Source organism: Harpia harpyja, chromosome Z (genome assembly GCF_026419915.1).
Source record: "Harpia harpyja isolate bHarHar1 chromosome Z, bHarHar1 primary haplotype, whole genome shotgun sequence".
Taxonomy (NCBI): domain Eukaryota; kingdom Metazoa; phylum Chordata; class Aves; order Accipitriformes; family Accipitridae; genus Harpia; species Harpia harpyja.
Window position 1 is genome coordinate 62,561,737 of NC_068969.1, and position 210,251 is coordinate 62,771,987.

Genomic DNA, 210,251 nt, shown 5'->3' on the forward strand with positions numbered 1-210,251 from the left:
GAAGTGCATCACCATGAAGTCACTGACATAAGTGTACCACACCCGGCCACAGCAGCATCTCTGCAGCCGAGGAGAAAGCGTAGCCCTACCTTGCTCCCCGTCGGCCTCCAGGCTTACCGCCAGAGCCATGGTCCCTGCCAGCACACGGCAACCTCAGCCTTTCAGTTCTCCAGCATAAAAAAAAAAAATTTTAAAAAATCAGTTTCTGGCAGGATAAAGGTAAGTCCAGGCATAAAGCATGGTGCACCCTAACCTGGAGCCTTCCCCGTCTGGCAGTAAGACAGGGGTGGCAGCACCATCCCTGGGCTCTTCCTGCTCATCTGCAGGCTCCATCCAGCAGCATCTCCCCGTGCTCCTCCTGACAGGGCTGCGGCACGCAGAGCTTCCGCTGCTCCTCCTAACCCGAACCCCCTCTTTCTCACCACCTCCAGCTCCATACTTACCTGAGCAGTGCAGCTCCTGCTTTCCACCCATGCCACCCTGCAGGAGACTGCACTGCCTCCGTCATCTGGGTGCCTCATGCCTGGTGTACCCTGGATCTGAGAAGGCATCCTGCTCTTTCCCTGCAACTTCCTCTTTCCCCATCCCAAGTCTCCCTCCAGCTCCCCAGCACCACAAGCTGTGCTCACCCACATATCTCAGGAGCAGCACAGGATCCGTCTCCTAGCCCTGCTCGGCACCCCTCCAGTCCAGTCATTTCTGTCCTCTGGGAACAGTTGGATGAAAAGCTGGGTTTCCATTCCCCAAAATGGCTGGCACGGGTCCCCAAAAAGGTCCCCGCGTGGGTCCGCAGGCACCGCCTCGTCCACCTCTGCCCTGTGTGCCAGCACTGACCCTGGCACCCACAGGAGCAGCATGTCCATGTGATACAGCCCTGCGCCCATCCGTCCGTAGCCAACATGCACCACGGAGCGCAGTGCCACATCGGGGCAGGGTGATGTGCTGGAGGGCTTCACCCCTCTCCCCCAGCCAGGGCCGCAATGCCAAGCATGTTTGGGCCCCCGCAGGGTTTTGTTTCATCTGTTTCAGGCGCCTCTGAGGCCCTGGGAGCCGGTGCGGGGGCACAGGCTGCAGATTCCCCATCTGTGCCACATCTGAGCTGGCTAACGCAGTGGAAAAAGAAAGCACCCAGCGCCTGGGTCTCTGAGGAGGTGATGTGCTATGCCTCCCTCCTCCCCAGCAGGGCCGAGGTAATGCCGCTGTGGGCCAGGACGCAGCTGGTAGCAAAAGCTGGGTTTGAGGGGAGGGCTGGTGCTGTGCCTTGCAATGCAGCTGCCCATCCCCCGGCCCTGGGCACCCAGGTGGCAGCTGCAGCCGCTGCACTCCAATTTGGGGTTTTTTTCCCCTATGTGCATTGAGTTTAGAAGAATTTGACCTTTTCTCTCTGATCCAGGCATCTGGCCTGAGTCACCCAGACATTTAGGCTGCCGGGAATATGCTCTGTGCTGCAGGACTGGGAGAGGAGAGCATTTTCTAGCCTAGGGGAGGATGATCCTGCAAGCCTCTGCCACGCTGGCATCTAGCTGTTGGTTTGCTTCACTCTAAAGGAGAGTGGTGGGGGTTGGCACCACCCATCCTGAGATTTGCACAGGGGAAGGTGGTATTTCTCACACTATCGCACAAGGGTTGTGTTAAATCCCAAAACATTTCTGTGAACAGGCAATCAGCAAAGAAATGGGGTGGGTTTAGTGCATTTCTGAAGGAAATCTGTATTTTTTGTCCAAAGGCTTGATTTAAGTTTCCAGTTAGTTATATCAAAAAAATGTTTGCAGCAAAAGCTGACACAAAAACTGGTGGCTTGCTAAGTAGTTACGAGGGCTTGTCACAGCTACAGAGCACTCTGAATTGCCTAAGAATTTAAGTTCAAGCATACAGCATGTATTTTGACACAGCCCAACCTAGAATAAAAAAAAAAAGACAGAGGTAGGCACCCAGCAGTCAGCCTCTGTGAAGACGGCAGTCAGTCAACTCCACAGGATGCCCAGCCTGGGTCAGTGGCTAAGCTGCTGCAAATCCTCCAGCCAAGGGCAGTCATGGGGAGCAGGGAGCCAACACCAGGCAGGCTGTGTCCTGGGTGCTGGCCTCAGCTTCAGCTAGGTGAACAGGACACAGGAAACCGGAGGCGACATCAGAAACTGCTGGCCACAGCAGATAGCAGCGTGAAAGCACCACAAGGGATGGCTGGATCTCACAGCTTGGTTAAGGGGGAGTTGTGTGAGAAGTGGCCAAACTGCACAGGCAGTTCCTGGGCTTATTCTGGGGAGTCGGAGCCTTGCAAGGCCAGTGGTGCTCTGGTAGTCCTTTCAGCTGAGATTGTCTAGGTAACAGTATTGAAAATACTGTGTTTGGGTATGCCACGTAGCAAAACTGGGACACAAGGCAAAAAAGTAATTATGGTGGATTGCTAAACTGTTCGCAAGGAGTCTTGGATGGAAAACAGGAGGTCAAGAAACAGGAAAATGGGTAAGCCAGTCATGCGGTGTCAAGGGGCTGCCGAGGTGTCTCCATCAAGCAGCCCCACACTTGATCACCAGAGTGCGAGCAGGGCAGCAAACAAAACCCATTTTTCTGACCATATCACATGGATCAAACCTGCCTCTGGTCACAATGTGGGACAACGGGGTGCTTTCCCTCACCAGCAGGACAGCACCTGGGTGGAGGCATGGATTGAGCTTCATGGCATTGCTGTGTCAGTGCCTGTTCCAGGCAGCTCGCACCAGCCACTTCCCACCACTTCCTAAAACAAACATTAATCATCTGGATCAAAAATTCGTGCCTGAAAATACCTTCTCTCACCACCCCACCCCCTCAGAAAAAAAAGAGTGTATCACAATCAGTCGTCTGTAAAGAATAACCAATGCATAAACTCTGTAATCTTTTGCCTATAAAGGTGCTCTCTTGCTCATTATTCTCTCACAGGGAGATGAGAGGAGTACAGGAAGCTCACTTCCAATTTATTTCTCCTCATTCAAAAGGCAGAAAACCACATGTAAGCCATCATCCAGGTACTTGCCAGAAAAAGGCTCAGGACATTGCATCTCAAATCAAATAGAGATTCTCTTTTTCCATGAGGGAGAAGGCAGCTAGCAGTAAAATTATAATAATAAAAAAACCCAACCAGAAACACCATGATCTGCAGATGGAAAGACTGAGTTAATAATTTATTGGATTTTCCTCTGTGTGTCTGGATTATTTGGGACACAGCTGGGAAAACTTTTTTTTCCCCTTGTTTTACTCAGAAAAACAGAGTCACCAAGTCACCATCACAACCCTTTCTTTCTGAATTAAGGGTGGAAAAGTAGCTGCAACAGCACAAGCAGAACAGCTGATTTGGAGGTAAGGTGAAGACTAGGAAACAACTGGGCATGTGTAAAGAGGGTAACCTTTCTATTATTTCTTAAGAAGAGTCAGATAGCACTAATAAATCTTTATAGTAATGCCCAGGGTGACAGCCATGGCAGGGAATGGGTTAGTGCATGCATGGGCTAGTTAGCTGGCATGGCTGTGAGGAAGGGTATGCTGCAAGCCATGCCAGTATCATCATTCTTCACGTGGCTCTTTCCTCGCAGGTTGTCAGGCTGGCACCCAAAGCTCCCGGAAACTTCCCTTTTAGGCGTTAACTGACTCTTGTCTTGCTCCTTCCCCCATTGACAATTCTCTAGAGTCTTGCCATGGCCAGGACTCCAGGAAACATAATTTTCCCAGACCCTCCATCTCTTGTCTCCAGAGATTTCACTTCACTCCCTCCTCCATCTGACATGTTCCTTGGGACGAAAGGAAATGACCGACATTCCTTGCCTGGGGAGCCCTGTAACTGGCCAAAATCAAAGCATTTGATGGGAAATCTCAGAGGCTTGTTATTCCACCCATCAGTCTTTGGGGATTTCCAATTTGACATTTATCTCTGAAAAACAGGGACTTCACAGCACACGTACCTCCCCTGCTGGGTGAGTCTTTAGAAATCTCCTTATTAGCCCAAGCCAAACTGAAGGACACAGAAAACCCTGCTGAATGTCCCAGCTTTGGCAAGTTTATGGTTACCCCCTGGGTCTCTGCTCTTACCTCCTCTCTTAATCTTAACCTTTGCCCCATCTCTAGCAAATTTCTCTTTTTGGTCTTCTGTTTAGCAAAGGGCTGCAGGGTCCTGAAATCAGCCCATCTGCAGTGGGTCTGTACCTTCTGAGCAGGCCACCAGTGACAGCCAAGGGCACCATCCCCTCCCCAGCAAACAGCCACAGCTTCTGGGAGTTTGTACGGGACTGATGAGCCCACAGCAGGGACAGGTCATTAAATCTTTTCCTTGCTGACTCCTTCCAAAAGTGGCAACCCCATGCAGCATTCATTGTGCCACCTAAGGGCCATACTAAATGCTCTCCAGAGCGAAGAACCCACGGAAGGGTCCCACTAGGGTGAGGTTGGCCATGTTCTTCCCAAGCACCTCCAAAAGTGACAGAGAAATAGTTGGTTACTCCTGGGCTGCCAAGTCCTACTGAGTTCTGCTCCTGCTGCTCCCCAGCACTAAGGGTGCAACCCAGCCATCTCTCTGGGTGTGAGAAAGCCCTCCATCCTGTTTCTGACACAGAAGCAAGAGGCCAGGTCTAGGAGCCCAGGATGCTCCAGCAATGGGAACGCCAACAGTGGAGGCAGGGAAAAGCAAATTTCAGCCAGTTCCCAGGAGCTCAGTGTTGTTTCTGTGTCTGGATCTGTGCTAATGACGGAGGTTTCTGGGGATCAAATCACCAAGACTTCTTGCCTTTCCCACCTTGCCACATAAAAGGTAAAGGAGAGAGTCACAGGTTGGTTTATTTGCAGAGTCATCCATATGGCAAGGGGAGATCTGGCCTTTGGGAAGATATGAGGGGTTTTCACTGCCTTCTAGCACAGAGCATGCATCACACTAGCACCATCAGCTCTGCAAGTCAATCTGACACACACAGCTCCTCAGCTCTGTCCCAGAGGATACAGGGCCTAGCAGAAAAGCAAAGGAAGAATGTAAGGAAAGAGAGACCTTCCTCTCTCAGACTGAAGCACCCAGCCATATGTTCATCAAGTCAACAGCGCTTTGTTGAATCAGATTAATTAATCAAAGGCCATCTCAAAATAAGTCTGCAAAACCTTTGCCTAAGCATGGTTACAGGTGAGGGGAGCACACTGTATTTGAGCAGAACAGAAAAGCTCCAGGTGGTCTTTTCCCCTCCTGAATAACATATGTGACTCTACAGAATGGTATTCCTTTCTAGGGAAACCTTAGCCAGTCTCACAAAAATCATTCTGGTCTTGACCTCCAAAAGGAGATGCCAAATACTGCAACTGTATGGTATGCTATGGTCAAGGGAAGCTTACAGTTCAAGCCAAGATACTGTGGCTTTGTGCTTTTGGCTTCCTTAGACACTGGCATCCTCCTGTAAAGTCCCCCTGTATGGTTTTCCCCTTTTCATGTGTGCCTTCTTTCTCCTGCTACAGATGGTTCAGACTGGACTGAGGCTGCACACCAGACACCAAGCCAGTGAGAGGTGAGGGGAAGGGAACATTTATTCAATGGCCTTTTTTTTTTGGTAGCAGCTTTTTACAGCACTACCAGTATCTGGAAAACTCAAGTCAGAGGATGACTGCTGCAGCCACAACTATGGCTGCACTGACATGCAACAAGCAGCCTTCAGATTCAGGCAAACGTAAGCCACATCACCCCTCTGTCCTCTCCAAAATGAGATCATTATGGCCCGCAACTCTGGCACGTTCATACAGCAGCCACTGCCTGAAATGCTGCAGCCAAAAAGGGAATCAACATCACTGACAGGAAAAGTACTAACAAGACCTGCTTCCTCTGCTTAAACAAAGCTGCAATGGGTGTCGACAACAAACAGCTGGAAGTGGCCGGGTGCATCCATATCCCTGCCCAGCTCACAAATGATGGGTGGAAGGTTAAATGGCAACAATTAAGCATACTTCACTGGGACAGAGTAAGCCCAGCCAACGTGAATGGATCGATACGACTTTGGTTGGAAGTGGAAGGTCTCTGCTGGCAGGTCTTTTAGCAGATTTTCTAAACAAAGGAAGACGCTGTTCATTCCCACAACAGAGAAGGGGAGCCAAAGCTGAAAAAGACTCAAGCCGGAGGTATCGTGTGTCCGGCTGGAGCATGACACCAGAGACAGCCAGTCTCACAGTGCAGCACCATGGAAACAGCCACGGTTTGTAGTGTGGAGGGCTGTATCACCAGGTGTGGGGGTGCATGGCTTTTTTTCCTTCTGTAGCTGGTTTCCTGGGGCAGCCTGCTGCACAAGCTGGCTGCACAGCCTCCTGGGCTAACATCAGCCTTGAAGAGTCATCTGAAGAGATGGAAAGCCCTAGGGGAGCAAGAGCCCCGAGGTACTTGGGAGGACAGAGTGAGAAGGGAGGCATAGCTTTGCATCAGATGACATTGGCATTACCCACTGAAGCTGTGGGTAGAAAACGGGCTGCCAGGGAAAGACTCCTGTCCTCTCTTCTCATGTAAATCTCCTACAGTTTCCTGCTCCTCTCCAAAGCAGGACCCCAGACCTCCTTTCAAACTCTTCCTCTCTCTCTCCCCCCTCCCTAAATGTCAACTCAGCATGCATCATCTAAATTTCCATCCTCTCCCTCACAACCAGCCCCACCACCTGCTCCTCACAGCCCTGGCCTCCTACAGCACTCAAACCCAGACCCCAACACAGGAGCTCTCAATCCCCCTGCCCTCCTGCTATATACCACTGCTGCTCCCTCGGGAAAGGGTCCCAGCCCCACTGCCATACGTCCCCAGTCTCGTGCTCCCTACCTCCCCAGCAATCCTTTATCTTCCTATTATTGCTCCTTCCCCAGCTAATTGTTCATTCCCACCCTGTCCCTGGCCAGGGATCAACCCTCTGTCAGTGAGGTGGGCACAGAGACTCAACATTCAACATCACTTGAAGCAGCAGGAAAGCAGTAGGAAGTTCCCACCCGCCCCACTCTCATTCCTGCCCACCATTGGGAAGTTGTGCCAAATGCCACATCTAGCCAGGCCCACCCTCTGCAGACAGAATGCTCTAGCCAAGAAGCATTGTTTTCCATTTGAGCTTTTTTTCTACATTTTTTCCCCCACATGAATTGCTGCTATCACCTTTGCTCCCCCCACCCTTTACCTCAGCCTTACTTTTCCATCAACAACTGGATAAAACAGCTCCTGCCTGCTCCTGTGTTATAGCCCTCAGCATTAGTTTTTACCATTTCCATACATCTTCCTCTGCACCCTAGATAACTGTACTAAAAGCCAGGCTAGCAGGCTATACAGCATCTATCTCTTTTCTTCCCCTTAATTCCAGGAAATCCTCACCAGGAGTGCAGAAGGCAGGAAATGGACAATAGCATGTGATCCAATCACCTGCAAAACAGGTTTTATCTGAACAGCCGAGGGCATTGGTGGGCATTGCCTATCATTTCCCACTCCCTATCACTCACCATCTCCATGTGGATCCAGCATCTACAGGTGAAACAGATGTGCTGCTCCTGACTCCCTCAAATCCAAAAATCCTTCTTTATTCTATTTCCAAAAGCTTGATTTTTTTTTCTTTCAACATCATACTGACTTTTTACAACTCCATCAAACCAGCTTTACAATTCCATAGCTATCTCAAGACCAAATCCAAGTCCAAATTCAGCCCAAGGGAAAAAGCTGCTCACTCCCACAATTATGTGTTCTGATTCTTGACAATTCTTTTCCATTTTTATTTTTAAATTAGGATGCTAGATTTTTGATAGCTGGTGCAGAAGCAACATACTGTTTTCTACCCTTTCCTTGATGTCAGAAAGACTCGTCCCCAGGCTTGAACAGCTTGCTGGATTCCTGTTTTCTGAGAGAAGCAGAAGATGAAGAGTTACGTATGGTGATGAAGTGATAACTGAGACAGCTGTGGGAGATACAAGCTTGGTTCAAAGCCTGCTGGAGTCGGTGGAAAGCTATCACTCACTGCTTTGGCCTTTGGAGTCTCCCTTGGTTCTAAAAGCTTTAGGTTCTTCCCAAACTTTGGATTTCCAATGGCTGTCTTAAAAGTCAATTTTTAGTCTGATTCTGATCCTGCTGAGCACATTCAACCTTTACTGCTTTGAGCAGTAGTGGCAAACAGTCAGCTGTGCTCAGGATGAGGCTGTTGTGCAAATGTTTTCAAGTGCAGGGCAAACAATTCTTAATTATAGTTTTTCATACTGACAGACTTCTCTGAAGTCCAGGGCGCACACTCATGAATTAATCCTCCTACATCACTTGTCAAAAAGGCAAACCCTAGCAATCTGACTTCTCAGATGAAACAACCGAGGAAGAGAAGTTAAATGACATGATCAAACCACAGATGCAAGTGAGTGTTACAGTCAATATGAAAAGGCTGCTCTTTGCATGGCAATAAACCAGATGTCTTTCAGCTTGGCGCCTCTCAGTCCCTACTAAACACACGGTTCAGTCTTACTGAAGATAGTCATATACATGAAATTAGGCAGGCACACAACTGCTTTATAAAACTGGGACCCAAATATCTCAGATTCACATTCACATTTTTAGATGCTGGCCAAGCCCAGTGCTGAAGAGTGATGTCCAGTGCATTTACCATACCCGAAGTGGCCACAAAATAGCCAGTCAGCCCAGGTATCTCAGGAGCGAGCTTTGCTGAACTGAGCCCCCAAGGAGGGCTTGAATTTCCCCAGGCTGCCTGAGCTTGAGCTGTTGGAACTGAGTGGAAAAAGAAGAGAATGATATTCCCAGGCACTCAGGTTTGTCCCTCCTCCCTCCTGCTTGAATGGGGAACACCTTTCAATCAGTGACCTCAGATTAATAAAAGTGACTCACGTTTTGGATTTTAATTTGAGGGGATTATCTGAGTTGGATGGGAGATTTTAGTCTCTTTCTGCAAGTCAGTATTTGTCAACATGTTAGCAGATCCCTTGATACCAACAGAAGATCACTGTTTTCTATAGATAAAATATCAAGGTTCAGCTTTTCCAAAGAACACCTCATGCAGCAGTTCTTTAGACACACCTATGGGAGGCAGACGGATTTGCACTGGAGGTTAACAACAGCCAAGAGAACAATAGAAAACCCTTCTACTTCCCATAATGGGAATGTGATTATTGCTAAAATAACTGGTTTAATGATGGACTTGCTTAAATAATGGCTTTGATTTCCAAAGAAAACAAATACTGCAGGCTTATGATGAGACGCAACTACCATATCATCTGGTGCCATGACAGGAATCCTTTTTGCATTTCCTGCATCCTCCCTGCATTTCCTGCAGGGAATGCATTTTTGGAATGCAACATGAACATTGCAAAGGCAATCTTTGTATCAAGGCTATGGGCGTCAAACCATACAGCTGCACTTAATGCAGCCTGCAGATTTGCAGGTACCTCACCAAGGATCTCTTCTGGATATAAAACATTCAAACACATGGAAAGAAGCATTGTGCTATATGCACTGAGGTAACCTGGCAAAAAGAGATTGCCAAAGATCCTTTCTTTCTTCTCTTTAGAAAGCCATGTTTGAATTGAATAAAACCAGCAGATCCCTAGGATCCAAGGGATGCTTTACAAGAATTGGCAGGGGCTGGGCACAGACTCCAGCAATTTACTTGGGCCAGTGTGTGTGGCTAGAGATCTAGTGGAGGAAGGTAGTGGAAGTGGACAGATCGACATCATCTGTCTTAATGGCCACCACAAGCATGGGTTCTCCTATAGATCAGAGCCCACAGAAGGTCTGGGAGATAGTAGAATGCACACCGCACAACCTGTTGTCTACAACTAACGGATCAAGCTGCCAAGATCTTCTCTAAAGATGGCAAGACAAGCCACCAGTCAAAAACTCCCCACATGGACTGGAATCATCCTTAGGGGATGGCACTATGTAATTCAAATGATACTGCAGTGACAGGCTGGACAACTATGGGGAAAACTCATATCCTTGGAGTGGACTGGAGAATGAAAGCCATCCTGAAGATGAACACAGTGGAATGCTTTCAAAGACCAGGGCGTATTGCAGTAAATAAGGTACAGTACAGACCACCCAAAACTATTAATATAACTACTGTTTACCCTGTGGGAGAGACCAAAATGTGCAGAATGCTTTCTAAGCATTGCTCCATACCCAAAAAGTTCCCAGTTCAATCTGAGTGGTGGTTTTTTTAAAGATGATGTTTTGCTATGAATCGCATGAAAAAGAGGCTAATAAAGGTGTCCTGGAAGGCAATACTTTGTACTGAGATTCTGCAGTTCCCCCCTTGCCATATCCTTTAACCCATCACCTTAGCTTCTCTCTCTAGTCCCAAAAGGCAGCACCATCACAGATGGGGACCAAGCCCAGTCCTTCTGAATTCAGTCCTGTCCTTCAACCACAAAGGTGTCTTCATCTCCTGTGCTCACAGTCTGCTGAAACAGCACTCACAGCAGTGCTGAACACTGAATCAATGAGGATTCAATCAGACCAGCCTGGGCAGGGATTTTATATTCAGGGTGTCCTCCCAAGGAGTCTGCTGGATTTGGCCCCCTGATTTTTGAGGTGCAGGCTTTCTTGAGTGCCTGACTTGAGCAACTCACCAGCACCAATGATTTGATTGAACAGTACTCAGTTTAGCCTGGGTTTCTATGAAAACAGGAGCTTACAGGTTATGCTACCTGTTATCTGTTTGTTCATCTCTCTGCTTCCCGTAATATCTTTTGAACTGGTTAGCTAATTCCAAACAAAAGTAGGAGTAGGACAGAGGTCTCAGGGAAAATTAGGTTAATGGAAATCAGCACTTTATTAATGCTTGTTCCAAGGCAAAGACAGGGAGAAGCACATCCCTTTGGGCAGCAGTCAGCATTGGCAAGTGGTCCACTCATCTAGGCACTTTTTTTGCCTGCCAGAGGTAGCCACCAGGACACAAATGAGAGATGGTAAATACTAATAGGAGTGCATGAGATAGGGCCAAAAGAGTGAATCCGTAGGAATGGAGACTTCACAAAACATTGTACTTTTTGTTACGATTGGTAGAAGTTCCTTGTGATTCATGTGCCCTGCTAGCAGGCAAAAAAGGCCATAGTTTTCCTGGTGATTCAACACCAACAACACAGCTGGTCCCTTTGAAATTCTGCCAGCTCTAACTAGAGGACTCCATTTTCTTTGCTGGCAGAGGGAAGAGCTCGTGGTTACCAAAGGCCAACTCTTTGGTAAACACCCAGGTTGCTGCCTCAACATCACAGAGAAGGAATTATGAAGAAAACAGCTGAACTAAGTTATGGCATGGCATTCACCGTTGTCCACCCTTTCCCAAGCCTGTGTCAATCCCAGCAAGAACTTCTTCGTGGCATATAGGGGGCAGAGCTGCATTGCAATGTTTAATCCTGAGGCATTCCTGGCTGTTCCGGTACTCACTCAAAATGTAGAAGGCTCTTGTGGCCTTTCAGTGACAAAGGACTGGCTCTTGGCAGTAGCTGCTTGTTATCAACACACTGTAAAAATCTCCAGGTATAAATATGAGTTAATTTCTCTCAGAAATTGACATTATCTTAGGCAAGATATCTGGGGGGAACCCAGAAAGACAGGTAGTCAAAAATGCCTCAACCTTCTTTAATCAGGAAAGAAAAGGCTACAAGCCATCTAGCATTTCAGAACATGATGGCAATTAGGAGGGATGGTAATGCATGCGTATATTACTCAGCATTTGGTCAAAGTGTTACCATTTTACAAAGTGGTATTTTTACTGGTTTTGCCCCCAACATGTCAAATAATCCCTTGGAGCAGAGAGCAGAGATCTGCCACATCCCTGCTAGCTGTGGACTGAGGGGTTTCTTTAGATTGTTTTCCCATTGCCCTTTCTTGCTGCATGGACCCCGCATGTCTCATGGACTGTTACTCTGTGGTCCATATTCCACACGTTAAAAATGCTAATCTAGCCCATACCAGCTGTGTGAATGCATGAATACCATTTTAACTGCCCCTACTATTTCCACGCCTGTGTGTCCTACTTTCTCCCAGGCAATCTTTTAAAATGTTTCACTATCTTAACAAGTGGAAAACATCTTATCTAAATTCCCCTTCCTGTAATTTCAGCCTGCTGCTTTTAGCTTACCCACCATGGACAAAGAGAACAGATTATGACTTTCTCTCCTGAAGCACTCTTGTAATTACATGAAAAAGGATCATATGACCCCCGAGTCGCCTCTTCTCTAAATTAAAACAACCCTGGCTTTTGTTCAGCCTTCCTTGTAGGTCCTGCTGCCTGTGTAACTTCTTTGTATTGAGATAGGCCTACCGGCCAGATAAAGCAAAAACGCAGCAGTCTACCTTCTCATTAGAGCTGAGCAGTGATTACTGCAGCTACCTGTCACCAAGTGTGAAAAAAATGTTCCGGGCCTATAAACCATATATTTTTGGGACTCAGAGCTAGAAATACATAGATTCAAACTGAAGTTCTGCTGCTGCCAGTCTGTCTGGTCCTAGGCAAATTGAATCCCAGTTCACAGCTCTGCCACTTGACAGACAGGTCTAGAAATAACAATTTGCTTAACTTAGCATAGCATGACGAAGGTAATATAAAGTTGGAGATTGTGCAGATGTTGTAAAGTCTGGTGGAAGAGTTCGCTGTTATGACAGACTTCCATGTGGATAGGTGTTCTCTCTTAGAAGTTATTTTTTAAATTTTTTCCTGAAATACTACAGGTGTCTTTAAAAATCAAAGTTCTTTAAGACTGACTACATCAAACTGCTGGGATATCAGTAGCTTCCAAGCAAATGTGGGGAAGTGCAGGACTTCAGTATACCAGGAATCTCATGGGTAACTATTGATATTTGAAGCCCTCCAAGTAATGATTAAACCAATTTGCCTAACATTGCTGTGACACACAGCTTTGCTAGTATCAAGATGTCTGAGCCTGCTGGGAGGATTCTCTCTACAGTAGGTGTACTCCTCCTCCCTAGATGATTACAAGTATCAGAATGCTTTCTGGTTCAGGCTGGTCTTTTCATTTTTGTATCACTGCAGGAGAGATCCACGTGGAATCACTCAAATGCTTACTGATAAGACTTTTCCTCCAGACTGGAACTTTCTACACAATCACCTTACTTTAGTTGTACTGGCCAAGAGACTCTGTATCAAAGCTTCGTATGGAGCTTTATAGGCTTCCTAACTTAAAAAAGAGAAGGATTTGGTTTGGTCTGGTTTTAATACATTAAATTATAAGAGAGATCTCTCTGCAAGAACAATCACAGAGAGCACAGTTTCAGAGCATTTTCTGAAATAGTGTGGGCATATTAAAAGACACCAACATTGCTTCTTTTCACTCTCTATTGAAAGGATGAGTCCCACATGGGTAGATGTAAGCAAGCAAAAAGAAGCCTGTATTTTTTTGTAAAAGGGAGTGGGCACTGATGTAAATGACAATCTCCAGGTGAGCCAAGCCCACTTGCAAACATTCTTCACGTTGCACATCCACTCAATTTGTATCTGTCTACCTGCAGTTTATTCAGGCACTACAGTCACTTACGTGTGGTAGCAGGGCTGCTGAGGTGTATCTCACAGCTCTTGCTGCCTAGTACTCTAGGGATTACTTTGAGGAGCATGGTGACAGAACCTGTCTGTTCTGCTCCCAGCCTCCATCTTTGTAGCCCATCAGTTTATTTAACTGAGCTATACCCTGCTCAGCATGTTCAACCTGTGTTAACCATAGCTCACTCACAGGTAGATGAAGTAGTCCAGCATATTGCACCAGGATTCAGATTGGAAGGACAGAGATGGTGATGACACCATGCCAGACAGATGCAGAGGTAGCTGACTAGTACTGCTGCAAATTTCCCTTGTGCGATTAGCACAGACCTGCAGTTCATCACCCTAAGGAGCAGCAATGCCTCCTGAATTTTAGCAAGAGACATTGTATAACAGGGGAACTTCTCATCTTGCAGTACCAAGACAAGCAAGTTTTCTAGGGCTTGAGGGAAGAGCAACTAAGGCAGAAACAGAGGCCTACTATCAGTACTCATTTCAATGCAACTCCAGGCAAAGGAAGCCCTGAAAGAGGTTATTTATGGAGACTGGAAGAAGGAACAACTTTTCCAGGCAAGTGGGACAAGACTGTTTTTCTACAGAAAAGAGATGTTTATCTAAGCAATGCATCAATAATTAGGAGAGGTCAGTTACTGGAGTTGATAACTCAGCCTTCCTTAGAAATATCACTTATTATTTTGAGCTTTTCATTGATGAAAAATCGTCTAGGAGTTAATCCCAAACTCAGGAGTTGAATTAGGACAGAGGAGCTTGCTCACAACAAAAGAGCAACAAGACTTGCTGCCTCTAACCGCAAGGAGGCCAAGCACAGCCATCACAGAGTTCCCTTCATTAACACAGCCGTCTGGACTTTCGCTGCAGGCTGTGTGGGTCAATGTCATAAGTAGCGTAACTGGTATTACAGTGGGTCACAGATAAAGAAATAAAGAACAAAATACCTAGAAATTACATGCTTACTATGTGCCAGCATTGATAGTTCTCCACCCAGGTTAATGACGCCCACAGTAAATCAGCAATGCTCTCCTTCCCCATTGGGCATTGCAGGGCTCAAGCTCAGCAGGGCAGCACGGGGAAAGGGGCTAGCTGTCCAGTCAGAGCTTCCCACTGGCATGAGCACAGCAACAAGACAACATGATGCACTAATCTGAGAGTGGTCTGCTTGCATTCACCTTGGATCCAAGCTGGGAGAGGGTAAAAGAAATCACGCCAGAAAGGAAAGTGGTCCCTATTAGCCTCCCCCCTCTCTTATGCCTGCCCAAGGCCATGTCTTTTCTCCACCTCTGGGCTAGGCCTGGCATGGGACTGCAAGGTAAGAAGGTACTTTCCTCAGGTAGCTGTCTTGTGTTGGACTCCCGTCTTCCTTCATACAAATCTGATGCAATAGGTACTTTTGGTTGTCTTCTCCATCACATAAGGCCTTGGACAGGTTAGGAGGTTAAGAGGCACAGTATTGTTCCATGCTCAGCTGAAATCATCCTGGATTTCTCCAAGTTAAACATGTCCAGGTCTGTGTGTTGAGGACCAAGTAGAAGACGCAGAGAATACCTGCCCAAGGAATAGTGGGGTGGCCCTGAAAGATTGTTCTCTGCCACCTGGCTTTATGGGCTTTCATGCTAGAGAAGTTGAAGCCTGCCTTAAAGCAATACTTAGCTCCCATTTGATACTCAGTTCTCTGCAAGCAAACCTTGGTTCAGAACACAAGTGCAACCCTGGCTGAATCCTAGAGAAAATCTCACTCTGCACCTCCAGAAGAGAGCTTATTGTATACAGAAAAGAGAAGCAACTAAGAGAAAGCTGTAGAGAATTTTAACTTAGGAAAGAGGATCTCGGTATTTTATTAGCATCCTTTCAGATCCTAATTTTCTTGGGGAAAATGTTAATTGAGCTAGTTAGTACCTGTGAAGTGAAAAGTCAACCCAGCTAGGTCTTCCTCATGTAAACCTTCATCTGCATACTTCACACTGTCTCCTTTCCATGTTTTTTGTAGCACACATCTCCCAGTTCTCAGAGGCATCGTGCTTGAAATAACCACAGAGGCAGAAGCTACCTTATGTCATCCCGTCTGTGAAAACATGCAAGCAGAGCATTTGTTTTTTGCCTAATTAACTAAAAAAGGATTTACTAAAAGGAATATTTCACTCTCAAATTTAAAAAATACCATTCACAAAGGCCAAGTAGACATTCTGAGAGGAACAACTGCAATTACAGTGGCCAAGTAATAAGCACAAGCAATTAATACACTCTTTAAATACTTTAAATATAATTTTTATGGCCTGTTGATAGGAAAGTTTTTTTAAATCAGACCTTTGGAATAAAACAATTTTACTATACAAAAATGATTGGAGGATTTCAGTGTGTGTGTTATCTTTAACATGTCCCTTCTTCTGGAATCATTAAGCCATTACAGATTTCCCAGGGAAAAAAAAAAGAAAAATCCATTCACCAAGCTTCTAAGAAACACATCTTCTAAAAAAGAATAAGGAACACATCTGAATGTCTTCTTTTTAACTTCATTCAAACAGGCATAGTGGCCTGTTACGCGGTTTGTGTTACAGCTACTTGCAAGATGAGTGGAGAACATTTTGATACAGTAAAATTTATCTCCTCCTAGTGTTGATATAAATAATGACGCAAGGTGTCATGACATCAAACATCAGGCCTAAATGTTTTTAAAAATCAAGCAGTATGAAGCAGCTCTCTAATTCCCTTCCAGATAGCCATAAGCACCTGCTCTGCCCTTTACCTTCTTGCTGTGCAGCTCTCAAAGGCTGCAGTCTCTCAGCCAGGCCAAGACAGCTGATGGACGCCACCCTGGTGAGGTCAGGGGCTGTGTTAAGCATATTCAGGTGTGGAGTGGGTAAATCCAGAGTGGACAGCACAGACCTGCTTCCCAGGGAGGTAAAGCACTATGTTGCTCTCCCACTGCCTTCTCCAGCAAAGCAAAAACATGAAACCAACTTTCTCGATGCTCATCCACTGCCTGGTAGGGCACCTGAACATGACTCTGCTTCAAGCATGTCCTCAGGCCCTGGGTATGAAGAAGACTCATGTGACTCTTAACCACTGGTAAATACAGAGACGACAGTGCCACACAATAAATATTTATATACAATGCAGGTTGTTTTCATGAGATGAGGAATGCAAACTGGCTAGGAAAAACAGGGAAGAAATACAGAGTTTGATAAGCTGTTAATCAGATTTTCATATGGAACAGCTGAGAGAATGGAAACCAGAGGATATTTACATGTTCTGGCCTACTGGGAACATACCAAGAGGCTGCATTACATTCAGGAATGTTGCCTTGTGTGCAAACCAGAAAACCACTCGTTGCTTGCTGACCCAGCAGCAGAACTAGAGAGAGCAAGGGCAGCACTCAGCATGAGAGATTTGTGAAAACATTACAGTGGAAACCCTGTGTATTACACTTAAACTAAACAAGCCTGCTGCACACCTTTCTCAAACCTACCAATGGCACTGCACTATGTAATGGAAACCCTACTGCCATTGAAAATGAGTGGTGAGTTACACTCTCCTGTACTTTTGAAAACTGCCTTTCTGAGGAAGGAATTTAAGCTGAAGGATTTACAGAGGAACAGAAGGAAATGTCCTTGGTTTACCCTTCATGCAATAGGAAACTGAAAGATGTGATTCACAAATGGGATCGTCCCCCCCCAGCCAAGGGGCAGGTACTGTACTTTCTCATTTTCCAAAGCTCTGAGTCACTTTCTCTGTGTTTAAGCAAACATCACAAATGAAATTTAAGCTGCTCTTGAAAGGCATTGTCTTTTGGTACAGATGGTTACCTTCCTTTCATTATCACCATCTCCACTTAAGAATACAAAGGAAATAAAAAAATCCTATCCAGCACTTGCCCACATTCACAAGTTACAAACAGATCAGATTAAAAGTGTTTCCTGTTCTACAGGAAAATGAAAATGGATTAAAATGTTGCATGCAGGGAGTAAAACACATAAATGCACTAACACATGCAAATCGCCCTCTTGCATTTTGCTTCCATGGAGCTTTGGTTTCCACCAGTAAAAAATGTTTTTAATAAACCATTTCAACGCAGGCAGCTCTGGCAGTCACAGCTACATAAATTGAAAATTTCATTTGATTCATCAATTCAGTACCAAAATTAAAATTTCCCATCAAAAAGCATTTGTAACAGATACTATCCACTATTTTTTATTCTACAAGATCAACACTGTCATTCCCAGACATCAAATACCATCTGTGAGTTGTGAAATTTACGTCTATGAAGCTCAGCTCCTGTTTACCATTCTGTGTGTTGATAGACAGACCTGTGAGTGGCAGGCAAGAGTTGGAGGTACAATCCTTTCACTTCACTGCTGGCTCTGCCACATCCACATGCAAAGAAGGATATATCCCTAGACTTCTAGAAGAACATGAATGAGAAAATACCGGGGGGTCCAGTGAATTCAAGTCCCAGGCAAAAAATGCAGAGCTGAAAGAACAGCCTTCTCAACAAATTTTATCTTAGCCACCTAGCTGTACTCATAAGCAGTTTTCTCAAATTTACTTGCTGTATAAAATAATTTGCTGAATTGTTTCAGGGAATCATTTCAGGCCTTCACTGAGTTCCAGTGCAGTTTGTTGTACATTTTAGCTCTGCACTGTGTTGAACTCTTTTGCTCAATTATGAAAATCATGTTCACCTTTCTGTTCCCTGCCTACACAAAAGAAATATAAAATTAAAGCTTCTTCTTGACTACTCAGGCTAGCAAGAACAAAACCTGCTTTTTATGACTAATCAGTTCAAATCCTGGCCTGTGTGGTCATTCCTGAGGAGAAAGCAAATACAGGAAAAGTTCAAACAATAAAAACAAAAGCTTTTAAAAATGTAAAGAAATATTTCAGCACAACATGGCTATGAACAACATTACTTCATCCATATAGTAAGATAAACAAAGGAGAACCTCAGATATTGTGGAGTTTGCCATCTCATTCCCTGCCTTCAGCTGAAATAAAATTTGTTCCTAAGTGAAAAAACACCCACACGTTAAACCAATCTTAAACCAGCAATAACTGCATCAGTAATCACACTTCATGTGTGCTTCTGCTGTAGACACTATGAGAATTATACATGCCATACTGCAAAAACACTTTAGCGTGTATCATGCTCAGTTGTCCCCATACAAAAAATGTAACCAAGAATACCACTTGCAAATGAACATGTAACATGTATGCAGTGCAGATGCTTCATTCTTTCTATACCACTCCTTTAATGTGCTTGTTAGAACTACTTTTTCTATCTCATTTTAGACAGTTGTTCTTCCTGGGCTTGTCTTGTAATAAAAATTGCCTGTAATTGTGAGAAAAAGCATAAATGCTCCATAGGCATGAATCCATCATTTCTCTCTTCACCTTAATTTCATGCAGAGTGCCTCCAAATCAATTATTCAGGGTGGAGGAAGGAATGTGCTGCCGCTATTAAGAGGAATCATGAAAGATATTGCCTTGCCAATTTAGATTGTCTTCCATAAACCAGCTTTTCCTCAGAGCTCATTTTACTCCCACGGGTAAAACACTGGATGCACTGACACCAACGGAAATTCTACCTTTACACTTGTTTTGGCCAATACTTAATTCCGCAAAGGTATACAGTCTCAGCCATCACAAAATCCCACCCCTAGGTAACCGTGCGGCAGTAAGACCGACACAGCTGGGCATACAGCTATAATGGGGTGACAGTGCTTGGCACTGTACATCCCTGGCACAAAGCTTGGTTTTACCCAAAAGAACGCTACAAAAAAAAAGCCACAGGGCTCTCTTCTGGAGGAGGACTGCAGATGGAGGATTTGTAGCCGTACAATTTCAAATTTGATCCTGCAAATGCTGGAAGGTGGGTGACGTACTGAGTGATTTGCCCCAGGGCAGCCTAGTGGGGACAAAGAGTCCCAGGTCTCCACAAGCAACCAGGATACTTTTTAATTGTATTCAGGCACTCAGGCGGAGAGAGAGGTACCACGTTTCACGCACTGAAGCCTGGTAACTTTAAAGAGCACTTCTCCTCGGCCGTCCACTCACTCACTCACTCACTCATCCATCCACCCATCCATCCATTCATTCATCCCTCTCTCCCACTCCAGCGGAATAAACCCCAGGAATTAAACACCCTTCGCCGCGGTTCAGTTCGCTGCTGGCCCAGGCAGTGGGGCGAGCTGCTGAGGCCGCCCCAACGGCCGCCCCGCCGAGGGAGGCTCCACCGCCCCGCCCCAGGGCCGTCCGCCCGCCCTCTCACGCAACCGAGGGCGGACCGCTGCGTTTGCCTTCCGCCCGGCCTGCCGCTCGCCATGCTGCCCCCGGAGACCCTCCGCCGGCCCCTCGCCGCCGCCGCCCGCCTGGCCCTGGCCCGGGCCTGGGCCCGGGCCCGCCCTCAGGTAACGGCCGGGGCGCTGCGGGGGGAGCCGAGCGCGGCGGCGGCGGCGAGGAGCGGGGCTGCTGGTGCTAGCCGCGGGGGCGGGGTCAGCGGGGGGGGTGTGGGCCTGCGGGGGCGTGGTTTGGGTGAGGGGTTTGGTGCAGGGGTGGGCGGGGTTGGGGTGGGGGCGTGGCTTAGGTCGGCGGGGACGGGCTTGGGGCGGGGCGGTGTGGCGCTTGTGGCTGGGCGGGGCGCGCGCTGCCCGCCGGGGCAGGGGCTGTCGTTGTCGCGACATCCTCTTTCACGGGCCTGTTTGCAAGCACGGGCACGCCTCGTGCTGAGGGTCGTTCCCGGGTCTTCTCCAGAATCGTGTGACAGCTTCTTTGGACGGGAGGAGTCATCCGGCAGCGGCCCAATATATTTGCATGAGTGGCAGAAAACAGCTAGGCTTCTCTTTTCCTGCAAGAAATTCGGCATTGGATGGGTCACCGGTGCAGGATTACTGCTAGTTCAGGATCCTGTGGGGATTTAGAAACTAAATGCTAAAAGAAGCTGTGATACATGGCGACCAAAACTAGATGCGTAATACTCCAAAGGGTCATTAGGAAACAAGACCTTTGGTCTTGGCTATCTGTATTTTGTGGCTTGAGCTGTACGCTGCGCCTGCCTGCTGATGCTTGTGAAATAAGACATTTCTAAAATCCATCCTGCAGCTACCTCTGTGCAAATACAGGCTAAGGCCAAAGATTTGGTTTGGCCTTAATTTTTCTAGTTTTGTCTGAGAGGCAAGTAGCATGTTGCAGGTTATTGAGGCAGTTGCAAAAGCAAGCATATTCTGGGACTTCTGAAGGGGTTTTATGTTATATGAATAGAAGAACTGTTCTTGACCAGCCTTTGGGAAGCTGCCAGCGAAGGGCAAGGATGCAGACTTTAGCAGTCTTGTGCTGGAAGGAATTAGTCTTTTCCCAAGCCTTGGCATGTTTTTCTTTCTTTTGCCAACCGTATGTAATTTGCTAATACTGATGTAAGATTGTAATTAGAAAACAGATTGCAGTAGTGCGAGTTGGTCGGGTAAGGGCAATGCAGGCCAGGCAGACGTTGATGCTGCCTCTGCTTCGGTGGCATTGGCAGCCTCGCCTTTGAATAGTGTGTTTAGTTGACTCTCTTCTTATTGCTTTGACTTTTTGCATCCTGCTGCTGGCTTCCTGAGGAAGGGGTATGAGAAAAGGAAAATCCTGCTTTGTTATGGGCTAATATAAACAATTGAGTGTGTGTCCTGGTTTCAGCTGGGACAGAGTTAATTTTCTTCTTAGTAGCTGGTGCAGTGTGTTTTGCATTTAGTGTGAGAATAATGTTGATAACACACTGATGTTTTAGTTGTTGCTAACTAGCGCTTATCCTAAGTTAAGGATTTTTCAGTTTCCCATGCTCTGCCAGCAAGCAGGTGTACAAGAAGCTGGGAGGGAGCATGGCCAGGACAGCTGACCTGAACTAGCCAAAGGGATATTCCATACCATAGAACGTCATGCTCAGTATATGAACTGGGGGGAGTTGGCTGGGAGGGGCAGATCACCGCTTTGGCACTGGTCAGTGGGTAGTGAGCAATTGCCTTGCGCATCACTTGTCTTTTCTTGGGTTTTATCTCTCTCTCTTTTTGTTATCTTCCTTTTCATTACTATTACTACTACTATTATTATTATTTTATTTTACTTTATTTTAATTATTAAACTGTTCTTATCCCAACCCACGAGTGTTACTTTTTTTTTCCCTGTTCTCCTTCCCACCCCACCAGGGCAGGGAGGAGTAAGCAAGTGGCTGCGTGGTGCTTAGTTGTTGGTTGGGGTTAAACGACGACAGTGTGACAAATAAAGGTCTGTTGCACTGCCAAAAGGAGTTGCAACAAATAATGCACATGGGAACTATTTCCAAAGAAAAAAGTCACAAGATATTTCTGTAGTGGAGATCATGAAGTACCCCCATCACCCAGCCCCCAGTAAAAAAAAAATCCATCTATAGCATCTCACTGTTTTAAAAAAAGTTTAGAAATTAGACAGAAGACTTTTTTTGGCTTGAGAATTAGTTTTAGTTATTTTTCTTAATATTTTCTCTCAGGTACTTGCATCCCTTGCTACAGGGCCCAGACAAAATAATAGCATTTTCTACGAAATTCGCACATATGATATTAAGCCATCGAAGATGAAGGACTTTGTGGAAATGGTCAACAAGTACTTTCACCTTCGCACAGCTCACTCAGAGCTGGTGGGATTCTGGTCTGCGGAGCTGGGAGCAATGAATAAGGTGGTCCACATTTGGAAGTACGGTACGCTCAGCATCCCTTTGCGCTGCTCTGCTCTCTCTGTGGTCCCTGTCTCCGAGGCAAAAAGGCGAGGAGAATGCTTACCCAGCTTTTATTTGTTGCTCTTATTATAAAGAAGTGTCAAAAAAAATCTTGCACCTGTACTCATTACCAAAAAGAACACTGCAGAGCCTGTCAGGACAATTTTGACATGTTGTGATGAGGGAGTTACAACTGTTCTTAAGCAGCGATCTCTGCTCAGAATAGGTATAATAGAGGAACTGCGGCAGAGTGCTTTTTTTAATGGGAAATATCTTTAAATTAGGGTCAGTTCCTGAACCACAAATGTCTTCAGAATTTCAAAACGGATGGAAAAAACGTTGAGACCTCCTTAATAAGATAATACATATAAGTGCAGACAATCTACATGCAGTCTGTGTATGTTTATATGTATATATAATTGTTCTCAAATTTTAGTTCAGTTCACTCCCCTAAAACAATGAAGATACAGTTTGCATGCTTAAACTCCTTTTGCAGCTGGACTGTGTTGAGGAGGGAAGCCACTGCACCAGGTCTGACTGCCCAAGCACACAAAGTGTTTCATTGCTGCTTCAGCCTTGGTGGCAACAGGCATCTGGCAGTATAATCAACTTTTTATGTTGTTGGAGTTGGTGCTGACCTGGAAGGTGCTGGTGAGCCAAGAAAAGCCACAATTATGTGAGAAACTAGGTGTGCTGGCTGTGATCTTTGTGGAGCCCAAGGGAACTTGATATTTGGGTTATGGAGAGGTGAGAACGCACAGCTGTATCATTTCTTTGTATATCTGCTGCAGTCTCAGGTATATCTGTATGCTGAGACAGAGAATTTTGTTTCTGAAGTCCTCAGTCTGCTCGTTGAAATCCAGCCTGTTCAGAGTACCTCTTTAGAATAAAGAGTCACCCCTTTTGTCCTGGAGGGGAGAAGGGACCAGCTGTTTGTCAACGGGAATATTATGAATTTATGTGCATGTATGGTTAATAAACTGTCCTGCTTCTCAGAACTTTCTAGCCTTGTCTATTGTTTCTTTCTCGCTAAAAAAACCACCTAGTTTTAATAATCTGTGAGAAACTTTTAAAATGCAAAACTAAGGAAGAAACCTGTAATTTTTATTTCTTTCCTAACGGTGTTTACATGTGTAATGTACAACATCCTTTCTCCTTGATTAATCAGACCCCTGCGTATATCTCTTTAGTAGTTAAAAATAATTGGTTTATTTTTCTCTTAGTCCCAGGGTACTGATATTTCTCAAAATTCTTCCCATTCTCAGATGCTGGATTTTTCTCTTGTATTATTGAAGGCTGCCTGCATAAACATACTGCTTAAGATGCCACTGCAGCCTAACCAGTTGAAATTCAGACACTCTTAATTCGGTGGATTTGTTTTTATTTAAGAAAAAAAAAAAGAAGATAAGATTTAGATTTGGGGCATTTAATAACTGTTTATGTAGCTGAACAAACAAACATTACTTCTACACTTGTAATTTTAACGTCATTTTATATAAGCCAAAACTCACATTTTTCTTAATTTTCTCTTGATAGGCTAATATTCCTTCTGAATTTTCTTTTCCACTTCACTTCCTTATCCACTGTGCTTTCTCCGAATCTCCTTATCCTTCGTAATTGTTGCCACATCCAGTATTCCTGCGGATGCCATATATGAATCTTTCTTAATGGTAACATTGCTTAACATATTTTAACTTTTTTATAAACTTTCTTGGAAAATTTGGTTTGGCTTGAAACCATTTAAATCTGAGTGCTAAAGCAAAGACTTTTGCAGAATTTAAAGGAAACTTACCACATCTGCTTTGAGCTAATACACTGTTTGAAAATATCAGTTTCAAACTTAATGGAAGTACAGCTTGCCTCATTGTAATTACACATTTTGGTTGAGTCTGATATGACATTAAGTGCATTTTTCCATAGTTTCTTTTTTTTTTTTTCTTCTTTTCTTACAGATAATTTTGCCCATAGGACAGCAGTCCGGCATGCACTAGCCAATGACAAAGACTGGCAAGGAAAATTCATCTCCCCCACTCTCCCCTTGATAGAAAAGCAGCACAATGAGGTTGCTTATCTGGTACCCTGGTGTCAACTTGGGAAGCCTCCAAAAGAAGGGGGTGAGCTTATCTTCTCTTTTGCTGATTAAAGTTACTGATGCTGATGGACTAACAAAAAATGGCTTAAAGTTTAAACCAGGTATTACATGGTTTTATAACCCTTTACGTAACAAATGCATGTACGTAAACCCATGTGAAAAAGGTGACATAACACAGATAAGGGACAAAGTTTTTAAGAAGGATTTTACACTAACTTAAATCAATAACTGACTAGAACCCTGATCATTAATGTTGTGAATAGGTGTTTGAATTGACTAAACGACCATGCAAAATGGCAACACTGTAGTAGTGGTCAGAGCAGTCATCCCGGACTTGCTTTGTCCATCCACCAGTGAGAGGGCATTTCCTGGACACACTAAAAAGACAATGATTGTTCTCTTTCACAGAGGTTTTTCTCTTTTATCAATTTGCTTTGATGTTACTGCTTCTTTTGCATAATAGTTTTAAGAAAAACAAAAAAAATCCCTACCCTTTAAAGATATGTGCAAGTCAAACATACTTTGTAACAATCATAGATTAGGTGTAGATGTCCTGTCCATATGTGTTTTAATTCTCTCTGTAGCAAATGTATTAATAGTATTGACTGTTCCCTGATTTATGAACGTTTGCAGACTTTGTTGCATGGAGTGACATCAAACAGGCCTTGCTTTAGCCCTCAGCATGTGCCTATGTACAGTAATCTTTGTTCTGTATTTCCCTGTGATTCTGAATTTTATGCTGTTTTCTCTTAAAACTGGAGAGGTGACTTTTGAAACACTTTGTTCCCATTTTAGGTTGCCTCCAGCCCATTGCTGGAGAATAAGACCAGACATATGGCAAGTGTTTGGCTTTCTATTAAAGTGTCAGCAATTGTGGTCTAGAGTAACTTCCTGAACAGAAAGGAGATGGATAACATGTCTTGTAGCAGGACTGGAGTTTTTCGGCAAATCGTGATGTCATTTGTCTATGAACAAGGGAGATGATTGTTTGGCAGAGCAGAGATGCTAAGCTAGTCCTGGTTTGTTGGTTATGCCTGCAGATCTTGCTGTGACCACTTGCCAGGAGTCAAAGGGGTGTATAATGTCTTAAACCACTTCAATGCCAGAAAACATTGCCAGTCTTAGAAAAGGCCAGCTTGTGTTGTTCAATCAGCCATCCAAATTCCGCAAATACGTGTATTTGTGACTTTTGCAAAGTAGTCTGAATCTCCCCAAATTTCCAGGCAACACTGGAAATTGCTAAGTTGGGCTTTGTATGAAGCCTTCTGTTCCTCAGGGTCCCAGTACTTACATTTACACTTGAACTAGCTCCAGTGTGCAAGTCGCTTGCCTGTGGTCTTGTGAGCCCCTGGAAGTTGTGAGATATTGTGCATCCTGGGATGAAGGGGCAGTTTCATGTCCTGCTGACCCCAGATGGCAGGGAATTGCAGTACTGGTTTCACAATAAATACGTTGCAGCCATGACGGACTGTTTGAGAACCAGCGTATTAATTTATATTTCCTTCCTTGAGATCATCTTTGCCTTTTCTTCCAGGAGTATATGAATGGGTTACTTTCCAGATGAAGCCTGGTGGGCCAGCATTGTGGGGTGAAGCATTTCAAGCTGCAATTAATGCTCACATCAACACAGGCTACACCAAGCTGATAGGTGTTTTCCACACAGAGTATGGCTTGCTTAACACAGGTACTACTCAATTTCTGATACAGACTTTGGCATGAGAAGGGGTGGAGGGAGAGGGGCAAGCCCTTGTCCTGAATCAGGATTGGCTGGCTTGATGAAAAAGTTGGTGTGGATCGTCAAAGTCCTGTAAACAGTCCTTGAACCCAGCTTTGTATATTGGGTTATAGGCTTAAGCCAGGTGCTGCTATCTGAAAAGACTCCCAGATCTGATGTTAAAGACCCAACCCTTTTAAAGGCTCAGCAAAAGATCATCCCACCACTTGCCTGGAGAATTGTTTCTGCTAACTGCAAGGCATCTAACAGGTGAAGGCAGACTGCTAGGGCTTACAGTTCATGTTGTATTGCAGCACTAACAGAATTCAGCTGACTTTATTTGTACTTTCTCAGTCCATGTGATCTGGTGGAACGAGAGCCCAGACCACCGGGCAGCAGGAAGGCACAGTGCCCATGAAGATGCCAGAGTGGTAGCAGCTGGTAAGAGACAATGGATCCGGAGAACTCACTAGTGTAACCTGCATGCATTCTGAGAAAAGTATTATTTCTCATTGGATTGCTGTCTTAATTAAGTATGCATTTAATTTCAGTGCGGGACAGTGTCAGGTTCCTGGAATCCCAGAAGAATGTGCTCCTGATTCCTCTGCAGTGCTCGCCACTCAAGTAACCTTCCCAATGATGTAACTTATGGCAGAAAGGACAAGATGGAAGTGCTGTCAGCCAGTGCCATCACATAGATCGTTATACCTGCATGAACTGAGTTCTTCAGTTTATGACAAATGGATGCAAAATGTTCATCACTAGCAATGTAAATGAGTAAAATTTTGCACCCTAATAGCAATTGCTAAATAGAAGTTTATGGTGATGTTCCTACATCCCCAGGAAAAAGAACTCGAGCCATATCACCCTTCCTTTATTTTAACCCCCTCAGTTCTTAATACTTTTCTGCAGAGCTAGATCAGTTATCAAACCTAGTAAGTTGTTCTTTTCCAATATTACAGCTCAGGGCTGGTATCATTTTCATAACATACTTTGGTGACTCTTGTAATTATCACATCTTGGCTATTACATACTGGTCTAGGAAGGAATGCCCCCACATGTCTGTCACCCAGTTATGTTTTAATCAAGACTTCTCATTGGAATGCTTTGTATTAATTCTGAGTAATGTAAAACATCAGCATGGCTGGAATTGCACCTAGGAGGTGCTGCAGTGAAGCTGGTCAGATAGTGTGTCCTGATGAACTCTACCACAAGGTGAGCATTTAGTCACTATCTTGTTACAGCTCACTTCAGCCCCTTCCTTTTGTCCTGGTTTCAGCTGGGATAGAGTTAATTGTCTTCCTAGTACCTGGTATAGTGCTATGTTTTGGGTTCAGTATGAGAAGAATGTTGTTAACAAACTGATGTTTTTAGTTGTTGCTAAGTAGTGTTTATACTAAGTCAAGGATTTTTCAGCTTCTCATGCCCAGCCAGCAAGAAGGCTGGAGGGGCACAAGAAGTTGGGAGGGGACACAGCCAGGGCAGCTGACCCAAACTGGTCAAAGGGGTATTCCATACCACGTGATATCATGCCCAGTATATGAACTGGGAGGGACGTTCGGAGTGATGGCGTCTGTCTTGCCAAGTAACCATTATGCGTGGTGGAGCCCTGCTTTCCTGGAGAAGGCTGAACACCTGCCTGCTGATGAATTCCTTGTTTTGCTTTGCTTGCGTGTGCGGCTTTTGCTTTACCTATTAAACTGTCAGATCTCAGCCCACGAGTTTTCTCACATTTACCCTTCTGATTCTGTCCCCCATCCCACTGTGAGGGAGGTGAGTGAGCAGCTGCATGGTGCTTCCTGGGCAGCTGGGGTTAAACCATGACACCTTTTTTAGTCAGTAAACACTTCCTCAAAACTGTGGATTACATACATAATGCTTTGCCTTAGGTATTTTAATACTTGTTTAGAGTGCTGAAGTTGATTGGCCCTTGTTCAACTGTGTAGTCAAACTCAGCTGATCTACATGTGCTTACATTCTTGAAATACTTTTTGCCAGACTGTTAAAGGCCAAATAAATTTGTATAAAGCATGAATTTTTAGTGTTTACAGCTCAAGCTCTTACTCTTTTTAAACTGTGAAATGATAACCCCCATTCTCCAAGTACAGCATTGTGCAGGTCTTGCATTTTGGTGAACAAGAGTCTTTATAATAGTTGCTTTAGAGCCAGTAAGCTGGAGCAAATAGCAGCATGGCAGAGGGCACATGGGCTGAGAAGTCAAACTTTTATCTTGTGTACAGTGGTACAGAGCACCCTCTTCTGCAACTTAAAGGTCACTAACTGGCAGAGCACTCAGGAGGCTTTTCGACAGGTTAATTGCTGACCTGCAAAAAGCAATTGATTTCACTTCTCTCCTGAAGTTTTTTTGTGCAGTCTGCCTAATGATGATTACTGCTTCTGTGAATTGCATTAAGGTCTCATGGAAAGCACTGAAAAAACACCTGGAGGCAAGGGGGGGTGCATAGGATGCAGCTGTAGTAGTTAAGATAGTGTAACAGGTCCCAGCTCCTATACCCAAATCTTCATACACTCCTCCCCCCAATAAAGCCATCTTTAGCATTCTCAGGGTGGAACGACACTTCAGAGACTACTGTCTTAATACCTTTAAAAGTTTATTTGTAAAATATAAATGGCCGATAAACCATTGCTACCAAGTTGATTCAGAATGTTGCCTTATGGCAGTTAACTCAAAGGACTTTTTTTTTTAGTAACAAAAGTATGGGCTGAAAAACGGGACAGGGAATTAATAGGACTTTTTTTTTCCCACATGAATGCAAAAATTGTTTTATTGTTTACTGGAATAAAAAAGAGAGAGATATATTAAAAACAGTATAGTTTTTTTAAGTAAAACTATTTTCCTTGTCACCAGCATTGAAAGCAAAGAATACTCAGGATGTTAGAGGTGTGCTTTATCCCAAAGTTTGTTGTTTTCTGACAAGAGGTTGATAAATCAAGCACATTACCCAAAGCACCAGCTGGACACTAGATTAAAACAGAAAACCCAGGAAATTTTAATTGGCTTCTTACCTCAGGATGAATTTTCCTGATGAGTGTAACTTAAAGAATTGGTTGGATTCTGGAACTTAATTGGTTGATAGTAGGACTACAGGCAGTAGCAGGCAAAATTTTACCATCAGTTTTCCTTTGAGCAATCAGACCATTATTCTGCTTTCATTTGTAAACTGCTGGTCAAAATCAACCTAGTATTAACTTGAGTGATCTTCCTTTAATTTGATATTAGCGAAGGATTAGCTAAGTTTAGGGTAGTTCAGAGTCTTTATACTCAACATTTTGCTTTGTTAGTGAAAACAGGTACAGAGAGGAGGAAGAATTATCAATAGTTGCAACTTGCCGTGTCTCTGTAATGGAAACATTCAGAGGTAGGTCCCCGACTTGGAATTTAAACATCGAGATAGGTTTGTTATGTTCTGCAGCTGGATTTGACAGTTACACTGACCATTTTTTTTTTTAGGACTGGCTGGAGACCTTTTTTATTTACTACCTTTAGAACCTTAAAGTAGCATTTGCCTTTCAAATCTTACACCACCTCACTTGCCTGAAAATAGCACTTGCCCCATGCTACTTTGTAGAGATACTGGAACTTGCTTGTACATTATGCATCAAAGTTCACAACAAAACAAAACTGGGCAAAAAAGAGCTTCTAACAGCATTCCTCAAAAGAACATATGCAAAAATGACACTTTGAAGACCAATGGTGCCATAACAGCTTTATTTTTTACTTAATACAAGGCAATTAGAGTGCCTTTTAATACTTCACATAACAGTTATTAGCAAATACAAATATATATACTTTTCTTTTGCTTTTAATGAAAATGTCCATTTAAGGATTTAACTTAGAAATTTCAGTTGTGAAATCTCTCTAGATTTTGCAAAGTTAACAGATATTCCAGTGCAAAAATAGATCCCATTACAGATAGCATAAAGTGCTTGGAATGAAGGACCAACTACAGTTCAGGAGGGAAGGATAAGCACAAAGTGGTGGTTTAACCATGGGGAAAATACAACAACTCCTTACTGAAATACAAATGTACTACAAAGAGGGATGCAACATGTCAATAGTAATAAAGTTTAAAATAAGTTAACACCTCAGTGCAGTTTCATTATCAAGAGTGGTTCATATACTGTATGTGACTCTAGAGTGATTTTTCCCCAACACACACTTAAGAGTAAATTAGTGGCTGTCTGAACTTACTGCATGACAAACCATGTGAGAGTTGCATTATGCTGTCTGTCCAGTACAAACAAGACAGATCAGAGCTATGAAATAGTTCGGTTAATATCCATGGTTACTGTAACATTTTGTCACAGACTCCGTATAAGTGTGACAGTCACAGGGCAACAGGAATCAAGAATCTCATTTTGCTGGGCTAAGGAAAGAGAATTATGATGTAACTGTTGTTTGCTGCTGAATGAATCATTTACATGAGCAGTTCGAAAAACCAAACCACAGCCCTTTCAGGACCAAATCTGAATCCTCCTAGAACTTGTTCTAGTTCTACATGCACTAGTTCAGTGCAGTGCAAAACTTAAAGCCCTTCACTTTGGTGACTTATGCTGATTTGTAATAGTGATTTTTAGCAGTGGTAAGCCTTCAATACTACTTGTTTCAATGATACCATAACATATCTGCAGCCTGTTATAGAGAAGTCATGGCTGTAGCTCAGCTGTTCAGTTAATTTTCTGCACCTGGAAGTCTGGTGTGTTCATCACCCTGTAAGTCATCCCCATAGGGTGACGATGCCATAAAGGTAATAACAAAGCATGTTTTAAGTGAGGTATACCAATCCCCATTACACTCCTTTCTCAATCCCCTTAGCAATGTATTAAACAGATTAAAAAAAAAAAAGTATGAAAAAGGCACTTCAGCAGAGCATGTAGTAAGCTCTTACTTTATCCCAAGGCAGGACACAGCAGGGACTGGGAACTTGTGCTAAATATTTAACTGTTTTTTAAAAATGCTGAATAGGTCAGTGTTACCAAGTATACCTGGAAATATGCAATCAACCTTCTTCAGGCTCATGCCAGCCTCTTCACTGTTTGTTGGGCTGCTATGGGCATTCACAGAAGAAAATGGTGCGTGATTAATCCATGGTGGAGTAGCATCAAGAACTAGTGCAGAACCTGTACAAGTATTTAAGGCAGAGGCATGACATACAGGAATAGCCCAGGAACTGCACTTAGGTTCAAACCACATTACTGAACCTATTTGTGAATGTAAAAGCAAGACAGAGGGGCCTGTAAGTGTATTAATGAAAGCATACTCTCCCACGACTGTTGTACAATGTGAACAAGAATTGGTTGTTCTTGCTATATAATATCCCCTCTAATATTATTCTGGCTTTGTAAAACTTTAAAAATTTTGAACTATCTTGTCCTTCAAGGGGATTTTTACTGAAGCAGTTTGTCACATGTATAATAAAGGGTGTACTCTCCAGTTAGGGATCACCTAATGACTGAAACTACACTGCACAACAGAAGCAGAAACTTACACATTAATCTAACATTATACCAGTTTCCAAACAGGAACATTTTAGGTGAACAGCTTGCAGTAATTGCAGATAGCAGCTGATTGCTAGAGTCTGGAACTTGGTCAGATCATGAATGTAGCTATTACCAAATGGATAGAATGAGCGCGTAACATTGCAAGCATAATGTAAAGAAATACTGTGGCTACAAAGATCAACTGAAAGCACTTTCAAGCCCTAATTATGCTACCTACCTATTCAAAGTCATAAATAATACTGTTAAAAAAAAAAAAAATCTACATCTCATTTCTAGTTTTATCTGGCAAAGCCAGAAATGGCAACATGCTTGTGCTAAGCAGTAACTTCAGATGATGGGTACCTTTCTGGTGCAAAGCAGGGGTTAAAGAGCACATATTACATATCTGAGTGACAAATCTCACTATTTAGCATTTGCTCATGGCATTAGCAGCTTGTACAACTACTGAGTTTGCTGCTGTGGTTCAAACCCTAGGTCTGCTTCTCACCCACTTCCTCCTACTAGGTGTTCATGCAGTTGCTGCAGTACCTCAAAGGAGCAGGAGAGTACTTAACTACACAAAAACCTAGTCAGAGTATGTTATTGGTTGTGATGCTGGTGGGACAATCCTGTGCATATGCAGGGTTCACAGTTCTGCACATCACCATTTACTGATTGAGATGTATGGATATGATGGCCTGTCTATTGCCGTCCCATCTGCACAGTACTGTTTTGTGGCCCCAGATTTGTCACCAACTGACCTACACCAGTCTAGGAAAAGCAGCTAGTCCAGTAAGTTTTCACAACCTAAAGCTGCAACACTGGTGGTGACTTTTGCCACTGTGTTGGTGCATTCATTGCCAGCAATGGATGTAGCACCGGGAACTTCCCACTCCTGACATGAACGTTTTAAAGACTAAAACATGCATGTCTAAAATATCTATAAATAATCACTGGCCATGATTCCTCAGTGAACTGTTTTTGCCACCCTAGTGAAAATATACTGTACAGGACAAGATACAGTATGGTTGAAAGCCCACAGCATCTAGTGGGTGCTTTACCACAGCTTCAGAGTTATACTGTAATGAGCTAAGTTCAAGTCTTTCACTTGACAACAGTACAAGACGACTCTATGAGGCACTGCCCCTGTAAAGGAATTTTGCTTTCATTGCATTGAATTGCATTGCATTGAATGGTTATCAGTAGAGTGTCCAGTTTCTCTTCCTCTAGCTTCTTCTTTGGGAGTATCCTATACCAGGAAAAGGAATTTTGCATTCTGCTCATCATTTCTTTGCTGAAATTGGCTCACACACAACTTTCTTTTACCTTCTCATCTTGCAGGAAAGAATTAAGGATTGCAATGTCTACCACAGTCTGGTTTTTGTGCAGTGACAGATCCTTAGTGTGGTCGTCATCGCTTTGGTCCTTAGCAAAATTTACAAATACCTACAAGAAAAAAGACCATATCACACATCACCCTGGATTTTTCATTAATTCAGAGCATTTTATACACTGGGCTTCCTGAACTAGTCCTGGGATTCAGTACTCCACTAAAATGCCCTTAGGTCCAGTAAACTGGTGAATTTATTCCTACCTCTGCACAAAGAAGCTTTTGGCAGACAGGCTACTAAAAACTTACTTGGTCAAGTGTGGTCTGAGAAACGGAGTAGTCTTCTATGTGGAGTCTCTTTTTGTTCTGGGAGAGAATACTAAATATTCTGGCCAGTGAGGATGGTGAAGAGGGAAGCTGGTACTGCAGCATATTCCGATGCTTTTCCTTCAGGACACTTCCAGGGAAGGCATGCCCAAAGAAATCCTCAACAGGCTTCAGGTCTGGGTTTGCCCCTGCAATTCTCACCACTATGGTGTAACCATCTCCAAACCTGTAAACAAGAAGGCCAGCACAGGAGTTAAGTGCCTTTGAAACAGAAGTCCAGCTTAAAATCCAGCAGCATCTCCCATAGCCAGAATAGCAATGGGAATGCTGCATAAGGAATTAAGTCTGACTATCTCCCTAAAAATGCAGGCAACTCTGTGGTGTAAGTGAAAAGAATATAGCTACCTGTTCTTTAGATGCTGGACGCTGCCCAAACACCTGAACCGCCCATTGACCATTATCGCCATTCGAGTGCACAGGGCTTCACATTCTTCCATGCTGTAGGCAGAAGTAACTTCATTAGCACTGCAAGCGGCAGTGAAGGGCAGAGCAGCCAAGCAGAGTTTAGCTTCCAGCCCTCGTAGACACAAAAGCCAGGGTATGATACAACTGGGCTGCTACTTGCCTGTGAGAAGTGAGCACCACCGATCTCCCCTCTTTGATTACACTCAGAGCACAGTTCCACAAGAAACGACGTGCTTTGGGATCCATCCCTGTTGTTGGTTCATCCTGCAAAATATATACAAAAACCAGGTTATGCTGTATTCTACCAACAAACACTTCATCTCTGAAATGATGTGTCCATTCTGATTATGCATATTGGAAACACTCAAAATAAGCAAGTTTCACTCATTTTCCAAAATGAGAAAATAATTTATGCTCCAAATTTTAAATTAGCAAACATGTTTTTCAGAACTGAGAACTACTGCTTATTCTGCAATTGTAACTTGTTGAAATATCCAGTTCTAAAGCAAGTTAAAGTCAATTAGCTTGTTTAAATAGAGCACTAGACTACTTTCTCCCACACTATGAACTTCAGCAATCCTAAGATTTGTCCTTGATTTTAATCTAATCTAAAGAATCCTAAAATATTTATTTCCAATTTTCATTGAATTATTAAAATCACAGGACTGGTTCTCCTGCACAGTAAGATTCACTTGTGTCCAGCAGGAGGGCTATTATTTTTTTGTAGGTATAGAAATCTTTGCAGCAGCACTAAGGTGGTGAAGATGCTACATAGCCAGCAGTTTGGCATCATGTCTAAGACCCTTACTTCCCCACTGATTTTTCAGATATAGAAGCCTGGAGGCACATTATAGCTTGCACCTACATTTAAATAAGGAATCTTTATTTCCACGTGCTCTTTGCTCACGTTTAAATGAATAATGATATATTTAAACATTAGTTGGCTGTGAAGTATCTAGTCTTCATCTGAACCTGCTTTTTCTGTTTTCCAAGGAAAATGTTAATGAGCAAAAGTTGCAGACTCACCAGGAACACCACAGGTGGCCCTCCAATAAGGGCAATGGCTGTGGAGAGCTTGCGCCTGTTCCCTCCACTGTAATTCCCAGCATATTTTTCTCCGTATTTCACAAGGCCTAGTTTCCGAATTGCCCACTCGCCAACCTACAAGAGACAGCACAACACCATCTTGAATCAAGCACAGCAACATCTACACAGTGAGATTTTCCTTATGAGCTCTGGCTTTAAAAACAATTTTCAGAAGGGCCACTCATCTGAGGATCTAATGTGGTATGGATATGGGTTTTGAAACACCCTGTTCGCCTCTAGATCAGGATATATGCAATCCCGCCCCTGGGAGGCCAGAAAATCAAACGGCTGCAGCTTGTTGGCCAGTGAGCATGAGTTCAACATCAGTTGAGCCATGTTAACCACCAGGGCAGTGCTCTTAGCAGCACCGGCTTTAGCTAGCTTTCCAGTTGCTGTAGGCTTGCAGTAGGGACATGGTCCCTACTGACACACTGCAATCGCACTGTGGTGCATCTTAGCCCTTCAGACAGATGGGGAGGATCTGGTTTGTTATTCAGGAGTATATATCAGTAATAACCGGTGCCAATAAGCAGCCATTGTTGCCCTGGGGACTATAAAGTGTTAGCGGGAAAAGAAGGAGCTACTACTTGGATCATACTCAGAACTGGGTCCCTTTTTATATGGGTGTGCTGGTTTTGGCTGAGACAGAGTTAATTTTCTTCACAGTAGCTAGTATGGGGCTATGTTTTGGACTTGTGCTGAAAACAGTGTTGATAATACAGGGATGTTTTTCATGATTGCTTAGCAGTGCTTACACAGAGTCAAGGCCTTATTTGTTTCTCACACCACCCCGCCAGCAAGTAGGCTGGGGGTACACAAGAATTTGGGAGGGGACACAGCTGGGACAGCTGACCCCAACTGACCAAAGGGATATTCCATACCATATGACGTCATGCTCAGCATATAAAGGTGGGGGAAGAAGAAGGACGGGGGGGAAGTTCAGAGTTATGGCATTTATCTTGCCAAGTAACTGTTATGCATGACGGAGCCCTGCTTTCCTGGAGATGGCTGAACACCTGCCTGCCAATGGGCAATAGTGAGTGAATTCCTTGTTTTGCTTTACCTATTAAACTGGCTTTATCTCAACCCATGAGTTTGGGGTTTTTTTTCCGATTCTCTTCCCCATCCTACTGTGGGGGGAGAGAGCGAGCAGCTGTGTGGTGCTTAGTTGCCAGCTGGGGTTAAACCACAACAATGGGACTGGTGGGAACATCACACAAAGGAACTCACCAGCAACCTTCGAAGAAGCTTGCAGTTTTCACCCATCATCACTACTCTCAAAGAGGGACTCAAGCTACCTAGATATACCCCAGGCACCAGATCTGGCCCTATCCAAAGCACTGGGTACAGCTGTCATCTTGCTACCTACAGCAGTTCCTGTTCTGCAGCACGCAGGACACATATGGTGGAAACTGCTGTTAACTCATGGAAACAGCACTGAGAAGGGTGCTGTATGGTATTGGCACCTGTCCTTAATTGCCTAAAGAGTGTTAGCGTAACCCCATGTCTGAAAGCTGAAACAGCAGCTCTTTAATGATGCAGCATGATCAACTGGAAAGATGTTAACAGCCAGCATGAGGCTTCTATTAAGCTGCAGAGTTCTTGCTCCCTGGGACTTTGAAGAATTAATTCTTGACAGCAGGTGAGGTTCTGCATGACCTGCAGCTCCACAGCCCTTAAACTGTTAAAGGGAAGAAATCATTCAGTGGACAAGTGCATCCACTATGAGAATGCAGGACCCAAAGTATCTGCCCTTCCATTTAGTACACTTTTCTAGGCAGCACCGAAAAACCACAGCAACTTTGGTTTGCCCTGGAAGGAAAGAGGGACAGATTTCACCACACAGTATCTTCAGCAGCTTCACATCATGGCATTGCATGTGTTGCAGGGAAGGTGCATGCAAGCAGGAACAGTTGGTCACTGGGGTGGGTCCTATGGTGTTCCATTTACCTTGCAAACTTCTTTCTCTGGAACACCTCTCAGGAGTGCAAAGAACTCCAAGTGCTCTCGCCCTGTCAGCAGTTCATTAACAGCATCGAACTGTGGGCAGTAGCCCATGTTCTGATGGACTTCTTGGATGTTGGACAAGATGCTGTAAAAGAAAAAACCCTTTGTTAGAATTTCACAAGTACACACTGCTATTTTAGGTGCTAAAAGGAGGAAAGTGAAACAGTGGTTTTCAAATCACTGAACTAACAAAAATACAGGATCCTAGAAGTCCATCTTGGCTAAATTATTTTTTCTCTCTCCCCATATACCCCTTCTTTTTTTAAATATGACATTTAAACATGAGAAGGCAGGTATTCAGAAGTGACTACCAGACAACATCAATTTTCCTAATCTGCTGAAGCACTTTACCAGACTTGGCAAAGGGCTGAAACAGATGCCAGGAGTTGAAAAAGTGGGGCAGAGTCTAGACTTGCTGGAAGTGGAACAAAGGCTGTGAAAGCTGGAGGAGAAAGCAGCGAAGGACCTGCTTTGACATAAAGCAGAGGAAAGATGCATGGTCTTTCACCTGTTTCCTTTGAGGAAAGCTTCTCCTCCCGTCACATCTGTATCACCAGTTAGCATCTTAAAAGTGGATGACTTGCCAGCACCATTTACTCCCAGGAGTCCAAAGCACTGGGGATACAAAAGAGCAGATGAGCACAGTGTGTTTGAGAACACGATTCAGCTGCATTATTTTCAGCACTGACAAGACGGGAAGGAACAAACTTGACCCTCAGGACAGCTGGAGAGAGTCTTCAGTGCATTTTCAGGAAAAAAATTCTGGACCTTCATTTTAAGTGTAAACCTTTAGGCTGGGAAAATGAACAAACTCTGGTGTCACCTTGGTGCAGTGCTACCACAGCATATCTGTGCCAAACCTCGGGGGGTACCAGAGTTTGGCCTCTGGTCTCAGACACTGAGACCTCAGTATCTTCTTCAAAGACACAGAATCAGAAACTGCTTCAACTTCCAGGCAATTTCCTTTGATGTAATTTGAACATCATCTGTTTCTGATCTTACCCTACCCTTTGTTGTCTGTTGCTCTTAAATACTGTAATAATAGCAAAGCAATGAATTTGACAGATATGCTCTACCTCTCCAGGGGGGATTCCAACACAGATCCTATCAACTGCTGGCTTTCGCTTCATTCTGTAAATCTGAAACCAGAAGGAAAAGAATGAGAAGGACAATGTCAAAGAGAACTATAATTAGAACCATAAATATTCAACACTCCAACCATGTTCTAGTTTTGACCCCACTAAATTCCTCTGAATGAGGCTTCTGGTGAACTGCATGGTTTTGTGCCAGCAAGTCTTAGGAATGCAGAACTTTTCTGTCACCTTGGTTAGCTCCTTGATTTCCAAGATGTCACTCTGTCCTCCTCCACTAATTATCCTCTGTCTCTCTCTTGTTACATCCTCATCTTCATCATTCACAGGAGGCAGCTTGGCATACACAGGCCTGGAGAGAGCAAAATGATAAAGCCTTAGCAGAAGATGACAGGGCCTCCATAGTTAATATTCTCCCCACTTCATGGGGGATAACAATGAAAACTTCACCTGCCTGCAGAGGTGAAGTGGAGCAGACAACCTACCTGGGTTTGATGAAGAACCTGTACTGGATGAGCACTGTGATAAGGAAGAAGACAACACCCTCTACCGCCATGGCAAAGAGGTTCCTTCCCACCAGCTCCCACGACAGAGGGGACACGAAACGATTTTCTCCTGCCAAAATGAGATGAAGAGCACAGTCACCTTTCCAGAGCAACCAGAGCAGGCTAGCATTTCTTCCTGTCGAGCTCACCAAGTTGGGCACCGGGGCAACTGGAGAGCTGCCAGCAGGAGGAGGGAAGGGATAAGACCACACAAGGGGCCAGTTGTGGCTGCATGCACATTTCTTACTGTAGCAAAGTTGGGATGTGGGCCCAGAGAATTTAGTCTGCCAAAGAGGAGCTGATCCACCTTCCCGAAAGGTTAGTGAAGCACAAAAAGACTGTGACTCAGGCTTGGCATCTGCATCCCAGAAAAAAAATACCCAGCTTTCCAGAAGCTCATCCATTCCTTACACTTGGCCTAATGATCCTCTCCATACAGCTGGCTTTATGCATCTTTGTTTAATGCCCCTAGTAACTCAAAACTCTGGGCATCCATCTACCAGGCCCTCTTCAGTCCTTGTAACAATCTAAAGAGGACAGCTGTGGAGACCTGCCAGCTTTGATCAGATCCATGCTCAAAACTATGCACTTTCAGCTCCTGAAAAGTCAGAGGAACAAAGGGTGCTCAACCGGAGAAGACTTGAGCTTCCCCTGTTCAGTTCAGGTCACTGTCCCCATGACACACAATTTCACTTACCAAACCTCTCTAGTGCATCAGCCATGGCCTGGTTTTTCACCATGTCAATGAGTCCGCGCCCTAGGCAGAAGTGGGGGAAGATGAGGAAGACAGACTTCAGGATGTCATTGATGTTGTTCAGCTTCTGTTAAGACAAAATCAAGTGCCAGTGAGCCATCTGAGCAGAAAGCAGCCACCACCTGCCAAGTGTGACACATGTTGTGATTGACCCCTCCCTCCCTCAACACTGCAACCCCACAAAAATTCGAGGATTAAAAATACTCTCCCAAGAGCCAGTGCCATGGCTCCTCTGGATGGTCAGCATTGTTGCATTGCTCAAGATGTTATTAATACAAGCGAACTGCACTGAAGGAGAGATTCTTCCAAACACTCACAGTCTAAAAGGCAGTGTCTGCAAATGATAACATGCAAAAAGGCTACAGGTTGAGGAGACAGGAAAGTTGTGCTTGCACAGACTGGTTACCTCAGTGGCTGTGGGTAGCCCCTCCCTATCCCATACTGGAGGCTCTAATTCTTTTCCTTTGTTATCTTCCAGTTGGCTTAGCCCACGGGTTGGACTGACAGCAGCCTGAGGAGAAGTTCCTGTTCTGCCAGGCACTTATGTTCAAGCATGTACATGTTTTTACTGAGCTAAAACAGGCCTTGTAATAAAAGGGACCATCACCAAGGACTGCGTCCTTATGCCCACAGGCAGTGGTACAATCAACAGGTAACTCCCCCAGAGGGTCTCCTCAACCTCCTCCCACAAGGAACACCTCACAACAACGCTGGTCCAATGGGCCTGCTAAGACATCTTGTCTTGCATACAGGCTTTGGAAACTCTGAAGTGAGGTGTGTAAGTTCCCAATACAGTTAGAGAGGTATCTACCACAGGAGGCAAAACTGAGGGCAACTAATGCTTGAGTGCTTGAAATGGCAGACAGCTTGAAAATGGCATGAAATAGTAGACAGAAACTGCCTCTTATAAAGAACAAACAGGAAATTCCATTTGAACATAAGAAAATAATTTTTTTTTTTTCCCCTAAGGGTGATTGAGAAGCAGAAGAGGTTGTCCAGAGAGACTGTGGAGTCTCCATCCCTGGAAATGTTCAAAACCTGATGGCCCTGAGCAACCTGCTCTAGCTGACCCTGCTCAGAGGTTGAACTAGACAATCTCAGGAGGTCCCTTCCCACCTTAACTATTCTGTGAACATTGCTGAAGTGGGCTTTAACCCATTTCCATCAGAACCTGTGTTTAAGCCGCTGCAGTAGCTAATGGGTACAGGCTAGGGGCTAGCCTTTCTGGAGAACTGGCTGCTAAAGACAACATGGCACCAACACAGAACTAGATCATAGCAGCACAACAGTGAGGAGCTTCTGGGGAAACATACGTTGTTGGTGAAGAGCTCCAGGACAAAGGTGGCCACACTACCATTGATGCCAATGAAAAGGTTCACACTGGTCAGCACAACATATGCTGTGCTGGGGATTTTGAACACGAAGGAGGCTGGATACATGAGAGGAGTGATGGACCACCTGGCAAGAGGAAAGGCAGCAACATCAGGTAAGCACTTTCCAAGTCTAAGAGCCTTCCCAGTCATCCTTCTGATGAGAAAGCCCTTACCCATAGAGAAACAGAAGGAGAGCCAGCACAGGCAAGTTGGAGGAGGATACATAGGACTTCTGCTGGAAGCAGATGAAGATAATGATGACTAGTGTGGCTGGAACGATGTAGTTGCACTGGAAGGTGAAAAATACAGCTTTAGATTTGTTTCTGAATGACAAAAAGAATGAAAGGTGTCTTTCTGCTCTGAACCAACAGTTTTCAACATTCTTCAGTGTTCCCAAAGCTATTCCCAATGGGAGACTCCTAGGAGTGTCACATGTGTGAACTACAATGTAGTACACATTAATTTACATTTCTTGGTCCCTCTGGAAGTAGTCAATAGACTCTCAGAGGTTCTGGACACCACAGGTTGAAAAAACCTGCTCTGAACATAGCAGAACAAGGGGCTACACAAGTAAACATTTTGGGGCAGGTATTTAAGCGTGACATAACAAATGCTGATGACTGAGCTTATGGCTGCCCTCCCATCCTCTGTTCAGTGTTCCTTGTCCCACTTAGGTGAACCACTGCCCCAAGACAGTAAACAAAAGTCACAGGCACAGTAGTTATTCACTGAATTAATGTGGTGCCCACTGGCCCCAACTGCACTTTGCACTTCAGTGCAACAGACACACTGCAAATACAGAATGGAAGACAGTTTAGCACAGTCACAAAGCCCTTACCATATCCCAGACAAAGTTGGCCAGCCAGTAGATGACAGGCTTCACACCACTGATGAACTGCAAGTGTTTGGCCTTGCTGACACGTTCCTGGATAAGGAAGACCACAAAGCTGGCAGGAACAAAGGACATGGCAAAGATCACACAGATGGAGACTAGGACATCCACAGAGGTGGTCATCCTGGACAAAAAAAGAAGAAAGCAAAGTGTTTGTATGCTGGTGCTGGCTCCTTTGAGATGAAATGAGACAGCTCATGCAGGGCAGTGCAGAAACCATTTCTCCTTCTGCTGTCCTTGTTTTGCAGGGTAAAAGATTACCACATCAGGCTGTCTTAACCGCACAGTTTTTCTCAAGCCATATAACAAAGGAGGATACAGAGCCTGTTGGCCTCTCAAGGACAGCACCACAACCTGGAGATTGGTTGGTAAATTCAGTACAATACACTGCTTTCTGCTTTCCTTACCACCGACAGTTTCCCACTTCATGCATTTCTTGGGGTTGTTGGGGGTTTGTCTTTTTTTTTTTTTTTTTTGTGTTGTTTTAAAGTTCAGAGGTATCTGACTGCCATCTGCCACTGCTCTAAGATTTGAAGGATGTATCTGCAGAGAGCTTTTGAGTCCTGACTCTGATTGTGGTGGTAGTGGACTAGTCAGTGCTCCAGTGCAGTAAGCCCTGTGCATTACTGTGTGCCCCCCAGGTTGAGACAGTGGGCAAAATTGAACAGGATCTATCAATGGTTCCTAGTCAAATGGTGGCACCTTGGGACAAAAGAATGACCATATTCATGGCAAGCCACCTTTCTGGATATGGTTGAAAGGAATTTCCCAAGTGGCAGAAGGTCTGAAGCTTACACTGGTTCTTCGAAACTGCAGCTTCTAGGGACTCAGAGACAAAGAAAGCTTGCACAGCAGTGCTGTTCAACAGCAAGTGCTCAACAGCACACTGCCACCTGCCCAGACCACAGAAAATAAGGCCAGCATATTAGAGCCTAAATGCCACAGGCCACTGAGTATCTGCCAGTGAGGCTAAAATCTCCCATGTTGCCTGTTTCTAGTAATCAGCAGCTGATGAGTCCAAACCCATCCATGTTCATATCAGGACTTACAGGGCCACTTCAGAGAGCTGTTGCTTGGTGAGGTTGAGTGGGTGATTGAAGGCAGTGATCCCATAAGCACTAGGGTTTTTGCCTTGCTGCAGGTTGGCCCGAAGGATGGCATTGTTGATCACATTCAAGAAGGAGGCAATTGCATGCCAGCCCTTATTATTGAACCACACCTGCAAGAGACCACATCAGTATCAGAAAGGCACCAGGAACATCAGCTACCCAACAGCCTCCTGAGCCCTGCAGAACATCCCTTCCTCTATTGAGGGCATGTACTTTCTTTCTACATCTTTCCAGCTAGTTTGCTCAGGGACAGAACATACAGTTTGATCAATAACCACAAGAGGCTGCTGGAAGCTAACACTGATCCAGCACGGAACTCCTTCTGGGCCTTAGACCTAGACTCCCAAGGGAGAAACAGATTTTGGGGAAACCCATACAAGAATACAAGCTGCATTTGCTCCATTAGCAAATACAGAGAGCTCTGCTCTGCACAGTTGTCCAAGGCAAACTGCTAGGACTTTGCTAATTAAAAATAACTCCAGGTTACCAGAGCTTCAAATAGCAGGCACAGCAGTGAGGACTGGCTGATTTACCTTCACATTGTTCTTTGTATCCAGGCCTTTCATGAAACTTGACAAGCTGTTGAGAAACCGATCTCCAGAACTCCCCTGCAAACAGCAAAGAGACAGTTACTTCCCCTCTGAGAGTACCTTTATTCATGTCTTGGAGTCTAGCAGGGGTCACACTACGTTTTTCACAGCTCTGAGTTTTCTTTCCATTCTGCAGCCTGTACCCACCAAGCCAGAGGTGGTAAGAAAGCTTAGAAACTGCAGTTTTCCTCCCCGCTTTCCTTTCTGCAGTCCCACCGGTAAGAGAGGTCAGCCTTAGGCCTTCTTTTTTCCCAGCAGTAACTATTAACCAGGATTGCAGGGAACCTTCAGAGACATTGCAGCCCACAGGCAGTCTCAGAAGAAAGCAGTGGCCCAAATTCTCTTCTGAGCCAAGGCAGACTCACCACAGGAGGGCTCAACTGAAGTTTTGAAGGAGATGGCAACCACTTGTTAATTCTCTGGGACAGCCCAGCCTGTCCTGCCACAGAACACTCAGAGGTGACTGTAATCACGCCTAGCTTGCAACTGGTGTTGAGCAGAACCCGCATCAGCAATGTGGGCTGCGTAAGCCTCAGCTGAGCACGTCCCCAAGCCTTCTGCTGCTCCCAGACACCAGCCTGGGGGACCTCAGCTCAGGCAATGGGGATAAGCCACTGGACACAGCTAATATACACATGCTCCTCATTTTATGGCTTCCAAGTCATCTCCCAAGTAACAGGACTCTGACATTAGTGCATCCTGGGTTTATGGGGGACAGCTGCTCACCTGTGCTAGCTCCAAGATTTTCTTCACCTGTTTAATGGCATCAGTGACTTCATGGCTTGGAGGAAGCATGAGGGAACTGCTGGCTCCCAAGGAAAAGCCGCCATACCTGAAAGTTCAGACAGAAAGTTGATGCTAAGACCCGACTCCTCAGTGACCTCCAGACAATGCCACTCCTCCTCCCTCTCCAGATGTCTCCTCTTCCTGCACTATATCCAAGGCAAATGCCTCCACTCTTACATGAAGGGATGACTTTGATCTTTCTACACAGCTACTTAGCCATGATGTTTCCTACTCCTTGTTTCTGGGGTTAAATATCCATCTTACGACTGCTCAGTAAGCCGTTCCGCTTAATGAATGCAGCTATCCTCTGCTGCCAGTGCAGGCAAAGCAGGACATTTCCCTGCTTCCCTTTCTTAGAAGAATAGCACCTGCCAGGATGGAGTATCAGTAGGCTGGTCCTGCAAATCTTTTCAAGCCAATACTGCTCTCCACAGAAGGCAAGGATGCTTTCCAGTGATGTGCTCTGGGGTTGTCCCAGTGTATCCTTAAACATGCTCCCTCAACGTTTAGCAATTAAGAGTCATATAAAACAAACTGCAAAGCAGGATGGGTCTGTACTGCTTAATACAGTGCTCAAGTGTCAGTGGACACATACAAGCTAGAGAAAAGGCAGTAACTCACCTGAACTCATTCACCCAGATCTTATTCTTTAAGCTGCAGAGACAGAAAAGGAAGCTGATGTATGATACATGGAAGAAGAGGAAAGACAGGCCTACCACTGCTGCAGGCACATGGCCAGGGAAGAGTGCAATAGTCTCTCACATCTGGCATATGTCCCACCACTCCTCTTTGGTGCAATCCCTAGGGTTGGTACCCAGACTTTCCCTGTACTCTGCCTATAAGGCTCAGGACACCCGCCTCAGAGCTGCCACAGCATCGCTAATAAAGCGGAAACACCACCTGAGCTGTGGATCAGGACAGTCTGCGGAGCTGAGTGGGTCTGGCCCACTGCTGAAGAGTTTGGGTTGCCCAGGCATATTTGCCTAATCTGTGCAGCATCCCCCATACAGCCAGCAGCATTTGGTGGGGAGAGAAGGGAAAGGGTGTGTTCAACAGCTACCTTTTCCCAATGATCTGTGCGTAGGTCTTCACTAGGTAGTCCGATATATTGCGGCCTGTTAGATTCTGGAGAATGTCGGCAGTGTCTTGCTCACGCTGGTGTCACCAGGGAAAACACAGATAAATGCCCATCAGAAAATACAGATGCTGAGTCAAACAAACTGTGTGCAGTGCTGTAAGCAAGAATCACACCCAGCTGCTCTACTCTCCAGGAGCATCCCTCATTGAAGTACCACTGAGCCCCCTCCTACCTGTGGGGGTGGCAGCCCGCCTGCACCAGCAGGGCACACTGGCAGCATCTTCTTGATCTTCTCATTGCTGCACTCGCAAGATGGGGAAGGATTCTCCATGCTCCAGTTGCCTTTCAAGAAGATGTTCAGGACTGAGTCTGGGACTAAAGCAGTGGTCCACTCCCTCTGCCCCATGGTGCAAGGAGTGTCTCTGTGTCAGGAAAGAGGCAAGGCAAACGCAGTTTTTAAAACAACTGTGATGGCCTTTGCTTACAAGCCATTTAAGTAACAGACACCACAGTCCCCAGAAGAGGCACGCTGTTTTTTCAAAGGAGCCTAACCTCACTGAGACAAACAGTTCAGAGCGTCAGACCAGGCTCTGCAGCTTCTAACAGATCCCAGTGCCAAATAAGACTGAGGTGGGCCAACACCGAGTAGTGCCAGACACTTCCCTCTTCTCATTCACTCTGAAGTATGCGAGTGCTTTACTTCAATCAGTCCCAGCATACACAGCATCCAGAGTTCAAGGAATATCTGGACAATGGTCTTTTTTTAGTCGTATGGTTTAATTTTAAGTAGTCCTGCAAGGAGCTGGGAGTTGGACTTGATGATCCTTACGGGTCTCTTCCAACTCGAGATATTCTACGATTCTAAGATCATAGCAGACAGTCATTTCTTGCATGACATTTCTGCCTTATGGGCACCAGAACACTGCTTTTCCCCAGGGCAGCACCAGTGGGCAGCCTCCTCCCCGTGCCCCATGGGTGGAGTAACCCAGCTCCCGTGTCTGTTCTGCAGGACACAGCTTACTTTCCACCACTGGCCAGCACATAGGGCCCCTTGCCCCCCTTCCCATCATCATGTGAACATGAGCTGCAGTTCTTCCAGGCTAGAGACACACCATCCCCGACTCTGTATACCCCTTCTCCACCCACAGCCTGGATCTTCAGTGATTTGCCCAAGGCTATGCAGCAAGTCAGTGGCAGAGCTGGGAAACACCACCAATGCTGCCTGGGTCTCCACTCTTTCTGCTGGTGCTTGTGGAGGTGCTAACCTAATTTCCTAGTGCAGCTAGAAACAGAGGATTGTGGAATGGGAATAGCTACAGTCAACAACATACAGCAACATAACTAGGTCCTTTTCCATGTTCAGGACCAAAGAATAATTTGAGGTAGAGACTACTGTCTCCTTTCCATCTCTGTCAGTAAGGACTTGCACTCACACCTCACTCTCTTACCAGCTGAGGGCTGGTAACTTTCTAAAAGGTCCTGAGCAGAAAAACTGAATGTAATTGCAAATTTTTTGGCTTGAATCCTGCTCTGGCCATGCATGACTATCATTCCCCAAAGCCAGCTAAATCTACTGGGTGACCAGAAGCCAGGGCTTCCTCTTCCCGGTCCGGAGTCCTACTTACGGGATGGAGTGTCCCTGCATACAGCGTGTCCCAAAGCCAGGCTTATTGAGAAGGGCGTCCAAAAGCCTCTGAGTGCCTGCATCTTCTGGAGCATCATTGCTATGGGTACAGCAGAGGAACACTATCAGGTCAGTGGGATAACGGGCATACAGCAAAAGCAGCAGCAGAGCAAGGCTCCGAGCACAGTGAAAGAGCTCAGGAAAAGGATATGGATGGAGACTTCTCTTTGAAGAATGCTTGGCCTAGGAGCACACACACCCCCCCGGTCTTTTTGCACAGTGGCCTTGCCAGTAATTAAGAGCTGGCATTTAAAAGCCCCAAAAGAAAATAACCAGGACTCTATCAAAATGTGTTTCTGAGCTTAGCACAGAAAACAAACTTAAACAACCTGATAAGGAGCTTAGTAACTCAGGTTTGCAGAGAACAGAATTGTAGGATTTAGCACCATTTCTAGGCCACAAGAAACATACCTAATAAAAGTGTACTGCTCATCATACATCCAGGGCTGTAATTCCAGGCTAGGATACTTCCCAAAGGGAGGAACGATCAGGCTGAACATGAGAGCAATACACACAAAGACAGCTGGCAGCACAATCTGAAATTGCAAGGAAAGAGCAAACCCATTTTAAAACAAATGTTCCCAGAGGCATCAGGAGCTACATGCGAGTCACTTAATGGATCAAAATGTTTTCAAAGTTTCCCAGGAAGGTCTTTGGTATTTACACTAAGGCATTGCTAGACACCAATACAAGACCTATCCTGGCACTCACTTGGGATGCATAGGATCCCGCCTGCAAATGCGGCTTTCAAGGCCAAATTTGGATTTGAACCTCAGCTGCATCGCTGGGCAAGAATATTGTAACCACTTGGTTATCACATAACTCCTTTCACTTGCACAGGCCCCTTTTTGCTCAGATGTGCAGTGAAGACCAGTTTTGGTTATGTGTATTCTCTTGAGATTTTCTGCCCACCTTCAACTCTGAATACAATGCATGGTCCAGAGCTGTCCCTGCTGAGGGACCCTGCACATGGTGGGTGCTCTCACCTGAGCAAAGAAGCCCTTCCGGCTCCTCTTGGCAATAAGGAGCCTCTTCCACAACAGAGCCATGAACTGCTGCTGGGTGAGCTTCCAGCCCTTCATCTGGTAGGAGCCTTTCCCATCCATGCCACTGAGAAGGTCTGTCTCTCTGGATTCTGTTAGCAAGAAGAAATGACCCTCATTCAAAAGCCCACAGAGATGTTCTCTGGGCACTTCTGTGCTGGAGACACAGGGTGACAGCTGGAGCAGCTACTCTCACTCAAAAAAACCCAAGAGAGCTGTGAGCACAGATAGCAACAGAAATTCACATGAATGCATTTTCAGCCTTCTTTCTCAGACCCTTGATAGGAGGATTGAGCAGTGGATACTGCACTGCCCACTATTGCTAAAGGCAAATAAACCACCACTCCTTTGGCAGTCTCAGCCTTATGATCTGCAGTATTTATAATATGAAAGAGTCTCCGCAAGAAGAAAACAGGCTTGAGCTCCAGCAATACCTGGATCTATGTCTGAATCATTAGGATCAAATGCATCATCTTCTGTAAATGGACGGAGGCAGCTCTGTCTGTCTCCAAACACACGCCTGTTCCTTCTAGCTGGCAACGTCCCATCTGAAAATAATGCAGTTATGATTAGCTGAACTTATCTCCAATTAGCCCCAGAAAAAACAAAGCAGTATCATTTTCATTTTCCATGTCATCCATTTGCAAACTGAGGAGCTGATCTGGAGTGACTCCAGTGCAGGTAAAAGTAAAACCAAGACTGTCACTCTGCAAGGGTCACATGTTTTACGTGCCATTTTTGTGTGCTGTCCTAGAAGCTTCTTCCAGTGCACTGGACAGTTTTTTTTCCCCACTTAGCCATGGAAACAGCAGGTTGCTCTCACTGTAAGAAAATTCTCACTTAATACATGTATGACTCCAAGTGCAATTTGCTAGCACTAGTTTATCAGGAAATCCTGGCACAAGCACCTAGTGCAGTGCGCTGCTCTCAGAAAGTCATTTGGTCCCTACTATGGTCTGACCCTGTCAAGAGTTTTTCCTATTCCTCAGAGAAGACAATAGCGTCAGTTAAGTAATTCACAATACACTCAAACATTAGAAACTCTCCAGTATTACAAAATAAACGTGCTACTACTGAGTCAATAGAAGTTAACAGTATATAAAAGCATGCATTAAGTATACTAAGAATACCTATTTTAGGTCATTAAAAATTTCAGCACAGCAGAGTTCCAGTTCAGTCTGTGTCACTGTATAGCTGGACATGCTGCCATAGACAAAGGTCACCCACCTGCCCAAGGCTGGTGAGACCAGGAATGCTCCTCATTTGAGATACCCACTAGACCCTTTATTCCCCTGGGAGCTAAGCCCTGCACCGAGATTTTACTCCTGAAATATCTAGGCTTGATCAGCCTTGTGCTTAAACAGCACAAATACCATACAAAAGTGTACCTCCCCCTGAAGTTCCCTTCAACATTGTAGGGGACAACTACACCCACCTGAGGTTTCTGCATCCACACCACTATCATCAGCCACTTTCAGGAAGATCTGAAAAGCAATGGTAAGGGTCAGTGAAAATCAGAAGAGGAGCACTATTGCGGGGACTACTTCAGAGGATGCCATGAGAAAGCGCAAGACTGACAGATGCAGCACAAGAGTAGAGGATACAGGGTTTATCCCCTGTGCAATGGGGACATGGACTTTTTGGCTTCTCTTCAGCTTCCAGGAGCCAGCCTGTAACCACATACCAGATGTTCCCCCTTTCCAATATCAGTTCTCAGTGCATCTCAAACACAAGCCCTTTCCCATGTCTCAGATAAAGACCTAGCTACTAAATCTGGGGAATCCCATCTTCCTCCTAGTCTGACAGTCCTCACACTCCTGTTCACGCTTGAATAGGCACCTTTGTGGAACTTGTCCCACAGACTCTCCTAAACCGGGGAGGGGATCAAATTCCAGAGAGTGGCCAAGGCCTTCACAGCAGTGGGAGAACCTAGAGGGCAACCTCAGTAAGTGACAACACCACCATTTCAGTTTCTCTTGTCATTATTTAAAAAAGACATTTCACAAAAACGGGATAAAGTGCATGACAATTCTGTGATAAAAGAAAAGGAAACTTGTCAGTTGGAACACAGCCACAAGGAACAAACCCTAAACACATCCCTAACAAGAGCATACGTCTAAGTGGTTTCTGTAAAGTATGGTCTCCAGTACCGAAATGTATGTTTTTAGTTAAATGCAGCACAAAGCATCCCTAAAAATACCTCAAAGGTGTTTACACAGTCATTAAAAGCCAACTGGGGGCCAACCTCCACATGACATCTCAGTGAAGTGCAACTGAGTACAAAGGACCTGTCTATCCTTGCCTGTACTACATTTCAGTTTTTAATGCATGCTTCCATGAGCACACACTTAAACAGGGCAGAAGACAATCCATTTTGGAAAGGAACACAAAGCTGCCTGTTCCACAATATATGTTTACAGGAAGAGACAAGACTCTGTCTCGTTCTTATTTCTGCCATGATTTGTTTTGCCTAGTTTAAGTCAAACGAGAATCTTCAGCTTACTCACCTCCTCCAGGGTGGTTTCAGAGATGCCGTAGCTGGAAATGCCAAGATCAGAGAGACGGTCATCAATTTCATGGAACAGCTCCACAAAAGCTCCCTCTTTAGCAGCCTTGTATGGCAAGACATAGGTTAATTCATGGCCGATGTCCTCCACCAGCCTGGCCTCAGGAACATGTTTTGTAATGAGATTTGAAATTGCAGAGACATCTGGAAGAACCAGAAGCAAAAGATGGTGTTCATCTTGTTACTGCTCATTATGTAGAAAGAAGAGCTCAGTCTGAAAAACCTTGCCGGAAGGAAAGGAGGGGAAAATGGGACATCTCTGGAAAGCAGCTCATTTCCATGGGAAGTCTGGTTTCTTTTTACATTTAACACAAGCTTGGACAAAAGCCTGGACCCAAGCCTGGCTACTCTTATTATCTGCAGAATTTGGGAGAGCTTTTACATGCTACTGGCAGCCCTGCAAGTCACTGATGTACAGTTCACCAGTAAACATTACATACTGCTAAAAAACCTAGCAACTATACAGTCTCTGGTTATTAAATCTCAGGATAGCTTAAACCCAAAATGGCTTACTAAAGAAAAATGTTCCAATATTTATGGATTTAAAAACACCATCTCTGTGAATTTAATAACTGTCCCAAGACTGTAGCTACACAGGGGCACAAGGTTTAGGCAGTTGTCCAAGGTCAAAGACAGAGCAAGGTCAGCACTGGGACTGAATCTTACATTCTTTTCCAAGCCTCACCTATTGTCAGTGTGTCACTTTCATGGTCACTGCCAAGGCCAGCGTCAGAGCTGCTCTGGGAGACACTGTCATCCTGGTCACAAAAGAGAAGACAACCACTGTTTTCTTCTGTTTAACCAAAAAGGGGCCCACCAGATGCTACACTCTAGGTAACTCCAACCAGATGCTGCAACATGTAGGATACTCCACAGAGGAGTCGGAAAGTAATGGTGACATACCACTGCAAAGGGCTGAAATACAACCAAGAGGTCACAGTTACAGAAGTGAGTGTTACTAAAGTGTGCATTTCATCCATTCTGTATCTCTCCAATCAGCTTTGGACCACCAGCATTGAAAGAAACCATAATGGAGATGTACATCCCATGAAACAGTTTAACTAGACATGATCTGGCATAGTACCTATAAAAGCAAGTAACACTTCTTTTAAAGAATAAGGGATTTCTCTGAGACATTCTACCATGTAAAATCTTAGCTGCTGCTTCCCGTAAGCCTAAGATTTCATGAAGCAAGAATGAATATGAGCAGGAAGGGTCAGCTGTACCTTCTTCAGATAGGACACTGTGCTGCTGCTGTTTCGGCAGGAGCTCAAAGAGGAATCCACATCCTTCTTGACCAGGGTCAAATAATAGCCTGTTCCCAGCTGGTTCTTCAGGAAGAGAGAAGAGCCAACACAGCAGAGCTTGCCATGAGAAATGATGGCAATCCGGTCCCCCAGAATGTCTGCCTCATCCATGTGGTGCGTGGAGAGAATGATAGTGCGGCCTGGAAGAAAGCAAGTGAAGACACTGCTGTTAAGTCAACCATACCCGTGCTCCCAAGCCAAAGCCACAATCATCTGGATATTGCCATGAAGTTGGATGGGAGGTTGATGCCACAAGTCCAGGCTCCTTTGAACAAGGCCTAGCAGTATGGAAAAGGTTCGCAGCTGCTGTCACGGATTTATTCTCCCCACTCTCTGCAGGACCTTGTCATGCTCAGCAAAGGCAGGTTAATTTCATGTCAGCAAGGTTGGTTGCACAGAGCAGAACAGGACACTGCTGCACACCAAGGGTGAATTTCTGACTTTAACTGCCCTCACAATCCAGTAAGGAACTGTGTTCATGACCTCTGACATGAATAGGATGAGAAAGGAGGACAGATGAAAGATCAGAACATCCTTGTCCTGCATGCTCTTTGTTCCTTCCTCAGTGCAGGAAACAACAGATTTGCAAAGACACACTGCTATTTTGAGAAAGTCCTAAATCAGATTGATCTTCTTTTGCTTTCCACAATACATTCACTAGGAGTAGAGAAAAAGACCACATACCTTGCCGGTACTTCAGGAGCAATTCCCATATCCCTCTGCGAGAATAAGGATCCACCCCAGCTGTGGGCTCATCCAGAATGACAACCTTGGAGCCACCAACAAAGGCTAAGGCAACTGAAAGCTTCCTCTGCATGCCACCTGACAGGCACAAGAAGAAAGAGGTGTTCAGGCTGACACAGAGGTGAGGGGAACAGCAATAGCTGCAGCACAGTGGATAATGAGCTCTCCAAGAGAAAGCAGAATTGCATACTGAGAAGACCAAGCACTGCTACTGTTTCAGGCCTTCAGGGTCCCATCACCTTCAGGACAGGGGATAATTCATCTGGATGGTCTTCTCTCAGTGGAGTCCAACTGTCCCACTGCAGGAAAGCTCACTTTGCAAGCCCTTCCATAAGTGAATCATACAATCTCAACATTGACAGTAGCACGTCGCCAGCTTGGAGCCCTAACCATATTTCAGTATCTGGAGCACAGGCCTCCAGAGCTTGAGCTGCAGAAATAGGTCCCCAAGAGACATCCCTCCTGTGGAAGTGTGCCAGAGGCAGCGGGAAGGAATTATATTACACTCTTTAATACTAAAGCCAACCTGTGGCCATCTGCTCTCCCTTCCCAAGGTCAAATGCACAGTCTGTTGTGACAGCTGAGTCAGAGACAAAGGAGTCTCGGTCCCTCAACTATCTGGTACAGACTGACACAGGAATCCTGCCACTCCTGAACAAAGGGGAAGGATACTCTAGGACACCAACTGAAGAAACAGAAGTCAGCTTAAGAAATGCACATACTGTTCACAAACAGCAAGAGACTTGGAGATTATGGTACGAGCCACTGTCACCTAAACCCATAAAACCCAAGCATATTAGTAAGCATTTGGAGAACACATATCACATGTAGCTGGTCTATGTCATGATGGAAACAAGTACAAAATACTCAGAGAAAGCGAGTGACTTGTTATGGCCATTCGATAGCATAAGACAGTGTAAGATTGTTAAGTTTACTAAGATATGCTGATTAGGTACCTAACAAATAGCAGATTTCCTTAAGTGTTTAATTGTGTGGTAGTCTATATTTAATTGGAGGATCCAACCAAGGTCTGTGATGCAGCCTCTGTGAAACCCAAGAGTTCTTCTGGGGCTGAGGAAGTAGCTGAGAAACATGAAAGCAGCTAAACCTACCAGAGAGTTTGCTTGTCCTAGCTTTCAGTTTGTGAGGCAAACCAACATCCATTGCCATCTGCTCCATCTCCTCTTTCACCTTCTTTTCTGGCAGCCCTTTGAGCCGAGCGTAGAACCAGATGTGCTCCTCCACAGTCAGCCTAGGGAAAAAGAAGCAAGCTCAGGGCACAGCTAAGAGCACCATGCTGGGATTCATCCCTTGCATTAGCATTACAGCAGGCATGGTTGTTGGCTTGGGGAAACATCTTTTAAGGCTGAGGTTTCAGGAAGGAGCTACAGACTGGGTGTGCTCAGCTTGGGCCTGATTTCAGGGTATGGCTATTCAGCACCAATGTAAATAATCCTCCTTTAAGGGCGCTTGACAGTACCCTAAATACCCCAAATCACTAGGCACTGAGGAAACATTTGGCCTAGTTAAGTTTAATGGAGCAGATTTCTTTAAAGAGACCCAGAAAATGAAAGTGTAGACTCTTGCTGATAATTCACAGGCATGTACAAACACACTAATAAACAGAATGTCTTTGCACCAATCTCACACCACCCTGCTGCCTCACACATGCACACAGATAAAGACAGGACCATCCTAGCTGAAAGCTCACTACTGTCTCCCAAAGAACCCAAACGTCTGTTGGATAACACCAGCCCTGCATCTAACAGATGCTACTCACAAGTCAAACAGCACATTGTGTTGTGGACAGACACCCAGGTTCTGCCTGATGGTGCTGAGCTCAGAGCGGATATCTTTGCCCAGGATGAACGCGGTACCCGAGGTTGGGGGGAACAAGCCAGTCAAGATGGACCTGAAGGACAAACACAACAGATAAGCAGGTTTGACCACTAGGAAGTGGCTGCTGCACATGCCAGGATGGATGAAGAGTGGGTGGAAGCCCTGGGGAACTCCCACATCAGGAAAGAAGTCTGAGAAACATCTCGCTAATGGATTAAAAAAAAAAAAATCAGCTCCAATGGTTTTAACAGTGATCAAAGCACATCCAAATGACTCTGCTTGAAGGAAATATTTTTTTCTCTAAAAGCTTCTCATCCTTTCAGTCCCAACTCGTTTCCTTACACTGGCAAGTCAGAATCACAAATGGCGTTACTAAAAAATGCTGCCAGCAGATTCATTCGGCACAACCTCAACCTGAACTACCTCCACTTTCAGTTCCCTGTATCTGTGCATCTTCTGAGGCAGCTGCACAACTAGAGTAGGTCAGCAGGGCTCCACTGAAATCAGTGGAGCACCCTAGTCTGTACCAGCTTGCACACTGCAGCTGTACAGCTATCTCTACCACACTGACAGGAAATGCAGTATTCAGAGTCACTTCCCCCACTGTCTTAAAGCATTATTTTGTTCTTACATAGTAGTGGTTTTCCCTGCTCCATTATGTCCCAGAAAGGAGGTGATTTGTCCTTCATAGAAGTTCAGTGTGAGACCATCTACAGCAACTTTCTTGCCATCATGATAAACCTTGACCAGGTTCTGGATGGAAACACCAAGGCTCAGATGCATAGGTTCTTCCTCCTTGCAGACTGGAAGAAAACAGCAAAGTAGAGAGAGAGATGATAGGTTTTAACAGCAACTGTGTGGGAGTTCTAACACACACCACATTCCCTCAAGTCTGTGGAGATCCAAGGAGAAATGAGCTATATGAAGAACCGACCACATTTGTTCTTCAGGGACAGAAACCTTCAAGAGAAGTTGTCTTCTAGCTCTTTGCTCTCTGCTGGGCTCATGGAAATCTCCAGTGTCACCAGGGTCGGCAAAAATGGGAGGAATTCTCAACTCCATGAGGCTGGAGTACCCATCTGCACTCAAATGGGCAAAGTACTTTGAGTTTATCTGGATACACCCACCTGATCAGCACACCCAAACTGTAATAACAGAGCGATGGCCAATTTCATCTTAGCCATGCCAGTCCTGCTGTCCTGCTGTCCTTGGACTCTCCTTTCAAAAAGGTAGACCACAACACTTCACTGAAGAAAGGCTCTGTGTCCAGGACTTACCTTCTGAAGGCCCCTTCTGGTCAGGATGAGGGTGCTGCCTGTCCTGTGGTTCCTCACCAAACCAGTAAGACTTTGTGAAAGGAAAGTACCAGGGCCTGGGAATCCCGTACTGGCCTAAAGACAAAAGCATTACATGAGCCTGACTGCATCTGTTCCTTTTCTTATATTAGCTTTCAGGACAAGAAGAGAAGTACTCCACCCACAGTAAGCCTCTAGGTTAGGCAGGACTAAGAGATCTTTCTTGATGAAGACACTGCCAGACTTTGGGCATAAGTGACATCTCTTTCCCCAAACTTCACTTCAGGGTTAAAAGCCCTGTGCTGGAAGGTGCTAAGTAGACACATGTGGTGCTGATACTCTCAACTCCTCCCCTGCAGCGGGGTCTGTGGACTTAGCAGTTCAGAGAAGGGAACAGCTGAAGAGCACCAAAGCTTCTGGGACTAGCTCAGCCATCACCACAATTGGGCACAGCCTCTGTGCTGGGCAACAGTCACTGCTATTAGCAGCAACAACCTCACTGTCATACTAGTCTGTGGTTTTCCTCCATGACCTTTCTGCAGTGCTGCTTAAAAATGGGCCCAACTTGTCCCCTAGCAAATGAGTAGGGTGAAAATATCTATTTAAAAGTGTGAAGACATGATCCTCCCTCAGAAGCAGACCTCACCTGGGAAGACAGACTCAATGTACCAGGTCATGACCCCATATAGGAAGGTATCGAACAACATCATGCCGGCAGATGTGGTGATGCTAAAGCCATCTTCTTCCAATGGGCTCTCAAAGAAGTTGTCCCACTGAACACCAACTCCCTGCTCCTCAAACAGTGCAAAGTACTCACAACCAAAGCCAAAGGCTACTGGAGACAGCAGGCTCTGCAAATGGGAGGCATGAACATGCATTCAGTTTTTCACAACTACTCTCCAACTGGGCAGCTCAGCTCCAGCACAAGGCTAAGGGGCATGGTCAAGAAGCCTTAAAGGAAAAGTCCAAGGTCCAAGGAACATGACCCGTATTTGCAGAGAGGGAGTGGAAGACTCAGTCTTGGTTCCAGCAAGCAAGCAAGGCCTGAAGTCTCTGCTGGACCACCACCCAGAATTGTTTGTTTCCCTATTTTCTTTCCCTTGCTCTTTGGACTTTTATGTGAGGAAGAGATCACTAATCGCCACCCTCTCCAGAGAGGTCAGAAGTGCTGCACAGAGGAAAGGCAGCTGGTTCCTTCAGCCTGCATATTTGGTGGCACAGCATCACAGCATACAGAGATCAAGGCAGCTTAGTCTGGGTGAATTAATTCTACTATCAAAGCCAACAAAACCCTCCCAGCAGCTCCTAGCAGGTTCAGTCAACCTCTTCACCAAGCCCAGCCCTGATAGCCTCTTACACTGGAAAATTATCATCCCATTGCCACCTCCCCCCTTTTGTTATCAGTGTCCAGCTAGAGAGCTGCCGAGTGCCATACTGGCTGACACCCAGTGCCCAGGACAGTCTCCTCAAGACTCACCGCAAAGATCTTGAGTGAGAAGCTGACATAGTCCTGCCAGGCAACACACAGCACATAAGGTAGGTACAGCGTGAAATAGACAATGCCCCCACAGGCAGCTGCGAGGTTGGCCCTGGAGAACACGGTGCTGATGAGGAAGCACTGGAGGATGGTCACAACACCGAAGATCGAGAGAAAAACAAACACCACGCTAGGGTCGCTGTAAGGCAGCAGATTCCCCATCTGGCAGGAGAACAACAGGTGCATCAGGCTTTGAAAGAGCTCTCCAAGGTGAGTCTAGTACAAGCAGGTCTGCAGAGCTGCTGCTCAGGGGAGGCTGGGCTTGCTGCAATTTGCCCAATAGCCTTCCCAGAAGTGGGGCAGTACCAGAGACACCTTTTCAAGAGCACTGAATCTACTACAGCCCCTCCTGCTATTTTCAGCCTCTCAGCCCTCTTTTGTTCCAAAACCCTGCTCCCAAAACGTTGCTCATCAACCCACACTCACTAACTCCTCCCCAGCGTGCCAGTGCAGACTACCGCTTAGCAAACTCAAGACTCTAGATTCGGCTGCCACAGATCAAACCAGTCAACTCACCTTAAGGATCAGTACCAGCAGGCCTGCACTCATCAGGAGAGGGATGAGGCTGCTAATGAACCAGCTTAGCCAAAGGATCCCATTGTCAAGTCCCATAATCCTCATCGTCTCCTTCAGCCGGGCTTCCTTCTCATACACAATGCCCTTAATTATCACAGCCACTGAGTAGATCCAGGCTAGAGTCATGAAGAGAGGCATGGAGCGGCTCATGACACGCAGAAATCTGAGAGAAGGAAGGAAAAGGGCCAGGAGAACAGAGTGAGAAACATCACTGCAACTTCAAGTACCACTCAAGGGCTAGCAGAGCATGGTGACAGCTAAGGCTTCACTGCACAAAGCAGCCGATGTGCAGAGCACGCATGACAGGATCAGTGTCTCACCATGAGATGAGGCTGATGGGTCTAGAGCACATCACCAGCCTGGAGCGGGAGCTAGAGTTGCAACTGTCATTCAGTGGAAGAGCGGGTGCAAAAGCCTGCCTTTCCTGGGGACTGCTCTCAACTGTCCTCTTTCCACTATCCTGTGCCTAGGTCTCTGCTTTTTTTCCAGTGCTATTTTTGCTTGTATCAGGTTTGGGGATATGGTCACATCTCAGGAATGTACTCTGTATGTGAAAGTCCCGTACAGACAATCCTTCTACTGGGAAGGACTCTGCAAGTCATTACATATTCTAAATCCTCCATGCAGGTGCCCTAATCCCAGGGATTACGAACACTAAGGAGATTGCTCCCCCACTGATAGTAGGGACATAACTCATGCTTGAGGGGTAACAAAAGCCCATGCCTCCCAAGCCACAATCATCCTGGAAGCTTTTGAAGCAGCCTGCATACATACATGTCATCCACATAACACGGGTAGGGCATCTGCTGCACATAAACTCCTGTCTTCTTCTCCGTGCCTGTCTGCACTCTGATGATGGCCTGTTCTACCACATCCTGCAGATAAGCAAAGCCTCCCCAAACATAGCGCATGTCCTCAAAGGGGTCAGCACGGGGACCAGGATCCCAGTACCTGCACCAAGGGAACAAGACCTTTCTGTTAGAAATCCTCATCACTGCATCCCCTGTAAGAAATTGTTCATAAGGCAGGATGTCACGACTCACCCATCCTTGATCTTGTTAGTCCTTTCCACATTATCAATGTCCATACGTATCTTGTATTTCACATGTTGAGGGAGCTCTATGCTGTTAGGAGCTATTTCAGTGAAGACTATGCCAGCCCAAAACCTCCTTTCATCCAGAAGCTCCAAGGACTTGTTTATAAGACGGACTTCTGTGGCCACAGGCTCCAGTTTGTCCAAGTTGACACACTAGACAGCAACAGATTTGGAAGCATTTATGGGATATGTTACCAAACCAGAATGTACTTTGATTATGTTTGGGTGGGAAAAAAAAAAAGGGAGAACTCTGCAATGGTAATGCCATGCCCAAGAAAAGGCTGCAGTGCTGGACTACTTTGCAATGTTTCATGGTAGCCCAGCAAGTTGCTAGAGATGTCTACCCCAGCAAAGGTATTTTCCAGACAAGAGGTTAGGTAGCATTGCAGTACTAGCTACAGGATCCCATTCAAGCACCAATTTCCATAGATAGTCATATTTTCTCTGTTACCAATAAACTAGGTCTAATTCAAAGCCTCTAAAAATCAGTGGAGAGACCTGAAGGCTTTGGACCAGGCCCCTGACAGGCCAAGGTCTGTTTCTGTTTGCACTCACCTGCCAAGATGATCAAGTAACAAGTAGAACAAATTCCATTATTCACTATGTCTTCCACAGCTTAAAGCAGCTGCTAGATTCACTGCAGTCCCCAGCTAAAGCCCCAGATCTAAATATGAGCTGTTACACTGCTGAGGCAAGCAGGAGCTCTCAGTCGCCCAGTAACAGCAGGGTGGGAAACATGCAATGGCCAAAGTGAGAGCTTCAAGAACAAGGCTTACAGTTAGGTTCCTACGTCTATATTTAGGCATCTGAAAAAATGGTATTTTCTAACATGCTGTGCACTCAGCCCTACTAAAGCCTGGTCGTTTACAGAAAATGGACTGAGGAACAACTATCTTCCCTTTCCAGGAACGCCCCACTGCACAAGTGGAGACCAACCTGCTGCCCTCCCTGAGCTCCTTGCCCACAGTAGCAGGATCTCACCTCCATGAAGCGGGAGATGGTCTGGATAGCCCGGTCTGTCTCATTGAAGGCATCCACCCAGGTATACACTGAGCCATTTGCTGTTTCAAAGTCCTCCGGATGGTTTGACAGGAAACTGGCAACGTCTTCCACTGTCCAGTTGGAAGCTGGCAAGTGCAGGTCCCAGAGAGCTTTGCCCTTCAGCAGCGTCTGCGGATATTTTGTTTTCAAAGGAGAAATAGTTGTTGAGAATTAACGTTAGATCTCCTCTCTCATCACAAAAACAAGTACTACCAGGGAAAACGCCTTTTAAAAAGGTGCAGGGAAATGCCCTCTGCCATACTGAGAAGATCAGCGTGACGGAGTCCTTCCTCTTATCCCCCCATTGCAAAGGATGGGCCTCCCCCGGTGTAGTGTGCTTTGCAGGCTAGCTGGCTGCCTCCACGTCCTGCCACCCCTCTCCCAAGGAGAGGGCAGCAGAGACCCACGCAGAGCTCTGCACCCCGCACATGCAAACCAGGTCTTGCACCAGCAAAACAGGGAAGAGGGAGATGTGTGTTCAGGAGAAACGTCTTGGGCTGACGGTGGCTGCCAAGCTCTGCTCACCTCTCCCGAACAAACCTCTGCTCCCGGCTAGGATGGAGAGGGGCTGTGGCATGGCTGGAGGCTAAACCGTCACAGTGCTGAACAGAAATACCAGCACCAGAGCCTGGGTGGCTTTTCTTACATATTTTGCTATTGTGCCATCAGGACCGGCTGAAGCCCTGTACAGCCATGATGTCCTGCCTCTCTGTTCTCCTGTCTGGGACAGAGGTTTTTTCACCTGGTTTAACTTCTACCTTTCTGAGGACAGGCTATTGCCCCACTATGTGCATGCACAACGCCCCACACAAGTGCAGTCCAGGTAGAAGCACCTGGCCTTGGAGCAGAAACCAGTCCTCTGGGCAGACAATATAAGGGCAGGCAGGAGGGGAGCATTAATTGTAAAGGCCACAGTTGAACTGAAGTAGGAGAGAGAAAAAAAAAAAAAAGCCTGCGCAAGAGAGAAAACTGTAAAAATCCTAAACAATAAAAACAGGAAATGGATTTTCTGCCAGAATAAAGAATGAAGTAGAGAGGTGAGGAGCTTCCCCATGCTCTGCTGTTACCAGCAAACCAGAAAGTAATGGGTCACACAGTTACAAAAACAGTATCATGAACTGGGAAAACAGAACAGGCCAAGCTGGCAAAGGAGAACCTGCAAGAGGGAAATCTGAGCAAAGTGGGATCGGCTACACTGCACTCTCTTCACATTTGGTCTCCCAAGGTTGGCTCGCACCACCATCCCCAGCAGGAAAGGCACCATGCCTGCAGGGAAGGGGCTCAGCGTCATCACGTTCAGCAGCAGCATTAAAGCATCTTAACTCCAGGGGCACATGTTGTTCTCCCTGAAGTTAGCAGCTGCATTAGCATCAAGCTGGAAGTGCCAGAGATGGGCAAGCAAAGCACTTTCCTCTCCTTCCGCGGGAAGCAATATGCCAAACAGATAGCACAAACCAGAAAGTTGGGAGGTGATGACTAGTCACCCAGCAGCATGGCAGCCTCAGTGGCTAACAAACAGCAAAGGACCAGCCTTCCCCTTGAAAGCAGCCACAAGCAGGCAACTCTGTTTCAGCCTATTCATGTACAAGTGATCTGTTCTGCACCTCTAAACTGAATGGGACGTTGCCTGGGAGCTGTCCAGGCACTGACAGAAGTCCTCCTGCTTGTGTGAACTGCAACAGGTGACAACAAATGAACCCCTACTACTATGCCAACATGGAGGAGATGACCAGACTGCTGGGAAGATGAAGAATTAACTACCAGAGCCAGCAGGGTTAACAAGAAGCATAAAATACAAAACCAGAAAAGCCTGTGGCTTATTTAAAAAAAGAAAAAAAAAAAAAAGCAGCAATATTCACTTTTCAAAGGACACGACTGCAAACCAATATCCAAACCTTGACTTTCTGTCTGCGCACTCTGCAAACAGTTCAATTTACAGTTGGTGGCCATGGTTTTCACCTCCCTGATGCCAGTATCTACAGAATTAACTTTCATAAAGCCAAGAGAGGCACAGGAGTGATGAAAATCACATCTCTGACCCTCCAGTATATCATCATGTTGATGGGGAAGTGCAACAGGGCAGGTCAGAGACTATTCAGCACAGCATTACGTTGGGGTAAAAAAAGAATGAACTTCAAGGCTTAAAAGACGTGGGGAGTCTCTGTATAACAGCTGCACTATGACACCCAACCAGCTGCCTTACAGAGACAAAAGGAAAAGCTACTGTGCAACTGTTTCTCTGTTGCACGATCCCAGATTTACTTCACTGTGATTGCAAAGTAAGCAGCATGGGGTGCAAAGATCCACCCCTCAGAGTTGCACCTAAGGGAAGCAACAGTGAACTAAGCCATCTGGACACTCTCAAATCTATGGGACCTGATGGGATCCATCCAAGAGTACTGCGGGAACTGGCAGAGGTCCTTGCCAAGCCACCCTCTATCATCTATCAGCGTTCCTGGTCAACAGGGGAGGTCCCAGAGGACTGGAGGCTTGCCAATGTGACTCCCATTTATAAGAAGGGTCGGAGGGAGGATCCGGGGAACTACAGGCCTGTCAGCCTGGCCTCGGTACCGGGAAAGATTATGGAACAGTTTGTTTTGCAAGCACTCACATGGCAAGTCCAGGATAAGAGGGGGATCAGGCCCAGTCAGCATGGGTTTACGAAAGGCAGGTCCTGCTTGACCAACCTGATCTCCTTCTATGACCAGGTGACCCGCCTAGCGGATGAGGGAAAGGCTGTCGACGTTATTTTCCTAGACTTCAGCAAGGCCTTTGACACTGTCTCTCATGGCATACTCCTTGAGAAGCTGGCGTCTCATGGCCTGGATAAGTGCACTATTCACTGGGTGAAAAACTGGCTGGATGGCCGAGCCCAGAGGGTAGTGGTGAATGGGGTGAAATCCAGTTGGCGGCAGGTCACAAGTGGTGTTCCCCAGGGCTCGGTGTTGGGCCCTGTTCTGTTTAATATCTTTATTGATGATTTGGATGAGGGGATTGAGTGCACCCTCAGCAAGTTTGCAGACGACACCAAGTTGGGAGGCAGGGTCGATCTGCTTGAAGGTAGGGAGGCTCTACAAAGAGATCTGGACAGGCTGGATCGATGGGCTGAGGCCAGTTGTATGAAGTTTAACAAGGCCAAGTGCCGGGTCCTGCACTTCGGTCACGGCAACCCCATGCAGCGCTACAGGCTTGGGGAAGAGTGGCTGGAAAGCTGCCCGGCAGAGAAAGACCTGGGGGTGCTGGTTGATAGCTGGCTGAATATAAGCCAGCAGTGTGCCCAGGTGGCCAAGAAGGCCAACGGCATCCTGGCCTGTATCAGAAACAGTGTGGCCAGCAGGAGCAGGGAGGTGGTTGTTCCCCTGTACTCGGCACTGGTGAGGCCGCACCTCGAGTACTGTGTTCAGTTTTGGGCCCCTCACTACAGGAAAGACATTGAGCTGCTTGAGCGTGTCCAGAGAAGGGCAACCAAGTTGGTGAGGGGCCTGGAGCACAAGTCTTATGAGGAGCGGCTGAGGGATCTGGGGTTGTTCAGTCTAGAAAAGAGGAGGCTGAGGGGAGACCTTATCGCTCTCTACAACTACCTGAAAGGGGGTTGTAGTGAGGTGGGTGTTGGTCTCTTCTGTCAGGTGGCTGGAGATAGGACAAGAGGAAATGGCCTCAAGTTGAGGCAAGGGAGATTTAGGTTAGATATTAGGAAAAATTTTTTTACTGAGAGAGTTGTCAAACATTGGAATGGGCTGCCCAGGGAAGTGGTTGAGTCACCATCCCTGGAGGCATTCAAAAAGCGAGTGGACAGGGTACTCCAGGGCATGGTTTAGGGGGCATGGTTAATGGTTGGACTTGATGATCTTGAAGGTCTTTTCCAACTGAAATGATTCTATGATTCTAAGCCACTTAAGCAGATAATACCCCAGTAATGCAGGTCTAACACCTGGCACAACGCTCCAGGGAGCCAACAGGCTAGCAGAAAGCATGTCAAATCTGAACAAGACTCCCACCACCTTCTCATGCTCTAGTATGCATGGCATGTTACGAAGCGATCAGCCATAGGGTGATACTTGCTCTTCTCCTGCGAGCACCCAAGTATTACTAAATTAAGCATACCATGCAACTCCAAATTCAGTTTTTACAAGGTTTGTGCCAGATTACTGCCAGGCATCTAGGTTCAGCTGAAGCACAGTAATCAGTTAATTCCTACGGTACCCAATGGGGCCCAAGGCCACCCAGCACCTTCCAGGATCTGACCTAGGTATGTGACAACTCACTTTGCTGCCATCGTGAGAGCACTGTTGTGGAGAAGTGCACAGCACAGGGAGCTGAACATGTCACCAGTCCCACACATCTCCAGTTTACAGAAATACCCCAAGTCAGATACTCATACCACATTAGGGCAACACTGTGCCCATTTCTCCATGCAGGCAGATTAGAAACAGGTGTTAAACACACACTGCTCTTGTTTGCAGCGGATTGTTACTTGAAGGAAGGAATGCCAAGCATAATGCAAGACTGGTACAATCACAACGTGTTTCAAGAAGGGGTCCCATCCATACTATTTATCTGCCTAGCTCTGTACTGAAGCACCATCTAAAGTAAACATTTCTTCACTTATTGCAGAAGACAACAGTGGTGGTTCTAGCAAGGACAGCATACTGACCCGAATGAGATCCATTTCCTGACTACTTTCCATAAACGTCCATATCTTCGGACTTATCTCCTCCCACATCCCCCCGAGGTCACGAAACACACCCAGCTCCTGGAATGTCCTGTTCACCTGTCAGCAAAGAGCAGAGGAAGGTTAATTCCAAGAGCTGGCTGAGATCCACTGCAGACTGAGAGGGTGCATTGACCTGTCAAGTGAAGTACTGAGTGTTGCTTATATTCAAACAGCAGCTCGGCTTCTGCAGGGACCAAAGTAGGGAAAATCAAGTGCACTTGGAAGGAAAACAACAACAGGGAGTGTGGATGCCTGTGGCTGAGCACTGCCTTTCAAGGCTTGGCGGAAAATGACTCTGCCTTGGAGATGAAGGGCACGCAGAGGCAGCCCCTCCCCATGTGCTAGAAGAGTCTTCCTGAGGAAGCTTGGGGAATTACAGAGCACATTAGGTAACCCACAATCAGAAATGATTAAGGATCTGCTGACCAGCCTGCAGTGGAGGAGATGAAGGATACCTGAAGGCTTATCAAGGTCTTCCCCACTCCTATATCCCACATCAGAGATGCAAAGCCTGTGGATAATCAAAAGGCACCAGGGAAACCTTCCAGCCAAGTCTGGGAAAAAAGTTCAGCCTGGCCTTTTCTCCTTGAGCCTTCAACAGCAAGTGCATGGGAGGTGAGATACTACGGAGGCTGTGCTTTGCAGGGAATCCTTTCTAGGCTTGTGTTTGGGCCCAATTTAACATAGAGAAGCTAAGCTGCACAGCCAGCGGACATACCTCATTCTACATACCAAAGGATAGGGCTAGAGTTACCTCAGTCATGACCCTCCTTATGGCTGGTGTGTCTGGAGTGTACAAGATCTTCCCAATCAGCAAGGGTTTCAAAGCCCTCCAGATAATCCTGGAAAGCGGGCTGGATTCCAGGTTCTTCATCAGCTCATTGCAGTAGGGTGCTGAGGAGGAGAGGACAAGGGTGAGTGGCTAAACAGCACAGTGACAACTGCAGAACGCATATGCCCCACTTGTGTGAGCTTCAAGGACAATTACAGCTGAAAGCACAGCATTCGTCAGACAATAAAAACCCTGCTTTACTGCAAAGCTCCACAAAAAGTCCCTTTGAGTCTAAGCCTCCATGGTCTGCCCAGCAAACATGGAACACCCAGGTAGCCTCCAGCATTAAGAGCCACACTGCTAGTTCTGCACTGCTCCCACAGCCCCACTGCACGGCACGAGCAAATGTGTCCAGAAAAGGCCAGATTTCCAAAGGCTGCACCTGACTGTGCTCCCTTTCCCCCTGAAGGAGGTCCACTACACAGCCTTCTCTGGACTCTACACAAGGCCCTTGGGAATCCCTTGCATGTTGGTATCTTCGCTGGCCTTAAGGGCATGTGCAGGAGGCGGCACGTGCATGCCTCTCTGAAACAGTGGAAGGTATTCTGTCCCTCAGGACCACCTGCTTTTATCTGTGGAAGTTTGGGAAACACTAGTGATGACAACCATGAAGTAGATGGGACCTTAGGCCATGCCAGGGTTACACTTACTTGTGGAATTATCATAGAAGTTAGTTACATCATCTTCAGTGCTGTTGCCTCCAAACAGTGCTTTGTAATTGTTATCCTCGTACCAGTTGAGGGATTTAATTTTGAGCCCTCCACCTTCGGGATGGCCACACACAATGCGCGACACAGCCTGATAGATCTGCGTAGAGGAGTTTGAGGCATTCACGTTGGTCAGGAACATCACCTCTTGCCTCATGTCGCTCCAGCTCTTCATGCTCAGCAACTGGAGGGGGAGGTGGGAGAAGAGAGTGGAAGCAGGGATAGGACAGGATTAGCAAAAGGAGAAGATCTTGCCACTCTCCTTCAAATCACACATCTGTTTTGGAACAGACGAGAATCCCCTTGAATGCAACATGAACAGTAAATACCAGGGAAAGCACATTTCCCCCTGCCACAGTGGGAGAACGTAGAGGGAAGTCTCTTCTGTGCATGCACATGGAATCTGCCCTTGTCAAGCTCTTTACTCCTAAGCTTTCTCCTCCAGTGCAGTGGGTGGTTCCTCCTCTCTCTGCCCTCTCACATGGAAGCCACTTCTCCTCCTGGTTGCACAATGGCTCACATTCTAGGGGAGCCCCCTCACACCAGGTGGGGTGGGGTGCATTGAGGCCGAAGAGGGAGTAAGGAACAACACAAACTGAGTGCAGCTCATGGGACACAGGCTGGATAAGCTGCAGGCCCCAGCAGTGTCACCTGGCACAATTCCATGAAGGTCAGCAAGCCTCCACTGATTTACACCAGGCAGCCAGTTTGACCTCCTAGATCAGTATCGCTTGTCCCTGCCCCAGCACCTCCCTGCCCTGTTGTCAACAGCACTCCCAGAAAACCCTTGAAAACAAGCCCAGCTGCATCCTGGAGCCTGATCACAGCATGAGCTGTGCATGCAGCCAGCCACCACAAGGAGCCTTCTCCTGTCCAGTCGGCCTGACACCAGGCTCAAGGTGACAATGCACAACTGGCTGGTACGATGGTTACCTCCAGAATCATTTGTCTGTCATAAGCACCTACCTGCAATATGTCATGAACAAAAGAACCATGTGCTCAGCCTGAGACACTCACTGCATTAATGTCTCTGTACTCAGAGGCATAGCCAAGCTCTCCACAATGGAAAAAGCAATGCACCTCTCTGAGCACTGGTTTCACGCTACACTTGAGCACTGCTCTCAGACTCCCTGTCTGGAGATGCAAGAACATCAGCAGAGGTGCGTCCATACAGACTAGAATTCTGTCTCAGTAACCTCTGTGATGGTGACAATAAGTGGATGTTAGGAAAAAATAAGGCAAGGGCAAGAATGTAGGATACTTCCCCCAAGTAATATTCCAGCTTCCGTTTATTTTCAGCTCAGGGAACTTCTATTTCCTAACCCTCAATTCATTTCTTCCATGGTAAACTCCTACGGTTTTGAACATGCACAAGTATTTAACATGTAACATATCACCAGGAAGAACCTCGTCTCCTCTCTCCTTAACTTGGCTATGGTTAGCTCCATTTGGTGCCATGTTTTTTGCACTGGAAGAGATAGTGAACTTTCAATCCCTATCTCTTTTTTCTGGGCCATTCAGCTCTATAGACCTCCGTCATATACCCAACTCATCTCTTTTCCAAGCTGACAAGTCCCAGCCTACTCTCTTGTCCCTTGTGTGAAAGTCATTCCACTTCTAAATGTCCCAATTGCCCTTCTCTGAACTTTTTCGAGTTCTGCTACCCCTTTTTGGAGAGGAAGGGCCTAGATCTATATTCCACATCGAACAGAAGGGCAATCCACAGTTTTATATAGTCATGGTAACATCTTACAGGTGGTCCTCTACCCCTTTTTACATCTTTCCTAGCATTTGATCCGATTTTTTTGACTGCTCCTGAAATATCAGGTGACGTTAACTTCCATGTTCTTGCTGTGCTGCCCAGAACAGCAACAGGCACTAATAAGGGCAAGCAGACCTGCTGAGACACCTATTTGTAACTGCTCATCAACTGCATCTCAGAAACAATTTTAGATACTGTGGCCCAACCGCCCTGTTCTCAGAGACAATAACAGAGTTAGTCAAAGACCATCTGCCAGTTTTGAGCACTGTATATTGGTTTTGTCACCTTTGTTTAAATAAAATGCAGATAATCAAAGCCTAGGACAGCTGGCAAAGCCAGCCAGCAACAATGCAGAAAGCAGCAGTGTGCTGGAACAATTCAATTCAAATTCACCCAAGGAAAGCACACCCAGAGTCTCTGGCCTTACACTGGGAGGCAAACCTGACCCTTTGTGTTCATCTGTAGCACTGTGCATGTGCCAACATCTGGACAAAAATTCTTGATGCTAAACACCAGTCACATACACAAGGAGCCTCTATTTTTAGCTGCCTGAAAACACATGACACATTGATACGATGGAAGACAGCTGTAAGAACAGCTAAAGCCTAGGGATTCAGTACATGTGTCCAGAGCGACTGCTTCAAGTGTACCTTCATTTCCTCACTACTCACTGCTGCCTTTGCACCCTGCTGCCACTCAATCTGGCTCCACAGGCTCAGGGTGACTGACAGGACATGAGCATCATGTGACATGAATGAAAAAAATGTCACACAACAGCTTTTGTTGATTACATATGCTCATGTGGATTTTTGGATTTGATGATTCCTTACCCAAAAGGCCAAGGCTGCATTTCAGGTGCAATAGTCTGAGTGTCCAATTCAAAGGACCCCTTGGGGAGTTTTTGGTACCATAGGTAAACCAGCAGATTTTCCTCAGCAAAAAAGTCAACTGCTTTAGCTAAAGTACCATAACCTCCCTAACATGAGCAAAGGTACCCAAATAGGAAATGCAGCTAATTCCCATGAATATATGAGGTATTAGCCATCTTGCAGAGGGATTGCATTAGCAAATACATTTTTACACATAATTTTAAAACAGTTTGAGCAAGGAGCTTTGTTTCATCTTTGGCACCAGCAACTTTACTATTAACATGCAGAGCTGCTCTGTTCACACCACTGGAAGCAAGTACCTCATGTGTGAAGGGTTACTGAGCTATTTCTTCTCCCAGACATCAGACCTGGCTCCGTTAAGTGTTTCTTAATAGTTGCCCTTGCTCTCGGTATTTAATGTGCTCTCCTAGGTTGATTTAAAGAGCCCAGGGACACAGATCCAATCAATCCCCATACTCCGAGACAAAAGTTTTGTTCAGACCATTCTCTAATTAAAATTCTTTGCTAGAAAGGCTCCTAGACATGGCACAAACAATAGTTCTCTCCACGCCCTCAAGCTGCTGCCCTGCGAAACAATGGAACAAGTCCCTCCTTTTCACACAGTAATCAGCCTGCCAGACAATAAGAAGTAACTTTCGGTCAAGCCATCTGGAGCAGCTCATGCTGTACGCAGAGGAAAAAGCTGCCTTTGTTTGCACAGCAACAGGGCAGACTAAAAGGTAGTCCTACCCAAAACAGCTGCCAAGCAAAAGGCACATTACCCTGGGACATTTTCAGCCACATCAGCAAACCGAGTATCACATGGTTTCAATTATTTTTATCCCAGACAAGAAAAAAAGGCAAGCTTAAGTGATGTAACGGGAAACAGCTGTAATCAAACTCTGAAGGGCAGCCTCCCTGCTAGCAGCAAGAGCTCTGCCACGGTCTTAACCGAAGTTGATCCTGGAATAATCTTAATTTCACTGTAAACGGGACCCGGCGGCAGGCTGTGGGACTCGGGGAAGGGTGCGTGCCAGGAATTGTTGGCTGGCATGGAACTGGCTCCCCGCAGCTGCCCCTCCGTGGGAGTGGAGCGAATGCTAACCTGAAGTGACCCGTTCTTGTGTGTGCTCGCAGAGGTTACTGTCGTTCACGGCTGAGCCCTCTCATTCCAACGCAAAGGCGGAAGACTAGCAAAGGGGAGGACAACGAGGCAGCATTGTTTAGTTTAGATGGTTGTGATTTCTGCTTCAGGGAGAGAATGTTTTTGCCTAGTAGCAGCACTTCAGAGTCAGAGCCAGCCAAAAAGCAACTAAGTTAAGTTTCTGGCTCAACACCCCCCCCCCCCCCCCCCCCATTTTTTGACTTCTGACTCATGCTAGGCACGCAGGGCTTTCTTCTTAATCCATCATTTCACCTCCAAAAACAAATACTTGCCATCTCTATAATATCACTTTGCCTGGGCAAATTGCTATTTATGTTTTGCCAGAGCTTTTCTCAGCCAGTGTTGCGATGCCATTGCACTTAGTGCCCCACAAGGACCAGAAAACCACCTCTGCCCCAAAAAGCTAGTTAGACAAAAAGCAAACAGTAGCCTATAGTTACTAATTTAGATTAGAACAGCCACAACATCTCTTCTACATGCCATACTCTCACCACACCCAGAGACCAGTAGATACAACGAAGTGGTTGGCAACTGAGTGAAAAAACTAGAAGGAAGACAAACCTCCACATGCAGTTTGAAAGGCACTGCGAGGCAGCAGATGTATTATTGCAAGCCCAACAATTGTGCCACTGCTAAGGCAGCAAACCCCACAGAAAATGTCTCAATTCCTGCTCCTCCCATGAGGACCCAATCTTTAGCCACACATCTGATAAACTCCTATTGTGTTTGTAACTTAAAGTGCCAAGGGGTTGCAAAGTGTGTGCTGCCTCTACTGACGCAGGGAGAACTGCTGTAGTATGGGGGGGAAGTTTCAAAACAAGCCCGGGATTTGACTTTGAGTTGCACCAAGGAGACTCATGCTTCTTTGTCCTGGTTTCAGCTGGGATAGAGTTAACTGTCTTTCTAGTAGCTGGTACAGTGCTATGTTTTGAGTTCAGTATGCGAAGAATGTGGATAACACTGATGTTTTCAGTTGTTGCTCAGCAGTGTTTAGACTAAAGTCAAGGATTTTTCAGCTTCTCATGCCCAGCCAGCGAGAAAGCTGGAGGGGCACAAGAAGTTGGCACAGGACACAGCCAGGGCACCTGACCCAAACTGGCCAACAGGGTATTCCATACCATGTGATGTCACATCTAGTATAGGAACTGGGAAGTGGGGGCGGGGAATCGCCGCTCGGGGGACTGGCTGGGTGTCGGTCGGTGGGTGGTGAGCAATTGCACTGCGCATCATGTGTACATTCCAATCCTTTCATTATTGCTGTTGTCATTTTATTAGTGTTATCATTATCATTATTAGTTTCTTCTTTTCTGTCCTATTAAACCGTTCTTATCTCAACCCACGGGTTTTGCTTCTTTTCCCGATTTTCTCCCCCATCCCACTGGGTGGGGGGGAGTGAGTGAGCGGCTGCGTGGTGTTTAGTTGCTGGCTGGGGTTAAACCACGACATTCTTGTACTTGATTGCAGGCCAAGAGAGCAACCACGGTGATGTGTCCTCCTGACACAAAGGCACTTCTTACCTCTTTAAAAAGCTTCCCAAGGCTCTCTCTCAAAGCTTCCACAGTTTCTGACAGATCCTCCAAGGAGGAATTGAAAGAAAGTCGTCTCTGCAGGAAGAGAGAAAAGGAAACCAGAAATCACTGCAAGGCATCAGTGAAGAAATTAAACTCTTGTAAACATTCTCGTAAAGAGTAGTAAGGACTCTTTACATGGCAAAGTGCTTGATAGGGAAGGGAGAGCTGGCTTTCTGTGCAACCTTGAGCTTAAAATACCCTAGGCTTCAGTGCCCCATAACATGATGGTGACACCCCTTTCCTTCCTCACAGGTTAGGTACACAGATGCCATAATCAGAACGTCCCAGTAAAATGCTATATGCACGCTCGTACACTTACAGTGCCAAGGATGGCTTGCATTCCAGGTCGCGAAACAAGCACAGCCTACAGGATAGCACGTGGACAGACCTGAAATCCTGCAAGCCAGTGCTAAGAAGGGGATGCAAAGTCTGTACAAGGGAGGAAAAGACCAGTTGGTAGACACAAGCTTTCAGCGGGACTCCAAAGATTCCAGCTCAGATATGGAGAACTCCAGCTGCAGTGTACATCATATTCATCACTCAAGTCCTCCTACCAGGCCTTGATGTTCTTTATCTAAACCAAGGGTGTATTTTAAAACAACCAGCTTCCATGAAACAGCTGACACTCACCATCATCACAGGGGAAAGACTGACAGATTTCCCAAAGTGGAAGGCATAGCTTTCAGGAAAGTATTTGCTCTAGCAGGGGGGCACACTGAAGACAACTCCTTGTTTCCAGTTGCTCTGCATGTAACTGGTGGGCCTGGGTTTTGGTTTGTTGGATTCTTTTTCCCTTCTGTTCACATATCTGGATTATCTTGCATTGGAAACATTTGGACACAATCCTTGTTTCAGTGGAATGAAGATTAAAATAACTTCCTAAGATTTCACATTAGCAGCTACATGTTGCAGCATTTGAAAGCATGCTAAAGTTACAGCATTGTGACACATAGAAGACCAGCCAGGGCCGTTGATATTGGCACACTTTTGGGCTGAAGGTTTTCATCTTCACCTCTTTCCTGGGTAACTTCTGGAAGCAAACTCTGGAGGCTTTCACTTCTTCTAGTTGATTTGCTGGAGGGTGGTAAGACCTGGTCAGTGCCAGCTGGTGTAAATGGGCACTGTTCCACTCATCTGTTGGGGCATTTAAGACACAGCTAACTTTTCTGAGTGCACAGCTAGTGCCTGCTCCAAAGCCAGCTGCAAATTCAGGGAGGGTGTCTCTAACCTCTATGGGTTTCTACTAAGAACAGTCCTTCAGGTTCGGGTAAAGCAAAATACATCACTAGGGCTAGAAGAAAAACAGTTCAAACTCCCTACAGGCTAAGATCTGCAAGACGTATTTAAAGAAATATAGTCAGCAAATATCAAAGCTACATAGCTGCACTACCACTTTAGCAACAGACGAGATAGAAAGTCCTAGGTTCATGCATAACAGTAGACGTGCTTGTTCTGCTCCATGTACCTCATCAAGCTCTACACACATTTGTGTTGTTTACTCTATTCAGAGGTGATTCAGGGACAGGGTAGATGAAGAAGAATTTTCTGATGATACTAATTGGTTCAGAACAGTGAAAAGTCAAAAGCCAATTGCAAAGGATTAGTGAAAGGCCTCATGCTGACACACTGTTATAAAGTGCCAGACAAAATTCAGTGCTGCAAAGTAAAGTACATAGGAAAAAGACAGTTCTACCTTAAGATACCCTTTGACGGCTCTGAACTAGCTACTGCTACTCAGAAAGGGAGATCTTAGAATTACAGTGATAAGACAGATCAACACCAATATAAATTCACAGTGCAATCCTGGTTCTCAAGTACTGTGTGTAGTTTTGGGTCCTCCATCTCTGAAGGAACAGAAGTACAGAAAAAGGCCACAAGTATGATTCAAGATAAGAATGGCTTCTGAAGGAAGAACAATAGACCATAGTTCTTCCAGTGGGACCTGTAATGACAAATAGAGGTTATGACAGAGGTCTGTAGAATTACAAGTGGGATGGAGAATAGGAACAGGGAAATGATTGCTCACTGTGCCTCATCATTCAGGACTAGAGGGCTTCCAGTGAAAAGATCAATTTAAAACAAACTAAAGGAGCTACTTCACACACAACTTAGTAAAAATGGGAGAAATTCAGTAGATACTATGCAATGCTGAAGGTACTGAAAGTTAATGTGGGTTTGAGAAAGGCTTAGAAGAATTCATTAAAGGAAAAAAGCTTACCAAGTGTTATTAAACACCAACATCCCAGCTGTAGCTGAGAAAGTCTGAGTTGCAAGCTGCTGAAGAACAGAAGTTACATCAAAGAAATGTTACTATATACTCGCCCCATGCCTCTATTCTTTCACATGCTTCCATTATGGGCCACAGCTGGACTAGCACTTGGGGGACACTGGGCTGAACAGAACTTTGGTCTGACCCAGTACACAAGTCTTAGGTGATTCAAGGAGTTTGCAAACCTTATCCTGAAATGGGAGGAGAACCCACCTATCCTTTCACACCCCACCACGCTGACCTTTCTTCCCTAACAAATGCACAGCACTCCAAGTTGATTTCTCACCAGAACTTGCAATGATACCATTGCTATGGAAGGAATTTTGCTTTCTTTACCACCACCTTTTGCACCCTAAAGCCCACTCAGGGAGCCTCTCACAAGTTATATCTCCAGAGACAATGACAAAAATCAGTCACAAGTAGCCAGTCATCTTTGTACAGATGAGCATGTCATGAATTTCCCTGGAAAATAACTCTTTGCAGTGGCTCATTAAGTATTTCATTACATTCATAAGAGCCCTCTAGATTCAAGGCAGCTCCAGTAAGATTGGTCCCACTGTGAGAGCATCTTTTGTAGGTGTCTGCACTACCACTTCTGGGAGCGGTGGGGGGGAAGGCAGTGACCCATTTTCTGGTGAAATGCTGCAAAAACATCACCTGTTCTTTCTAGGCACACTGGGGAAAGACAAAGTTCTAGCAGGTTTTGAACAGAGCTGCCCTGTACAATTACTGTGTTAGTGGCTGGCAAGTTATGCTTTCATCTAGTCTTATCTTTTGGAGAAGCCAACACCATAATACTCTTGAGGTACAGACTGCACTGAGCAGACTCTGTGTGCTTGTATGTGCATGCTACAAGTCTCAAAACAGAGACAAATACTTGAGATGACTAGAGTTGACTGCACAGTCAAGACAAGACTTGAATAAGTCCACCTGTCAACTCCTGCTAGAAGGGATGGACAACTGTTTCTTTAACATGCAGGAGGATGCATGAGTTTGAAGTGTTGGGAGGTCATAAGAAAATTCAGCTACTGTCAGCTAACTGTTTCTGCTTAGTAAGACCACTCTGACATGTTTGCTTTGAAACAGTTATTACAACTTCATACTGATCTTAGCAGAAACTTTACACTGAACTTTGCAGAAAAATCATGTGCTTTAAGCTTCTGCTTTTGTTTCCTGGGAGTGGAAGTCCCGAAGTACAGCTGCCTAAAGGCATGATATCATTGTGCTTGACTGAAAACACTCAAAAGAGCAAGGAAAGCCACAAGTTCAGTTGCAGCATGTATATACATTAAGATACCTTTTCTTAAAAGATAGCTTTTAACTGGAATGCATTTATTATTCAATGCTTAGCTCATGCTGACCATATGACAAAAACCCCACCCATATTACAAAGGGAGAAAAAACAATCAGATTTTCATGTGCTCACCCACACTCATTCAATGACCACTATAGCACACAAGCCACAACATATTTATGGCTTATTACAGACCCACACCACTGGAAGTGAGTGTGGCAAAGCCATTCTTAGGCAGCACTGCAGAGATGAAATCCTACAGGACCAATTTGAATTGTCTTTGTCATTTAACCTTCACCCCAAATCATTTTCAAAACGGGACATTTGCAGAGGGAAAGCTGTCCCACAGGTATTTTTATGATATAAGACAGTCCCCACCCCTCACAACACCAGTCCAGTGGGACACATCTGACTTACTGCCAATTGCTCTTACTAACCAGAGGTGCCTGTAACCTTTCCCAAACTGTGTAGTTCTTCCATGGGACAACCGCTATCCTAGCACAGCGAGAAAGCTGAAAAGGAAATTTGTGTGCATGCAATCAGAGGTACTGTTTTTGCTGTTGTTCTCAAACCAGCTTCTCCTGCCTCACAGTCTCATGGAATACACCCAGTGCAAGGCAAACCTCAAGAAGAGGAGATGCATCCACAAGGAGCTTGTACAAGATGTCCTACACCACGCAGTACTTATTGTTGGCCAAAAGGCTTCAGAGAATGGATGAAGATTAAGACATGGGTCCTGGAAAAGGGAATTTGACTTTTTGAAACACTTGTTGCTTCTACTGGAGTGAATACTCAGTCAAGATGGCAAGCTGATCCTCTGCCTTGGTGCTGTGTGATGACTTCCTGATATTCTGCTGGGTTTTGATCTAAACAGCCTACCCCAAACAGGTTCTTACATAAGAAAGAATAAGGAGACACACTTTAACCTCCCTACCATGCCTCTATGTCCTTGGCTCTGTTTTCTCATCCTACAGAGCAGGCTAAATTGAAGTCACACAAAGGATCAGTGGCAGAGCTAGAAATCCTAGTGGAAAATTTTAATTAAAGTCCTTCTTTGTCTTAACTGTACTATTGCACTTCGGAAGACACTCAAGCTGTTCTGGATAGAACTGTGTAAAGAAAAGTGTTTATTTTTTGCCTTTCTTTTTAAAAAAAAAAAAACCTTCCTTAACAGTGCTATGACATTTAGAGCTCATGCATTTCACCATGCACGCACTTTAATTTCCTTTTTTAAACTGTGCTCTGTCCATAATTTGCCAATAACTACTGTTTTGTTGCGAGTTACCGAGAACACTTACAGTTTCCTTCAGACTGCAAATGCACAAACACTTCAAGCTGGCAGAGGCAGGTGTTGATGTCAGGGTGATCTCAGCCCACTGCACACTGACCACTGGGTTCTCAATCTTGCACCCTCCCCTCCATGTTTCAGCACAAGTGTTTGTGTAAGCACACAATCAGGTCACTCACTTTTAATCTGGATCAATTCCATGATGTAATTTCCCCCATCGTCTTGCAGAGGGAACAACAAACATGAATGCACAGGGGCAGGAACAAGCAGGTGGATGCTGACCTGAGACTTCTGGATTAAGATAGCTCAAGAAACTATAGCCACTCTACTGCCCAGATACTTGAGTGGCAAAACCTCCTGTTTTACTATTCAAGCCCTTGGTGTTGAATTTACACGGTTCTTGCACATAGTTGCAAGTCCTTTTCACCCCAATTGTATCGGCCTTATCATATTAAGATGCTGCCTCTCCATAAATCACAGAATGCTGCAACCAGTGGAGCCCAGGTCCCATTACATTAGCCAAAAACCTGCCTCTGAATTGCTGCTGTACCTGCATTTGATTTGACCCTTTTACTTACTGAAATACCATGCTATGAAGCCGATCAAGGGAAATAAGCAAAAAAATTAAAAATAAATCTCTAGCCATATTGTTGGCATTGGTTTACAGAGTCTGTAGTAAATATGGTGCATGCTATCTTCAGTGTGTATGTCCAAGATTTGACCCACAGTGCCTTTAATTACAAGCTACGTCAAAAGCTTCCTTTGTTCATGAACAGAAAGTTCCTTCTTTGTTCAAACATGTTACTGCAGGTCAAGGCACTTCTTAGCCTTTAAGGACACTAAGTTTCAAACGTGTTGGTCCTGATCCTAGAGTTAATTTATTCATCTTGCCTGGCCCCATTGAAGCCAGTTGGTTTTTATTTCACTCACTGATGCATTACAGCAGCTTAACTAGAGGGTAGCCTGTGACATTTTTCCAAGGAAAACTGTGGACCTTTACAAGACAGCATACAATACACAGCAGGTTTAGAACTGCTGGCTTCTGGACTCCAGTTTTTTTTTTCCTTTGAAGCCAAGGTCATGAGCTAGCTTCTCAGAAGTCCCCCAAAACTGCACATTATGTCTTAATCTAGTTTGCTATTGCCAAGTGGCACAAAGTGGCTTATGACTACTTTCTTTCACCAACAAACAATATAGATGTAACAACACAGGTACAGTTAGTACCAGCTTCTGTACAGCTGCACATACTTCCATAAATGAGAGAAGCAAGATCGAGTCTCCAGAGGGCCCAGAAGACCAATACTGAGTTGCACTATAGCTGGCTATTTTCATCCCCTTCGGTCCCCAAAATGATTTTAAGTAAATACATGCATATACATCTAACCAAACACAAGAAACTGCTTACAGCCATTCTTTTTCAAACAGCCCATCTTTGTTATGGGGACAATTTTAGTGCTGTTACCTCATCTCTTAACGCTTCTGATTATCTTGCTCTTCCAGCAGGAAAGAAAAAATGCAGATGGAGGGCACGTGGAAAACAGATGATGAGTTGTGGAGAGAAGTAACTGACCACTATGTACTGCACAGAAGAGTAATATGATTCCAGTACTTGATAATGACCCTCTTTGACTGGGGACAAAGCCAAGCAAGTGGTACATGACTTTCAGTCCTGACAGGCTCATCAAATCTGGAAACTCACACAGCCAAAGTGTTTATTTCTTCCACAGCAGACAATGGAGTGTTTGTTTTAGTGGGTAACAGAGTGGGTTCTGTGGTCCCTTCTTCTCTCTACTGATATTTCCAGCACTAACTTCCTCAAACTTTTGTACATTACCAGATATTGCAGACTTATAACAAAGCATCACTGGGTTTCCCTACATAAACAGCTAAGCCTGCTCCAGTCTCCAATCATGCCCTAAATAATGTATTTTCCTGAAGTTCAATGAATTCTTGCTTTAAAACCCTTTCAGTTGGTCAATCTGTGAAACAGGGCTTTAAAACTTGACTCTGCTTTGTATGAATTAAACCTGCTCAAAGGTTGTGGCTTGCCACTGGCTAGAAACTTCAGTTTCTAGGGAAAAGCATGTAAGTCTTCTTTCATGTAAGACACAAAATTTGTTATCACCTAGACAGAATTAACCACTCATAACATTTCCAGATAGAGGTAAGAGGGCATCCTTCTCTACAGGTTGCACAGTACTCAGTGGCCCCCTGGTAAGGGCAGAGGGTGATGGTTTCAGCACTCGGCACAGGCCAGTCTAACATCTGGGTTCATTCCAGCCAAGACACAACATCTGACCAAAACAGAGACAACCAAGAGCCTATTTCTTACTATGCAGCATAAATACTTTCGTCTTGACAAAGTGCACTGCAGACCACACACATTTATGCTCCACAAGTGCCACACTGCAACAGGAAGGGTAAGAATGACAGGAAGAAGCAATGTTGTTCATGCTCCAGTGATAAAGACCATCCTTCTTTTTTCTTACTGCCAATGAACAGTTCACTCCGGAAATCCAGGTGTGAGTTCCTAGACTGAAAGCCCTAGAAAATGTCACTGTGTCAACGATAGCCTCTCACAGGTGGGACCAGCATACTCACCTGAAGGGGCTTCAAAGGATTCAGGTTAGCATGGAAGGCTTGTTCAGCTGCATGGAGTTTTCCCTTTGGCAAGGTGCAAATGTAGGCTTCAGAGTCCGTGGCCACTGTCCGATTTTGGATTGTAAGAAATTCAGACAGTGTTGAGCTATTACAGAGATCTCGCAGTCGCATTCGGTAACCAGACACAATGACCTGGAAAAGCGGGGAAAGCATGTAAGTCTCCTTTCACATAAGATTTATAGCACAAAATTTGTTATCACCTAGACAAAATTAACCACTCATAACATTTCCAGATAGAGGTAAGAGGGCATCCTTCTCTACAGGTTGCACAGCCTTGACCCATGCGCAACTCAATTCCAAGAAAAACATTTCCCTGCTGAGTACATGGAGAAGTCCTGGGGGAGGCAGGTCTCTCCACTTCTCCACAAACATGCACAGAGCAGCAGCGATCTGGTCCTCCACAGCAGCCATTTCCTCCAACCAAGGGTACACGCATTGCCTAATCTTCAGTCTTCTGGGAACTGAGCCACAGAGACAAAACAAGGCTTGCAACCAGACTCAAGTCTGGCAAATATATGTGAAGGGCAAGAGACTTACGTCCCTAACTCTTTAGATGTATCTGCCAGACAAGTTTTCTGTGCTGTTCTGGATCAGGATCACCTTCTCCCGTAGCTCTGAAGTATCTACTAACTGCTGAGCAAAACATTTTGCAGTGTTTTGGGGTAGATAATGTGAAAAAAGAAATATTTTACTGGCTGCAACAAACAAGAGATAAGATCCTGGAGTCTTCTTTTACAGATGTAATTTTACTTAAGGTGATGGTTTGCTTGTCAAGAATGTTTCCTAATCCACCTTATTAAAGAAATGCATAAAATCCATCTGAATTATCACCAGTCCCTTTCAGACCTGATAGCCTAGTTTCTTTTAATAAGGTCAGTTACAGGATTTAGGTTTGCTGAACAACAAACAGGTACATGTCAAACAGGTGCACACTTCATAAAGGTGATAAACACAAGGAAAATCCAAAGTCTTCCATTGGAAAGAATTTTTTGTTTGCCTTGGGGCTAGACAGAGGGAACAATTTTATTGTAAATGCACAGGTTAACAACAGCTTTACACTTCATTTCTTCTTTCTGTTCTTTTGTAATACCCAGCATGCATTACCCAACTTCCAGCAATAAATAAAGAGGATTGATCTAAATCCCAGAAGAGTTAACAGTTCCTGAATCACACTGCTAAGTCTGAAAATCTTCTCATCTCTCAAAACCAAAAGGGCATCAATAATCCAGGGGAAAAAGCACACCATGTTCAGAAAACAAGCAGATGGAACTTACAAGAGAGCGAAGAGATTTATAACGCAATACCTGTGCAAACCTTTAACTTTAGTCTGCACCCATATGCCAAAAATAGGATGTTTCCATGCTGCATGCTCAGCTGAATAAATCGGATAGCTCTCCTTCTGAGCACACCTGCCACTGCTGGCGAAACACAAGGTTGAGCCATTCTGCCCCAGGAAACAACATGCCCATCAAGACATGGCTTTGGTCATTTTTATGTATTTGCACTGTATTCAGTATGCTGGATACATGACCCTGCCTGGCATGTGGGAGTACTGTCACTACAGTAACACCAGTGAAGAACAGTCCCATCTCCTTGGTGATTTCAGTTCCTTACTTGCTTGCAAATCCTAACTTTTGGGCTTGTTGAACAACCACAGGACACTAACAGACTGCAGCAGAAGGCTGTTATTTGCTGTGAAAGGTTTGCATACTCTAAATAGGCCCTTCTATATGACCTTGTGAATGAAGCTGTGACCCACTCATACAGTCAGAGACCAAACAACTAATGTCTATTAATATAGCAGTCACCGTGCAGCTCAGTAGTGAGGTCAGATGTCCACGCCAGATCTCCAGCAAAATCAAAGGGGTCCATTTTGTGAGTCAAAGTCATCCTGCAGGAAGAGAGTGCTCTGCCTCTCAGTTATTATCTGTATTAGAAAAGTGCTCAAAGAAAGATTTGGTGCGCCGCTGCGCTCCTCTGCAGCTTACTGCCCTGTTGATTTGATTAGCTCTTCCTGCCATCCCAGAGCACAAACCACTGTTAAGACTAAACAGCATCACTCCCGGTGTACTGGCAAAATCAGCACAAGAATTCCACAGACAAGAACAAAGCTTAAAGCATTCGAGGAAAAACTAGCCAACTGATTACCCCTTCACCACCCTTCAGACACCTTATGTAGGTTAAAGCTAGGCTTTTCTTCCCCTTCCACTGGCTTTGCCATAGACAACCGATATAATATGGCAGACATGCAACATAAGGGCAGAGCTAGCTTTTTGCCTCTTGGAAAATCTTTCTGCCTTTCCACCAGCTTAGGGAGAACAACTATGTTGTTGCTGAAGCCTTCTGGTTATCCTTGCAGAACCATCCGTAACACGATTCTGTTTTAACCTAGCATGAATTTCAGGCAAATTACTTTCAAGTAAAGTAAAACTTGCAGCCTAAAGTGGGTAAGAATTTTTTTTCCACTTTACTTTTTTTAGTAGAACATATCCTTAACTTGTAGGATTAATTATCAAACTGCACTAAAACAGATGGCTTGACAGAATTCACTAAAGAACCAGACAATGTGTGCGAAGGGGTACAGCATTTGTAACTACGTGAAAACAGAGTCTGAAAGAACTATTAATCAACTCCACTTCAAAGAAAAGATCCGATCTGAAGTTGGGAAGCAGAATAGATTTCCTCCTCCTTTTGCACTGCCTTAAGAGGACCACAGGTCTTCCTTTGAAGTCTGAAGCAACCAATTCTAACTTCTGCATTAGAAAGGAAGCTGGTGGACTAATTCATCCAGCCTAGCAAAACACATGTTCTGAGCTTGACAATGGCAGACAGCCATCCCAAGACAGGGCTCTAGCCCACTGTCACCACTGTCTATGCGTACAAAGGCAATAATGGGCGCAGCCAGGAGTTTCACTTGAGATCAGGACTCTCTTTGTACTACATGATATACAAGTTTACTGTCTGTCTTGAAGAGTTGGCCACAAACTGAAAAGCATTCCTCCTTCCACTGCACAAGAATCTAAGGCAGAGCAACACACAGAAACCCTACTCCAGTCCATGCTGAGTGACCAACCAACCACCCCATTTTTATGTATAATCAAAGTAAAACAGTTTGAACAGCACTAGCAACCTAATTAATGTTTTACTTGGGTTAAAAAAAACCAAAAACAACAAGAAAAAAAACCCCAATGAAAAACAGGAAAGACGAAATTTAGTTTAGCCTGAAGGGTACTAGGCTATTTTCTTACGCAGATCAAAACATTTGCATGTGGGTCTCAGTGTCCTTTTACAGCTTACAACCAAAGACAGTAAATTGAGGGCAAGAGGGAAGAGAGAAGCAGGGATTACATTTTCCCCTGTGTTTGTACAACACCTCGCACAGAGGGGTCCTGCACTGTGGATCTTGGCACCGTGGTTAAACAAACAATATACAAGCATTATGTTAGTGGTTGAAAGTGCTCTTTACCTGCTGGAGGTTGACCTCTGCATCCAGTAGCTCCTCTACTGCAGAGGATGGCATGGACGCATTATGATGGAGGAAGTCTGAGAACGTCTCGTTGTCAACCAGGAAATCCCGAAGTTTCAAGTCTGGAAAGTGAAAAAACAAGCAACGTTCTGGTCAGGGCAAAGCCAAACGGAAACTCATGTGAGAGCTCTGAACAGGAAAAGCAAAGCTGACCATATGCAGGAGATGCAATTACATAAACCATAGCACAAAGGGAAAAGAAGAGCTGCTGGCAAACTGCTCTGAAACTTGGCAGCTTTCAGAAATATCAATCCCTTATGTCTTGATCTCACAAAAAGGAAAAAAAAAAAAAAAAAAGAACCTTTGAAAACAACTCCCTTTAACATCATTACTTCAGCTCAATTTGCACATATATGCACAGAAGAAAGGCACACCAAGCTACTCCCCTGATGCGGGGTGAAACCTACTCCAGCATCAGCCTTGCACAAAGGTTCAGCATCACTTAGTCCCTGTGTTGTTACCGAACACACAACTGAGCTGGAGCATGGACCACTGAGTGATCTACTAGCCTGTATTTAATTAATAGTAGATGTTACTCTACCATAAATTTTAGTCTGCCATATGCAGACACACAGATACGATACAGAATAGCATGCAGATCTAGGAAGCAATCAACCACACAGCAAAATTTCTGCAAGTGCTTTTTAATTCCATTTTCCCTCCCAAAAGTTTCACCTTCTGAAGCCATCGGTGTTTCAGCTCTTGGCTTTGAAACAAATTTGTACCTCCATCGCAGCAGAGGGGAACCGTCTGGAAATTATAATCCATTAACACTATTAAAGTTCACAAACCTGGAGCTTAAGCAACTGACCCTCACACTGGTTTGGGTTGTTTGGGGGTTTTTGAGAGAGAGAGGACAATTCCATCTTTACTATGCTTAAACAAGGAGCGATGAGGAGAGCAGCTCTGCCAGGAGGAGCTGAGAGAGCAAGCCTCATGGGATTTACTGAGGCAAAGATTTCCGGGCTAAGCCAAGTCAACCAGCTAGGCATCACGCTGCTTCTTCTACTCTAGGAAGAGAGGATGCCGCAGCCCACAGCCAACAGTGCAAACCAGTGAGCTCTAAAGAGAAAGTAACGCAAGGGAGACCCCAGAGTTTGCACCTTCCCCTTCCTACAGCAAACGGCTGTAACAGAACTTCTTTATTTTTTTTCTCCCCGTTGCCCTGCTCGTGTAGGTTTTTTGGGTTGGATTTTTTTTCTGCTTAGCTCGGCCGGTGATACCCTCAGGAAAGCCCAACCCTAAGGAAAAAAAAAAAAAAAAAAAAAAAAAAAGAAAAAAAGAAAAAAAGCAGCATGCTGGGGTCTCGGGGTGCCCCCGGCTGTAAAAGGGAGGCCGCCGGCCCGGGCTCCACTTCTGCTTCCGGGGGCGCGCGCGAGCCTCCCGGCCGCTGCGGGGGGGGAAGTGGGGGAAGCCACGCGCTCTGCTCGCGCGCAGGGTTTACTGACGGTCATTGCTCCCTCATCTACATATCCAGTTACAAATTCCCGGTTGCCTTTTTGTTCCACGCGAAAAAAAAGTAAATCACACACCCTTCCCCCCCCGCCCCGCGCTGAGGCGACGCGGAGGTTACTTCGGGGCAAAAGTCTCTCCCTCGCCCTCCTCTCTGCCCCCCGCCCCCCCCCCCCCCGCGGGACCCCCCAGCAATACACCGGGTTTGACCGTGCCCTGCAAACGCACCCGCTGCTCCCCGTCACCAAAACCAGCTACCATCCCCTCTCCCAGCCCGCGGAAAGGCTGAAGAAAGAGCCGGCCCCTCCAATAACGCAACCCCCCCCCCCCAAACAAACCAAAAAACAACACCCCCCCCCAAAAAAAAACCCAAACAAAACCCACGTCCTTATTCTTCTTTCCAGCAGAGGCTAAAGCACCCTGCTTCACCGCAACTAGAAGAAAAATTCCCCCCACCCCGATTCCTTGGTTACTTCCTAAATGCGCTGAACTCCCTAAACGCTTCTGCATCTTGTTTATTTTTTGGTGAGATCATCAACAGTTTGGAAACTCGGATGGACAAAGGGGTAGCTGGCTGAAGGCACACTGGCATGCGGAGATCAGATGTTTGCAAGCTTCTTCATTTAAAATATTTTTCAAGCTCCTCTTAAAGGGCCACACACCTTTTAAAAAAGTAACCAAGCAACAATTCTCCTACTCTTCCGTTTCCTCATCGTTGTTTTGCTGTTGAGTTTCCCTAGGCTTTGTTGGTTTGGAGGTTTTTTTGCCATACAGAAGCAGGATTTTCTTGGTAGGGGACATTTTCTACAGGTAATTGCAGGAAAGCAACCTGAACTACACTGGGATTCCTGCTGGCTTGTCCATAACCGTAACGCGGAGTCACAAAGAGCCTGCCGTCTTCCACTGCTGTAATTAACCAGCCCAGCATTAACAGGGCATTTCTCCCCTTCCTTTTTTGTCATGCTGAACCCTTTCAGACTTGCTCTGCACTAGAATTTGCTGAAAATCAAAGCTGCCTTCCAAGGCAACTCCTACAAACGTCTGAAGGAGTTTTCATCATCATTTGGAGGCAAACATGAAGGGAAGAGAACATAAAGTTACCAAAACTGCCGGGGGCACAATGCTTGGCTTCCAACCAGCTGGTCATGAACCCGTGCTCACTGATCATAACCCTTGTCTGCCCAAGACCACACATGGAAGCTCCGAGAGACCAAGGGACCAATTCCCAACACCACGGTCCTGCTGCAGTGCCCTAAGCAAATAGCCAGCCTTTCTTACCGTGCATTTTCTCCCCCACCCCATCTGGTCCTACTTCCAGCACTTGTGGCTGAGTGTCTTATGCAATCTCCCTCAATCGTGGAGGCATGCATAATAACTTGCACACGAAACCACAGAAAAGCACTAAACACTGCAATCAGTCTGAATTCCTGCCCTGGATACTTCAAAAAGACAAGAGTTAATAGAGGTTTCCTCTTGAAAATAGCCATTCTCCTCCAAGACTGCTTACCCACTAGGGCCTAAGGAAATACAAGAGCATTAGTTAAAAGAGCTCCTCCAAAAATAGAAAACAAAAGAAACAGGCGAGTCTTTTGAAGGCTAATACCAAGCTTACCTAATAATGCAAACATTTGGAGTGGAAGAACACATTTTACAATCAGAGGCCTAGTACTGCAATATTTTCCTGCCATAAAAGCTCAGACACACTGTCAGGTTACTCAAAAAACGTGAGGCAAAATATGTCAGCTCAAATGTGATTTAACTCACGCATCTTTTCTCACCCTTGAGACTGACCAAGAGCATTGGTATGGTCAGCTATCGCAAGCTGGCTGGCACAGAGCAATGCAGCTGCAGTGTCTGGACAGCGTATCGGAGAGAAGTTTCTCCATATACTTTTGCTGATGCGGACATGCAGCCTCCCCTTCCCTCCCCCCTTTACCTTCAACAGAAAACCAGGGGAGCCGCAGTCCTGCAAGCTCCCCTCACCACCACCACAGGGTACAGCCTCCTGGTCAAAACCTCAGGTCCCAGCAACTGAGACAAGCCCCACACACAAATGTGGAGATGAACTTGAGGTCAGACTGAGCAACCAGACTCAAAGACAGTCAGATCGGATGTGAACCATCTCGCCGATTCAGTGATGGGGTGAATGTCTGCAGAAGAAATACTGAGGTAGCTTGTCCTCATGGTAGGCTACTTCTACGGTTTCAGTCCTGACCCCAAGGTAGCAAAAGCAGAACAGCAGAGAACATAAACAGAGGCTTTGCTTATAATACCATGCAAATAACCCCCAGCAGGCCCAGTGGGGCTAAAATGCTTTTGTTCTGCCTAGCTCCATCTCCGGCACTGTACGTCAACAAAGCAGGAGACACTTCCCATCCACATGAAACATGCAGGAAAAGAGAAGTCCATTTCCCACACAGGGCAGGGAGAAAGGTCCTCCCTACAGTCACATAAGGAAGCCTCCAGCAGAACCATGAGCTCCCAGAGCTGGAGGTCTTGTGCCTTAACCACAAAACCGTCCTTCCTCTCTGAAGTCACAGGTCAGGATTAGACAATCACACATGGCAGCATTTCACAGATACTGACTTCATGAAAGGCACAGCTGTCCTTCGTTTCCACACAGTTCAAACCCACATTGGGGGCTGAATTCTGGGCATGGAAACCAGAAATTCATGATTTTCAGATTGCAGAGCATCTCCTACAGGATTACACAGTCGTTTAAATCTTGTAAGATTTACATTGTCCTGACAGCTCAACCTTTTCCAGCACCTTCATGGCTGAGCAGAGAGGCTGGTCATTCCTTGCTTGAGAAACAAATCATTTTGACAACAGAAAAAAAAAACCCCAAACCTACTCAAGGAGCTCAAGACATCCACATGAATTAGCAAAGAAAAACAGAACCTCCACACTTGCTACATCATTGGTTAAATCGAACAGCAAACCAAAAAAAATTAATTATAAATAACAGCACGTCAGTGCTATGTGGGGTCTCCGTTCCATGCAGATCAGAACTGAAACACTGATTGCGTGGTGAAGAAAGTGTCCATAGTCCATACGTTCTCCACAGCCAGAGGTTTTTAGCGTCCTCCTTCTAGAAACACATCTCCAATTACTTTCACAAGCTCAAAAGGTGGCTCAATGTGGGAAAGAGCAAGAGAAACCACAGCCGGCAACCAGTTTTAATTTTCTGATCTTACTACAAGTATAACCAGGTGCCACAATAATCAGTGACCATTTCCAGCAATACTGGGAAGATCCACAGACAACTGGGACAAAAAAGCCTGTGGGGACAGGTTACAGAGCAAGACTGTTCTCCTCAATATTCTCTGCCATTCTTTCTTGCTTCACTTGGAAGCACAGAGGGCTCATACCTTCCTCCAGAAACTTAATTGTGCAGTGTCTTTTAAAATTAAACAATAGGGTAGAAAAACAAAACCCCACGGAAATTGTGGCTACAGTTTTCATATCCTGAATGCTGCCTTCTAAAAATAAAAGGCATGCAAGTGGTATTTCAACATATCTCAATCCACCGTAGAGTACAAAGCTCACCAGGTCTGACTTCAATTTGTGGGGTTTCTGCACAAAGGGTTTGTGTCCATAATCTACAGAAAACCAGACTTTCAGCCAGTTTCAAACTAACAAGCTCAGTGAAAACAATGTGACAGTCAGATCTATTGTTTACTTCCCAGCTTCATATGCTGTTAAGTCCCTACAGGGAACTGGGTGAAGGAAGGGGGAGAAGGGGATTCATGCCTTAAGTTAATCCAGAAGCTAAGAGGAAAGCAGGGCAGTGTGTCCCATCTACAAACATGACTATCTTCAGGGGATTTCACTCCCTAATGATGGAACACACAAGGCAGAAAACAGTTATGCTTTTTTCCATATATCCATTGCAGTTGGAGGATTTACTAGCCTTTGGCTAAGCCTGTATTCCTCACAGCCGAGCATCAAGGCAACAGAGAAGCTGGTGTTAAATTATGACCCTTTATTACTGTCACAGAGACTGCTCACAGGGGAACCCAATCATTTTCACAACAGTAGCGTTAAGGCATCACAGCAAGATGAAACAGTGAGACAGGATGGGGCATGAAAAGCTTTAGCTTTGCTCTTTAGAGTCAGCAGGTTTCCACAAGTGTCCAAAGGAGACAAGAAAGACGAGTGGGTTCCCAGAACAATACGGTCAGAGGCACCTGTCTCCACCAGTTAACAGAAGGAGCAAAGCAAGGAAGAGTGGCAAGTGAGCAAATAAGGCATTTTCTTCTCCCTGCACAAAGAGTTCAGATTCACAGCTCCCAGTTCCACACGGGTAAAACCACACTTCTACAGCAAGGGAGGTGGGTGTGCACCACCTCTGTAGTGCTCTCACACGAGGGCAGTAACTCAAGACACCCACACCAGCCTGACGGCAACAGCTGGCTGTCAAGCCTGTGCAACACTGCTCCACAGCACCTGGGCACGACTGGAGGAGGGTCACGAGGCTCCCTGGTCACACAGGGCATCACTTGTTCACTGGTCATACTCCCAGCAACAGGAGTTTTTGCAAGACACAAGCACATGAAGAGGCTGAAGCTGAGACCAAGAGCTGGAGCTCCTTGCCTTAGCTTTTAGCAAACCCTCACACAGCGAGAGGACCAGGGCAGGCAAACCAAGTGCTGCTGCAGAATTACCTCCTACACTGGAATTTTGTGTTAATTTTTCAGTGAAGTATCTGGGAAGTATTCCTCAGGAATACATGACAGGTGCACTTGAACACCTCAAATGATTTTCACACTCATTACCCATCACTGTGATTTATAGACAAAAGGTGTCTGAAGCTACTTCCCATAAAAATGGGCCTCCAAACAAGTTCAGCAGTGGAACCAAAGACTGAATTACTTGTGAATTGACAATCACCCAGAGGAAACAGTGATCTCCTAATGTTGAAGCCTGTTACAGCATTGTACCCTACTGAGCCAATGACCCCGATCTACACTGTGAAAAGCAAGCCTTTCAGATGGGCCAGGGCTGGACTCAGCAAGGCAGCAAATTTTTATATGCCCTCATTATATTCTTAACTTGGGACAACACATCCAGAAAGCATGATAAAATAACATTGTTTTAAGGTGTGTTTTTTTAAAGTGATTACTATGTTTTCCTTTCCCTATAAGGCACTCTTCCCCCCTGTGTGGGAGGAATAGCTCTCAGAGCTGCCTGTATCGCTGTTGGTACTGGCAGGAGCTAAAACTGTCCTCTGAACAAGCTGGACAGCCGTACCCTGATTTGCTGGCAAGAAATCAAGCAGCTCAGCAGGCCTGTTGGGCAGGATCGGCTAGTGTGAAGATACAAGCCTAATTTGCTTGTAGTTGAAATTCTGTTCCTCCTGTAGCCATGGCTTGACCTGTTTTTATGGTAGGCTACACAGCTCTCTGCTCTGTGTCCATCAGGCATGTAACAGTGCTGCCTCTGCAGACATTAGGTAATACCCAAGTGAGCACCCACTTAACCAGAGCCCATCATCTTCATATATTTGTCATGCCAAATAGTGATCTGAGTAGAGAGGAGGCAGCCTGCCATCCATCTCCAGTAGCTAGGATCTCTCCTGGGAGAAAGGGAAACGTTGTGCAACAGGCCCAGTCCATCTCTCTCATCTTGGGACTGCAGACACTGGGACCATCTCCATTCCTCTACAAGTCACCATTTTTGCTTAGAAGAGCTTTAAAAATAGCGACCAGAGCAATCACCCTGGCAGAAAGCACAGCTGACACCGTGTACTGGTGCACACGCAACAGACCAGCCCTCGGCTAGCCTTTACTCAGGGCTGTGTTGGCTTCGAGAATGCAGAGCCCATTCAAGCCGGCTGAGATCCCACCTCCAACCTGCATGGAAAGTCAGCAGCAAACACGAGGCTCGTACCTGTCTTTAGGTAGTAGCACTTTAAGTACTAAATGCCATCGGCGCCCCCCCCCCCCCGCCCATGACACACAAGACAGCAGAAAGACTCTGCATCAGAAAGCAAAGATGCAAGGCACAGAAACAAAAGCCACAGGCTGGTCACCAGCAGTCCTGCCAGCAAACGCGGCCTGCAGAGCTGTCTGCGAAGGGACACACCCAACCATCTCCCTAGGCCCTGTGTAACACCACAGAAGAGATATTCTCGCACCTTCCCCTGCTGCAAGCCAAATTCTGTTATCAGCACAGACAACTGTGAAACACAGCTTGCCAATGAAGAAACAGAGAAAAATTTATTCAGGCTTCTAACAGTGCAAAAAATGAAGCAGGCTTAAAGTAAACATCCTAAGTATCTTCGCCGTATTGCTTTAAGAAGCTAATCCCGAGCAGACCTCCAAATCACGTGGCAGTTATAACTGGTTGAAAATTCTCCTGCTAGTTTTCACAAAACAAGGACAAACTGCAAATTTCTCAGCCTTTGCATTGCCTTGTCAGCCACGGAGATGACAGACCTCAGATCCGACTAGATACAATACTTCATCATTGCAACAAAATTATTTTCAGGAGTGGTATACAAAACACATTTAGGTCTGGTACAGGCTATGGAGAAGGTCTCTAAAGGTCAAATCCAGCTCAGAGAGAGAGGTGCATCTAAAGACGCAGAAAATAAGGATTTGCTGTTAAGCAAAATTTTGACTTTGATTTTGACTGCACTAGGAACATTATGCCCTAGATAATACACAGAATTTAGACGTTTCAAAACATCAACTCAGACACAGTAAAATACATTAAAAAAATCAATAGACAGACTGGAAACCGAATGCCATGGGCACATCTAGCCACATATCACTATTCTAATGGCAAACACTGGTGTGAGCATACAAGGAATGACATTATGCTACTAAAAAGCACGGAGCTAAGCAGAAGTTAAAAGCATAAGCTGTGACCAAGGAGGACCCTATCCAGAATTCCTTGTACTTGAGCAAGTGACCTTGAATTCAGTGGAAATTCAAGTCACAGGAAAAAGCAGGACTGGACATTTTAATCAAATGACCATTACTAACAGCAGAAAGGTTTTCATGAGCTGGCTACGTGAGCATGCATCTGGGTGACTGCTGATTCAAATGCAAACAGAAGACACCTCTATCAGAACCATTTCAAAGCCCCAAAACAAGCAGGCAGAACTACCCCACCAGTATCATGCTACTCGAAACTCAGCACCAGCCATCCAGTTTGAAAGACTTCTCCCACAAAACTGGCATGGGTAATGATGAACCTCAAGCAAAACTGCAGGCAGAGCTGCCTGGGATGAAAGCACCCTTACTGTCCTGTACTTATATTTGTTTCGCCTTACATAGAAAGGCTGATGAGAAGAGAAAAAGCCACCCCTCCCTTGGGTGTGAAGCCTCACTCCGCCGCTGCTCCCTTCCTCTCACTCAGCACAGATTCGGGGAACCCAGCTCACATCTGACTTTTACAGTTTAACACAATATCAAGTCTGCAGTTGGCAGATCATAGTGGCTCTTGCTTCCCCTATGCTCAGGAAGACCTGTCACTTCTGGATTTAGTGCCAAGTCCTAACCTAACGCCCCTCATCTAGCACACAACAACAGAAGCCACCTCCAGAACAAAGGGTTAAACCAATCCAACAGGTAGCAAAAAATGCTAAAGATTAACAAGGATAAGCCAATCACTAAAGTCCAATTAGTTTAAGCAGAAACACTGTCTACTTATGCTGAAAACATACGTACATCTAAATTATTTCAACCTCCCATAATTGCTCCCTATGTTTCAATTTCATTGGCCATTGGAAAGTTATGGCTTATGGATAGTAGTTTGGTTTTGCTTTGGAGACTCAAGTCCAAAGGAAGGGGTGGGGGGAGAATAATCAAGCTTCAGTGCTGAAAGAAAAGATTATGTTTTCTCCACCTCGTTTAGGGCAACTTTGCAAGCATTCAGCCCCTTCATTAGTATAAATCAGACTGCTGAGCAACAGCACTTCAAAACAGTTGAAGAGCTTTCTCTCTTTGGGAAAGACTGAAAAGCAGATGCTTAGTAGATGCAGATTGCCCAAATTCACATACAGTCTTGGCTAGAGATCATGCCTCTTGTATCCTAAGTGTGACACTATACCGCTGTTTACTTTGGGATGCTACCAACAGTCCCTGCCTTGGTAGTCTGAGGAGTTCATCCTTCAGTTTGGTATTCTTCTAGACTGTCAGTATCCTAACCATTCCTTCCCTTCAGTACTGACATTAACTTGCTGACTGAAAATACACCTTGGAGTAGTTGCGTGAATATCAGCATCCACTATGTTTTACTCAGAGGACAGAAACATGACTAGTACACACAGAAAAGAGCAGTGCCTCTTGTTGCTCTAGGAACCTGGTCCTGTGTACCAATCCCAAAGCAGTGCAGTTAACACGAACAAAATTGAGCGTGTGCTGCTGCAGACGTCTTCTGCATTATTTATATGGATGCACTGGTAAAGTTCTTTGCACTTTCTTCAGGTAGCAGCAACAGATAACATGAAAAGGAAGAAAAGGAACCAGGTAGGTGAAGACACTTGTGGTCTTAAAGGGCTACTCCATTGTCTTGATTTCTGTTCTCTGGCTTTACAGCACACTTTTCCCAACCTGCTGGGCAGTGTGCAAGTATGTGAACAGAGCAAGGTAATAGCATAGGTGAGCAGAGATATCTGATCGCTGCTGACCACATCATCACACAGCTGTGCCTTTGCTATGAGGAAAGTTGTTGGGACAATTCACTTTCATGTCTGCATCTTGTCTCAAGTAGCAAAGCACTTTTTTCCTATTGTTCTGAAGCAGCATTTTGTTGTCTGAAGACAACAGGTGCTCCTTTCCTAAGCAGCTGGTTGGCACAAGTCAGAACAAGCACTCACACTTGAGATATTGCTATCTTTGCAGTAAGCTGTCTTTGTCCCATCAGCAAATCCCCTTCTGGCATATATGTATGCTCAGTCAGCCTCAGATATGGTCCAGTTATGTTTCAGCTGCACTTGTTAAAATAGATGGAGAACTACAAGGAAAGGACCTCCTGAGATGTAATAGTTTATGCTTATTAAGTTCTGGCTGGCTGTAGTCATGCAAACCTTCTGCCAGTGTCAACCAAAAAGACATCCAAGGACTAACTCAGGTAGTATTTGCCTCTCAAAAGATACATTTAGAAGAACAGAAATGTTCAGGGAGGGGAAGGAAAAATAACTAAAAACCACCCTGCAGGAAAGGGTCTTTATTTAAAATCCCTTAAAAGGGTCTTCTATTGCACCATCCTTAAAACTAAAAAAACTTAGAAAGGGAAGGAAACTTCAGCAGTTTACAGAGGATGTGTGTCAGATCAGCCTGAATCTCATCCACATATAGCTTAGTGCTGCCAGGTCAGCATAAAAAAAAGCTAGGGCAAGGTCTTCAGCTAACAGATGAGCTACATACATACTAAATTTTCAGAGGTACACCAATTTTTCATCAGCTGAGGATTTTATGCCACACAGGCATAAGCAGTATGTAGTTTTAACAAACTCAGTTAATCACTAACTCTTCGTTAATACATAAAAATACGTATAATTTTTTTTATTTTGCAGCTTTTCCATTTGATTTCAAAGGATTTTTCCAGAATTTTGGAAAAAAAAACCCCATATGCAAAGTATGATACAAGCATAAAACCTGTAACCTGAACTAAAAATGCATCTCAAACAAGATGCAACCACTACTTGATAAAACACAGCAACAGCAAAAAAAAAACCCAACCCCAAAACCTAGGGTTGGAAGTGAGGAATGTTGTAGTTTGTTGAAGCTGCAAAGAAATTTAGCAACAGGTGGTAGAATATGTGTTTGATTTTAGCCAGGATCCTAGCATTAACACTCACTTATTTTATGACCAAAAGTATTTAAATAGAACAGTATCTGTTTCCCATGAAAAAGGCTGCCTACAAAAATTGAGCTTTCATGGATTTTCAAAAAAATTCAGTCAAGCAGTGCTCTATCCTCTTGCCTGGGTAAAAACGAACTTTGATTCAACATCAACAATATTTCAAAGCCACCACCTTTTATTGCATTCTGACTTCACTGAAAACTGCCACATCCTACTGTGTTCAGAACGAGGCCTCCAGTTCCTTGGCAGTTGTTTATTTAGCTCACAGGAATGCTGTAAAAATTAGGTAGTAAGTGTTCATAATGCACACTGAAGATGAAATGTATTATTACAGGAGAAGACTCCAAAGCTGAACATTAACTTGAGAGATATGGGAGGTCAGATCTGAATTAGGCACTCCGGCCTCAGTACCAAGTCAGACACAGAAGTGGACAGGGCTTCTTCCAACTGTGGCAATTTCGTAATCGCCACTCTCATGAGAGCTCAGCCCCATGGAAATCCCCTGACAAAGCTGAACTTTCCACCAGATGACAGTGGTACATATTTCCTAGGGGACTACTAGCACCAAGCTCAATGTAAAAAGTCTCTATCCCACTCTCTCAACCAACCTCAGGCTGTAGCTTAAGTAGACCAATGCAATCTTCCACAGATCAGGCAATTTATTGAGATTCTGAGATTAGAATTGACTGAGAACAAATCCAGAAATTGCATCAGAGTGGAAAACACAGAAAATAAATGCAAATTGAAATTAACACTGAGCGTAAGTTTTCGGCAACATAATGCTGGTATTAGCAAGCTGTACTGATAAGGTTGCATACAAAAAGAGGGAGATAATAGGAGAGCGTGAAAGCTGTAATTGTTTATTTAACACTCTCCATTTTAATCGCTGGTTCAAAATAAAAGTCAGTGTTGACAGAGCAGGCTGAAGAGTTTTAGGAGACTGGAGAAAGCACCCAAAACTTTTTAATACTGTCCTGCTTCTGCAGCACATGCCAATATTACTTACACTGTGACAAGCACAGTAAACAATTCTTGTTTTCTTTATCATTGTGTCTTTACCTAGACAAGTTAACAGCAAGATAAAGATGGCCCCTTTAAGCCCCTTTAAGATTTGGTATCTGCTGGAATAGTTGTGTTGCTAATTGTAGATATCGGCACTGTTGGCTTCCCTGCATGCAGCCAAACCATTAGCTGGCACCACCAGGTTAGCTGGTCTTAAAGTAACCAAATTGCCAGTGCAGCCCTTCACCAGTGGAAACCAATGCTTGTGATTCTCCTCATGTGTTTTTAACAGGGTTCATACAGTCTTCTGTGATAAATTTCTCAGAAATGTTTTTCTCAAGCTCCTGTCACCTCGTATTGTGCAGACACTACAGCAAGGCCAGATTTAATACTACATGGGTTTTTTCAATTCCACTTTCAAAGGGATTTCAGTCTTTCCTCCCACATCCACCTAGAATCCCAGCTGGCATAATTCTAAACCTCTCACTTCAAACACATCTCAGCAGAAGGGAAGTTCAGACCAAAACCAGGCACCAAAGCCCAGTTCTGCAGGATCAGAAGACAGCGATGCACATTATGCTGTATCTGTTTACCCATCTCAACCTCTAAGCAAAGTCATGTAATAACAATGCTGTTACAGACAAAGAAACCTCTGAAAGTTCATGGACAGCCCCATGGGAAAGAAGCATGATTCTCCTGGTAACAGATTTAATGCTGCAGCAGACCTTTGTGCCTATACCTCTATCATCATCATTTTACTACTTTAATCTCATCTTTGGCTTCAAAACATCAAAGAAAGCAGAATTAGACTCTATTGAAAGTAGTAACATTTGCTGAATTACACATTTGCACTAATAAAAGCTGCATACCTAACAGCCCAACACACAACTTGGGACCCACACTGCCATAAGTCTTCTCTACCTTTGCATATCTCTTGACTGTCAGCCTCCCAGTTTCAAGTTCAGGACAGAAAAAATAACAGACCCATTGGGATCACACACAGACTTTGTCCACTACCTGTAGTAAGGGACTTCAAGTGCCCTTCCAAAAATGTTTTTGAAAGGTTTTTCCAGAAGATCTGCAGTTGCCTGCACAACTTCCATTCACTTGCCAAAAAAAAAAAAAAAAAAAAAAAAGAGAGAAATCAAGTCTGTGCCTGCTCAGCAACCCAGTGATTTGAAGAAGAAATTAGGCAAATGTGGGAGAACTGCCACGTGTACCTGAATCTCCTCACTGCCCAATCAACATGGCACACTACAAAACCCTTTGTGCTATCCAAGTACCCAGTACTGGCTGCTTGTTCTACTTGCTCCATCTCGACAGACCGCACCTGACCAAAGCAGAAATCACACTGGTTCCCACGCAGTCCCGGGCCCCCCTTCCTGGCTGGATGCTTCAGGCTGGGAGGCAGCAGCAGCCAGGAACACCCTGTGGAGTTATGCTAGGGCTAACGCAAAGTAACCCATACTGAAAACACAAAGGTAAAGCAGCCTTCCTACCCACTCCTACAAGTCAAGATCTCTCTACTGATACCACAGGGCAGCATTTTTGGCAACATCTTCCCCAGGCTAAAGGAAACGGAAGGACCTGCACGTCACCATGGAGCAAGCATCAGACAAACCAGTTGTATATTTACATGCAGCCATGCAATGGCAGGAATGCCGCCCTGCTGCAGTTGGTGTCTGCAGGTGTTTCCAGGGGTGAAGGCCACCTGGACATATAGTTTGTTAGTCCTCATTCTAGCCTAGCTGGTTTCTGCTAGGATCCTTCCCGAGGGAAGTCAGGGAGGAAGCCAGCTTAATTAGGGAGAGGTAGGCAGGTATAAGAATCAATGTGAATGCTTAGCTTGAGGGCATGGGGTCATTTTTCTTAGGGAGAAGACACTGAGGAGGCAGTTACCTATCACTTTAACATCACCTAGTAGATAATGCACAACATCCTGTTTCCCTGAGCACTCTGATAATCATATAGCAGGACACACGCCACCAGAAAGCTTCTCCCAAGGCTGCTCTTCAGCCCAAGCCCTCCATCATCCTTTACCTGTTAAATAAAAGTAGAACTAATAGCACTGACCAGACAGGCTGCAAACTCCTTCAGTCTCAACATCTGTCTGTGCAGCAGTGTGCAACATCAGCAGAGGATGCCACCCACCTGATGTTTCTCCCACACCATGAGCAATACTAGTCCAGCAAACTGGAAAAGGCAGGGCACATGTGGAATAATAGCCTGAGATCTGATGCAATTTCTTAGGCAATGTTTGTTTCCCTCTGCCTATTCCAATGCTCCATTTTTGTTTAGTTGGGTTGGCTTCAAGAAAACTAGAAACACGTCCTTTGGGATCACTGAAAACTAAGAGCTATGAAGCAAATACCAGCTCGACTGGCTTGTATGTGCAACTGTTAGCAACAACCAAAGAAGGTGGCTTTAATTTTACCTCTTGATTTATTACCCCATGGCACTGCAGAACAAAGTATTTGGGAGCCCTGTAGAGAGAAGGAAGAAATGAAGAAAGTGTGCCTCAGAGCCCACAGCAAGCTGTATCTCCACCTTTTAAAAAAAGGAGGCAAGCTTATTTCTTGCAAACACTTTATCCTCTGCTAAACAGCATTGAGGCCAGTTGCAAATCCAGTGCCTGCAAGCAGTGAGCCAAACCTACTGCAGGTGGCAATCCCAGCAGCCATGTCATGCACTTGGATGTGCTGTCACCAAGGTCTTTGACTCTCTGTTCTGATTTGCACTCTGCCTTATCATGAGTGTTGAAGACCTTGGTGACATTGCTGGACAGAGATGTAACAAGTGCTGGGAAGGAGAGGGCACCTGGCACCTCCCTGCAAAATCGATTATGTTAAAGTATGTGTGTGCCTGCACGTAGATTTCACTGCTCAGGGTTTGCTGAAAGTGTCCGTAGAACAGCAGCACCCATACAGCACGATTGCTGCCTGTGCTGAACTCCCACACTCCACTAGTTAGTACTTAATCCTGGCCAGAAAAGATGTTAAATGAAGCAAGGGTGGGCTGCTTCCTACTGCTAACACCTTCCCCTCTCTCCACCAGAGAGCTCTTCTGGAGCTCAGAGCAGCAGAGAACAGGAGCCATTCCTCAAACTCCCAGACATACAGCCCTGTTATGAAGGATTATCCCCTATCTCATCAAGAAGTGACTGAGATGCAAAGCCTGCTGGCATGAGTGCACAGCACTGCCTGAACAAAATCTTAGTGTCCTACCTTGCCTTTAACCAAGACAATGACTTGCAGGCACCTGTGTAAACACCCTGGCATCTTAAGCAAGCCTCCCTTCCCCAGAGTTCAACAGATGCCTAATTTCAGATCAGACAACAAATAGTCACACCTTGAACGTTAGTTTGTGAGGGTTGTTTTAAACAAGCTTGAAGGGAAAGGACTTTGGCAAATGCTCTCTAAACACATTCAAACATCTGAAGCCAAATACAGACATACATGCTCTGCATGACTAGCATTGGAACAAAATCTATACCACAGTTCCAATTTGTATGCTAGTAATGGAAGATCACCTCCAGAAGCCTGTTTCAAAGCTGTCAGGCAACAGTGGCAAGCGTGTGTGGAAGCAGGACATCACACCAGCATGAGGGGGCATGATGGAGCTGCAGAGAATGCAGCAGAGCCCACATCACACAGTAGGGAGCATACAGTCCCTCCCACTGGGGAAACACGAGCTGCAAAGCTGCATCTCTCTGTACCACTGATCCACATGGCTTCAGATCCAGGCCAGAGCTGGAACAGAGGAGGTATTACAGATGTTTCCGTCAGGTGATTAGCCCTCCTGCTAATTGGGGAAATACATGTATAAGGGCAGTGCTTTCAGGTTTGGAGATGTGCTTACATCTGACATCCAATTCTACTGCCGCCTTAGGTTCCCAGAGTCACTGAAGGAAATACTCCACAGAGGGAAGGATTTAAGCATCTCTCACACCTCACTGTCAACAGCAGCCGAAGGGTTGACCTGTAGTTCCCTTCCCTGCACAGGCATCTAAGCACTGCTAAGCATAAATACACAAGTACTTGTAAGATTAGAGGATGCTGTTTTATGCATGCTGTCAGAGAATGAATCAGGCAGCCAAGGAGTGGGCAGCAGGGACCCTCAAGTTGGAGGCTTTGTAAATGAGCATATCATGAGAAGGACAAACAGGCTTTGTTCTCTGTAAGCCTTACCAACAATGGGCAGTCTGTCATTCTAATGACACAGAGGCTTGATTTTTTTATTACACATTTGAAATATTTTATTATAGAAATACGATCTTTGATGACTAGTCTGAGGCTTATTTTTGCAGTCAGTCTGCTAGTCTTTATAGTAGTGAGAAACAGGAGCCTTCTGACTTTCAACTTGTACAATACTCCCTATGCAAAATGCTTCTTGGAATCACTCCTCCCCCTCAAACCTTCCGAGCAATGAGAGCTTCAGCTTATAGGTTTGACAGTTTTCTTGTAAATGACCGTGTCTGATGTTCGTTGCATGTTTCAGTACAAAACACCAGCATTTACTCTCTTTAGAAGAATTAACTTGCAGATACTACTGCAGGCACAAAGTGTAAAATCCAGTAACAGCAGCATCCATTATTCTGACAGAGAGAGCTTGTTCCCACAAGACCACGAAGTCAAACCAGAGGTTTGAAGAGGTCCATGAAAAACAGCATTAAACCTCTCTGGAAAATAGTAATCTTAACTCATTTTGGCTGTGTCCATTATGTGTCCATCTCTGCACATCTCTGCATCTTCTCCCTCTTAAAACTGCTGCTGATTTAGGTAAAAGCATGACGATGCCACTTAACCAGCTCTCAGAGTAAAAAGAGGGGAGCCCGGTGGTATGGATATTGCGCCCGGCAGAGAAGGGTGTCCCTTATACATAAGTAAAAAGTATCAACTAATGCTCAGAGTCAGTAGACCACAGCATCACCTGCAGATCTGATCACGGCAGGATTCTGCACGGCCCTGAAGGGGAGAGAGGAAGGTTATATATCCAAGACAAACCCCTTGCACAGTTTGTGTCTGTACATACAGCCAGCGCACACCTGCCAACCTGTCACGAACAATACAGATTATTTCAAAGTGACCTGCAATGTACTGAGCAACACAGGAAAGGATGTAAAAACACCATCTCTGATTTAGAAGTGTGCTCAGGACACACATCAGACACAAAACTATTCACATCATACCAGGTCAGATAGTTTTCTTCCTGGAGCCTGCCTGAGCCATGCTCAAATGAAGAAAGCTAGGAAGAACCACAACTGTAAAACGAGGGACAACTTTCACAAAACACTGTAATACCACCTACATTCAAAGAGCTCCACATGCCTGGATAGAGGCTGTAGGCAAAGACAGTCAATGGCTGTGTTCCCTGCTCTATTTCTTTCTAAACCATTACTTTCCATCACTTCCAATAGACACATGCAGCACTAATACAGCGGCCAAGAGAAATAATCTTTAAGAGTACCTCCCGAAACTCTAACAAGTTGCCATGTCAGAGAGACCTGGCAATAATGAGAGACATGCCACACTTCCTGAGACTGGTCAGAGCTATTTCATGTCCCACCTCTGCTGCAAGCATCCTGTGTGATCTCACAGTAGTCATTTATCTGCATGGGACAGAAAGGCACACCAGACCTTCTCACACAAGCTAAAAATGGAGTGATTCTCATTTTTCATGGCAAACAGGGCTGTGTGAGCCCCCAAGACAAAACACTTTCTTTTGGACCCTGCCATTCAAAATCCTGCCAGACAATAGCAGAGAATGAAGTATCCTACACCAAACAGTCATATGGAAACAAAAAAACCCAAGAACGGAAATGGAGACTTCATTGTCAGATAACAATCAGCTTTGAGTTTATAAACTGGAGGCCAACATCAGCTTTTCCTCATCTGTGTTCTTCCAGCGCACTTCCCTCTGGAGCTCAGGGGGTAGAGCGCTAAATTGCAGCTATATTGCGTTCACCGCTTCACTGACAAAATAGCAAAATAATTAGTGTTTTCCAAAAAGACACACTAAGACTCCTTTGAGAAAGTCAGCATTTTAACTGACTTCAGTGGGCTGAGGATTGTAATTTCACATCCAAAACAGCTGCTATTCTTGGCATTACAGACCATCCCTTTTCTCATCCACCGAAGAAGCTAAAGAGCATACAAAGCTCTGACACAGAAGAGGCTTAAGGTACTTCTGCAGCATTGGAAAGCATTTGATGAGCTGTAAATTATAACCACACACTTTCCCATTATGGCACATTTCAGAAATTTATACACAAGGAATTAACCAGGCCAGAAATGCCAGATGTAGGTGGCTCTTTCTACTATGCCGTTACCTGAGCCACAGGAGTTTCCCAGCTTGCGCAGTTTTCCCAGGACATTCTGGACATCCTTTATGCTTGTGTCCTGTTGGCTGTACAAGAGTAACCTCTTGGCATCTGAGAACAGGCGGGAAACACTGGTGACAGGAAAACACAAAAACAAACAGCAGTCATCAGCTCTGTGAGCCAGCACCCACAGATACAGTTTTACATCCCAATTCCAAAGTTCAGTCCCTTTCAGTTATGCCACTGCCTTCTCCAGTACAAGCCCTTTCTTCAGTGACCACCCTGGGACAATCCAAAGAGCCTAATAAAAGATGGCTGCTAATGCAAGGTCAAAGTTACATTGGGAACCTCCATGCATTTGGAAGTGTTTATTTAAGACTGGGATGGAAAGGGCCTCCTGCTGCCTATAAACTGCTTCCTCTTAGAAGCACAATAATTTAAGTATGCCCTTGCTCCTTTCAAATGCTTGTCCAGGTTGCAGACGCATTTTACTCTGCATTAAGCCTAACTGGCCTGACAGTATGAATGCAGCAAGCACGGCAGGGTATGAGGAAGCTGGCCGTAAATTGAGCTTTCTGCAACACATTAGGCAGTACTAAATGACAAATGTCAGGGGGTATCCCCCAGACCTACTCTTCAACTGCCTCTCATTCTACACTGCCTCAGAAGTTCGTTAACCAAGGAAAGATGGTCTCTGAAAAAAGAGCTTAGGCCTTGCCTTTTTATGGGCAAAATTCTGAGCAACTGATAAGATAAGGGACACCAGTCCTCACCCAGGCAGAGCTTTTCATTCACCAAGAGCTTCGGCTGCTTGGACTCAGGGATACTGCACACATACCAGCTCTCTGCTAGCCCCTCTGAACTTGGCAGCTGGAGAGCTTGGTACTTCAGTGGTGGCAGGAACAGCAAAACGCTCAATAGTGTAGGGTTACACAACTAGCTGATGACTCCCAAATATCCCTTTTCCACATACTCCCCCAAGAACAGACATGAGGAAAAAGCAGACAGACTCACATGGAGGCATTGAAGTTACCAACGATGCCAGGGGCTTCCCCAGGAGTTGGGTAGCGGAAACAAGGATTGTTGGCATTACAGATGATCCCCTGTATCCATGGCAAGGTTCCTGCTGAAGGCATAGCTTTGTTTGGGAAGTGACCTAGAACAGAAACACAAGAGTTAGGAGACAGAAACACAGGATACAAGCCACTACCACACAGCACTGCATTTGAAAGGCAGTGCTAATCCTGCGCTGGTTACTGCCCCAAATTACTTATGAGAGTGCAAAATTGCCAACACTAAGAAGGGCTGAGCTCATATTAAGTTCCCCACACAGCTCTAGCCTCCTCCACTGAAAAACTACACCTTGTTAAGCCTGTAGGAGAAGCTCTTCGCTACTTTCATCATCGCAGCATTGGTTTTGGCCATGCTGACAGGGATATAGTACTTCTTGCTGAGGAATCCCCAACAGCAGGCAACTCCAAAGCCTGGCAGTGGTGAGCACATGCACACACATGCTTTTAACCAGCCACGCTTCTCTGGATTTGCACGCTTAACTAAATAAGGATTCGGCTTGAGGCCACACGGACAGCCCCCGTCAGGGTCTTCGTTCTGAAGACCCATCATGTTTCTATTCAGTCCTTTTGGTTTTCAAAATCCACTCAACTCAATTACACACACTGTAAACACCAAGCAAAGGGTCAGCAATTGTGGGGTGGGTGCCTACATTCGTTTCCCTGAGATAAGTATGTCATTGCTGTTCCATATTAGTTTGATTTCCAGACAGTCTTAAAACTTTAGAGTTCCTAGAACATTTAGGCACCTGCCTGCCATATTTCAAATCTTTTTGCTGAAGTCTAACTCTTGTTACTAAAGACCTACTTAAGACATTGCTCAGACTTTGTGTCCTGTTTACATTCTGCGTTCTGGTCAAGAGTTAAAGCAGTAACAAAACCACTCATGGCCAATCTCCACCAGTACACCACTCAGGCACTTGTGAATGTCTTACCCTCCAGCGACAGGGGAAGAAAGGCTTCCCTTTGTGTAATCCTGCACCTCGGACTAGCCATCAGGCTGCTTTCTGCAAACAAACTCACTTCCTCACCCCCACACTAGGGAGGGGAGCACAGGAGAAGGTTATGCCCCTTTCCCAGTAGCTCTTGCAGCTACTCAAGGCTTTGACCACGAGATGCACATTCTCCCCTCTGGTACCCACCTTGCCCTAGCAGCATGCCTGCAATCACACAGGGGGCTGGCTCCCTACCTCCCCAGCCACAATGGAGGTACCAGAACCCCAGGAGGAAGAGAGGTCAAAGCTGCTGAATTACAGCAAGGCTGGTTAATGTAGGTGGCTGAAGGAAGACGGGGAGCTTATCAGCCCTCCCTGGAGAAAGCCAAGGACCCTGTCCAGGAGAAAGGTGAAGGAACCAAAGGTTCATTGTTTCCAGCATGCAGGGGACTGTTTGTTCCCAGTTCTCTGTTTAAAATAGAAAAGCTATTTACCTGAGCTCTCTGGCTTTTGTTTCATTCTGCTTTTTTGTTCTTCTTGGCTGAGGGGCTTGGGGGGCAGGGGGAAGAGGAAAAATGCCAAGACTTTCCAATTCTTTTCATAAAATTTCCCAGAGAATCACCTTCTCTCTCCTCCATGCCTTTTATTTTACATGGCTAAGAGCTCAAAGAAACTATTAAAAGCAGTATGAAAAGAGGAAGGATGCATAAGAATTCATGGTAACTTTTTATATACAGTGAGGCATGTAACAGTTTCTCACAGAGTAAAGCAGAAATCTGCCAGTTTTAAGTCAGGTGAGTTACACAGAAAACAGTGTAGCAGCACACCGTTTTCAGTGACATTGATGCATACATCTAGCTTTTCAGTAGATATTAAAGTCACTTTTTGTCAGATTTTTTTTTCCCAAATGAAGTGCATTTTGAATACCCTAAAGGGTCACAGGAACAGAAAAGCCAAACTCTACAAGACACAAGTCAGCAATCTTGCTCAAATGCAATCCAAGATGTCTTCTCTGGCTGGTCTGGTGAAAGCCATTAACTATCACTTAAGAGCTAGCAAAATTTTCCCCTGTGTTTTCAGAAGAAGGTTCCTCACACTAGGCCAGGCTTCTAGAAATAAAAAATCCTGACTGGAAAGTCTGACCACAGAAACAGCCCAGTCCTTGGTTCTTCTCCTCAAACAGGAAAAGAGAACTGAAAATCATATTTGTTGAAAAAGACTATAACATTAAAATACTGAGGCTATCTGGAGGCTACAAAGCACTTGCATGCAGCTCTGTTACTGCTATCATCAGGCATTACCTGCAAGTGATTTCATAACAGCATACAGCACTGCCACTACAGATAACAATCCTGTTTCCCTTAAGGCATCCACAGGGTTGCCACAGAGTTCACCGTGAACTCAAGGTTTCTTTCTTTCTATCTCTGCTCACAGTTCAGCAAAAAATGTTCCACTATACAACACATCAGCATCCGTCAGCATATGAGTGAACATTCAATGAAATCAGTCCACACTTAAATGAAATTATTTAGTTGCCTGTTCTCAGAAGCTTTTCAAAAAAGTGGAGAGGAGTTAACCATAAAAAGTGAATTAAAAAATTACCACATGCCCTACACTCTACAATTCCTTATGACAACACAGGGAGAAGGCAGACAAAACAACATCAGTCAACATAAATGGCAAGGAAAAAGGGCTGCAGGTGAAAGCCTCAAAACTCTGCTTGTGACACCAGGTTGCCAGAGCAAAGGATTTACACGGAGGTTAGTGACTAACAAGCCCAATCTAAACAGCATTATGAAAAGGCAGTTCTTGCTAGGTTTGAATTTATATACTACACTGCCACAGCTGAGAAATTACCATTGAGGCTGCTATTTACACCAGCTGAGTAGACTGCTGATTGCTTCTCTTCAGCTTTATGTCCTTATTACAGGCATCTCCTAATGCCACTGTAACATTCAGTCAGAACAGCCAATTCAAATGCCATGCAGCTAAGTATGAGATTTAATTTAGGGAAGCTTCAATTACCCTGCCAAGCACTGTAGCAAGTGAGTTAGGCAGTACATGGGACCAGCGGTGTCCAAAGTGTAATGGGAAACTGCAAACATTAACACTTCAGCTTTGAAAGGATCCTTGCTAGCTTGAAAGCCTACCAAGCAGCACAAAATGCCCCAGCCACTGCAAAGAACCATGGGGTAAGTGCTGTAAGAGCTAGTTCTCTATCCATTTTAAGAATGAAGCACTTCAGAATGCCCTCCGGAATCATGTTGTGCTGACCCTTAAACCTTATCCTGCAGTAATCAGGCAAAGGAAAGATAAACAAAGAGCTCTTCCACAGTCAGCTAATTGCAGCATGAGATTGTCACCAATCACAGTAAGACAAAGCATGTTGCTAATAAACGAGTCATGCTTCCTAAATCAAAGGGCAACCAACAAAGGCCTAAAGATTGTCATTTGCAGAGCAAGGATAAGCTTCCTTTGAAAAATCAGAAATGTGCCCATTAAAGAGAAAAGTAGAATAGTTTTTCCCCACAAATGTACGACTGCTGAATCTGAATACAGAGCTGACAGTCTAATGGTTAGAAGGAATGGAAGTGCTCTTGTGCTCTTCATATGTGATACATTAACCCACACTACTGCCTGAAAACAAGATTGCTTTCTTACAGATCTGAACACTGCTTTCTTTTTATAGTAAGTCACATACAGATCAACAATGAGAAGTAAGACTTGGGTTCTGTGTGGGTTTTGCAGACTTGTCACAGTTTTACAGCAAATACTCAGCTAATACATTATAAATGCAAAAAATGAGAAACAGCAAGAAAAACAGCAGCAATGTACAGTCCTGGAGCAGTATTAACATGTCAGAACACACTGCAGTCCTCAAGGTGGAAGGAAAGGTGCCATTAAAACTTCCCTGAAGATTTCTGACTGAAGTACGCAACCAATGCCCCTGCTCTTTGCCTCTCGCCAGCTACATTATTACGTTCTAACCATGAAACAACAACCATTCTGGGTGCAGCTGCTGTGTTTGGTACTTACATTCATGCTGCTCATAGGGCGGATATGAAAGTCTTACAGAGATCAGGATGAAGAAGATAAACAGAGGCCAGGCAACTTCGATCAGCAGCTGGAACTGGAGACAATAAAAGACAAAATATTAAGACATCATATTCAAAATACAGGACAGAACAGAGGTTCCAGGACAATCCACTTTTAAGCCAGGACAGTTTTGCAAGCACTGCCTGACTTTGCTTTGCCTTTGCATTCCAGGACCAGGAAGTTTGTTCCTCCAGCTTCAGAGGATAATCTGCAAAGAATTACAGGCTTTTCTCACTGATATATGCCAGTTATGGGACTAAACTAGATGTGCTTAAGGGCTATTTTTGGCTTCCTTTTAGAGTTCCTTTTGTCCCCTGACTGAAAGAAACCTTCCAATGAATCTTCCCAGCAATCCGCTGAATTTTTGGCCTCATATTTTAGAAGTAGTGGGAAGTACTTGCATCCCGTTCTCACAGTGAACCATTAAGCTTCTACCCCAACACATCAGGCATGGAAATTGTGCTTGTGCATAGCTACACCAAATCTTTCAGTTTCAGTGCTGCAGAACTATATTGGTATCAGGAAAGTAGAGCTACTAAGATTAATCTCATACCTAGTTACTGTTTTGTTCTAATGTCTGTTTGTTCCCAAAGGTAGGCACCTACTGGCCCAGGGTACCTACAGATAGGCAGTGAGTGTCAGGCAAAGACATAAAATTTAAGACAAGAATATAAGAAAGGCCTACTATTAAATGCAGAGCATTTTTTAGACAGGGAATTGAAGCACAGAAAAATTCACTGAGATCGGCCACATCCCACAGAAGCTTCCGAGACACAAGCTGATGTTTCCGAGGCTTGAGCTTCACCAGCCACACTCCTCCTTTCCCACTCCAGAAATGCTGCCTAAACACGCCTTTTAGGTAAGCCATGAGACAAGGAAAAACTGAAAGCTTTTTGTTGCTGCTTCTTATGTTTTTGCTCCTTTGGGAGAGGGAAACCAGAGTGTTTTCTGTCAAGTAAAGAGAAATCTTTTCCCCTTCTTTCCTGGAAAACCCTGTCTTTTCTAACAAGATGTCTACATCGTTCTTACTACAAGCCAGATAGGATAAGACCTGCACCCCAGTGGGAGAGAGAATCCACACACACAAATGTGTTTTCCCATGTTACACCATTAACAGCTAAAATTAGGCTCTTGACACTCAGCACAAGGAACTCCATGCAAACTTTGAGGTGAGACTTCTGGGTGACTAGTGTACCTCAAAATAATCTCACACTGTAAAAACAGTGCATTAAAACAAATGCCACTTCATCCAGCAGAGGAAACCATCTAGGATGGCTCTTCACAGATACCCTTAATGGCTGACATCCAACCAAACAGCAACCCTATCTAAAAGACATAGAAATTGAGCATCAGAGGCTCCCAGGCACTCCTGGTAACATGCCAGCCTCTGCAGGATGAGTTTGGGATACTGTTTCCCACCCGTTGTTTTTCATGCACCTACTGTATGACTACTGGATAAGAAACTCCACTGACACCATGCCAACAAAGATGCGAGGAAGATGTCTCACTATCTTTGGTCTCTGTTTTCACAATAAGCAGTGTAGTGGCAGCACACACACAAGCCACTAACAGTGACAGCCTGCTTCCTTCTGCATTAAACAGTGATCTGGCTCCCAGAAGTAAGAGATGCTCAGAGCTAGGACACTAACAACTTGTCTACTCCTTCCCTTTTCAGGATCCCCTCACAGCTGCTGCCAGGATGATGTAGCAGGACTTTTCCTCCTCTTGACAGAAAGGTGTCTGTGAAACCAGGACAAGACATTCCCTCCGCCAGCATCGATGGCCATGCTCTGGCACACATCACGGCCCTCTGCCACCCTGGCTGTAGGCAAGGAGCACACATCCCAAGTGACTGCTACTACACTGTCTGGGGAAGAGCGGTGTCAGCTGGGCTTGTGGAGGCTTCTCAGGGCAACCAAGGTGGCCAGAAAGCCTCTTGCAGCCCTGTGACTGCTACAGAACCAGCAACAAAATGCTGCCCTGGAGATCAAGCCCTGGCTTGCTTGGAGAAATATCAGCCCCAGCCACACCACACTGGGGGGGGACGACAATAGTGCCCGAATGGCCCTGTTGTTGAAGGGGGAGCCTGGCTTCCTGCACACATAGCTCCTCTTTTGCATGCCTGGTGATGGTTAATTAAGATTACACAATCATGAAGGTAACCACATGTGGGCTGTATGCTTCTGCACAGGCAACATGTCTAACTCTGCAGATTGACAGGCTTGGGGAGGACGGAGAAAGGCGGGATGCAGCTTGGACTGACCAAGTTGCACCTTTACAGCTCAAGACTGCTGCATCATGGCAGCCAGTGAAATGCTACTTAGTGAAAGACAGCTGGCAACTGCTGCACCAGAGGCTTGCACAGGGTCAAGCTCAATGTGTCAGCAGCATTTCAACAGAGAGTTTGGACTCCCTGGCCAGCCTCTTCTGCTGTTCAACGAAAACTGAATTTTCTTCCTTTTGCTCCTAGAGGTCAGTAGGTTCCTTCCTCTACTGCTTCCTGACCTTCCTGTGACAGCACTTCTCATCCACTTTGGCCTTTGCAGAGGAAGACACAGGGATACTAAAGGAGACATGTCTCACTCGTATTTATACTAAATAGATACTGAAAAATCAAGTCCCCTCACCCACTTTTGTCCTGCAACTACTAGACCAGGCTGGTAAACAGTGAAATGAATCTTCAAACTTCCAGCCCCTCTGCTACCCCTGCTCCATCTGGAGTTGAAGGAGGAACATCCCATTTGCACATGGCAGGTGAATTCAGAGGCAGCACTTGGCCAAGAACAAACTGCTCCTAATTTTACTGAAGCTAGTCCCCAAAGCAAGCCCAATTTACACCAGTTGGCTGGTGATGCAGGGTATGATTAAATATTGAGATCTACACTGTGTCAACAGGATATCTGTTGAGCAAGAGCTAACCAACTATCACCCCATCTCACCGCCAACCACACTCCCCGCTTTTATGGTCCAGTTTCAATGCAGGGAGCTACAAGCAGCTGACCAGTGTCTCCATGCAAGTTTGAGGTGTCTTATTTGCAAGACAGCAGGGAGAGAGAAATGGTTTTACACAGTGACCCCTGAACATGATTTTTCTTTCCTCCTCTCCCCCTGTAAACTCCTTCCCCTCACTCCAGTGCAGTTGGAAGTTATCCAGTACAAAGTAACACTTGAATTGCACACGTCAGGCTGAGCTTTGAACCCAGCTTTCGCAACGCAGCCCAAACTTACAGCAGCCAAGGAAAGGGTTTGGTGGGAAGCAAAGGCTAGCCCACACTTCTTGTGGGAAGAATGGTAAGGATCAAACTATTTCTGGGCTACAGCTTCAGTTAAGTACAAATGGGAGAGAGCCATCGCCAATACACCCAGCTCAAGGACCCTGGTCTCCTAACAGTAAAGGAAATAGATGAATGAATGTGCAGCCATGGTCATAGCACGGCAAGAAGAGATATTCTGCTACTTCTCTGCCATTTTCTGTTAAGTGGCCTTTCCTTCTTGACATCTTCAGGTAAAGCCCAAATGGAAACCATAATGAGAAAAATCCCACAGATATAGGAACCCCACAAAAACAAACGATGCCTCAGGCCTTCATTGTGAATTGACCAATAGTATCAGTGTGAGATAGAGACTATGAGCAGTTTCATGCCCTTTGGGCTACCTCACGGGGAACTGATACAAAAGGTGCCAGAAGGTACCAAGAAATAACTAAGCAGATCCAAGATCATGACAAAACTACAAGCAGGAAGCTCTTTTTCACTGACACACACTTAGCCTACTGAGTTTTTGTGGCATCACCAAAGGATCCGAATGCACCTCTGCTGCCCAGTAAGCTAGCCTACAGATACCTTGACAGAACATACATGCTAGACTCGACTTCAAGTAACCTTCAAACATGATGCATTATCTTCAGAAGACCCTGACAAAAAAGCCATCATTCTCAGTGTAAAACTTAACTCCTCTGAAATCTCCTCCTGGCTTAACCAGTTTAAGCATTGCTTCAGAGGATCCATCAATGTCCTAGAGTTCCCCTAGTTGCTAAAGGCAGTTTGGGATTAGGTCAAGATTAAGATCTCTTAGTGGCAAGGGAGAAAGAAACTGTTTTCAGCTCTAAGAGCCTAGGTTACATGGGCAATGGCTAAGAACAGCCTATCTTTTTAGGAGCTGTAGCCAGTTTTGAGACTACCTTCCCCAGCTCCGTTGCAACATTCTTCTGAACTATGAGGCTGTTCACAAGGTCAGGATGCTGGCCCATACATCCAGAGAGCCTCACTCCTTGCAGCTGACACAGCCCACAGTCTCTCAGCTGGGCAGTCCTGCCCTGGGAGATCAAGGCTCCTGGAGTAAGGCCAAAAAACATGCAAATCACATAGAAACTCCTGCCATCACCCGCAGCTCTGTAACCACAGAGGTATACAGGAAAAGTCAAAGATGCCATGAGCCCCCTTTGCCTGGTTTTATTCAAGAATGGACTAATTCCAGCTATGAATTCACTGGACACAACTCCTATGAAAACAAGCCTCAGACACCTGAGCAAAGACTTCAGAGACTGTCTCCATCTCCAGTGGTGAATGTGATAGCCTCGCCTCACCTCCCCTCCCTTGTGACTCCAAGTTTCTAAAACAACTCAGCCATAACCAGCTGGCAAGTAGCCTGACATTTGCAGGGTTCAGAAAGCTTATCAGAGAGACCACTTTCCACTCACCACCTCAGTAACTCATGTTCCCTTCACATTCCCTACTCCTACCTCCTCAAGGTCAGATCTAACAGGACAGATCCTCTGCACAGGCCTGTTATACAAGACATGCCCTTGTCCAACACAGTTATCCCCTAAATCCCTGGAGAGGAAATAGCACGTTTTCTATGGCTTTTTGCTGTCTGCAGGAGTTACAGCATCCTGTGAGGTCTCATTAATGTAAAGGCAGAAGAATTTTAAGAACACCATATTAGATTCATGCTCCTGTCACCACAAGAAGAAACTCTTGTTGCATATTTTCTATCTGAAGAGGTGTATTCCCACACAGCTAACAGATGGTGAGGCTAGCACTTAAACTAATCAGAACACACCTTGGTAGAAAAACATCAGTTGCCTGGATTTGTCTCCATGCCAGTGTAAGAACATCTCTCATGCCAGTCACTTAAACTATACCTCCTGTTGTAAAGTTACAAAACAGGCTTGGGTTTCTCTCCCCGATTAAAGAGATTGCAGATGCCTGCTATTGCCTCCACCACTTCTGCCATTACAAAGTGGCACAATTTTGTTGCTGTTGTTGCAGCCTGTAGCATTTAGAAGCTTTTGGACTCAAGCACACATCCCTGCAGTCTGGCAATGCCCTACCTGCAGAGCTGAGCAGGTCATGGCACAGGTTTTCATTTCATATCTTCCTTGCTGCACATGGCAGTCATACACCCTCTCTGCCTGGTCTGACATGAGCGTTTCAGTACTCTGACTCTCTCTCACGTTGGGATTCAGGACAGAAGTCTTGATCACCTTCGAGCCCTCTGGTTTCTGTCCACCCACCACTCTCTTCAGTTTGAATCTGGTCTTTCCAAAGGCAGACCCAGTTGCTCTGCCAGGGACCACTAGAGGTAAAACATTAAGATACAGGACGTTTCCCCGTTCTGCTGAAGAGCAAGCTACAGGGCTACAACTTAGATCTCAAAAACCCCTTCGGCTAATACTTACAGTCTGTCGTCTTCTGTAGGTGAAATTCTTCCATAGCAGCAATCCCAGCTGCGTCCAGAAAGCCATCTTCCTTCAGCAAAGCCTAGGAGCTCCCTTTGTGCAGCAGCAGTGGCAGTACACAGCAGAGGTGATGTGGCTGGGCATTAACTAGAGGCGGGGGGAAGAAGAAAAAAAAAAAAAAGGAGTTGGAAAGGAAAAGCTGTGTCAGTCATAACAGAAAAGGCAACAAGAAAGGGAAAGGTGGAGGCTGCACTGTGTGACCCCATGTAACCCTGCAGCCCACCATGGTACTCCCCACTGCTACCTTCTTACCCCATGCATGCCAGCCAAGTCTCACAGGTCTCAGTAAGCTCAGATTTAGACTGTCTCTTACCTCGGAACTCTGAGGCACAAAAGAATGCAAGACCTGCAGGACAACAGTTTTCTTCCTTCCTGCCCAAAAATTCCAAGAGCAGGAACACCCCAGAAGGAGGAAAAAAAAATCATAGGCTTTGAAAGCCGATTTAGAGACCCCTCTGAATGAGACTGAGCCATACAATTCAACCCTTTTTTTTTTTTAAGCTCCTTTCCATATTTACTTTTATCATGGTGAAAAGCCTGCTGCCAAATTAGGAAAGCCTTTGTTTTGAAGTCCAGTCAACACCACCATTTGTAGGAAAAAAATGCTATGCACTCAACAAGCAAGTGAGAAACATCCATTTCCTTGAAAGTCAGTGACTAAGAATGACCCTGCAGCCATTCATATTTGGATAAAGTGAATGGAAAACTGCTGTTGAGTCAGTGTTCAGGTCTTGCAGCTACCTGGCATCCACTACTGTTGTGAACTGGGTGCATTCAGTATGCACCTTGCAAGAGTATGAGAAAGCGTAAAGTGTTAAAAAACATATTCATCTCTTTGGTGGCTATTAATAATAGCATGGTATAGGCTTGTGTACACACAGACTTCCAGCAAGACTCAATAAAATGGAAAGGTGAGCTTACAGAACATTAGTTAAACTTCATTAAACCTTTCTTCCAGAATTAATTTGGCATAGCTTAATTTACTTTTGAGTTTGAGGCCACTTCAGATTAAGAGTAGTTTCATTCTGAGTAAGCATCCGCACAGGAATTTAGTTAATCCACATCAAATTAATTCTGATTTATGTACTTGAATACACTCTGTTGACAGGCTCAGCGTTAACAGGACAGCTAGCAGCCGATCCAACACACAGTGAGCAACCATTCCCTCCAACATCTGTTAAACTTGGAACACACATGCTTTTGATTCTAGTGTCCCACATACCAGTACCCTAGCCCCGTGATTCAGAGTTGCATGCCTAATTGCAAACTGCATTGAAAAGGTTCCCCAAAATCCATAAGTGTGCTAGGAACATAAGACTTCCTCAGGAAATGCTCTGACCAGTCCTACACTGGAGTAAGACGAGATGATAAATGGCCATTCTGGATGTGAGCTTTGTGTTAATGAACACTTGGGGCCTTCAAGTCTCATCCAAAAGTAAATTTCATTATTACAATGACTTGCAGATTAAAAACTTGTCTCTAATAATATAGGTCTGTGTTACAAAAAGGTTTCCCTAACATGACTAAGAAAAACAATTAAACCCATTACACTGAGTTCTACAGATAATTACACTGTAGTATCACAACAGGACAACAGTGTTTCTTAATGCCAGTACAGGTAAAAAAAAAAAAGAACAATAACAGGCGCCTACAAAACCCTACAAATTGTACCTCCTGTCAGCACGCAGGCAGCTGAGAGTACAGTCAGCATGGACTCATTAACTTCTGTTAGGTACTGCTGTAATTCACTGACATGACCTCTACAGATGCTCCTTCACAAAGGGAAGCCCAACTGATCTGGCAGGAGAGCTTTCCTCCCCTGCCCACTGCTTCCTGCTGGTTGGAGCACCCTGACACTAACACATTTCAGCTGCATGCACATCTCTCTGGTAGATAGTGAATTCCCAGAGCAAGGCACTTGACAGGCTAATAGCACATCCACAGCAGGGAAAAAACCTGCCCTTTGTGGACAATCTCAAAGGACAAATCCTGGCTGCTGAGGACTGTGCACACATGCTTATGGACCCAGAACACACCTTTGCTTACAGGCTTGGATACAGGGGGGCTTTGCAGTACCTCCTCTGCGTGTCAGTATTACAGATTTAAAGCTGCAATTAATGTGTAACCCAGAGACAAAACTAAAAGGGAATATTATCACCCCTCCTTTGTACCCCCTCCACTGACCCATTTCTGCTCTGGATTCAGGGGATTTAGCAACAATGCTTTTACTCACCCTGCTGAGCAACCTGGACTGCTACTCCCGTAGTGCACAGGCACTCCATGACCACTAACTTGGTGCAAAAATCCTTCATAGAACACCAGGAGAAGTGCTCTTTTCAAGCATTTTTCCACAAGGACACTGGTCCGTGGGTCACAGACCTCCATTTGCTTTGCTGTGTTCACCAGCGTGCCACAAAACATAAGCCCTTCTGCCCAAGTCCAATCTTGCAGCCACTGGACAAGTTTGGCGTACAGAAGTAGAGGACAGGAAGGGACTGCAAAGCCTTCTACAATCACTGGTAGCTGTGCAACAGATTTTATCTTCAGAAGGGTGTTCAGAGCACCCACTCCCTATTCCCCCCTCTACAATACTGTCAACTCTCTGCAACAAACTACTTTCCAATGCTTCCCAGCAATTACAGCTAAATACCGATTTCCACGCATACAAAGGGCCACAGGAAGAGTGCAGGAAGGATCCCAGGGAAAGCCAAAGAGACCTTTGGCATTCTCATCAATGGAGATACACCCAACTCCTGTGCCTTAATACCCTGCTCAGAGGCAGAATAAAATCTGAAGCAGTCTGTGGGGTGTTTGAGCTAATCACAGGGTAGCTGATTTAATCCATGCCAGTGAAAATTCCAGACACTGGTCCCTTGCAATTACAGTCAGTCCACAGGATCCAGAACACAGAAATACTGCTTTATAGAGGCTGTAGGGTTCACATTGCACTAGCAAACTGTAGTGAGATAAGGTCACGTGTTTGATCATCTAACACACCTCAGCTGATCAGCAGAAGCCTGTGCAGCCAGGAAGACTCAGCTGTGGCTGTCTGCTTGGACTCCAGCTCTCTGGAGTTCAGCTAAACTTTACTGGGAACAAAGCAAATGTTCTGGCCTTCAAATAAGGCCAGTTTGCCTGGATACAAGTTTCAAATGAAGGAAAAATACTGATTTGTAAGGACTGTGCCTGAAGACTGAAAACCTGGCCCAGATACAGGCACTACCAGCTAAGTCCCTACATCAAACTAGGGGACAGGGCCTAACACTGGACTAATCACCAAGAGCACAAAACCTGAACTCAAAGCGTGGCCAGTTCTTCTTCAAAGATATACTCTGCCCCAGTATGTGTTACAGACTGAGTAATACAGGTTTATTGATGCCTAGAGCTGTCTCTGATTTTGATCCACACAGGCTGACGTATTTGGTTCACTGCTGACACAAGTTAAGTAGCATCAGAAAATGCTCTGCAAACTAAGACTCTCAGAGGAAAATGGGTTAGCATCCCTTCAGATGTTCTTCCAGCTGACAATAGGCAAGAATTGTACGCCAGAGATGCAGAAAACTGATAGACCCAACACTCCCACCTGAGCTGGAGCTGAAGTCCACCTGTATCTCCACTTCAGACTGGTCTGTTAAGTTCAACATAGCTGGGAAATCCAACTTTCCATTTAGCACTGCAGTGCCAAAACACACAAATACCAGCTAGTTCCCAATGCGGGCTTTTGTGCCTCACCTAAGTAAAATTCTGAGCCAACAGTAGGTATCAGTGATCACTCCTGACACTTACCCAGAACTGCCTAAAGCAGCAATACTCTGTAAGAGTTAAGAAAAGCTGCATGAATTCATCACCATAGCATAAGTTTTCTGTGATGTGAAGTACCACAGCTCTGCTGAAGAGAATGGGGACTTATATCTGCCAATACCAGACCCATCCTTTTAAAGTGCAATCTCTTGCTTTTATAAAGTGCTTACTCCGTCAAAGCAGGAAGAATTCCGACTGCAACAAACAGTGCAACTTAGTTGGAGAGGTCTTTGTGCAAGACACTCAATTTTCACATCCTATCTCTTCATTGTGTGAACACTGCAAGTTTTCCAGTAGAGGTAGGTACCAATATACAGCAACTTTAAGCCTAGAGGCATCAGGCTTAATTCCTCTTCATCACCCAGAAATCTATTTTTGTCTAGCTCTGCTTCAGCATTTCTCCACATCTTCACCAACATACACAACAGAACTGCAAAACCTAGACTACATGGAGCACATCAGGGGAGACTCAAATTACCTAGAACTTCAGGGTAAACCTGGCAGCTGTCTAGTAACTCACGTGCAAACTCAAACTGTGACCTCACCACAAATAAACAGGTATCATCAGAAGGAGCTGCCTTATAATCAAAACAAGTAATGCGTGTTTGGAATAACATCCTGAATCAAGGCATGTGCCCTGTGCAACATGTAGATACAGCAACGAGCATTCAGTTAACCAGCCAGCCAAGAAAAGGTAAGGATTAAGAAGCCATTTTGTATTTAGCCACCAAATAAACAGCAGGGATCCAGCATACAGAGGTCCTTGCATGCTCTACCAAGATGCCACTCAGACTTGTGCACACTTAACATGCTGTTTGTCAGCTGTCTCAAGTTTTCCCAATTCCTTACAAAAAACACACAGGAGGGATCAAGTAAAAGATGCCTGAATACTTCCCCAGATCTTCTGATAAGAGTTTCCCCCAGTTTCTCCCTAGGGAAAAGCTTACCCTTACACAAGAGCTCATTTAGTTTGCAGAATCACTGGACATGAAAGGATGGGCAGGAGGCGCAGAGCAATCTGCATGTACCTTCTGATACGGCCTGGGATTCCCGCTTTGCTCTTAGCAAAGTTCTAACGCCAGGTCAGGACCTTCTCTACCCAGCCAGACCAGCAGCCACAACACCCACCAGTACAATTAAAGCACAGGGGTCCACATGCTTGTCCCCTGGTCTGCCTGCCTTTGCAGAAGGCTCCCTGCACATGACATTTCCCCCCACTGCAGAAACCCTGCACAGCCTCCAGACCTACAGGGCTGCAATTCCATCTCAGTGTGCAATTCAGAAAATTACTCGTAAGAGAAAGTTAGGCTACAAGGCAACCTCTGAAAACTCTGACGGTGAAACACATACTTTGATCAACCCTTTCTTTCTAGATCAGTGCTACCCACTACTTGGAAGTGGAATGGCTGCTGAGAAGTCCATTAGCTGGTATGCCAAGAGTCTCCAGCCCCAATCCATCTAAATACAAAGCAATGTATTTTTACAGCTGTAGATTTAAAGAGGAAAAAAGCTCAAGTGGCAGAGAATCAATTCCCCACCCCCATGCCTGGTGTCTGTACTAAGTAAACATAAAACAGCCTTCAAAAGCAGCTTTCTGCAAACAATGCAGCTGTTTGCTTTCTTTGGGGGACTAAAAAACCTTTCCCCTAGAGAAGAAATCACTATTTAGACAGGGAACAAAGCAAACTTATCAAAACTTACGAGACTGGAACATCTCAGGATTCTGGCAAGAGGCTATATAGACCCTTTATGTCTCCACCAATGACTTAAACCCAGTCCTGGTCAGCAGATCTAGAAGCTTTTACTAGTTGACGAAGGTTCAGTGGCCTTCATGAAATCAGTTAAAAGACTCTGTCCTGTTCCCTCAGTCAGATTTTCCACATCACAAAAGCCACCACCACTGGTGGCTCTCCACAGACCAAGCAGCCATCGAAGAGTACCAACCTAGTATCTAGAGATGATGCCCTTATGAAGGGGAAAAAGGCATTATTTGCTGGACACAGCCCAGGTTTGAGCTACCAGAACCAGTGCTGTTCCTCTCCCACGAGCAGATGTGGTACAGTACTTCACACTTTCTGCCTCAGACAAAAAGTTGCACATCTGCTTAACTCCGATAGCTTTTGCCTACATATGTAATCAAGTCAAACAAGACCCACTTCAGAAGAAAATGCGCAAGTAAAGCACAAACACCAGATTTCAGCAGAAATATAGTCCAATTTGGAAACGCTGAGAAATGTCTTGACATTTCATTTCCTTTAGGCAGTGTGAGGCTGCATATTGTGGAGCAAGCAATACCATAAGCCATGTCGACTCTGCAAAGCCCAGATCCAAGGTCAAAGTCCCCCGGTGCTTCATACGCTGTCAGTTGAGAGCAGGTCCCCATGAGGGCTGTGAACACCAAGGCAGGACAGAAGTGCCTGCCTCATGCACTGACCTTTTGACTCAAACAAGACAAACCATCAGAGAACTAGTGGCCTGGATGGGCATCTGGGTAACAGAGGTGCAGATTAAGCCAAGAGTCCAGGATTAAATCCACATCTGCTAAAGCAAGGTCTAGCGCCTTGGCCACTTCTCTGCAGAGCACCAGCATTTTGTTTCTTCCAGCATAGTAGCTACAACCAAAAGAATCACTCTTATACAACTACATCCACTTTGTACAACCTATGACTGTGCAAGGCCATAAGAAGCTCTCAAGGCACAAGTATTTGGAGGACACCTTCACCATAACTTCCACAATTCCCAGAAAGTGAAAAGCACTTTGCACCTATGCAACTTCAAATGAGACTAAAGGAGGAGGGAAAACAGCATTAATCCCAATTCTGTTGAGATTAGGCTAGATAAAGAGCAGCTGTGGACAAATGCAAGCAATTTTTTATCCTGCTGCTAGGCATCTAACTGGAGATAATATCCACAGCAGAAACAGCCAGTACATAAAGAATCAGAAGTAATGTCCCCTCTGTGATCAAAACAACTCACACTAAAGCTTGCAAAACCCATAGGAGCAAATCTGACATTCTCATCTCTAAAACTTTCAAGAATTCAAAAAACTTATGGCATCTACTAGAGCTCTAGGAAAGAAGGGGAACTGCCACCCAAACAATGACAATTTTACAGGAATAGCAGTATTGCTCTTTTAAAGTAACCTTCTAACCCAAAGAGTCTGAACTAAGTTACAAAAAGGTGCCACAAAAAGCGTTAGCAGCACAGAGTTCAAGCAACTCATCTGAGGCCACAAGCAAAGCAAAAGCAGAGATGAGAATACAACCACTAGATCCCACACGTCTGTCTCCTGGTTTAAGCACTCCTAGACTCTGTAGCAATCAAGCAATGCAGGATCAGCAGTAGGGGCATGAGCTTTGAACCTACAGCCTGCTGCCGGGGACACAGGATCATTATCAGTGGAGCCACATAGACAACTAAAAGCAGGTCTTTCATAACCTCCCCACAGCGGATTTTTCTCTCCCATTTGCCAAATGAGTATCAGACACCAAGTTTCCCATTCCATCTAAAAAGCCATTCAGTGAGAAGCACTTTCCTCTTCAAAATCACCCAGGTCACATCACAGGGTTCACACCAACTCCTTCTTGCCAACAATGTGATTGGAGAGCTTCTGGGTCAGCAGGCAAGAATTTAATTAGGACCACAAACAACAATATTTGGGTGGCAATTCTTGGCAAGATCCTCAACTAGTTTACATAACTTTACACACACTGACTACTTGGCCTTAGGTTAGGTAGTAAACAGGTTCTGGCCTTGTTCTCCAGTGCTTACTAATACTGAAAGGAACTAGTACATTGCTTTTAGCACGGCCATCCATCTGCCCTCTAAATAACACTGATTTGTACAACAGACACACTTTAAGATCTACGTTCATGATAATCCACAATCAGTTTAATGCATTTTCCCTCCTTGAAGAGCATGTCAAATTTTGTAAAACTAGTATTAAACGACAGTGCCAAAACATCAGGAAGCTGATGAAACAGTCTGATGGAATCCCTCTAGCTATCTGCCACCTCTGGTCCAGACAAAACTGAGACACATCGCATCTCGCTCATCCACAGGATCCTTACAGCAGCATGCACACAGCTACAAAACACTGAATAAATGACTTCCCTTTGTTACCTAAGGGGGCCCAACCTCACAGAAGACTGGAGACAACTAGTGGAAAAGGACTCCTCCTTTTAGCACAGGCTGGCAATAAAATACCTATTCACAACCTGCTTTAACTGCTGCTCTTAAATCAACTAGTGATGTAACCCATGCCCAATACTAGGTTCTCCTTGCTCCACTAGGTACTACACAGAGAAGGGAGCCTGGATCTTGCTCTGGCGAGAGTTGGAACTAATATAATGTCATGTTAGGGGCAGAAATCTGGCTTCCCAACTATTTAGGCAAAATGGCAAGGGATTTCTAAAGGTACCTAGCCTTGGCACTATGACTGAGCAAATGGATTTTTCAATTTATGTGCTGGATTTATGTCTGAGCCTTTCTGAATGCTCCACTATGAACAGCTGAGCAGATGATCATTTTGAAAGACCTGGCCCAGAATTAACATAATGAGCACTGAAATCCCCAGCCCTAAACTCTTCAGAGCATCCATCTTGTTCTTCTGTCAAAGCTGAACTCCTAAGATATACTTCTGGGCCACAGGTGGGCCCATCCCTACCAATCAGAAATAAACCATAGGGGACAGTTTCCCAAAGAATCAAGCACTAGCTTGCAAAGTACTCCATAATACAAATTGGACTACATTTTCTGAAGTCCTCAGTGCCTCCTTAGACATTCACACAAAGCCCCATTTTCAGAAATGGCCAGTGTTTTATAAGCTTTCCTTGTGACACAACACACCAAGCTGTTTTGAAAACCTGTCCCACGTCCCAGGGGAGCAATGCCTGCCTACCAGAATGACCACGATGACTGGTTCTTGTTACTTCTAGCATGCTCAAAAGGCCCCTTGGTGAAAACCAGTGCAGCTCAAATGCAACGGAAGATGTCAAGCTTGCATGCACCACAGCTGGACTGACACAATGAAAAGCAAGTGCAAGAGACTGTGGAATGCACTTAGGCAAGAGGAATTACTTAAATGTCAAGTATAACACTCAAGATGAAATGCAGTCATCTATTTTACAAAAAACACAGCTTCCACTGGAAGGTTGTGAAATACGTGAAGCATTTCAACTTTCAATATTACACTGAACGTCCCCTACTTTCCCCATACAAAAAAAAGCCAAAATCTAGTCCATTCTTCAGCAAAAACAAGCACAGAAGCTGATTTGCTTTATCACGGCCAATGTCCAAAAATCCATAGTCCATATTAGCAGGTATTTTTTTTCTGGCTCTCAAAGAAAGAGCTCTTCTCTAGTGGAATCTAGAAATAATAGAACATCCTGCTAAAATAACAATTGCAACATTTGAGCTCAATTCATGCCATTAAGCTTTGATCTCTGAGCAACTATACTATCATCAGTACACAGTCCACAAAAAGCTGTGTTACACAGCTTCAGTCACTTTTTCCAGCTGATGACACATCCTGTTTAAGGACATTATCTTTGCAACTAGGAAAAAGGGTGAAGCATTTCACATTGCCAAAGGTAACTTTTCTGCTTGGAAGCAACCTCGAGGGGGAGAAGGAAGTGAGGGCTCCCCCAAGAAAGTCATCAGCCTGAACAAATTTTAAGAAAAGAAATCCATGAGCTCAGAGGGTGTTAGGACAGAAACACTTCTGATCACCATCCCTTCCACAGCACATCCTGGTCACTGAATCACTTTAGACAAAGCAGCCGCAGAGCTGGTTTAACGAAGTGTAACACTGGTAAGTGCTCCACAGTCCTAATGCAGAGTGGCTGGAGCATCACTGGCATGCTTGTATCTTCCACTGAACAAAGTTACCAAGCCTTGAAGCTTTGCCATCATGTTGATAAGGACCTTTTTTGGAAAGGAGTGTCTTCTCCTACATCTTGTTTTTGTAACTTGCTTTTCATCTTGGGAGAAGTCAAGGACACAAACTGTGCCCAGTACAAGATTAAACTGGAGTTTGAGATGTATGCCTGCCCTGTAACGTCAAAAGAAACTTTACTGTTATTTTCTTCTTCATCTTTGCCATTTGGGACCATCATGCCATAAACCAGCACGTGTGTTCAGTAGCAGGGCAGAACACAACATGGCTTATACTGTAGAAAACATCCCAGTGGTGCCTTTGAGATTCACTGGCATAAAGAATAAGCTGTCTGTTAAGCTTGATATCTACACAACTGCACCGCTACCTGTGGCATAGGTATAAGTAACAGCAGATGAAAACAAAAACATCCCTGAACTACGCAGAAAAACATCAACCAAGAAAAAGCCTCTAGCACAATAAAAGGAAATGACATTGTTGAAAAAAAAAGCAATAAACTGGCAAAGGCAGTATTTAGCAGCCATTGTCAGCTTGAGCAGAGTTTGATCTTTTAAAGCCTGCAACAAACAGGGCCACAACAAGACCTCAGCTCCCACATGGCTACCATCTAACCATATGGGTTTGGCAGCTAGTAATTCATTGAAGTGATAAACAGATGTCCATGTACTTTTGAAAGCAGTGACTGTCAGCTACGAGAAGGAATGAATTTCTGATCAACCTTGGCAACCGATACAGAGTTCAATAACCACTTCTCTCTAAAGTTATTCAAAGAACATGAAAATAGTTGGCACATGCAATAAGAAGGACGCCCGTGTGCCTGCTGTGGCAGGTGTGGCACAGGGCAGCTAGCTGGGAGCACTGCTAGAAAGCACATGCCAATCTTCCCTGTTTTGCCTGATCCACAGATGCAACAGCTGTTCCACACACTTTGTATTCTTTAGCTCCAGCTGTACAACCCATAACCCCACTGCTGAAGCTTCAATCCTTAGGCTCAGCGTGACAGTTAACAGACATGCAAAGCAAGCTAATGCTTGCCTATTTTAACATCATGCACAGATCTGAGAGGACGACAGAATTTGTTCATGTCCTAAGCTACACCTGATGCAGAAGGATTCACAACAGAGCTTCATTAGTTTTCTCCAATAGTCTCAACGGACCGAGTACCGAGGTGAAGAGCTGTGGTCTACTCAATTTCAACCAAGACTCAGGACAGAAAACACTTCAGGTAAGCACAGAAGTGGCATGAAATGCCAAAACGAAAAGCAATGAGCTTGCAAGAGAGAAATATAACCAAAAGTTTTGCCAGTTTTTAATGCATATAGGATCCAAAACATACTTTTTTTTTTTTTTGCTGAGCTTAGGATATCCTTAATGGTGCCGAGAAAGTTCCACTGGGGCAGACAATCCAGTTGACTAGAATTATGTCTGGTTTTATACATAAACACAACTGGGAAGATAGATGTAGTGGTGTGGAATATTAAAAGCATGTCACAAGAACTGGGAATGAAGCTCTGGAAGACATGGCAATCAGGAGAACAAAATAACAACTTGAGGAAAATAAGATCTGAAGAAATCTGAAAACAGGTGGTGCACAGGTGATGGTGTCAGTTTGCTAGAAGAAGGAAGCAAGTCCAGATCTCTCCAAAGACAGTAGAAAAAATCCTATTGCTTACTTCAGCATGAGTATCTAAATATAGGTTTGAGAGAGCTGGGAAACAAAGCAGTAAGAATTGCTACTCTGATTTAATAGGATAAAGAATAATTAAAATATCTAAAATGCTTTAAAACAAAGAAAATCAGATAAGCACATTGCTCATTGGTAGAGCAAAACTACAAATGCGGGACCAATTTAGTTTATTAAATAGGAACATTTCATTTAGGGGAGGAGTAGATTTTGAACTTTGACTCTTGTACTGCTACCAGAATGAAACATCCATGTGTCCGTGCTCAGAAAAGGCTGGTGCTGCTTTACTGTTTGGATGAGGAAAGTTTGGGGTTTTTTTTAACCCATTCAAATTTGGTCCTAACTCTGCTTTTATCAGCAGCCATAGCCAAACTCTTGTTATGGTAGCATAATTACAATATGGGCAAGAGGAAAAAGTCATCAACTGATCCCTACAATATCAATATATTCCCCATGAATACAGCTCTCAGACAAAAGAACATGTATGATAATTTGCCTGTTTCTTCTGAAGGCACAAAAATTCACCTGGAAAAGCAGACACTACATCTGAAAACCTGGGACTTAAACCCAGGTTGCTGACACTAGCAACACAGTCTACAGTCTCTAAAAAGATGTGTTACCTGCTGTAGGTGAGGGAAAAACACACTTTCACTTTTACCATGAAGAGTATAAACTTTTGTCACGTCATTGTTGTAACAATGGCAAAAGCAGGTAAGAGGAAACGGGCAAGTCATCACAAGAAGATGGGCGCAGGTGCTGGGAACCAGGTTCTCCTGGTCCCTAGTCCTGCTCTTGCCACCTACACCACCACCACCGCTGCTGCTCTGACACCTTCCACATGGCTTAATTTTGGCTTTTACTAAGCTAACAACCAAGAATGCTATTGAATATTAGTTGCACAGTTTGCTTGCCTGCTCCCAGTAACAATCATTCACTTGGAAATGGGCTAGTAAAACTGCAGATTGCTTCAGGGAGCCAAGCTAGTAGGGTGGTAACAGGTTTTGGCCACCTCTATCTTCCACATAGCCCTGCCTGCTATTTGCTAAAAAGGAAGCCAGACCTCCAGAATGATCTCTGAACTGTGTGGTCAGAGGCTGTGACTATGTTTGCTCTTTCCCGGAGAATGACCTTGCTATCTAGCCCAAACCAGAACAGTATTGGGAAGGCTCTTTTGCTCTCTTTTTCCTATCCAATACCAATTATACCATAACAAAGTTAGCATAATGCAAACCAATCTCATTGCATTACAGCTCTGCTAAGCAACACTCCCCCAGAAAATAGCAGAAGAAGAAAAAGGTCAGCTCGTATGTGGATTTTTATGCCATTCAAACTAATGCACATTCTTATTATCTATGATCAAGCTTTTTCACTAATAACCCCACGAATAAAGATCTGAATGCTCCCATTTTTCCTACAGTGTTAGCCTGTTGTGTCAGGAAAGCTGCATCAACAGTTCTCCATCCTACTCTGTCTCACTCTCAGTCCTTGAGGCAAGCTCACATGCTTTTTCCCCCAATGACAAATGCTAAAAAAGACAGGACTCGCTTTGCTGCCACCTATTTCAAAGAAACAGACAAAAAAAAAAAAAATAGAGAACAGGGTACTCCAGTCAGTTCAAATCATGGTAATTCTTCTGAGTTACTCTGTATGACTTTTGTACGACCAATAGAAATATAAGACATGCAGCTACAGAATATGAAATATTTTAACTTTTTTTGTGGTGAGCATCTTTTGAACACTACACATAAAGTCTTACCACAGTATTTTTAATCTATACTCTTAGTATCAGTAACTGCAGATGTGCATGCTTGTTAACTACACAGAAAGCTTTCAAGCATTCAGGATTCAAATCCTCAGCCAGCATAAAAAGGAGGCAATCTCAGAGAGTGAATTTCTACCATGTCAGACCTGGAGAAAGTGGGTAGAGTGCATAGCTTCCTCAGATGAATAAGGAAAATGTGTCATATGTATAAAATATGTTTTACTAAACAGTAGGTCCCAACTCTAGCCCCTCTCACAGCAGGGGTCATCAAGAATAACCAGCCTACTAGAAACACACTGGTGTTTGGTCAGCCATGGCCTCTGGACTTATTTCAGGATTTGCTGTGTTGCCCAGCCTAGGAGACCTATATAAACACGAAGGGTGCTTGCTCCGAGGTTACTTAAACAAAGTGGTAGTCTGGTTCCCTTTCTGCTCTGCTCCTGTCATCATCTTTGTGCTGGCACCAGTGCTCACAAACCTATGAGAAGACTCTGCACATAGGATGCTGGGAAAAAAAATATATATATAAAAAAAATCACCAAGCAAAGAGAAGAGAGTTTGTTCTCAATTACTCACCCCGGGCTGGTGAACTCCAGTGCCAGCACGGACGATGAAACTGATAGGGAGAGAAAAGAGAATGGGCAGTCAGGGGAAAATGAAGGAGGTCCATTACTAGTTCACTAGCAACCTTCAATTACTCTGGTTTAAAGTTCTGAAGAAACCACACCCTAAGAAATATCATGCCTGCATGGTGCAACACATGTGATAAACACTAGCACAGCTGATCACATCTGGCCACCAATGTGTAAGTTCAGTACCAATCCTCCTCCTGCTCGCTCTCTGTGGGTCTAACTCTGCCAGGTGAACTCACTGGCGAGACAACAGGCTTGCAGAGATGAAGGCAAGGGAAGACTTGCTTTCTGAATTGTGTGTATTGTGCTTAACACATGAGAATGCTTCAGCCCAGAATCTGCTTGGAAGGTAGGTCCACAGCTGCTTTCTTCAAGTCACTGAGGCTTATTCCTGAATCACAGCAGACTGTTTTACCCTCACACAGCTGGGGGAAGTTCAGCCTAAGGAATGCTAGAGAAAAGGCTACTCCTGGAACAAAGGCCAAAACAATTTTACTGACCTTTTTTTAAACTCATGGCATTTCATCTTCTGTAGTTCCAGCATTTCACCAGGAGCCACTCTTATATACACCGTGACAGCAGATGTTGAATTTGGTTCCAGACCAAGTCTCTGCTCACACCAATAGCACTGAGCTACACTTGGTTTTGAAAACAAATTTAGCATTACAAAGGGGTTGCCGGCAGCTGCCTGTGGCAAACTGATTTATAAACATGCCTCAATCTCGCTGGGTAGAGAGATCATTTAGAAACTTTCAACATACCTGCTTGCACTGCTATGCAGCTATATTCAGAGGAAATTTGGATTTGATATCCAAAAGACTACCATGACTCCTGCAAATGTCAAAATCTTACATATAGCTGCACCTGAGGTGTTTGTTTCACATAAATATCATATGCCTAAGTGTACTTCAGCAGTAACTTAATAGGGGAAAGTTATTGTGCATGGTTGGGGCTAGCTGCTTGATTATTACACTCTAACCCCAGATGACGGCAATTGTGATCTCTTGCAACCCAGAGACCAGCAGGTATCTCCTCAGAACACCTACAGCAAGCATAAAAGACCATCAATTTTTATTATATTTTAAAACTAGGCATTCTCAACTTAACAGGTTCAACTTAAATTCTACCGTACAGCTCTTCTGTTCCATGCTACCAAACTTTTATCCACTTTTTTAAGAGCTGACTTCTAATTCTTACCATAATCAGCCCTACCAAATTATGATTACATAAGAAACAAGGTGCTCCATGTCATGAGTAAAGGCATCAGACTCCTGCCCTTACTTGTCAAGACCATACCAGATACAGACTGTATCAGACCACTCTTACATAAATTAAAATTCACATTTGCACAATGAATTGCGAAGACCCACCAACAGCATTTATATCTGTTAACGCCAGTAATACACTGCAGAGTCCCAGGTAGCACCCATTTAGCTTAATAGCCTACATCACAAAACCACACACTGATCATCACAGAATCACACACTGATCTGTGCTATGGGAAAGTCTTGGCACACATTGCCATTCCCACTTGTTAGGGAGGCAACCAGTGCCACAAGGTCCAAGTACAAAAAGTATTTGCACTGAATGTTTACTACCATGACCCCCTTTCAAAACTGAGCAAGACTGCTCCATTACAAAAGCCTTTCAACAGCAAGCTTGGCCATCTGTTGTTAACAGAACATCCCCAAGACGTGGTTGTTCTCTGGAGTACAAACACCAACTCATTTTCAAAGGTACCTCCAAAATGAATTTTAATGTGTTAATCCATATCAGTAATTTTCAAGGAAGTCCAACTCATCTTTAGGTTTCAATTTAGCACGTTTACAAGTACGTAAGCACATGTTTACACGCCTCTGGCTTCAGTAAGGTCTATTCCAACACACTGAAGATCAACTTTGATCCTCCAAGTAAGTTATTTGCACAACCTGAAAATCTCCAAGGCCAACAGCTGGGGTAAAGAGGGGAGAGGGGGGCACTCCTGTTTAAAACCGGCAAAAGTACTGTTTAATATGAACTTTTAATTTAGAATTGCAGGATCTTTCCTGACACATTTTAAGCATCTGGGCAGATGCACCTCCAGAACGAAGCAGCAGTATTTTTGTAACAGACTGATGATAGGTTGTAATGTAGCAGTCCTGACTCAACAACAGTCTGGCAGGCAGAAGCAAGATACGTTGCGTGCAACTGAACCTCCTGCCTGTCACAAAAGCGTCCAGATCGATCTTTTATTTTTACGCTTCCCCTCATCCCAAGGCCCTCCCCTCCCCTCACCCTCCGCGACTTTATAGGATTCACGTAGGAGTGAAGGGGATGAAAACCCTCCCGTTATCTTCTCGCACCCACCGGGGCTGGAAGAGGCGGCGGTAAGGTGAGCCACCCTACACAAGCGCTGCCAAGTCTGAGTGGCCTCGCTCAGGATAAGCTAAAATAAAATAATTGTAAAAAAAAAATAAAATAAGCACACACCGAAAAAAAAAAAAACCAACCCAAACCCCACTATTAGCCCCTTCCCGATCCCCCGCTACCCCCTAAGCCGTCCTCCGAGCCACGCTCCTGACACGCCGGGCACAGCGAGCGGCACCACGCCTGAGAACAAAAACAAAACAACAACAACCAAAAAAAAACCCCCAAACCAACCAAAACCAAACAAAAACAAAAAACCCACCCCACTTATTTGCTTTCTTCCTCTCGCTTTGCGCCGCCTGCTCCGGGCGGAGCGGGTACAAGCGAGGAAACCCCCCCCGACAGCCGCCGCCTACCTCCCCGGGCGGTAGCAGCGGCCGTCGGTCCTGCGGGAAGCCGAGCCGAGCCGAGCCGAGCCGAGCCGGGCCGAGCCGGGCCGAGCCGGGCCGCCGCCTCCGCTCCGCGCTGGCCGCTCCGCTTCACCCTACCCTACTCCCCTCCGCTCCGCTCCCAGCGCCGGCCCCGCTGCCGGCCACCCGCGCCCCACCGCCTCTCTTATAGGCGGCGCAGAGCGGCCGGCGGCGGGCCCGCCCCTTCCAGCGCCGGGGCCGCCCAGCAGCTTGCTGTTCCCCTTCCCTCTGGTGTCTTCTCTCCTTTTTCTCTTTTCTTTTTCCTCTTTGCCGCCTTCTTTTTCCTCTCTCTTTTTCTCTCCCCCTCCCCTTCTTTTTTTTTTTTTTTTTTTATTTTTACCTTTGCCCTTCGCTGCGGCTGCTTGGCGGGGGGGAGGACGGGGCCGCGGCGATTTGCATGTAGGCGGGCACACTGCAGCCAAAAACAAACTGCGGGGCTGTGTATGTCCGTGTCGTGTGTGGCGTCCCCCGGCCGGAGATGGGTGGCGTGGGCTAGCTGCCTTGCTTTTTGCGAAACTCCGCGCTCCCAGGTGCGTGAGAAGCATCCCAGCCCCTCGCGTCCGGCTCCCACGCCTGCCCCCCGGCCGGCCGCTGGGCAGCAAGAGCAGAAACCCGGGCACTGAGTCACTCGCGAGGTCACCGTGCTCCCACCGCCCTCAGCGCCACACTCGCTCCGCTTCCCGCACCCTCGGAGCGGAGCCGGTACCAGTTGGTCACAGGTACATCCTCGGCTGTACCAAGAGCGCTGGCCTGGCAAGAATCAGTCAGAAATAATAACCAACTTCAACCGGACCAGAATTTGTCCTCCATGTCACTTATGGCAAGGAAAAGGCAAGGACCTGTGAGAGCTAACACTTCGGTACTTCTCCATAAATAAGGATGAATTCCGTTGTGTCAGTTCCCAGAGAAATTAACAACCATTCACAAACCTTAAAAAAAAAACAACTCAATTTAAAGGTTCACAGTGCCCAACCTGCCTTGCTCCAAGCACAAAATCTGTAAATGATAGTGTGTTTTAGCTGCCTGAGAAATAGGCTGTGATATTGATCTCAGCAATTATTAAATTCTCAGATGCTGAGGGTGTCACAGTCCCTCGTCCTCCCAAATGGGCTCCTCCCCCAGAAACATCACCCATCGTGCAACCCCTTCCCCATTTTTTGCTTGTTACATGGCAGAAGCACTTAAAAACACTGCAGTGCAATCTGTGAAGGTGTAACAGTGCATTTTCAATGCATAAAATGCTCTGTGAATGAAAACAAGTAACGCACAAAAGGCAGGCATCTAAATTATGGTTCCCTCTGCAGACATAATGTACTGCCATTGCTCTTCTGCAGTGAAGTGGCTGATGTTATCGTTCATGCTGTTAATGCTTTGCCTTATTATGAGCAATCTGGATGATACATGGTTATTGAGAGAACTCTATCTGCAGGTTTCCGGACTTGTATTTTGATGCGCAGCCTACCACCATTATATTTCTTCAAGTGGCATAGAAATACAAATACCTGAATGCAAACTCCGGAGAGCTCAGACTGATGGTAATGTGAAATAATACTATGCACTGGAGTCTCACAGATAGCAGTAAATATTCAAATTAATAACACGGACCCTTCTACACTGAATAAAAGCTGACACATTCATTTCAGCAGTGACCCAAGCTCCTTCCCTCAGCCACCATCTCATGGAGAGGCTCAGGGCTGGACAAAATAAAAAAGCTCCTGGTTCTGATCTTGGTTTCCCCAGGGTAGTTGCTACATAACTTCACTGACTTAAACTTCACACTGTTTGTACCTTCGTCTGGTTGTAAAACTGAAATAAAAAATGACTCTTTAACATATAAATGCAGCTGTGTGTTTTTCACCCTATACTAGAGCTTTCCATCTTTACACATTTCCAAACATTTACTGGATCATAATTTCAAATTCTAAAATAAATAATTTCAGCATGTTTACTCAGAACACAGGGAGAACGAGTACATTTAGTTTACTGTCAGCAGAGTGTTATGGCTCAATCCCATGTAGCACAGAGTTTGAAAGAGAGTGGGTATACTGCATAGGGTATTCAAAAGAATTAGTGACCTGACATGAGTGGAAACAGTGCTACGTCAATAGCAAAGAGCAAGGTGAAAATTGCCCTGCTACTGGTGCCTCCTTAAACCACGTTCCTCTAAGGAAAGTGTGGGTTTTTTCAGTATTGTCAGAAGGCTGGATTTTTTAAATTCTGGAAATCGGTACCTGTGCCAACTGTTAAAGCATTTGGACAACATTTTCCAATTAAATAGCTAATATACAGCTGTTCATGAGAAGCAAATGGAGCATTTAATTTAGTTTGCTCCATTAAAATACCTGTAGGATGGTGGGAAATCTTTGTGCACCATTGGACAGCATTTCTCCGCTTTTGCATTCTCCTGGTTGCATGACAGTGGCATCAGGTCACTGAGAGACAAGCGCTGACAAATGGTACAAGATGGATGACAAGGGAAGGGGGCACGGTCAGATCCAATGGCTAGGCTGTACAAACACAAAGTCAATAGCCATGCTGGAATAGTTTCTAAGAATAATACCGACTATACTTTTATTTGGGTGGCTTGAGTTTTCAGAGTGGATGAGCACATGGGGCTCCTAGAGACTTCTCAGAGACATTTGTACCTTCCAAGTCTTACATCCACAGCAAACACTATGTTGGCTTTTGTGTCCTATGGAAAGCGTGACAGGTCTCTGCAGGCACAGCAGTCTCAGTCAGGGAATTCTGCTTAATTTATTGCCACTTCACACAAAATTTCAACTACTGATTCAGGCACTGAGAGGAAAAAAAGAAGACATAAACAATTGAACACTTCAGGAAAGACCTTTTCTCCCTCCCCAAGCTCAGCTCCAGTTAACCACCTCTTCCACCCCCTTCCTAGCCTCAACATCCCTCGCTTTCAATAGGTGTTATGCTCAGTCCCTCCCAATGCCTTCTCTGAGGCACTGGGCAATGTGGAAAGTTTGGGTCAGCGTGTAATGGCTTCTTCCTGCTATTCCTTGCTTCTTACTAACTTTCCTCCACTGCTCCTTGACTCTTACTGTTCCTCTGCTTCACAGTGCGTCCTCCATGGACCACAGTCCCTCCAGGGATGCCCCTGCTCGGGCATGGGTCCTCCATGGGCCACAGTTCCCTCCAGGGTGTTCCTGCTTTGGCATGGAGTGCCTCCCTCCAAGACTGTGTCTCTCCCTTCCGTGTGTCTCCTCCACTTCCTCCTCCTCCATCTCCTCACAGATCTCCTCATGTCTCCTCCAGTGTCTCCTGCCCTAGAGGCTGCTGCTCTTTCTTAAATACGTTAGAGCAAAGGTGCCATGTGCTGCTCTCATTAGTTGAGGTTTTGGCATACGGTGGGTTGTTTTCATCCCTTTCAAAGCTGGCTGAAGGTGGCTGTGACTGGCACAGTGGAGTTCATGCCCTCCTCCCTTGCAGCCCCCTGCTACTATAAGCGTGCCAGTGATGCCCAATACACAGTTCCCATGACATGCACTTTCAGATTAGACCTGATCCTTTCTTCTTTTCCAAAGGCTAGTCTTCTCCTTCAACCTGTTCCCTCACCACAATGTCCTTTTGCAAGCATGAACAAGCAGCCCACACTAGGGTCCAAGGCTGGGTGCAAGGGAAGAGCTGCGGAGCTGCAAAAGGCTTGTAGCTACGCCAGTTACTGAGAGGTCAGAAGTCACGTAAATTGCTGTTCATGGAAAAGACATTATGTAGTGGAATGAAGGGGTGGAACTGAAAATAGGAAGACACGCTGTGTTCTTGCTGAGGAAGAAGTTGTTTCTTCGTACTTGTAACTTCTACAAGCCAGAACTCACCATTGTTGAGCCCGCAAGATTGATGGCTCCTAAGGTCAGGATACTTTGACAAGACTGTGGGCTTAGTCAAGCACATCAAGAAATGCCTTGTATAAACTGAAGAGGTCTAAGACAGCTTGCAGCAATAAAGCAAGCCACAGTTTAATACACCTTTTGCAGTCAGCTGTTGAGGTATTTCATCTGGAAATCCAAGCTCTTTTTAACCCTAGATGACCTAGTTTGGACTGAGTTCAGGAAGCAGGAAAGATAGCAGATTAGTAATACTTCTATTTAGAAAATCACCTTTCAAAGAGCTTTGCTTACCTCTTTTCTATTATTTGACAGCTTTGTAGCACAACCATAGCTTCAAGATTCCTCACTATTGTATCTTGGGGTACACACTGAAGGTTAAGCTGCATTTTAAGCATCTGCTCTGTCTTGTTTTACTCTCCCTTGATTTGCAGTATCTGAGTCAGAGGATGGTGACAGCTTTCACAAGGTATTCCTGGAAGGAGCTTCCTAACTTTTAGTAAGAAATAATTGCATTATTATTTTATAGCAACATAAGCTCTCACTGAGCATTCTAGCTTCAATTTGTGTTTCCTAACATGGGAGTTAGTCATGCCAGCCTGGTTTACAGCCTAGTGAGTACAAGTGACTGCATCATGCTGTTTACTGCAACCTGCCATGCTCACTTTTCTTCCCATCCTTCTATTTACAGAAAAACAGGTAACAGGCTGTTTAGTTGTTCCACCTGGAGAGAAACAGAAGCACTGGCTAAGGTTTAAATATCCCTACATCCTCCACTGTGCCCTGCAGTGGGGAACCTTTGAAGTGCTTATCTATGCCATGTGAAGAAGTGAATCTGGGAAGTTACTGCCCTCAAATCAGAGAATATTGCAGGCCTGTCCCAGTGCCTGCTGGCAGCAAAAGAGCTTGCTCTCATCCTCTCCATCTTTCTATATAAACGTAGGCCTCAAACTGGCTGCAGTCATTAATAAGATGCTTCTATGTCCTTTAAATAAAATACATTGAAGCTTAGATATGAGCAAGCCACGATTTAAGCAGTTATGGGTAACATTTCTTAATGTAACATACCTCGTGTTTAAGAAGGGTGATTTAAAAGCCATCTCTCATGAGGGTTAGTTGCCAAATGGCTGCTGTTATTTTAAGAATAGAGCCCATTGCCATGAGCTTAGCCTTGTAATTTCTCACAAACACTTAACATTAAATATAAGCAAAATTACATCTGCAGTTACCTATATACAACAAGGTGCTGTGAAGCTCACTGTTAACAAAATTACTACATTTTGGATGTAAAATATACATGCAGCCAAATACTTCGGTGGTAAAAACTCTTCGACTTTGCCAGAAGTAGGCTGATTTTCCCAACCATGGATCTAACCTATAGTTTGAAGAACAAAGAAAATATGTAGAGTCGCCAACTAAAATACTGGAAGCTTATGTAAGGTAGCAATTTTAATTTTATATTAAGTTTCTTCCTTTCTTAGATTCCCCAGAGGTATACTTTATAATGGCATGCAGCGTGAATGTATTTTTGTGTTAACATTTCAACCTTCCTCTGTGCAATTGTCTGCCTTTCAAAAATTAGCCCAAACCAAGACTCCTGCAGAAATATTTCAGCGTACATTACATGTGCATTGCCAGACAACTTTTATAGGGATAGACTAGCCTGCACGAGTCAGGGTTTCTGTGCGAGAAATGTGATTGGATGGATAGCTATGCAGAATGTAAAAGTTCAATGTGAACAAAGCCCATGCTTTAAAAATTCTGCACTCCATCTACCATGACAAATGTTCATGCTAGTAACAAGCCCAGTGCTTGGAACAAGGAAGCAAAAATTCATCACAAAACAGAAGTGAAGTAGACATAGAACACGATCAAATGCAAAGAAAGCCAAATAAACGGATGCAATGTGGTTTTATCTAACCTCAGTTTAGGTACTGATGGGCAAATCTTCATTGGTGTAAAATGGACCAACCAGGATGTAAACTTCACTAACTTAGCCCTTGAGATGCGAGTTAAAATGGTCAATTACCCGAATTTCCTTGTGGCCATCCAAATGCCATTTCACATCAGCTGCAGCGCTCCAGTTCCTTAAACAATTATTTAATACAGATCAAAATTTGACTGTTTAAGATCCTTACTCAGTCAGTCCTCACGAAACTCAATGCAACTTTTGCCTGAATAAGGACTCCTACACTGGGCTCATTACTACAAAAGCTTCACCCTACATAGAGAGCATGTATTTGAGTAGCTCCATTAAGTCAGTGGAGATGTGTGCTTGGGAATTTGACTGCATACGCTGACAGTGCCCCCTCTAAATTTTAACAAAGTCCGTCCCTGATTAACAAATCTTCTCTCACCCACAGTTCTAGAGCTGTAGACAACACTGTTTAGTGCAAATCTTAGTGGCAAGGGGATCGGTTTTAGGAAGTGATGTTTTTCCTTCACTAGATAATGACACTCAAGAAGGGAAGGAAATGCACCGTCAAGTGTTCAAAACCAGCCTGTGAATCAGAAGGAGAGGAGGGGACTACTCCATAACTGTACAGCCTGCTTCAGTGCCAGCATGACCAGAGGACATGGAGGAAAGTATGCTATCCCTCGCCTCCAATCTCAGCAGAAGAGTTACACTCAGAGCAAGCCATCCTCAGGCCCTGGAAGGTTTTATTTACCTAACCTCACTGCAATACATAGGTCAGTGAGCCCCTTGGCCTCCACCCAAGCAAAGGTGTGCTTTTAGGTTCTTCAGCCTCACAGCAGCTTCCTCCAGCGCAGAGCTCGAAGACTGTCTCAGTCCTTCTGACAACGTCTCCACATCTATGACAAGGGAGGATACAGGCCTGTTGCCTGCCATGAACTACAGTGCCCTTAAAGAATTACATTTTTGTTGTTGTTGTAGTCAGAACCATTTCCTCTTCTTTTCCCATCCCTGGCCTCTGCTGAGCTCATGAGTACTCCACATTACTGACCTTTTGTGTGTCCATGCCATCCTACAAGGACTTGCTTTCCAGGAGGCAAGAAACACCTCTTACACTTCCTTCTCCAGGAGTGACTTTTTCCAGAGACAGGACTAAGACCACGTTTTGCTTTTGTTCTCTTAATACAGCTGAAGAAGCACCTTCTGCAAGTGAGCTTTAAAGGTGTCTCTTCAAGTCTTGCGTTTCCCCGGACATCAAGACAGATGCGTTCTGCAGAATGAAGGATCTCTGATCAACCCCCAATTTTTCCAGAGCTGCTCAGAACTGCCTGCTGATTTCCACACTTAACAGACACTGCAGTCTGCTCTGTAGAGCCTAACTTGTTCTCCTCTGACTAGGTTGTTCAGTTTGGGGTTTGCTTTGTACTATGCTTTTACATAAAAAAACAGGCAGCTTTTGAGTTCTGCCAGCTGTAACTTTTTGCCTTGCTGAAACAGCTTCGCTTTCTGAATGTTTCCACCTCTTTTATCAAGGCAGCAGATTTGACCTCTACATTCTTTAGCTACTTGCAGGCATCCGGGGCTGGATCTAGGGTGTAGCCAGCTTACTCTGCAGACACAATCCCCTTCTTGGCTCCAATATGGGCCAGTTCCTGCTTCTGTTCATTTTGTCTTAATCTGAAGAACAGGTATCTCCCTGTGCCTGTTAATTATCTCCCAAGCATCTGCAGGAAGAGGACACAGTTGAGTTTAATCTTCTCAGGTGCCCCTCCACCCCCCCGTCCATTACTGTGTGATCTCATCAGGTAGTTGGAGAGACTAATCCCATTACTGCAAATCCTGTCTTGCCTCCAGTGTTGGTGCCAGAGGCTGTGCAGCCACTGGTCAGCATATCAGCAATCTTCCTGGGGATTCAATGGACTCACAAGCTATTGTACATTTCCACAGAGGCTCCAGTACCTAAGCCACGTCCCTCCTTACCGTTCTTGGCCAGTTTTCCTCTTTATCCCCATGTGGCATGCCCAACTGTGAAATGCTGTCACTTCATTGTCCAGCATCAAAACTCACTGACGTCAGTATCTAGACCCTTTTTCTCCGTCGGAAGAGGTTCTTTCTGTTTCTCTTCAGCTTAGAGGACCTCCCTCTCACTTAGATGCTTCTGCTTCAGCATATTCCCATCTGCACCCGTAGCAAGAATAATGTAACATTTTGGAGGCCCAGTACTTTTGGAGAAGGACAAGACAATCAACCTCCATTTCTCTGTCCTCAAGTCTTTACACAGTCATTCTATCCTGCTGTACTTGCTCGTGGTCATGCTAGCCAGACCCTCCACAAAAACTAGTAATTCTGGGGCTTCTTATTTCTCCTATTAGCTGTTTCCTCCATTTCTTAGGCCTCAGAGTATTGCACATAACTGTACAGGAGTTAGCTAGCTCTACTGACTCTACTACCTTATAAGGAACAAAACATTCTGGTCATTTTTCTTCCCAAGTCAGGATCCACTAGATCAGGCCTCTCCTTGGCAGCCAATAAAATATTTTCTTTTCCTTGAGAAAAGCAATGTCTTCAGCATTAGCCCCATCAGAATTACAGAGCAATGAGATATCCGTTTGTGTTGTTTTTCTTGATAGCTGTAAAAACTTGTCCACTTTCTTATTGCACATTGAGGAAAGAATTTTATTACAATTGCTGTATCCTGTGATCTCTGTCCAGGCTTCCTCCCTAAGCTGTTCATCAGTGTTGACTTTCATATCTTTCTAAAGGAAGTTATGATCAGGGACAAGTTTTTTGACCGAGATTTCCAGGACTCCTCTTTGGTGATGTGTGGGCTATTGAATCATTGTAGTCCACCAGAAAGAAACCTGCAGTGAAAATGATTCCTAGCAATCAGCTCAAAACTATTAGTTTCCAAAAGAGCTATATAAAGAAATGGAAGGCACGAGAAAACTGATGGGTATGTAACACTAAGAAGAGAGGATACAGACCATACAGAGAGATGCAAGACAAGTTTAATTCCTATGCTACCATATAAAGCTCTCTTAAGGTCAACCACAAGATGAACATGCATTTTAGGTTTTTGCATATTCTATTTTCTTCATTAAAATCAATGAAATACAACATTGACAAATTCTTGCAATCCCCGTGCCAGAAACAGTGTTACCTCATAAGAAGCTATGATCAAGAAAACTATATAGGAAACCTATACAATCCCATTTCTGTAAAAACATTTTTTTCCATTAGTGCTTTTAGTAGTTCATACATCACATATTGTGATAATCATAGGCAGTTAGGAGTTAATACAGCTTTGTAGAGCTACTTCAGTGTTCACATGCCATTTTGTAATGCATCTGGTTATGATCACTTTTAGAGATGATTTAGATGGGCTTTGGGTCTCATCCATTCCTGCAGGATTGTATTCCCTCTAAGCACACACTGGGCTGATTAACTGGGTGTTACTTCAGCAGCTCAACTTCAGATCCAGAGTTTCTTCACCAAGTATATTTCCTGTTGAACCAGGCCCATGTGGTCATTATTAATTTTTCTTTTCCCCATTCCATCACCACTTTTTGGTCTTAAAAAGACACGAAACTACATGGATGCCTGTTAACATACAGAAGGGGTCTTGTTTACAATAGATGTTTATCATCCAGAAATTTCTTCCACAGAAGAAGTTCAGTCATCTTCAGATTCAACCTGCTATTGATCGGGATTAGTGTTTCTCTCAGGGACAGAAAGATTCTGTGCAGTCCATCTGCATGTTCTGCAGTCCCTTTAGTGCATCAAGGCAAAGCAGTTCACTGGCTCTGAAAAGTAAATTAAGGCTGTATTTTAAAAGCTGCCCAGTGATTTTAGTCCTCAATTAAATGGGAAGTTGGGAAGTGTTTGTCCCAATTTCTGCTACTTTAAAGAATCCACTCAAAGCGATAGGTTCAGAATTTCACTCTTGCTCTCCCAAGACTGCTTTGGAAATTTTTGAGTTTGGGCATTCAGGTTTAATTTTCCTAGGTTGTTTTCATTTTCAATGAATGATCAAGTCAACTCTCACAGATGAGTACCTTCGAAGCTGCCAACAATCGCTAGAATTTCTTTGGAACACTCTGGAGTCACAGCTCTGGACCTACAATGTCTTTTTTTTTTTCCTCTTCTAGACATTGCGCACAACGATTAGGGTACTGTTTAAAGGTAATATTAATGATCTGTTTATAAATGCTCCAGTATTCATGATAAATAAATCTCTGATGGCAGAAAGCTTATGCAAAATTCCTCCCTGTGCAATTACGGTTTAGACATATAAGCACGTAACATTGTGTAAATAAGGTAATACTGTGCCCTGAATAGATTCCTGCACACAAGATCATATGTAGCAATGTGAGCTGTAGGGTATTACAGCTGGGAAATCTCAGGCTGCACGGATGGAACCAAGGCTGTAGAGCTAACTGGGAAATTCACTGAAGCTTTTCTGTCCCCAGAATTAGCCTTTAAAAATGGGTGATAGGTTTCTTAGCAAAGTAAGAATGAAAAATATCTGCTGCCTACAGAATTAAAAAAAATTTCTTACCCTAAACTCAAGTATAAAAGGACTCCACCTTCTTTGTTCTCTTTCCGTTGTCCTTGCTGCCACCCTTTCACAGTTAAAAAAAATGTCCCCAAACCAAGAAAAGCTAGGAAGAACTAGAAAGAAGTGTAAGGCAGCAAACAAACAGGAAATACCCTTGAGAAGAACAAACTTTTCAGTTTTGTATCAGCCACAAATCAGAGCTTTCAGAGAATAATTATCAACGTTTTTATCAGTTCTGTTCGGTTAGCTTGTTCTTCATTAGCTTGTTGCATGCGGACAAATAGAAACAGCAGTGATTCGTGGATGCATTCCGATGCTGCCTACACAAGAACAAACTCCTTCTAGAGAAAAAAAGAAATGTTCTTTCTTTCAGGGGTTTCTTTGGGTCGTTTTTCAAGGAGAACTGAGCATCCTCTATGCGTTAAGCAGCCTAGTGGCTCTTGCCCCTGTGCAGGTGTGTCCCTGAAGGCTACAGCTGGAATATAACCCTTCTTATATATTACCACTTTGTAAAAATGACTGCAACAAATGATGGCAAGAAGCAGGAATCCATCTTGATTTACACTATTATCTTAATGTTGCTATATCTTTAATTCCCTCACTGTGTCAACCCATGGCAGTTTTTCACCCAGTACCCTGGGGAAATTTGACCAGCTATTCCGTTAGGAAAAGTTTAAGTTTAGTTGATCCTACTTTGGAATAACATGGTGGAGAAAATGACTTCTTAAGGGATCTTCCCACCCTGTTTTTCCACGTTACTCTCCCTACAAAGGAACAGAGCGTAACTGGAAAAGTACACCTGCATACTGCTATATCACAAACACGCTCAGCTGCACACACTGCCACAGGGGAGCCGGAGGAGGAGTCAAACCAACTACAGCACCACGGCTGGAAGACCTGTTCTCACAAGAAAACATACAGTAAAAAAATCCCACTATGCTCTAACTGCTTAGAGGAGGACCAGCAGTCAGGAGTTTTGAGGCACCTCCTCCCTTTGCACAGTATCAGCCACCTTGGGAATGTCAATGTAAATCTACTGCCAGTACTGTGACTGCTACCAGAGCTCTATGCGAGCCTCCGCATTTCAGTTTTCAAAATTTTCCAGCAGTACAGGAGTTACTGGCTCCCCTACCAACTGGAACTGACTCTGGAGACTTGAATAAGCCACTGCTGTTCAGAGATGCTCTCACTGTTTGATAGTTTACCTGCCATGCACAAATAATTTTTTGACATATGGAATTTATCTGCTTGGTATTAGCAATAATAATAAGTCAAACACACCCCTTTGCCACTTATATTGCAATTTTAGAAAAGAACATTCTCACTGACCAGTTTTCTGTCATGTGCCTAAGATGTGAGAACGTGTGGGCCTCCATGCCTAAATCATTTATTGAGGAAAACTCTGGTGAAGATAATCAAAGAAAAAGCAAAGCTGATTTTATGAAAAACAGCAACAAAACTCTAGTTTTGACCCGTGTCTTCAAATATCAACAGTAATATACTTTGCACTTAACTACATGTTCCCTTGCCTACAGTGAGTTATCACAACTGCAGGCAAATCTTGTGTACATTTCTTTTACCTGTACTTTTCTGAGAACCTCAAAACCCTGGCTCTTCCAGCTTTTTGTTCCTGGGACTGATTTGCAGACAGTCAGTTTTTGTATGTGCATTTTTTCACTTGCACTCCCTGGCGCTTCCTAGATGGAGACTGCTGGCAGCTAAGCTTTGTCTTGCTATTAGGATTCTGTGGCGTTTTGGCAGCAGCAGTACAGAGCAGGCGGCAGGCCTTTCTCCTTTCTTTAAGATGCACCGACTGGGAACCATGTATGGCTATGAAGTAGAAACTGAATGCAACAGTCCATCCAGGTAATGGTATAGGAGAGAGGGGCTGTGAAGCAATGCACAACATGACCTCACTTCTGACACTTCCACAAATAACTATCACTCACCTTTGAATCAAGTTCCTCCCTGTGCTCTGATCAGAGGAGTGATTATTTTACATTGGTGGAGACCAGCTACAGCCCAAACCAAGTTGTGCTCAGCTCCATATAAACACACAATAAAGGAGAGTCCCCAGTCATGGACAGGACAAAATCAGCCCTGATCTTTCCTACAAAATCAGTTCAAGTCCAGTTGGTAAACTAATGGTAAACTTCATTTCAGCCTTTCATATATTCATGGATCAAGATGGCAGTATTTTCTGCTAGTTAGCGATTACAGTTTCATCAGCTAAAATAATACTACTGATTTATATGGAGCTGCATTAGAGAACCTGGGCCTCACATGCACATATTAAAGGAAAAATCTTTTCAAAACCTTCTGTCAAACCAATCTATGTGAAAAGCTTCCTTCTGGCACATACAAATGACATCCAAATCCTGCACACCTATGGCTAGCTGCAAGACAACATTGGAGATAGTTAAAACTGAGTCTCTCATAGCAAAGTTTGTGCTTTTCAAATTCTCACAAGCTTAATTAATTACTCATGTGTTTAATGAGCTTTAAATAAATGGATAAATCCTCATCCATTGGTGTTAATGCAACTATGCAAATTATACACAGGTGAGAATGTATTTGGAGCACACGGTTTTACCTCTTTTCTCTTTGACAAGACTGGTTTCTAAACCATCTAATCCATATTTATCCTAAGGAATAATGTAGTACAAAAGCAAATATCAACAAGTTCCCATGCTGGGCACAGAGAATTATCTCCATGGAATAACCAATGTGATTTCCTGTCTTTCCAGTGCATACCTCATACTCCCTTGTACTTTTCTCCTACCTCTACCTTCTTCCCTACAAAAGAGACTTCCTTTATTTGTCCCTATCCCCTAGCCTGTACTAGCCTTGCTAGTTAACAGCAGCCCATGGAGCCAGTCTCTGTGACAGGATAAACCAGGGTGCATCCAATGCCTTCAGTTACATTACACCACTGCAGACTGGTGTTAAAGGCTGGCTCATGCACACAGGGAGTTTGCTATTTCAAGTCAGCAAATCACTGAATTGCTGGGACATGCTGCAAATATGTCTAATTACTGGAAGGCATTCCTCCATCTCAATATACTGCTAGTTTAAACACAAACTGACTTAGAGCTTGTCTACACAAGGAAGCTACTTCTTAGTAAGGAAGAAAGTGAATTTACAGCTGAGCACTATTCTCCTGTGGACACAGTCAGTGTGCATGAAGTAGGCTACTGTTTGGTCAAACCTTGCATGAATATTTGCTCAGGAATGATTCCCTGAAGACCGTCCAGTGCAATGCAGACCAGCCTTGTGAGACCCAGTGAAGACAAATATGCTGAATATACTGAAATATGCAGTAAGAACCAGTGATGAAAAAAGCTAGAAGAAAACCATAGCTTTCCTGAAAGTTATGGTTATTACCCATAGTAATCCATTCTTGATACGCCTCTGTAGCTTGCCAAACAGATGGTAGGTTAACTGCTGGAAGGTTAATTCCTAAGGGGCCTGGGCAAAAGCTCTCACTGTATCACACACACATGCACACGAGGTGGGCTCTCCTGTTGGTCAGACAGCTGTTAACAAAACTATTACATTTTCAAAAGGAAAATTAAGCTTTCCTGATATTTCATTTCCTCTTCTGTGCTGCAAAATCCTTTGGCCTTCTATCCTTCTCTTTCCTAAAACTCACCTCAAGAGTTCTTTGTCAACCAACCTCTTCTTACTGGCTCTTCTTCTATTTTCAGCTTAGCTGTTCTACCTATCAGCTCTTCTCTGTCCAATTTGACATACCATTCTTTCTTCGCTACTTCTTGTCCCATCTTTTCTGACTTAACATTGACTAAGGAAGGCAGTTAAACCTTCCTGAAACAAGGCTACAAAGCAAGACCTATACTCAATAGGATGGTGATAATTTCGAGACATGGCAGCATAGTCTGAAAATATCCCTCTTCCAGTTTTATCAGTTACAGATAAGTTTTCATTCTTACCCAGAGAAACACACACAATACTAGGCCATGGATATGTTAAATTAGCATAAACTTTGGCATCACTTGTTTGGTCATGGCGTACCCATCACAAGTGAAGAGTCTAGTTCCATTCCTAGTTAAGCTGCTGAGATGCTCAACTTGAAATAGATAAAAAACCCCATCTAGGTACATTAATCCTATTTTTTTTATATATATATATTTATATAATATATATAAATTATTACTTTTTAAGATAGAAGTTTGGAATCATGAGGACAATTGTCTGACAGCTTCAAAGTATGTTGACTCAGATTTCATAAACACATTGCACATGGGCTGCCTTTCTAAGTGATCTGTAAGCAATAAAAGATACAGCTTGAACCCCCTTGCCAACACTAGACTGTGACTAGTACAAATTCTTAGAAAGTCCCACACTGAGCCTGTGTGATTCTGGGATTTTCATGTGCAGTTACATGCAAGAAGACAGAAGAAACTGTCTGGTACAAATCACTATGAACAACATCTGATTTCTTCTGCCAGGGAAGCTGTGCACAGGTTGAGCCCCATGCATAGTGCAGATCCCCCAATACTGTGTAAAAGAAGGTAAGTTTAGGTCTCTCCTTTACAAAGACCCTCACTCCTCTATACCCTTGCTCCAGACAAAAAACACTTTGCCCAGGCTAAGTATTTAAAAATAATGTGAAGAGAAACTTCCAAATAACTTACGGGAGGAACTGAAAGGATGTATGTCCCTTTTACTTAATCTGCACATGGACTTTTAAGCCTTGGACAAGGCCACTGTTTTTGAAGGTGGAAGAGATGCAGTTGGAGTTTGGAGCTGTAGGTCCTTGTCCCCTTCTCACACGGATTTCATGTGCTGATGCACTACAGCACCTAGAGGCTCCACCATCCCATTCAAAGCTGAAGATGTTTTGGATCCTGCTGTACTTGGGTAGGATTTTTTGGTTATTTTTGACAGCTTTTTCTGTTGTTATTCTGGCAGTGCCTGAGCAGAAGTGAGCTGAATGCTTCCTAGGATGGGCAGAGACACGCAAAGCAAAGCGAGTTAATTGCTTTTGTTTGGTGTACGTATGGAACAAAAAATGTCGAGCTGTAAAATGTAAAACATAACTGCCACCAAAGGTTTGGCCATCACTTAATTCAAGACACCCCTGTGGCCTAAAACTGGACAGAACTTCTCTTTCCAAGTGTGCATGGCTACTATTGAAACAGAAGTAAAATCTCTTGGCTGTGAAGAATCATCCTGACAGATAACCTTTGTAACCAACATTACCCATATCCCCAGCCAGAAGTCAATATCCTCCTTTATATTCAGGAATCACAGAAAATGCATCAGTCTCCTCTTTCAGGCATGTTCAGGCGAGACAAGTTTTGCGGGCACTAAAAGACCTCTACAAAACCCTTCACTTTTTTTTCTTTTCAGGAAAAGGATTTTGCCTTGCATTCTGCAAAGCTCCAGGTGACCCTGAGGGGGACACAATTACGAAGGTTGCTAGTGTACTTTACTGTAACTCTTCTTAGCACCTTAGAAGCCAATTCAGAGAACTGCTTATGTAATAAGTCAAGAATGCCAAAAATTACTCATGATTAGAGCATCTCTACATTGTTGATTAAATAGGATCACAAGTGTGTGCAGTTCAGCAGCCAAACCCAGACTTCTTGCAACCATTTGCATTGGGGTTCATATTTTCGTTATTGTTAGTATCAGGTCTGGAAAAATGTATATACTGTACCCTTCTTTTAATGGCACTGACATTAGCACATAAAACAGTCCTCATAGCCAAGACCCACATCCTGCATCTGAACTATATCAAGCACCACACTTAGGATTCATATGCCATATAATGAGATAATGTAGAGGCAGGAAGAATGTGTACACCCCCCCCCCCAACAACAACTGAATAGAAAAAGGAGGAAGATAAATTAAACCCACAAATCTAAAAAATTCAAATGGTGTTTCTGTGCCATGGACATTCTACCTCCATTTCACCCACCCACTATTTCCTTTAGGAATAGCTGAACTAATACAACCCCTGGTAAAGATACACCAAGCTGTGATGACTTCACACCAGTGCCAAAATTACTGAAATCAGGGAAACAAAGGGAAGGCTTGAGACTGCTCAATTCAGTCTACATTGTATTGCAGGCTCTGGGCTTAATTCAAAGAACAGGGATTCAACCATATGATTTAGAGTTTTATTCAGTTCAACACTAAAATGTCCAATTTGTATTTTATAATGGCAATCTGAAGAATTATCAAGACAATATTACCTTTATGGAGAAGAAAATTGCCAGGCATATCCCCATTGTTTCTAACTCCTAGATAGCTGTATTTATTGTCTGTGTACTGATTAGTCTCTTCAACCAGCTGGGGTTGTAAAGCCAGGTCTCAGACCCAGGCAGAGGCTTTAGTTATTGCTAACAGGTAATTACCCAGAGCATGCTACAGCCTCTGAAAGGAAAATTAAATAACCAGCATATGATGTAAAGCAATAATCCTGCTCTTACTGTAATAAAAATGAATGTGCTTGCTTCCCTAGGTAAGAGGGCTGGGCTCCACATTTGTTTCCATACTGAACTATATGTTTTTAAATTGCCATGCTGCAGAGATTTTTTCATTTGTTTTCTTCCAGTATTAAACCCCTCAATTCCTCAGCCATGGAACAGGAAGAGATTATTGAGTTCAGCACAGTTCTTGAAATCAAAGGGAGTTACTTCTCCAATAGGAAAGCTTTTGTTCAGAGCACAAGGCTGTTTAGACACAGTGTAGATCTGTAAGCTGTAAGGAACAGTTAGTGCCAGAGAATTTAGCTTGTTCATTGTGCTCATCAGTGTGTGTTACCATTTTGGCATGAAAATAAAAGCTGCACAGTATTAACAGAAGAATTATTAAAAAGGTAGAACATTTTCACAGCCAAGTGGCCACAGTTCACTGTTATTTCAGACCTGTACAGTGCCAATCATTGTGCTGACAAACCCTGAAGAGTAACTGGGCACGACCAAAAGGGATTGTTTGAAAGCCCTACTCTTGCAATCAATTGCAAGTGTGTGTATGCTTGTCAGTCTCTCAGCCTGCAGCACCTGTGTGTACACTGTGGGACACAGTTTGAGCATTTAAAGAAAATTTAAAGGGACCTCAGTTGAGAAGAATACCCAGATTTCACGCACATAGAGAGAAATATTCACCACTTAATTTAACCGTATGTTGGACATCCATTTGAAAACAAAGAAACTGAGAACTCAACTTTTCTTGGAGAGGAAAGCTTATTGTACAACAACTAACTTCCACTTATCCTCTTTTTGACTTTGAATTCCTCATGATATTTTGCTTTATGATTTTACCTCCAGCCTGATGCAAAAGCATTTATTACCACTATCATTTATTACGCATGATAATTCTCACAACATATTTTACCGTTTGTACTGCAGTAATGCACAACACTTCCAGCCAGTAACCAGGTAGTTTGTAAACACCAAATATGAAGACAGTTGTTGCAGCACATAAACATTTTTCATGTACCTGGAGCGCTGTATTTGCAGACTGTGAACCTCTTACAAAAAATTAAGTCCCTCTAGTTCCATACCCGGCCTCATTTATCACACATGTTTTCATTAAATCATTTCAGAAATCTGTTTAAGAAGTCCCAGATACGTGACTGAAGTCTTAACCAAGGCCTAAGGAGGCTAACAATATTCCTGCTGATGGGGAAAAAAAAATCTGACCAAAAAACTCCCACATTTGAGATAATGTCATTCTAGTTTCTAATTCTAAAATTCCTGATCCTAAAAAGGAAGCTGAAAATGAACACTTAAAGATCCTAACTTCTGTCTTTACCATACAGGACTTTTGAGGGTGTCACAACATCGGGTATAATTGGATTTTTTGCCTTTGTAGGCTGGATAATGAATATTCCACTAAACAAGGCTCCAATTCCAAGGAAACTGAACTCCATGCTATTTTTAAAGACAATCCAGTTTACAATAAAATTCCAGCTCAACTGGCTTAGTTTCCAAGCTGGGGAGACATGTCCAGTCTTGTTAGAAACGCTGTAGAAGCATGAGCTTTCTACCCTTGGGTAGAAAATACCCTTTTCAAGAACAGCTCTTTTACAGTTTAAGCTGTCCAGATTAGAGTGTAAAACCATCTTAAAATATAGCAGGACAGGAATGGTGCTTGAAAACGCTTTATATGTGTCTATCTGCTTTTCAAACACAATCACTGTGAGACAGATGAGAAGAGATGCTCTTGCCTGAAGCACAACATTTTCTGCTGCTGCAGTCTGAGATTCCTAGCTGCAACTCAGAGTCACCACTGAAGTGACACAAGGAGGGACAAAGGCCTGTAGAGCAAGGACAGACGACAAGGAAGAAGGGAAAGGAAGAGCACAGGAAGTGCAAGCACTCACAAGAACAGATCCAGAACACAATCCATGGAAGGCACGGTCTTTTGGAAGGGACTGCAATACCAGCTCTGGTATGCTACTCATCAAAAGATTTTTTTATCTAGACCCAATTTACCTCGTAATTCTGTCCTCCCAAGCATGCTGACACTTCTTTTATCTTCAAAGTATAAAACCTGTTTCTTCATTGGTATGTATGCAAGTCTACAGCTACTACAAAATTCAGGAGACAATAAAATTGTGTAAATAAATGTAAATAAGATATTATCCCACTAGAGAAACAAAAATTAGAGCTTTGATAAACTTTGTATTCATGAGGAAGTCAGAAGAGTTACTGGTATGTATAATGGGCCCCCAGACAGTTCAGTACTTAGTAAACAGCAATTGTGCAGTTTCCCTTAAATATTTCTGAAGTGAAAGATAACTAATACAGGTGGAAAATCTACATCAACAGGTGTGGGCAATGCAACCGGGGGGGGGGGGGGATAACTTCAAAGGCTGTAAAAGTGATAAAATGGTTAGTTTCCTACCACCACCCCCTGTTTCCCACAGCAAATCTAAGTATTTCCCCTCAATTTATTTGTGCCTTTGTACAGCACAGGGATGACCAGTAAACAACTTTACACAGCAACCTGGTAACAACAGAGTAGTAAGCAAGAGAGCAAAAGAAATCAATCAGTGCTTTGGAAGTGGAGAGAAGAAAGCCTACAAGGGAACGACGGGTGGGATCCCAGTGAAAAACACCAAAAAACACAAGGGGGAAGGAAAACAATGGAAGCATTTAACTCTATAGCAAATCGCAAAGCTGCTTCTAAGAGTAAGGAAACATTCTTCCTAAATTCTTTACTGCTTAATTTTACATTGCTGTGCAAGACCGTGTTGTTTGTGTGAGCCTGTGCTACAGCTTGAGTAGCTAAACAGGAGCAATCTGTAGCTCGTGAAAGAACAAAAAAAATTCGTTTATCTCTTGTGCAGCTATGTAATGACAGTTAAACTGTACTTAAGTTGCTTTTATGGAGTGGTGTACAAGAAATGGGAACATGTATCATGTTACAAATTCTTGCAGCATTAAATTTCCTTCAATTTTGGTCTCTTTTAGGCCAAGGGAGGACTGCTGTGTTGTGCTTTGAGAGCCTATCCTGCTGTTAAGACAGTTAAAGAGAAAAAAGTGATTACAGCATCAGGAAGAACTACAAACATTCCTGAAACTGAGCTAAAAAACCCCGAGGATAACCCAAGTCTTCAGTTCACAGGCCAGTTAGGGTCATCCTCACCATTCTTTACAGCAATGTCCTTGGAACACAGGGAACAGTGGTGCTGTAGCTACATACAGCACAGAGGGACAGGCTCCTCACCCGATTTTCCTGGTTAAGGACCACAGGGTAAATTTGTGGAATAAATACAAGAGGCCAAATTGAGACTGGGTAAACTGTACCTACAAAAAGTATGTATATAGACCCTCCATGTGCAAAATTCAACCCAGCTGCAGGATTCACGTGTCCGGTCTCAGTAAACACATCTACAACATACTGATTTTAGCTCTTTTAAAAATTGCTGTGGATGCCTCACCACTGTGGTTTTAACGCTGTAGAGATACCCAGCTCTTCCAGAGTGAGTGAGCATTTCAATTTGCTCCTAGAAAAGACTGCAGAATTTTTTTTTCTTTTAACTCTTTTCTCCATCACATACTGGCAGCTCAGAAAGAAAGGTTTGGTGTTGGTCTAGAGGTTTCGTAAGTCTCTTTTGAGCACTTAACGCTTGATCCAAGATCAAAATTCTCACTCGAAGTAATCCTTTCATGCTAAAATCTATACAGCATTGGTATAAGCTTTGCGTGCAACAGAAGACTCATTCACGCAGTGTACCACTGGGGCTGCTGAAAATTACTTTGCCAGGTAATCGCGGAGCACTACGGGCTTGTGTTACCATTTCGCCAGAAGCGTTTGAAGGGAAACCAGAAATGTGGTTTGAAGGATCGGAGGTACAGATCCGCCCTCCCCCCCCTTCACTCCGAAGGAAAGGAAAGCAAGCGGAGCAACACGTGCACGCCCTCCAGCAGTGACCGACAGTAACCCCGCGCACAGCCACACTGAGCTGGAAGTAAAAACACGCTCTTCCCTTGCCAGCCTTTAAGATGAGCAAGCACTAGGGTATCTACAGCGTAAGCCCTGCAAGCGCATAACTTTTCGGCTGCAAAATAAGCGGCGGTGGGAGGGGAAGGGGAGCCGACCTGACAAATATAGCACGCACCGACTTTTGCTGCAGGCGAGCGCACGCACCCCTACCAAGAGACTTTGCCACCCGCCTGCCTTCGCCGCTGCCCTGCTTCCCCTTCCCCGTGAAAAGGCTGAGCTCCCAGCTGCGCTCCGGCCCGCAGGAAGGGGGGGGGCTGCATTTTTTGGGGGGGGGGGGGAGAACTCGGGGAGCAGGCAGGCTTGGATGTCCGTCCTGCGAAGAGCAGTTGCGGGGGGAGGGGGGGGGGAGGGTGGTCTTGCCGAGAGATGCTCGGGCGGGAGGGCAGGCCCACCACGGCGGCAGCCCCCCGGCAGCAGGCGCCTCCCGTGGAAAGGGGTCCCGCGCAGGCGCGCTGAGCGCCGCCGCTTGACCGACAGTTACCCCGCCGGGACGCGCCGCGGCGAAGTAGGTGAAAAGTAACTCGGTGTCAGCGCCCTCAGGAAACGCCTCGGCGCCCTGCGCATGCGCGGGAAGCACTTCTCCCCCCCCCTCCCCTCCCCGCTTTCCTCCGCGCCCTGCTTGCTCCGCGGCGGCGGCAGCGGCGGGGGGGGCTGCCCGGCCCGGGGGCCAGGAAGTGCGGGGGGCCGAGGGGGTCTGGCGGGAGCGCTGGGCCTCGCGAAGGCAGAGGCAGAACACAGGCAGGGACCGGGGGTGGGGGCGCCGGTAACGCAACACAAAGGAGCCAATGCCTCCTCCCCCTTCCCCCCCCCGTTCTCTCCGCTGCTGGAGGGGGCTGCGAACCCAACCCCCCGCAGAGAGGGCAGCAACTGCTGTCCTTCCGCAGGCGTCCTCCCCCCAAAACGCCCCAGCTGGCAGCTGTGTAGTTGACGGAGGCTGCAGACGTGTTCAGTGCTGGCACGTACTCCAGCGGCCTGCGTCGCGCCTTGCGCTGCGTGTGGTAACACCCCAAAACCCGGCCTGCCAGATCCCCACGCACCGAGGTCGGCCCAAGCCGCTGCGTGCTTTTCATTCGCGAGTTACTCTTTGTAGACCTTCATTACTAACGGTTAGACTGCGCTCAGCCGTTTTCACACACATACTGGTATTGTAACAGATTTTTTCGTCCGTAAGGTGATGCAGGCAAGAAGACAAACGGCTTCACTTTAGACTTAACTTTTTAGCTGTTCATGATCTCCTTTAAGGAGTTGGGGTAATTCATGCTGGTCCTAACCCAGACAGACTTAGACCTTCGCATTATGCTTTCCAGCACGTGAAAAGGAGTCACGAACTCTCATACACATACATACGTATTCTGTATATATATGATCCTATATATAATCGGCATCTTAGGCGCTAGAGCTCATAGTCCTAACCAGCTTCCCAGTGGACAGTGGTTAAGGACCGAAAACTGTTGAGGGGAGAGCGGTGCCTGGGGCTAGCAGGTGTGACTGATGGGGCCGACCATTGTGCCCGATGCAGGAGCGGAGCACTCCAGCTGGGAAGCTGTTCTGTAAACAGCTGTGCAAGGAACCTGAAGTCCCACGGGGAAGCCAAGAAATCTCCAGCTTTTTTGCTTTTTGCCTCTCTCACAGCGCTGTAGGGGGCCTTTGCTTTGTGAAACAGGAGGAGGGTGGTTAATGTCAAGAACGGCATGGTGCAGATGCTCTAATAGAGAGAGGTTTCCAGCATCTCACAATCTGTGTTCATCTCCTCTCCCTCCTCTGGAATTTAATTCCTATAAACTGAATAATTTATTGCAGCTCTTGCAACTCTGCAGGTGCTTTACAGCTGTACATAAAGCCGCACAAGTGAAAACCGTGGTGGGTTTATCCTATGTTACCACTTCCGCCTTTTGTAAACACAAGGTATAAGAGATCGTGGGGCAGATTTCATCTCGAAACACACATTTGACTGAATATGAGGACATTGCCTGATTTAACTATCTGTCTGAAACTGCAGTAGGTGTGATGACCGTAACAACATGGAGAAAACATGATGCCATTACTCCATACGGTAGGTTTCTAAACCTATGTTTCAACTACATCTATGTGAATTTCTTCCATTTTCTGTTTTAAGTGTAGAGAGACTGTCTACATTTCTCTCAGACTGACATCACCTTGTCTCTTCTTTAATGAAAACTCACTGTACACTTGGCTTTTCTCTTTTCTAGGTCTGCTAGTCTTCTCTGCAGATGCCATGCCCCAGAAACAATTGTTCCAGGTACTGTGTGGCCCAGTCCTAAGGAAGATAAATGTATTTAACCTTACAGAACACACTGCTCTTCCACAACCTGAACATGCTGAAACAGAACACAGCTGCCCAGAGGACAGCACAGAGAGGCTGCAAGTATATTTCAACAGAGAAGGAAAGACAAAGTTGGTATGAACCTTCAAAGTGTGCAGGGAAAAATGTATTATTTCAAACCCCTTCATGTTTGTCCAGGCGGTTGGACAATAGCATTCCTAAAAGCATACCATTTCTGTTTTACAGCACCCTCAGAAATGCTGGGTACCTCACAGTACCATTTGAAAATAAGTTCTGGCTTGAAGTGTTTACAATCCATTTTCCTAACACTGGAGCAACTGATAAATTCAGTCAGGAGTGGTAAGGGGCAGACATGTTAGCATTTCATTTCAGGGCACTGATTCAGTGTTGAGGTTGCACAGAAGTTGGGCAGCCACTTCTCCCAAGTGTTCACCTTGCTTCAGTCCCTGAATCCATGGTTAAATTTTCACCAAAGTCAGTAAGAGAGGAGCTGATCTGGCCCAAGTTACTGCTGAAAATCTCAGATATTAGGAATTGAAGTTCACCAGTTGGATACCAGTAAAATTGCATGGCAACTTTACTGTTTAGGACCTGTTATCCCTGTTAACCCAGCAAAAGCCTGACCTGGCCTCTCCCATTAAAATCAGACCCTCCATTACTTAAGTTTAGTTTAAGCAGAGCTTGTTTCCACAACCTTAAGATGGATCATGCCTCAATGATGCTACTTAAGTGTTGTGCTGCTGGTTTTGCCTTCTGACAAACTTCTTCCTGCTATGACTTCTCTCACTGTTACAGGCTTTCCACAAGTATTCAGACAGGGACAAAATGGAGTTGGCATGCATCTTCCTCACTGCTGTGAGGGGCTGATGCAAGCAATATACTTCTACAATATACTTGTAGAAATAACCTTTTTTCAAGGGTTACACATTGCCTTTCCTTCTGCCTGCTCTTTGTGTGTGAAAGAGGACAACAGGACAGTATCTGCACTCAGCCACCTGAATCCTTCAAAAACTAGCTTTCCTTTTGAGTGCACACAGCCCTAGCTAGCCCATCCAGCCTAACCCAAAGAACCTGAAGGCCATTGTTTTCAGACATATCAGCTAATTTGGGGCCTTTTCAAACAGGACCGGAGTTGAGACAGCCACAGGATAATTTGCAAATATTTTGAGCTTCAGTGGCTCCATTCCTCAGGAGAGAAGTCTTGATCTGTAAGTTAGACTAGAAGCCTGCACTTTGGTACCTGAGGTAAACCCTTGAAAACACTGGATTCACTGAGTGTTATTTTACGTGCTTTTACTAGGCCTGTTGTGGGCTGCCCACAGTTGTTGCAGGACCACGTGCCTCACAGGCCACTAGTTTTTCCTGCTTTCTAGCCACACAGGCAAAGACGATCTCCTCCATTTAACACATCAAACCTGCCTTCAGCAGATCCTGATACTGCCTCATGCTGCTTCACATGCTCCCAATGCCTTCAGCCCAAAGCTGTGTGTCTGCACCTCAGAACCTAAGAAAACTTCCACTGCTCTCCTACTGTAGGAAACAGCCCTTCTTGCCTCTCCCCTCCCAACAGTAAACCTTTCCTGCCAGATGCAAGCAAGCTTTTGTAGCATCCAGCTAATTAGGCCTCCCAGGTATAGAGGGTCACAGACTGCCTGAGTACCCCCGAGAGCTTTTCTTCCTGTCCCAACTTGCTCTTTCACAGTGCTTGCAAGTCTGTCATACCACAGGATTTTATTTGCACAAAAGCCTCTTTCCAAGTGTTGGTGCTTGGAAGGCCCCTGGAATATAAGAATGACCTATAGCCACATGCCTGTCCTTCACGTTGACAACTGAACCAGGCAGTCACAGAAGAATATTTGGAGAAGCATGAGAAAGGAAGGTAAGTAAGTAAGTGCGCAAGAGAATACCTAATGAAATTCAGGCCTCAGTTGCTACCTGGCAGCTTAAAAGTGCTAGACTTAAGGCCTAGATCCTCATCCCCTGTTGAGCTCTGCTCACTGCATCATGAGAAGAGAGGGGAAGTGGAGGAGAGAGGGTGCAGCTCTTTTCATATCCCTCCAACCATGCAGGTGCCTATTGCTCGGTGGGGATTGAGCTGCATGGGAAATCTGGCAGTTTCATTTCTCTGGAGCTTTTTAGTGCTGAGCTGTTAAACAAATCTGTCCTACATAATGTAAATGTATTCCACAACACAGCACATTATTCTTGATGAAGTCATATGGATGCTAGGCTGAAAATTTGCCTCTAATTTACTCTGCGTATACAGCCTGCTTTCAAACATAAGGTGAACGACTTATTGTAACCTCAGATTGGTTTCAACACCAAGTGATTAAGCCATGACATCTAGACAAAGTAAATTAAGGAAGTGGTTTCACAGAACAGGCTGACACAAGACAGGCACAGAACTAATTCTGTAGCAAAAATGGGGTGAGTCATGCAGCTGCTACATGTGCTTCAGTTAAGTTCTTTCAGATTGGTATCTCTTGTACATACAGCAAACACGAGGAAGGGGCTATAATCTCACACCATGCTTGTATGTAACAGTACTGCTATAGTAGCATACACCTTCAAACATTTCTCACCCTTAACCTACCAGATGAAATTGGGCATCACTGTTACCTTAGAGAAGCTATACCTCTGCCCTCTAACTGCTGCTTTCTTACCCAATCTCCCTTATATTTCAGGAGCTATATTACCAAAGTCATGACAAGTTTGCAGTGGCTCAGCAGGCCAACACTTTTCCTTAATGGTCATCTGTCATATCTCAGAACTTAAATGGATTCCTTGTCTTCTATGGTGTCAAAAATACTGAACCAGATTCCAAAACCAGACCGTGGTCAGCTCAGCAGAGCGGGCTCACCATCATTAGTTTTCAGATTTAACAGATATCCCTCCTGAACTGCTGACAAAAAAAGACAGATAGATTGTTCCATTCTGGAGAGCTGCAAAACTGCCATCTTGTTTTGTTATGAATAGATGGAGTCTGACTGGTACAAATGGGTGGAGTCTGGTGAGCACCTGCACTTCATTTTCTTCAGCCTACCCCCAGTCCATACTTGCTGAGACAATCATCCCATCACAGGTGAGTTCAGTGTAGAAGGGGCTTATGATGCCCATTGCCTAAATATCTGTTGGAGGCATCTGCTTTTTAAAAAAAAAGTACAGTGTTCCCAGTCCTTCAGCTGCATGGACATCTACCATGGTGCTTGTTAGGGAGGAGACTGGAATGCAAGTGACTAAAGTAGATGGCAGTGGAGATGGTAAGAAAAATGTCTCTGTTGCCCTGACTGCCTGTCCCAGATGCCTGCTCGCTTTAGGATTACCCAGGAAACAAGTAAAGGAAGCAAGTCTCTACCTTTTCCCTGAAGTATTTGTACCATAATTACAGCTGCTGCGTTAGATTATCTTCAGCTCTTACCAGGTCCTGTCAGACAGTCACAAAATGTGTTATATTAAGGATCACTGCACACTGAGAATTCTGCAGTTCCCTGACCTTCATATGCCTGCTGTGTTAGAAGCAGCTGTACTTTCATGCTTCTCCTCATCGATCTAACACGCAAGTATCAGCTCCGCTGGAACTGCTCCTCGCGGTTTACATCTCTGATCTTTCCAAGTTCTTCCCAGAAGACTGGGAGCTCTCATCTGCACTGAGAGTGCTTGTTCTTACACAACTGGCTTAGCCTTTCCTGATCCTTCCTTAGCAAAACCCCCAAATGCTAGCTGCTTTTAAATAAATTGCCACTGAGCTACTATTGCTTCTGGCTATAGCCACGGCTGGCAGACTGTTGCACAAGGCATGCACTACCCTCACACACACTTACACTAGTTCTCTTTTTTAACTCCGGTATCTTCTGTTCGTAGGTATCTTCTGTGCTCTGCTGTTAAAACATTTCCTCCATTTCAACCTAGAAGTGGCTGCATTTTGCTGGGCGATAAAGCAGCATGCTGCATTTGTGTAATGACTCTGAACTAAAGTAACCCCAATGGAGAACTCTTTCATTATTACAAGTGCTGGAAGAGGCCACACAGCAGAACCTGATCTTCCTGCCTTGAGTCACAGAAATAGGGAAATGCAAAATTCTGTTTTCAGTATTGGAGAACCAAAAAGACTTCTGGTTTTCAAGGTAATAAATGCTAGAGGGGGCAAGGGACAGCTGGGTTCTGAAACATGCTGGCATTTTGGAACTACAGCCCTGTTGTTAGGTGCAAATGTAAGGAATTTTCCAGGGATGGAAGGGCCAAATTTTAAAAGCTATTTCAGTGTTATGGAAAATCTCACAAAGAGGTTATCAGCCTCTTCAGTCTCCTAAACACTTGGCACTTTCACCCAGAGGCACGCATGGTTCTCCAGCCTGGGTATGGAGGTACTCTGGAGAGTGCATTTCGGTAGTTCTCCCTAATGTATTAGCAGGATCATCCCATGATGCCCATCTTGAGAGTGCTTTCAGCAAATTATGGTGGGACCGTTTAAGGAGTTTTGCAGTGGGTGAACCAACAGGACTTTACTGACACAACTGCTCATAGGTTTTCATCTGCCTCCGAAGGCTGTCAGTATCTTAAAGGTTCTCCTCTACTTTGAAATCCAAAACTAGTTTAGTAGCCCAGGGCTTTTGAATTGCCCCCTTTGCAGTAGCAACACAGCAGGCAGTGTGGCAACAGAGGGGCTTTTAAATCTGTTTGCCTGATCTCGCAGCAGGCAAGATTTTAGCCCTAAATTTACTGATATTTTCTAATAGCAACCCTGATGCAGTCAGAGACCTAACAAATCAAGGTAACAGCTGTCTCCTCTCGAGTTTTTTCTCACTGTGTGGTTTTCCAAACAAACCATAAGGACAGACATTTGAAATCTAAACAGGATTCGAGGAGAGAACTGTTCAGCGAAGGCTCAGTTGCTTTGACGGGCAGAGTGATTCCAAAGACTGAGGGCACCTCTCAGGGCACCCTGCAGCCGGCTGCCTGATCCTCCTTTAGAAACTAAAAGCTGTTTTCTCCAAGAAGTTCAGGAGTGCCACAGTCACAGGCACTGTCCCTTAAATGTTTTGAGATTGAGGATAAACTTTAAAGACTCTGAACTCACAGTGGAAAGAGGCGTTGAATTCAAACAGCCATGGCATGCTGTCTCCAGAAGAGGATGAGACTGGTTATACCTGCTAGACTCATATGTGGCATCCCAGAGTCACTTGACCTATACATATCCTTGCCTTCACCTCAGCCAAACACTCTTCTTCAGGGTGCCAAAACCCCCTTGCTTTGAATGGTGCTGTCAAACTGCAAAGACAATACCCAGTTGTCCAAACAGCTGACTGCTTCCCCTAGTGCCTTCACAAAGTTGGTGAATGGCAGAAGGTTAAGAGTCATAAAGCTTTGCATGTCAATGAAGCGTGTGTAGTGATGGCATGTTGTTGCAACATGGCAGTGAAGGACTCCCCTGTGCCCTTTGGCTTGTTACTGCAGTTGGCATTGATACATCTGGCCATCGCTGCTGGTTTTTAAAATTAAATGAGCAATTGAATCAGTGGGAGGGAATCAGGAGGCTGGAACAGGGAGAGTGGTGCAAACATCTCTTGTACTGCCCTGATGCTGAGATGAGTAATTAGTCTCTTTTTATTCCATACAAAAACTCAAAAAAACCTGCTAGCAAAGGTAATGGGGAAGATTTGGCCCTTGCTGCAGCCCCCTAATACTCTTCTGTTTCACGTATATGCATTCTGGGATTACCTGCACACACTATAACCTTCTTTTCTCCAACATAATCCTTCACAGCTGCCAGGACTGAAGCATGCCAAAACAGGGCCAGGGTGTCTGGCTGCATATCAAGGTGGGCAGAAGAAGAGCCACTTAACCGTGAACTCCCGAGTTCCCATGAGCAACAAGTTCCCATGAATTTGTGTTTTCATGTGCTTGGCTTATTTCACAAGTCTCAAGAATATAAATAGGTTTGTCCTGCACACAGGTAAGTCTGGGAATGTCTACGGATACTAAATTAAAAAAGAGATTGTAATCATTTCCTTCTCCTGAATAAATGAGTCAATACCCTAAAGCAAATACCTATCACTCTTGATGTCCAGTTGCATTTAGCTAAATGTAATCCTTTCTGCAGCACTTACCACAAGCATACCATTATTCAGGGAGTTCTGTTAAAAAAATCTCCATCTGCCAGTGTCAGCATCACTGACCTGATGTACATCTATCATGGCTCATTTATCATACATTAAGGACGTGTGGGTGCGGTCAAGTTTAGTCTTGGAACAGGTTCTGCTTCATTGCGTTTGAATGTCACCTCCCATTGGGATAATTTATTCCAAGCGAAAGTAACACCTTAGGCTTTTCAGGAAGTTTTATTATCGTTCACATTTTGTCCTTGACTTCGTCTAGGTTTCAGTCATTTCCCCTCTTCCAGTTAAAAACGTGTTTCCACTGAAGCTACAGTTCCCGGTATCAACCAGAGGGAGCACTAGAGAACAACTCATTATGCTTTTTTTTGCAGTCTAACAGCGTTGCTTCTGTAACAACTAATAAGCTCATGAACTCAGCTTCTGCACATTTTCTGTCATTAACCCTCAGGAGTCCTTTTCATATTTCAAAGTTTTATTCACAATCTCCTGAATACTTCGGGTGCAGGTGGCATGAATGCCAAGGATTAATTTGACAAATATTCAATTTATATTTTCATGTTCGTCGGAGTCACATGTTCTGTTCTCTGTTGGAGAACTTCTGTAACTAAGCAACAAGAACATGTCTCAGATCTTATATCTGAGTCTAAAACATGATTTTGGCTAGCACAGATTTGTGTTTACAGTGGTACAACAGATTCCTCATTTTGTGCACATATAGAGCATTGAAGTAAGTTTATCCATGTTTATCAGGAGTAAGCAGGCCCACTAATATTCTATGAGAACAGTCTGGACTAGTTGTATGATCAAGCTTTTAATTTTCCATTGTGGGAAATAAATGAATCATAGATTTTTCAAGTATTCACACTATGAAAATCTAACTATGAGAACGTTTCCGGGAAGTGATGGAAAAAAGGCTATGAATGTGTTGAAAATTAATTTTCCTTAGACTTTGAAGATACATTCTTGGAGATCTCCTTTGCCCTGGCTATTCATTCAGCTCTGGTAATTCAGGAGAAAAGATTTAGGAATGTGGGGGCTCTCTAAGGTAAGTCAATACCTAGAGCATGGAACTGCATTTCTTGAGAACCCAAAGGCTCCGTGGATATCACTTCAGTGCCTTATCTTTCCTCACACAGATCTTTGCTATCCAACTCATCCCCTCTTAGCAGGACTGGGGCTATCTTACTATTCTATACAGCAGCTAGCACCGTGAGGGCTTAATTTAATGGGCCTCTGTATCCTACAGGAATATATATAATTGCACAGACAGTTATTTCCCAAGTTCTGTAGAAATGGTTTTATTATTGGTTTTGATCAGCATCAGACTGGAAATAGCAACTTTTTTTAGAAGTTCCACAGAAACAGATGCCATTAAGATAGACCACAAGTATTAAAAGCCTCTTGATATTACTAGTAACCCATAAAAGAAACAGTGATACTCAGTCTCCTTCTAGCTGTGTATAAATACATTTTATAAAAAATAATAAATGGAATGTTTAGGATGACACATATTTTCATTTTTTTTTATTTCTCATGCACTGTTTTAGCCACATAATGACCATTAATTTTAATGGAAATCAAAGCACTAAATCCCTGCATGATGCTTCAAAAACTTATGCACAAACATGTAGTACCTGGAAAACAGAATTCAGAATTTTCTGGCAACTAAATGGAGAACTGAGGAGACTCAGTTAGGTAAAGCCAGTGCCAAAGAGAAGCACACAGATATGTATTTACATTCTGATTTGTACCCTACGTGTCACAGGAAGTCCTCCTGCAAAATGCCTTATAGGAAAAAAGCTATAGTGGAAATCGGGCAGAGTCATATGAGGGGTTACGTTGGTATAATTTTGAACTGATGTAAATATACCTCCTCTGTTGTCACACCAAGCAATTCAAAGTTGCATTTGTCAGCCATCAACAGACTAAAGATCTTCCCTTCTCCCTGTATCTAAGAAGTTTATTTTGGAGTTCTGTGCACAGGGAGTCTCTACACGGCTTGTCCTTGCCACATAGTTGAGGTCACCAATAGGTAACTCCAGGCAGGACGTGGTAAGTTCTGTTAAGCAGCCATGCTTAAGCTCAAAACCTTATGTGAAAAAAGTAAATACACCTTATATGAAAAGATAAAAATTTATGAATAGTATAAATTAAATCTTAATAGTCTAATCAAAGAATTATTATCAGTCCAGATCTAATTATTACAAAAAGAAAACAAAAAGAGAAGGATGTTGCTATAAAGAGAAAAGTCTTCATAATAACATAGTTTAAAATGTTAAACACACGGTTCTTCGTTTCTACCTTTTTTCCTGGTGTTACCCTTGCTCTCTACTGCTCCTCTGTGTCCTAATGTTGATGGTTTCCACTTAGTTGGAGGGGAAGGGCTAGAGTAAATCATCAGCACCCAGATTCCTTTGCCTATGATGTTGATTTCTCCTTCCTACTCTCCCTCCTTTTTTTTTTTTTTTTTTCCACGTACATGTCTTCTATTATGCTTTCACACCTTGCTCTTTCTTCACTGGTCTGCCACTCCATATTACATCTGAGTTTACTATACATTACTTCTTTTATGCATGTGGAATACTTGTACTTTTTTTTGCATTGCTACTCCTACGAAGAGCGTTGCCCGCCTCCATGTCTGCATTTCTTTAACTGGTCATTGGTGGGCTGGGACCTCCAGAACCAGCCCGTGTCTCAGCTCTGTTCACTCCATGCCCTTACCCTCCACACTGCATTCTGTATACCCACTTCTCAAGGCCTCTGCTATCCTACCAGGTCTGTTATTCCTCTACACTGCATCACTATCTTGCTTTTCACAGAACAACTATTCGTTAGTGCTACCAATACTGAAACCATGGCTGTACAATACAGTGATAAGCAAAACTAAAAAAATTAGACACAGCCACATGGTCCTTAGAAAAATTGCTGTTACAGCTAAATAAAGTAAAAACAAAAGTCCAGTCAGGTCAAGAAAATTTCCAGCAAACCAAGCCTGACAAGCTTCAGTCTTGAGGCCTTGCAAACTCTGTACAAAACCTGTGACATGTTACTAGCAATGGCAATACTGCATTACAAGGCTACACAACCTGCCTCAGGTGTGACGTGAAGCTCACTCCTGAGACCACTCTGTCCATTCAGGATGTATTAGGAGAAGCATTCCCAGTCACCTATGGAAAGTAAAAGCAAGTTTTTAGCATGGCAAAGTCATCTGCCAGTGCTGATTATATTTCAACAAAGGTACAGCCCCCATGAAAGGAAGAGTTTGAAGACCTTCCTGTAAGAGTTATTCCAACCCTATCCCTAAAGCAAACAGGACACTTTTAGTGAGTCCCAAGCCCTTGGACCCAGGTCATCTGCAGAAGTATTGTGTGTCAGACATGCATTAGACTAACGCCCAGACCTCTAAAACCATGCAGAATTCTGCAGAGAGATGTGACATCTGCTCCAGCCTCTGAAAATCAGGGACTTGCAAAAGATTCCATGTTGGTTGCCCAGACATAGAAAACTTCAGAGTTGTCATGAGTGATAACTACTGAATGATTAAATGATTTTAAACAAAAATGGCTAGAAATCCATACTGACACCATAAATACCAGGAAAGGTCTACAGCAATTTTGGTGCAGGATTCCATGCTCACAGCTGAAGAGGGGTTGGCACATACTCAACTCCAAACTTCAAATCTGTAAACACTCAACACGTGGGCACTTTGGTATACTGCTCTGCAGAATGTCTGAAGCAACAATCTAGGTTGATGAGATTTTTACAGCTTCTTTAGGAAAAAGAGCAAACAACAACAAAAAAATCACAACCATTGCAAAATTCAGCATCTTCCATATAGGTGGTTTAGTATTAATATTCCTACATGAATCATTATGCATGAAGTAGTATGTGAAGTTCTGAATTGGCAGTCATTCTTTTGATTTAGAAAATGGATGCATACGAGGAAAACATGTTACAAATAGAGACAAAGCTTAGTTAGGAACAATCTTTCCTTTTAAGCTTTGCTTTTTGTGTATTATTAATATTCCAATAATGACTTTCATTCTTTAACTTACTATCTAAGGAGATTTTGGTCTGTCTCTAAAAAGCAAACATATAGTCTGAATGTATGCCAAAGTCTAACAGCTGTCTTCTGTTTGACATAGATCAATACAAACACTGCCTCATTCTTTGCATTTAATTCTGCTTATCAACTTTTCCACTTTTTCAGTTTTAGAAGTAATTCATATTCAAACTGCTTTAATATCTCTAGATTAAAAACTGATAATGAGTACACCTATAGCAAATAGTAAACTCACAGCTTTAAAAAAGTAATATTAGCTGGAGAGAATGAAGAATTTATCCACAAATAACTGGAGATTTTTAATAACTAAATACAGTACAGAAGCTGATATATTCTGACAGCAATTTTTGGTTTTGGTAATTTTTTTTTTTCACCACAGAGTTTTTCACTAAATTATTTGACCAGCTCTATTAAGAGACATTCACGTAATGACAGAAACATGCAATTACTTTTAATCACCTGATTTGTTCATTTTACTGAGATCAGTAAGATCAGCTCAATATTCAGTTTGTACCTACATGTCAAAGATAAGTGATTCTGCAAGTGATCCATGAGATAATGGTGGTTACTAAATTAAAAAAAAACAAAACAAAACTTCCCCTCCAAGACATCCTATATTTGGGTCTTTTTACTTTCTTACAATTAAATCCAAATTTTTAGACTGTCTCGAACTCTTCACAGGGATGAGTCTGTCTTGAGAGGGTCATTTTGGTAAAACCTGTAAGTTTAATCATTTCTATACATGCCATTTTAAAAGTTCAGTTAATTTTACTTTAATTACCTGATAAGAAGGAAAAAACCTGGGTCCCCTCTGCCCACAAAGGCTTTAAGCAAGGGATGACCAACCTAAGTCCTTGAACAGATTGCGCATTCTAGGTGTAGTTCTTGTGCCACCTGTGCACAGGTGGGGACTGCTGGGCATCCGGGCCCCCACACGCAGGATGAAATGAGCCAAGAAGTGTCTCAGTGTCTCAGGTTGCCTTGAGGTCCATAGGCTAACCCATCCTAACTCCATCTACAGTGGCATCATTGGAAGCTGGTGATCAGTTTATCTCCTGCCTGTGAACAACCCTGGAAAACCCTGCCTCCTTGGTCCTCCATGGTGTGTGGTGTGTTGCTCCTGGTTCTCTGTCACATGAAGACTGGTATGTGTCTCATGTTGCCAGGAGGCTGGGTTACCCTTGCTTTCAAATTTACATTAATGTGAGTGATTGCAATATTTTTCTATCTATAAATCATCCCCTTGGAAAGTCTGTTCATCCAGTAACTGTGCCCTTGTTTCCTCTTTCCATAAAAATATCTGGAATAACTCTCTGATGGTACACATCTACACTGAATTACTAAGCTCCCTAGTTCATCCCTTGTCATGGTTCCCTGCTGTCTCCATTAAATAAATGTTAGTTTATGAAATCCTTGGGGATTTGGGGTTTGTTTGTTCTGTTTTGGTAGGGGTTTTTCTTTGGTTGGTTGGTTTTGTTGTTGTTTTTTTTGTTGTTTGTTTGTTTTCCCTTGAGATAGCAAACTAATTCCCTCTTATATAAGGCCTAAGTATAATTTTGGAGGTAGCTCACTCTGGTCAAAAGGCAGGCTGGGTAAGACAGCATCAGGTCTGCCATATATAACCTTTTAGTCATATCCCGGAAGGTTTTGCAACCTCAAAACACCTCTACATCCCCTCATGCTATGGCCTAAGGCATGAAACATACCATTTCAGTTTCATGCTAAAAAAACGTTCTGCTGCCAGGCTTGAAAAACGTTGACCACCATAGAAAACAGTATCTGCCTTATGCCCACAGGGTATCACTACACCAAGTGCTTATGTAGTGTGCATGTGACCCGCTTGGTCTAGAGTCCCCAGCAACTGTGGACATAACTCTACATCACTTGAGCTGAAGGCCACGAGGGGGATGCAGCTAGCCAGGATATACAGCCAAGAACTCTTCCGATTATCAGCTGACTTGACACTTCATCAAGCTTATCTTAGTACTGAACCTGAGTAGTAACCTCAAATGCTTTTGTAATAAAGTCAGTGGAAGACTGAGCTATGTATTGTGCTGTAGCATCTGCTTGAGGAGGAAGTGAAAGTCTCGGAGCACTTGAACTGTATCCTGGATAAGACAATATCAGGTCTCACCACAATCCTACACAGCGAAAGAGAAAGGGAACTTGGTTTCCAGTTTCACTCTGGGTCTTGTTTGCTTCAGCAAAGTGAAAGCAGTAAGACTCAAAGGGCATTTCTTATTAGTAACTTTTCTCTTGGTATGGTATTTCCACGCTTATCGAGGTGGTAAATACTGAGATGCAGACCACAGCTGTTACTGTCAAGGTTTTTATGTATATATTCTCCTAGTCCTGTTAGCTTTAGCTCGGTCTGGAATGACCTAGTGTGTTGGTCTGGTCAGAAGATGGTTTATTCCGGTGACAAGTAAGTAAAGTGTAATTGGTGATTTGCTATTGTGCCATAATTTTCAGAGCAGAACTCTGTAGGTCTCCAACTCTGTGTGTTAATAGAATGTAAGGATGGTTGCATCAGTCAGATCAGAGCTCCCCCTCCCTCAGTGTCCAGAGGGCAGTAGCAGGCACCCAAGGATGAATATTAAAAGAGGGCAAGCATATAGTGGTATTTCCCTGGCATAACCTCTCGGTCTCCAGTGACCTAAAACTGAGAGATGTCAGGGTGTCTTTAAGCTTAAAGAGGAAAAAAAGAAGTTTTAAAATAATGCTCTAAAACCAGAAGATCCTCACTGGCATGATGGCTGAGTCTGAAACCTGCGCAGGACTGTAATACTGACAGCATACACTGCAGTAATAATTCCTACCAATCTACTTCAGCTCCTACAGGAGGAATTGGGTCATCTTCTATGGGGATTTATGGACTACAGCTGTAGCATTAAGGAGAATAAGCTGGCCTTGGAGTGGAGTTTAGTGGTTATAACGAGCGTTAAAAAAATGCGTATTTACATAAAAGTGAAAGAGTATGTCAGGTCTGGTTTGAACTAAAAGCCTGGGCTGTATAAAGGTTCTTTATCAGCTTTCTGATAACTTATTTGCAAAGTAGGAGGACGGCTTATGTATGGCTGCCTTCCAGGACTCTGGCTCGTGCATTGGTCTACAATAAGGGGTGTGAAGTACATTTGAATGAAAGTGACAGTCTAGAGAGCCAGACCCTGCTCTGAGGTGCAGGGCAACAGGATGAGATGTAACAGGCACAAGCTGCACCTTGAGAAACTCTAATATGGTGTTAGGAAAAACTTTTCACTTTGAAGGTGGTCAGTCCCTGGAACAGGAGCCCAGAGAAGCCTGTTGGGGATCTCCATCCTTCAACACTCAACTGCGTAAGACCCTGAGCAACCTGGTGTAACTGACCTGCTTTGAGCAAGCAATGAGACCAGAGACCTCCAGAGCTTCCTTTCAACCTCAGTTACTCTAGAAATCAATGATTCTTTCAAGTCTGTGGAAAATTCAATGAGAAAGTATCATTCCCTGGAAAAAGAAGAAAACATTATTTTCTCTAGATCAAACCAAGTTGCATCAAAGCACCAAGAAAAAAATATAATTGCAATCTCTCTGTAATTTATTTTTACTTTTTTAAAGGATTATTAACAAAGCAGTGATTAACAATGCCAGCAGAGACACACCCAGCAAGACTGTAGCTATTGATGTGCACTTTACCAGTGTTTTTAGTTTCTGAGATTTTAAATTATATTTGGTTCATAGGCTGTAATGACTTCTCCATCAGGAGAGTTGGAAATACCTTCAGAAAAAAGTAAGAGTGAAAACTGTGATTGCCAGTGACATGAATCCTATTCTCCCTTTGATGACAACATATAATTAGATCTCATACAGTGTTCTTCATCCATGTATCTCAAACCATTTTATAAAAGAGACTGTAAACATTGTCTTCATTTTATAAAAAGAGGCTTGAATATGGAAAAGTGTTCAACATCACACTGAAAACTACTGGCAGAGGTAGGAACTGCACCTGTCTCTCCTAAATTAGGGAAAACAAATAGTGAACTTTTTATTAGATGATCACACCAAAAGCTGGGGAAATAATCACTCTGGTTCAACCCAAACCAAAAGACATGTTGGTAAGTTATCAAATTAGTACTGAGATGCAAAGTAGAAGTTACAACATTTCCCATTGTTTTTCTAGCAAAAACATTTCATAGAATCATAGAATCATTTAGGTTGGAAAAGACCTTCAAGATCATCAAGTCCAACCATCATCCATGCCCACTAAACCATGTTCTGCAGTACCTTGTCTATGCACTTTTTGAATACCTCCAGGGGTGGTGACTCAACCACTTCCCTGGGCAGCCTATTCCAATGTCTGACAACCCTCCCAGTAAAGAAATTTTTCCTAATATCCAGCCTAAATCTCCCTTGCTGCAACTTGAGGCCATTTCCTCTCGTTCTATCACCAGCCACCTGACAGAAGAGACCAGCACCCACCTCACTACAACCTCCTTTCAGGTAGTTGTAGAGAGTGATAAGGTCTCCCCTCAGCCTCCTCTTCACCAGACTAAACAGCCCCAGCTCCCTCAGCCGCTCCGCATAAGACTTGTGCTCCAGGCCCCTCACCAACTTGGTTGCCCTTCTCTGAACACGCTCCAGCAACTCAATGTCTTTCCTATAGTGAGGGGCCCAAAACTGAACACAGTACTTGAGGTGCAGCCTCACCAGTGCCGAATACAGGGGAACAATCACCTCCCTGCTCCTGCTGGCCACACTATTTCTGATACAGGCTAGGATACCGTTGGCCTTCTTGAACTCAACCCAGATTTGGAACTGTTTTCCATTTTCTACTTGGTGACTCTAATTGGTGTTGCCAGTACTAGGTGAGAGCTCCAGTTCAGTGTTACTTGGCCACAAATATCCCCAACACAGTAGAAGTGTAACATTACAGAGACAGATGCTAAAGGAGAAGCCTGAATTTCTGTCTCTTTCCAAGGACAATCAGTAAAAAATGCCAGATGTTAAAGTAATCTGAAAAACAGACCATTATTTTCTTTTGCCTAGAATAGTTACTGAGGCAAAGAGAAAGTGGACTAGATCTTCCATTTGTGCAACTTTTCTGGAAAGGGCAGAAGAACGAGAAAGGTGCCAAAAGAGCACAATGCATTCAAAGATGTTGTCTAAAGAAACCATAATGAAAACTGCACCACTACAAGAAATGTGAGGTGTCAGCGACAATCCGACTCTGTCGTATATTAACTTCTAGGTACAGCTACAAATATGAGCTATATCAGACCAAATGTCCATTGATCCAGTCAGTATCTTGTCTCAGACAGTAGCCAAAGACAGGAAAAAAAAAAAAAGGAAAAAAATTACAAGAATAGGACAATCATATAGAAGTGTTTTCGCTGATACACTGTTGTCTTTCAGTGGTTTGAGGTTTAGGGAGAAACTGTATCCTCACCTTTGTATTTATTAGCCCATGATGGACTTCCATTAATTAATCTAATGAAATTTAAACAAATTGCCATCAGTACTTAGGGGTGATGCAGCATGACCATCATGTGTGATGTAAGAACACCCATTGCACTGGCAAACTTTCATATGGAGAAGGGCTAGCACTACCATAACCCCATATAAACCTGGACCTGGTGCTAGACACACCTTTACAAATAAAGGCATCACCCATTTTGCTGATAATGTTCCAAAGCTGGGCTTTGGCTGGTTGTTCTTGTTTTCAAAACAACTCACCAACACAATGACCTACCTTTGTGACCTATGTTATGGGTAACACATGAAGAGTATTGAAAGAGTATTGTCATAAGGGGTGTTGGAAGCTACTGATCTGTGCCTACAGCTTTTTGCTGTGAACACTTCCTCTCCCCCCGACCCTGTCCCAACAGAAGATGACTGTCATCTCCTCAGCTAAACTGGGAAGACTAAATTATCACTACACTTTGATGTGGGTGCTGCCTTAGTCATCTCTGGTGTTGAATCCATGTCTTTACAATGAAGCTTCTACGAAAGGCCAAAACAATTAAAACAAGGAACAAATACTTATCAGCTCAGTAATTCACTTTCATACCTTCAGCAACCTGTCTTTCAACAGGAAACAGTGTCTACAATTGCAGGGACACTCACCTGTCCTTGGGCTATGCAAATGTTGGAAGAAAAGATTAGTCCAATCTCCTGTACACAAGACTCTTGTTCAATCCAGGATGTGGCTGATACAGTTCACATTTAATTTACATAATGCCCAAAACAAAGGGTGAGCAAACCCAGCTGCCATGCTTTCTCTTTCTTGTACGTAAGTTATTACATGAGTTAACTGACCAAATTTTTAAATCCTTTACATAGCTTTAGGTGCCTGGTTCTTTTTTGTGGTCATTATTATAATTTTTAAGCATAAGACATTTCAAACAGCAAACATTTTCACACAAATTGCTCATGTTGCTAATTCAGCACTTTGGACAATGTTTTATTGGAGGGGAGGAGCAGGAAGGGGGAAGGATTTCAGCCAGATGCACCATTAAGTTTAGATGCTACTGGCCCAAATACTGTATTCAAAGACACTGAAGATTGCATGAACATACCTGATTTGTGTGTTTAAGTGTAAATATAAAGTCCTTTTCTAAAACTCTGAATGTAGGACAGGTTTCCAGACCTGATGATCACATGTAGCTGTCACTAGCCTCACTGGGAAATGTACATATCAGCATCCGGAAATCAGACTGCTTTTGTTAATTTTTTCAGCTTCAGGTCCTGGACACTAGAGTTTTCCTCATTGTTGTATATATCTATGTATGAGGAACACAGAATGGTAAAACTAAGAAAGATAAAAGAAACCAAAAAGGCAAGTTATCACTGTGTTGGTTTTTTTAACTCAAATAATTTCTAGACCATTATGAAGTCCATTGTCTTTTGTTCAGCTTTAGTAAGGTTGTCAACTCTTAATTTTCCAGGAAAACACAAAAAATTCTGTGTTCAGTGAAATACACCTTAATGAGTTTGCCTCCTATTTTCAGGAAGTACTTAATTAAAGTAAGAGAACTGAGATTTTGAACAACATATTCATTATAATGAAAAGGCTTGGGATCCTGAAAGGGTGGAACAACACCAGAAAGAAGGCATCTCTCTTGTCTTCATTTATTTTGTTCTAAACAGGATGACTGAGGGTACGAGCCACAATAAAAGCTGACAATACACAGGAAGATGTTCTGCTTCCCTGTTGGCTACTGGGCTAATCCTTCAGTGCCTAGGAAAGGATGGAGCTTTCATCCTGTGCCACTTGCTGTTTTTATCAATGTTGTCTTTGGAGACAGTGACTTAGTGCTGTATGTTACTGTTTCAGTGCTTGTAAAATTCCCATCCCACAACTAAAATGACCAGCAGTGATACTTGTTCCCTGCCTGCCTGCTGACAAGCAGGTCTGGGTCAGCCTTACTTGGAATATAAACATCCATTTGCTATTCAATAATTTGTATTAAAAAATCAGTGTCAAGGGCTTTGTGCAAACTTGCAGATGTATGTTATGAAAGCTTTGTTTAAAATAAATATGTGACTTTCCCCAGCTGTGCATGAGATTTGGGAGTTGTGTGGTCAGAGCCGTGTATCTGTGATGGCTCCTGTTTACCATGCTGTTGTGGTTTAACGCCAGCTGGCAACTAAGCACAACACAGCCGCTCGCCCACTCACAGTGGGATCAGGGAGAGAATCGAAGAGTAAAAGTGAGATAACTTATGGGCTGAGATAAAGACAGTTTAACAGGTAAAGCAAAAGCCACACATGCAAGCAAAGCAAAACAAGGAATTCATTCACTGCTTCCCATCAGCAGGCAGGTGTTCAGCCATCTCCAGGAAAGCAGGGCTCCATCACGCATAACAGTTACTTGGGAAGACAAATGCCATAACTATGAATGTCTCCCCCTTCCTTCTTCTTCTCCCAGCTTTTAATTGCTGAGCATGACATCATATGTTATGGAATATCCTTTTGGTCAGTTGGGGTCAGCTGTCCCAGCTGTGTCCGCTCCCAGCCTCTTGTGCTGCACCCCCAGCCTACTCACTGGCTAGGCAGTCTGAGAAGCAGAGAAGGCCTTGACTCTGCGTAAGCACTCCTCAGCAATAACAAAAACATCCCTGTATTATCAACACTGTTTTCAGCACAAATCCAGAAGAGTCCCATACAAGCTACCATGGAAAAAAATAATTCTATCCCAGTCAAAACCAGCACACATGGTTAAATAGGGCTGCCACCTGGCTGGGTTGGTAGCTGTGGGTATATTCTGATTATTGCTAATACTTCAAGCCATAAACACCTAATAAATTGCAGTTCTGAAGCAGTTTGAACATACAAACTAACAGGGACATCCTGGCTCTTTCACAGCAAAGGAGAGCGGAGGAGGCCCATTGGCACCTCTGGTATTCATCCACAGCTTAACCTATGTGTTACAAGTTGGCAGATCTCAGCCAGGTAGCTTGTGGAACAATCTATATCTGCAGACATGACTCTCGAAAAAAATTCTCCACATCACTCTGCTCTTACCTTGCACCAACATAAGATGTATTCACAGAAGGTTTGTTTTGAGAACCATCCCATTTCTGTTTGCAGCCAGAGGTAATGTATAGGTTGCCTTTACTGCTGCTTGGGGTCACTTTCCTTCTAGCCTTAGTCAGAGCTTGTCCACTCCATTTATATTTGGGTTTTGCTTCTGGAGTAGGTTTTTTATAATGAGCCAAGTGACTTCATAAAGGCTGTGTGGCTGCCTGTGCTGGCGCAAGGGGAAACTGCAGGAGTGTGCAGTCAGCAGCAGGAAGGGGAATGATAGGAAGGGCAAGTAATATTACACTATATTATTACCTAGCCTTTCTAGAACTTTGCTACTCTCCCCTACTCTTGGTTACCTTAAATAATTCCGTGTTCTCAGCAGGTTTTGCTGCTTTAATGAGAAAGGGACTTTTATTTTCTAACCAGTAGCCAATTTTTAATCCTTCTCAAAGCTTTCTCAGCCTGTGGATTTCAGCCTTTCTTAATAGCTTCTAACAAGGCACTTAAAAAAAGCTATTTAGAAAACTTCACTTCTTTATCATGAATTGTTTGTTTCATCCCCCCTTAGTCTATGTAGCTCAGCCTTACACCACTGAAGTCAGGGGACTCTGCTGCTTTATATTGGTTGGGAATCTAGCAGCCAAGAGTCTGCTCCACTAGTCTTCCTAAGAAATTTACTTCAGAAGCATGATTTATAAAGGCAGGACTATTTCAATCCCTATTATACTGTTCACATCAGAATGCTATGTAATTCCATGTGTAATGATGTTCTTCAGAATATTTCCTTCTAACAGTTTTTCTCAGAAGAGTAGTATAACGTGGGCGACTCTCCAGCCAAGCAGCTGTTCTGAATGATAAAGAGCATAATTTTTGTCACCAGCACAGGTATTTTATTCTATATTTATTTTATTGGTTCCTTAGGAACTCCCAGGCAAATGTCATCCAGTCCTAGCAAACACTCACCAATTCCTACAGTTTTTGTATCACATTTCTTTTTAATGCCTCTCCCTATGACAATGCTCCATCAGCAGACAAACATCAGCATATCTTTTCCCATCTTGTGAGGACCACAGCAAAATGATCATTTTGCTGCTGCCTTTTGATGTTCCCCCTTGACAGAAAATGTGTACTTTGTCTGGATTATATTTATTTTTCCTTAGAGGATGCAATAAGGAAATAACAAATGTAATGTCCAGAGAAAAGAGTCCCTCTCCCTATTTCCATACTATGACGACAGTGCCAAGGAGAGGGGGAACTACAGCCCTGGCTATGTATACAAAACAAATGCCAACAATTCAGACTATCATGTAATGTCATTTATAATCAGGCATCCCCCATTGATTCCCACTCAGAATCAGAGCCTTATTATGCAAGGTGCTGCCAAACAACCCAAAAGAGAAGCAGATGCCTATATGGAGCTTATTCATACCTAGAGAGCTTACGTAATTTCTGGCATTTCCTGTTTCCAGCTGGACTATAAACAATGTTAAACATTTAAATCTTCAAAGTTTTAATTGCTCTCCATAGGAATCCCAATGAGATATGTGCTATACCTATTATTATCCATGTTTATGAGAAGCAGGAGACAGGAATGGTGAGTTCTATAAACACTCATGAGAAGTTTCTGGCATCTACCTGTAAAAGAGACCACTAGATCTTCTCTCAACATATGTCTTCATTGCCTATTTCACCTGAACTAGGAAATGAATGAAGGATATAATCACACTTTGAGGGTGTAAATATTCATTCACATGTGGCCTAAAGAGATACCTTTCACTTAAAAATTATCTGGACTCATTACAACCAAACACGTTCAAGATGCCCTTCCCTTTCCTTACATTATTGCCTGCTATTTTGACAGCATACCTGCTACATGGTGTCCTGGTTTCAGCTGGGATAGAGTTAACTGTCTTCCTAGTAGCTGGTACAGTGCTATGTTTTGAGTTCAGTATGTGAAGAATGTTGATAACACTGATGTTTTCAGTTGTTGCTCAGTAGTGTTTAGACTAATGTCAAGGATTTTTCAGCTTCTCATGCCCAGCCAGTGAGAAAGCTGGAGGGGCACAAGAAGTTGGCACAGGACACAGCCAGGGCACCTGACCCAAACTGGCCAACGGTGTATTCCATACCATGTGACGTCCCATCCAGTTTAGGAACGGGGAAGTGGGGGGGGGCAGGGATTCACTGCTCAGGGACTGGCTGGGTGTCGGTCGGCGGGTGGTGAGCAATTGCACTGTGCATCATTTGTACATTCCAATCCTTTCATTATTGCTGTTGTCATTTTATTAGTGTTATCATTATCATTATTAGTTTCTTCTTTTCTGTTCTATTAAACCGTTCTTATCTCAACCCACGGGTTTTGCTTCTTTTCCCGATTTTCTCCCCCATCCCACTGAGTGGGGGGGAGTGAGTGAGCGGCTGCATGGTGCTTAGTTGCTGGCTGGGGTTAAACCATGACAATGGGTATAATGATAACTTTGTGAGGAGGCTGCCTGCAGACTGAGTCTGGTGCACCTGTTCTGCTTGGAGATATCTTATATACCTGCAGATACCAAGGACGTCCAAGAGTTTTCCTTCTAGAAGCAGCAGCAAAGTTGTGACCAAAGAGGCAGCAGGCAGGTGTGCAAAGTGGTGGGGAAAGGATGGGTGAGTTTTAGCAGCACTCAGGTTCAGAGCACACTGCTGAGTTTACCACAGCAGATCAAGGCATGGATGTGGAGCCATGGAAAGACAATGAAATCCTGGGCTAAAGTTGGAAGTGTGCCCAAATACAAAGCGTGCCACTTCAGAGTAGAAAACCCTGTTTGCCCATGTGTTGCTGTATGTATTCTGGTGGTGTCCTATGGGAAATGGAGTTTCAGCAGTCACGTGCTGCAGATGTGTGTGTTTTCATTAATAACTTCTTAACCCGTAGTCCAATTACAGTCAAATTTGACAGAGAAAGCAATCACAAAGATAGAGAATTCCTTCACATTTTAGGAAAACAGGTGAATGGGTGGCAGAGTGACTCTATTAGCATGCTCACTAAGGGAAAGGCTGCACTAAATACTGATTAATAGGAAAGGACACACATGGGACAGAGATGCTACCAGTTCCCCAACCACTGGATAGCTTTAGTCAGAGCCATACTTAACTGAACAGAAAAACTCACTCTGCAGTCTGTATTCTGGTGTCTAACAAGGAGTGAGTTGACAAAGCAGCTTTGACATAAATGTTAAAAAAATCCAGCAACTGTAAGATGCACATCAAAAGAAACCAGGATTTATGAATTCTGCTGCTTCTGGAGCTAATTCTTTTGATTCAAGAAATAGGATCTAAAGGGGGCAGCATTGCATGTTCACATTTTTATATCTATTCAGAAAACCACCTCAATTCAATGTATACCAGCACAAGCAGTTAACCCATCCTTGTTCACATTTCTAGTCACAAGAATAAAAACTTTAAAAAGACCTAAGCATCTTAGGAGCAAAAGTTATTGAAATGCCCTGGATATCAGCACTTTTCAATGTTTTGTTTCCTGAGTACACCTACAGGCATTTTTTTAAGTGTTTGAGACTTCTATGAACATAACAAGGGCTGTGTCGTGCCCCTTGCATGGAGCCTTGGAAATTAAAGGGCTAAAATAAAATGTTATCCAAACAACATGACTCCAGAGTCTCTGACGAACTTTTCAGAAGATAGTTAACAAGACAGTAATGTCTCACCTTGCTATTCCCATTCCATTTCAATTTCCATTTCCATTTCCATTCCCATTCCCATTCCCATCTAACAGAATTTCTCAGGGTATTACTGACCTTTAGGTTCCTGCCAGAACTGTGCTGGCTGTCAATTACTTCCAGAAGTTTTCAAAAAGATCTAGATGCTGACCTGGAGTGTAGTTTCTCCATCCAGGTAGTCAACATGCAGTCTTTGCTACGGATTCTCTGATTTGTTAGCACTTTAATACACTTACAAATTACACTTGCTACACAAATAGCACTTACAAATGCAAAACCCTACAGTATCTTTCACTCTCGACATTTTTAAGATCTGAATTTCTTTTTACATTTAGCAAGTGTACTCAGGAGGTGTCTGTTCTGGTTTTGATCTGCTTTTCCCTTTATGAATCCTGAACTGGAGAGAAATACAGAAAGAGCATCTCTGAATTCTCACCCTGATAAGCCAATGTTTAGTGAGTTATATTTTTAAAATAAATATCTTCCTAATGCAATATTGAAAATATAAAAATACAGTTTAAAACAAATTCAGCAAATATTTTTCAAACTTTCTGTGTCTGAAAAGAAATCCAAGCCCTATAGACTGCCATGGCAGAACTGTCCAAGATAGTTTTATTTTTCTGCCCAGTCTGCAAGGGAATCCTCTGCATGGGCCTCTCCCCAGCATTGCATTCCCTGTCTCCATGCAGATCATCTGAGGCAGCCAGGAAAGAGGAACCCTACTTGCCTGCATCTTTACAACCGTCCATAGATGTGACCCAATGCTGGTAAGGTTACTACAACCAGGTCATAGTCTTTCTGGAAGATATTCTCCCTTTGAGGCAAGTGTTTCACCCTTGGCCTCAATCCCTGTCTAGAGTGCTGTGGATAAATGGTACAACCCAGTTTTCTGATTATTATGAGACAATTTTGAGAAAAAGTAGTTGGGATTTGCAAGTCAACACATGCTGAACATTTTAATCCATCTACTTTGGTGATGGTTTTGCTATCCTACAGCTCTGCAGCATGATATAAAAGAAAAAAATGTGCAGGGTAATGCAGACCTTAAATAAACTTTCCATATTTTAAGTCTGATTTCCTAAGAAGATCCAGCTAATACTAAACCACTGGCTGTCCATCTGCTTATTTCTACTGGGATGACACTCTAAAGATGAGCTGATTGACTTGTGGTCTAAGTCCCTAAATATAAAGTCCACAGAATGGTCTAGTTGGCAAGGAGAATAGTGCCATCTGCCCATAAGATGTTCACACTGCTTTCTCAAAAAGCAGAGTTATTTAGTACTTACACTTCCACAGTGAGGAAGGAGAGGAGGGCGTGAATTCATTTGTTGTGCAGATGCTGACTCTGCTGAGTTGAAAACAGCTTGTGATGGGCCAGCCTGCTCCACTGGAGGTCTGGAGCATCACTGAGGGTTATGGAGCAGGTATGCAAGGCAGAGGAAGTGAAGATCAAGGGTAAGGCCTTGAGTGGCTGGCATTTCCAGACCCTCAGACTTACTACCTCAGAAACAGTAAACTGCAGAGTCAGCAAACAAATTTGCCTGCCTCTTGGTACACCTGAGGAAAGCCAAAAAGGAGGTTGCAAACAAGAGCTAATATCGAGCAATACTCCTGACTCCCTTGAGTGCAGAGCCAGCTTTTCTTCTGTAAGAGAATTGTGCTATCTGCCTATAAGATATTTACACTGCTTTTGCATTGCCAAAGTTGAGTGCCAAGCAGCTGGACATTTCAAGTCTCTTACTTTTGCCAGTTTGTGGGTGAGCTTTTCACAAGCCAGTAACATGTCAGGCAGGATGCAGTCACAAGGAAGCTGGAGAGGGAGAGAGCTTTCTCAGAAAGCTGATTTTTGTACTTTTTAGATTCAGACTGAGCAGGCAGTGGAGGTTTTATTCTGTGCAGTGATGACAACACTTCCAAAATGAAAACACCTCATGGTAACTGGGCGAAAGTGCTACCATGGAGGATCTTGAGTATGATCTCCTCCACAATGTCTTCAGGTTTTTAATTTCCCAATGGAGGCATAAGAGGTATAAAAATATAACTTGTCCTATGCACATCTAAGTGATATAAAAACTCACAAGGAGAAGAAGCTCTACAAAAGAAGCTCTACAGTCCTAAACAGCCTCATACAGATACTCACTAAAGCATGTTCTCTATTCTCTGTCTGAGCAACCTGAAAAACTGAAAACCATTGAACTATAAACTGCCAGCCAAGAGCTGCCAAACTTCATTTGCCAGAGCATCAGTGATGGCCTGAACTACAGAGAGAACTAGTGAGGAAATGTTAACCTGTGTATGAAACCAGACAGCTTACAAGGAGGCATTGCACTCACTCTAATGCTGCAGTTCAGACACAAAATTTATTTTGATTTCCTTATTTGACCCTTTAAATTGACTGCCTTTGGTAAAATACTGTAGTCAAGATTTTGCAGTCACTGGACCCTTCCTTGAATTCCTTCCTAGGATTTATACAGATTCATATGCTGTGTTCATAGAATAGCTTAATGCTGGAGAAAAATTTTATTCCCAATAAGTGCTGGTGTTAACGTGCTGACATGAGTTTGATTTGGTAGTTGTATTACTTTAATCTTAAATAAGTATTATCAAAAGCAGCATAGCTTTGAAGAAATGTTTTCTTGATTTTATAGTTAATCATTTGCATAAAATTGGTCCTAAGTTTTCTTTTTTAACGTAAGCAACATGAGTCAAGGCATTATAGGCACTTGTAGAGGACATCAGTGATTTCATGTAAAAGCCTCACCAGCACCCTTGATTAGCCTCAGGATCTTACCCAGTCTTTTAAAAAATGCTAGCTGTGTCATTAATGACTATAATTAAAGGGGAATGTAACTCCAAAGAAATGATTTAGTGTCTAAAAATAACAACTAGCTGTGCCGTGAGATAAAATACACTTCAGCTCCCCGTGATTACACCATCAGCAAAGGGTGGGGAAGAAAGACATATTCTCCCTAGGCAAATGCAAAGCTTCAAAGGCAGTAAGAGCCTGTCAACCTGCTAATCTCAAGTGGTACCAGAATTGGAACTGTCAGGAAGCACTGAATACTTCCCCAAGAAATGTTTTTCCACAGTATACATAATACCATTGAAAACACAGAATATGCCACATTAAAAAAAAAACAACAAAAACAACCCACAGCACTAGTATTCAGTACAATGCAAGCTGAATTCCATGCTTGCGATCTCACTCTTTTACTTATGTTAGTGATTATATTTCACTATCCTGTGAGCACAAAAGGAAGATTATCTGTTCAAGTGTGATGACATCTTTCAGTCAACGTCACTTAATCATAGAATAAAAGAATAATTCTGGTTGGAAGGGACCTCGGGAGCTCTTGAGTCCAACCTCCTGTTCCAAGCAGGGTCAACCAAGAAAGCAAACCAGAATATATGACAACGAATGGGGAAACTGGCCCAAGTCACTCTTGAGTTAAACAGAACAGTATGCTGTTTAACAGTGTGTCTGTTAAACAGACATTATGCTGGAGTAACAGGTAGTAATTAGGCAGAGGGCTTTCTTTAGCTTTAACAGTAGTGTATAGCAAACTAGAGTGGTACCAGTCTTGTAGCAGCGGGTTACATGTGGAAAGCATTAGTAAGGGGAAGTGGAATAATAAGGAAGTATTCTCCTTTGATTGATGGAAAGCCACAGAGTTTGCTGGGTTGCATGGTGTGGCCTGTGAGAAGACATGTAGTGGCCTGGTAAAACAGGAAGCAGTGAAATCTGTTGAGCTTTGGTTACCGAGGTGGTAAATTACAGAAAGGGGCAAAGAAGTTTTGTGCCATTCCAGCCTCAGACCGCCAGTAAGAAAAGGTCACTGAAGAAAGTCATGCTGCGATGAGTTAGCCCAAAGCCTTGCCTGTGGGATTTTTCATCCAACTGAGAACAAGTTAAATTCAAGACAACTTCTAAATTCTTATTTTCTCCTGACCTATTCCCAAAGAAAGGCTTACAAAAAAATAGTAAGGTCAGTATAGGACAGGGTGACATGGAGAATGAAAAGATAAAGACAGGTGGGCAAGTCACGTTGACCCTTTCGTGGATGCCATAGTTTCTTCGTTATATTCTCTGCCTTGTCTGTCATGCTCCACCCCCACAAAAATTAGTAATGAAACCATGAAGGACCAAAGAAGCTATCCAAGTATGCACTAACTGAACATCTGAGCCAGAAGTCAAATATTTGACATCAACTTTGGTAAACTGTTACTTCCTATGAGGTCAGATTTAGTGTTGTTTAGTGTTGTCCCCAGGAACACCCATCATACATTGTTTGTATTAGGATAGGCTCAAGAAGAGGAGAGAAATCATGTCAGAATCTCAATCTCTGTCATTATTCTTACCATAAATAGAAAATAAAGTTTCAGAGTAAAGAGCAACAGAAATTCTGTGTACAACCTTGCAAACTGGATTTGGTTAGAATCAGAAGCCTTTAATTTCTTTCAAAACAACTCTTGTATCAGTGAACCTAAATAATATGTAAACCTCAATAAATAAAGGTTTTGGGCAAGACCTCTGCCACCTTCCATAGAGCCATAGAAATGGTGCCTGTGACTTTATGATACCATGCTGTGGCCCCTATGTTGACAGCCCATGTTTTATAACAACCAGAGGATGGCTGTTTCACGTGGCAGGATGAACAGCCAGCTAATCCTGTAAGGCAGAACACCTTCCATCTCACTTGGAAGGCATCCTCTAAATGCAGATAACAGCTATTTATCCTACAATGTTCTCCTGCTCACTTGGCAGCAAAAGCTCTGTAAGAATTGAGTAATCCATGCTTTCTGCAGGCCTTTGGTGAACTCTAGTAACCCTTCTGCCTGCCACTACTCACTTGTCATGGACTATACAGGCAGGTTCAAAAATTCCCTTGTGGGCTGGCACTGCTCAGAGCCACAGTTTTGCAAACAGTTGTTGATCTGGGTGTCTTCCATTGCACTAGAATAACCCCAGGACTGGGACAAAACCACCCATTGATAAATGCCCTACCAGAGAGGCCACATACACAACAATAGCATACGTTCTGCATTTAATTATGATTTTGCAAACATGCATTGGTAGTAAACACATCAGCTAAGCAATAATTGTACACGGAAGCACAGGCAATGCAGGAGTCCTGTTAAAGAAAGAACATCTACTGAAAATTGTACCTACTAACTCAGTGCTTGCTTACAGCTAATTACCGTAACTTCCAGGGGACGTTGGGACGTATTAACTCAGTGATTTATGTTTGTGTTTTTTAATTGCCATTATTCAAATACAGTCTACATGAAATACCACCTATATCTTTTTTGGTCAAATATGCAAACTGGGCATGATAAGAGGCAACAGGAACCAACAATGTAACTCAGATTCAACTCTGATGCTTCTAGCAGTTAGACAATATCCCATCAATACAATTACAGTAGGAAATGGTTCAGCTAGATCTACTGTTGGGGTTAGAGCAGCCAATATACCAAGCTGAAAGGCTTGTAGTAGTGTGACCCTTGTTAAAAAAATTTAATATAATACATACGTATTTATATTTATATATCTACATATTTAATTGTGCTTTTGAACACAGAAATATCACCAAAATGTTAAAGATAGACTAAAAGGAATTCCTATAAACATTGCGGGATCATGGGATAATCTAGGTTGGAAGGGACCATGGGATGTCTCTAATCCAACCTCCTGCTCAAAGCAGGGTCAGTCATGAGATCAGACCAGGGTGCTCAGTGCTTTGTCCAGTCACATTCTGAAATCCTCCAAGGATGGAGATGGCACAATCTCTCTGAGCAGCTTGCTCCACTGCCTCGCTGTCCTCCTGGTGGTACAGTTTCTCCCTGTATCAACCTGGACCTTTCCTGTTTCAAATTATGCTTGTTTCCCACCCTCCTGCCGTGCATCGCTGTCATCTCATTAAAGGTGCAAAAATCAAACACTAGGACTCTGACATTAAACCTTTATCAATTTGCAGACTCTATTTTTCCAGTGAAAGTATAGATCCCTGTATGGTAAATTTAAGCCTTCTGAACAGGTAGTGATTTTCTGTAGTCCCATGACAAGTTGTTGAGGACCACCAGCTGGAAAGCACTGTCAAGATACATTCCCAATTAAAGGAGAGAATGGCTTGTCAAGTTTCAGTATGGAAGGCTGGGGAGCAGAAGGGTAGAACACCAGTCTAAGTGGAAGGATGAGACTTGGCAGCAGATGGCTAGCAATGGAGAAACCTTAACATAGCTGATGAAGTAATTTTATTAAGCTGGAGAGCAAAAAGGTATAACAGAGAGAACATCATCTCTGTTCACTAATGAGAAAGAGCTGGCACTCAGACTGCTGTAAATCAGTTGAGCTCCAGTTCATTCAGTGGAGATATATGCCTCTTACACCACCTCAGGATTAGGCCTGAAGTATCTTATTCCCTAAGGAGCTATTCCTTGTCTCATTCTATGTATCATCTTCCATGTGCTGGCACATTACACACCAGCAGGGAGTTGTTTGTTATGTCTTTACAGTGCTGCACTGCATGGTAATTCATTGCTCACTGACATGTCAGAAATTTTTTTAATGATGTGCCTCTGCTGCTCCAAAACAGGGTGAACTCTGAATATTTTTACTTACATTCAGCATTCATTTAGATCAAGTGGCAAATCCAACATTCTCATAGCATACCTCAAACTCCTTTTGCCACATTGCTGCTGTTTGAACAAATAATCATACATTTTTCCTCCTTTGGCACAAGTCAAACATGGAAAAGTCACTACACGGACAAACAGTTCTGACAAAAAGTTTGTAGGATGCTAGAAGGAGCACAGGCAGTCTACCTGTGCCACTATTTAGTGAGACTGAATGAGGGCTACATTAAACAGCTCTTACTTGTCCGCAGAATGGAAGGAAAAAGTGGAAGGATCACGTTCCGGTTTAAAATAAGAGCTATCCCAGGTATATGGTGGTGCATATTTATATTCTCAGTCACGCTGAATTTGCAATCTGATGCAATTCTGGTATCAGTCACTGAGTCAAAAGTCATTCCATGATATCGCTCTGTATCTTTAATTACATCCCCTGTCTAGGCAGGTGCTTAAGTACAGGCTAAACTCTCACTTCAACAGGATCACTCACATGCTTCCAAGTTAAGACACATGCTTGACTGAGTGTCTTGCTTAATCATGGCAGAGACTGATTAATTTTTAAGTCAAACTAAGTAAAGACTGTCACAGATTAAAAGGAATTTAGACTGGCCCCTCAAACTGGGTGCAATATCCCATGCCAGGGCAGGTAGGGCATGAGGGTTAAATAGAAGCATGACACAACATGATTCACATCATATTGATTTTTAATGAGGCTGTTAGGTAGATCATTCACTGTTGTAAATCAGCATAGCACCATCAAAGTTGACAAAACAATGCTGATATGCAATTGCTCAGATTTACTAGCAGAACACTAGGATGGCAAAGTGAGGAGCGCAGAGGTCCAGTATCCCAAGACTGCACACCAACTCTTAGCTCTGCCGCCTCATGACAATATGGTGCAATTGCAATACAATCTTCAATACTATAATACCTATTCATAAATTCTCTGCATACCAAATGACAAAGATGAACTACATTTAGTGTTATGTTAGTGTTCCTGATGTAGCCTTTCCTCATTCATCAGTTTAATATCCGATCCATCTCCTGGACACCAAATGAGATCCAGGTTCCCTAGTGATGTCTCAGTTAATATACAGTCAAGGCATGCAATTTATGTCTGTACGATCTGGCTAAACCAAACTGGATTTTTTCCATTGACCCTAATGCATTATCTCCATTCCAGATTTCGGGTTTCCAGTGTCTCCTGTTGAGATGCTTTAGTCCACTCATGAAAAAATACACCTTTTTTTATAAATGTAAGAGCTAGAAAGAAAGTCTATCCATAGCACCAAACTGTTTCTGCTCAAACTTCCTAAAACAATTCTCTTTCAAGCAGAGACCAGGTTCAGAAAACCTCAGCTCTATAAAAAAAATGAAGCAGTCATCATTTTTTTGAAATAGATCTTTAGATCAGAAACAATTAGCTTTAATTCTAACTCACTTTAGGTTTCAGCTATAACCATTTATAATACTGTAAATCTTAAAGCACTTCAGGAACATTATAAACCATTTGATAAAGCATTATCAACTGTTTTCCCATTATTTTACAACTTTTCAGAAGAATCCATAATTACTGTACAATCCATAAAAGTAAATTATAAATTAATTGCATGCTTACAGTATTGGCTTTATCTCAAGTATTCCAATTCCACTGTGATTAGATTTGGGATATGAAATGTTGGGGTTTTTTGAGGAAGCCAGTATTGAAAGGAAATAAAAACACTTAGAGAAAATGCTTAGAGAAAAATACTAAAATGTTGCTACAAGTGACAAATTTGTGCCATCTCCAACACTAAAAAACTATAAAAAAATATAAAAATAGGGCCTTGAGAAATATGTGAAATTTACCTGGTGAGAGATGCAAAAAATATATCTGTTTATATAAAGAATAAAAAGGGAAAAGCAAAGTTCATGCTAAAGCTACATGAAGTCATGACAGATACATAGATAACATGCTTTAACCACCCTGCTCTTTTCTCAATTGCCATAAACAGGAGTCACCACTGCCTGTAAGGAATACAAAGGCAGGAATAGATGATAAAAATGCATTTGTAGTATATCTGATGCTTGGTGCTTACATTCATGAAACATTTACAACAAGAGCTTAATAGAATCTCCCAAAAGACCATACATCAACAAACCTGCACAGAGTTGCAAATATTTCAGATTAAAAGCTATAACCAGCAGAAGTCAGGCTCTGAAGAAGGAGGTAAGCTCCTGTTAACTCCTGTGTGTATGGACCTACACACACATTTTCATCACTGACCATTAAAAAGAGGAGTTGCCCAAGAGAGGTAGCGAAGACTCCTGAGTCACCTTAAAGTAGTGACAGCATTTTAACTTTCCTCCTCCTTAATCCCCCTGCTGTTACGTGGTGTTTATCTTCCTTCCCTCAGTCCACATGAACACAGAATCTCCATAGTTTTGACACCAAATAGAAAGCTAAATAGTATGGAATAGTTATTTTTAGGAAAGCATAAACCCACACAGTTAAACAGAAATAAGAAAAGGGCATGTCCCTTGTCTCCAACAAAGGTGAAAACAAATAGCCCAGTTTTCTCCTCCTTTCCACACCTCGTGTAGGAATTGTCACGGCATAAACAACGCAGTCTACTTTGCGGATTCAGGTCAGGCAGAAGCGGTTTATCTCTATAGCTATAGGAGAGAACGCAGAGCAACAGAGTTCAGCTTTCTATCTATATGAACTCTGTCTTAAAAGAAAGCACTAAGTCTTACAAAAATTTAGAATGCATGTAAATTGCTCCATGAAGGGGCCTGATATGGCAGAGGAGCATCTGCATGGAAGGGAACTTTGTTCCAGCGGATGTACCCCTGTGGGCCTGGTAACTCAGAATCTGCAGCCTTGTGGCCTCGACATACCTCTGTTCAGCTGGTCCATCTCTCGCTTTTGATGCTGTTGTGCCCTTGACCAGCTTTCAGGCCTAGCAAGGCTTCCACACAATTTATTATCTGAAAAATAATGAAGCTTCAGACATCAAAAGATGCTTGTTTTGCTCCTCGTGTTGCCAACTGCTTTATCAAGACTTACCAATAATTCAAGCCTTTCATATTATTTTCCTGGCATGTGGTATCCAGAGAAGTAGAGGATTTATAGCTTCAGATGTTACTGATGGAGTACCATACAGCAGTGTTGGTTGTTCTTTACTAAATCCTGCTTTACTTCTCTTCACTGGTTTTGTGTTTATACAGGCTATTCCCCATCTGACCTGCTTCAGGGACCACTCACCCCTCTGCCTATGAGGCAATTAGGTGAATGGAGCTTGCAGGCTGACACAGTACAGTCCTCTTCCCATTTGGCAATCATTTCTGGCATCACCAAATATCTTCTCTCTAAACTGCTTTTGTTGAATTACTTTCTGAACCGCAAAGTTAAACTAAAAAGCACATGATCCTCAAACATGGTGGTCCACCTACTGACGTAATGACATGCAATCTGCCATCTGCAAAAAATACTTCACTGAAAGTAGATAAAAACATGATTAAAACCTTCTTCAGGGAGGCATTTTCTGCATGGTTGTTAATTCAAGGCTTGTGGTATTCTTAAAATATTTTACTTCTTTAAACTGAGTTTTGGGGTACTAACAAAACTTGTCATAATACCTACCAACCTAAAGCCACAATCTGCTTTTGTATTTTAGTTCACAATTAGGCAAAATTTAAAAGCTCCCAGGCCTAACTCAGAGCTCGTATTCTTTCTCCACCCTGAAAGGATGGTTTGTTTCAAAATGGCACCAATAAAAAAACGTCATCAGCCTTTCAAATCACCTCTTTGGCACAGGACTACACTACAGATTTCCTTTCCCCTGCCTGAGCCACATGAGCTGTCTGTCCCTTTCTCCCCCACCCAACTCTGACCATGCAACTTTCTGTGTTGGGCTCCTTGAGCAGAGCTTGCTAGATACCAGCCCCTCTTCAGGGCTTGGCTCTAAATGAACACAAGCGAGAACACATCACTGAAGAGCTGTGAGCTGGGGCAGCACATGGGAGACTTTCTTTGCTTGACTCTAGATCACAGCAGCAAGTTCCAAACATGACATGCAAAGGCGTGAGGGGAAGAGGCAAGGGGACAGGGTTAACCTCACATACCATAGAGCAAAGCCTGCAGAAGGGCTACATAGCCACTTGGTGTCAAGCTAAGGACTTTGTGGTGTGAACAACCACTAAATCTGAGCTTGAAGGCAACCTAAAGTTCAGGCCACAAGTATAGTATGGACAGGACCTAAAACACGCTACGGCCAGTGAGGGAGCCTGGGCATTATTGCAGGACCCGCTGTTGCACGTGGATGACTTGACCTTCTAAGAGCATAAAGGTGGCAGTGTCCAGGTATTAAAGCTTGAAATTAAAATGTGTCTGTCTGAAGAGAGTCTATTCTGGCAGGCAGGAAACAGAACCAGGCACAAGCAGTTCCCACTCTCCCACCTGCACACATTCAGACAGCCCATTTCAACTTTCAATAGCCAAGCAATGCCACTTGCCTGAGAGAAAGAGCAGCAACAACCCAAGGAGAAGCAGCTGGAAAGCTGTACCAGTGCAATGCTGATTTAGCTGCAGGGTGACAAGAGGAAAAAGTTAAATATTTCTGTCTTCAGGAATTAAAATAACTGCCTTACTGCTTTGTCTCAGTGTGTGAAGACCAGCACATTGGGAAGCTGTAGCTCCCAGCAAATAAGCCGCCCAGCAAGCTTCCAGGTGACAGCTGCAGCTTAGCAAGAGAACAGGCTGTCTTCAGCTGCTTTTGGAGGCTACAACATCCTGCTGTAACTACAAAAATAGGAGGAAAATCCTCAAGTGGTGTAAATCTGCATGGCGTCAATAACTCCAAAGGATTGGTGCAAGTTTATATAAAAGGAGGAGAAATCTCAGGTTTGGCAGGCACCCATAAAGGTCTTACGGCAGTAACAGTCACTTTGTCCTCTATTTGTATGACTCTAACCACAGTGGTACTTTGGCCCACATGGCCCCTAAGCTGCTAGGGCAACTAGCAACAGTAGTAACTAACAGTTGTCACAAAACACTACACAGCACCGCAACATGCAAAGGGTAAATTAAATGAAAAATTATAGCTTTACCACTGTTTGTGCTATAAGACCTACACCGTGTCCTACAGAGCAAGGAGTATTAGCAAAGCTATTAATAATTCAGCCACAAAATGCTATAATGATAGAGTTATGACTCTTGAACATAACTTCCTACACCTGTGTCATGGTTTAACCCCAGCCAGCAACTAAGCACCATGCAGCAACTCGCTTACTCCTCCCTGCTCCCAGTGGGATGAGGAGGAGAATCAGAAAAAAAAGTAAAACTTGTGGGTTGAAATAAGAACAGTTTAATAACTAAACTAAACTAAACTAAACTAAAATATAATAACAACAACAATAATAACAAAATATAATAATAATTGTAATGAAAAGGAATATAACAAAACGAGAGAGAAATAAAACCCAAGAAAAGACAAGTGATGTACAATGCAATTGCTCACCACCTGCTGACTGATGGCCGAGCAGCGATCCACTCCCCCCAGCCAAATCCCCCCAGTTTATACACTAGGCATGATGCCACATGGTATGGAATAACCCTTTGGCCACTTTGGGTCAGCTGCCCTGGCTGTGTCCCCTCCCAACTTCTTGAGCCTCTCCAGCCTTCTTGCTGGCTGAGCATAAAGAGCTGAAAAATCCTTGACTTAGAATAAACACTACTTAGCAACAACTGAAAACATCAGTGTGTTATCAACATTATTCTCATACTAAATCCAAAACATAACACTATACCAGCTACTAGAAAGAAAATTAACTCTATCCATCCCAGCTGAAACCAGGACAACCTGTCTTAACAACGTATTTGCAACCTATACAGATAAAATTAAAACATTGAACTTTTATTAAATCAGACTTGAAAACAGAGGGTCAAAACTCAATACCTGAGCATGTTTCTAATTTGCTTTTTCTACCACTGCGCCATTTCAGTTTTCAGCAAACTAATACCTACTCTAGTGGAGGCACGTTGCAACAGTGTACTGACTCCTGGTGCCTTCCAAGCACCATTAGCTCACTGAAGTCCTGGCACGCCAGGCCTTCTGCTTGTACCTTGCACTGTCCTTCACACCTTTGTGAACAGGGCACAAAATGCTTCAATTCCACTTTCAGAGCATATCAAACCTATCTGTCCCCTCTTTACGCATTTGAGAATGATTAGGAAAAGTAGAAGGCAAAGCAGAATAAAAATTTCTTAGCAAAATTTTTAATGGCAATTTTGTCTCAGTTCAGCAAAGTCAGAAACATTTAACCAATGTTACTGGAGCAAGATATAAAATGTTTTGGGGTTTGGATGATTTAAGAACTTTTAATTTAATTTTCTGACATTTCAATAGTGTTTAATGTGTTATCCATGCCATGCTGCAACGTGTAATATGTCAGACGACAAGAGATTAAACAAAGCACTTCAACCTAGTCAGATTTGGGTAATTCCAGAAAGGATTTTTTTACAGAAAATAGTCTACCAATACTGTGGCTATTTGGAAAGAAAAGAATTCCAAAATATCAGAGTTTTCTGTGCATGGGACTGCGTTTCTGCATTTTGACTGCTTTTCTGCATTTTGACTGCTTTTTATGGTATAGAATTTTGTATGCTGAGTCTTAGGCTAGGATATCACAAACACTGTTAGACTGGTGCCAGCAAAAAACCCCAAACCTGTTTCATAAGCAGCTTGACTTCCATGTTATTGCAAGCTTCCCTCCCTTTCCCAGACCCCAATTCTGCTATTCTCCCTCCTCAATCTGTTTTCTGTTTCCTGCCTGACCCTCTCGTGCTGGCATAATGGAAGCTGATGTTCAGCTTTAATTGCTTAGTGCTTTATCTTTTGCCTTATCACAGACAAATATCCCCATATATTTTAGCCTTGATTTAGTTCAAGTTTCTTTTCATCTGCTGTTAATTCAAAGGCATTATTACAATAGTCACTTTCATTCTCTTTCTCTTTATCACCTGTTGCTTCCACACCCTCTCAGTGTCAGTCTTTACCTTATCTCCGAACTTCAGGAAAAAATAAAAAAACAACCTCCTCCATACCAGGGAAGAAGACATTTTGAATGACCTACATATTTCTACCTTATCTTGCAATATCTGTTTCTACAGTGACTGTAACGAATACACACACACATCAAGCAACCTTCTTTTTTTCACTTTTCTGTTTTCTGGACGTCATGAATTTCAATGTCTATGGCTCCAAGAGACCCACAACAATGTCAGGTCACAGCATGGGATCAGGAGAGATAAACACTATCCTAGCCGCTCTACTTATTGCAGTCCTTGCTCTATCATAAGCTGAGCCTCAGAGACTGGGAGCAGTGCTCTTTGGTATTCAGGCTCTGACGAGGATTTGGGTGTTCCCACGCATTGAGAGGTTTCAGTCCCAAACTGTGACATCAGTTTCCTCTGTTATCTTGGGAAGTAACCAAATCTCTCTATGTCTTTGTAATGGGAAGTAGTAATTCTTGCCTGTCCACTGCAAGATCTTTGAGATGGCAATAATTTTTTATTATAAGTCTTTACAATGCCAAACACAACAGAACACTTACCTAGATGTGCAGTAATGACCATATTACAAACACTGGGAATAATTAGGAATAGCCAGTAATACTGTTTTGTGTTGTGGCTCATCTCAAGTAGTTTCTATTGCTTTGTTGGGACTACACAAAGATGGACAGCATGCAGGCCAGAAAACAAATATCCAAGGCTGTAAGCACAATCAGAAGATGGCTTCACCTAAATTCCCAGTGAGGTTTTTAATTTCTGAAAACATTAAGCACAAAGAAAAGATGTGGGGCATGCTAGGGACTGAGTTTATAGTGCATCCTATGCTCTGCTGTTAACAGTTCTTTGCATGGAGCCATACCTACACAGTGGAAATTAGACAAGACTGGGACTGTTGATTCACCAGGCTACTAAGTTCTGCTGAGGACAGCTGTGTAAAGCAACTTAGCAGCTACTCAGCTAAGCTAAAGCAGCAAATTTCCCTAGTATAACCCACTGACCAGGTAAGGATATGAGTCTTTCACAGCCTTGTAGTGTGGAGACTGGCTTGTGTAGTGCAGGCTGCAGAGGCTGAGAGGAAATTCCTCACTTAATCCCTCACTGCAGCCATCACATCATCAAAGATTAACCAGCAGCTATCTACCTCTTCTAGCAGCTGCCTTTCTTTCAGAAGCAAATAACTCAACAAATTCTCACCAACAGTAGCTGCTAGAAATATTGAGTCCTTTTAACACAACTTTAAAAAAAAATTAGCCAACAAACAAGCAGTCCAAAATACCACAGTAGATATTTCATGGAGAGCGGGGGCACTTCCCACATTGAGGATCTAGTTCTGCGAACTCCACTCATCTGTTTGTGATATAGAGTACATTAAGTTACAGTGGCAGATTATGAAAGCATCAGTCAAGTTAATATGTTGGCAACAGCCTCCTCGCGTCGATGTTCCGTCCTGTGCAAATAAATCTACCACTCAGATCTCTGAAAATTCAGCTGACTTGAAAGAGCAGATGGCTCATGTTGGGGAAGACTAAGGCAGCCTGCATAAGGAAGCACTTCGAATAATCCACTGTTCACCATCTACTTCCTAGGGGGTTATATGGTCTGTATTATCCAAGCACCCCGCAGTCTGCCTGTTCCAGTGAAGCAGTGGCCTGAGATGTGCTCAATTTATGAGTTTATCTATCAAGTATCAAGAAACAAATGATTTGCCAAAGTCACACAGTAAAGCTGGTACTTAACTAGCTGAACCCTTCCTCTTCCTAACTATTACAAGGTGCTCCTACGAGGTGCTCTCCCCTTTTGTTGAAAGGCTGACAGTTGTACTGTTTTTCTCGTTTCCTTCCTCAAATGGCTGTTCCCTGATGACTAGCAATAAGCCACACCCATCCTGTCAGAGTCAGGCTGAGCTACATTGAGCCGGCACTTCTGACTGCCAGGTCCAAATAGCATCAACTGTTACGCTGAAGTACAGAACAGATGCCCCTTAAAACAGTCACAGCTGGTTTACTACACAGTAGGCCATCTGCTCATGCAACACAGATGGCTAAGAACAGAGCAGCCTTGGGTTCTGCTCTTTTACCTGGCTCCAGGTCAATATAAGATGAGAGTTTTAATCTTCATATTATCAGAGAGATAACCTCTCTCTGACTGGGGAAGGCTTCTGCAACATGTAGGACAGTGTCATGCTCAGCACGGAGAACACGCAGAACAGATGCAGAACGCTCCAGGGGTCTGCTCCAGCTACCTGGGACATTCTCCCATAGGGGATCAAGATGTCCACACAGCACACCACTCCTCTAAGCACATGCACAGATACAGAAACAAATAGCTTCCAGGGACCCTTGTGTCCTCAGATGTAAGGAGAAAGAAATCCTTTTATGATCACACTTTACAAAACTGTGAAACACTCGGATACCACAGCAGTGTCTAAGAAGAGAGATTTAAAAAAAAAGCAAGCTGTGGAAATAATGGGAAAAAAAAAAAAAAGGCTTGAAGAAGAGTACAGACTAGGCCTAAATCTGGGACTTACAGCTCTAGAGTTTCATACCTCTTCTCTAACTCATCTGGGATGTATTTAGCTGACTGTGTTGCACTGTTTTCTATTCTGAGGTTCCTATTCAGAAAACTAGAGAGTATGAGCAAGCTTGAAATCTGCTTTCAAGTACATGGATAATCCAGCGGAAGTAAAAGATTACTTATGTGCCTAAAGTGAAGCACATGCATAAATGCCTTGCTGAATAGGGATTAAAGTAATCATGACAATTTGTACAGGTGAAAGATTTGCCATTATTACACATGCATAGTGTTTCCCAAGCAGCCAGCAACACGTGAATTTTACTTCCAGCTTTACAAAAACACAGAAACTGACAATGACAAAGAAAATAGATATATGTAAGACAGCTGTTCAGTGGCTGGAAAAAACAGTGACATATGTGCTAAATCTTTAGGATTCTCATTCAAAATAACCTCATTGTTGCTGTGAGATAATTACAGACAAAGCTGAATGTGTACACTTTGCTGAAGTTCCTCCTATTAATGTATGAGACCTACTGAGATCCTTTAAAGAGCAAAAATTCAAGTAGGGGCAGGAAAAATGATCCTTATTTAAAAATCTGGTGTCCGACTTAGGCTTAGGTCTTAAAGAGTTCCTTGGAGCTCTAGACAAACTGGGATAAAACTACATGAATGGGAGTCTGAAGGGAACAGGAAGGGTAGGTATACAGCAAAGAACCATGCTTCCAATTCCTGTTGTAAATGGCAAGCAGCTCTGAGATTATCACTCCTCTTCACATGAACCCTATTTCCTATAATAGTGACTTCAGTGTGCTCAATTGTCATTTCACATAAATTGGTAAAGCAACATAACTTGTCAGAAATGAATGACTTCATCTTATGCTTCAAAAATGCAATCACAGAGTAGAGTTGAGCAAACTTGGAATTCACTCTCTGAATTTGATTTCCTAAACCTCAGCATAAGGCAGGGTTACGAGCTGCGGATTGAGAGAATGTCCTCTCTTGTTCCATTAAGGTGAATTTGGGGTCTGGGTTGTTTATTCTCAGCACCCTCCATGTTCTGCACATCTTCACAAGTGTCCCTCAGCTTACTCCCAATGAATTTTAACTTTCCCTAGGCCACTGTCAGCTTCTGACCTCAGCTGCAGCAAACCAAACAGTCTTGATTCAAAGCAACACTGCAGGTGATTGAAATGAGTGGAAAAGGTTCTGCAGAACATACACAGAGAGAACACCATTCTGCCTGTGAACTTTTTTCTAAAGCTAGAGGAGCCCACCTTCAAAAGCCAAAAATGTGACCTCCCATTGGCTTTCACTCAGCCAAGACCAGAAGCTCCTTGAGAAATGGCTGACAAAATCTTCAATCTAGCAGTCTAGAAAGGCATCTGCTTCTTTTTGGTACCACAGCACATCAGCATGTCTCATACTTGAACACACGTGTCTATGCCACTCCTTAGAAGGCGAGCATGGGTTCTGGAAATTGAGAACTTTCTTGGAACACAGGCATTTTGAAGCTTTAAAATCACTTGCAGTACTTTCATGCTTTGGCTGATCCTGTCTCATATCCTTGTTTGTTTCTGAGAAACCGGTATAAATCCCTCCACTCTCAAGCCATGCTTACAGTATCAGAGCAGAAGGTCACACAACTCAGACACTGTGAGATAGACTAGTAATTAATCTCCCTCTCTAATAGCCAACAAAGATCTCATCACTCATTCTGCACTTACTACACATAGCATTCTTACTGGTGTCACTTTATTCTGCATCTAAACTTTTGTGGAAAACTGACTGGAATGTGAAACAGGCAAAGACAGCAAAATCACAATTATGAGTCAAAACACAGAGGCCGAAGCCCAAAGCTGCTTACTCTTTTGCCATGGAGCTTGTCTGGATTTGCCCCATACAATCAAGGGCAACGTCTAGACAAATAAGACAGTGACTAGAAAAAGAAACAGCACAGTGAGAAGGAAAAAAAAAAATCATACCTGTGAATTTTAGCCTAACTTTCAGTTAACACTGTATGGTTGTTGCCTGTACACAGGTACAGTGCAACACACAACTTTACGGATGCACATGTTCTGTGAAACATGCTCCTGTGAAATTCTCTTATCTAACAAAGTTGTCATTTTAGCAGTATTCTGGGAACAAGGAGAAGGATAAATGAGATTTAAGTTCCCCAGTGTGATATTTAATAACATGACAAAAAGTTGATTGGCTAGTTGTTACTTTAGTAGCAGCTCTCTGCTGCTGAACATTGATCATTCTTTGGGTGACTTGGGTTCATGACATTTCCACTTATTGTGGTTTGTTACAAAGCTGGCAGCTCCTGAAAACAAACTGTTCTCCAGCTGCAAGTCCCTTTGCTTTGGGCCTTTAACTGCACCTGTTTATATTTGCTCAAAGGTAAGAACTGACAGAATTATGAAGTCATGCTGCACCCGCCAGCCAGTGTCATGTGTATGAATCTTGTCAGGTAAATCTTGTCCAGTGCACAAAGGCCCCTGTACATAAACTGCTGGCCTTCAGTGGTATTCCTCACTGTGGTCCAAGAAGAATTTATTTTATAGAGACTTCCCAGATTCAGGAATTTGCTCTTCCTTAAAAATACAAATGAGAGTAGGTCTAGGATGCTTTTTTTACAAATAGGGTCTCAAAAAGCTTTCCTTTGCTGTCTCCATGAGTTAATGTATACTGTTTTGAATAAAAAGTTCTTTGGGAAATGAGTGGAGACTCTTAACATGGTACTATTAGGAAACATTATGGTCCTACGAGAAATGCAGGCACAAGACTATCAATGGAGTCTCTGACTTGAGACTAAACTTTTTCTGTTAGATCAGTGACCTAAACAAAAGCAGCGAGATGTAATGCCCTGGTGCCTTTCAACTCTGTTCTTCAAAGAGGAGATGATAGTCCCTATTTCTCCTTCTCTGCTATACCAAGCTATATGTTTGCTATGGCAAGAGGTAACAGTTGTTGCTGCTGTTGTGCTCTTAATGTCTGAATTTGTTACTCTGGTCCTGAACATAGAGCTAATTCCTACTCTGTGAGGGTGTTTCTCAAAGACTTTTCCTTCCAAAACTTCAGAGTAATTAATATACTAAATTATTTGCTCCAGCCGAATATTTAATGAAATCTCAACATTTTGGACATGAAGAAAACAAGTTCACATTCACCTCTAATGTGGTGGGATGAGAGAAAAATGCTAACAGATATTATGCACGCAGCAACATTTAACTGTCTGCTGACAAGTAGGCTTGGCAGAATCCCATAGATGTGCACATGGGGAGGAGGATGTACAATTCAGCTGAGTACTCACACTGCCCGAACTGGGACTGGCAAACAACACTGGACAAATTGTGAAGCATTCAGTGGCACATACATATTAGCATGATAAACTGGCAAGTGCCACTAAAAAAATATATGTTGCTTGGTTCATTTGAACAGGACTACCTTCTGAGAATGACCTGCTTTGCCTGCTTTCCATTTAAGTCTATAGCTGGAAAGCCAAAGCTTTCTTTCTCAACACTGCTACCATTAAGCAGTACAGAGCAAGTGGGATTCAGAGCAGCCAACACTTCCAATGGCTGGATTGCACCTCTGAAGACTGCAAAGGAGAAGCTATGTATTGCAAGCACACATTGACTCAGTGGGCAAGTAGGCATATTTGGCACTAGCAGAAGCTTTCAAGTGCTCATCAAGTTAGTTCTGAAGTAGAGTTTTATGTCTACAGCCAAGGGTGGGCATAAATGAAAAGATGTAATAACTGGCATTTTCACATTGTAGAAGGTTACAGTGTGGTGCTGTTACATACAAATCCAGATGTTTGAGCTTCATAAGGTACAAAGAGATTCACTATTTTTAAGGATACACCTCACAGATATTCCCATTGAATTTATCATGACAATACTTGGTACAGCCAAAGACTATGGCAAAACAGGTAGGAACAAGTAGAAATAGGTGGAAAACAGAAATGTGGAAACAGCCATCCCAGGCATGGGCACATCCCCTTTGGCCATCTGGAAGAAATATTGCTCTCCTACTAACTATCCAACCAGTAAGTATCTCCATCAAGTAATTGGTCAATGACAGACATATATCACTTTGCAAAAGACTGGGAAAGCAACTGGAGGTGGATGCTTTTAAAAATGTAATGCCTAGATGGATGCTTAGTGGCTGCATTCTGTTCCCAGATGCCCCTTGTCTAACGGAAACTTTACAGAAGACATATGCCTTGTTTCTTCACTTTCATGAAAGCACTGGGCAGGACACAGGAGGCCTTCAGCTGTGTTATGCCACATTAACCTATGCAGAGATTTATGACCAAGAAGAGCAAAGCAGTCAAGCATGACTCAAGGCAAAAAGAAAAAAAATCTCTTTTTTTCTTTTTGTGGTACTTCTCTTCCTGCTGTCTGAATCTGCAGAGCTGATCAACAGCTCTGAAGCAATTTGTATTTTCTGCAGTCTGCTCATCTAATATTGGCCAATCAAACCTAGCTGTTGCTCATACTCCATCCCTTGACTTCAAGGGGCATAACTAATTAATTTGCTACCTACCTGTTGCACATGAAAAGCTGGAATTATACATTCAAAAGGAAGCCCGATTTTAGTTTTAGCATTGCAATCCCAAGCCAAGGCCAATGCCTCTCTACTATCTCCTTGGGAATGGTTTGCAGTTCTTTCTTTGCAGCATTATGACTAGCTCTTTATATTTTCCTAGTCGTTTCCTCCTTCAGCTCTCTACTGCCAACTGCATGTCAGACTTTTCAGTACAAGGTTATGAATGCTTTACTGGCCTCCTTGTCTCATTGTTTTTGAAACTGTGCAGCGAGCAGGATGTACTTTTGTTTCAATAAAGTGAACATTCAGTCTTGGTCTAAATGCCAGCAAAGTGAACCAGGGAAAAGAACAATAAGCTAAAACACCCAGAGACAATAAAGTTAAAAGTAGGCTGTCACATTCAGATCTTTGTTGCATTCTTCTCTTCATCAAGAACTTTGAAGCATGAATCTTAAGCAGGGCAGGGGACATGTCTAACATTATTTTCATGACACTGATGCATGAACTCATTCAAAATGGGGGAAAGTAAATAGTATGATGGTTGGCACTGGATCCCTATAGCTTTCATGTTCTTTGAAGTTTCATACTGCTTCAAAGCAGGAGGAGTAGTTATTTGCGCTGTTCAGATTACAAACGCCTGCCAACAGGGGCGTAGCTCACATACTGGTCTATCGAGGTTCTGAGTGGCACTGTCATCTGGCAGTCAAGATTCTGCTTCATTTGTTCTCATGCTCACACTAATAAAAAAGTGCTATTGACACTTTTGGGATCTTATTCATCCAGGGACTGCAAAACGCTTTGCAAAAGGTCAGTAAAAATATGGACAACATATTAATGAGTGCATAAGTCATCCACAGTTTAAAGGGCTTTCTCATAATACTTCAAGGTATTCATTGCATACAATGAGCCCGCTGAATCCTCATCAGTCAACTGTTATGGGCAATAGATCACTTTTGCGTTGTTATAATACGCTGACAGCTAGCTAGAATAGCCTAGCTATAAAAACGCTGTCTTCCAGAAAATTAAAGAGTGGGTCACAGAACAGCCATCATGACAATCTAACTGAGACATTGCTATTTTGCTTTCACTGGAGCTCTCCATCGACTACTGCAAAATGGCTTTTCCTTCATAGTATTTTGTTGGCTTCTTAGCTTACCACGGAACAACAAAGACTGTATATCAAGCCATCTGTTAGGGAAGTCCTTGATTTGATCAGAGATACATTTATACAGCTAAAGACATTGTTTGGTACTGAACAAATCTTTCTGGAATGACACAGATTTAATCTAAGGTGAATATTATGCAAGTAGCATTTCAATGACAGGCAGGTGAGCTGATAAGATCTTTGTCCTTACTGTACAAATGAGCTTGGGTGCATGTGGACAGAAGAAGAAAAAGTGGCTACAAAAACAGAGGAAATAAAGCTGGATTATTTAAAAATAAATAATAGTAATAATAATAATGCTGGGAAAAAAATGCATTTTCATCTGAAACAAAGAGCACAAAATATTGAGCAAAGCTCTCAAGCAAAGTTGTTTAGAGAAAGAGGAAACATTTACTATGGACTGAAATACCACGTCATTGGTAGGAAAACAGTTAAATGTGAAGATGTCTCCTAACTCCACATGGTCAACTCTTCAATGAGTCAAACTGATTGATGACTTTTTGAAATCAGTGTAATAATAAAGTCAAACCTGACCCACTGAGTTTAACCTCAGCTGTCAACTTTAAACAGTGGAAACAAGAGATTAAAGTGGGCAAAAAATCTCAGTCAGAGCTACTGAAACATATATCTTTCTGCTGCAGCTGCCTCTGGAGACCTTGCCTGAGCCCCTCAGTGCCAAGCATTATGTAAAAACATTGCCTTTACTGTAGAGTTAACAGTCAAAATCAAGGAAGATAAAAGATTGGGAATGGAGAGAGGAGAAGCACATTTCTAAAATCCCAATCTTCTTCATAGCCACTATGCAGTATTGTCTTCTTTGTGGATTGTTGTGTGGTTAGAATCAGATTTATGGGAAGACAGAAAATCTGGTAACAGATCATCTTCAGTCTGAACAGCACTACGTGAAAAGGCAGAGTGTTGCCTGAAAAAAGAATCATATACCCAGTCCTCAGCTTTCACTGATGAAATAATCTCTGACACAGCCTGCCAGAAATAAATGCATCTAATAAACTGAATGAAAACACAATGGAATCTGTTATAATTGGGTCAGCTAAGGCAATTTCAGTTTGATCATTCTATGCAAATGATCCCTACATCCTGATCCACAAAACAACTCCCCAGATCAGAAACTAAATGCTGTGTTGTGCTGGCTAGGTTCCTCAGTGCTGAGAAAGACCAGTCACATGCTGATGGATTGTAAGTAGCACTCTGAGAAGTTGCAAGACTCTTAGGCTTGCAGCCAGTGGGTAACCAAAAAGACAGGGAACCCTTTCCCTCTTTTGGAATTCTTCCAATATTACTTCAGAGCTGGGAGCTATCACAAATGCTCTCACTGGCAAAGGAGCTGTATCAGCTGAACACACTAGGAAAGACCCGCACAATTGGCAGGCAAGTGAAAGGAGGGAGGAGAGGAATTCCCCCAAGCCTCTGTCTCGGTGACCTGCGGTCATAGCCTACAGGAGCACCACAAGCCCGCATTTCTGCTCTGCACAGAAGCAGCGACACTCTCAGAAGAGCACACCCTGCCCACAGCATCCCCTGCAGAAGGAAATAATGGAAAGACAAGGTGTCTTTGGTGCTCCCCAAACCTAGGGTCTGACCAAGTATGTCTCTTCTTATGCTCTTATAGAATAGCGCGGGGAGGAGACAAATGCTGTGGTCTGTCTTTGTGAAAGGCAGACCAGTCACTGGTTTAAAATACCCACTTTTTGACCCACTTGCACATATTGGTGTATTCATGCAGGAGTATGGAGTGCTGCTTTCTTCTGCCATAATGGCTTGGAGATGTCTCCTCTCTTTAGCACACTGTTGTCTATCTACATGCTTTCATCAGTAGGTCAGCAATGACACCACTGCAGATAGAGACTGCTTGGAGAGGAGGAGAATATTCTCTTCATTACTAACTGCATGCCAGCTCCTTGCCCATCCAGCACTGCTCCACTTAACTAAACACATGCAAGTGGTTTCTGTGCTGACTTGCAAAAGCATTGGAATACAGGAATACAGGAATACAGGAAGGAGGGGAAAGGCAGTGTTATTTTGCTGACTGGACAGAGAAGGCAGAGCCATCAGTCCTGTCTGTAAGAGCTCCACTAATATGCATGGCAACTGGATGCTCACAATGCAGTAGAACTGCTCTTAGTGAACTGCTCATCTTCCATTCCTGTCATGTTAAGCAGCATTATTTTCAGATAAAGTAATGGCAACTAGCAGGGAGCAGGAGTCCTGACAAAGAGTTCAGTGGCTGTCTGCAATAGGGTCCTTCCAGAGACAAATTCCCTCCTCAGGGAAGGCAGGCTTGAGTTGTCTTTTTCACTGATATCACAAGGTTAAGTCCATTTGTCCCAAATGGTATCAACTCATGCATTCTGAGATTATCTATTTGACAGGATGTTCCAACTCAAAAACAACCATTGGGCCCAGAAGCCTGAGCTGAGAGCTCAGGCCTCATAACTGGTCCTCAAAGCACCAGGTCAGCAATGTATCAAGCAGACAGTTAACATTACACATGTGCTTGAAGTTCATCATCATTCAGCCAAGCATTTAAGCACACGGTTGAAATCAACCACCTGTCTAAAGTGCTTTGCTAGACCAGATCCTTACATCCAACAAGATCTGAGATTGAGTTCTCCTACTAAAACACCAGGAAGGCCTGCAGGAAGGTATAGTGGGAAGCCTTTCTCCTAAAGTTATTTAATTACATATTAGATAAAGTCACCACGTGTGGAGAAAAAAAAAACCAACCAGAAGCCTGTGGGCATTGATTTTGGACAATGATCATCTCTGAAAAGTCATCAAAAGTTCTGAAGCATCCTATTGTCTTCAAAAGCCTAGCAATGAAACAAACCAAGTCTGGTATCACTATATCCTAAACTGGAAAACCTCCTGCCCTGCAAGAACAGACAAAATATTGGGATATGAAAACTTTGTCATTGCAAAACTATTTTTAATACAGTAGTTAACAACATTTCTACTGACATCCAAATGCTGGATGCTAAAAATACTTTCCATCTTCATTCTAGCGCAGAATTTTGGTATGCATAAAGAAATAGCTGCTGTCTTCTTCAAACACAGAACAGGACTGACTTCTAAGGCTAGACACTGAAAAAAACCCAGAATCCCAGGGTTGTGAGCTTACTTTTTTATTCCAAATTAGCTATGCAGTTTCTGCAGCCGTGTGGCAAATCAGGTCTTTGAGTGTGCAAATGGCAAGATGGCCATCTCACAGCAAATTCCGAATGAGGTTAAGTAATATTTTTACAAACTATACAAATTCATTGACTGCAGTATTGTCAGGGACCCTTCCATCTTCTTGAAAAGAGAGTATCATAACATTTGAATAGTGAAATGAGACTTAAAATATTTTCTTGTGTTAAGCAACAATGCCTACAAAAGGCACTTAGTCCCACGGACAGCAGATACGGAACAATTTGATCCTCCAGTATTTCAGCCAAACAATTTGTCTTCAGCAGCTTCCATATATGTCAGAGTCAAAAATAAACCTTGCTTCCATTTCAAATGTATAGGGAGATGCTATTCCTGATTCCTAACTATGGGCACAATCACAGTATGACTTGAAGCACAAAGATTCTCGCCTGCCTCAATGGAGAGAAGAGCAAACTTACTATAAGTCTCTGAGGTTTTCCTTACTTTCCGGTTTTCTTTTTGGACCACTCCCTCCCTCCCTCCCACCAATAACCAGCAGTGATGGCCAGAAATACAAACACAGAAGCTTTGCCTCTGTCTCCTTGATCAGAACATGTAGAAGTCTGACTACTAGGACACAATGCAAGCCCCAGGTTCCTGGCTGTGAAAGGCAAGCAGAGCTGGTGTCTGATGTGATTAGAGTTTTGCTCTATGCGTGTTTTGAATTTGAGGGAAGAACAATGCTGAGCTTTTTTTTTGATTTTTCTTAATATATGTCAAAGATGCCACTTTCATAGAATCATAGAATCATTTAGGTTGGAAAAGACCCTTAAGATCATCAAGTTAACAGTAAACCTAGCACTGCCAAGTCTACCACTAAACCATGTCCCCAAGTGCCACATCTACACGTCTTTTAAATACCTCCAGGGATGGTGACACAACCACTGCCCTGGGCAGCCCGTTCCAGTGCTGGGCAGCCTGTTCCAGAGCTTGACAACCCTTTCAGTGAAGTTTTCCCTAATATCCCATCTAAACCTCCCCTGGCACAACTTGAGGCTGTTTCCTCTTGTCCTATCGCTTGTTACTTGGGAAAAGAGACTGACACCCACCTCGCTACAACCTCCTTTCAGATAGTTGTAGAGAGTGATAAGGTCTCCCCTGAAACCTCCTTTTCTCCAGGCTAAACAACCCCAGTTCCCTCAGCTGCTCCTCCTAAGACTTGCACTTTAGACCCTTCAGCAGCTTCGTTGCCTTTCTTTAGATACACTTCAGCACCTCAGTGTCTTTCTTGTAGTGAGGGGCCCCAAACTGAACACAGCATTTGAGGTGCAGCCTCACCAGTGCCGAGTACAGTGGGATGATCACTTCCCTAGTCCTGCTGACCACACTATTTCTGATACAAGCCAGGATGCTATTGGCCTTCTTGGCCACCTGGGCACACTGCTGGCTCATATTCAGCTGACTGTTGACAAACACTCCCAGGTCTTTTTCTGCCAGGCAGCTTTCCAGCCACTCTTCCCCAAGCCTGCAGCGCTGCATGGGGTTGTTGTGACCCAGGTGCAGGACCCAGCACTTAGCCTTGTTGAACCTCATACAGTTGGCCTCAGCCCATCGATCCAGCCTGTCCAGATCCCTCTGCAGAGCCTTCCTACCCTCGTGCAGATCAACACTCCCGCCCAACTTGGTGTCATCTGCAAACTTACTGAGGGTGCACTTGATCCCCTCGTCCAGATCACTGATAAAGACATTAAACAGAACTGGCCCCAACACCGAGCCCTGGGGAACACCACTTGTGACCAGCTGCCAGCTGGATTTAACTCCATTCCCCACAACTTTTGGGGCCAGGCCATCCAGCCAGTTTTTTACCCAGCAAAGAGTACACCTGTCCAAGCCATGAGCAGCCAGTTTCTCCAGGAGAATGCTGTGGGAAATGGTGTCAAAAGCTTTACTAAAGTACAGGTAAACAACATCCACAGCCTTTCCCTCATCCACTAAGCAGGTCACCTTGTCATAGACAGAGATCAGGTTAGTCAAGCAGGACCTGCCTTTCATAAACCCATGCTGACTAGGCCTGATCACCTGGTTGTCCCATACATGCCACATGATGGCACTCAAGACGATCTGCTCCATAACCTTCCTCAGCACTGAGGTCAGACTGACAGGCCTGTAGTTCCCCAGATCCTCCTTCTGGCCCTTGTTGTAGATGGGCATTGCATTTGCTAACTTCTAGTCAACTGGGACCTCCCTGGTTAGCCAGGACTGCTAATAAATGATGCAAAGTGGCTTGGTGAGCACTTCTGCCAGCTCCATCAGTACCCTTGGGTGGATCCCATCCAGTCCCATAAACTTGTGTGTGTCTAAGTGGTGCAGCAGGTCACTAACCATTTCCCCTTGGATTATGGGGGCTTCATTCTGCTCCCCTTCCCTATCTTCCAGCTCAGCGGGCTTGGTACCCTGAGAACAATTGGTCTTACTATTAAAGACTGAGGCAGAGAAGGCATTAAGTTCCAAAGTATTATACTTTCATGCATAATAAATCCCCTTTATTTTTGCTAAGAAAAATGAGAAAAAAACTCACTAGAGAAGAATAGTAACAACACATTTGAGTACAAAGACCCAAGGAAAGCAGGAAGAAAATATAAAATTACTTGAATCACCACAGCAAACCAATTTCCTTCGGAGCCTTCAGTACTCCTAGCTAGGAGGAATACAGCTGGCGAAGGTGAAGAGCATTGAATTGTGCATGCAGAATAATTCTCAGTGGGCTCAAGGCACAGAGTTGGAATCGGGTTTCAAGTCCGAAGACACCGAGATCTGGCAACATGGTTCAGAACATTATGAAGCCTGTGAAATGCAAAACTGGAGTGAGTTAATACCATAACTTTTTATTGCAGCTTAATTCCCCTCAAGGTCCAAAGATTTTTGTTAAAAATCTTGAAATCTCACTTAACCTCTGTGAACACTTGAAAGGAGTTCTTATACTAGCAAGCTCTCATCAAATGCTGCTACTAGTTTGACGGCTGCTTATTTGAATGAAATGCAAGGGGAGACAGACATTCCTTCATTGATCTGTATACTGAAATATTATGCTTCCTTGTGGACAGCCAGAAACAAATGAATGGGCAAGTTGTACTCCTTCCTTCTCCATTCTACTGGGAGAATTATGGAAGAGTCTCTCTCTCCAAAGTGTAGAGGACAGCCAATTACAGGATTAAAGAAGGTGGCAAGTGTTTTTTTCTCTATGCTCCATGATAGCCCTAGGGCAGAAGAGTTCTTTGCCTTGTCCTTCAGCCATTTCAGTATTTCCAGGTCTACTAGGACAGGAAACAGCAGTCTTATTCCAGACTGGGAGATCTTGTTCTCTGCATTTGCTGCTCCTTTTGACTAACCCTTGCTATGGCCAAGCACAGAAGATACAGCAACATCAAGATTAATTTATCAAACTAGAAGCTGATTTGATCTGCAGCTTCATGTATCATTATGTTTACCTTTTCTGCAACCTATCTAGATTTTGTAAGTAAGTTTAAAACCTCACTTTAAAATCACATTCCTGTTATACATGTTTCCTGGACATTCTCCGTTTATCAGAAAGGTGCTTGGAATTAAAAACATTATTTAAATGTTTTCTCTATATTGCGTGGCCTAAAGAGTCAAACCAACCTAAAACACTTTGGCAGAAAGAGGTTAAAGTAAAAAAGTTCTCCAAACCCGAATTTTCCAAGTGCTTTAACTTAGGTCAAAAAATATATCTCTATGATCCCTTGTGATGTAGCATGAGCTTAGATTTCCACCAGTGTTAGCCAAAAGCACTGCAGGACGTGTCTCAAGAGACAGATTCCTCTTGACGAAAAGAGCTGTCGTGGTTTAACCCCAGCCAGCAACTAAACACCATGCAGCCGCTCACTCACTCCCCCCCACCCAGTGGGATGGGGGAGAAAATCGGGAAAAGAAGCAAAACCCGTGGGTTGAGATAAGAACGGTTTAATAGGACAGAAAAGAAGAAACTAATAACGATAATGATAACACTAATAAAATGACAACAGCAATAATGAAAGGATTGGAATGTACACATGATGCGCAGTGCAATTGCTCACTACCCGCCGACAGACACCCAGCCAGTCCCCCGAGCGGCGATTCCCCGCCCCCACCTCCCAGTTCCTATACTAGATGGGACGTCACATGGTATGGAATACCCCGTTGGCCAGTTTGGGTCAGGTGCCCTGGCTGTGTCCTGTGCCAACTTCTTGTGCCCCTCCAGCTTTCTCGCTGGCTGGGCATGAGAAGCTGAAAAATCCTTGACTTTAGTCTAAACACTACTGAGCAACAACTGAAAACATCAGTGTCATCCACATTCTTCGCATACTGAACTCAAAACATAGCACTGTACCAGCTACTAGGAAGACAGTTAACTCTATCCCAGCTGAAACCAGGACAAGAGCAAATATTGTTCAGCAAGTAGAAAAGTCCCCTGGAATCAAGGTTGAACCTCTGTTGACACCAGACCTGCAAATCAAAGCCTGAAAGATTGCATTAACAGGAGAACCTGTCAAATTTGCCCATGTCTTGAATCCAGCCTAACGCAAGTGACACATCAGCTACAAGACAGATCACACCCTTGAGAGGGAGTCCTGCTTGTTCCTTTCACACAGCTCCCTCTATCAGGAGTTACTAGTTCATTTACAGGGACAGAGCTGAAGTAGTTCGTAAGCATTGAAAAAAAAATCCTACATCGTTTATAGAACGCCAATTCTGCCACCTAGTGACCACGGAAAATTAACCTACACTTCATGAACGAGCTGAGGGAGGATTGGCTCAAACAGCTACAACTGTGCCATAGCTGTCGGATGGGCACTGCCATAACGCCATCGATATCCGTGGTTCACCCAGGCAGTCTGCCTGCACGCTCAGAGCATAAAAGGGAATGAGTGTGCGCTGCTCAGCAGTGCATGAGAAGGACGAACAAGCCAGTATGTAGAAGCCCGGTCTCAAGGTTTATTCATCAGCACATGCTGGAATGCTGATGATTCTAGACCTTGTCTTCACGGAGCTCAGTAAGTAGGTTCAGCTGTTGCCTGCACAGAAGCACAACACTGGCAGAAGGGAAGGCAGCGGACATTGATGTTCTTTCCCAGTCCTTTGGCTTAGTGGACAGTGAGCCTGATTTGGACCCCAAAGCTCTAGTGAATGGGTGGTGGTTCAGCAGGACCTTCCTGTGTTCAGAATTCACACAGGGAACCCTTAAAGTATCCACTGAGAGTGAAGCTTCACAGCACTGTTCTCCAGATGAAATGCCAGCAATCAGCACTCTCCATCTCTGAAGCGTGTTGGCCATGGAGCAATTCAATGCAATTTCCTAAATGTCAGATGGAGTCCTCTGACCCAAGCCATACATGAAAAGGACATCATCTGCATCCAGTGGAAAATACGTGCTCTTCTCTCCCCAGGATCCTGTGACCTTATTTTCACCATCCTGTGCCATGTGTACAGGTTCTAGGAGGAGATAAAGCATTTAGAGTGGAAAGGTTGCTGTGCTTGCTGTTACGAAGGGAAATGGCAAATAGCATGGTGTTTAGAAATGTGTTTTCAGAGCAAAATTATGTGGGTTAAAACAACTAGCTTCTACACATCTGCCTTGGAAGCATTCCTAGGCTAGATAGGTGTGAACTCATTGCTACCTGCTGCATTTCTCAGTGCTTATCTATAGCAAGACTCTTTTCAAGCTTTTGTAAAGAGGATGGCAAATGGATAGGAAACTACAGTTGAAAGACTAAAGGTGCAAAAAGCTGAGCTGCTTACAGGCCTGTATTACTAATTAATAAAGTCTGCAATTAATCATTAAAAACTTGGCATGGCCAGGGCTGCAAATAGAATCCAGGCTTGCCATCTCCATCTTCCTTGCTCTAACAACTTGAAAATCCTTTGTCCCTAGGTAGTTGTGCATCTGTTTTACATCCTTAGTAACACTGCTATTAAAAAAGGCTACTGGAAGTAAAGCTAGCTATAGGGCTTTGGTTTCAGGCAGCTGGTTTGTTCTTTCTTATACATCTAACTCAGAAAATTTCATCAGAATCCATGGAACTAAAACAAGGTGAGAGGAGATTCCCGTCTAGTGTCTTCAGAACCCTGTATCTCATACAGCTATTCAGCCTTGTCCCAGGAAAATAAAGGTAGCTATTCAGTAAGGCATTTCTACTGCACTTCAGTATACACTTAGCTTTAGCTATTTTCCCCATTGAAGCTATAGCATTTATGCAGTGCTTTTTCAACTGTGAGCTGGAAACAAAAAGGGAAGTAAACCAAAAAGTATTTACTCTCTCTGATGAGTGACAGACTTTGTGTCATACAGCTATTTCTAAAAATTTTGGAAGGCATTCCCTCCTTTTGTACAGTGTGTGTTTACCACATGGCATCAAAGGCACCTGGGATTATCACAGTGGTACTGTAAAATATATATAAATCAGCTGCCCCTTTGGTTTTTTTCTTCTCCATACTGTCACGCAAAATAGAAATGCTACATTCTTGGTGACTAAACCATGTATTAGAACAACTAAATACAGCAAGATTCTGGTAGGAGAGAGAAGGATGCCAGATTCTTGTTCCAGTATACGTATTTTATCTTCCAGCTCCATCTGGTTTCTCAGCCTGTCCTGTTTTGTTCAGGGAATAGGAAATTCTAGCTACTATTTGAAAGCAGAATCACTAAGGCAGCTTTTGTTTCAATACAAATTGGATTCAGAAAATAACGGTGTGGGAAAAGAGGAAAGTTACATGGATACCAGAGGAGATCCAGAAAATGTTTCAGTTTTTATCTTCTAAGGAACTGAATGGTGCATACATTACTGAAGACAGCACCTATTTCTTAGGGGCACAATGGAGCATAATCTAAAAGGTTCAACTCAGGTAAGTTGTCCTACTCTATGTATCAACTGTTTCCTGATATGAATGTGTACGCAGCTTTTGTTTTTTGAACCATACTGTCCTTCATGTCCAATTGAAGGATCAAAAATTCCACAGTTAGCCTGGATGAATATTCCTGGATCTATACTGCAGATGATCTCTAAATGACTCATGATTTTGTTTCTCCACCCTGAGATGCTGTTAAGACATCTGATTTTCAGAGCTAATACTACGTCTTGCATGTGTGTGCATGGTCACTGTTCACTTTAAATAGAAGTGAACCAAAGAAAGCATAGATGCCTCTAGAAAGTATGCAATGAAAAGCATTGTACACAGACAATCAGCTTGACATTCACTGTGCATCAGTACCACAGTTAAAGCATTTGTAGTTTGTCATGTTAGAAGAGTCATTAGGCCACAACTCAGAACTGGGTACAACTTTCCTTTCTAGTGAGGCACACTAGAACAGACAGACACAAACATGGAGCTAAAAATTTATTTCGTCTCAGAATTCCTTTTTTTTTCTGATAGGGGACAAAACACTCCTTTGCAGATGTCACAGTCAGCTCTGCACAATGTATCACTGAAATGGTGACAATACAAAACAACTATTACCCTAAAAAACAAGAGCCAATGACTGATAACTTCATGCCCACCTAGAAACTCACAGGGAGGAACAACTGCTGCAAGAGGTATTCAGTCAGACCCAGGTAAAAGAAAACACAAGAACAGCAGGAGCCAATATCCTCTCTACTTACAGTGAGGGTAGCTCATCTGCCTCTCCTTTACCAATGTATCACGCACACTGTTTGACACCTGCTTAATGACTTCCATGATGACTCACAGAACAAACCCTCCTCACAACAGAATGAATCTGTGCTGTAAAACAAATGTGGTTCCTCCTGCAAGCTCAGTAGCTGAGGTGGAGTTTATTTATTCCTCCAAGCCTGAGAAGATGTAGAAATGTCATAAGAAAATATTCCATAGGCAATGCACTACCACAGAATAGTTGTTCTAAAGAAGGACCAAATGCAGTCAGCTCTTCTAATTCTTTCATAGGTTAGCCTCCTCCATTGAAACAGGTAGATCCACTCATTAGAGGGGTGGAAGAAGTCCCCTCTTCCTGTACCCAGCCGCCAGTGTTAAGCAGCAGAACGTGTCCTTTGGAGATGTTGTGGAATTGGTGGCTCTGATTAGAGAAAAGCTTCAGAGTAGGATGACTTTTGTTCTAGGAAAGCCTCTGAGGTTGAGCAGTTTGGCAAACGCAATAGAATAAAATCTGAAAAGGAGGGCAGGTCTCATGATCATAACTGAAGCTCTTTGAGACTTTTACTTTACCATCACTTTTATTGCAATTGAGTTCTCTTGTTGTTTTAAGAAATATTTTGACTAAGCAGTTTCTCATTGAAAACTGCAAGTTCTTTGAAACAAACTTCTTGTGGCAATGCATATATCTTGCCCTAAATCTGTCAGAAATGAATTTTGACACCTCAAGTACAATGTTTGATCTATACGAGAGTCTGCCCTTGGTCATTAACTCAAACATAACCAACTGTTCAAGGAGTGAGGCATTCATTTGAAAAACAAGTGAACAGCATCTGCAATATCTTAGTAATTAGCTGATCAACTCAAAAAGCAGTTTGTTTTTTTTTTAAAGGAAATAATGTAGAGTCAATTCCTTTTTTTTCATACTGCAGAACAACTAGCTACTGAAATCTGTTTTCGTGGGATGGTCACTGTTTACCACTGATAAGGAGGTTTTATTGTGTAAAGTCCAATGTCTAATGTAAGTCACCTGGGAGTCAGAGAACCTGTGTTTTCTCTATGTACTCACAAATCTTCCTGCCTTTCACCATTTTCATTCATTCATTGCTCCTATTTTGCACACACAGACTTGCCATACCCTCAACCTGTCTCAAATGCACAGTGCATCAGGAAGCAGTGAGGGGGGGCAGCTGCTCCACAAGGGAGGCGAGCTTGTAGCTGGGAGCCTTGTTACAGCTCCTGTGAGCAGGGACCTCACCAAAAAGGAGCTGAGATGCAGATCAGCAAGTCTTGGTCAGGATCAGGACGAGAAACAGTGATCAGGGTCAGACAGACCAGAGATGAAGCAGTCTGATGGCAAGCCAGGCAGCCCAGCCAGTGGGTCTGGATCAAGGTGAAGACCAGATGCTGACACATCTGCTTACACAGCTGTGAACCTCAGCATAAGAGCAGCTCCCCAGGGACAGGAGGGGCAGGCCCTCACCTCTGGCCTCCTCTGCAACAGTTCTTACTAGTGAAGGAGCTGACCTTGGGCTCAGACCGCTAAACATAACTCAGCCAACTAAACTACTGGAAGGTGGATATGCCCTGGGCCCTACATAACAAAGATCTGAAGCAAGAAGGGAGAGGCTTCCTCATATACTTCTAAAACTTGCAAGAGGCTTTCTGGTAATGAGCTATCACAAACATCCACCTTGGATAGACTTCGTGGATAGACTCTACCTCTCTAAAGTATACAACTTTCCCACAGCACTGTTAAAAAAACACGTCTTCCATATTTAGATGTTTTCCATCTTCCAGCTTGAAGACTGTCTCACCAAATCTTTTGAATTTCAAAGTGACAGCTTTTCACTCTTCCCCAATCCCTCCTACCAAACATAGCTACAAGACCATCCGTACCAAACACTGCATCCTGCGCTGGGGTTTTTCCAGAGTGCCATGGAAACCGATAAAGCTGCATTGTTAGTACTCAGGGTCTGTCAGAGGCTCTGTGGTCAATGCCAGCCAGCTGCCTTCGTCAGGTTTCTGGAATCTAGTCAGCGAGGTAACAGGGACCGTGACAGAAGGAGTAAAGAAAACCTCTTCAGTCAGTTATCAGCACTCATCTCACCTTCCCCCATGTCCTTATCTCACTGCTTGAGTCCCTTCACCCCAATATCTCAGTTCTGTGTCATTTATCACATGCTCATTAGTCCTGCAACAGAAGTTAAACACTTCTGCTTGTCTGCCACAACTGTGATGATGTCACAGCAAAAGAGCTATTTCTCAGTGTCACCTGCTCAACAGTGATGTATCTCCAAGTGAAGCAACAACACATTTGGCACATCAGCCTATTGCCTACACGCAAACTGTCTCTGCTTTTATTTTGGAAGTATTCTCTTACCTGGGAACTTAAAACAGCTGTCGACAGAACCATTAATAGCAGGAAAAACTGGTGCAGGTGACTAGAATCTGGAGTTGAATGGTGTCAGGAAGAAGCAAAGAGCAACCAGAACATTCTGGAGTACTGTTAAATTAATGGTTATGGGAAAGGCACAGTAAAAAAATTCCCACAGACAAATCCTGGCTTTCTACACATTATAAAACAATTTCCTTGGTGGATATTATTCCAGTAGTTAGGGGAATACTTTGCCAAATGAACAGATGTAGCCAGAACAAACCAAACCAAACCAAACCTAAAAAAACATTGACTGATTGTGTTCCTGTAAAATACTTCTGAGTTTGAATGAACAATCAGAAGCAACTGTATCTCTGCAAATTCTGCAGGTGAGCCATAGCCTCCAGATAATCAAAGACCTGGTAATCAAAGATAAAGTGCTGACACGAAAAAACGCTTGAAGAAGTTAATAGGACTTGCTCTTCTCAAGAATACTGTCAGCCAATGTTTTTTCTTTGGTGTTTATACCACGGTGAGTATTGCACATGTGCAAGGAATTTTTTTTTACCCACACAAGCTTTTTGTGGCCTTAGACCCCACAGATGTTAGTATGAGGTTGTGTCAGTCAGCACAAGCCTGGTTCAAGGGACACAGGCAGCCTGATAATCTGATACAGCTAAGCAGATGCAACCTACACCTACTGGAGCACATACATTGTTCACAGTACCGTCCAGCTGTCCAGGACCGGTAAGGATGGAAACCCTCCAACTGTACCAGCTAGGTCACATAAGCTCTACCACTTGCAAAGATGAAATTATTTTCTTAAATAAGCAATGTCCTTTTTTTCAAAAAGAAAGTCAAGATTAACAGGAGCTGATGGATGCACAGAACTTTTGAAAGTCTCCTTTCCTGCAAGCCATAAAAATTAACATAACACCAGATTTTCAAACATTCTTATGATCATCTACAGGTTTTCACCAAGCAAAGCACCTGTTATGAGTTTAAAGTTAAGCATGTCTACATGTGTAGAAAACATGCAAACTGAGATCCTCAATTTCAAATAAATCTTGATGCCTGTTCATATATATATGTACTTATTTTTGTAATTGGAGTGGTGGGCATTGTATAGAAACAAATTGCTTTTCAAATTTTTAATACCTTCATTTTAAAGGTGAACATGAGTGACTCAAAGAACAACCAAGCAGTGAGGCTGGGACCTTTAAAATCCACCCCAGAAGGAAAATGTTCAGTGA

The 210,251-nt window shown here is 43.9% G+C and overlaps 2 protein-coding genes and 1 long non-coding RNA gene across 4 annotated transcripts; 1 reads left to right on the forward strand and 2 right to left on the reverse strand.

The window, feature by feature from the left end:
• The first annotated feature begins 19,765 nt into the window (after positions 1-19,765).
• Positions 19,766-26,847, forward strand: NIPSNAP3A (nipsnap homolog 3A). 2 transcript variants are annotated; one of them, XM_052778932.1, is made up of 6 exons: positions 19,766-19,924; positions 22,015-22,222; positions 24,192-24,353; positions 25,866-26,015; positions 26,400-26,486; positions 26,597-26,847. In XM_052778932.1, exons 1-6 carry the CDS (start codon positions 19,838-19,840, stop codon positions 26,671-26,673), a joined length of 771 nt encoding a protein of 256 aa, XP_052634892.1. In that variant the 5' UTR covers positions 19,766-19,837; the 3' UTR covers positions 26,674-26,847. The 2 variants fall into 2 exon arrangements, with proteins under 2 accessions (XP_052634892.1, XP_052634894.1); XM_052778934.1 differs by lacking the exon at positions 19,766-19,924 and adding an exon at positions 20,167-20,877.
• A 2,911-nt stretch (positions 26,848-29,758) lies between these two features.
• On the reverse strand, positions 29,759-128,411 carry ABCA1 (ATP binding cassette subfamily A member 1). The gene is made up of 53 exons (XM_052778935.1): positions 128,337-128,411; positions 127,921-127,999; positions 125,519-125,558; positions 111,740-111,886; positions 111,392-111,636; positions 106,000-106,093; positions 101,973-102,114; positions 100,968-101,089; positions 82,307-82,428; positions 78,781-78,972; positions 71,275-71,361; positions 65,905-66,145; positions 65,177-65,316; positions 64,363-64,479; positions 59,649-59,837; positions 58,615-58,820; positions 58,346-58,522; positions 57,512-57,734; positions 56,936-57,157; positions 56,105-56,309; positions 55,441-55,554; positions 54,795-54,966; positions 54,105-54,236; positions 53,437-53,576; positions 52,265-52,402; positions 51,500-51,720; positions 50,959-51,031; positions 50,215-50,417; positions 49,143-49,191; positions 48,142-48,255; positions 47,651-47,799; positions 47,076-47,200; positions 46,606-46,704; positions 45,213-45,402; positions 44,963-45,057; positions 44,524-44,556; positions 43,843-43,948; positions 43,060-43,134; positions 42,467-42,636; positions 41,364-41,541; positions 40,699-40,814; positions 40,466-40,610; positions 39,096-39,219; positions 38,339-38,468; positions 38,085-38,205; positions 37,839-37,901; positions 37,271-37,377; positions 36,706-36,847; positions 34,696-34,830; positions 33,830-33,933; positions 33,610-33,702; positions 33,187-33,430; positions 29,759-32,993 (listed from the first exon to the last, which is right to left on the reverse strand). Exons 4-53 carry the CDS (start codon positions 111,771-111,773, stop codon positions 32,853-32,855), a joined length of 6,999 nt encoding a protein of 2,332 aa, XP_052634895.1. The 5' UTR covers positions 111,774-111,886; positions 125,519-125,558; positions 127,921-127,999; positions 128,337-128,411; the 3' UTR covers positions 29,759-32,852.
• An 8,768-nt stretch (positions 128,412-137,179) lies between these two features.
• LOC128137761 (uncharacterized) lies at positions 137,180-147,405 on the reverse strand. The gene is made up of 3 exons (XR_008233825.1): positions 147,177-147,405; positions 143,364-143,669; positions 137,180-137,953 (listed from the first exon to the last, which is right to left on the reverse strand). It is a non-coding gene; the product is annotated as an uncharacterized LOC128137761 (long non-coding RNA).
• Between the last annotated feature and the right edge of the window lie 62,846 nt (positions 147,406-210,251).

Coding starts and splice junctions, on each gene's coding strand:
- NIPSNAP3A (XM_052778934.1), top strand. CDS start 20,767: ATGAATAGAAGAACTGTTCTTGACCAGCCTTTGGGAAGCTGCCAGCGA. Junction 24,354..25,865: donor GAAGCCTCCAAAAGAAGGGG/GTGAGCTTATCT, acceptor CTTTTCTTCCAG/GAGTATATGAATGGGTTACT. Junction 26,016..26,399: donor GTATGGCTTGCTTAACACAG/GTACTACTCAAT, acceptor GTACTTTCTCAG/TCCATGTGATCTGGTGGAAC.
- ABCA1 (XM_052778935.1), bottom strand. CDS start 111,773: ATGGAAGAATTTCACCTACAGAAGACGACAGACT. Junction 78,973..82,306: donor CAGAGGTCAACCTCCAGCAG/GTAAAGAGCACT, acceptor CCGCTTTTCCAG/GTCATTGTGTCTGGTTACCG. Junction 36,848..37,270: donor GCTTTCCTCAAAGGAAACAG/GTGAAAGACCAT, acceptor TTTCTTTTACAG/CATCTTGTCCAACATCCAAG.